This window comes from Apostichopus japonicus, chromosome 8 (genome assembly GCF_037975245.1).
Source record: "Apostichopus japonicus isolate 1M-3 chromosome 8, ASM3797524v1, whole genome shotgun sequence".
In the NCBI taxonomy this organism is placed as follows: domain Eukaryota; kingdom Metazoa; phylum Echinodermata; class Holothuroidea; order Aspidochirotida; family Stichopodidae; genus Apostichopus; species Apostichopus japonicus.
Window position 1 is genome coordinate 5,526,749 of NC_092568.1, and position 273,252 is coordinate 5,800,000.

General features: G+C 37.0%; 8 protein-coding genes, 1 long non-coding RNA gene and 1 other non-coding gene across 24 annotated transcripts; 6 read left to right on the plus strand and 4 right to left on the minus strand.

The window, feature by feature from the left end:
* Positions 1-3,740: 3,740 nt before the first annotated feature.
* On the plus strand, positions 3,741-74,614 carry LOC139972133 (uncharacterized). 5 transcript variants are annotated; one of them, XM_071979095.1, is made up of 9 exons: positions 3,741-4,036; positions 33,555-35,284; positions 57,157-57,256; positions 59,723-59,863; positions 60,206-60,278; positions 60,441-60,495; positions 63,291-63,440; positions 65,173-65,346; positions 67,828-74,614. In XM_071979095.1, exons 2-9 carry the CDS (start codon positions 33,761-33,763, stop codon positions 68,062-68,064), a joined length of 2,454 nt encoding a protein of 817 aa, XP_071835196.1. In that variant the 5' UTR covers positions 3,741-4,036; positions 33,555-33,760; the 3' UTR covers positions 68,065-74,614. The 5 variants fall into 5 exon arrangements, with proteins under 5 accessions (XP_071835196.1, XP_071835195.1, XP_071835197.1 ...); XM_071979094.1 differs by lacking the exon at positions 3,741-4,036 and adding an exon at positions 9,407-9,534; XM_071979096.1 differs by lacking the exon at positions 3,741-4,036 and adding an exon at positions 17,595-17,633.
* Positions 40,188-40,259, minus strand: Trnay-aua (transfer RNA tyrosine (anticodon AUA)). The gene has a single exon. It is a non-coding gene; the product is annotated as a tRNA-Tyr (tRNA).
* Positions 74,615-82,388: 7,774 nt separating the features above from the next.
* On the plus strand, positions 82,389-108,931 carry LOC139970701 (coiled-coil domain-containing protein 85C-like). Of its 4 annotated transcripts, XM_071976603.1 has the most exons (8): positions 82,437-82,541; positions 85,256-85,303; positions 85,728-86,430; positions 90,207-90,283; positions 96,463-96,546; positions 97,925-98,041; positions 99,354-99,458; positions 104,175-108,931. In XM_071976603.1, exons 3-8 carry the CDS (start codon positions 85,851-85,853, stop codon positions 104,379-104,381), a joined length of 1,170 nt encoding a protein of 389 aa, XP_071832704.1. In that variant the 5' UTR covers positions 82,437-82,541; positions 85,256-85,303; positions 85,728-85,850; the 3' UTR covers positions 104,382-108,931. The 4 variants fall into 4 exon arrangements, with proteins under 4 accessions (XP_071832705.1, XP_071832704.1, XP_071832706.1 ...); XM_071976604.1 differs by lacking the exon at positions 85,256-85,303 and having other exon boundaries at positions 82,389-82,541; XM_071976605.1 differs by lacking the exon at positions 99,354-99,458.
* Positions 108,932-109,766: 835 nt separating this feature from the next.
* Positions 109,767-150,077, plus strand: LOC139970703 (leucine-rich PPR motif-containing protein, mitochondrial-like). Its single transcript, XM_071976607.1, has 37 exons — positions 109,767-110,026; positions 111,311-111,519; positions 112,271-112,393; positions 113,463-113,584; positions 114,026-114,171; positions 114,794-114,832; positions 116,095-116,182; positions 116,839-116,943; positions 117,388-117,427; positions 117,874-118,037; positions 118,593-118,698; positions 119,034-119,071; positions 119,856-119,922; positions 120,610-120,731; positions 121,799-121,889; positions 122,210-122,276; positions 122,911-123,002; positions 124,157-124,263; positions 124,721-124,873; positions 127,611-127,718; positions 128,619-128,758; positions 129,657-129,742; positions 130,285-130,489; positions 133,240-133,364; positions 133,980-134,086; positions 134,613-134,772; positions 137,873-138,045; positions 138,563-138,652; positions 139,079-139,215; positions 139,852-139,937; positions 141,057-141,249; positions 142,387-142,514; positions 142,826-142,938; positions 144,708-144,785; positions 145,805-145,895; positions 147,876-148,018; positions 148,815-150,077. Exons 1-37 carry the CDS (start codon positions 109,878-109,880, stop codon positions 148,887-148,889), a joined length of 4,266 nt encoding a protein of 1,421 aa, XP_071832708.1. The 5' UTR covers positions 109,767-109,877; the 3' UTR covers positions 148,890-150,077.
* A 5,216-nt stretch (positions 150,078-155,293) lies between these two features.
* Positions 155,294-187,374, minus strand: LOC139970706 (protein CEBPZOS-like). 2 transcript variants are annotated; one of them, XM_071976618.1, is made up of 5 exons: positions 186,086-187,374; positions 166,287-166,417; positions 161,951-161,995; positions 160,461-160,521; positions 155,294-157,423 (listed from the first exon to the last, which is right to left on the minus strand). In XM_071976618.1, exons 1-5 carry the CDS (start codon positions 186,151-186,153, stop codon positions 157,390-157,392), a joined length of 339 nt encoding a protein of 112 aa, XP_071832719.1. In that variant the 5' UTR covers positions 186,154-187,374; the 3' UTR covers positions 155,294-157,389. The 2 variants fall into 2 exon arrangements, with proteins under 2 accessions (XP_071832719.1, XP_071832718.1); XM_071976617.1 differs by lacking the exon at positions 160,461-160,521 and having other exon boundaries at positions 186,086-187,272.
* Positions 160,370-188,028, plus strand: LOC139970705 (2-aminoethylphosphonate--pyruvate transaminase-like). Of its 7 annotated transcripts, none has more exons than XM_071976613.1 (10): positions 160,370-160,530; positions 162,564-162,769; positions 175,226-175,299; positions 176,330-176,569; positions 178,357-178,457; positions 179,106-179,346; positions 180,012-180,180; positions 180,746-180,901; positions 185,145-185,305; positions 187,426-188,028. In XM_071976613.1, exons 3-10 carry the CDS (start codon positions 175,278-175,280, stop codon positions 187,575-187,577), a joined length of 1,242 nt encoding a protein of 413 aa, XP_071832714.1. In that variant the 5' UTR covers positions 160,370-160,530; positions 162,564-162,769; positions 175,226-175,277; the 3' UTR covers positions 187,578-188,028. The 7 variants fall into 7 exon arrangements, with proteins under 7 accessions (XP_071832714.1, XP_071832713.1, XP_071832711.1 ...); XM_071976612.1 differs by having other exon boundaries at positions 160,371-160,530; positions 175,229-175,299; XM_071976610.1 differs by lacking the exons at positions 160,370-160,530; positions 162,564-162,769 and adding exons at positions 168,345-172,428; positions 173,150-173,865.
* Positions 188,029-188,404: 376 nt separating this feature from the next.
* Positions 188,405-237,543, minus strand: LOC139970704 (carbohydrate sulfotransferase 15-like). Its single transcript, XM_071976608.1, has 8 exons — positions 235,307-237,543; positions 225,942-226,379; positions 224,506-224,716; positions 222,235-222,333; positions 212,095-212,251; positions 207,835-207,991; positions 201,365-201,509; positions 188,405-191,280 (listed from the first exon to the last, which is right to left on the minus strand). Exons 1-8 carry the CDS (start codon positions 235,355-235,357, stop codon positions 191,096-191,098), a joined length of 1,443 nt encoding a protein of 480 aa, XP_071832709.1. The 5' UTR covers positions 235,358-237,543; the 3' UTR covers positions 188,405-191,095.
* LOC139970708 (uncharacterized) lies at positions 192,248-196,092 on the plus strand. The gene is made up of 4 exons (XR_011794197.1): positions 192,248-192,520; positions 194,357-194,491; positions 195,249-195,349; positions 195,899-196,092. It is a non-coding gene; the product is annotated as an uncharacterized lncRNA (long non-coding RNA).
* Positions 237,544-244,078: 6,535 nt separating the features above from the next.
* LOC139971464 (potassium channel, subfamily K, member 16-like) lies at positions 244,079-249,046 on the minus strand. Its single transcript, XM_071977960.1, has 2 exons — positions 248,234-249,046; positions 244,079-246,731 (listed from the first exon to the last, which is right to left on the minus strand). The coding sequence occupies exons 1-2, from the start codon at positions 248,631-248,633 to the stop codon at positions 245,812-245,814; spliced, it is 1,320 nt and encodes a 439-aa protein (XP_071834061.1). The 5' UTR covers positions 248,634-249,046; the 3' UTR covers positions 244,079-245,811.
* A 7,675-nt stretch (positions 249,047-256,721) lies between these two features.
* On the plus strand, positions 256,722-270,995 carry LOC139971223 (cholesterol 24-hydroxylase-like). The gene is made up of 13 exons (XM_071977500.1): positions 256,722-256,882; positions 258,332-258,674; positions 259,101-259,178; positions 259,952-260,033; positions 260,893-261,053; positions 261,952-262,090; positions 262,556-262,675; positions 263,106-263,413; positions 263,902-263,986; positions 265,155-265,265; positions 266,807-266,895; positions 267,542-267,608; positions 270,183-270,995. The coding sequence occupies exons 2-13, from the start codon at positions 258,535-258,537 to the stop codon at positions 270,324-270,326; spliced, it is 1,524 nt and encodes a 507-aa protein (XP_071833601.1). The 5' UTR covers positions 256,722-256,882; positions 258,332-258,534; the 3' UTR covers positions 270,327-270,995.
* Positions 270,996-273,252: the final 2,257 nt, after the last annotated feature.

Consider the following 273,252-nt stretch of genomic DNA (forward strand, 5'->3'; position numbering starts at 1 on the left):
TCATTCCTTCACAGAGCTGTTTGTTTTTATAATTCCCTCTCCTCCATGTTGCCGTCCGTATAAAAGGAATCCTTAAAAGGTGGGTGGAAACATCTCAGCTCAGGAAGGATTGAAAACGGCACTAATAGATCGTTTTCTGAGAGCGTTAGGCAGGCAGGTATGTGTTGCTCTGTGTATGGGAGGAACTTGACCCTGCAATGAACTAAGGAGATTTGCTGTAGCACGTTGTCGAAGGTGTTAACCCTTTGCAAGACTACAGGCTCCTCATATAGAGATACATTTATATACATGTGATAATATTGCATCGAAATGTGTACAGATACGTTAATACGTCACGTGCGTGAGGATAACTGTCAATCGCATCATTTTTTTAAGCAAGCTGAAAAGGAATAAGCTCTTCGCAGTTAATCCAAGACCCACTTTAAACAATTAATCATGCAGCTGCGATCGTATGACGTCATCGGTATTAGGAAACGGAAGATTCCACATGTTTGCTGCATCTTACATTAGCAAAACTTGATAAAGTATGTGTAAGTATTCCATGTAATGAAAATGTGCTATACAGCACTATTGCAAGCAAAATGAAAAATGATCAGCATAAACTGTAGATAATATATGCGAAGGTTAAGGGAGACGTCAAAATGACGTTATAAACTAGTAACTGATTCAATTCTGTGTTCATAGGCCTATATGTATTTGCCATAATAATGATGTACCGTCAGTTTGTCCAATGGAAAAAACATGTCGAAATAAAAAAAAAGTTACTATAAAAATAACTTGTAGACTTGATGACGTAACATGCCATCAGCATTGGCAGTCTTTCTGAAACTCCAGCAGGCGTTTTATTGCCAATCTTAAGGAATATTCCCGATTTAATTTCCTTATATGGACGCCACTCAATGTTTGGGAACACATGTCTGTAAGGTGAAAGATAAATTTCCATTGAAAACATCTTTTAGCACACTACAATAAGAGACTTCACCGATGACCTTTAAACACGGCGACATCTCAACACAGTGCATATACGTGGTGAAAAGATACATATATAATTATCGACAGACCAACAAACAAGTAGACTCTTGAGATGAAATTATGAAAAAATTGACATATCAACCGAAGACAGAAACTCGTGAGATATTACTAAAAAGATATCTCATTAAAACACGAAGAAATTGGCAAAATGGCATGTACACAAGTTAGTAAAATAAACCTATTTATTTCTGACTCCTGGATACGTTCTAATTGGCAGCGATTTCTTGTTAGAAGTGTTCAAAAAAATAATTACCATGGAATTTAGGCAGATTTTTAATGCAAATTAGCGTTACTAGAGTTTGTTAGTGCCTAATACAAGTGTGGCGAGCACATTGTCATTTTTGGCCAACTCAAGTCACAAATCATTTGATTTTATCGCCAAGTCAAGTCACCAGTTGTTTATATTGCAAGTCAAGTCACAAACACATACACAAGTCACATAGTAAAGTCATATAAAATGTTACTCTGGTCTTACTCTCGAGTCCAAGTCATTGACTCGAGTCAGCAACACTGTCCTAATCCTATAATATGAGAAGAAATTTCTGAGTCACCCATTGTTATAAAACCGAATGGAATAGCGAATTCAAAATTTTGTAGAGAAAAAAAAAAGAGAAACCTATACAGAATCGGATCCCGAAAAGTGACGATCACATGCAAAGATCTGTTTAAAGGATTAGTTCAGGTGTCACAGATGTTAATCTTATATGAAAGAGGACAATAAAAGAAACCCAATAGTGAAGAAATTATTCAAATATCTTTTTCCGTTTAGGAGATATTCAAGTTTAAAGTTCTATCTGATTGTGTAGAAACTGCTGAAATCAGACTAGCTGTGACGTCATATCCTCACATTCCTGAAAAGTCTTTGTTATTTTATTAAAATATTTTGTAAGATTTTATGACTTACAACCAAAAGATACGTCAGGAGATCTCACATGTGTCAAGGGAAGTATTTGAGATTTAACATCTGAAGAATGTTTGATTACCGGTATATTGTTTTAGATTTGTGAAAAAAATGTAATTATATTTTAATGAAATATATTGACACATGTTAAGGAAGTGAGGATGTGACATCACACCTCACAGTTAGTCTTTCTACACCAGTCATTTGCAAAGAAATTTTGAAATCTTCAAAGTGTGATATCTCCTTAACAGAGAATGCTATCATGTTAGTTTCTTCACTATTCTGTTTGTCTTTTTAAGCTCTTTCATACAAGATAGACATGTCAGACACCTGAACCAATCCTTTAAAGAAGTAAGAAAAAAATAAAACTAAATCAAACTAAGATGTAAAAGGAAGAGAATTCAATCCTTTTCTGCACTATCTATACAAACTTTTCAGATGTTTCACCAATCCTATATGAAAACATTGCGCGTGTACCTGTAGACGATTGAGAATCAATCACGTATAGGCCTACATTATGTTGCTCGAAATGGAAGACCTTTGAGAACTTCCACCAGAAGCGGAAATGAGTTCTGTTTGATTATTATGTATACTATATACACCAGTGCATGTTGAATTTGATTTGTCCCAATGTGGAAATGTTTTAAGTGCCCATGTGTCCATTGGTGGGGGGGGGGGGTTGGGGAGGAAGGGAGAGACGGAAGGGGAGGAGGAGAAATTATATCAGTACATAACTGAAGCAGTGATCATTTGGATTATAATTCACAGTTACGTTGGTATAAGCGTACGGGATTATAAACAAAACTACTAATGAGGTTGCCGCCAGTTACTCCAAAAGGTTTGCTCATTCATTTTGGCAGTATTCATGAGATTTAGGATGATTTTCTAGGTCAATTACCAAATGACAATTGATGACTCACAAGGGACAGAGGGAGAATTTGTAAAGCAATTTTGGAATTATGACAATGTCCAACTGTATCAGGAATATTCCATGGTTTTATCAAATCAATTATCAGATTTTTTACCTAACAAGGAAATTACAACATCCATTGTCCTTGAGGGAGGTCACGATTCCCTGTACGTTGTACCATAATGAGGTCAGAGATGGTCACGTCTATAATTGGATACAGAGGGAAACAATGCATGTCTATAAATATTTTCGAAGTAATGCCAAAATTGAATGATTACAATGAATAATGACAGGGGAATATGTGCCAGCATTAATCGACTTAATGCCCGTGTAGATTCAAATAGTCAATAATTATGTATACATTTAATATTTCTCTAATAATTTGTCAAATTAGTATCTAGAATTTTTCCTCCATGGCCAACCATATATATCCGACATGTTATATATGAATGGAGAGATACGGCTATACCGTGTGTATTTGTCGTCAGCCCATACAGTCTACCCAGTGAAATCGTGTGGTGTAAGGTCGCTACATGCTATACTCCACTTTGCTTCTTATAGCCCAATGATATACTAGAGCACTATATGATAAACGTATTAAATCAACGGCTGCGCATTTATACATGAATCCAACTCATATTGATGCAATCCTCAGCCTCTTTCCGGGAAATGATCACATTGATATAAAGTCACCTTCCTTACTACACTTTTTACGGGATATAATGTAACATCATGCAATGACGTCAGAGGTGTAACATGACCTACGACTCGTCCAGTAAGGACGCAGATTGTAACATGTAATATATACGGTATAAAATAATATAGTGAAGGGTAAGTCACCAACATGCACTGTAAGGAAACCTAAACCTGGCGTCTATCGAAGACTAGACGAGAAAGCAAAAGTAGAAGAAGACGATTTAGACAACTATATACCAATTAGGATCACCACTGGCGTTTTCATAAATGGCGTATAATGTCACAAATTGGAACCTTAATCAAATAATCGGTTTTACTCAAATTTAATGAAAATAGTTAATTATTAGGATTGAGATCGAGCTTTCGCATTGTTTAAATTTCTCTTGTATGAAAATCGAGCATTGCCTCGTAGTACCGTAACTTTGTAAACGAGATATAGCTGAAAGTTGTAAAAGCACTGATCGAACATGTGGAACTTGCTATGGAACGCTCGAAAGGTAAGTGTTGTTGTTGTTTCAATGTTACTGAAGTACCTGCTTCTGAACATTTTCTTAAAGTAAAGCATAACGATTTAACTGTAACCTTTACAATTTGTATGGCATATTTTTATTTTAAGAGAGATAAATTAATATCAGAAAGGTAAATGTACCGTAATTATCCAATTTGTATATTCAATTTAATTGAGTAGTTTCGAAGCGATGAACTATTATGCTAATGATATTAATCGGTTGGACATTGGAATCAACATCTATGTAACTCATCCAGAGAAGAATGAAGCATGCTGGGAAAAATATTCATACACACACATACATATACGGTACATACATACATGTACGTATAATAATAAAACATTTACATATTACGTATACACATACATACACAAGCATACACATATATACATACATACATTATCGTTAGTACATAAATAAAACTTACCAAATACTTCACACATATATAGCATACATAATTATTATTTGCGGGTGTCATATTATACATGTTCTAAATCAGTTAAAACATGTAAATGTTGTTATTCGAATATGTATGAGGCAGTTTGCATATATAATTTCAGAAGTCACAAATATTGGCCCCTCGAACAGGTTGAAAGCGTGGATCCCTCGTACTGTATAATCTATTGCAATGTAACTTTTTATCGACAAAACAAAGGATACAATGTTGGCCGTTGAAATACACTAAGTGCGTATAGAAATGGTGAGGCAACACTATTTCTTCCAACCATGTTACCAACGCCTATAGTTTGCAAAGCAACCACGTTTCCTCATTCCATATTCAATTGAATAAATCCAGTGTACATATCAACCCCCGTTCACCTTATTATCTCAGTAAAGCACAAATGAAAGGGTAGGCCTATCTCCGGGAAATAAAATGCATTTCCATGAACAAAGGAATACAATTCCTTTGCAAATAATCCTTCATAAACAAGAACTTTCCCTATGGATATTTGCGATCGAGGATGTGGTTAATTGGGTGCCCCTGACTTATATATTCTCATGAATATTCTCATGCAAATTAACAGTTTATCAACGTGCCAACTTATAAGAGCACACTGTTAACCCGTTCTCTTCACACTAGCTGGCCATCCACATACGATTCGTTATTGTGTCTATGTTTGTTGTCCTGGAATCTTTCTGGACCAATGTGAACCCCCCCCCCCAACAAACCAGAGAGACATATAGTCATAATAGCAATCAAGTTAATTTTCCGGTCCTTTCCAAATTGAAACGACACACAAATAATCCGTTGCATTTTAGTCTTTTCGTCACGTTGAGGACACCATTTTGCTATCGCAGGCGGGATATAAGACGAATAACAAAAAAAATGGCGTATGATGTCCCCACGGGGCTGAAATGTACACTTTCTTATCAAAATTATCAATCAGCATGTCGTCGGAAATGACGTCATTGAAAATACTTGATTGCTATGAACAATATGACCTATTTCTAAGTATGAATTGCTTATTCATTTATTCGAATTGACACGATTTCAGGCAGTTCTATTCGGGTACATTAAATTCCTAGTGACAAGTCACGCAACCCACGGAGCTTATAACCCTAAAGCTATTTACGCGCGACTTAAGAAATAGTATTTTCCCTTATATACACCCCCTCACCGCCAATGCCCCTCCCCAAATCCGGCCACACGCTCATTTTGGTTTATTTTCATTGTATAAGATTTCTTTTGTTCGCACAAGGGAAACTCTTATCCACATGATTTAGTCTTCCCTATAAGGATGTATTGGGTAGGCCATTTAATAGTCTTTGCTAATTAGTATCGCATTTAACACCATTAACCAATGGATGACAGGTTATCAATCCTTTTGTCATTTTGGCCCATATAACACGTTGTATTTTACTCTAATGGGTCTGCCTGCCTTGCATCAACTATTCATTAGAGGCAATGGAGGCGGAAGATCCGGATCAATTCAACTGTCTAAAAACCGATTAAGTTCCCTAGCTTTTGTAAGAACAAAATGACATAATCATGCACGATGTAGATTTGAATGATCTAATGATTTGGTCAGAAGGTCATTGAAAACATTTAAACAGTTCATACGTTTGAGTTACTGCGCATTTATGTTTCAAAACTATATTCAGCTATCTAAGGTTCGTAAATAAATTAAGGTAAAAAAGAAAGAAAGAAAGAAAGAATGATCTGAATTTTAACCTTATTATCTTGTTGGATTTACAAGTTATAGATTTCTGGATCAAATCCAATATTCTGCCAAAATTAGATCCTTGAATTCTTAGTGGAAACATTCGCTTCATGTGTATGCATGGACAGTGACGTCAGAATGGAGTGGGTGGAAAAGTCAATATTGAATGTCAAATAAAGTTCCCGTCATTCATACATATGGTATATATATAATTATTGTTTGCTATATACCAGAACCATACCCTGTAACCGAATATAAATGAAGTAGTTGCAGTGGCGGAGATAGGGGTATTGGTCAGAGGGGGCGAGAATGGTCTGTATGGGCGCTTTCGACTTTATCTAAGCGGAGCGCCACCACAGGTTGGCGCGGAGCGTACAGAAATTTTTTGAGTAAAGATACTCCCTAGAATGCCGGAAATGACCCTTTCCGGGCCTTGCTAATTTGCAGATAAACGAAGAATAAATAGGTGTCCAAATGTGACAAATGTCAATAGGTAGATGAGAGCGCAATAAAAAAAGTCAATAATCGCGAATAAGTAAAAAGTGGTAAATAGCTGAAAAGGGCGCCAGCAGTCCATTTGAGTCCGTCAGGGGGGGCATCCGCCCCCTGACTGTTGGAAGTTTCAAGTCATTTTAAAGGCGATGTTCTCGTCAAACATAATATGTTTGATATAATTTGTTATCTAGGTAATTAACTGAAATTACTCCCTCAAATGTCTAAATTTAAACACCTCCGAAGAAAAAAAAAACGGGACATTACATCTGCGACCCAACAACATGTTTAACTCATGACGGTATGAAACCAAAGTTTTGACGAAATTTCCAGACTATTGGTCCCCAACTTGATAAACCGTCAAAAATCGGAAAGTTGCTGCGTTGACGAGATGTATATGCTTACCCAGCGTATTAGCTTAACGATAATAATCACTGAAAATTACCATCATATACACTCGGCGGATATATGACAGAATACCATCATCATACGGATTATTCCGTTTTGAACTCTTTAGGTATACCATCTTAACAAATCTGGCCAATTTCTCTAAATTTGCCTATATTTTGTCAAAGGTGGAATTGCTTTTCTCAAAACCAGGTATATATATATAGGTATATATCTTATCGCGGAAGTACGTGTGCCGATTGTATCATTACAGCCATATGAAACCGCCATACAAATAGGAATATAAACTTATATGAATTAAGTAAATAAATCTATCTTGTTCCTAGTGCATCGCTTATAGTATTTCCTCAATATAATACAACTCTCGAGTGCTGCCTAAGTTAAAGACAAAGAAGTCTTTACATGTAAGGTGAAGTAAGTTGATGACTGCAGTGAAGGTAATTAACGTACATCAGCCATTTGTCACGTGATAAACTTTAAGAGACCTCTGTCAAGAACAAATACGGATGTATGTACAACGACTTTCTTGCCTCCTCATTCGCTCCCGCTATAAAATAGAACTTAACTTCGAAGATAAAGTGAAAAATACTTTTCAGCCCATATTTTTTTGCATGAAAGAGGATGTAAAACCAAGCACCATGATCTGAAAGTCAACCGTTTTACATACTTGCTACCCTTAGTGTCAGTGTAGTGTCTTTCCTTAGGCTTCCGTAATAAATCTAGGGGGTTTTGAGCATAAAATCAACTTTCCAATCCCAAATTATTAAAAAAAAAAAAAAAGTTGAGACAGTCTTCGAATTTCAGAACTATCATATGATAGACGGACGTTGTGTTTTTTTCAGACACAGAAGTAATTAATGACTCACAAATTAAAACCTGAATGGATTTGTTTAAATTTATTTTTTATTTAGAAGAGAATGAAATTATAGATATACTGCTCGATCCCTCGTATACACTGTTTCCATGCAGTACGAGCATGCGCATATCAACTAAAGCATCGTTCCTTCTTTGGGTCTTTATACTGTACACTGATAACGAGTAAACCAAACTAGAGTACAGTAATAGTGTTTATCTTTAAACCAATCGATTTCAAAATAGCTGTATTGCTAACCTGCCGCAGTCGAATCCCAGTGCTTTTATTTGCGTACAAACCAAAATACAAAATAAAGGAATACAAAGGAGAGGGAGTGAGGGTGGTTGAGGTAGGAAATGCTAGGTTTATTTTGGGGGTTTGGAAGGGGGGGGGGGTTGGTGGGGATTGACAAACGGTTCAAAGTAAATCATTGCTGTTCCCATGCAGTAATATTGGAACCATAAAGCCTAACATTTTGACAAATAAGGTTTAACTTAGGCTAGTATATAAAGCCTTACACAGACTTATGAAAAGAAATCTTCCGCTCGTTGCTCTTTTCAAGTTCAAGATACAAGAAAAAAAAAGAGAAAAAACTTATTCGAAGCGTTGAACATATTATACTTACAAACATTGGGCCTATACCTGTAGTTTATATATAGCGGAAAGTAAAAGTATTGGAAAATAATCACCTCAAGAAAATTGTGCCTGTAAGAAACAGTTCAATCAAGCATAACGTTGCAATTTCAGTTTCCTTCTTGAACACAGTATTAGAATGGTTTAGTCACAACAAATGGGCTTAACTAACACAGAGTTTGTGAAGTAGATAGCAATGAGTGTTTACAGTTAACATATCTTGCAACGGTAGACCTACTCTAGAAACTAACTTAGCTTTAGGGATAAGGTCCATCAAACGAGGAAATTAGATGCTATATGGGTATTAATAACTGAAGGCTTGCTCACTGACGTTGATGTTGATGTTGAGGAATTTTAAAAGGATGCTAGCACTTGGCTAATTTCATTAAGCCTTTGTCACAGCAATTTCTGTGGCCTATGTCTATGTTAGAGGTCAAAATTAATTTGAAGGTCATTAGAGATAAAACCTTTTCAAGAAGTAGAAATTGACAATTGTTATACTGACTGACTCGAGTCAGAAAAAGTACTGATACCACTACAACCTCATAAAAAAAAGTATTTCTTTGCAATCTTGACGTCCCTGCGCACCCCACCTAATCTTCCCCACCCTAACTCTTCCCCCTCCTCTTTCCCCACGTATCCTTTGCTCTTCAGTTGTTTGGCTAATAGTAGATTGTATGCAGACTACGCTAATGTTTACAATCAACACCAGTGGCAAGAAGACGCACACAAAAGGAATTATTAAAGACAGATAACACCTTTCCACAATAGTCCCACTTATTGTAAGCAAGTCACTTCCCGGCATGACTTTTTACTGATAATTGCATATTTACAAACAATAAATTTAGACGTAGGTGGGTACACTTTGAGAATTGCGATAAGCACAGTACTATTACTATCAGCCTAGCATTGCAACGGACATCTATCAGGAGTAACAGGTGACTACTTTTTCCTAATTTTTTTGTCTAAAATAGACTTAATTAATTTCTCTGTTAAGACTTTTGAAGTTACTAAGAGTACAGTTTTTCACTAGTGTAGTTTTCATTGGTTATTCTATTTTGGAAACTTGAGACGAGATTAAAAACTGTTGTTTCTTTAACGTGCTATGCTAGGCCTAAGTACTAAGACTAAGTAGTAAGAGTATGTGCTATGTGCTAACAGTAACACTAACAAGTAACAGTAAGACTAAGTCACTAAGTAAGAGAACGGAGACCATTAATGGCCTAGCCTACAGTAGGCCTACGATATGCACTAGCGCAATTAACACTTCAACGAATTGGATAGTTATTTGTGTATGTCACCTAATGTATCACTAGTTTCTTTTCCGATATGCTAAATGATAGATATGACACAAACATTCTCATGAATTAGTAAAATACTAACTGTTTAAAGTTCTTGCAGTGTACTTAACCATGATAATACCAATGTTGGCATATCAATTGTATTTGTAGCTTAGCGTGCTTATTTCTAAATCCCTCATGTTTACAGTTCATGTAACTAGGGTTACCATAATGTGTTTGTTATAAAGGAGGACACTGATCGATGTCATTGGGGAGGGGACTAAGGGGAGGGGATGTCCCCCTCCAATTTGAAGGGTGCCTAGGCCTACATGCAAAATGGTACCATATTTATGGCCAAGTTGTATGGTTCCTGCACCTTGGGTAAAACAATTGTTCATGATCCAAGCGAAAATTTGATTAATTTTTGATGCAAGAAAATATATTCGAGCAACTAATCATAATTAATTTAGTTCCACAAGAAACAAAGTTTGATGGAATACCATTGGTAGAAATTTATGGCAATTGAAACTTCTGGATACCCTCACTGGGATAAACCTTGTTGTCATCGAAATTTCTAGCTCGATGTAACCTAAATAACAAAGGTGTTCTTATGCATTGAGACTTTTTAGGAACGGAACTGCGAGCGTCTGTCGTTAGTACAGTGCCTCACTTCACCTTATCCATGCTGCCACATGTACGCAGGTTCTGTACAAACTTGCGCACTTAAAGTGATATTACAGCCACATTTGTTTTCCAAAATTGCAATTTTCTACAGCAATATTGGTCACATTTGGCAGACTTGCTTAAAGATGTTTAAAATTCGGATATTGGAGGCAACATAAATCTACCCGGATGCCAATGAAGCCAGTAAAGAGAGGACATGTCGGAAAAAATCCAGACGTCTGGTAATGCAGTAATGTTACTAAAGAAAAAAAGTTGTGTCCCAGGGACGCTAGTCACCCAAAAAGTTGTACGTCCCGTAAAACCAGCTTACGTCACCAATTGAACACCATTGCGTTTGTTGTATGACCTACTTTTACTATTGTAGTTGTAAAGATGCAATAGTATCACTGCCCATACTGTGAGAATGTTCTACACAATATATTGGGCAGATGGCCCAGTGCCCTAGCTTTGCTGTTTGACAGGGGGGGGGGGGGGACTGTGTGGCCACTCTTTTTACCCACCCAGCCCTTTCAACTATTTTCTACACCCAGGCTCTCTTTCATCCTTTACTTCCCTACTCGCCAACTCTGCAGTAGCTCCGTGCTTTGACCTTGCAGCGATTCCAACAACCAACTCTTTAGAAATCCCTGTACATATGGTGTGCATATCTCTCGCTAAATTCCACACAGTTCAACACTGCATGTACTTAGGCCTGTTCGAACTTCAGAGTTTCAACTACACATGCCCATCACCTGATCCAACATTTACCCTGGGCTCTTTGCAGTGTTTGTAAACAACCAGCTCCACGCAAATTACAGTAGGAGTTATGTAAATAACTTTGTACGTCATGTCAATTGAAATAAAATAACTTAAACTTCAATGGCTACTTTGACGATGCATGAAATACAGTAGTTTACACACGAATGTTGCTCCCAAAAAATTGACTGAAGCATGTGGTCAAAGGGACCGTGATAAAGTTTCCAACAAAAACTACTGTGGTATGAATGCACATTTTACATTAATTAGCAACTCTCAATGTGGAGATAAGAGACATAATGTGCGAGGAAAAATCTTTTTCAGAATCAGAGGTGTTACCTTCCCACAAAATGCATAGATTATGTCAATTCATAACATATTCTGATGAAAACAATGATTCAAATATTAGGTAATAGCCTCAGAAACAGTTCAAGTTCATCTTCGTACCATGAGCACTTGTTGTCGAAACGTACATACTGTATGTGACAACAAGGCCTAACGTTATGATATTTCAGTGTACACATATGATAGCCTATACCACCAACTTAACTATTTGTACACAGGATAGTAACGGTACAAGTAGTGCATACTTTGTGTAATTTGAGCACTACAGATGCAAGAAAGTCTGCAGACAATGGTTTAGGGACTATTAACCGATCAAATCATGGGAAAGTTGGAAAAGCATCATTGACTATTTTTAGCATGAAAATCTCTGTAATGGAAATGTTGTTAACCCTGTACCTTGCTGTTGATTGTTATGATTTATGTGTTTCAAACAAATTCAATCAACTGAAGGATTAGAAGAAATTTTGGTTCTTTCAGAACAAGTTGTGGTTTTTTGGAAAGAAAGATGTTCATTCGAAAATATGTTTTGTCATATTTTGCATTGGCCTGGTTGTGAGTGTGTGTACTTTGGGTTTTTTTTCTATAGTAAAAATGTTTGTGCATGTGTCTGCCCCAATTCAAGCAATATGAAGATTCTGCGTCTCTGGCTAAAACATTACTTTCGCAACAATGCTGTAACCCTAAGTGTAACCATTAACTTTTAAGTCAGATTTAACGTTAGGTTAAAAATAATAATTACTGAGGCCCTGAAGCTGTGCTGCAGAGACGCACTTTATGCTAACCCAGGCCTGTTTAATTTAGTATCAATCACTTTTTCTGTCAAAGTCTCGGCAAATCAGGAAGAGAAATATATACAGTACATATCCTTTGCAGCATTCTAGGATGATAGCAACTCCTGAAGGTTAAGAAAACATTGAAAATTGAAGAAAAAAATTGCATCAAGATCTCAGGTAAATTTTTGAGTCAATTCAATCTGCAAAAGCTAGAAACTGATAGTCATACTTCTTCAAGTATTAACAAACTTCCCCCTGTCACATGTAAAGAACTACTTAATTCCTTCATGCAATCAAATGAACCTAGGCTTTAACATTTCAAGTTGTTCTCTCCCCCCCCCCCCCTATAAAAGTAATATCGTCAGTTCTGGGGAATTCATTGTTTTTTTGGACAATGGTAATGCCAAATTAGATGTTACTATGCCTAGACCATTTAAAGTATCAAAGCAAGAAATATTTCACTTGCAGTGTCTCTCTGCTAGTCCATAGGAAATTGTATGCTAATGAAAAACAAAAGAAAGACATCGGATCTAACCCATACTTTCAAGGTTGTAATTTCAGCCTAACCATTCATTTCCTACGAACTGCAAAACTCTGAAATGTTCTGAAAGAAAAGTAATAGTATTGATGTATCTCTTATGGGGGTATTTCAAAAAGCGATGATTAATAAGTAAGATTTTGTTATGCTTGAACCCCATTTTATAATACATCATCATTTGTTAATTACCAGGTTGCTGACGCATTTGCAATTGCATGAATCGCCAAATGAAATCTGCAATATATATTAGTAATCGTAAGTTGGCAAATCAAATGACATGATTTATCATCCAAAGTTGATCAGTGAGAATGTGTGATCTTCATTACAGGGTCCATTTGAGTATTAAAGGAAATTTAGCCGTCACTAATTTTGTGAACCTGATCACTACACTCAATTATGGATGATGTAATATACTTGAGTTAACTTGAGATGCCATCTGCCAGTGATGGTCTTGAAGTTCTAGTTCAATTGCCAGTATTCTGTTTTCGTAATGAGAAATAAAACGAAGTCCTGGTTGTGTTTCTGGTAATGAATTTGTGTTCAAATTTTGTGTAGCATTTTCAAAGGCTCTGTAGTTTTCTCTCCTTGAATGCTATCGTACTTGTGTAGAAAACTGCTGTACAATGGTACACTAGTATAGCAACTTGACCATTCTGCATAGCATTTTGCGAAGTGATGCTGGAAAAATTATGCCCTATGTTCGTTTTGAAGTTTATTAAAAAAATTACCCTGTAGTTAGTGTACGTGCATTTGCTTCCTTATCTAACTTTGGCTTTACTGAGAGGGTTTAAATCTAGTTTTTGTTATTAAAACCACTCCATAGAGACGTGTTTAATTTGCTATCAGTAGTGTTTCGTGCTTTGTTTTGTTAGTTTTGTATCACATGTATCGTATTTGGCTTTGTTTTCTTTCTGATAACTTGCCCTGTAGCGAAAGTAAAAGTATTGATGTAATTACACAGTACCTTTTGAAAGTCGTCAACTCAAGGAAACTGTAGCTGTATTAACAATTCAATCACACATAAAGTTCCACTTTCATCTCTTCTATTTGAACACCAGTCATGTTAAATGGATGGTAACGACTACCTTCTGTAGACAAAGAAGAAGAAGAAGTTAAAAAAAGATAGGGCTTTTGATTGGTTGCCATTTGAGGTCAGTAGAGGTCAAAGTCTGAATATGTTGTCAACTCTATCTGAAGAAAAATCATAACTTCAAGGAAGTTTGTATATATGCACCAAAGATACCTCATGACGTGCAACAAATCTATAATATGCTAAAGGTCATTGGAGGTTAAAACCTGAACAGAAAATTAGGCAGTCACTCCCTTTACATCAACAATGCGCATAATTAGCTAATTTTTATTTATAAATATACTAAGAAAAGACTTGTAAAATGGTCAACCCTCGATGGATTTTGATGGGAGTTTCAGCTATTTTCATGATTTGTAATGCCTATTTGAGTGATTATGACAATATTGTTCATAAGGACAGATGTTATCTGAATGAGTTTGAAAGTTACTGTATATGTACAGTTTATGGATCTTGATAAGCCTTGGTTGAGTTGTTTCATATTCAAAGATTTACAGAGTACAGATCAGCAATTAGCAAGCTCTGTGGATCTAGTGGTCTGCCTTTAGAAATAATCTGATTTACGTAATAAGCATCATGTGAATAGTTTGTTTGTTTGTACATTGTAACATAGTTTTCATTGCAATGAGCACTGAAGGGCAGGACGGGTGATTGGTGAGGTACAGGAGGAGGTGGACTGTGTTAACCACTGCCTTGTACATAGCAAGCTGGTGTCCCTTTGTACTGACAGTAATCACCCCCTCCATGTCCACCTTGTGAAACAAGTAATCCCAAGTAGTGGTGGGCTCAGGCAGTCTTCTTCTGTTACCAAAACCCACTATCCTTTATCTTTCATTTCTCAGGCTATTCAAATTCATAATATTAATTATAAACGTTAGATTTTCATTCTTGCCATTTCTGTACAGCCTGCTGCTTTTTCTTTATTTCTTCCTTTTTAGTTTTACTTCTTATATTCTTTTATGTGTCATTGGCTCGTGAGCACTGTAGTTTCCATTTAAAGATCAATTAAGTTATTCTTACTCTTACTCTTACTTAATTGGTTCAAGCGGTCATCAAGGTTTGACCCGCCTTCAACTTCATGAGTCATTCTAAAAAGTATACACAGTGATGACAGCATTTATCAAACAGGAACAAAGTTTGTATTTCAATGACAGAACATTTGAAGAAGAAGTAAAGTAAAAAGAAAAAACATGGTAGGCTCTTACATCACATTATGATACCTTCAATGTTTGTTGGACCAATTAATGTTCAATAAGTGAGTATATTTCCTAATAATAAGAAGGTTTTCCCAAAGAGGATCATTGAAGTAGCTACAGTACTGTAACCAAGAAAAAACAAACCCCTAAACAAAGAAACAACAGTGCTAAATTACATTAAAGATCTTAGTGATAATGCAGTAAACTGCCTTAGATTTTAATCCCGAAACATGCTATAACTGCACTGGAGTTGGTTAATTAAGGAGATATATGTCACCGTATAGAAGAATGAATGTCTGGTATTGTATCTTAAATTTGTCAAGGTACCTAAGTTGTATAACCTAATTATTAAATGTACGGGCTGTAATTAACCCTTACGTTCCTATAAATACATCAAGTACCCTCAACTACCCTGGTACAGTTCTTCCATCTGTCTGTGGGTTCATCGAAGGAGACATCGTATCTGAATATATCAAATATTCATTTATACCTGTAGCACCTTCAATCATAATATACTTCCCTTAGGCATTCTTAAGGTTCCCTTATTTTCACTCATGTTGTTGTTGACTGAGTCGTTAACATTCACATTCTTGGGGGTCCTAATTCAAAGATGTCGTAACCTGGCATAAAATAAATTTGATATTTTGAAGATCATCGAAAAACAATTTAGCCAGAATGCCAGAGGGTGACATGAAACAACAATGTTATATTGTCTGAAGTTTCAATGGCTGGATTCTCACTGAATACCGACCCGGCCTAAATTTTGGCAAAAGAATTGATTCATCACGATAGAGTGATCATTTACTTATACAAAAGTAACCAACGGGTTTTTGCAGATTTAGAGATAGGTTAGACTGTTTATAATGGAATGTATAATATTGATGATTTAATAGAACATGTTTTGGTCAAGTTGTTAGAATTTATAAACCAGTGGATTACATTTACGTCTACTCCGAGGAGTCTAGTCGTCACTAACGCTGGAGCACAGTGATTTAGCAGAGTTGAATTCTATAGGACAGGTCTTGAAGACTGAAATAGCTAAAGAAAAGGTAATTAGTAAGGTACTTTTTCTCGACCTATGACATGTTGTCACGATGAAAGTTCTTCCTTATGACACTCTTTAAATGCAGACCTTCAGTAGGTTTCATTACAAGTGCATCTTTGTAGTCAATATAAGTATTTACTTTTTTTAATCGTAATAGTTTTTGTAATGAAGTAAGTAGCTGTATTCAGTACTCAAGTTACACATTTACTGTGCCTGGTTCCTTATTTCATTTATTAAATAAATGTTACTTATTAAGCAGACAAGTTTCTTGACACTGAGTCACTAAATTGTCATACACCTTGAAACCCTAGTCTGTGAAATGATCCTTCGGTGCCAGTGTTGCAATATTCACATACCATAAATCTTGACCTATTGGCAACTGCAAAATCATTTGTCTTGTCTCACATATAGCTAAATGCTGTTCAGATTGACTGAGCTGCTACACAAATTTAGAGATACAAAGCAGTGTTTGAAAACAAAACTGTTGGTGTTGCCAGGTTTTCTTTGAGAGAAGACATTTACCGTAAATGCAAAAAATCGTTAACACAAAGTTATGTCTCTCTGTTAGTTTCTGTCATGTAAGACAGGAGAATCTGTACTTGACATATATATGTACTATTAGTTGTGATGGGTGACTTAGAATTTGATGGGGACATTGAGAATAGATCCTGATCAGGTGGAATGGCACGGTCCCTCAGTCTCTTTGAAATTACTTTCATGCCCTGGGCCTTTGATAGTCAGATAAGACCTTATAGACAAATATATCATCAAGTTCCAGTATCAAAGTCTTCATTTTTCTTACAGTGTACCATGAAAATATGAATAAATTATTTTTTATCCATGTTACCCTGTGACCCCCAATTGTCCAAGGAGGAGGGGGAGCCTGGGGTTCTCTTGTCCCTCTTGTCAAGTCTGTTTGCACCACAAGCCATCAGGAAGGTATTGAACAGTAAACTGTATGGTTATGTTTTCCAAATGGTATCATGAATGTTTTCGCAACCTGGTTGACTTTTGCTTCCTTATTTATGAAAAGTCTACTTTTAATAGTAAATATCTGGATGATGATGTCATAGAGAACAGCTCTTAGGATTACATGCTTTGTTAAAGTACCTGCCTCCATGAATTGAACATGGTGGAAAGGAAGATGAATTTCGGCTTAACTAAAATACCTACTGTAGATGCAACTAAAAACTAAACCTATACAGCATTGCTTAGCAACTACTTCTGACAATTAGATAAGTACTACAATTTGGGGTAAGCACAACAAATAGTATTTACTGTTTCAATCCTCTCTTATCTGTCTTACAGTATATACATATGCACTCTGATCTATGCTAGCCTACAGTAAGAACTGGTAAGTATCTTGCACTGCACCCGCAATGACCATTTATGATGTCACTGTCCTTCATTCATTAATTCTACCATTCAGAAGTTCTACAACCTTGTTCTTGACCTTGATTATCATCAGCCAGAATTCACTGGTAAAGTTCAACCTTCATGGAAGTTTCTGGTACTAAGATAGTGGCTGCTTCATCCAACTCATCCACAACAAATCTTCCATTTATAGTACCCTTGAAAATTTTCCATGTATTTTGAGTCTGTAAATGTTTATTTCTTGCTGAAGATGAAAGAAATCGATCTGATGGAGATGCTTGTAACCATGGTAACTCAAAAAGTTCATGGTGGATTAACTTCACGCTTGGTATGTGGATCTGTCTCATTGAGTACAGTACAAGGACACTACAATAGTCTTTTCTGTGAAGGTCAAAGGTCTTTTGGGGGTCAACAGGGGTCAATGTCTGAAAACATGGTTTGTAGATCCCTTGGTTTAGTACAAGAATTCTATTGAAATGGGTGGAGGTCAAAGGTCAAACGTTGATACTTGGCCATATTTTGTTGTTTTGTTTTTCCTTTTTAAACCCTTTTTGGCCTCCTAGTCTGTAGCTAGTCACTACCTGCAGGTACTGTAAGTATCATTCATAAATACTCAAACCAGTCTGTCAGTTTGGAGGTTTCTATACTATTGCATTCATTGCTATGCAGTGCTAACACTATGTATACTATGCATACCCTGTTTTAAATGGGATTTTAGTACTAAGAAATGCCTCTTAAAGTTATCGTATTAACATGTAGCTATTGCAGGGTGTATGAAGCATGAATGATTGATGCTTGCTCTTGTTTAGTTTATAAGTTCGATTCTCGTTACTGGGAGGCAACAAATTATTAAGAGAAATTAAAATGGCACGTGTGTGGAAACTCAAGATGTATAAATCTTTCTTCCAGACAATAAAATATTAACAAATTTTAGTGTTGAATTTTTCAGTCTTTTGGTCATGAAATGTGTGTGATGACTGTGATCATGTCTTGCTGAGCAAGGAAATACCAATTTTTGTCAAATTGCTATGATGATTCAAAAGCATGTGTGTGTGTGTGGGACTGGGAAGGAGGAAGACATTGTGTTTGGTAAGTATTCTATCCTGTAAAAGTATTTCAATGGTTGCTTATTAATTTTCTATTAAAAGACCATGCGTATGCATCACTGATATCATAATTGCATAGATATGCAACATTAATTTAATACCATAAATAGGTGATTGGTCAAAGGGAAATTCATTAATTTTGAAGTTGAAGCTGGTTGAAATTATCATAATTTGGTGACAAGATATGGTGCTGGTATTACAATAAAGTAATTAAATTTGTGGGGCACAAAATTTCTGTTCCGTGGATTAATATTGGATTAAGCTGTTTTAACTCAGAAAAATAAAGGAGAAAGAAGGTCTTTGATGTATAGAAACGCATAGAGCTGTCAATTGTCCGAATGTACTGTAGTAGGGTGGGTATCCAATACATGTTTTAAATACTGTACCTATGTCAGGTACTACTGTATAGGCTGGTTAAAATCTAGACTATACTGTAGCTCTACAACCAGATGTTAGACAGACAGAGGTATGGAAAAATTGATTTGCTTTTCAATGGGGTATTATTGAATAAACAATATATTTCGGTCTGGGCTGCGGCACCAAAATTTGTTTGTTTTGCTTTCGTATTTTTCTGTTGGAATTTAAAGTTTTTAACTACGCATCTACCAAAGTCAAGAATCTCTTGTTGTCATCTTTATAGCCCAGTAGTCTCCCTTGACCCATGATATTTTCAAGATAATCCTCCTCTCTGAACCTTGACATTTCCAAACCTCATTCCTTGACTGTGCTGTTGAACACATGTACTGTTCAGATTCTAACAGGAAAATAACTTACCGTAGATAGAGTTACACAAAGTTCTAATAATACTTTGTAACCTAGACTGGAATGCTCTCCGATGATAAGTCTTAATATGTCTATGATATCAGGGAAATGAACTTCTATGGCCAGAAACAGTTGGAAGTACCAGTTTGAACAGCAAAAACAGTGGTTTAGACCAACCCTCCTCTGCATGTTTACCCATCATCTGTACTTAGGAGACTATGAACTTACTTATTACTACTTTAGTTCTCTTTTGGTGTTGAAAATTGGTTAAGATGGACAGTAAATCTAATCTTCCTCTTAATCAACCTAGTTTTTGATATAAAAAGGAAGAAGTTCATTAATTGACCCCCAACTCCCCCCCCCCCAAAGGAGGTGGTTTGTGTTTTTGTACAGTATGCAAGACAATAGAATACACACACTCTGCAGAATTTTATACAGTAGTATAAACAGTATGGAAGGTCTGATATATCTTGATACATCTCAACTTCCACAGCTGAAAGTTACAGAACTTGAAAGCTGTGTTCTACCACTGATATAAATGTATATAAGTAATATAGAGGGTGGTACAACCTGCCTATCCTTGCCTGCCTTAAATCCTAAATGGCTGCCATATTTAAGGAACGTATTCCAACCATACACTGTGATACTTTCCTCCATGACTTATAAATGCAACTGATGAAATTCCTGTTGATTTTCTATATTTTAAATTTTACCATATATATATATACAGTATATTAAAAATTATTACAAGAATTATGTGTCAGTGTATTTCAAGAGACATATTTTGCCTGTAAAAGATTTATTAGTTTTTTTCTTCTGATAAAATCATAAAATTCTATAATGATACTTATTCATAATTAAGCCTAGCAGGTGGTTTGAGGATATGATTTTCCTGCCAAAATCTGACATCAGTTGTCAACTTAACTTTGAAAACAAAAGAGTTGTCTTTGATACTGTAATCTGTGATTGAATCAGTCATTGAGTGAGGCAAGTCATTTCTACACAACCAGTCAATACTGAATTGAAATATTTTGATAAATTAATTCCCTGAGATATATTTGGTAACTATGCATTGAACATTAGACTAGACATTGCATGGCAACTATGCAAGCTCTGCCAGGAAGTGCTTCTACTTGCAGTGTCCTCTCTCCAGAAACTTTTGGAAAGAGAGTGCATTGCTATAGCAACAGGCAGTGGTAGAGGGTTCAATCTTTGCAGGAGGGGGGGGGGGGTGGGGGGGACTAGAAACAAGGAACAGGGAGACATGTGATATTGATTTGATAGGGAAATAGGTACGTCCTCTTTGTATTCTGTACAGCAACTTGGTATAGAGGTGGACCCATTTACCACATCTATGAAAGATGTGATTGTGCTTGGAATCTTTGCGATCGTTTCTGCTTTGTTTACAAAGGCATGATGTATTAATTGAACATTTCTGAAATTGCAATATATCTAATTATTTGAACATTTCTGAAATTGCAATATATCTAATTATTTGAACTTTTCTGAAATTGCAATATATATATCATTTTCCATTCAGCTGTCACAGCTTGTCAAGGTGAAGAATGATCACTAGAATGAGTTTGTTGACTTAACCTTTAAACATTACCTTAAAGAAAAAAAAGAAGAAAAAAACAGGAACAGTTGTATTTAAAAAATGTTGCTCCGTGTTATAAAACTCATCAAACAGCAGAACTTTCAAGAGAAGCATAGAATTCAGCTTTCATTCCATTTTTTACAGGTTCTTTGTTTTTAAAGTGAACTCATATGGTACAGTGGCATCTTAAAATTTGCGTTAGTGTTGCAATGACGTCTTTGCTAATGGATATTCAGAATACGGAATTACTTCTGCATTTCCCTGTAGCATTGCAGTCTATTTCAAGGAACTGCTTCCACTTGAGGTTATTTTGAAGAGGAGGTAATTTTGAAGAGGAGAAAAGACTCCTTTGTAGTTTAAAAGCAAATGATTATAAGTGGAAAATAAGGCTTTTATTCAAACTACGTCTTGACTTGACCACTAACTGTGTTTTGTCACCGAAGGAGCAAAAATGTTCTTGCTTATGCACAATAATTGTACCAGGAAAGGTGAAATTGAGTCAAGCTCTTCACAGGTATGCAAATGAGAGAGTGAACTGTTATATCACATTAAATCTGTGGGACACACATTTTTTGTATTGGAATAACCAGTTAGTAACCAGTAACTAAATATTTATAGCATCATAAATCTTTTTTACTTTATAATATAAAGAGGTACCCCATTCAGGATTCTGTTTCTTTCGGAAGAATCTTGTTTCTTCGGGAATCATGGAAGAAACTGGAAATGACTAATGTCATTCGGTTCTCCGAAAGAAACTGGAGGAAACCAGAAGAAACTACTTACAGTAACTAAGTATCTGGAAACAACAAACTCAAATTGGAATCATGAAACTTGAAGATAACATTTCTTTTAAGTCTTATCTCTGTTACAATGTTTTTCAAGTCTAAATTGATTACAATTTAAAGCTAGTGTCTCTTTAAAGTCAATCTCTGTCAAAAAAAAATATCTTTCAAAGTTTTTAATCTAGACCTATAGTAAAGACCTGTCTACTTTCTTTGCCTTCATACAACACCTTTGAAAACCCCTTTCATGTGCAAGGTTCTTGCCTCCTGCCTCTTAAAATGGTAGGCAGTTTAAAAAAAAAAGCCTTTGTCAGTGTCAACGTTAACAATGTACATGTGGTATGAATTCTTGAGAGGAACAAATTATGGATTTTGATTTACAAAGCTTTTTATAACAAATTCTAAACTGTATGTGGATGAATGATTTTTAATTACAAATGGGTAATTTTAAAGGCAATTGCTCAATAGGGACAAATCAAAATATGTCATCTAGTTGTAAGATTCTGAGAAAAATTGCTGTGTGCACTGTTGTACTGTACCTTCTATAAAAGGGGAAATAAACCGTTTTGCAGTACCCTCATTTCAACAGGAGCAACACAAAATGCTTGAAGACATTTCTTTCAACCTTAAAAATGGATTTAATTGTCACCCATGGCATTGGCCATTTTGTTTGAATTCTGACAGTTACCACTTGTTTTGTGACGTAAGCGAGCCACATATCGCATTTCAACACATACATTTTCTACGCGCTGTTCACGATAACTAAGGCAATATCTAGTCAATTTTTTCTTAAAAACTTTGCGGGTTCTGGAATATTTGAAAAAAAAAGATAACATGGATGCATTTGGACTTGACTGCTTTCAAATCGAGCCTGAACACACAGTGAAGGAACTGAGACAAGGAGACCTAGAGCTTGTTAAACAGATTGCATCTGTGGCTGACACTGGCAGTTACTACTGTATATTATGCTAGCTAGTAGCCTAATACTTCAAACACTAGTAACAGTTCTGAGATGGAGGGACAAGCCTGGTGCTTTTGTGCCTTTTGTACGTTCTCTTTTCTCTGGAAACCTTTTCCAGTCAGAAATAAAATTATATCGTTTTCCCTCCCCTGCTCCTTCTTCCCCTCTCCTGTTTAAATGCTGTGTCCATGGTCCCCCCCCCTCCCCCATCCCCTGACACACCCATTCAGATCATTAAGGTGAATCATCTGACCAATTCGTTGGCAATTTAGTATTCATGAGACCACTCTTCAGGTAGTGGATTTGCTATGTGGCTGCATTGTCAGAGGGAAGCAGATGTGGCTCATGTACAGTACTGTAATACTACACATTAATCTTACAGTGCAGTTAGTATACAGTGTACTGGAACATGACATAATGGGATGCCTGAATCCTGTAGTACAGCTCTGTAATAAAATAGGATCCACAAACCCTATAGGTTTAGAAGGTTGCCCTTTGCTTTTCTCAGGGTTTTCTTTTGAAGGTCAAGGTTTGTTTGCCAGACAGGTGCCAGTACTTGGTGGCTATGTCATCTTGTAAGGAATCATCGCATTTCATACTTATTCTATGTAAATATTCTTATATGTTAACCTGGCCCATAAAACAAAGTTTGTCAAGTTTTGGTTTTTGTTTAGAGTAAAGTAAGCATACATTTGATTGGCTCAATTATAAAAGGTTTGAACTATGTGGACTTTGGTTGCCTTTGTTGAATCCATCTACTTTATATGGATTCCTACTTCTGGTAGGACAGATCTACTGTATCTGGAAAGCAGTTAGGTTGCTCCTGGGACATCTGCAGTTTGCGATGTTTGCCTGCTCCTACAACGTATACATAGTGCAAAGAGTTTAGTTGCTCAGGCTGAGACATGAATCTGGAGTTTGGTTACTTGTAAGAGCAAGACATCTATATGGACTTACAGTAAGTTGCTCCTCAGACATTTAGAGTTTAGCTACTCCTGAGACATGAATGTGGAGTTTGGTTGCTTGTAAGAGCAAGACATATACTGTATATGGAGTTACAGTAAGTTGCTCCTGAGACATTTATAGATATACAGTAGAGTTAAACTTCTCCTGAGACATGAATGTGGAGTTTGGTTACTTGTAAGAGCAAGACATCTATATGGAGTTACAGTACAGTAAGTTGCTTCTCAGACATTTATAGATATAGAGTTAAGCTACTCCTGAGACATGAATGTGGAGTTTGGTTACTTTTAAGAGCAAGACATCTTTATGGAGTTACAGTAAGTTGCTCCTCATACATTTATAGAGTTTAGCTGCTCCTAAGTGTAAGACATTTATGCAGAGTTTAGTTGTTCCTGAGATATCTACGAGGAGGTAAGATGCTTCTAAGACATTTGGAGTTAGGCTGCTCCATATTAACAAGTTATTAAGTGTTTAGTTCAACACAGATACATTTTTTGCCTCAATTTTAATGTAATAATGATGTTTTAATTGTTCAATGATAGTATACAAACAAAGTTGTATACTAGCCATAATGAACTCTTGGAAGCGTTATGATCTGCAGTTATAGACTGCGTATTGTTGTGCTTCGTGTAAGTACGGTAGGTGGAACAGATATGACAGAACCCTCTGTTGAGTTAAAACAAAGGTTTGGAGTTGTTCAGTTCTTGTCTGTGTGTGTTTTTTTCTGTGTCTTTTTGTGACTGTTGATGTATAAGACGAAAGTAGGGCACTTCATTGACTGAATCAATTCATATTATGGACATATTACATATACTGTTTGGTGTTAAAAGCCAGAACTGACTAGAGCTCAAAAAGATAAACAACAATGTTGATGTTCTAAATCTAGTCAGTTGACGATATGTCAGAGCCAAATTTATTCCGTAGAAGTGTTTGTTAACCTTTTTTTCTTTTACTCTCTGGGGATTAACAATTGTCAGAGGGTTTCTAGATATTTACTTTGTTCCCCGCTTACCTGTCTCCCCACAACATTTGCACCTCATTCTACCGTGTCTAGTATGCCCTGGTAATCTTTTAAAACTGTGCACCCTCAGTGACCGGTCCCTTCCGGTCAATGCCCTTCCTTCTCATTCTGCCATCCAAAGTGTTTACTCATGCGTTTTCGTAGTGGATTCAAATCGTTCGAAAACTGCCCGGATTACATTGGATTATTACCTTCTTTACATCCTATTGGATTGCTAAGCGTTTCAACAGCCTATTACAGCCTGATTTATAAGTATTCTTTTCTTAATAGGGAAGGGAGTTTGGGAGCTGTTTTTAGTGTGCAACTCACGCCCATGTGTTCGTTTGTGGGGAGACAGGTAAGCGGGTCACTCGTAAATATATAAACCAGTAAGTTTTATAATATGCACTGTAATAAAGTGTGTAATAAATATAGTCAAACTATGTACTGAGTAAAATAAGCGGTTTTGAGAAATCCTTTCATGGATAATTGATGAATGGGCTTAAATTTTGCTGAAATGCAATAATTCTCTGTTATAAATATTACAAGGTTTTTTTTGCTTTAGTGACCATAAATAAGGAGTAAAAGGTGTTTTTCATGTTGGGGGGGGGGGGCAAAAATTGTTGTCTTTAAAAGTTGACATGGGATTACTCAAATCGTTGTTTACAGAATTGTATTTACGTTACTGTTTCTGCTATAGGGAGCATTGACATATCTTTACTGCATGCAGTCAGGTAGTAAACCCCCTCAACTACCAGCTTGTGTACTGATGTGGAATTGTATTGGACAAGAAAATTGTCTGGACTTTGCCTCATGCTAGGCTGTTTGGATAAGTGCTTTTGAATATATATATGTATATAAATCTTGGTGTTACGTTTACCATGTCAAGAAGTAACAGTTTTATCTGTGTAGCTGTCGCAAATACTGCAGGCGATGTTAAAGATCGAAGCAGCCATCAAGGAAAATAAAGCGTTTTATGTTCACTATCCTGTGATATTCTGTGAAATTTCTTCATGGTATGATGGTCCTTTGATCAGAACAATAATCATGAAGGAGATTTGTAAAATGCAGAGTAAGTTCCAGTTCCTTTGTCAACTTTGACAGACATTTTACCAAACATGAATTTGTTCATTAATATTATACATTACTGCAGGGCTGATGTTTAGGAGGCAACTCTTGTTTGTCGTGTGCAGACTGGCAGGGTTTATCCCCCTAAATTTAAGATTGAGATATCTCATATATATATGCAATTATTAAAGTAGCTTTTTCTAGTTATCATGGACAAACTTTGTGATGTATTTTGTATAGGGGTGTATATATATGCAATTATTAAAGTAGCCTTTTCTAGTTATCATGGACAAACTTTGTGATGTATTTTGTATAGGGGTGTATATATATGCAATTATTAAAGTAGCTTTTTCTAGTTATCATGGACAAACTTTGTGATGTATTTTGTATAGGGGTGTTCACGTCTATAAGCTACTCCAAGCTTCTTACAAGTGGGCATTCCTTAGTCTCTTTCTCTATGAAATTATCATGTGCTGTGTATGACTATGTTGTTTATTTCAAAATTGACTGAAGTAATAAAGTTCAGATTGAATGAATGAATGATCATGCAATTTCTGTGTATTTTGACCTGATCATTTGTTGTCTAGGTTGGAGTGGAGCCAAAGAAAGTGGTTCATCTACACATTTTGGAGAAATAGTAAGGAAGTCACGTAAAACAACAATTATTGTGCTTCTGTACTCATTCGTTCTGGAAATTGGTGTGATACTGGGTATCAGACTCACATTGATAAAAACTCATGAATAAGAATGTTGTTGCCCTCTATTGACATGGAAATGGAATGCTTTGTACATGCATGGTAGATTGATTGCTCATATCATGAGCTAAAAGCATTCTTTTGATGGAAGTCAAAGGTTATGTGAGGTCAACATGGGCCAAAACATTGTTTATGGTGAGGTCAAGCCTACAGAGGTCAAAATGTGAAAGCCATTAGAGTATCTTCTCCCAAGAATCTTTAACCTAGGTAAAGTTTGTATACAGTACAGTATGGTTTTGATGTGATGATTTGCAGCAAGCCCGCAGTTACAGTACTTAGCTTATTAAGTTTAAAAACTTAATGATATCATTGTACTAACTACCCAATCCCCTTGAAAAGCCAGAAGCAAAGGCTTTTTGCTGTGTAAAAGAATTTCAGCTTTGATATTACTGTACACTTGTGGCAAGAAACCCATTAGGAGAATTGTTGTTCTGGTTAAACATGAAAACAGCAGAATACTGTGCACAAAGCAACAGAACAAAAGCAGTTATTTGACTCCAATGATAGGACAACAACACCTTTCAAGGATAGACTCTGTTTGTCAGCAGAGGTTACAGGAAGCTTTCATAATGGTATGCATCGATTTTAACAACTCTCATTCCATGGAAGTCAGTCATTTGAAGTTTATATGACAAATTATGACACAGCTAGTTATTACAAATTTTCTGGCCCAAGGTTATTCAATGACAATGGGACTGTTGTATTTTTTGTCGTACTTTCTTGAATCCATACTATATTTCACATCAGAGCAACAGAAGGTACAGTACTGTACTGTATACTTTTACAGACAGTTTTAAAAGTACTGCTATGTGAGTAGTATTTAGTGTGATTTATTTGTGTCTGAGGGAGAAACAGGAGGACGGGAGGGAGGGAGGGGGGAGATGAAGGGAAAGACAAATAAGGACTGGTGGAGGGATGGGAGTGGGGAGGGGGGAGACAATCTTGAGGGGCTGAGTTGAGAAAGGGCTTGTCAATTTTGGTACTGTACACTCAATTTCAGGTTTGCCAACATGAACTACTGGTTTATTATTTTGCTACTTACCACTTGCCTACAGGTACTGTTCTTATCACATTGTACAATGTGTTGGGAATATATATTTTACAACAAAGCCACAAAAATAAGGTGGTACACTACAGGCGAAAGTTTGTTCTATATGTATTTTTATATAGGCTATTCTTTTCATTAACAAGATTCTTAATCTACATATTTGTCACTATATTTTATAGGTATTTTAACTTTTACAGCCTATGATTGGGATTTATTTTGAGTTAGTAGGTAGTTTAACTTTACAGCTGTTTGTTGGGATAATTTTTGGCATCATTTTATGCCATTTTGCAGAAATGTAAAGCATTTTGTGATAGTTTTGATAGAGCTCATTAAAACAAAAAAATACCCTTTGAGTGGATTATTAGCACATTGTAAACTTTTGAAATTTGCAAGTTGTTAGTATTAAATAGGCACACCATGTACCGCAGCTTCAAAGGATTCGGATACTTGCCGAAAGTTGCTATCAATGTGTAACCTTGCTTTCATGTCTCTATAAACAAAGATAAAAATATGTCTCTATATAAACAAAGATTAAAATATAGGGTTGCACAAGGAGAGACTCTCCTGCATGTTGATATCTTGCAGAAAATGAGAATTGTGTTCTGTTAATAGTTTGGGAACATTTTGGTGACATTTGGTGGGATTTGGAATTTGCTCTGGTTTTTTATATAAAAGAAGATCAACGATGACTAATATTCAGGTTAACAATTTTCAGACTGGTCATGGAACAAGATGTAGGATTCAAAGACAAACATCATACACATTTTTTGTGTTTTCGTGTCTTAGCACCCGACATTCTTTTGAAATAGTTCCATCATATTTGGGTTATTTTTAGCCTATAGGATGAATGCATCAAACTTTTCCAACTTTTTCAACTTTTCCAAGTAGTACATCCTGTCTGTGAAATGTCAAAGTTGAGATATGAGGTAAGAAGACTTCCACAAACCATTTGAAATGTATACCTGTACAGTACAACCTTTTTCTGTACTCCTTTCGAAATCAATCGACCAACTTTTCTCCACCCATTTTAGCAGTGATTAAATTATGATTTTCTGATTGTTCATCAGTCTGTGCATTGCTTATTCATTCATACTAATCTAGTTAATTATTATACATAGATATAAACATTGAAATCTATGTCAGATGTGTTAAATCATGTATGTACAATGTCAAAATTGGGCAATTGCTGTTCAAAAAAGAAAGTGGGTCTGACGTTCCGAACCTAGCAGCCTCTGAAGTAGATCCTGCTAGGATCGAAACGTCAGGCCATCTTACTTTTACACATTCTCTTATACACAGGCTCTTTAGTGGATAAGCAGTTTGCTAACAGTTTTTTTATAGTTTTTTTTTTCAAACAGAAAAGTGTGTGAGCAACCCTGTCAATTGGCAAACCTATTTCTGTAGGGCCTTATATTGTACGTTTTTTAAACATGCTATGTTAGAGTGTTATTTTAATCTGTTTTCCTAACATTTATGAGGTATTGAAAACAGGATTGAAGATAAAATTTGAATTCAGCTCAATATAGCAAATTATAAACTGATAATGATGTCATTATTGTAATTATTAATATTGAAACCCAACATGTTGTACCCTACAAGTACTGATAATTCTTACTTAGCATTAACAAAACTGATTCTTGAGTTAAATGATCGCTGCAAACTTGTGATATTTAGATATTTTCATGCATGCTTTTTTTAGGTGGCCGAAAGAGTTAAACGTGGTTTAAAAGTTGGCCAAACTTTGTTTAATTCGGTTGTAGTCATTTACTCTATAGAAGTGCTGTTACCCAAGGGAGAAATTGGGAATTACCAAATGTGGAGGTTTTGATTCATCCCTATGGTATATTCATAAATATTCTGATTGCGCTACAGTATTTGACAGACTCATTGACTTGTACTGTATTGACAGTATATGGGAAGTTACAGAATTATTTTCTAACCACCAGTAAACATATCTTGAATGAATATATTGTCCCTATTGTAAAAACTATGTTCTATTAAATAAGAGGACTAATGAGTCGATTGCTGCATGAGTAAATTAAATTAAAGTTTCCCTTTATGGCATTTTCCATTCTGTTCCAGAAAACCATTGAATTAGACAGACCTGTTTGTCAAATGAAAAACTGTGATTTCTATCAGATTGTGAAATATTGGTAAATGAAGGCTGCAAGCAGAATCTAACAGCTGAAACTGACATTGATTGTATTATTCCTGTACAAAACACCTTAACATATCAAATCACTCTTCGTTTGTCCCTGAAATATTGTGAACTTTCTGTTTCATAAAAATTGCAATTTCCTTTTTTGCAATCATTGCGATAGTGATGGAGAAGATGAAATATCGAACCAAATATGGTGTCAGCTAGTGTATGCTTGCGAGTTGGGCTTCCACTCAAATATATTACTAACAATTTTGATAAAATCTTGGTGAATTTTTTCAGTTGAACTAAGGTGCTAGAATTTACAAAACAGTTGAATACAATTAAATGTTGGACCTGAATTGGACGACTGATTTTCATTAACTTTTACTGTCACTGTGTCACAGCTAGAGTACTTGTTGTGACATGCATTACACTGTCACAGAGAATATATTGAATATCATAATAAAAGGTTAAAAACATAACCTGCATGTCAGATTTCAACAGATTTCAACTTGTTGGAGGTTCCCACATCTTTTAATACCAAGGATTCTGCTAAACAGTATATATGACATCAGAAAATCAAAAAATTGCCAACAAAAAGGGGGTTATACTTTAAAGAAAAGCTTTCATGGTAGATGTGCACTATTTAACACGATACTTTTTGTGATTTAGTCATCTGGACCTATTATATCTATGGCTGAAACAGTTGTAAGCTATTGTAAGCTGTATCTGTCAAGTCATTTTATTTTATGCTGACAGCAAGTCTTACATTGTTATCCAGTAGTTTTTTTTAATTGCTATTGGTTTGTCTTAGCTCTAAACTAAAAAGGGACCAAGTTCAGATCTTTGTTACCAAGAAAATACTGCAAAAGAGGGGCACTTTAATATTCTTTCAAATTTCAATAATTGTGTTCATGGTGGTTAACTTGTTGTTATATTTATGTTGGAATGGTAAAGTACAGTATTGGCTACATTTTACAAGTTTTTTTTATCATGTTCTCTTGTGTTAAGGAGGTAGGGAGAGTGGGTGGGGAGGGGGGGGGGAAGAGTGGGGCTAAGAGGTTGACTAATTGGTTATGATGAACTTTAAATTACATTGCATAATGCAGTAAAACTTTGTAGAGGATTGTAACTATCAGGGAATATGGGTGGTCTTCTCAGGCTTTCGCCCGGTACTAATTAAGATGTATAAGTTACGGGTGAGCGCTCAGTAAATTCAGAAGTAAGTTGACAACATTGTGTTTGATAGTGAGAGAGGCAAAAGGACAATTTTATTTGATTATTGGAAGGATATGTATTTGTTTGGTCTCAAAGATTATATGTAGAAAGAGGAGTTAAACCAGCAAATGTCAACAAGCCGTTCCCTCCTCAAGCACTCTGACATTTTCGTCGCTTTGGTTAAGTAAATAAATGAGAGGTAATGAAGTTAAGTAGTACAGAAGAACTACCACTGTTTAGTCTCACCCTGGAAGTAATAATACCATGGTTACAGGTCCAGTTGGGTCAGTCAATTTATCAAGGTTATTGTTGATGCAGTTTTTTTTTATATTTCCTGCAAGTCAAGTCGGGTTTTTTGCTGGTGGTTGCTAAACTTTCAAACAGTGTGTAGTCAGTATGTGGTTTCAAAGTAAACTTCACAGGTTAATCTTGAATTTTAATTCAAGGTGTAAAAATACAGTAGGTTACAAAGTACAAATAAAAAACTGGTGTAGCAAAGAGGTTGATCCAGTAGAGCCCTGAATGGAAATTTTGAAAAGAGTGTATATCTCTCACTCATGTGTGAACCAGAGTAGTTGTTCCTCTACGAATAACTACTGTATGACAAATTCTACATATATATGAATCTGTGTTTTAGTTAACTAATTCAACAAGTGTAAAAGAAGCCAACACTTGTGGGGTGTTACATTAGGCCCCTCATTCAGAATTATGCGATGCATCCTGTATCTCGTGGGTTTGTAAACGTATGTGGGACATTGAACTCACATTACACATTACAAGTCTGGTCATCTCTCTGTATTGGACATAAATTTGAGCATTTTCAAACATATCTGCTAACTGGTTTCAATAATACTTTCCTGAATTTTGTCTCAACTACTTAAAATTGTTGTTAGACTTTAGTCAGAGTGACATTTTTAAAGAATTTTATAATATAAATTAGAATTTTTTTGTTACAAAACTGAACATTTTGTTTATCTTTACAACAGCAGAATTGGGGAAGCTTTTTAGTTGCTATTTTCAAGCTTTGTGGGAGTATGTAGAAACTGGTTCTTAAACATGACAATTTAGCAAAGATCCTTACATTTGACTCATTTCGAAGGTTTCTTTCGATCTTTGAGTCGTCTGTCAACTTCCTGTCGGGATTCACTCATGAAGAGGAGGTATAAATGCATTAATTTGAATTTCCCTATGCCAAAATTTGTGTTATTTATGTTGTGGTTTCAAAACTGTTAATTACAGACATGTACAGTACAGGTGTATACACAAGAGAGAGTACAGTATTATGTAGATTTCTGTTGCGGTGATAATTGCTTACGTAGCTGTGTCATAAAATCCAGGCAATTACTTCTGTCTTGTTGAATGAATGGAACTTATCGCTGATAACTAGGTATAATAGTGAAAGTAACAGAGGAGGACTTAAGGATTTGTGCTTTCAATTCCAGCAGACCTTGCAAATACCGTTTGGCCATGTATATCGTTGTGGAAACTTACTGTAAGCCCTTGTCTAAAGGGTAAGTGTAAAACTAGCTGTTCTGTAACAGTGTTATACATGTAGCAATGTGCGTGTTGCTTGGAATTCTTCAGTACTTTACCAGGGAAGACAAATATCGTTTAAGATGGGGAATTTCCTGGTGGCAGAAGTTGATTACTATATGTCAAACTGTTTGCGGTACATTTACTGGAATGCTAGGTGAATACTAAATCCTGGTAGCGAAGTTTATTGTGAAGAATATGGACTTTTAATAGTTTGGTATTATTCATGCAGGTATGTATGGCAACAGGGTAACATCACATCATTGTTTACTGCAGTTGAACGGTAAATGTCTTCATTGTTCATGTGCAAATCACTTCCAAGTTGCTGACAATAAATACTCCCAATTGGTAAATCATATTTCAATCAGAGATAAACAATAAGAATATCAAAGATTATTGAAAGGTTTTGATGGACATGTATTTCCGCCTAAGTGCCAGTGGTCATTTTACTTTGGCTCTTGTTCAGTTTGGATGGTGGCTTTTAAAAAACTTGATCTACATTGACTTTCAGATGGACAGGCTCATCTCGTAAAATGATACTTTATCATTAATATTTCCCTTTAAACTAACATCATTACTTAGTGTTTTCTTCACTGGTAGTATGTCTCAACATTGCTTCCACTTGACAACATACAGAGGTTTAATTGTACCATGTAAAAAAGAAACACACAGATAGAAGCTTTTCTACCACAGCTATCATTATCACTTAAATACCAACAAAAAGAGTATTGAGTCTGGTATTTAAGCCGATTAAGTTTTTAGTCGGTGTGGCCATAGATTTATCCATCATAAATATCTCTATCACTGTTGTAGAGATGATGGACGAGTTTGCTATTCCTTGAAAAAAAGAAAATAACCAAAACTGAATCCCATTGGTTCATAGTCTTACAATGGCTGTGAACAGCTTTCATAAGGCTTACATCAACTCTATAATTCACTTAGTTTTCAATTTCTTCTTCCTCCCTCAGGTGGTGAGATTCTGGTAGTAACTTTGACGTTCTTACAGAAAGGTAGTCGCCATTAATTGATGTGCCGCTGTAACTCACGTTTTATTAACCTTGAGAGGATAGGCCAAAGTAGATAATTTTAGGAAATATTGATCAATTGGTATTTTTGAAAGCGAAAAGAAAAGAATGCAGAGCGAGAGGAAATAATTGTGAAGTGGAGGGTAGGCATGAGTTCGACAAGAAATAATGCTCACACTGGTAGAACACCCCCTGAAGCTTCTATCACAGGACGGACCAGTCAAGGTGGATCCTATTTTGTACTTGTTGGAGCGGAGAACAATCACGTGACAACAACTACTCCGCGAAAGAGGCAGGATAATTCGGACCTGTCCTCCGAGACGATGACCAAAACCAGTTCTTTCTTGGATGTCATGAATCATGATATTAATCATGTACCCAAAAAATTGCTACCTCCGGAAAAGCAGAGGGTCCCGGTTGTGAAGGTCACGGCTAGACCAGTGTCTCCTCGCATTTTCGACCTATGCAAAAAGGTGTCCTGCAACGCCGAAAAGCAAAAACTTTTGGATTCTCGAGCGAACAGGTTGAGAAGGTTGAGGTCTCTCTCGGCCAGCAATTTATCTTCATCGAATGATTCAGACCTGGAGGAGGATTCGTCTCCTCTCCTCAACAGACGCTCGGTCAGTTTAAAAACTTTAGTCATCGAAGGGTCTCAAGACTCGTCGTCGACGTTGTCTTGGAATTCACAGAGCGAGTGCATGGAAGTACCCACCAGCAAAGTGTTGTCTTCTCCCTGCACAAGTCCAAGTAGTGGTTATAACAGTGGCTTTGGATTCAGCAGTCCAGGCTGTGTAAGTCCAACCAGATGTCACTCCCCTACATTAACAATGGAAGACTCCAAAGTTCACGATAAGGATTTATTGATGGTTCCTGGTAGTGGGCCGGGCAGACCAAGGAGGACCAGCAGCCACGATAGTGGTGTAGTAGGTCTGTCTGTTAGTTCACCCTCATCTCTGGACAACTCTTCCAATGAAGATGTTTCTTTTCATGATATTTCAGCATCAAGTGAACCAGAGCGTGTCCATAGAAACCCAACTAAGAGACCTCTCCTTCAACGTCTCCCAGCTCTAGATGTCAGAATAAACGATGTCAATCCGTCTTTAAGAGAACCCCTACAGTCTCCGGACGAGGGCTTCCAGGAATCCTTGAAACTTGTTGGACATGGTCAAAAGCCTCATGCTTCACATCATCAAACTGTTGAATTGAAAAAATCAGAGCTCACGGTTAGGTTAAAACAGCCTCTGAAATCGCCAACTTTTGAATCACTTCTCTCAAAGTTTCACAGGTATAAAAGTTTGGACGGTGCAAATGCAGCCACATCTCTATCTTTCACGAGAAAACTATCTGAACCAATCAGCGTGGTAGCTCCACCAGCAGTGGTGATAAGTGAGCATGAGGAGGAGACCGCTGCATCTGCCCAACCCTCCTCCTCCTCCTTCACTCCCTCGTCTGTACCCACAGGGGAAATGAAAGACACAAAACATCAAGTCAAAAAAGAAGATGAGAATACAGATGCACAGCCAACAAGTGCACGTGATTTATTGTCTCTCTTGCCTTCGTCTTCGAAATCAAAGTTAGAGAGAAAACTTTCCAGCTCAAGTTCAACTTCAAACCTTGACTCGGAGGATCCCGATTCAGCAGAAGAGCAGGTCAGGGAAGAGAGCCCAAGAGCAGTGAGTAACTTTCTTTTCTCATTTTGTTACTCCAGACTGAGTCTATATGCAATGTTTCCTAGATGGCAAATACTGTAGCAGTCAAATCTTGAGGATAAGAGGTGTTGGGGGGGGGGGGTGGGGGGAGGTGGTGATGCTGAAATACATTGATAGTTGAAATTGGGACAGGTCTGTAGCAAATGTGAAGTTGAAACAAACATGGTGTGAAGTCATAGTTGGACACTTACAACTTAATGATTTAGTTTGCTTTACTTTTCATCCTGTTGCTGTTTCTCTTGGATAAGATACTGTAGACCTGGTTACAACTTCACTGTAAAGGTATGTGGTGTATTCATAGTATGATATTTCCCAGTTTAAAGTAGAAAACTGGATGCAAACCTTTCAAAAGAAAAAGAAAAGCAAAAAAAAGCAATTTTTGTCAGTGCACTCTATGACTTCACACTTGTTTGTCTCAAGTTCACCATTGGTACAAAACAATTTCATACTCAAAATTAAATTTATACCTTGAAAACAATATGTAAGAATTGAAATGAAAAAGACTAAAATTTACCCCCAACTATCCCCCTTTAAGTGTGATCAAATATGATCAGGTTAGTTTTTGAAAGGGAAAAAAAACTAAATAAAAATATAAATTCATTCCACCTGGGAGTTATTGAATAACTAGTTCATTGTCACTGCACAAGATTGGTACAACATAAAGATCAGTACTGTAGTATACATTCCCTCCAATACCCTGCAATGTTGTGAAAATTGCTAAATGTTGGAAGGTATTGTACCACTGCTGGAGGGTTTGACACTTCCAAGTTTTCCTCAGGCGTTTGGTGTACATACTCCATGTATAATTAATGTATCATCAAAATCTACTGAAATTTAAACCAGAGTGACCATGCTGTTCTGTAGCCATATAGATGACCTGTGATATGTAATTTGTTTCGTTGCTTACCTGTCTCCTCACCAACCTAGCAATCTCACTCTACCACAATGTGCCTGAAATTGGTTTTGCCTTCAGATTGTTAGCTGGTTCGAATGATCTGCGGAATTGTTAGCCATCATCTGCACATTGTTGGGTTTTTACCATCTTGTTTTGGCTAGGCATGATAGATCAAGAGTGCAGAGGTTGTGGGGAGACAGGTATGGTGAACTTGTTGTTCATAAATATCCAGACCAGGTTAGTTTTGGGATGCTTGTTACAATCTGTAGCAGCGTTACTCTTGAATCAGTTTCTATTTTGATGAATCCTCAGTTTCATCTTCAAACATGCACCGGTCAGAGAAAGGCTTTATTTAATCGTGTTTCATTACGAACAATAGAAGTACTCATTTTATGAGGCATACATCTGTTGTCGCAGTGAGGGTTGTAAATTATTCAGTGTCACTTGCTCTCAATAGAAAGCATAAAATATGCATCGAAACCACAACTCTCGATGAGATATTGGACCCGATGATTGTTGCTTTGTTTAAGCGTCAGTCATAAACTCTACACAAAGTACGCTGAACTGTAATAATAATAATAATATTGAAGATGTATAAAGGGCAGACATATCCACCGATAACGGTTCTCAAGGCACATCACAATATTACCCTGGTCAACAATAACCTGTCAAATACAGAGACAATACCTCCTGTAACATGTTAGCGCATCCATTGATCAACACAAGTTATAAACACAAGTTATAAACTCAAGCCAACCAATAAACCTAACTCTACCATCAATGACGAATTACTTCTTTTACCAATACATTTGGCTCATTCAAAGAGTTTGAGGAATCGAAAATTCAAACCAAACCATAGTGTCCTGTGTTTACATACATATACTTGTATAAAATTATCAGTTGAACCAAATAGTATTCGAATTGATGCGACCATCAAATGTCTTGACCTCAGTTTGCAATACTGAAAGACAATGTTACCTACAGAACCCCCCACCCCCCCCCTACACAGTGGCCACCTTTTCGCTGGACTTCAAATAGATGATCAGATAGATGAGATGACGCCATTTTTTCCTCGGAACTTTGAAGCTCAGAGCTATGGAAACTTTATTTGAGAGAGAAGGAGGGAAAGTGACGTGATGATAAAAAACTGCAAAGAGATTGCATAACATTGCATAAAGTCTAAAAATGTGCAGGTACTGTCAGTACAGCTCCCTGTGCATGTTTCTCAGATACTCTTTTGTACACAAAACATGGAAATGTATTTGTTTGAATTTGTCGTTTGAGTAACTCCCTGTGACTAGGCTAAAATTTTTGCAACTTAGAAAGTACATTGTCTTGACTGTTTGATTTTTTACCACAAAAGTTAAAAAAAGAGGTTCAATAGATTGCAGATAGGAGATGCTATATAATGAGGCCTCAACCATACAGAAGTACAGTGAAAGTAGGATTCACATTATCACAATGCACATGTACGTAGAGTGTAATTCTTGGTACCCTGCATAGTGGTTTTGTGTATTGCATAGTTGTGTAGTTGTGATACAAGACTATTCATTAATATTACCCGTTGGATAACCTCAGTGATCGTTTAAGTCTTACTGAAATGGTCATCATTTTGTGGATTGTTCTGACCATTATTGACGTTACTCCCTCTTATCGAGTCAAAAAACACAATTCAGGATTACCGTACCACATAGCTGTGCGTATACTGGTAGAACTTCATATGTCAGGCAGTCGAGGTACTCTTCGATGGTTGCAAATTTAAATCATTTCTTTCAACTCTTACTGTACACTGCATTTCATGTTACACTGCTCCCTCCCATAAAGCAGTGATTGTCTACAGCAGTTATTAATTACAAACTTGCCGTTCAAACCTAGCAAATTCTGTACCCTCCTCCACTGGGGCATAATTGAAGCACCTAGCCCTGAGTTTTACCCTTATCCCAGTGATGAAATTTATCATGGTAGCACAGCCTTAGCGAGTGGCACTGGTAGCGTGAGAAACACTGTTTTGGCTTCAAGTCCCAAGAGATCACTTTGAGCTGAGTGTGAATTCATTTGTCATTGAAAATAAATTGGTTGTCCATTAATTTAAGAACTATATAATGTTTAGTATCTATGTCACTACATTCAGCTACACAGTACTGTAGCTTTGATGTTATATCTAATGTTGCACCAATAATAAAATCCCCAAATGTTGTCATATTTTTATCGGCAATTATCACACTGTCGGATCTCAGGAGTATCCATGGTCTTTCACAATTTGACTCAACTTTGGTGTTGCTGCAAATTCATCAGTCAGCACAGTTTGATGAAAGTGTTTTCTTTATTTTTATCAGTGAAAGTTATGCATGCAGCCTTGTGACATGTGTAATGATATTGTTCATGTCATAAGTTAGAAGTTCAGACTAATTGAGGTCATCCTGAATTAGTTTGATAAGACAAGAAATAAAGGGGACTAGTTACTTGTTTCCTTCTGGATATTTTTTGAATTTCCTCAGCACAGTATTCTAAAGGTTATCTATTACTGTAATCCTCACTTCAGTTTCACAGTTTTAAACAAACAGCAATTGTGATAATAAGAGAATAAAAACTGCAGCATGTATTCTGGTTTGCGCAGACTTGGCATATTGACCACACATGTACTATACATTACAGGAAGAGCCAACTCAGGCAGCTCAAAAACACTGTAGTACTACAACTATTTGTGTAAGGGCACTCCATTCAACTGTGTAACAAAACTCATCACCACAATCTGTTGAATTGCACTCTGCCCCGTTGCCATGGCAGCATTGACGTCGTTGGAACAATGTGCTGGTACAATAGATATATCCTTTCAGGGTGCTGAGCACACAAGGATTTGAATAAGTGGTTTTGTACACCAGAGTAGTTTCCGACCATTTTAGTAGGGCATGAACTTACTAGTATTTTGATTCTTGAACAATACTGTATCTTGGAAGTACTGTATATAAGCAATGGTTTAAATAGCCACTTGTCCATGTACAGTATTCATCCAGAAGGGAATTGGAACCAAGTCTGTGTTTTCATATGTATGCAAGTAGACAGACACAATACAATGAATATTTACTACACTCTAACAATAGGACTTGCTGCTAGATGTAATCAACATCATCATGTTGCAATGCTTAATATCACAAATTTGTAGCAATGTTTCTGTCGTAAATCATGTTGTTAGGAATGCACGTACATTTTCCAAACTTTGTGAGAACAAAATGGAATCATGCAAGTTTTTCAAATATTATAGTAGTTAGCCAAGTATTGAGGCAATTGGATAAATGAGGAAGTGTCTGGGGAAGCAGAAGCAGTGGCTACCGATATTTAAAGCTTCAATTTAATACCAGCATGAACCAAAGATGGTTCGGTAAATAATGTTAGTGTTCCATGTGTACCACAATGTACAACGCAATTGGTCAAGTTTAGTATCAACTTACGATAGTTGATATTGAAGGAACAACAACAGATATCGACTGTTGTAGGGACATTTCAAGTTTAAAACATCTTTACAACCTATCTTATATATGCCTTATATAGTTTGGTTTCAGTAACCTTCTCGTCCCCCCACTTCTTTCCCCTCCCCATGGGAAAAAATACATCTGTTACTATCAAGAAAAAATTGGTTGGTGCACATTATGAAATTCCAATATTTGAGAGAAGAGTCATTCCTTCCATTGAAATGTCTATCAGGAATTGAGTATCTGGAATTGTTCAGATGATTAAATATGACCAAACAGCATCGGTCATAAGTCAGCCAGCTCCCATGGTAACTTCTGTCTCAGAGTAAATTTTACAGAATTTTTGGGTGTGAGTTGATGTTATAAAGAATTACCGAACATGTAAAATTATATATTTCTATGGAGCAATAGAACCATATCTATATCTATATGTATATCTATATCTACAGTAACTATAAGTGAATCGTAGGGAGTTGAAATCCAGAACAGTGAAAAAACTTCTAGCCTCCACCGGGATTCGAACCCGGGCCTCCCGCTTTATATGCGGACACCCTAACCACTAGGCTATGGACGCTGATTGTATACATGTCCTGAGGTTCGAAACCCCTAAGGAAGGTCATAATATATGTATATAGATTAATATTGCCTGATAATCGCAGCAGTGAAAAGAAGTACGTGTAAAACTCTGGGTTGCAACATAGTGTGTTTATACATTTATCTACTGTATATACAATGATTGTAATTACTGTATATATATGTAGCTACGTACATTATACATGTATGACAGTAGAAAATTTCTTACTTAGTTTGAAGAATAGCAAATTGTGGCAGTGTTTACCCTTACATATAGCTACACTGCAGACAAGAAAGGTTACTAATACTCAGTGAGCAGTCTTTGTCTGCAGTATGTCTGCGATAGGTTACTGTACACCATGTACAGTATAAGGCAGATTACAGCCAATGTATTCAACTGGTAATAAATTTGATATGTACAACCAGGGAGTTGTTATGGAACAACTCCCTGGTACAACTCTAGTACAGTGGCATACTATAAATAAACTATACTGTGTTAAGCTTACAGAACAGAAATGCAGAGTACTCCTTAATGGAGTATGTATACAGTAGTTAAATATTTTTCATCTTAAATTGATTCAATTGCTTCATCAAAAGTTATATGTTACCATAACTTCTGCTGAGAAGCATTCAGTGAAATAGAGGGAAGCATTTCACAAGGAAGGTTGTTCAGTATCTGCTGATAAATGGTATACTAGTAGGTGGTCACGTTGGAGTCAGTGCACAGTCACAGTGTGTCATAAAAAAAACTCTACTATGGTGTTGTATAACTTGTATTTACAGGATATTTAATACTCTCATACCCCTCATTACTCTAGTTTCCCATCTACACTCTACTGTACCTGTACCTACTGTAGCATAAACTGTATCAAAGCTACATGAAGGGGGTATGGTGGGGGTGAGTTGGTAAGAGGTGAGGTATTATTATGAATGCATATTGGGGAAAGAGAAACCGTTTGATATCAGGGAGAACTAACTTCAAACCTGAAACATTTGGAGCAAATGTTTGATACCTTTAGTTAAGGAGGAATGTACAGAGGATATGCTTGCTGAAGTTGATATTGGCAAGAAAGAAAATTGAAATAGTCTTCAGTTTCAAATTACAGTACTAGTAAGTTAGTAACAACTTAATGTTCAGTACTTTTTACTCAAGTTTTTTTGGATTTTCAGTTGTTCAGCTGTAAAGCTACATGCATTTTATCGATAGAAATTGTTGTTTTTCCCCTTTGTGAATTCATGCTTTTCACGAGGAATGACAAGTGTACACAATAAAGTTTGCCTGTGACATCTGACATTAAAGTACATGAGTGCTATTGAAAAATATTTCTGTAGCTGGAAGAGTGTGTATAGATGCAGTTATCTCAATTTGTTTGAAAATGTACTACAGATGTACTTTAACAAAATTTATTTGCATCCAGTAAATACTATCATGTTTATTGAGTGAGAATGTAGGTTGATAATAATCTGAATTTAAATAGGTATTGACGTAGGATGATAGGGATATGACGTCAACTGCTTGGATGGTACGCTCAGAGTTATCACAAGGTGGGGGTAGATGTCTGTCAGTCTGTGAGAATTAGGACATCTGATGCATGCAGTATATATATTCAGCAGGTTCCTCAGTATGAAAGTTCCATGAAAGTTTTGAATAATAAAACAAATAAAACAGTCAGGTGGTAATAGAAGCATTGCCCGGTTGATACGGAGGGGGAATTGGAGGGGAGGGGAGTGTGAAGGAAGAGGAGATGGGGAGAGATTATTATGAGGTAATTAAGTACAATATATGCAACTGATTTACAGTACAGTTCTAACTGTACCTAAATACAATTCTAAGCATTTTTGTTGTGCTTAAGTTAAATTATTTTGGTTTCTCATTCATTATACTCTTCCCACATGGAAGAGTCATTATACAGCTACAGTAACCTGAAGTGTATGACTGTGTCCACATTTTTCGAAGTGATGTATCCTCATGATTACATACGATATGTGGATATCCTCATGATTACATAGTATATGTGGATGAATAGATTCTCAATAGATCTGATATGTGACTTTCTAGCATATTTTTAGCTTACACTTATGACATCTCTTGAACTCTACTGTGTTACTGTGTGCATAATATGCTACCAGTGATATATCATTTGGATTCTTTTTTTTTCCAAAATGTTGCTTTCTTAGTGTTAGTGTTGTTATCCTTGATTTCAAACTTTGCTTGGTTATACTGTATATTGTGTTTCTCATTGAAACTGTGATTTGTAAATTGTAAAGTAAGACAAAAGATTCTTTTAGCTCAGTTACTGTACCAGTTCCTCTCCTCTCCTCCTCTGCTACTTTTTTCCTATAGACCCTATCTCTATCCTATTTACCTCCTCTCCTGTCCACTTTTCTTCCTCTCAACTTTCACTCCTTCTGGTCTTCCACCAGTCTCACTTCACCCCATCCTGCCCTCTCCTGCCCCCTCTTCCTTTCACCCGTCCTGACCCTTCCTCTCCTCTCATGTAACATGGTGCTGTACATAGTATATACAGGTTCCCTGCTATCAGTAATTAGTGAACGTGTAAAGCTGACAGTTGAGTGCATTACACACCCATTGCAAATTGTTCATTACCACATATTGTAGATTGATAACAACAGTTGCTGCTTTACTATCTCATAGTTCAGAGATATATCTAGCTCTTTTTACCCTTTAGAACCTGGATAATTGTCAGTATCTTGTTAAAAACAATATTTCTGAACCCTGAAAAGTACATTGCAAAGTGTACAACTACAGTACTCTATACCCTATAATTGTAGAAACTGAGATGACATGTATGATTGAAATCACATGACCGAACACTGCGGGTGTGGCCATCATGATTTATACTGTCGAGTAAAACCGACTGTGTGACTGCAATAGCCTGGAAGCGTAGTTTAGTTTATATTGTATTAAGCAGGAATAAACTTTGCAAATTTGCTGAGTAATAAACTATGTCTCATCGTTGAAATTATTACTGTAAATATTCATCTTCCTACTGCATCTACCAATGACAGCAATTATTGAAACAATATCACAGTTACCATGGTGATCTGGGAACTTAATAGCCAGAATCTGCATGCGTATGGAAATCTCATTAATTAAAGGAATAGTATGATTAGTCAGCAAGTTGTCGTTGTGAGGGGGTTAATGTATCTACTTTTTTAAATTAGATATTACTAGTCTTGTTTTATTTTTTTCTTATAGATTAATTAAGAAAGCAATAATATACTGTAGGCAGTTTGATAAAGGCCAGGTGGAATTGATCCTCATTGTTGTTGGTGCCATTGAGTCTGTAGTTTGTGGCTGCTGTAGTTCTTCTGTTCACTTTATCAACATAGCCAAAGTCAATCCAGTTGCATATAAGCCTATTCTTATCAAAGATTATTTCTTAGGCAATTTGAATTTCCAAACAAATTTGATAAATTTCAGTATTTTTTGATTGATGAGCTATACATTTGGTGTGTTCATATACTGTATATTGTTTAACCTTGGGACAGTCCATCATCTTGACATTGAAATTTTGTTCTTTCAAATTGACTGGCCTAGCTGGGCAAAAGGATGAGTCATAATGTCATTATGTTAGTAGCAACAAAACAATATTGTAAATCTAAATGAGGTACTGTACTGTCTAAAGATAACATCTGCATTCCTGGCTCTCTTAGAACGAACTTGTTATGGATTGACTTTTAGTCTTTGTCGATCTGTCTAGATGTTATATAAGATTGTATTACTGAAAAGAAGTAAGATGTACAGCTAACAAATTTACATTCGGAACAAAATAAGTCACCAGACCTTTTGAAGATGGCAAGAAGCTTCTCAAAACAATTCCCTTTATGTTATATAAATTTCCTAAATACATACCAGTTGGCAAACATTAAAAATTCTCCCCAATTCATTGTTATAAGCAGTAAATTTCATGACCTTTGGCAGCTGTCATTTAATTGTGATATTTATATAGTGCAGATAAAGCAAAACCCCTGGATGCTGGTTTGAATCCTCCCTCCACATTGAGCAGTAATACTTTTGTCCAAAGTTGCCCTAACTTCTTCCTCATGGTCAAATATCAACTACTTTGACTTTGTATCTTGAAGGGTTACTCAAGAGATGTCAAAATAGCATGGCTTTCTCTAACAGATCCAAGAGGTTAGTCGATCCCCTCCACTCTCGTCCCACTCCCCTCCCGGCCCCCTCCCCCTCATTGGCTTAACAGTGTGCAAATGCTATTGGGATGTGTGAAACAAAATTCCAAATTTGGGGAAATTGCTCATATTCTGCAAAACAAGATGAAAGCCTGTTGTACTTTCCAATCAATAATTTTGGATTGTGCTATTCGCCACCTTCTGATATTTGGTTTTGGTTTCTTTTTCTTGTTTAGTTTGTTTGCTACGAATATTGTGATATAAGTAGAACCACTCTGTAAAATGTGTGATTGCTTTTAAATCCATTGGCCTAGTGAACCAGGTCAAATAGCAAAAAGCTTTGTGTAAGGAAGTTGTGAGTGGGTCAATAGCTATATATAAGTGGGTGTTCCAAAGTAACTGTCAAGCCTACACTTTACCACTATGTACACTACGCCGGTAATGCATATTATGGTTGCCAAAGGCCGTATCTGTGTTTAGGCCTCAAGTTTTCTTTCATTGCCAGTTCTGTTTACATTCTGTGGGGAGGTGAAATTGATTTCGTGGGACCTGGAGTCTCATTTTCTCTGCGGGTTTTCAACGTCTCTCAAAGATAGTACCATATGGGAGAACAGTTGTGGTGGAATGGTTGGCTAGTCATGAAGATAACCCTGACAAAAAGAATGCCCCATACTGTGATTTGTCTGTTCAACATGCATGATGTGTAGTTGAACCTGATGGAAATGACTTTGATATCTTACTAACGAAGAAGATGTCCTGACAGGATCGGGATCGATCATACTGTAATTTCACCGGCTGTTTCACCAAGAGGAAGTGTGATTGTGTGCTTGGAGTTTCCTTTGAGTCAAGTAAAGAGACCCTTTAAAGGTTAAAATGGTAACCTTTATTGGTTATACCAGTGAAGTTTAATCTTTATCACGATCGTATGATTGTCTGCACTACGCACAGTTAATAGCTGTCATTGTAGCATTGCCCAGCCATTCTTGTTCCATAGTTCAATCAATGAATATGATCACAAAAGATTTATGGTTTTGCATTATTCGTGAGGGGAATTTTGGAATATCACCGATAAACAATGCAGCTTTCTTGCAAGTAACCTTGGCACTTCAATATCAACAGAAAACAATGCTTGATAGTTTGCCTTCGAGACGACCAGTGTTACTATCAACTCTTTTTTAGTTATCGTGAAGTACCACTGCACGCATGTTGCTTACAGTGTTCGGCTACACTCAATATGAATTGCTAGTTTTGTATTCTAACTCTGTGTGCATCTGACATGGACTGTTCTAGGAAAACTCTCGTTAATGTTTACCAGCTATTTCAAGTTTCACTTTGGAAAATCAGGAAAACTGTGGCATTTTGAGCTCTAAGTCTGTGGTACTACTACTACTACTTCTACTACCAGTGCTATTTTACAAAATTGTATCAACAGAGTCCTGGATAATCCAGTTGAAGGGGTTTGTCATCCTACCACACACAGCATTGAGTTGCATTGCTGTGTGTTTCATATAGCAGCTGTTCAGTATATATGCTGTCATCTTGCCCTGGAGATCTTACACTGTGGTGCTGGTATCAGTTTAAACTTCAGGGTAATTAAGAATACACCACACAGTGTTTTTTTTTTTTTTTAACGGTGTTGCTGTCTTATACTTGACATTAATATACAGGCTTGTCTATAATTAAGGGGAATAGTTGGCAGTGAGTAGTGAGAATATATATTGACTGTTTGAGGTTTCTGGACTAGTTTGATCCTGCACATATATATGTACGTTCTACATGAGACATTAAAACCAGTATGGAGACTAATGTGATATCTACCTATAACCGTGAGCAACCAGATAGCGATAGCTCACAATCTGACGAAGAGACGGAATTTGGCTGTACTTGCGCTCCCTGTCTGACAGAACAGAAGGCTTCACAATCGGTAAGTCTATTGAGTATCGTCATAGTAACCTAGCAGCTCCAAGTGGTATTTCTGTTTTATAATAGGGGCATGAATAATTCTGTTTGACGTAGTAACTTTGCAACACTTTCTGTTACAAGTTATTCTGTCGTCTGAGTGTATGAAACCAATTTATGCAAGCACTTCCTCTGTCTTTTGTAATTCTTGCATCGATTGCAATTTGCAATGTTTCCATCCATCATGGGGGTATTAAAATTATTGTTTGCAGTCTTGACATCACAAAAATGAATACATATACTGTGGCAATAATGTGTATATTGCTGCGTGTATATATACTGTACACTGCATACATGTTGCAAATAATGTACCAGTATATTGCTGCATACACATACTGTATGTGGAAATAATACTGTGGCATGTATGTACACATACATGGAAATAATAGCGTTGCATACACATGCTGTACTGTACGTACATGGCAATAACACTGCAAGCACGCAGGGTAAAAACTAACACATATTTTATGGGGGCTATGTCCCCCCCCCCCATAAACCCCCTTGACAAATTTTAGGGGTCAATTTTGGGGGCAGAGGATGGCTATTTTATGAGTTTAATGTTGAACACTGTTTATATGGAAAATAAATCATAACAATGTGATCTTTAAACCATGAACTGATTTTATTGATGTAAAACTACTGACAGTTTGAACAGAAATATGTGATCCGAATGTGGAAATCAAGATTCATATGCTATGAAACAAATGTTTAAATTTTGAACCTTGCACTGGCGACAAATCTTTACGTTCTGGACAGAAAATAAACCGCTTGTTGTTCTTTCTTTTACAAACCAACCAATCATTCTGTTTTACAGTGGCCTCTTTGAAAACAACTTTTCTCATATTCTTTATTCTTTGATATTTCTTTGCTGGGGTGGGCCCCACAGTGAATAAGAAATATCTCCATTTTGCCGCCGTACATTCCGGCTGAGAGCCGAGGCTACATTTGATGGATTGTACATGTATACAAGTCCTAACCGCAGATACTTTAAGCCATCACAAAAAAAAGTTTCAAAACAATAATTATTGGTGGGAATTGCTGAAACTTAATGGGCATGTGTATACTTATTTCCATATGCAGCCGTAGACTAGATAAATACGTTATGTTCATCAGTAGAAATTACAACAGGACGTATGCTAATAGCACATAACACATGTTAATTTACACACTACAATTGCAGCAATAACTCAATTACGGCACTGATGCAAATTTTGCAGATGTTCCTTGTTGCATAGTAAGGGATACAATTACAGTTGAACATTAGCATTTAATTTTCAAGTTAAACAGCTCTGCTAACAAGAGGAATCATTTCAATAATTTTATTGGTTGTACATAGAGGTTCACATCATGGTAGGATTCCATATCAGAGCCTTCTGTAACATGAATTTGTCGATTTTCTGTCGGCAGAAATGGATTGCCTTGCAATATTTCTGCATCTTTATGTCAAAAGCACATCTTCGTAGAATTTGGTCTTGCAAAGAGTTAAATTTTCTGTGAGGAATTAATTCTTATCGCTTCAGCTGTCTGCATTGTAGGCCGTGAATGGCCACCGGAAAATGATAAAAGGAACGGAAAATGATAAAAAATATTTGGGGTAGTAGAATGACGAGAATTGCCCATAGCCTAGAATTGGCTGGTTTCACAAACTCTAACAAGTTCTATGTTTGTTAACTAAAGAGTGGTTGGGTGCTATAGTTTGAAGGACATCAAAACAGTCAACCTATGTTGAAAACAGTTCATCTTATTATACAACAGACTCTCCTACAGTGATGAGGTGAGGTATTTTTAGAAATTGTAATGGCAATATTGACAGTATCATTCAGCTTTGTAAATTACAGCCAGAGACAAGTGTAACAATATCAGTTTCAAATTACAACATATTCTAACCTCCTTTAACACAATAGTATAAAGTATGCATATATATATATATATATATATATACATATGCATATATATATATATATATATATTATTTCTCTGGTTTTCTCTATATAAGGCAAATATGGCAAATATGTCACCAAAACAGACCTAGTATTGTTCGATACAGGTGACAAACGCCTACAGTGGAATTATGACCTTCCTTACTGGTTTCGAACCTCTTAACATACAATCACTGTTCATAGCGTGGTGGTTAGGGTGTCCGCATTTAAAGCGGGAGGCTTGGGTTCAAAGTTTTTTCACTGTTCTGGATTTTCCGATACAAAGACAAAAATGATATGACCGAATAATGATATGATATGTCACTATAATGCCATGCTAACAGATTTCTGGAGGTCATGCAGGACTGATACTTTCCTATTGGTAATGTTCAGCATCGTCATCAATGACAAGTGAATTTGACTTTTAAGCTCACATCATAAGTAGTTTTAAAATATATTTGGAAGATTGGTTCGGGGTCCTAATGAGTAAGTGACATTTAATTTCACTCTTCACTTACCTGTCTCCTGACAAATAACTCTGTACAGTCTAGAGTGACCTGGTGACCTTTAAAGGCTGTCCCCCCACCCCCCACCCCCACCCCCCATCGCCAATGTCTATCACCAGGATATACTTCACTTCTCAAAATTATACCGCAGATACAATTTACTGAATAAGGGCACTTGATAACCACATGTGCAGTACATGCATTTAACAAAATCACAAAAATCAAGAACTCAAGAAATGCAAACCATGTCAACACGCCAAGATCTGTTCATCCTTCTTAAAAGTTTAGTAAATTTGCCCCAGGTGGTGACATGTTTCTGGAGAGACACAGTACTTGGATGAAGTAATGTGCACATATATGTATTAATACATCTGTATCACTTTAATACATCAAGGTATGTCAACAGTATCCACTTTGATGACGTACGTGTGTAGGCGGGAGAATCATTAGCCTGTAAACAGAACAGCTGCTTTAATTGAGATCTGTCTTTTTGATTTGTAACTGGTATGCTATTTTTGACTGAAAATTTATGAAGGGTTTTTCATACATATACTACTTAGCTCTACAGTATGTGGGACTAAAGTATTATATGGCCTTGGCAAGGCTCTCACAGTGGCCTGCTTCCTATCATTTAAATGTGAAAAGTTCAAAGTTGATGAACTTTGCTTATTTTTGTCAATTATTTCTTACATTTGAACTGTATAGGAGTAAGATTTCTCCTGCTGTCTGGGAGGAAATATGAGGGAGGGTTGTGTGTAGTGTGCACTACAAAAGTGTCTTACGTCCCACATTGTGGAATGTCTAACTGGGTAATATAAGATACAGGAAAGGTTTACTTTTAATTTGGAATGTGCCTGCATGCATTGGTTAACACAGCGCAAGCATTTACGACCATCTTCGGCTTGGTGGCAATTTATTGTAGCCCTCTTTTGTCTGTATTGGATCTAGTAATGCATTCTCCCATCTACCTAGTGTATAAATTGGTAGCATTTGCACACCAGCTGAACCACTCCAAGGCCATATTAGTGGTCTCAGGGGTCAAAGGTCAACTGATGTATATACCTCAGTCCTTCCAATTTGTCCATTCATGAAGATTATATTAAACTTTGCAGACTTAATATGACTAATATCCTGACCAATCTTTCTTGGCAAGATTCCCCTTGCATTTGTTTCAATTTCAAAACTAAAATGTTTTTCATTTCAACCAAATATTTTGTAATGTGTGTAATGGAAGCTTAGGGTTTTTCTTTGCTATACACACAGTGTTTAACCCTTCAAGCAATGAAGAAGTGATGAGATTTAAAGCAATTATAAAACCAGCATTGATGTCAGTTAATTTTCTATAGTATTCAATATTCAAATCATAGCCCATGGGCCCAATTAAGGGCCTTTACATATTCTTTGGTTTTCTACCACGTTGGAAAAGTACTACCCTACATATATATTTTAACAAAAAAGATTACATTAAACAGAGTCCTTAAGTTACTCGATGAATATAGGACACATCTTCCTCAAGATAATAACCTTTTTTTGTGTGTCTTTCTTGCATCGTTTAAAAACATCGTATTCAGTAATCTTAGATTTATGTTTGGTCATAAAGCCAGAAATTTTCTAAGAAATGTCACACATGTTAACTTCTCTAATCCCTTCCCTAATTTACATAATTGTATCATAAATATGCAAATCTCTTCTAGTCTTTTAGAAATTCCAAAGAAATATATTACATAGGATGGCTGTGCATGTATGGGAAAATCCTTACACTGTTTACATACAATATAGGTTTTTTTGGAGGTCCTTTGAGGTTTAAGTCAGTGGCATGAAATGTTTCCAGTAAGCTTGATGTGTTGTAGTTACATGTGTACTGTACTGTGCCAGTACTATTGAAAATTAGGATCAACTGGTATTGACTTCTGTTGTGCTATACAATACAGTACTATACTGTAAATATACAATGAGGAATTTAGATGTTAAAAATGATCATTGACTTCTCTCCATATTTCTTCACTTGGAGGCAAAATTTAGTTGATTTATGGCCATTTTTGAAATTGTCCACATTTTGAATTATCACATCTTAATACCTCTTTCTCCTTTTCCTTTGTTAAATTGTCTTTTGAAAAAACAAAATGGTTTCTTGTGTACCAAACCCTTCAATATAAATCTTGCGACTGTGAAGCAACTTGACCATTTTTACACATTATTTTGCTAGCATATGATACCAGACAACTTATTCCCTATTAAATATATGGAAAACACACACTCCATTTGTTGACTAGTGTGGCTGTGGCATAAGCATTTGGCATAAACAAGTTTGTACTGTAGTGGTTAGTACAGCTTGTATTGTAGACAGTACTGTGTATCTCGGTATACAGTTACACTAAACTCAACATTTGCAGAGAATCACCTTTTGTCTGAAACATATTTTGACCCAAATGGGAACTTTTCTACATGTGTGATGTCACATATCCTTTGGAAAGATACACATCCTGTATTTTAATCGGTAACATACGTAGTTGGTACGTACATGACCTTGGTATCTGTTTTAAAAGTTGAGTGGTTCCTCTTTCAGTTGGGCTATACAGACTTGTCAGAGCATAGCATATAAGTACTTAGTCTCAGTTTTTCTGTCAGAAATATTTTCTGCCATTCATAAAATAGAAAGTCAGTATGTGTGAAAGCATTATTTTCCCTGTGTTGGTATGTCGTTATTCACAAGTAGGATTGTGTCCTTTGTTCGTACACCTGGCTTGGTTTGTGCTTCTAGTATTTTGTTTTGAGTAATGTAAGTAGGTGTCATGACTATGATGTCACATGTTCTTTGGAAAGATACACATCCTGTTTATTAACAAGGAAGATTGGAATGACGTATGTGTTGAAGTGGTTTCTCTTTCATTAGGCCTATACAGACTTGGCAATGTATGCGGTATCAGTTTTCTGTCAGAAAATGTCGGTGCTGTTCATAACTCAAAGTCGGTGTGCACTGTGCATGTTGGAAAAGTTTTTTGTTGTTGTTGTCTAGATGGTATCATGTTCTTCATAAGAATGGATTTGTGAGTAAGTACTATAAATCTATGTGAAAATAGAACTGTAAAGGATAAATGTACTTCATTCCTCTCTTACCTGTCTCACCACAATGCCAGCACTATATATATCATCAGTTACACTGATTTACATGCATTGATGAGGTTGTGAGGAGACAAACACAAGAAGCGTTGGGATGTTAATTCAGTTGGCAATGGTTTTATGACTGTTTAGTAGTATGATTATAGATTTCTAGACTTCCCCTAATGTTGTGGGAAGTTTCATTACAGAGGAGATGTTGTCATACCATTCATCTGGGAAGAATACAAGTATGATTATGTTGGGAGTGCACAAAAATGCAATGTTGGTATAACACAAACAACAACAGCAAGCTTCTGTAAGGTTAATCACTTCCTTATTCTATCCATGAAGTGTTTGTGGTTTATATCAATAAGGAAAGTTGTTTTACCGTAGATACGTATCTGTTCCTTTAGTGTTCTGAAGATAGCGGTTCACTTAACGGTTGACAGTGATATGCTTCCAATTAGACTTATGTTACTAACGTCATTTCCTCATATGTAAAGTGTTTATATTGATGTCATATTTGTATACTTAGAACTGCATCTCTCAGCAGGGTAACAAAGAAAGCTCAAGGATTTTGTGATGTGTCACTCTGGATTAGTCCAGTTAAGAATTCAGATCATGTATGCACAATGCTTGTCACAAGGGCTGCATTATCTTAGATAATACTTTATCCTCCCTCCCTCCCTCCCTCCCTCCCTCCCTCCCTCCCTCCCTCCCTCCCTCCCTCCCTCCCTCCCTCCCTCCCTCCCTCCCTCCCTCCCTCCCTCCCTCCCTCCCTCCCTCCCTCCCTCCCTCCCTCCCTCCCTCCCTCCCTCCCTCCCTCCCTGTCCCAACCCATGATGTCCCCTCCCTCCCATCCATGTCCCCTCTCCCCCTCCCATACACGTCCCCCTTCAATCCCTGTCCCCACCCATGATGTCCCCTCCCTCCCATCCATGTCCCCTCTCCCCCTCTCATACACGTCCCCCTTCAATCCCTGTCCCCACCCATGATGTCCCCTCCCTCCCATCCATGTCCCCTCTCCCCCTCTCATACACGTCCCCCTTCAATCCCTGTCCCCACCCATGATGTCCCCTCCCTCCCATCCATGTCCCCTCTCCCCTCCCATACACACCCCCCTTCAGTCCCTGTCCCCACCCATGATGTCCCCTGCCTCCCATCCATGTCCCCTCTCCCCCTCCAGTCCACGTCCCCCTTCAACCCCCTCTTCCCCTTGCCAATGGTTTCCCCTGAGAGTAGATGTAGAGTAGAACCCCTGGGACAAATCTTAATAGGTACAGTTAGGACCTTGCAATGTCATCTGCAAATTAATCAGGTCACACATCCTGAGTCTATGCATGCTATTTTCATCAATACTGTAGTTTTAATTTTCACAAAGAGTTGCTTTACTTTTGTCAAACTTTTACACACACACATGCACAAACACACTAATCTTTACATAAACTAGCTGTTTGATTACCTAAGAGGGAAATTTGATTGTATGTTTTCATTTGGTAACTTGATAAAGTGTGACATCATAACGCCAATTCCATTTTCGTGTAATACACCAGGAAACAATGCATACACATAATAACAGTGACTCAAGTGTATTACTGTTTATTTCCTTATGTTGCAATATTAAGACACGAAACTTACCAGGTTTTAGTTTTACAGTGTTGTTGTTGGTAGTAGAGTAGGAATGTCCTGTTACAACCAACACACAGTTCTATAGTATTTCAAGTTTGGATTGCAATGGCGACAACTTGTTGTCTGAGTACAGCACTATGTTACATGGATCTCATGGAGGTAAGAAATCTCAAGTATACCTATGTGCTTGAATGTATTATCAAACTTGACAAGTAAAGAGAAATTACAAACAAAACTTACTACCCAAAAATATTGCAAGAATTAGTACCACATTGGTTACATATTGTACAAGATTACTGAGCTGGTTTGGAGTAAGTTACTGTAGGGAGTTTAGGGAAGGGACGTTTGGGTTTGCTGCCACAATACACTGAAAATATGATGGTACTGTGTATTGTATAATGTATACAGTACAGAATAGTATAGTGTAGTAAAGTATTGTATAGTGTAGTATAGTATTGTAAAGTATAGTGTAGTATAGTATAGTGTAGTATAGTATTGTATTGTATAGTGTAGTATAGTATTGTATAGTGTAGTACAGTATAGTGTAGTATAGTATTGTATAGTATAGTGTAGTATTGTATTGTATAGTGTAGTATAGTATTGTATAGTGTAGTATTGTATAGTGTAGTGTAGTATAGTATAGTATCGTATAGTGTAGTGTAGTGTAGTAAAGTATAGTGTAGTGTAGTATAGTGTAGTCTAGTATTGTATAGTATAGTATACACACACACACACACATATATTTAGTGTTCAAACGGAAAATACGGATTACCAATTATGCCTTCATATTCGGGCTGATTCCGATTCCAATTATTTGATAAATAGAAAATATCCCATTTATACGAAATCGGAATGTGAAGTAAGTGATAGAAACAATTATTGTTGTGCTTTTCCTCTGTTTCCCTTTTCTTTCATTGTACTTAATGTAAAAAAGGGCTCTTATGTATCCTTTTGTATGTAACAAATCACCTCTGGGTTTTGCAGAAAGAAAATATGACATCCTACCAAGTATTAAGCACTGTGCTTAGCGAATGGCCTAACCACTTCGACGTGTATGCCACCTGTTAATGGCTTGAAATGCGCTAAGAATAGTTACTCAAAATATCCATCTCCAAAAGTATCTCAGACAACCATCCATCTTCAATCTTTACCAAAGTGTAAATTTTAAGTACATATTTATTTTATTACATTCTGACATTATTTTGTACTTACAGTACTTTTAGTATTATTCTGGTTATGAACAAATAGAAATGTTACGAACTTGAAGTTAATCATCCTAATACGTTACCTATTTAACTCCATTCAAGTTCAATTAGAAAATGTAAGCTTTGGCCTATTAAACTGAACAGCAAATGGTACCATCGTAACTTGTTTATAATTACTGTAGAATGTTACCAGATTGTTGTAAAGAAATCATAACAACTAAAAACTACTCCAATATTGTTTTTTCACATGAAAACTTTGCTTTTAATTGTGCATAATCGGTTTGAGCAAAATTGTAGACCGTATTTCGAGATCTGTTTACAATGTAACAACCTAGTGTTAGGCCTAATGCGATGGCTATGGATTCCAGGCATATCAGCATTTCTGCCAAAATTAAATTATTTTAGGGCATTGCCGCAAACATCGAAAGGTTGAAAAAAAATGGAGATAAGAGGGTCCACGGTAAAAGGGAGGCAATGGGCAGGGAAGCATGGCCCTTTGCAAATTGTGAGAAAAAGAAACATCAAATTACAAATTAGTGCATCAAATACTGCACTACGGAGCATTTCATGCCTGAACATAACCTTGATACTCAACGTAGGCCTTATCTAGCACATTCGTTAATTTGCAGAAGTGCATTGTTACCATGCTAACTGTGTTGAGAAATATGAAGTCACTAGCCACGAGGGAAGCAATATTTATCGGGGTCCCTGGCAGCCTAATTTGATGAAATTTAATTTAGAAAGACGTATAGAGGGTGTCTTTATTTTAATGTTTCGTAGTAAAAGAACAAACCCAGAACATCAGTTGATATTTTCACCTTCCATGTGTTTTGAATAATGATATTTTCACCTTCCATATGTTTTTGAATAATCGGTATGACATAAACTGGTATTCCACATAATTTTTACCGATTCCGATTATGTTCAGATAATGCAATAATCGGCACGATTCCGATTCTGATTATCGTTTGAACACTACTGTATATAGTTTGTTAACTCTCTCATTACAGTTCATTTGGAAGCACTAAGAAATATTTTTCTTATTTTCTTCTGTTGTTATGTTATTTTTAAGGGTTAGTTGGTAAGTGTGGTAAAATTGAAGGACATTTGTTAATACCAAAGTCACAAAGTTCCCTTTTTACCAATCGTTCCTAGGACCCTCAGTCCCTGTATTGTTGTTTAAGTGTTTTGTGTAAGAATTGAAGAATCACTTCATATCAAGGTTGAGTTTAGTACTTCCTGGTAGTTTTCCTCTGCATTCAAGTCAATGACCATGGCCACCTGTTATAATTCTACCAGGATTGCGGAGGAGGTTGAATGGAAGGGGAAGTTCACAAACTTTACAAGTTTCTAAAAATTTCTTAAAACTTTTAACCGAAAGTTCCTAGGACCCTCAGCCCCTCTCAGTACTTCCTGGTAGTTTTCCTAACCTCTGCATTCAAGTCAATGACCATGGCCACCTGTTATAATTCTACCAGGATTGCGGAGGGGGTTGAATGGAAGGGGAAGTTCACAAACATTTCAATTTTCTAAAATTTGTAGAATGATTCATGTTTTATCAGATCGTTCACAAATGAATGTATGTTCTGTATGAACTCTTGTCTGTCAGTTGTTGCTGATACTAGCGTATATTATTCGATGTAAATCAAACTTGTTGCCTCTTCCAGATGTGTGTCTGCGATGAAATAAATTCATGATTCGTCCTTCTTTAAAGTTACTACAGTAGACATCAGAAACATGGATACCATATTTAAACATGAAACCAGTGGCTTGCTACATCAGCATGTACTGTACATACTGTCTGAACACACTACTAGATCTATAGACAGTGCTTTGTAACTTAAAGGTTGTCTGTATTGGCCCTATGTTTTTATCTCATCTTCCCATAGGGAGGATGAGATATACAGTATTGTAGTTCCTTTGCCGGTTAGGCATATTCAGCTATGTCAGCTGCCATAGCAACAGTTGCCATGGTAATGATAAATTTTCTTGAGTACTAGCTTCTCTCAGGGTTACCCATGTTGGGATATCCCAGGGTGACTGGAAGTCCATGACTTAGGGAGGGGGTCAAAACGTATCCGTGTGTGGGGTGGGTGTCTTTGTGTGTGTCCAATTTTGTGCCAAAAACTTCTCTTAAACAGCTGGGCCTATTTTCTTGAAACTTAGTGGGAAGGTACCCCAGGGTGAACCCATGTGTCTCGCAAGACCCTTGAACCAAAGGTCATTGGTTAAATTGAGTGAAAATCAATTTTTGCTATAATTCCAAGGGGAAACATTGAATAGACATGGAACCTTCACAGGTATAATGGAAATGTCAAGCACTATGGAAATATGTGGTTGCCATTTGAACTGAGTCAAATTTATTGTAATGTGATTGACATCATGATGGTTGCCAGTAACTCTAATGTGTACTTCTTTCTTTGCAGTCGGTATCATGGGGAAAGATCCGAAAAGTCGTTCACTGGTCACCTTTCATACAGTCATTCAAGAAGAAGTATCCATGGGTTCAAATTGCTGGCCATCAAGGTAAAAACGGCTTTGTAGAACGTTGGCATGTCGTTCTAGTTGAGAATGATATAAGAATCAGACGTTTTAGCATTGATCTTTGTTAATATTCAGTAATATTCGACACATAACTCCGATAGGAGTGCATTAGAGTGACTAGTCAAGTGTCATTTCAAGTACTGAAGGAGTACTCTGTATACATGTACGTGATTGATCGTACTGAATAAAATGAATTTAAAAACAAAGAAACCAATGAATACTCTATCCGTGCATAAATAACCTGGCAGGTGTTGGTAAAAGCTTCCATTAATTGATGAAAAAACCCATTCAGCTGAGATATAAAATATACACATTGGCTTCAATGTATGCACATTTCATAGCCTCATACTATTTAACATGTACTTTCCAAGTACCAACATTAATGTATTCAATTTTGAAAAGTCACTTGGAGGTCATGCTGGTGGGTTTTTTTTTTTGGTGGTTGGAAAATTGATAGTTTTATTGTAAACACACTCGACCACATTGCAGGGCTCCGAAGTGAAGAAAAAAGAAAATTAAAAAAGAGTCAATACTGTAATATTACGTTACTAAAAGTGGAAAGGGGGAGGGGAAGGGGGGGGATGATGGGATGATCTTAAATGCTATCCATTCCTCTTTCTTACTTATACTAGAGAAAGGACGTGACAATTTATTCCCCAACTGGAGTTTACAAAATGGCTGCTAGCTGTTTGAAGCTTTATAACTTTTGACATTGTGATAATAATGGTCAATTAAATTGAACTCTTCTTCGCCATATGTTACTTAGCTTCTCACTGACTTCCAGGAATCTCCTCCCACTATATCAAACAGCTAAGTAAAGGGTTTAAATAATGATACAATTTACTATCCTAATTAATGGGATATAGATACCCTCTTCTTTTTCAAATGGTTGTTTCCTAGTAAAGTTGTCTAGCACATGATGGTTGCCATGACGTCAGTTTTTATCTCAATACGTAGCATGTATGGAGAAATTGTCACACAAAACAAAGCTCTGAAAAACGTTTCAGCGTTTCCATTTTATGGACCCCCCCGCATCCTGTCAACTCTCTCATTAACCAGCACATGTATTAAAGTCCAGAATACGTGGATTTTCATGAATATTACAACATGTTCACACCTTCAAATTGAATGTTGAAACTAAAATGATAGATGGATAGGGAAAAAAAAGACCCATTTTGAACTTCTGATGCTCAATTTCTGCGAGATTCACTCAAGGCATGAATTAATGGCTGAATTAAGAGCATACTGACGTCAGAAGCAAGAAAAAGCTTTTAACACACATTTAGATTATTGGGGTTTTATGCTACGAGGAACTGCCCCAGGTTGAAAGCATTTATCCCAATTTGGTTATTAATGGATAAGTGAGTATCTATTGAACGGAAGTTTAGTACTCCTCTGGGGAGGATTTGGAAGGTGTGAACAGTTACAATTATTATACCATGTATTCGTGAAATGGAATTATTTTGATGATAATGAACTTTTGGCTTGAATTTCTAAGGTTGGATATGTTAGCAGAACTTTATATATTGAAATTATCTCCTCGGCTTGGAAGACATACATCACAAAAGAAGAAAACTAGAAAAAAAAAAAAGGGAGGAAGGGGAAAAAAAGGATAGAAACGTATAAAGAAATGGAAAGAAAAAGGCCATGACATTTAAAGACACTGTCGTCACAGCTTGGTACAGTAATTCACTTTTCCAGCAGAAATCAATAGTTTTCCAATGATAGATACTGCGTGTGTCTATCACTTGGTAATTCATGCAGCAAACACATATAGATCTATGGACTATATAAAAACACAAAGATCAGAAAAGAAATAAAATATGAGCCCTGTCGAATGGAAATCATAACCTTCATATATTTCGATTTTTCATATTATCCAACACATTGATTAGCTTGTTATTAGTGTTTATAGAAGATGAAATATTTCATTCCTTGGATGTGCCCTTCAGACTTACAGTGGCTGCTTCTGTTTGCTTGATAAATACCCAAACCTGGCAGGTTTCGGGAACTTTTGTGTGAATATTACATGATTTGGAAAGAATAATAAAAAGTTAAAGTCTAACTCACATTGCAGCTCTAAAATCTGAAGGCAAATCCAATTTTTTTGAAATTCACATTAAAATCGATCCTTTTGCCTTAACAAATATTTATTCCCAGAAAATTTGTGGAAAACGTTATGTTATGTTGTTTTTTTCAGTTTCAAAAGCTTGACTAATTATAACTGTTAATATACCCAGTTTCTTCACATTGGTGCGGTTGTTGTTGAGTTTTAATTACAAACCTGGATTTAATGTACAGTATTTATACTGAAGAGTGATGTAAATCAGGTATGTTACATCAGCTGATCTCGAAATGTTTGATAGAGTCAGGTTCCTCCTGTATTATGAATCATTTCTGAAATCTTTTATTTATATTTTTGTTTCTGTCTGTCTGTTTATGTTATAGGTAGTTTCAAAGCTGGAGAATGTGGGACAATCTTGAAGAAATACTGTGAAAAAGAAGAGAAAGCTCTGAAGGGATTCATGAATGATGTACTGCGGCCATACATACCAGAATACAAAGGAATAGTAGACAAAGAAACAGAGAGTATCCTTTAACTGATCATGATGAAAAATAAACATAAAATACAGGTGAAATCGAATAGTACTAATCACCAAGTAACAGTATGATAAAAAAAAAAAATTGTCAAATAGTGGACGTATGAAGACACTTTAAAAATGAAGGATTTTAAAGACATTTGTTGAAGATTTGCTGCATTATCAGTACAAGAGAATTGTTAATTGTCTAAGTTCTAGTTTGCTTTGGTTATTTTCTTGTGTTTTTTTTCTGTTCAGGTGTAAATTGAGCTTAAAAACTTTAGGAGTTTTAACTTTGCATAAACTATAAAGTGATTCCACCTCTTTATTAGATCCTTAATAATCGTCACAGGGTACGTTCAAATGCAAGACCTACTGGAAGAGTTCGATAATCCATCAGTTATGGACTGCAAGATGGGAACAAGGTTTGTTAGCAGTTATCTTTTCTTTTCTCTTCTCTTACCTGCCCCATACTACCTACCATCCTACCTCCCATTCTACCTCATGCCTCTGGTTTCTTCTCTGTGTTCGTTGATGCTTGTCGAAATTCATGCTCTAGTAATGACCTTGTGTGTGTTTAATTGCAGGACATATTTAGAAGAAGAATTGAAGAAAGCCAAGGAAAAGACTAAGCTAAGACATGTAAGTATGAAAAGTAAAGGATGGAAAACCTGATATCAAAGATATGATGATACGAAACATCTGATATTATTTATTGTAACTATCAATAGATTGATAAGGGTTGTGTGGATATGATGGTATCAAAGATCTGATATCATTGATTATAACTATCAATACATTAATAAGGGTTGTGTGGATATGATGGTACCAAAGATTTGATATCATTAATTGTAACTATCAATAAATTAATAATGGTTGTGTGGATATGATGGTATCAAAGATCTGATATCACTTATTTTAACTATCAAATCATTTGTAAGGGTTGTGTGGAAATGATGATAATCTAAAGTCAAATATACATAACAACTGTTTGGATACTCATCACAATGACCATGATAAGACCAATCATTGACATAAGTACATGGTAAGCAGTTTAATTCCCTGTGAACGGCCCTTTATAGATGAATTGATAGTAACTTCAATGGTGTTAGCTTTACTAGTAAACCTCCAGCCTCCCCCCCCCAATAAAATAAATAAATAATGAGATGTTTTCAACTGGCAATACGACGAATGACATCAAAAATGGGGAAAATCTAGTGGTAAGGGTGAGCAATTCCTAAAGGAAGAAATAACAACACAAAATCCATGTATTCATGTAAGACTTAATGATTATTTCAAGTTTTCTTGGTCGAGACTGAAAAGTGATGCGTGGTGTAGCTAAACCCTTGTCATCATATCAGCTGGTCCATCTCAATACAACCACTGTACACATATATAATGCAAAGTACTCACATAAGTCAACAGTCAGTCATATGTTCATATCGCGATCGTGCATTTTCTGTTGCTGCACCTGCCCTTTGAACTCCCGATTATTGTACGTGACTCCCCAACACTTAAAAGTTTCAAAAGACAGCTTAAAATGTTTATTTTTTCTTCTTAATGTTTGTTTGAGCATTTTTCTTTTTTCCTTTGCTAAGCGCTTAGAAACATTTGTATTAGGCGCTAAGTAAATGTTATTTATGATTTTTTAACAAAAGCGCTGCACTTAACCCATTTCCTTACGTTGAACTAGCGTTGCAATTTGATGGCTTTTTATCTGCCTTTAACGCCATAAATTGCAACTAAAATAAAAGCCACCACGTAGCTAGCTGGTAGAATCAAAGTGGCACAACTATTGTTGACTTTCAAAATCAATCTCTCCCTGTTTGGATCGTGATATTATCTCAAATACACTTGAACCCACATTGTGAGCCTCTGCCAATGAACTTCACAGCAGAATGTCCCTACGTCTTGAAAAAGACTTACATTACAAAGCAAACATGAAGCATGTAGTATGCTAACATTCTTTTTGTCATGGATGTTGTTTACTCAGTACAGTATATAAGAATGATGGGATTTTTAGAAAAGGAGAAAAACAAATTTCATAGATAAGTAACAGTGGTATTAACTTAATGTGGTGGGAAGCAGAATGTTATCATACAGTCTTTTGGAATGTGTGGGGTATTACATCAGAATCTCATCCCCTGGTTACCATGGCTACAGGGTTAGTACGTCAAAGAAGCTTATTGTGTTTTTAGCTATTTAATATTCCCTATGTAAGTAAACTGTGGTTTACCAATATTTTCACTGTTTGAACAACACTGATGCTGTCGGTAGTCAAACAACTAGGTGACGTATGTAACAGCTTAAAGCTGCATGGTGCATTGAAATTTGTCACAACCTGGTGGTTACATGCTCCAGGAAAGAGATGGTATTTGGAAACCTAATCTGTCACTTTAATAACTTGAACATGAAACCGGGAGTGGTGAAGTTCAGCATAACTTGCAAATGATGCCAATAATGCAACATGTCAAACTCTGCCAAATGTAGTAGATGTTTGTAGATATTGGATTCTAAAAGTATTAACTTGCTGATAAGAAAGAGACAATACTCGTAACCATGGAGATCTTTTAGTTCGATTGAGATTGAGAGGCTTTAGATTTTGTGTGAATTACACTGTACATGGTCATATCTGAAGGATATTAGTATACTGCCAGTTGCAACATACAGAGGTGCATGATGGGTAGTTAAGAGAGTATCCCCACTGGCGGTAGTCTAGCTGACCGTTAATCTGTCGATAATCTCATAAACCATTTAACAGGTAGTAGAATAATAAAAGCAACCATAATGTGCGTAGTTGAGTTATTTCATTGTGTACTATACCCAACAGCAGCAAATTCTGGCTGACCGTGATCTTTCTTGTAGATTAAAATTGCTCATGCATTTAATCAGTGTTTATTCAAGATAGTTGACTGAAATTGTTATCTCCATTAAAATCAAACAATACTCAATCGTTGTACAGACGAACGGGGTTAAGTTGTGGTAATACTTGAATTGTTCAATTTGTTTCTGCGTGTGTGTTTATGGTATGGTGATTATTATTATTATTTTGTTAGGTAAGTGGCATATTTTTGGAGGTGTGTCTTTGAACGAAAGGTTTTCCTCATTATTATCGACATGAATAACATTCCGCATAATCGTTCTTGGTAAATATTGATTTAGTTTTGAGTGCTGATTTGAAACCCTTCACAGTATTGCACATTTTTACATGTTCTGAAAGTGAGTTCCACAGACTTTGTACTCTTTTGACAATGAACTTAACCAGCCTTTTAGTTTTTGGCAAAGGGAAACGGTTTCTTAGCTGGGGAGTGGGGGGGGGGGGGCGTCATGTTGGTCTCTCCCACATTTGTGGTCACTTAAGCGTTATAAAACTAACTGCTGATTATTATTATGTAACCAAAGATATCATACCTTTATGTATTTTTAACATTTTTCAGGATCTCTATGAGAAGATGATTTGCATCGATGCCAGTGCACCAACGGAGGAGGAGAATGAGCAGAGAGCAATAACCAAACCACGTTACATGCAGTGGAGGGAACATGTCAGCTCCTCGGCTACACTAGGCTTCAGGATCGAGGGGATAAAGGTATTAACAACCAGAACATTTATGTATTTACTTTGTTCCTCGCTTACCTGTCTCTCCACAACCTTAGCACTCTCATTCTACCATGCCTTAAATGAACTGGTAACCTTTTAACACTGTGTGCCCTCTGTGACCGGCCCCACCTGAATCAAACTACAGGTTATGGCATTGCTTACTTAAGGGGGGGGAGTGAGGAAGGGGGGGGGTTAAACAATATCGTTGTCTCCAGAGCTAGTTTTACATAAATATGTGTGTTAGAGCATTATAATCATGATGTGATGACTAAGCAATATAAGGCACAGGAATGGAATGTGTGAACGTACAGTAGCATAGACCTATAACTGGAGGGATCTGTGGAGGAGGGTTGCCATCAAACTGTGCACAATGAAAATAAAGAAAATGGATGGAAAAAGTATAGCATTGAACAATTGTGTTTGTTGACTTATATGTAAAACTATTTTGAATCTGAATTAAGTTGTATCTACCAATTTGACATTGTTGCTTAATAAATTTTATTAAAAATATCTGATATTACAATTTCATCTCTGAAATACAACGGTACTGGCTATTTGATATGTTAGACTTTAAAAGGCCAAGTGTGTTATGAACTTAATGTTATTTTTCACCTTCACTTAGTGTTATATAAAGACTTTAATTTATTTCCTAACAGATATATGTCCTTTTCCTTGTGGTACTTTGGTAATTACAGCTAATACAAGGTGCACCATTTAATATATTGCACCTTCTTCATTTCTAGTAAGAAACATAAGTTTTATTAATGTATAGAAATAGATAGAGCTCCTCCTCCACCTACCCCCCCCCCCCCCCTCCATTACCTTAATGGAACTATAAATAGAAAGAAACCAAACCTTTGCTTGGCAGTACTGAAATTCATTAAAAAATGTGTCACTTTTATAGAAATTTGGAGACAAGCCTCTCTCAAGGTTGTTAAAATTGTATGGAAGTAATTGCTCCAAAACCAGCAGAGAAAAACTCAAACTGTGTTGTAAAATTGAAAGCATTGACTGTGGCCATCTCAGTACAGAAGTGTTTGATCAGTCAAGTGTGAGGTGTGAACAATGCCCTATAGATTACATTGAGGTAGATAGAACTAGGGGATGGACAAGATACAGCTTGGGCTAAAGACCATGATAGCATTGTGGAGTAGACTCTAGGCTGGGAGATAGATAAAGTGCAACCTTCGACTGATGACAATAGTAGCATTGTGGATTAGACTCTAGGCTGAGATAGATCAAATGCAACCATTGACTGATGACAATAGTAGCATTGTGGATTAGACTCTAGGCTAGGAGATAGATCAAATGCAACCTTCGACTGATGACAATAGTAGCATTGTGGAGTAGACTCTAGGCTAGGAGATAGATCAAATGCAACCTTCGACTGATGACAATAGTAGCATTGTGGAGTAGACTCTAGGCTAGGAGATAGATCAAATGCAACCTTCGACTGATGACAATAGTAGCATGGTAGACACAGATGTAAATTGCTTCTGACTTGACATCTCTGTCAGTTGTTTCTATAGAAACAAAAATGGGAAACATTTACTGAATAATTAACAAGGAATGTTTTCCATTACTGCACTTGTAGCAATGTGCCCTCCTCCCTCACAGTTCCCCCCTCTCCCCCCCCCCCCAAAAAAACCCCTTGTGCATTAATAATAATGAAGACAGAAATTGTATCTTTGAAACTTTTTCCTTTTTGCTTTGACACACAGAAGGGTGAGGGGCATTCTAATAAGAAGTATTACAAAGTACATGACAGAGAGGAAGTCAGCGAGTGTTTCAACTCATTTATAGAGGGCGATCTAGACATCAGGGATAAATATGTCAAGAAACTCATCATCATCCGAGCTACCATGGAAGCATCACAGTTCTTTAAATCTCATGAGGTGACAAAAATATGACTTTATTCATTAAGAGTAGAGCTGCTTTCATTTCATAATTCATAGTTCACGTCGCATTGGATGCACTCTATATTATCAGTGTAAATGCACTTAGTTGTAAATGGTAGCTGGTTGTTTTTTTGCAACTTCTGCTGCCATGGAAATGCATTAGCATAAAGAAACTGGTTCATCTTTTTCTTACATTATATTATTACAACAAATGTTTTTACTACCAGCAGAAATGCCCTTGATTCTTCAGATAATCCATGGTTAGCCTACCAGCCTAACCAACACAAACTCACTTCACCTTGGATAATTATACCTCGAGAAAGCCTTACTCTTAAAGGCCTAAACTAACTTACATATAGGAATTGTTGTGTGTTATTGTTTATTTGTTATTGTTCTTTTATGTGGTTATGCTAACAGAATACACATAGCAAAGTTGTTGTAATAGCAAAGTTGTTGTGATTGAAAAGCAAACCAAATAACCAGCCCAAGCTTCATGCACTTTTAAGGTGTTCTTACCACTACCTATGGATCGGCAAGGTCCTTTACTCTTTCAAGAAATAAAGTTATATCTAGCTAAAAAAGAGTATGATATTATACTCTGAGGATAGATTTCAAAATTAAAAAGTATAATTTAGGTTTGTATTTTATTGAAGTGTGAACTTTATATTAAAACTGCATAAATAACAACAACTAACCAATACTGTTAACCGTTGTTTTTTTCTATCAATATTTTCAAACCTGTATTGGATTCTCTCACTAAACCTATATTTTCAATGGTTGGAACTGGTTGCATTCACCAGACATGTCACTCTAGACTTAATTTATGAATTTGATTCTCTCACTAAATCTAGAGTTTGAATGGTTTTAACTGGTTGCATTAACCAGACATGCCACCCTAGACTTAATTTATGAATCTGATTCTCTCACTAAATCTATATTTTCAATGGTTGTAACTGGTTGCATTAACCAGACATGCCACCCTAGACTTAATTTATGAATCTGATTCTCTCACTAAATCTATATTTTCAATTGTTGTAACTGTTTGCATTAACCAGACATGCCACCCTAGACTTAATTTATGAATTTGATTCTCTCACTAAATCTATATTTTCAATGGTTGTAACTGTTTGCATTAACCAGACATGCCACCCTAGACTTAATTTATGAATTTGATTCTCTCACTAAATCTATATTTTCAATGGTTGTAACTGGTTAGCATTCACCAGACATGCTACCCTAGACTTAATTTATGAATTTGATTCTCTCACTAAATCTATATTTTCAATGGTTGTAACTGGTTAGCATTCACCAGACATGCTACCCTAGACTTAAGTTAATACTAAATAGGATGGTGTACAGGATTTGTCACAGGTACTCTGATAAGCATATATTGCCAAGTGAGGTGTCATCACCGATTGAAGCTCTGAAGCCATTGTTCGTTTTGTAAGATACACCTTGTTTATCCAAAGAAGAGAAATTTGGTGCAAAAAGATGCTTTTAGGAGTCCTGAACATCGAACTTGCCCGCACACATTCAAACATGTCAAGTTTTAAGGAAAAACCATTGAATATAAACCAAACAATAGCAATAATAAGGGAAAAACATCTTGCTACTGCCCATCGCCCCTCTCAACCCCCCTCTCTCCCCTTTCTCTTGCACCATCTCAATGAAGTTGCTAATCCATGACCAGCCATATCTGCCCACATCATACATAGCTATCTCATCAGTAAGACATAATGTTGTAGGTTTTGCACACAGCAGTCAGGGAATCTTCTTGTTTTGTCCATCATACAAAGCATCATAAAGTCTAAACAATTGCTGAATCATGTTAATGTTCTAAATGTACTAAATAAGGGGATTGACATTTACTTGGCAATATGAAAACCAATAGATTTGAGGAGCGAAATTCTATTCTTATTTCAAGGCAGGTACAGTATTGCATCAGTATCTAGATATTATATAATATCTAGATAGTATAATGGATATTAATGTGTCTCGTTCATCAACAACTGAAGGTTGTTTCAATGTTAAACTACCAGCAACTCTGGGTATTGTTAGTCTGTTTGACATTGCCATCTAGGCTTGCATCAGCAGATGTAACGATACATAGAGTTAGATAGTAATAACATTAACCCTGGATTTAAATCAAGCAAAGACGTAGATAGTAAAAGTCATACCCTGGGAAAAATTTTCCCTTTTTCAGGGTAGAATCTGTAGTTAACGCTTCACTGAATTTTCTCATTAGAGAATTCAAGCATTGATTACGATTTGAAAAATATTTGATTTTGCAAAAGATAAAAAAGGAACAGAGAAAAGTAAAATGTCACTACTGACAGCTCAGAGCAAAGCAAATGGCAAAAATGACATTAACATATTCTTGACTGCAGTCACTTTATTTAATTGTAACAAGCAGCAGCTTGGTCAATTGCAAGGTATCCATTTAGTTTAGTCTCCATTTTTGTTTTTAAATCATTACAGGTAATCGGAAGTTCTTTACTGTTCGTTCACGATAAATCAGGCAAGGCATCGGTATGGATGATAGACTTTGGCAAAACAACGCCATTACCGGAGCACCAATTGAACAATCACAGAGAACCTTGGAGGGAAGGAGAAAATCTGGAGGACGGTTACTTGTTCGGGCTCGATAACATGATACAAGTTTGGAAGGACTTAGTAACAATTCCCTCTTCAAACACTAACATGAGGATACATTGAGGGGTAGGCCTAACCTACATGATCTTCCACCACCAAGGGAGTGTTTCCTCCTCCTTCCTACCCGAGTGGATTGAAAGCAATGCATGAGTATTCAATGGTGTTTATATAGCAGGGACTGAAGGGTGTTTTGTTTTTAGCATGCTTGCATGCAAAACTTGGTGATAATCATTTTTTATCAAATTACTGAACCAAAGTTTGGATTTAAGAAAGAAGAAGACGAAGAAGACGAAGAAGCAGAAGAAGAAGATAAAATGAAAAGCCGAGATCTTTTAAATACTTGCACAGTTAACACCGTCAGGTTGTGAATTTGATTGTTTTACAAAAAGCTTGGTCATATCCATATGTTTAGCCGTTTCAAAACTATTTTGCCCCTTAAAGTAAGAGAGGAACAGTTTACCATTGTCAACTTTTGTCCCAAAATAGAGCAAATTTAAATATTGCTAAGGGGATCACACTGTGCCTATTGTCAGTGTTTTCTTCTGACAAAACATCTTCTTGATAGCAGTGGTGGTTAAGATGCTAGCTAGTTTATTCGAAAATTTTCAGATCTGGAGTTAATTCGGTTTACCTAGCTCTCTGTGTGCTCACTTTGTAATGTCTTCCTAGAGTGCATTGTTAATTTATTCATGCCTTGGTGTTTACCACCTGCATGCATGCTTAATTTAGGCAATGTGGTCAGGAGCAGGTGCTAAATGGCTTTGCATACGAATGGAGATGCTTGCTTAACATTCATCTTGAATAATTTGAAACTGTAGCTTAAGCTAGCTGGGCCGACTAACGTCTACCTTCAACAATGATGAGAATAAGATGACCCTTAGGAAATATTGTCCAAAAAGTCAAAAAAATGGGCTGAACAAGGAGAGAAGGTAAATACAGAAACTTTTGAAAAGTGAAAGACCACTTTTGTTGCCTTAGGCCTCTCCTCTTTCCTTTGAATTGACAAGGAGTAGGTGTATGAGATCCATGATGGAATAGTATGTTGAATTTTAATACGATATTCAGTGAACTATTTTAGTTATGTTAAATTGAGGTAAGGACATGCCCCTTTAGGTCCCGTTTTCCTCCCTATCCCAAGGTCACCTTGGTGTCTTTTTATGAGTGGTTTTATTTATTCTCACATTTGCAAGATGGTATAAGAATATTTAATGAAGTGATATGTGAATAAAGAGTCTTAAACCATGGTGTTATTTTTGGTTAAGGATGTTTGGATTTTGGGATCTTTCGTAGAGTTTGCTAGCAGAGCTAATTGTGAACACAAACAAGTGCGCAACTCATTTGAAACATGTCTGCTGGGGTTGACCTAGGCTTGTGCAGAATGAGCAAAAATTGATTTCTTATATTTACTTTGTTTTTACAAGTTTTTGATACATTTTGATCATCACCATCACCACCATTATCACCATCACCATCATCATCATCATCAGGTTTTGTACATTGAAATCTTCATACAGTCAATTTCATAAAGCAAGATTGCAGATAATATGTGAAGCCTTTTTTACCTGTGGTGCTTTGTCACGGTTTGTGAGGTACAAACTGTACTTTAAAGAAAATATTAAAAAAATACCAGCCTTGTAATAAATTATTGTTTCTCTTTGTGTTTTTGTTTGTACGTATGCATGATGTAGTCAGCACGTTGGGATGAACTATCTGATTTGCATCATATGCATATGCATTATGTATAAATTAATAGTAGCTAGTCAAACACTTGAAGTGCTCTTACTGACTTTCACGCTATGTTTGTCTGTATATTTGCATGTCCTTCTGTGTGAATGTATGTCTGTACTGGAAGCTCGATCTTAATATTTGTTGGTGCTTGGTATGTCTTACATCAGATATGTGCCCAAGTTTCATTTCTTAACTTTGAACACTCACGTTTTAGTGCCTGGTCTAATTAAGACTTTTTCAGAGACAGGTATTGACTTGTGTCTTAAAGTCAAGGCTGCATCTGGATAAGCCCTTATTTTTAAAGTATTTATATCTTACTTCTTGTGAAGCAGTTTTATGTTTAGTGCTGTAAGCAATTTACAGGAATGTAAGTAGTATCAATGTTTCTTGCTGAGATGGTTAATGCCTCCTGTTTAGAATTACTTTTAATGCTCACCTTCTTGCAGTTACTTCCAAACTCGACCCATTTCTATGTTTGTTAGTGCATAAATTGATTTCATATTATGTGCACTGTATGTAGATTATGATGATAGTTTTAATCAGCTGCAAAGATTTACAACTATCTCCCTTCTACAATAAATACTTTCCAGCTCTTTATCTCACCCACTCCCAAATTTCAATAAACTCAATAGTGTGATAATCTAATATTTAATTCAAGGCAAACTTTCGCCCACAAATCATTCATAGAGATTCATAGAGAGATCAACTTTGGTAATGATTTACAAAACATTTTAAGTTCAGGAATAACATTTGCTAGATATGAAATAATTTGATGGAAAGGAAAGGAAAAGTGAAGTGAACAGACCCATTTTCATAGGCTAAAATAAGAGTTCTAAGAAGGTGTAGGTAGATCTTTTAAGAATAAAAAAGTTAAACCAAGATTCGGTCTTTACTTACCTTATCAACCTGATCAAAATGACTGCATATAAGAATGGCAGAAACAAGACAAAGTTACCCACACACAAAGTGAGACTGATGACTCACATCTTATAAATATGCAATGTTTGATGCTCTCAACTCCTGTTATTAATGCAGTAAAAAACCCTTCAACCATAAAGATGAATTTCATACCTGAGTAGAAAAGATAAAAGTGTGTGCTTCGAAGGGTTTATGCACTTTTTGATGAGCCAAGTGTTACTATGGCTTTGCAAAGGTGTGTTTATGCTGCATAGTATAAGCTTATTGCTGGTAGCTTTTGTGAATCTTGTTTAATGTTTAACTGTAAAACGGTTTCTATTTCTTGTTTAAAAGCTTAAGATTTATGGACTAATTTACGATGATATGTCAATCCAAGAGAGTGGTCTCCTTGTCAGCCGAGGTTGTGTTGTCTGCAAAAGGAGTTAGCTATTTTTATGATCAATAATTCTAATTGCATACTTTCTATTTTTTAAAGAGTTTCCAAAGGGAAGGTTATTCGAAGGTGCCATACCATGTTTTCAAAGACCCACGCTGAACTCTAGTTTCTACCCCTGTTTGCTTTTCCTCCACCCTTCAAAGGCATCTTTCCAGCTGATACAGTCTTTCAGAGTATAGGTTTCATACTAAAATAGCCCCAATGAGTTTTTGCCTTTTCTATGATAAATGCTTGAAGCTGTTCATGTACTAAAATGTAAAACATTCCATAACTAGTTCATTGTACACCTTGCCTCACTTTTAAGGTTTTGTTATCATTTTCTGATTACTTTGACATCCATATAAAGAAGAAGTAACTATTAGCAATTGAATATGTTGCAGGATGTTAAGGTATATATTGTTAATTAATTCTCTACACTAATTTAATACCCTAGATGAATAAAGTACAACTACAGTTCATCATTGGTCAGTACTCAGCCACAGTCATGTGATGGAGTAGCCGCCTCGTTACTATGCTCTCACAGACCTATTTCTTTTGTGGGTATGATATACATGCAATCTGTTTGTCAATAGTCAAATTGCTCAGTTATTTAACAGACTTTTATCGAATTTGTTAAAGTGTTAATTATCATGTATAACCCAGCAAATAAAAAGGCTATATAGTGATCGCCACGGACTAACAGATGGATAGCTCCTCAGTTGGTAGAGCGCTGACTTGTATCCAAGACGTCACTGGTTTGAATTACCGTTGCAGCCATAGATTTCTTAGACTCTTTTTCCAGTGTATGAATTTTATTAGGGTCAACAGATGTCCATAACTGAAAAAGAACTATATCTCTGGATATTAATCTGTTAGGAGTATTTCTAACTCATGGTGGTTTTAAAAAGTCCAATACAGAAGTTCTACTCTGTACTGGACATTTTGTGTATTTTTCTTGTTTTTATGTACAACATATTGGTCTAAATTGATCAAGAGCCTGAGGAACCATGTACAGATGTAACAGCCTATGTTTAAGGAAAGGTGTGCGCCGAGGGAAGGGGAGGGGGGGCAGGGTGATGAAAGGGTCTACTAGCCGTATGCCTCAGGGACCTCATTAATTTACTGTACCACCTGATTGATGAGTTTGTATTTTATGATTTTTAATTTATTTTATTTTGTCTCTTCACCAACTTGAGAAATAATCCGTTAACGTTTCAGGGTTAGCATAGAAATGGAATCCCAAAGTGTAAATTTACGTAAACAATAATTAGATTAGTTAGACATTTTTGTAGCCCTGTGCAAACAATAACGTATTTCAATCATTTTAATCTTGATCTGAAGGAGATTGAAGATTCCAAAGATACCGTATAAATGTTCATTTTAAATTTATCAACCATTATAACTATATATATATATATAAATATATATATATATATATATAAATATATATATATATATATATATACATATATATATATATATATATATATATATATATATATATATATATATTTATATGCGGCTTTTGGAAAGCCGCATAGGTAGACATAGAGCATGTTGCCCTGTGAATTCTTAACCAACGTATGTTATTTCTTGTTTTGGGAGGTAATATAAATTTGATCGCAACATGCTGAAACGATCTCATATCTGTCAAGATGAAATTATGAGAGATTACCAATTGTGAAAGAGTTTTATTTCACAATGTAATTTTCTGATCTACTTGAGCTCAACTACAAATGCGGTGTGCCTCTGTTTAATGCTAATTATATCAATATATTTCTAGTCTGTACATAGGTTGTTTTTTTCCTTTGATTACTTCATCATATAAGTGTGTGCCATTCTTTGTATTCTATTACCCAATAATATTATTAAGAAAAGATCAAGGAGTGATAAGAAATGTTAGTGTTTGGGCAGGGTTAAAAGTTAGTTGATCATGGGGGGGGGGGGTGAAAGGTGCTTGGTAGCAGGTCCTGTTACAAAAGAAAGGGGTGGGTGGGGTGGGTAGGAGGTATCACCAACTCCCTCCTATTTGGGAAAGTCAATCGTAGGGAAAATGTCAAAAACCTGATAACATCTACCTCGTTTGGTCAAAATTTAGACACTTCTGAGGGAGTGATTGATATATATTCCAAACCCCCCTTTACTCAACTACTTTGGATTGGTTTAAAATAAATTCTTGGCTTTTGTGTATTGGCGATTCTCTACCTACTAACAGGTCTGCTTGGCAGCCAAGTTTTAAAGGATAGTCCAGGTGAAAAATGATTTTTTAGTGATGAAACAGAAACATATTCTAAACTCAACATCCTAGTGAAAGTTCCATTCAATTCCAATGTTTGATCTGGAGATAACAGCTCTGATGTCATTACAGACAAATTATGTCTTTCTTTAAATGCATATCCAATTTACTATTTTTTTTTATGGTAAAATTGAGATGCATTAACATATGAATGCTCTACAGTCATTGGGGAGTATTGAGGGGTAAGATGGAACCCTATCCAATCCAAGGTGGAAAGGATAAACTGTACAAAATGTGACATTTCAAATATCAATATCTCATTAAAAATATTGCAATATTGGAAGTGCATGTAAATTTCACTAGGTTGCATAGAATATGTTCTTCTTTCACTAGTCAAAAATTAACTTTCCTCTGGATAATCCTTTTTAAGATGGTTTTAGGGGAGGACAAAGGTTATCACAGATAGGATGGCATTTTCATTGATGTGTTTATGTATGAAAGCCATTTCATACCTCCTCTAAACGATGCAGCTAAATGTAACTAGTATGTGCACATCATAGACAGGAATATATCTTGAAGCACTATGTTGTTAAAAACCTTACTTGCATCGAACTTGTGGTTTTCCCGATGTGATGAAGTTCTTTACCCATGAACCTCTATGATGCTTTCCCCATCTCATCTCATCCCATTCTGATTTCCACACTCTCCCCGCCTTCCATAAACTTTACCCGTGTCTCTAATATCAGTCAAGCTCTGTAGCTTAGCATCCTTGACTACAAAATGTCAGATATTTTTTTGGGGAATAATCTCCTTATTGTACAATATATTAAATAGTAAGATATATGTGAAGACAACTCAACAGAATTGTGGATTTTTGTTTTAAATGTGTTTTTTTTTTCTTTTAAATATTTTCAATCGATATGGTACTCTACAGTATAATTCTGAACAGGATACATTCCATATAAGCACCTAACGTATAATGTTCATGTATCTTCTGCTTCTGTGACTAATGATACAATTCCATAGAAGCACCTAATGTATCTTCTGCTACTATGATTAATGATACTGCTACACATGTATGCCTTCTTCATATATTTCTTCTTCATCTTCTCTCTGTTAATTATTATTTTTTTATACATGCTCTCAATCACAGGTGCTATTCATATCATCTGTTTATATCTCTTGAGTAAATTATCCATTAATGTCAAATGATTATTAACCTCAACACAAACTGGTTTGTACATGGTTTTGGAGAGGCTCTTGAATGCCATGTAAAATATTCTGAAATAAAAAATCCTCTTTTAACCAACAGAAAATGCCTATTTTCATTCAGTTTCTGGTGTCTTATTCTACCAATTTACTTGGTTAATCCAGGCTAACATTCTTCTTCAAGTTATTTTATTGATGTCAGGATGGTGAGGGGTGGAGTGGGGTGGGTTATGGAGTGCAAAAAGGGTACAAAAATTACCATCCACATCACACCTTTGTAGTTCTAAGTGGAAACTTGGTACAGTAATTTGCATCAGTGGGGAGAGGGGTTGGGACTGGGCCAGCTTGGTGATGGGTGTGTGCATCAGTGGGGGAGACGGTTTGGGGGTAGGCCGGCTTGGTGATGGGTGGGATACGAAAAGGTAACACAAGTCATCATGGGACATCATTTTTGGGAGGGAATAATGCAAATAAATTTTATGTACTCAGGTGTCATTTGAAAAGAACTACAGCATCCTCAGAAGAATTCTATTTTGAAAGGGTAAAGTTAAGGTTAGTGCCTGTGGATTTGGACAATGCAATCACCCATCTGAATGTAAAACACACTTGCGTGTTGACAAAAACGTGTGTGTCAAAAAGCTCTCCATAAAGGTTAGATGGATGGACTTTAAACTTGATTTACCTGTTGTGCCTCAGTGAATGGTGACATAGGATCAAAGGTCAGATGTGACAGGTCATTGTTGCCAATGTTTAATGGGGCTTTTATGCACATCGAAATACTGCAACTGTCATGTAGGAAATTAAAGTTTCAACCATGACCGTAGTTATGAATGTAAATGTAATGGGAACTTGTAGTCACTAAGGTTGGGCATCTGTCAGTGATGTCAAAATCAGGGTCAAAGATTAAAAGATTTCAACAAAACCTGTTTGTCAAACATTAATTATAAAATCACCAAAAACCATTACCTCAATGTTGGTTAAAAAAAGGACTTTCAAAGTTCATATCATATTAATAATATCATAATCATATTAATATTAGAACGTTAAAAGTCTTAAGGTTAACAGAAGTCAAAAAGTCATACTTTTTTTTGCGTAAAAAAAAGTGTGTAGCAAACTTTTCTGGATATCCCGCAGGAGTATCAGTGCATCAGAAGCTCAGATCAAAGGAACGGGAAATCTTCCTTTTTAGGGGACAAAGGGTGATCCAGAATCATTTTGTTGCGTAATTTAGTTTTTACAACCGGTAGACCACGCCTGAAATTAGCATTTCGGAAGTCACCCGTTCATTTTCACATGAAACTTGGAAAAGTTATCGTAGATATATGTTATCTAAATAACATCTTAGCTACCCCTAGGGATGCAGCCAGAAATTTGAAAGGGGTGGAGCAGAATTATAAAAGGGGCACTTCTCACAAATGGAATGATATTACACTTAACAGAGCACCATGATGTACAAAGAAAATTTTGGCCCAAAGTGCCTCCCACGTAGCAGGAAATAAATAATAATGAGAGTATTTTATTACGTAGCTAAGGTCGGCTTATAGGGACATAGGAAAGAAAAAATTGTCCCAGAATCTCAAACTTTTGAACTTTATCTCAAAATCTTGACATTTTAATTGAAAATTTGACATTTTATCCCAAAAGTTTGATTTTTTTTAAATCTCAAATTTTTTATTTGTTATCTCAGTATTTGACTTTTTATCTAAAAAGTTTTGCTTAAAAAGTCAAAATTTTACTTTAAAAGTCAACATCTTGACTATTAAAGGGTGTGAAGTGCAAAGAGAAACGTCTAATGCCGGTAATGTGACCTAGTTTCGAATGAGGTGTAACAGAAGGTTAGACACCACTATCGATCCCAGAAAATACACACAGCTAGCTACCTTCGGTAATTAGACACTAGTGTACAGTCAGTACATACAGCTGCAGTAAATACCCACAGCACAGTGTACAAACGATACAGCGATGGACATCTCAGGTCCAGCTAAAGGTAACAAGGTATCAAGTTTCATTACTGTCTGCATTTTGTAGCGACAAGCAGTAAACTTCACTTGCAAGCAACGAAAAGTTAACTTTTTCAGAGGGCGGCACACGGTTTGGGGGCAAGTCTTCAATGCCTTTAAAGTAAAGATTTTGACTTTAAAAGTTAATATTTGACCTTTTTTCTCAAACTTTTGACTTTTTATCTCAAAAGTGTGAACTTTTATCTAAAAAATTATGACTTTTTAAGTAATTTTTTTTACTTAATAGGTCCAAAAAAGTCAGAATTATGAGATAAAAAAGTCCAAATTTTCCTATGTCCGTAAGTAGAAGACGAACTTTCAGGGGTAGGATTGAGAAGGGTCGCTTAATTGGCTTCCTTCAACCTGAAAAGAGGGCTCATGTGATATTAACTGCTTTTAACTAGAACAAAAATTTCGAGGTCTCAAAGACGGGTGGGAACAATATAGTGTTTAGTTGTTATAAATAAAGACACGATGTTCTTGATTCATGAAGATTGATTGCCTGTTTATTTCTTACTCGTAAGTGCGTAGCACTGCCATCTTGGAGAGGGCGTACTTCAAGAATACATATCATAAATACATAAAGAATGTCATTACAATAACTGAACACAACATTTCCCCCTCCTTATAACTGAAGTGTAACCCCTGCAGTAGGGTCATATGATTTTTTTCTTCTTCAGAATTCATGTTTGTAAAAGAATACCACATGCATAAATCAACAACTTTAATAAACTTTAATAATAAACATATTAAACTTCAAACTGATCAAATCTCTTGACTACTTTAAACACTAAATTAGTCCATGACATAATCCCTCACCCAAGTGGGGGGTCTACGGTTCCTGATTGGCCGTTCCCTAATTGCCTCCCGTCCTCTGGGCCTCTCACATGGTTCTACTTGACCAGCCACAGGCAAGAGCCACTCTTCATTCCTGCCCTGGTTTGGGGCCCAACCTCCCATGTAGGGAACCAATCGCTCTACATTCCAGGTCTTGCCATCAGACAGAATGTAGGTGCTTTGACCAACTTTCTTGGTTATTTGTAAAGGATCAGAATAACTGCTTTTGCCCTTTGGAATATGTCCTGGTAAGTGGACTCGTACCCAGTCATGCACCTTAAATACTCTGTGCTTAACCCTCTTTCTCTTGTCAAAATATTGCTTGCTCTTAGTCTGCGCATGCTCTACACGCTCTCTAACTCTATCTGGGTCAGTCTGTGTAGGTACAGGGGTTGCTCCCACTATATCTAATTTGGTTCGCAGATGACGACCATGCAATGCCATCTTTGGGGATTCCCCCGTTGTAGCATGAGGGGTACTCCTGTAAATACATAGAAATTCTCGCACTGCTCTTTTCCTATTGGTGTTCTCTAGCCTAGCTGTTTGTAAGCAACCCTTAAACACCCTATTGAATCGCTCTACCGTACTATTCCCTTGAGGGTGGTAGATAGCGGACATTCTATGTACTATGTTCCTCGAACGCAAGAATTCTTTAAATTCATGAGAAGTAAATTGTACACCATGGTCCGTCACAATCTCTTTAGGGTAGCCTTCCCTACTGAACACAGTTAATAAAAACTCTATCACCGTGCTTGATGTGACAGTATCCGTAAATGCAACCTCTGGCCACTTAGACTTGTAGTCTATCAGGGTAATTGCAAATCTGCATCCTAATGGTGCAGTCTCATCGGGACCCACTATGTCCAACCCCAGTTTGTCCCAACTACATTCTGGTAATGGTACTGGCTGCATTGGAGCTACTCTTGTGCTCACCGACTTATCAGCCAAGTTGCATGTTGCACAATGCTTTACCACTGTGGTAACCTGGTTGTCCATGCCTGGCCACCAATATAGCTTCCTTATTCTCTGTTTTGTCCTTACCATACCCTGGTGTCCCTTATGGGCCATGCTAACTATGATACTTGTTAGTCCTGTAGGGACTACAACTTTTTCACCCCTGAATATGATATTGTCATGCACTGACAATTCATCATGCACACTGTAGTATGGCTTCACTTTATCATCTACTCCTGATTTACTCTGAGGCCATCCCTGCTGTATGTACCCTTTTATAGTTTGGCAAGCCTCGTCCCTATTCGTCTCACTTTGTAGCTGAGTATAGGTAACGCTACTCTCCTGTAATACTGTTTGACATACCGCAGCAATGTCGTCATCGTCATCATTGACTACGCCAATTGCTGGGTTATGTTCCACTGGCAACCGGGATAGGGCGTCTGCCACTTTATTTTCTATACCAGGTTTGTATTCCACTGTATAGTTGTAATGACAGAGGCGTGTAGCCCAGCGGGCAATCCGCATTGGCCTATGGCCCGTTCCACTAGTGGCTAACAATGTAGTCAATGCCCTATGATCTGTCCTTAGGACAAATGGTCTACCCCATAAGTATGTATGCCATTTTTCAATCGCCCATACACATGCCAAGGCCTCCCGTTCTCCCACTGAATATTTCTGTTCTGCCGCGGTTAGTTTACGGGATGCAAAACACACAGTGACCTCTTGCCCCCCTTGAATTTGTGTCATTACAGATCCAACACCATACCCACTAGCATCAGTTGTAACAATGGTCTCCCTATCCGGATCAAATAAGGCTAGCGCCGTACTATTGATGATTTCATGCTTCACTGCCTGAAATGCCACTTCGGCCTCCTTTGTCCATTCAAAGGCATCAGCTACCATTGTATCCCTAATGTACTGAACTCGTGTGGCAAAGTGACGAATAAATTTGGAGTAATACCCCACCAGCCCCAAGAAAGATTTCACTTGATCCCTATTTGTTGGGGTGGGTGCCTCGTTAATTGCTCTCACCAGGTCTGGGTTTGGGGATAGTCCCTTATGATCCACCACGTGACCCAAGATTTCAATAGACCCCACATTGAACTCACACTTAGAGTTCAGTTTCATCCCCACTGACCTGAGTTTGGTCAACACTGCATGCAATCTCTTATCATGCTCCCCCCTGTTTACACCATATACAATTATATCGTCAATGAAACATTGAACCCCTTTAATCCCCTGTAAAACAGAGCTCATTACACGTTGAAAACAGGTAGGAGCTGAGGCCAGGCCAAAGCAAACACGCTTATAACGATAAAGGCCTTCGTGTGTCACAAACGTTGTTAAGTAACGTGAACTCCCCTCTAACTCAAGCTGGTAGTAAGCCGACTTGATGTCTAATTTTGAGAAAAATTTGGCATTCCTAAGCTCAGACAGGAGCTCATCAATATTCGGTAGGGGGTATTTTTCAATCACTACCGCTTCGTTAACTTTTCGCAAATCAACACAAATACGGATCCCCCCATCCTTTTTCCATGCTACTACAGTACTACTGGGGATACCCACTCGGATGCCTCCTGAACTGGTTCAATGACCCCCTCGTCTGTCAGACGCTTCAGCTCACTCGCAACTTTACCCCTGACTGCAAATGGTATGCGTCGTAGTTGCTGTTGTACTGGCTTGAAGCCAGGCTGAAGTTTTATTTTGTGGGCATAGCCTTTGATTCGCCCCACACCCTCAGAAAATAAATCCTGAAATTGCCCTGTAATGGCACTTGAATCATGTGTGTAACTGTTAGCATCATTATTGCTGACTGTACCATCCTTCAGTCTAAGTGTGGGCCTATGTCTAGTAGTTTTACCATGACTAATACCTGTGTTATTATCACTACTAGTGTCAGGGCAAGTGTTAGGCTTATAACCCTTGCTACCCCTCATTACACCGGGCGCACTAGGCATAGGTGTAGGCACAACATCACTCGTACCCACCTGTAGGCATGATAATGATTTGCCATCCAACTGTAAGCCTAGTCCTTGGATGACATCTTTACCAATAAGGGAAATCCCCACCTCAACAACATAAATGTTGGCATGCATGCTCTTTCCTTTATAGCCTACTTTGGCCGTAAAACAACCTAAAGTTTGAATAACAGTGTTGTTGTAGGAAACAAGTTTCTTGTTTATTGGACCGAGGGATTCCCGCAAAAAATACTTATCAAACCTTCTTGCATTCATGAGGGTAATATCACTGCCTGTGTCCACCACAAACCTCAGACTGATGCTGTTGATTTCCAGGTCACAGACGATGCTCGATTTCGCGGAACCGGCTTCAACCGCTGGTCCTGTAACGTTAGAAATTCCCAACACCTGTACACTATCTGCTCCTTCATCGGTAGTACTAGGATTATGTAGCGTACTGCTCTGTGTAGAATCCACCTTTCGAACACTCGCATTATTGTTGTTTTGTAAACAAACCCTCGCGAAGTGTCCTGTTTTACCACACGCGTCGCACTTAGCATTCTTTGCTCTGCATAGATGTGACTTGGCTAAATGTTGTTTCGATCCACAACGATAACAACACTGGCGCCCTCTGTTATCTGGAGTGTTCTGGTTTGTAAAACTAGAATTTCCCCGAGACTTTGTGAACTGCGACTGCGAGTTTCTAGCATCCCCTGATCTATGGTTGGAACGGTCAGAGTTCTTGCCCCTCGTAAACTTGACATTTGCGCACGTCGCTTCTTCAGGCATTTTCCCAGATATGGAACGGGAGTCTCTTACTGCTTGTTCCACCTGTCGGGCGGTTTCTATCGCTTTGGGTAACTTCAAATCCGTTTCCAAGAGTAGTCGTTCTCGTATACGTGTCGAGTTCGTTTTTTCGACGAGTTGATCCCGCAACATCTCGTCCAGGAAGGTTCCGAAATTACAAGTCGAAGACAACTCGCGTAATGCAGACATGTACGTGTCTACCGGCTCACCTGTTAGTTGTGCTCGCTTTCTGAAACGGTAGCGGGCTGCCACGACGTTTACTGTTGGTTCAAATCGTTTGTCCAAAACTCGGATAGTCCGATCGTAAACATCCTCGCCTTCTACAACGGGAAGGTCTGGCAATGTGTAGAAAATTCGCTGTCCTTCTAGTCCAAGCGAATGAAGCAGTATCGCCTGCTTTCGTCCGGCGGATGACGTATCCGTACCTGCCGCTAGCATGTAATTACTGAACATGCGCTTCCATTGCGGCCACAGTGTAGGCGGCTCTCCAGGGCTTGATAGAAAAACGGGCGGAGGGAGTAGTCCCGAGGTAGCCATGATTGTAAAAACACGTCCAAGTTGTAAAATTTTCTCCTCGTCGCCAAATATAGTGTTTAGTTGTTATAAATAAAGACACGATGTTCTTGATTCATGAAGATTGATTGCCTGTTTATTTCTTACTCGTAAGTGCGTAGCACTGCCATCTTGGAGAGGGCGTACTTCAAGAATACATATCATAAATACATAAAGAATGTCATTACAATAACTGAACACAACAAGCGATAATCCCATCGCTCTCACCAGCCCCTGGCTAATCCCTGGCTATCCCCTCCTGCTGCCCCTAGAAAAAAATGGTGTTTGCTCCCGTGCTGTATCAAACACTTTTGACAGGACTACAGACTCAGTGGAAACCATTTGATAAATGCACTGCGGAACCACCTGAGAAAAGAAATTGTTCACGAGTGACGTAAAGTCTTTATTAATGATAAACCGCAACTATAGTTTACTAAGTGAGCAAACAAAGAGGACAGAAATTGCATTCATCATGGTGAGCTTGTTTGAAACTTTTCAAAGGATTCCCTACTAACTACGGTCCCAAACCACTTCCGCATTCTTGACTAACGAACACGCAAGAACAGGAGAGTCAATGGGCTAATACAGCTACATGACATCCTCCCTCACGCGAATTTACGCGTAGTGTTTGTCATAATAATAATATAAGTCTTCTTTAAGGGTTTAAATTATTTCCCTCTCCACCAAAATGTGCACCATAGTTGTTTCGAGTTGTCGATTTTCTGCGATGTAGTACGTTGTATGAGTTGAGAATACATCGATAGTTCTTTCCACATAAATGTCAGAAAAGAGGGTAGTGTTGAAGTGAAAAGAACAGCGCTTACTATAAAAGGGGTTTGGGTCAAAGGGTAAATCTTCCAGCAGCCATGTTTGGTCTAAAAACGGATACAGAAACCTTAGCGAACACTAATGAATAACTAATTGAGGTAATCCTTTGCTGTATATCTATATTCGACGTGTGCAACAGATGATCATTATTTTAATTTGGTTTTGATGTTTAATAGTTTCAATCTGTTTTACCAGATATCAGTAACAAGGCGATATCCACCGTTGTAATTTGAATCGTTGACATAGGGCAGCGTCTAAGCTGCTTAGTTCAACAGCTGTACTGTGAACCTGTAGGTTATCCTATGCGAACTATTGCAGTTTAGGCCTAGCCTAACCTGTCATACAGGAAACAGGCTACATAACACAACTGTACTGATCTTTACTAAGTTAGTACTAGTAGTACTATACTAGTAATGGTATTAGTAATAGGTACTACCTAGCAAGGGATCGGTGATTTTCTTTAAGCCTAGCGGAATACAATAAGATGATGCTTATTTGGGAGTACTAACAGTAGAGTAAACTGCAACTTGTGAATGTGAGATGCCCTCTTATAAAAATACAGGCATCATTCATGGTCATCATTCATGGTCACTGTGCCGTGTGTAAGCTTGCACGGTTTCGTGAAAACTTACAACCGGTTTTTCTCTAGCAAAAAACCGAATCTGGCTCATAAACCGGTTTTTTTTCCCCTCCTGAATTGCATTGAAAACATCCAAATCTCGATCGCTAAGATGCGTATTTTTGAAGCTTTATCAACAGCGGGTTCAAGTCTGTTCGTTCGCAGTAAATTGTTAAAAATAAGAATAATAAATTCAAGAAACGTTACTGCCTTCATGACTCTCATTTTATAACCCAAGAAGAACTAAACTAAAGTAAATATGTCGAAAAGAAATGTGTTAGTGAAATTTTTTCTTAAAGTTTTAACATCACGTTACACGTATCGTTTGTCTTGTGTTTACTGTACTTCACGAAGTTCAAATTCGTGTTCAGAAAAAAATATGACGGTCATGTTATATTATATGTTATATTTTCGGAGATGAGGGCCGAGCATAAACCCCATTATGACCAACTGGAGATCGTAAAAAAATGCTTTACAATATGATTGGTCCAATGAAGGTACCAAATTGCACGAGGCTCTAGCCATGTTCGCGGGTGGTATCTTGGCGGTAAAATAAATTTCTCTTCAAAGAGTGAAGAGAATTTACCGTCTACACTTTCAAGTACAAGTTGAAAAATATCACTGGCAAAAGCGGGATTAGGTCGGCAAAGAATGTAAATTGTTAACGTTTAAGTTGGAAACATGTGTTCATCAACGTAAACGAAAAACCACCTGAGAGACGCCTTGTCTGATAACTGATAAGAAGAAAGGTTTAAAGGAAAATTACAAAGAAAATAAAATCCATTAGCGTACAAAGGAGAATTGTCACAACAGCAACAGCTGTAATTTTCAGCCATGTATGCAACATTTTTACTCCTTTAATATTCCTTGACTCAAGCCTGACGCCAGGTGTCTCTTGTGAATAATGGACTGTGATTGTTCTAATGTTACTTGTTGCATCTTAGTTGTTAAACTCAACCCCCCCCCCGCGATTGTTCTAAAGTTACTTGTTGCATCTTAGTTGTTAAACTCAGAGCCCCCCCCGTGATTGTTCTAATGATACTTGTTACATCTTAGTTGTTAAACTCACAGAGCCCCCCCTCCCCTGCGACTGTACATGTCGTATTGTATTGTGGATTGCGCAATGTATCTTTCAAGTTTTAACGTTCATTTTTTGAACAGGAACTGTGATCAATGTGTTTGAAAAGATTTTCTCCATATCCTCTACTATTTAATTGAAGTTAAATAGTAAGAAGAACACAAAGAGGACAAACACTTTGATTGTAACAATTTATTTTGAACTGCATCTCGTCATTTGAGTGTGTACTTCTCACAACTACTAACGTTGGCCACCAAGGTCAGTTCAATACTACAAGGTCGCCTAACTGATGCACGCATATATGGGCTGCATAGCCTAATGTTAGGCCTAGCTATCCACCCTCAAGCACTGGTTATGGCATGTGCGGATCGTAGCTGACAATGTCGTCTATCAGAAAAGCTTTCTCTTGTTGCAATTTACTTTCATATTGCAAAAAGAACAGTAAAAAGGAGAAACCAAAGTCAACAAACCTTTTTTTTTTCAGTTTTTGCAATTCACATTTCGGTTTTTTCCGGTTTTTTCGGTTTTTCGGTTTTCTTAAAATAAAAAATAGTACCGAAATTCGGTCGGAAAAAACCGGTTTCGGTACTAAAACCGGTTTACCGTGCAAGCCTAGCCGTGTGCATACATAGTGACAGATATGGATGATGAATATGAGAATGATGCATCAGTGAGGAAGGCAATGAGCCTTAAGTGAGTCCAGAGTTATGACAATGTTGCGGATTCGCAGTCACGGTGAATTCAAAGGGTCTTTAGTGTGTGTTATAAGCAAGTTAGCATAATATCGTCACTGCCATTTGGCAAATAACCTTTGATCAATTGACCTTGACTGCGAAGCCGACTGGGTAATTTGCAGCTAAGCCCTTATTTCTTTTAAAATGGAGTCGGGAGACTTGACGTTTGATCCTAGAGGCCTACCAAAATATTTTTCAAAGGCACACTGAAACCAATATAGAAGATACAGCCAGTAATACTAAGGACCTAGTTTAAGCCTATGTTAAGTTAGACATCTTTTACATATATTTGTACTTACCTAGCCTAAGTTACACAGGCTGTTTGCAGTTGATTAACAGTTTGTAAACAATTTTTTATTTCTCTCTTTATTATTTTTACAGAATACTGTACCTTGCAAATATAATGCCAAGCCAAGTCTAATGATTGACGTAAGTTAACACTAGTTAGGCCAGCTATAGCCATTATAATTTATAGCTCCAAAGGCATTGCTAACATTTTTTGCAAACATTGCAAGAGAAGGTTGCCCTAAGACTTACCTAAGCATACTACAAAAGTGGCCTATTCTATTATCTATTTGGTTTGGCAAAAAGAGATGAAGATTTCACAAAGCATTTCGAGAACAATATATCTCAACCTTCAAAGTATGTCATATGCAATGTTAGGTGAATGTTCATTAATGCAAGCATTGATATACAATTACTCTCAAATGTGTGATCTTTATCAGAAAAAATACCATTTGTTAAATGCCAATAAATGTTGAGGACTTCCACTTGGTTTTATTACTTATTTTAGGAGGTCTATCCCTAGAATATTGGTTTTACTGATCGTTATGTACTGGTATTTCTTCCATAGGTGCACCAACATCATTGAGGAGCATGTTGTGATTGTCATGGGAATAAACTGTTTACTGGTTGATGTATTTATTTTGTTGGTGATGAAGAAACTTTAGATATCAACACTTAATAATCTTGACAGATGGCTGGTGAGAGCCAACTTAGGCAGATGAGGCCTGAGGATTATGCAGGACTATCTAGGGATGAACTGATACAGAGGGCATTATGGAGTGAGAACGAGCGTGCTAAGGTCCTCTCTGAAGAGGATCATGCTATGAAAGATGTAACTAGGAGAATGCAGATGCATCTGGCAGAAATTCGCAGTCTTAAGGAGGCTAATGAAAAAGTGTCGAAGGAAAGTTTGGAACTGAGAGATCTTTGCTGCTTTTTAGATGATGACCGACAGAAAGGTCGTAAATTAGCCAGGGAATGGCAAAAGTTTGGCAGGTACAGTTCTGGTTATATGCATACTGAGGTGTCAAACTATCAAGACAAGCTCAAAGAACTAGAAGAACACCAGAAAAAGTTGATACAGGAGAATGCAGAATTAAAAGAACTGTGTGTGCTTCTTGATGATGAAAGGACTAGTAAGAGAAGTTCAATTTGTAGTAATTGTAGTGGCGCTTTAGATGAACTTGGCAACAAGCTCACAGAAAACGGACCAATCAACCCACAAGATCGCTCAAGAGATGGTTACAAATCAAACAGGTCAAGCATGGATGGTAAGATACCAAATAGATACATATTCCGTCATTTTCACTTATGAGAGGAACTCCTTGTCAATTGCTTACACGTATCCAACTTCTTACATGGGAATGCACAGAAAATTTAACCCCAGGGACAGGGTGGATATGAAGCTAAAACCAATATGATGTTCTTAAGATATTTATGCCAAGTTATCACATAAAATTCTACATAACATTGAAACTTTGTTCACACAAAAGCAATGAAAAGCTTAAAAGGATGTACAGTACATGGTGGTAGTTATAGGACTTCATATGGGATCAAATGGCAGCCACCATAGTTTCAATAATATGACCTGACAACTTGAAAAGGAAGCAAGTTTTCCTAGCCTATTGGTGAATTTGTTCATTGAAGTTGTTCATGGTACGTACGCATCATGTTTTGTACCTTTAGATCAATAGTCTTTGCATGTTAGTGTTACCAATGGTAATGTACAGTAGTGTACAGTGGTTATATACTGTAAGTTATAGTGATCTGTAGTGTACAAGTGTCCACTTCCCTTCCCTCTTGGTCACATACTATGTGTCTTTTATGCACAAAAAGTTAAACACTTCTATTCATCTGTTTTGGATTGAGAGGTGGAGGCTGGGTTTAGAATAGTGTTTACACGGGTCCAAAAATCGGGAACCGGGTACCCGAGGGCCGTTACCCGTCGGGTATCCGGGTACCCGGAAAAAAATTGTTTACCCTCGTGTATCCAGATTTTCAAGAAATTACATATTGGATGCTGTAATAAATGCATTATATTCTCTACTGACAATGTTTTCATGTTCAAATACGTAGATGTAAGATAAGGTATGAAACCTTCCTCCATCATTTTTATTTGCTTTTGTTTCTTTCATTAACTTGTTAATAAATTAATTATTTAATTATAATTAGCATTACTACTAACATCGCACTGCCGCCGCTGCTTATGCTGGCTCGTGCACGTCTATTGGATCAAACCATATAGATATCCAATTTAGCTCTAAACAGTTGTTACTACTAGTACTACTATCTATTATGCTGGCCCAAGGTTCCCATTAGCCGCGCGATTTGCGCAATCTGATCGCATCTGGAATAAACGATTAGTAAAAAGCCACTTGCGATTACTATTTTTTAGTTATCCCGTCTATAATCCATAAACATCTCGTAAAATTCCTTGTCAGCCTTTCCTTCTATGAAATAAACGAATGAATAAATAATAATTTCTTCCACATGGTGGCCTAACACTACACTAAGTCAATGAGAAATCTAGCTAAGCCTAACCATCTGTTTATTTGCTGAAGTTGTGACGCAGTTATAAGACATCCATGGAATACTTTCGTTATTGCTGTTACGTTCGATCACATGGTAGCCTAACAACACACTAAGTCAATGGGAAATCTGCCTAACCATCGGTTTGCATTTTTTTTTTTTAAAAACAATCACACTTTGCGTAGGATTCGGGTAATAAATTAGGAACCGGGTAGAATCGCGTTGGGCGGGTACCTTCGTTATTGCTGTTATCTTAGACCACATTGTAGCCTAATACCACACTAAGTCAATGGGAAATCTGCCTAACTGTCGGTTTGCCAATTTTTTTTTTTCTTTTTTTTTTTTAAATCACACTTTGCGTAGGATTCGGGTAATAAATTAGGAACCGGGTAGTAACGCGTCGGGCGGGTACCCGGGTACCCGGATAACCCGTGCAAATACTAGTTTAGAATATTCTATAATCTTCACCTGGAGAACTCACATGTACAGATTTTTGGGGGAATTTGCATCGTGAATAGAACCCTCTCGCCTTTGCCAACATTGTAGCAACATTGTGGGATGTAGGAGAATTAAACGACAGGTGAAAGTATTTGGGCTTTGGCAATTGACTGCTTCTTGTGATTTAAGAATCAAAACCAATCTCAAATGTAGAAGTGGATAGGCATCGTCGTGACATGCTACTGTAACAACTTTAAGATAAGAATTTGTTTGGTAACAAAACATTTGAAGGAAAATATTTAAGATGATAGTATCATACAAACACTTAGAGGTGATCAAACATTTTATGAATGATTATGCTGTGCAGTTCTGCATAGTATTTGATGTGACTTATCTTGCAGTGAAGACAGCCCTTCTCTCCCCCTCCCTCACAAAATATAAATAAATTATAAACAATTAAACAATAGAGAGCAAATACTTTGCAAACCGAAACAAAAAGCAAAAATGTGAGTCACTATCCCAAATGATTGGGAGCGGCCACTTGGTTCCCAAGCAGGATTCGTAACTCCAAATTTGAGTTGAGTTGAGCTTTACTTTCCCAAGCCTAACAATCCTCCATGCTATCCCAAGAGGGAGGGTCTTTTGTTGATTTCATGCATCATTGGTCAGATATTTAAACTCCTTTATTTCAGGTTTGTTTGTAAATACTTCAATGTCATTCATTGTTAACTGACAATCCTGGGTAAGTGTGTGATTTGAATCATTTTCTCAAAGCTATTTTCAGAATCATTAGAATGGTTAAAGAAGCTTCAAGAGAATTGCAGACTACAGTACTGTAGTTATCATCATAATTTTATAAGTGTGTTGTACATGTTATTACAAGTTTACAAATCATATGGCTCTACTACTACCCACAGGTTTTACTGTTATCTTTTACAAGACCTCAGACACTGTAAGGTCACAGGTTGAAAACAATTTGAAGGTTTCGTTCACATTAATCCAAAAATCAAAACGTTCGCTTACACTACTTGTTGCCTGTAAAGCGTATTTTATGTGCATTTTAGGGCGAGGGAAGAGATTTTATTGCATCGCTAAAATGTTAATAGCCCTAGAAGAATTTCTAATGGAAATTCTTGGTAGGGTGTGCAAGTTTAGAACCCCTGACATATACATGTACTGTACATGGAAGTCTTTACAGTGTTAAATACCCAAAAGACAAAAAGGCTCACATTTGAATTGAAATCTGGGTCACTTTCAGTAATTGTTGAAACCTTGTACTTTGTCCAATCATACTGTAGACTTCGATGTCGAATGACTAAAGTATTTGATTACAATCTCTTGGCTGCTCTGAATTAGCTACAAGACTCTTTCATCAAATGCAGGGAGTTTATCAAGTCCCATAATTTGAATATTTTATTGATTTTGAATAACTTTGCAAACCTTTGAAGGGAATGTCATCTTTCAAGTTTCATCATTCCTGATGTGATTTTAGTGGGTTTAGATAACAGATTTCTTCATGAATAATGGTCAAGTTCTATAGCACCAGATTGTGGCTTAATCAGAGTGAAATGAAGCTTTATCACTTCCAAATAGAGCAATACTAAAGCAATCTGCCATTACAGTATTAATGCTGAATTTCTTATAACTGTACTTCACAACACTTTACATCAGGTGGCTTTTCAATTAACAGAAATAGATTATTTTGGACAATATGAAAGATGGGGAATTCTTGGATTTCTCTTCGATGAAAAACCCATTGTACTTTGAGCCAGACAGGGCTTGAACCTACGACCTCCCAGATGAAAGGTTGCATTGATTTTAGTGCCATGGTCTGTGTCCATTTAGTCCATTAAACCCAACCCATTAACACACTGGTCAATACCTTTGATGTTTTAGTTGCTTTGTCTTGTAACTTGATAATAGACGGGTCCCATGGAGTTATGCAATTGAATAGAAGCATATATGGATTCTGGTTTATTGCTGTACAGCAGATCATGTGTATCTGATTTTCAATGATACTTAATTTGAGATCTCCATCTCCTTGTCACACTGTGACTGTCAAACTGTTGTTATTTCACAGATGCTACTCGAGCCTATGTGCAGAGGTTGGAGGATAGAGTTCACTTCCTGGAGGAGGAGAAAAGGCAGAGAACGATGGTGAGAACTGATTGATGATACCTTGTATATATAGACTGGTCATTGTCTGAAGGGACAAGGGACTTGAGCATTGATGATACCTTATAGACTGGTCAGTGTCTGAAGGGACAAGGGACTTCAACATTGATGATACCTTGTATATATAGACTGGTCATTGTCTGAAGGGAAAAGGGACTTGAGCATTGATGATACCTTGTATATATAGACTGGTCATTGTCTGAAGGGACAAGGGACTTGAGCATTGATGATACCTTGTATATATAGACTGGTCATTGTCTCAAGGGACAAGGGACTTCAACATTGATGATACCTTGTATATATATAGACTGGTCATTGTCTGAAGGGAAAAGGGACTTGAGCATTGATGATACCTTGTATAAATAGACAGGTCATTGTCTGAAGGGACAAGGGACTTGAGCATTGATGATACCTTGTATATATAGACTGGTCATTGTCTCAAGGGACAAGGGACTTCAACATTGATGATACCTTGTATATATATAGACTGGTCATTGTCTGAAGGGAAAAGGGACTTGAGCATTGATGATACCTTGTATAAATAGACTGGTTATTGTCTGAAGGGACAAGGGACTTGAGCATTGATGATACCTTGTATATATAGACTGGTCATTGTCTGAAGGGACAAGGGACTTGAGCATTGATGATACCTTGTATAAATAGACTGGTCATTGTCTGAAGGGACAAGGGACTTGAGCATTGATGATACCTTGTATATATAGACTGGTCATTGTCTGAAGGGACAAGGGACTTGAGCATTGATGATACCTTGTATATTCAGAATACTTGAAGAGATAAGGGACTTAAGTTCCCCTGATTGAACATCTGCATGTGTGTTGTCTTCCAATCTTCCTCATGTCAGCTCTATGCCTGTAGAAATCCTTGGATACAAACTTTTAAAGTCTGTCTCTGATTATCTCTAAGAGAATCTTCAAGACGTCAAACTAAACTGTTTTTTACAAAGGAGTGGCTTTTAAAGCTCACAGAGACTTTCTTAATTCAAGCAGGGTATTAAATGCTTGAGAATATTGAACACATAGCATATCGCTTACATCTTCATTTAGAAGGTCAGAAGATGTTTAATAATTTGTGTTCTATAGATAATATTAGTGGATGTGATTTAGGAAAGAGTTATTCCACATGACATCAGCTTGGGGACAGGAAACTTCAAAAGTGCTGGGTGATATTTTTGTGGCTGATGAGAAATTCACAGCTTGTCATGCACTTTAATATCGTTCACTGAGTATTTACAGCTTGATTAAAGACGATGTAATGTCTCTTGTTCTTTCACATTCATCTGAATCATTTAAGTACCAATCAGCCACTTACGTGGTACTTTGATTTACAGATCTATTGTTAAGAAAGTAAAAAGATATTTAAATATGTTCAGTGGAGTGTTCATAGAGTTGTTTCAGGTGAAGTCAACTTGAAATCATATCGTAATGTAATACAGTAATATACCTTTTAATATGCACATATTCATACTACATTTATAACTATTAACAAGGCAATATATGTAAACCTTGTTTTTTTCCTTTCCCTCCATTCTGTGATTCTGCCCATACAATTCCTAACTTTATTCAGGGCCAATATGAACCAACAGGGAATCATTTATCACAGTATTGCATGAACTTGTATTGCAAAATACTATGCAAAGTGGTGAAGAAGGGCTTTCAATGTAATAACGGGAAGATTTAAGGCTTTGCATTGGAATATCTGAGCAGGTGATCCTAGAAGGGCTAGAGAAAGCCTTATAGTAGAACAAAAGTATAGTTGATTCAGTTGTTTTGTTTTGAACCCAGTTGTTTTGTTTTTAACACTGAGTCACCCTATTGGTATAGATTGCATCCTTTGTGACCCCATCTATACCTTCAAATTGGATTGTTCCAATGTATCTGGCTATAATAGGTACTACTTTGCTGCTCTGTTGCTGTGGGAATAAGATGGCATTGCAGATGTTTATTGATGTTATCAAGTTTCTGGAATGTTTTTAATGTATTGATCTCTGTAAATCTGCTAACATTGTTTACAAATACCTTAATATGTCTGAAACCTTTGTTGATATCCAGACCGATTGGCTTGCAAGATGATAGGTGGCAACATTGTTCACTTGGGTAGCATCATTAGATTTGCCCCCTCTACCCCCCATCCTGAAATATGGTGTATCAAATGCTGCTAATACTATATGTAAGGACATATTCAGTTTAAAACACCTGGTTGTCTTTACAATGTGACAACTGCTACAAACCAAATCCAGTTGAGAGGTTTTTATGTAATATTTTCTGTCCTACTTTTGTGATGCAACAAAAAATGTCAAATAGTTATTACTTCAAGGCAGACTGAACATACTTTTCAGAACAAGTATCAGTACATGTATTATTAATACTGTATATTCTACAGTACAGTTTAGGCCTATATTTAGTCTACTGTTTTTATACAGTGTAGGCCTATATTAGTCTACTGTATAGTACAGTGAAGGCCTATAGTCTGCTGTATGGTACAGTGTTCAGTAGGCTGCCTATAGTAGTCTGCTGTAGAAACTGTCATTGTTATTGTGATAAACAGGTTGAACCACTACTGTTGCTAATTTTGCCCTCTTATCTTGATAAGTACTTCTTCTTAAAGACCACTTCTCCAGTAACTTGAATGAATTTGGTGGTATTGTGGATAGAATAAAATAATTAGCCTGTTCAAACCTCTCCTACATTTCCAAACAACTTACATCACTGACAGTTTGTCATGTATATATCCTTTTTGGTTCCTTGCTTTAGCAAAAGGAACCTATGCAGTCAGGTTGGCGTGTGTGTGTGTGTATGTATGTATGTATGTATGTATGTATGTGTGTGTGTGTGTGTGTGTGTCTGTGACACTTGCTTGGGTACGCTCTATCTCAATAAGGGAATGTTGGATTGAGGCCAAACTTGGACTATAGATCCACCATATGGAGAAGGTGTGCCCTATTGTTTCTGGTGCCCACAAAGGTCACCAAAGGTCAGTTATGGTCCAAAAACCGAAAATATTAAAACTGCAATAACTCCCAGTGCCAATGTGCGACAAGATTGATATTTTGGGACAAGTTGTGAACTGGTTAGGGGAGCATTTTCAAACTTAACGGTCATGTGATCCGAGGTCAACAAAGGTCAATTAATGATAAAAAACTAGTATTTTTGCGATAACTTGAGAACGAAATGTCCGTTAGGGTTGGGAGTTGCTTCAATGTAATCCAATTGTCGACCCGCACCTGGGTGACCCTTGACCTCAATTTGACCTTTGGTGACCTTTACGTGTTTTGGGGGATTTTTACAGTTTTGATGCTATTTTCAGATGTCAAAGGTACCTTCTGAACATAAATGTCAATAGGTTGACCCCCGTGTGACCTTTATGTGCGAAGTTATATGGGGTCAAAGTTTTTCGGTCGGAGTTAGGATGGTTGTACAGACTTGTCGTTTTGTTTTTTGGAATCAGGAGATTAAACTACATTTGAAACCAAGGTCAAAAGGTCAAAGGTCACATTAGAAAAAATGTGCTTATTTTGGGAGGAAACGAGCAAAAAAGAAAATGTTTGGTTTTGATGCTAGATTTGGATACCAAAGGTACCTTCCGATCAAAAATGTCAATTGGTTGACACCCGTGTGACCTTCGTGTGCGAAGTTATACAAGGTCAAAGTTAATTTTCAGACATTTAATGCAATAACTCCCAGTTCCAAGGTGTGACGTGGTTGATATTTTTGGACAAGTTGCAAATGGTATAGGGGAATATTTTCAAACTTAACGGTCATGTGATCCGAGGTCACCAAAGGTCAATTAATGTTAAAAAACTAGTATTTTGGGAGGAGAAAATGGGCAAAGAAAAAAATGTTTGAATTTGTATAGTTTGATGCTCTATTTAGGTCTCACCGATGAAAAATGTCAATAAGTTGACCCAAGGTGACCTTTGTATGTTAAGTTATATGAGGTCAAAGTTAATTTTCAGACATTTAGTGTAATAACTCCCAGTGCCAAGGTATTACACGGTTGATATTTTGGGACAAGTTGCAAATGGTATAGGGGAATATTTTCAAACTTAACGGTCATGTGATCCGAGGTCACTAAAGGTCAATTAATGATAAAAAACTAGTATTTTTGCGATAACTTGAAAACAAATTGTCCGTTAGGGTTGGGAGTTGCTTCAATGTAATCCAATTGTTGACCCGCTTCTGGGTGACCCTTGACCTCAATTTGACCTCTGGTGACCTCTGGTGACCTTTTTGTGTTTTGTGGATTTTTACAGTTTCGATGCTATTTTCAGATGTTAAAGGTACCTTCTGATCATAAATGTCAATGGGTTGACCCCCGTGTGACCTTTGTGTGCGAAGTTATATGAGGTCAAAGTTAATTTTCAGACATTTAATGCAATAACTCCCAGTTCCAAGGTGTGACACGGTTGATATTTTTGGAGTAGTTGCAAATGGTATAGGGGAATATTTTCAAACTTAACGGTCATGTGATCCGAGGTCACTAAAGGTCAATTAATGATAAAAAACTAGTATGTTTGCGATAACTTGAGAACAAATTGTCCGTTAGGGTTGGGAGTTGCTTCAATGTAATCCAATTGTCGACCCGCTTCTGGGTGACCCTTGACCTCAATTTGACCTCTGGTGACCTCTGGTGACCTTTTTGTGTTTTGTGGATTTTTACAGTTTCGATGCTATTTTCAGATGTTAAAGGTACCTTCTGATCATAAATGTCAATGGGTTGACCCCCGTGTGACCTTTGTGTGCGAAGTTATACAAGGTCAAAGTTAATTTTCAGACATTTAATGCAATAACTCCCAGTTCCAAGGTGTGACACGGTTGATATTTTTGGAGTAGTTGCAAATGGTATAGGGTAATATTTTCAAACTTAACGGTCATGTGATCCAAGGTCACCAAAGGTCAATTAATGATAAAAAACTAGTATTTTTGCGATAACTTGAGAACGAATTGTCAGTTAGGGTTGGGAGTTGCTTCTACGTAATCCAATTGTCCACCCACATCTGGGTGACCCTTGACCTCAATTTGACCTCTGGTGACCTTTTCGTGTTTTGGGGATTTTTACAGTTTCGATGCTATTTTCAGATGTTAAAGGTACCTTCTGATCATAAATGTCAATAGGTTGACCCCTGGATGAGCTTTGTGTGTGAAGTTATAGGAGGTCAAAGTTAATTTTCAGACATTTCATGCAATAACTCCCAGTGCGAAGGTGTGACAAGGTTGATTTTTTTGGACAAGTTGCGAATGGTATAGGGGAATATTTTCAAACTTAGCGATCATGTGGTCCAAGGTCACCAAAGGTCAGCTAATGTTAAAAAATTGGTATTTTGGGGGGAGAAAATGGGCAAAGAAAACATGTTTGAATTTTTACAGTTTTGATGCTCCGTTTAGGTCTCACTGATCAAAAATGTCAATTGGTTGACCTACGGGTGACCTTTGTGAAGTTATGTATACAAGTTCAAAGTTAATTTTTAGACATTTAATGCAATTAAATCCCAATGCCAAGGTGTGACACGGTTGATAATTTGGGACAAGTTGTGAATGGGGGGGTGGTGGAACATTTTCATACTTAAAGGTCATGTCATCTGTGGTCACCAATGTTATCATATCTGTTGACCCGCTTGTAGGTGACCTTATACTTCTTACATTTTCGACGCCACATTTAGATCTCAAAAGTGCCTTTTGATCAAAAATCCGATCACATTTTGTGATCACAAAAGTGTTGGCTATAGTGTTGGTTACTTTATGGGAACATGTAGGACCACAATTACTTGATCTATTTGAGCCCAATCTTGCTTGATAATATTATGTGTATTGTCATATACCCCAAGCAAGGAACCACAGTGCCCTTGGGCTCTTGTTTATAAGTTTAGGTTCTCAGTTTGTTTATTTGTTGCCATGATTGGTATGGTGGTTGCCTCCCACAATAGCATGGTAGTACACTTGAGCCTTTGAATCTGATATACTGTATGCTGGTTTTTTCTTGTGTCTTCTTCCTCTTTCCCTTCCTTCCTCCCTTCCTCTCCCTCCTCCCCTCCCCCCGCCCTCATCATCTTATGAATGTACAAGCCATATTTTCAAGGTTTCAAACAGTTGCCAATTCTCTCATTATTATTCGTATTTATGACATTTCATTGTATTCACACACAGCCCAGGAGATCTAATGGACCAATGAGAGATGATCGTATGCAGAACCATGTGGGTGGTCCACCAAGACCTTCCAGTGTGCCGCCAGTAAGTACTGTGGGGGAGTACTTATGCAGCAAATATGTAACAGTACAGATACATAACAGTACAAATACATAACAGTACAGATACATAACAGTACTTGTGCAGCAAATATATTACAGTACAAATGCATAACAGTACAAATACATAACAGTATAAATACATAACAGTACAAATACATAACAGTACTTGTGCAGCAAATATATTACAGTACAAATACATAACAGTACAGATACATAACAGTACTTGTGCAGCAAATATATTACAGTACAAATACATAATAGTACAAATACATAACAGTACTTGTGCAGCAAATATATAACAGTACAAATACATAATAGTACAAATACAGAACAGTGCTTGTGCCACACATATATTACTGTACAAATACATAACAGTACTTGTGCAGCACATATATTATAGTACAAATACATAACAGTACAAATACATAATAGTACTTTTGCAGCACATATATATATATATATACAGTGCAAATACATAACAGTACTTGTTTCCAAAATGGCAGGTGAAGAAGATGAACACAAAGGTATCACTAGTTTACTAAATGAATATTACCCTGCTTACAGAGCACTCTTTGGTCACACAGAGTGCACCAAAGGGTAACAGACAGAAATAAAGTTTTTCATAAATTATGTCAAATCAACTTAGAGATATTTCTGTAAATCATCCTCTGGGCCATCCACTAAGTCGTCTTTTGCCAGAGCTGGTTCTAAGTTGTTTCCTCTCAGTATTTCACTTTTGAAGACTTTTTGGATGAAATAATAGTATAAACTTGACCAACTGAAAACTTGTACCTGTGTATTCCACGATTTGAGCTTTCTTGTCATAGAAGGACATGCTATGTTCTGTTTTAAACCAGCTTTACAGATTTTACATTTAAATAGCAGAAAGTTATTGCAATGTAGTTTACATCTTTGGGTTTTGTTCATTAGCTGTATTTGGGGGCCATATGTGGTGCAGTGACTAGATCGCCCTTGTGCATGAACTTAAGGAGGATACGAATCCTCCACGTATTTGAGATGAGGGAGGAACATAAATAGGGTTGGTTTTTTTTTTGCAAAATCACATTACTGAAGGTGGCACAAGTGAGAGACCAAATATATTCAATTCTACAAAGTTGTGTAATGGAGTGCATTTGCTTGTTGATGGATGTTTGCTTGAATCAGCATTTTTGTCTTCTTGTTGAGAAATGTTAAATTGCATCTTGTCTTGAAGTACTACTTTGACAACCACCTTCAACAACGCAGCTTAAACGAGGGAGTTGAATCTTCTGGGGCTGCTGTACCTTATTATTACTATGTGCCATGTATAACCTCATATATTTCATGCTTAATGGACAATTAATTTACTCATACCTTCCCAGCCACCATACCAGAGGAGTCATGGACTCCCTCCCCAGGCGCCACCCAGGTCCTATGATGGTACAGTCACCCCTACTAACAACCGCAACCCTCACCCTGACATGGTCAATGCTTTGAAGGTAAACCCATCAGCTTTTGCTAACTATCCATACTTTTACTGCAGGTCACCAGCCATTGCCTTTCATGATTGTATGAACTTTGTATAGTATCATGTATCAAGAACTTCTTACACACAGGAACTGCAGCCGAAGAATAACCACAAAATGAAAACCCAGAGTACTTTTTACGAGTGGCATTGGCATGTACTGAGTGAATTATGATTTATACTATTTCACTCTTAGAAAAGCAAAAGCATTTTGAAATGGTATTGATTTTAGGAATTAAACTGAGTGCATGAAAGTTGTACCAGTAGAACGTGTTAAAAATGAATCTGACAACTTTAAAGAAATTTGAGGTAGAAAATACAGCCACTTTGAAGGACTTAAGTTGTAGGAGACAAATACATTGCATGGATCTTATAGAAAACAAGACTGTTTATTGGTCTATACAACTAGGTTAACATTCTGATGTTTGCATCATGAAACTAAAAGTGTAATAAAGGTGGTGGTAGTATTCCTAGATGTAGGATTCACATTGAGTATGAGAGATATAATTTTTCTGTCTACATTTGCTATATATTCATGCATGTTATCACGCACCTCTGTATATATTCACTGTATACTATATATATATTATCTGCAATGTATACTTGGTTGCTACCATCTGTAGATTGCCTTCAAAATTATCTAAATTATAAGATTTCAAGATTGATGGGGGATATTCGATGAACATTTTCAGGGTTGTAGCCAGGACGATGTGAATGTTGGTTGGAAGCTATTGGGTGCCTAACCTGCATCCCCGGGGGGGGGGGTGTCACATTTCAGAACTTGATTGGACAAACTCTGCAGCTAATGGAGGAGGCCTTGCTCTATCATTCATACTGTTCATAGCATAGTGTTGCTAGAGTGTATTGCTAACAAACATGAATAAAGTGCATTGTCAGGAAAACATGTTTTGTGTTTTCTGTGATCATAAATTGTAGCATAGAATGTGTCGCTTACTCGACCACTTTTGCAACGAGTGTTGGGGTGGCAGGTTCTAATTTGAGTGATGGGTGACAGATAAGAGGAGTGCGCAGGCTCACCCACTTTAACCAACCATGGCTACAACCCTGAACATGTATCTGTTACACTTTGTTTTCATTTTTCTACTAGTGCATTTTTTTGTCACACAGAATACATCATTTTTCTTTTTAAAGATCTTAAATTTCTTTTCATTCATACATGCAAATTTCAGTATTTTATCCTGTACCTTATGCATCAAACCCCCTAACCCCCCCACCCCCCCCCCCCAAGAAACTACAGTATGTTTAAAGGCATATTCTTATTGCAGGTTTTGGAAGTCCACGACCAGCTTGATTCAAGGTCAGTAAACAACAGAGATGACTCTTCTAGAATGGATGATAATGAAAAAGCCATTGTTCGCGAAATGTGCAATGTAAGCCGTCGTCCTTGGGTGACACTACCATTTCAAACTTTTGCTAGTAGGATTTGAAAACAAAATGACAAAAATATTAAAAAATAAGAGGAAAAAAGAATTCCTTGCTTTGTGCCTTTGCTGTTGTTTCTGTTAAATTCCTTCAGCATGCTTAAATTCCTTTCTAGCCTCTTTTTCTTCTTAAGTATTCAATTAACATCTCTCATTTTCTGCTTGACTTTTTCACTTGTTCCATTTTCATCATCTATCGCAATGAGATTTATGTTCACTGTTGCACTCTACATTTAGAACACTTTGACGTATTTGTGATATCACTCTGCTAGCTTCTTAGTGTTTTTCTATGCTGACACTAGATGAATCTGCCTGCTGCCGTGCATTCATGCTTATATTATACCTGTTTGTACTCTCTCTCTTGTGTGACCGTAGTATACTACAAGTGGATCGTACAAATGATAAAACAGTCAAGCTCCCACATTCTGGTATTGTGATCTGAGATGCAGGGGTTGTGGGGATACTTTGTTTGTATTGTGATCTGAGATGCAGGGATTGTGGGATACTGTTTACTGTGATCTGAGATTAAGGGTTGTGAGGTACTTTGTATTGTGATCTGAGATTAAGGGTTTTGAGGTACTTTGTATTGTGATCTGAGGTTCAGGGATTGTGGGATACTGTGTATTGTGATCTCAGATTGAGGGGTTGGAGGATACTTTGTTTGTATTGTGATCTGAGATTAAGGGGTTGGAGGATACTTTGTTTGTTAAAAACATGAATTGAGCATCAGAATTAATTACCGGAACAGCAAGACTTAAGTACACGGAATTGTAGCTCTTTCCAGGTGTACTTGGAAAACAGTGGTTCTGTTAATTATGTATTAAGACAGAATAGACTAATGAAGAGGTTGTTATAGAGAGTTGTGAGCATGTTAGCCAACTGCCTCTCCCACTGCTCCTAGCATATGACCAAGCCAAAGATGTAGTCAACAGTGCTAAGTCTGATGGAGAGATTTTTCACGTTTGAAATGATTGCAGAAGGCTTGCAGTCTATTTCGCCAATTGTTCCCAGCATTAGTTTGTCTTTAGACGTAGCGATACTCAGTACTAAGTTTGTACTAGAAGAGCATAATGCATAGAGAGATGTAGTTTAGGCTCTGTATGTTTTTTTGCTTGCTTGGGAATTAACCAACACAAGCATTACAACATATAGTATTCAGTTCAGCTAGCTAAAGCTGTAAGCCCAGGAACAATTATGATTTAAAGTGAGAAGGTATTTGTGTTCCACTTCTTGCAGTAAGCCATTGAGCTGGATTATCCATATGGGTGTCTATTGTGCGTTGTCCTTCAGTTGTAATATTCCTTGCATGTGGTCAAATACTTCCATGTAATTAGGATTGTGACTGCTGTAATTGTAAACTCATACTTCAGTTTCTTTCAGCACTGGACTGATGGTTGTGACAGATAATACAGTACAGTGTTGTATTGTACAGTATTTATCTGCCAAAAGTTTGTTGGCAAATAGAGCTACCGTTACTTAATGCTCAAGATTTGTTTGTTGAGTAGAAATGGTCTAGCTTGTCTACATTCACTGAACTTGATCCTGACAAAAAAATTCTGCTGATTTAATCAAATGTTACAAGTCATTACAAAATATGAATCAAAAGTGCCTTTAAAGCAGCATTTTGCATCCTTTTCTATGATATTTCTCAACCTCACTGACTCCACTATGCCATAACGACATACATAACTAGCGTATCTATTTATATTTTACTTCAAATGGTGGCATAAAAGTCGAAAAAATGGCAACTTTCAACTTTGTTGTTCTCCAAGATATTTTCCGTTGGGAACCCAATAAACCTCGCCCATAATATGAATATTTAAACACTACGAACGTCATTGACAGATACGTAATATAACACCACGCTTGATTTGGGTACAGTCTATATGGCAGTTGTACCAGGGAGTTGCATAACAACTCCCAACGCAAAGTCTTGAATCTATTTTTAGCAACGGCTCATAACTAAACCTGCATCTCTGATTGGTTGAATTCAAACTAGTGGGTTTGGGAACTGAATGCGATTTAATTTTGCATGTGGAATACTCGCCAATTAACGTTTTTGGCAGGGAAAAACTTGGCTAATATCTTAATTTGCTGTTTTGTGATTTGATGAATGTAATAAACTCGATGGACATGTCAAAAAAGTAGAAAACGGCGACCAAACGCAAAATGCTCATGAATAAACATACTATTCACTGATTGGTGGAATTCAAACTAGTGGATTTGGAGATATGAAAACTTTGTCGAGGACACTTTTACTCGTTATCGATATAAATCGTTAATTACTCGCTAATTAACGCTCTTGGCAGGGTGAAACTTGGATGGTATCTTAGTTTGCTGTTTTATGATTGATACATGTAAAAAAATCGATGCGCTTGTTAAAAAGGTGGAAAAAAGCGACCCAACGCAAAATGCTGCTTTAATTATAAAATAGTAATTCAGGTGTAATTCTCCAAACTTGGCAATATGGTATAGTTAGTCAATGTACAGGTAGATGTAATGCTACAAAGAACAGTGACAGGCCTGATAAGAGGAAGGTTGTGGAGGGGGGGGGGAGGGGGGGATGATCAGGGGCCTAAAGTCCAAGGGACTGGGATCCATAAGGTGGCCTGGGAAGATATGGAGCGGCCCATGAAAACTTGAGGAGCCCATGAAAATGATTACAAAATACTAACATGTTCATACAGAATCTTTCTCAAGGCAAAATGAAGTCACAAAACTAGGGCCCCATGACATAATTGTCCCTGGGGCCCAATATTGCTCTGGTTGCCTGTGAACTGTGGAGTATTTCAGTATATTTCAGAGGTTTGTTTCTGTGGGGAAAGTTTCGTAAAAAAATACTTATAAAAGGTTTTTGTGGCTAAAAAAAAATTACTTATATATATATATAACTATATTGTCTGAAATGAACTTTTTATATGTGTTCCTCAGAATAGAATATAGTCTTAATGGAGATTTGTTCTTTTGTGTACTTCTTATTGTAGTTTTGGAGCAACAGCAGATTAAAGCTTTACCTTTATTTAAAGCATTTGTCACAGAAAAAGTACAAAGGGGTTAGTGTTACAGAAAATAATGAAAAAACTAGAAAAAGGCACCACTAGCAGTCAGCAGATACTAAGCCAATAAATTTGGGAATAAGAAAAGCTGCATATTTGAAATGTCGGAAAAAGTATGGGAAGATGGTTGGGCCATTAAGTGACCATTCGTAGGAGTGTTTGCAGTGCTGGACATAACAGTATTGTAGAATTCAAGGTAGTTGAGGCTGTTGGGTCATGAAGTGACCGATCGTAGGAGTGTTTGCAGTGCTTGACATTACAGTATTGTAGAATTCAAGGTAGTTGAGGCTGTGTAAGTATCGCAGGTAGTGGTACTTACAGTAGCAGTGTCAATGAATATCAGAGCATTGTAGAACACTAATCTTGCTTTACTTTTAAAGTTTGGAACTTGGTTTTTCCAAGCCTGCTTGCACTACTAAAGCTTATCTGAAGTTCATTTAAGCATTTAAGATAATGCACTTTGTAAGGTACTTAAACATAGCATTGTTTAATCATTTTGCAGAATTTCATAACAACTACTTTTTGGTTTCGATGATAATCGTAACTTTTGCATTCATGATGGCGTGTGTGTGTGGGTGAGTGCGTTTTGTGACGCCCAGCTTGTAAACATGACATCTCAAGAAGGGAATGTCAGACCAATTTATATTTGGTGTGTAGAAGTACCACATTGAGTTCAAGAAGTATTTTGTTTTTGGTGTAGGTCAAATGTCATTTGGGATCACCAGGGGTCACATTGTGAATACATTATAAACAAGATATCTCAAGATAGGAAGCAGTGGCGGACTTCATATTTAGTGTGTAGAAGCACCACATTGAATTTAAGAAGTTTTTTGTTTTTGGTGGAGGTCAAAGGTCATATAGGGTCACCAGGGGTCAAATTGTGAATACCTCATAAACACAATATCTCAAGAAGTCAATCATGGGCAGACATATATGGTGTGTAGGAGTACCACATTGTGTAAAAGAAGCCTATTGTTTTTGGTGGAGGTCAAAGGTCATTTTGGGGTCACCAGGGGTCAAATTGTGAATACCTTATAAACACGATATTTCAAGATAGGAAGCATGGGCAGACCTCATATTTGGTGTGGTAAAGTACCACCTTAAGTTAAAGAAGCCTATTGTTTTTGGTGGAGGCCAAAGTCATGTGGGGTCACCAGGGGTCAAATTTTGAATACCTCGTAAACATGATATCGCAAGATGGGAAGCATGGGCAAACATATAAAGTGTGTAGAAGTACCACATTGAATATAGGAAGCCAATTTTTTGGGTGGAGGTCAAAAGTCATTTGGGGTCATCAGAGGTCAAATTGTGACCACCTTATAAACATGATATCTCAATATTGGAAGCTTGGGCAGATCTCATACTTGTCATGATGGTGTATAACATTGAGTAAAAATGAAGCCTAATGACTTTGATGGAGGTCGAAGGTCATTTGGGGACCACAAGTCAAATCGTGAATGCCTTGTAAACATGTACATCCTCACTATTCAGATTCATGAAGAAAAATGCTCAGGTTACATTATCGAAACCACAATGCATTTTGCATTCTGGTTTTTGTTTTCAGATTAATTTTATCTGATTTTACAAATGATTCTTTTTGCAATATTAGGTAGTGTGGAGAAAGTTAGGGGACAACCCTTCAGGATCCAACAGAAGCACCCCTGCCTTACAACCTTCATCATCGCGCCAAGGGCAGTCTCACCAGAGGTACTCTACGGGAAGCTCAGGTCCACCTCCCATCAGACAGGGGGGTGGGATGAGTGGTCAACCGAGGCCAGCGAGCAGTACTAGTAGTCTGGATCGTAAAGGCTTTTGAAGAAATCAGACTATGTCCATATGGAACAACCAGCTTTGGTGATCTGGTACACTGTATTAAAGACAACATGTTGGAAGGAGTTTGTTGACATGCTAAAACATTTGATGAAAGTAAGACGAGAGTAGCCAGATATCTCCCACAAAGAATCCTGAAATAATTTTGACGTATTCCCATTCGGTGAGAATCGTTAATGTTATTTTGATCTGAAGCGACACCAAGATTCTGAAGCAGGTTATTGAAGTTATTGAGTCTGAGGGATACGTGACAGTTTATGTCTGTCATCGGTCAAGAAATCAATTTCCAAAACAAAGGAGATTTACTTAATAAATATGTAAAAGAGATATGAAGAGTTTGAGCCTGAATGGGGGGGCTCAAGCCAAACAGGAGATTTCAACATGATTGGGATTGCCTTGTACAATTAATTAGTGACTTATATGGTTGTAATCACTGTGTTAGGTAACAATTGAAGGCTAACATAAGGCAGGTTGTTACTGAATAAGATGTGAAACTGAACATTTCTTCACTAACCAGACACCTTGTCCTATTAGTAGTATTTACATATGCAGAAAGCAAACTGGGAAACTTCAAAAACTTCAAGATTTTGATAGAAATCTTAAATGGCCAAACTAACAGCGTACATTGTTTAATCGGATTTTTAGATTTCGATGAAAATGAACTTAAATTACTGCTTTATTGCTCACAGGTCTGTTGTGGTCTCATTCTTCATCAAAGACATGAAGGTAATACAAGCTTGTTCCCAGGTATTATATTGATAGCATTGAAATTATCTTGAGAAATACAATCTACTTTTTCCTTCCTTTGATTGAGAGATCAAAAGAAAATCATCTTTTGTAATTTCTTCTTGTTTTGACCCTACTAGTACTCATGATGAACTTTGCCTTCCATTTCTTCACAATGTAATATAACAGATAGTGAAAACAGATACAGTTGACATAGGAAAGCTGTTAAACTTGCACATACCCATGTAGAACACCACATGACATGTGTGTCTTGAGATCCTTGTACATTTACTACACAAGTCTACAATGCAGCGTTTGAGATTTCCATTCTCTTTATCATTCTTTGAGCCTTTTGAGGTAGAATTTCAAGAAACATTAGAAATATTAGAAGGCGGCTGTGTGTGGTGTAAGAGATAAACAACTTGTCCAATATAAAAGTAGAGTTTATTTTAGGGCCTTGTTGTTGCCTAGGAGGTATATGATGGGTTAGCATAATGGACTTCTGAAGAGATGTGAGTTAGCTTGCATTTTCATGTATTGCAGCACTTCTAGTTAAAGAGGTATGAAGACAATGCAAGGAAGTGGAAAGTGTTTATATGCATTTAATTAGTAACAATGTGCAGCACACTGCCAAAGAATTAACAGGTATATTTGTTTTGGTATTCTGCTCTTTTCATGTAATTACAGTAATTCATTGCAAAATGGTCTTTATTTTTAATGCCTTGATTTGAACTGAATGCAGAGCTTCAGAAGTTAGAGAAGGAAAGCTTCAATCTGTCATTGATTATATTAAATATGAATAAAAAAATAAAAAACAGGACTTCCCAAAGGAAGGTATTATTTAAGTTTGGGGATGTTTCAAACCGTAAATCATTATGTTGGATACAAGTATGTAGAAATGGGAGTGACCAGTGCAAAATCAAAAATCTACAATTGAGGTACTATATAACATCAGTTTGGTGTTCTCATTGAGATTCCAGCATTTACATGAGAAATTCAAAGTGTGTTATGGTGTCAGAACTAAGCCTTGAAAAATACCAAAGACAAAAATTGCAGACAGTCATTAACTCCAGTTGTATAATATCCTGTTCCTGCAAGAGAGACTTGGCTTCAAGTCAATATATATATACTCATGTTTAATAGCAAAGTGAAAGCAATAATATTCTTTTGAACAACAAAAAAACATATAATTTACTGCAGTGTAAGGGGACCTATGTGCGACCCCAAAAATGGGTCATGAAAACTTTTCTGTGGGTCCCCGTATTTTGCCAGATAATCAGAAAATTCATTGACAGGTCTTAGGGTTTGCTGATGGAGATTAATAAAGTTATTTTGATCAACATCAAGTCTTTTGTCCAAACTACATGTAGCTTTCGTGCTGTCTGAGGGGTTTTGTTTCTGAGGGGCAAGGCATGGCTTAGGGGTGGGGCATGGCTTAGCTAATAGAAGATCATGATTCGTGGTTTTTGGGTTTGTGGACTGACAGTGTAGGTGACTGAGTACGCCATTCGGTACCATCAAGCAATGCCTTATTATATTCACAATGTGGTCCTTGTTAAAAATTGGAACCATGCTTAAATTGTTTTTGTTACATTTATAATTTTAAAAATCAATGCTTAAAAACCAACACACCATCTAGAAACTTGCATCCCATATAATAACTCTGTACTTTGCGATCACCAGTCGTCAATATTTTCCCTTTGAATATTTGGTATAATGTTTTTATTCCAGATCCAAGTTACTAATTTCATGATTTTCTTGTCTATATTTACTGCCATTATAGTCTTACAAAAACATTAATTTTGTATTCAAAGCTTTGAATTATTCACCAAAATCTTTTTGCATGTTCTTTCACTAATGATCCATCCTGGAAGTATATTGTCTCATCTTAATATTATATCAATTATTATCAATTCATTCATTAATTCTACAACAACAACAAAAACATGATAGGTATATGACTACTGTACAACAGTTATTCACCAGAGGTTATTATTATTCTTATTATTATTATTTGAATGGTTGCACTCTATTGTTATTTGTTTCTTTCAATTGTATTTACCTATCTGCATTTGAACTATATTAATACTCCGACACATATTTGACATGCAGCATGAGTGAAAGGCTCCACTGTTCTCTTGAAAATGATTTGTAGTTTAATCTGTACTGGTGGGTATGTTTGTGTTTTACTGAATTGCATAATGAATATAGGTCAGTTTTGATTCAATTTGCAACTCTGTTTTATTCTTGGAAATGTTAACTGAATCGTGTTCTTGTCTGATGTACTGTAGCCCCAAGAGTCGTTAGTACTCTTGGCTTTTCACAAACTGATGGCATTCACCAATGAGCTTTACAAAAGTTCAGAGAACTGCTTGTAAAGGTTTACACCTCCATGAACACTATGCAGTAGATGACACTTTCTTAGGGATTGAAAAGGACTGGGCAGCAAACCAAAACCTGTTCTAATAACCTCTTCAGTATTGTTTGTATTGTTTTATCATGCTTCGTTACAGATTTGTCATTAAGTTTGGTCTGTTAGTATTTACAATGTCAGTTCATATCATTCCTAGTGTTCAGCTATACAGCGTGACTCAGTTCAGTAATTATACTTTCCTTTACTTTTTTCTAAGTTTTTTTCCCCACTTTTTACAGGGGAGGTGACATGTGAGTATTTTAAAACAATCCTGTGTCCTGTTTCAGTTTATACATTCTTTTTTCAAAATGTTCAAACCAATCTTTGAAGTTTTTAGAGAAAATTAATTTTAAATAATACCTCCTTTAGTCTCAATGAAGTGACTTCTATGTTGTTGCTAGTTTAATATTATGCAAAAATGTGTACAGAATTTTGCTCATATTAGTTATGTGTACTTAGAAAATGGTTCCTTGTGAATGCTATATTGCCATGATATTTCTGAAATGCTGGAATATATGGATGTGAACCTGGGAGAGAGTGTACCTAGTTGTACAGATATGAAATATATTAAATGAGTATCCCATATATTTGGTAGGAAATATATTACTTAATGTATATCCCATGAAAGCACAGAGGTTCTATGGTCACAAAGAAAAGAAGTACCTTAAATATGATAGCAGCACTTAATGGTAAGAGGGGGGAAATTGGGGGGGGGGGAGGGTGATAGAGAAGTGATGGGAGGCTGTTATATAATGGTACAAGTGTATGTGTGTGAGCGAGTGAGTGGAGGGGATTATAAGTTTGACATGGTATGTTCATTATATTTTTATCAAGCTGTTATTTTGTAGTTCTCTTGCTTTTCTCCCGCACTTTTTTTTTTGTCTTAAATATTTGTTCAGTTATTTATGAGTATGTGGGTGCTACTAATCCTGGGATGTAATAAAAGGTAAAAGTTATGCTATTGGAATATGAATATTATTCTCTTCCTGCTTGCATGTTTAGTTGCTTCTACCTCTTGTATGATTTATAGTAATATTCGTGTGATTCATAGAAAGAAAATTGCCTTCTAAGAAAGATAAAAAAAATGAAGTGATTAGACCTTCGGAGTTCATTCATATCGTGTGCTGTTTATGTATACATGACTTGTTTATCCACTTGAGAAATCCATTTGTGTATAAAATTAATTGTTAATAGAAAACATTTTTTTGTATTCAGTAAATTATTAATATTCAGGAAGCAATAACTTATGGCTTCATGAACTAGTGTTGTACTTGTGTTTTACGTTTAGGTATTTGTATTACAAGAAAATTCACATCATTGGTAATTGTTAACGAGTTCATTGTTTTAGAACTTATGAAAGAGAACAAATGCAAAGAATGTTTACATTATTTACCCAACCCAGTTGTTTGTTTGTGTTTCTTTTATGGTCACTGTCTTAAAATTAAAGGTCTGGGAACCAGTAGGGAGGGGGGGGAGGGGACAAGGTGATCCCTTACCCTTGACACTAAAGGTGTAAGCTTAAGCCTTGGAAAGAGATAACAATAGGGCATCCCTATCTTCGTTATGCTTGCATTAAAACAAAAAGCCGACTCCCTGAGTCTATAAACAAACTGGGAGAGGGGTTGGCGAATTTGCATATTGTCACTTAAATATGGTACAGAATGTAACATGAACAAACTCTGAGAGCACATGATTTTAATGAAATAATGGCATTTGAAGGGTCCAAAATTTGAGCAATTTCTGTTCAAAAGGTTGAGTCTTTGCAATGTGTTTCTTATCTTTAGTGAAAGTTTTCTGTCCTTGGTATGAATAGTTCCATTTAATCTAAGGATAGGGAAACATGATTTGACACCTTTACTTGTAACCATGCCAAAAAATAATATTTAACAGACTAAATTCTGATACTTTTTTTTCCCTAGACAACAATAACAGTTAGCAATACCATATTGTATGTAATTCCCTCTTTTCATTCAACTTTCCATTGATTGACAAAATATTCATCCTTGAAAATGGACTTTCCCTGTGGGAGGGTAACAATGCAAACAGTATGCTAAACAATCACAGCTTCCAATCTGTAATTCAAACAACATTTCTTTTTCTCTGTTACAGTCAAAACTTTTGTATGCACTATGCAAGTTTAAAAGCTAATGATTTGTTACAGCGGTCACAAATATGAAACACCTAGATAGGCTGCGCTTACACAAACTGGCGGCTGAACCATGACCAGCTTCAAGATTGCGCAACATTGGGTTTTTCGCAGACGATCATTCGCTATCATTACTGTACACCCTTATGAAGTAATTCAGCTAATTTCATCGTAGTTGACTGTCAAAAGGACTGAAAATGAGTTCTGTGGCGAGGGCATCTGCAATAATTCGCCATCTTCCAGTCGTTTACCGTCAGCTTTCGAGTGCTGGCTGCTTACCACATCATGGAGCAGCAACTACGACCCAGTACGCTAGGACACTTCTCAACGCTCAGGGACTCACATGGTTGGTGCAGTGTGCCGCCTAACATGGTTTCGTAATTGATAAATTAACATTAGGCTTAGGTTTCAGGTAATCGTGCAAACTGTATGAAAGTTACCGTACTTGTTCGTGAATGTAAAGCTGCAGTACATATGCGCCCCAAATGAATATAAAGATTGCACGAAGTTTTAACAACAAGTAATAATACATTTGTTTTAAGTTTTTATTCCCCATGAAATCTTCTCTTTTAGTTTTACGATACGTTGCATTTTTTGTTTTACATTCTTTTGAACTTTTAATGGCATTCTGAACTTTTTATAGCCTAGGCATACTACATATTTATTCTATAGCCTAGGGCCTAAGTCTACTTTTGTTTGTACATGTATGTAATATTTTGTATATTTGCTCCTTGTAAGTTTTATGTTTTAGCACCTGTGATAACAAATAAACTTGAAGCTTTTTACTGTACATGTAACTTTTGTAAGACCTATCCTTTTCACTTCCTCAGGTACCCCTTCCTTGCAAGTTGTATTGTCACTTCACTTAAATCGTACAGAAATTCTACTTAAATTTTGTGTCCATTTAGAATATACATCATGAAATATGTACACTGCAGGGCTTCCCACAGGCTTTGAAACATGAGTCATGACTAGTAGCAGCCCATGTCATCTTGTCATGTCATCTCCAGTTGAGTGAAAGATGTTTCCAAGACAAGAGCGTGGGCCAAGGGGGCTGCAGTCCTGGGTCAAGTAGGGTTCCCGGGAAGTATAGCTTCCTATGAGAATACATGATAAGTGATGAATACACAAACAGATCCATTGACATAATTGTCTTCAGACCCCACATCCTCTTGATGCCTCTGAATGTGTCTTCCACTTTTATGCAATGTCAGTTGCCACCCAAATCAGAATTCACATTGGTTTATTTCATGATTGCTGGTGTCAACAAACTCAAATTTTTATTAACTATGCCTTTTTTTATTAAAACATGTCCATTGAGTCATTGTGGAGACTGGGCACTAAATCATAAACATCAGATGGACTCGGATATTACAACCATATTTTAAGAAATTAAGTAACTATTTACTAATTTTTGATTAATTTTTCTAACTACATATACACAGCAAATACATGTTACATGATTTTGCAATAAGAAACCCTCACAGCTTCAGTCCTTCGGATAATTATGAAGTAACTGTTCTGCTATATAACATCAGAACTTCTTAAAACAGTCGCCAAACTAGCATTTTCATGAGATCAGAGGTTTCAAGAATTAAAGGAAAAGCATTACTTTTACCCTTTTCTGTAGCACTCCTCAACACCGGCATTTCCATGCCTACGGCGCAGCTTACCAGAATGTTTCATCTGAGCACAGAGTAGGACAATCAAACTTCCAAACAAGAAATGTAGAAACAGACTTTCGAGTTGTCTTGAAGAGATTAGACGACATGGTTAGAAGAACAGGGAGAATTACTAGGAATCAACTACAGGTGGTATTTGATGAAGTCTGCAAGCTAGGTAATTTAAATGTTAAGCAGTTTATCGGTATTTGCCTCAATATATAGAAATATTCAGGGAATAATTTATCCGGTATCGCATCTTAAAATGTTATGCAAAATAGTCAAATAGCTACATAAATGAAAAAAATATATATAGCAGTTTTTGCACACTGAAGCTCACTATTTTCAGTATTTTATGAAACATAAATATTCATAAACCAAAAAATACTACACAAAATTATTCCCTTATGTTGTAATTAGATTATTTTATGAGACATAAAAATTCATGAAGCAAAAAATGCTACACAAAATTATGCCCTTATGTTGTTATTTCTTTTCTGGCAAAGTTGCATAAAATTTGGCATTTTAAAGGCATTGAAAACTCGTGCACAAAGAAACGTCTCATGCCGGTAATCTGACCTAGTTTCGAATGAGGTGTAACAGAAGTGTTAGACACCACCATCGATCCCAGAAATTTCACACACAGCTTGCAACCGTCGGTAATTAGACACTACTGTACAGTTCATACATACAGCTACGGTCAATACCCACAACACTGTACGTAGCAGCGTGGACATCTCAGGTCTAGATAAAAGATAACAAGGTATCACGTTTCATTACTGTCTGCAAGTTGTAGCGACACGAAAAACAATTCACTTGCAAGCAATGGAAAGTTAACTTTTTCAGATGGTGGCACGCTGTTTGGGGTGAGTCTTCAATGCCTTTAACCACCTTTTAATACTGTTGAAATTTTCTTTTGTCATTGACAGGTATAGCAACTCCAAATCAGTCCCTGCTCCTGATCAGAAGCTGTGGGTCATTATTACCAGAGGTCCAACCAAAGGAAAGGACAGAACTGGTTCACTCCTTCTGGGACACATTAAAAGGCTTTGGTATGTGAACAAGTTAACTTTATAATAATATACTTGTTTGCAGGACCCATAGATGATTTATTGAAAGGTTACTGGATAATCTGAGATAACATGGCTTGTTGGTAGATATTACACAGTTTATAATAAGACCAGATTAGTATACATTGATGTTAGTAGGTCAGACAGAGCAACATTTAAGGGAAGAAATAAAGTTCTGCTGTGTAACTGAATGTGTGGAAGATCACGTGCAGAGGCCCAGTCTCTTAAAAAGAGAAAACAAAAAATAAGGGAGACTTGTCTGTTTATTCAGTATGTTATTATGTGAGAAGGTGAATGTACAACTGTAAAGCTAGGAAAGAAATAGATTGTATCTATTGACTCTATAAATCTCCATGAGGTTATGATCCTTAGAATGGATCTTGTTGCCTCTGTAACTCTCCATGTGGTTGTGATTCTTGCTACATTTACAACAGGAATAGTTTCAGTTGTAGCTAATGACTCCCTGTCTTCATTTTAAGATTTGTATATATTCAACTTGAGAAGATTTTCAGGTTAACATGTACTGGTGTTTTTTTTTGGTCATTTGATAGTCTCTCTCATACCAAGGTGTGTCCAGGGAAGCTATTATCAGAAAATACCTCTAAGGGAATTAATACTGTATGTAGTATTTCACTACAAAGTGCTTTACAAAATGGACAAGTTGCCATGTAAATGTAAAGATGTAGACCACCGTGTTGTAGCTAATGACTCCCTGTCTTCATTTTAAGATTTGTATATATTCAACTTGAGAAGATTTTCAGGTTAACATGTACTGGTGTTTTTTTTTGGTCATTTGATAGTCTCTCTCATACCAAGGTGTGTCCAGGAAAGCTATTATCAGAAAATACCTCTAAGGGAATTAATACTGTATGTAGTATTTCACTACAAAGTGCTTTACAAAATGGACAAGTTGCCATGTAAATGTAAAGATGTAGACCACCGTGTTGTATTTTTCACTTTTTATTATGCGACATTATGTCATGTTTTGTATGCTTCAGTGTCATTTAAGCCTTTGTTATTTTACATTTGTTGTAATATGTTTCTTCTTCAGGAACAAAGTATGACGCGAGTCATTACAATGCACTGCTCAAGGTGTATCTGCAGAATGAACATGACTTCAAACCCACAGAGTTCTTGGCCAACATGGAACAGGATAATGTGGAACCAAATAGGGTAAGGCTAACTCTAAATTTAACACAATACTCTTTACTGTACTATACACCATGTATGTATGGATGGAATTGTAATCCAACGACTGATGTAACATTTTAATTTATTTTATGAATGAATATATGGTTCAATGCCTAGTGTGTTGACAGCATTGATTATGAGGATATTAATTTTACCACAAGCCTTTACAATATTTGCAAAGCTATAGCAATGCCCTTTGCCCTGTAAAATTTCTAAGGAATGTATATAGTCTGGCAGGGAAGAAAAACATTCTTGAATTTTTATTTCCTTGTTGATTAGCATGTATTTTGCAACATTTTTTAGGAAAAGTTATTTCCAAATGAAAAAGTCTGTTGATTATAGTTTAGATTGTTTTTGTTTTTGTTTAGTCGTACTAAGTAAGACAATCCTAGAAATCTTCTTAACTAGTTCATTTCTTTGAAGGTAACCTACCAAAGGTTGATCAGTGCCTACTGTCTGAAGGGAGATATACCAGGTGCAACTCAGATCCTAGAGTTTATGAAGAGCAAAGACCTACCTGTAACGGAAGGAGTATTCAATTCTCTAATAACTGGCCACGCTAGATCAAAGTAAGTATTTTAACATTTCTAAAGGGACCGACACAAAAAGACTGCTGGATACCCTAAAAATGACATCAAAGTTGTACAATATTACAAGTGTCTTTCAGCACTTTGTTTTGTACAAATTTTGAACTACCTGTTTACTTGGTGTTTGTAATTTTGTGACATTCCTTGTGTTCTCAAGATTTGTTAAAGACATACAGTATACTGAGCATTGTGAGCAAGTCAGTCGTTACTGGATTTGTACCAAAAATCAATTTTTCTTTTAAGCTTCACTTTATATATATGTAATACCTCTAATTGTATAATGCATGCTATGACCTAAGTTAGCTTGACAAGGATAAAGGGATTTCTTTGAACATATTCTAATTGTCTTACAGAAAGCATAAACCACTTCAAAAATCACTTTTATGTGACTTAACATTTTAAGTTACTAACATACTTTGCCTCTTTGCATACATCTTTAATTATCTGAGAAAAATGTATGAAAGAAAAATTCCAGGAAATCCAATTTGGTATTTTTTATACAGTTTGGTATTTGTATGAATTGGTATATATCATACAGCTTAATCAAATGTTACTAATGAATGTAAATTAAATATGAACTGTCTGACTCTTTGACCTCTCCTAGTGACATGGAGAATGCCAGAAATATCCTGAATGTGATGAGGTAAGAAGAACACAAAATACTACTGTTAATCTGATTGGTAGGAAGAGGCATGGAAATGGAAAAGGAAACATTGATGCTTTGAAATGCCTGAAATTTTTGGTTAAAAATGAAGACTGTTTAATTGTGAAATAGATTGCTAATATGTCTTTAAAGTAGTTATTCATCATATTTAGTCACAATTATACAGATCACACTGTTTGTGTGTGGAGACTGTACAGCTGGACACAGACTTCTGTGTGTCAAAGAATGGCTATACTCAGTTATAATTGAATAATGGAGTAAGTAGCAAAGGAGGTATTGTATCCTTCATAGAATGTACAGCTGAGACAATTTACAACAGGGATTCTCAAGTAACTTTCTATGAGGTCAAGAGAAAACATTGGCTGGACCAAAGGTACTAAAGCATATCCCAACACGTGTTGATTTGTCTTGGCACATTCCACATTGAAATCTTTCTCTTGTGCTGATTTGGCTAGCAGGCCAACTATTGAGAACACCATGATGAAGGATGTATACTTAGATGTTACATGATGAGCTATTCTGATCAGCAATAGAGAAGAGATTAGTATATGAAAGGATGACCAACTTGAATGGTCCACATTTAATAGTGTTTCAACTAATTCCTTTGAGTGCCAAAAGCTGCATTCACTAGCCTTAATGTTAAAGCGGTATATTAAGTTTATTCATAAGTCTCAATTTTAAAATATAATTCAAATTTTTCAGTGCAAATAATTATGAAAAAAATAAATATTCAGTGTTTTATTTTGGCATCATTTTGATGATAAGTAATCTGTCAACCTACTTCTTGAGGGTTGTATCCTGATGTTCATTCATTGCAAGGCATTCATACTTGCAGGCGCGTAGCCAGGAATTTGCCATGGGAGGGGCGAAACTGTAGATTCGGCATTGCAAACTATCTAAGCGTAGCGCCACCATGGTTGGCGAGAAGCGTACAAGAAAATTTTGGCTGAAAATGCCTCCCAGATTGCTGATCGCTTCCCAGGCCTTGGAAGTTGCATCTTAGCATTTTCTCTTTTGAAAATACTAGCGATATCATAAAAACATTTAAAAAAATTAAAAAATATGCACGGGGGGGGCAGCTGCCCCCTTTGCCCCCCCCCCCTTGGCTACACGCCTGCTTGATACTTGATCATCTATAGGCAAACCTGAATTGGTTTCTGAAAACAGCTTAAGAATCAAGTAGGGTTAACGTGGTGATGCATATAATGACATTCGTTGATGGCGTTATCTGTTCACTGCAGGGCGGTAGGATTAGAACCAAGTGCTGATACCTTCACGACACTAATGGCTGCCTATGCAGAGAGTGGAGCAGCAGAAGAAATAGAAAAAGTAAGAATTCATTCCCTGTGAAGTTTATTTTATTCATAAATATTTGTATTGTTACCATCAAGAAAAGAATGTACTCCTTAGCAGTCCTGGATGTGAATGTATATCCTAGGCAGTGATAAAACTAGTGATAAAATAAGATATATACCAATAACTTCAACTTTCACGTAAGGTTGTTTTAGTTTCCTTAATTAATAATAATTTCAATAGTATTAATATACAATCCACAGTTGATAATTATATTAGATTTTGTTTAGAGTTCGCAAGTAACTTTGAAGTGATATATTGTTTTATTTGGCTGAAACTGTTTTGGTTATCTGTATCTTTAGTAATTGAATTGTTAGTAAGCATGAATATTCAACAAGGAGTATTTTAAATTTCTGGAATGACTTCTTTTGCACCTGTCTTCACGCACATTAATAATCACAGCCTAACATTTGCTTCATAGCAAATTCATGAGGGTAAATTTACATTCGCAAAAAAGTATACTTAGCTCATATTTAATTTGTCGCCTTAATTTAAAGAATTCTTAGCATTAAGATAAATTAGTACAATATTAGACAACTAATATTGTAGCTATGTCATTGCCAGTATTTTAGAGGCAGTAATTACATTATTTCTGCATTAAAGTATTTTCTTCATCATCTCTTTGTTAACAGATTATGGAAGAAGCAGAATCCCAGAATGTGACTCTTAGCACCAGACATATCCTCAGTGTTGCATACTCTCTGGCTGTCTGCGGAAACACAGACCAACTCCCAAAGGTTTGTGTGAGACATAAAAAACTACCCTCTCAGGATAAATACTGAAGGAGAAACAGTTCTGTAATGCGAAAACAGAGAGATATATTATGAAACATTGATCCTTTTAAAAGAACAGCTTAACTGAATCTTCAATTCATTCGATAAAATGTTCAACATAGTAATCTTCAGAATTTCTTAATATTCAAATCCTGTCCACCATGAGGAGTACACTTTTGCTGTATTTGAATTTAGTTCACTTGTAACATGCAATACAGAATTTATTTTGCAAAGTTCTCTTAGTCAAAAGCTTTTCTTTTCTCACTGGTAGTTGTTATTACCTCTGATGGAATACATTTATGACCAGAATAGCAATATAATGATCAGGACAGCATAAGCAACCCATTGACTTGCTTTTTGAACTTTATTTATTTATAGTCTTTTTATTCTGAATTATTTTTTCTTTAGATTCTAGCAAAAGCTGACATTGGATCAGGATTTATACCAGGTAAAACTATTTCTAACAATATAGTAATACTGATGCAACTTTCGGTTCTTGGAACCAGAAAGAATGTATTCTACCTTCCAGCCACCTCATTAAGAGGTAAACTTGGATAAGCAGCATTATGAAAAGGTTACTTATCATTCATCTTATTCTGTGCACCTATTGGATGGGTAGGTGGGGGTGGTGTGGGGGAGGGGGGGCTGCACTCATGCCTTCCAACTACATTGACTGTCCCCACCCCAACCCTCATCCTTGAGAAATGGGTCATATCTTGAGTAGATTTTGCCGGCAGTTTCAACCTCAACCATGAAATATATGAATTGTTAAAGATTTCCTTTATCATCCCACCCTTTACGTAATATGCACAAATATATGTTGGCTGTGTTGCTTTCACAGTGAAATACACTCAAACATTTTGGCATAAATTTGCCTTTTATATGTTATTCTAGACACTATCAACCTCTGTCTGAGTCTGATGGCGAGAGGTTTGGATGAAGCCGCCTTTGAAGCTGTCAAGCTATTTAATAGCATCAGAGAAGACCGAAACCTAGTAGATGGTGAGACATTCAACCAAGGCAACTTCTTTGTAGACCATGCAGTCATCAATCATATGGTAAGGTTATGGTGCATCCTCTTGAAACATTTGTTTGTCATGTACTCATATCTGGTTACCTTCTCCTACCTCCATGTCATACTCTGTCCCTCCCTCCCTCCCTCCCTCCCTCCCTCACTCCCATTTAGCCATCTTTGGTACCCTTTGCCCCTCCCTTTTGAACCAACCTACTGTATTGCTGTTCACCTCCCTCCTCTCTCTTCCCTCCTCCCTAATCTCTCCTCCCTCCTCCCCTGTGCTTCCTCACCGCCTCCATCACTGGGCTCATTCGAACATGACATGAGTAGACAGGATTTTCTCTATTCATTGGTGTCAGTTGGTACTACAGATCAATTAGCAATTCAAACCAAGTTATCTCTCTGTCAGTTACTCTATGGCCTGAAGTTTTATTCACTTCCAGTTCCATCATTATTTCTCTAGTTCAGTGTTGTCAGAACCACAGTGTCAAGAAGTATAAAAGCTGAAAGAACAACATCGTTTTACTATAACATTATTAACACAATTTTGACAGTTTCTGTGACTCTGTTAAGTAAATCTATTTCATTTTATCTGCAGCCCTTTGAAAAGTTAAACGGGTACATGGATCAGATGGTGGAGATGGGATTACACAGTAATCCTCATACCGTAGCTCTCCAAGCATCACTCAGGAGAGGTGATGAAGGTAACTCCCATGACTTAACCTTTGACCTCAAAATGGTACCACACTTGGACAACACCATGTAGTTGTCATTCTCTGATGAGAGGTGACAGATATGATATTAATAATTTGCAAATGGGACTTCAAAGAAGAAAACATTACGTTATACCTAACTTTAATCGATGGTGAAAGCATCGATTTCAAGAAAACTCAAAAAGAATCTTTGGTACATTGTAAAAGCAATGTGTTACCATTCACATTTTGTAAATTATTTCTGTTTCTGGGTTGTGAAGTTAATGCAAGTCTGAGATAGCTCCATCAACATAAACGTTGCATTAATTTTATTTCATTTTCCTCAGAATATGCTGAGAAAGTAATCAGAAGGATGAAAGAATTGGTAAGTTTTATCCTAAATATTTATCATTTCAGTGTCAAAGAAAGAGGATAAATAGTATATTGAAGTGAAATATAAGTCAGGGGGAATGTCTAAGTCAGAGGCAAATGTCTCAGTGTTCAGAGGATGGTCAGTGTCCTCATGTTTGACCATTAGAGATGGTTGTCCATTGCTAGCTCAAGAAGTGTCTATATTTTACATAGGAAGACTGTTCTTCCTGGATACTGTAACATTTTGGTTTAAAATTTATACTGTAGAATCATTACAAGTGAATGATATTTTTGATGCCCACAAGGGATTGCTACAAAATTTGTCTGGTTCTCACTTAATTCATGGATAGATTTAACTCACATGCTCTACATTAGTCAGATAGATATTCTGAGGTTTGAGCAAATTGTATGACAAAGAATCAAAAAGCTCACTGGCTTTCTGGTTGGTTATATTTTTTTTATTTTTTGGGGATAATATTCATACAAGAAACGATATTAGGACATTTGAGGAATAGGTTTTTAGGGTTGTCGATGTTGGAGCTCTAAATGTACCTGTAGTTTCAAATATGTGAAGTGGTATGTTATAGTTTTGGAAGTATGGTCTTTTGAATATCTTGATTGTTTTTTTTAATTATCAGTAAATGTTGAATAAAAACAGCAACACATGAATTTCAGTTTAACTGTTGTTTTTATACATATATTTTTTTTTTAATTTGTCCATCAGACCTTAGAAGTAGTCACAATTGTATTATTCCATACATGGACAGCACACTCATCATTCTTGTTTTTGTTCTCAGGGTCAGACACTTAGATGTCACTACTTTTGGCCTCTTCTTGCAAATGTTTCCGCAAAGAATAAAACCAGTGAGTAATGATGTTTGCAGCTTTTTAAGTTAGGTATGAACTAGAGTCAAAACAAACAAGCAGTGTATATTGATCACAACAAAAGATGTCTCTTTGTCACTGTGAGACTACTGACACTGTAAGTCAGTATTACAAATGTGTAGAAAGTGTGAAAAAGCCATGTAGAGTAACATTTTGATGGTTTTATATTCAAGTTTTGTTGAACCAGGAGACCAAGTAAGGTGGATTTATTTTACCTAGAGCAATCCATAATATTTGCAATATGTGAAGCTGGGAGTAAATGTCATGATTTTTAAAATTAGCTGACATTGTTTCTTTTCCTGGTATATACTTGTGTTTTCTTGTCTTTTTATTAGATAGGGTGCAGTGGGTCCATATATTTTAGGGAGCTGAGGGTCCTTCCAGAGAAGGGGTGTGACTGTTTGCAAGGCTGAGAGACATGGACACCATCCCACACAACCTTTGAGCCCTCTCTTATTCTACATCCTAACCGAAATAACCTTGCTTTGATCCTACATTAAATCTTTATTGTTGAGGAAATAGTGTTGTAATGCCTTTGTCCCTCTCTCCCTATTACTGTCTATGAGATTCCTGATCATTTCACTGCCCTATGAGTTTAAGCTATCATTTTGTGGCCTATAGTGAACACAGTAGTTCCACTTGTAAATTTCTTTCATTTTAATCTAGGAATGAAGCATCTGCTTGGATTCATGTTTGAGATGGGAGTACCAGTCAATATTGATACCTACACTATGTATGTACTGCCAGTCCTGAAGCCAAGTGTGGAAGAGATGTTGAAGACGGTAGAGGTATGAAAACCTTTGTATTATGACAGTCAGATAAAGCAGGAATCACTGTTTAATGTCTGGCTTAAGGATCATGCTAGGACTCACACACAGCAAAGACATTATGAAACGTGAAAATATTCTGCTTCTGAATGGAAGAAATTTTGCAAAATGAAAGAAAAATTGAAACGATTGAGCTGAAACATTATATTCACCACTTACTAAAGTTATTAATTTGTGCTGGGCAATCAATATTCAATTACTGGGATTTTGCCCCGTTTTTATCTCATTTTTCTCACAAAATGGTAGTCTGAAGTGAGATGAAACTAAAGTGGTAAACAGTGTTTGTTATTGGAGATTGGCACCCAAGCCCTGTGTCCTACTTTTTGAAATCATACATATATTTATAGACATACTTTACAGTCCTACTTCCATCTGTTTGGATGTTTACAAAAAATGCTTCAATCATATCTCATGATCTCTGGAAATATTCAAATATTTCACTTAGAGCCCAATATCTGCTATTTGCATCTAAATTTAACACCGTTGAGTGCAGCAGGTATTGCCTCATGTAAACTTTGTTCAGTGTGTTCCTTTCAAAGTAATTTTTTATCTTTTTGACATCATCACTACTTTATAACAAGATTACTTTAAACTTGGGACAGTCAGAGAGATGCCAGGTGTTTCCATATGAGGCAGCTTATGGTTGCACGCAATTTAAGAATCTGGTGCATAAAAAAAACACAAAACAGAAATGATCTGCTCCTGTGTCATTCACAATGAGACTTTTGTTCTATTAGTATACAGTAATATAGAGGGGCGGTTTGGCAGACTGGTGTTCAGGCTCAGAACCGGTGTGCCGCTGGATCAAAGGCACCAAAGTGAAGTTGAATGTTTATTGGATGATTATCTCTTAGTCACAAGAGATCGTCCAAGGTTACAAATGTGCCGCTTCTTTGAAGGCCCAGGAGCTGCCGAGTGGGTCTGTAGCAATTTATACGCCAGTCCACTGTTGGTTATGGATGTGATTGGATAGAGAACCTATTGAATGAAGCTTAAAATTCTTAATTTTCTTACTTTTTATCGCCAAGGAACTCAATGGTGTTGTTGACAAAGATCTGGTCAATGCCCTCTGTCGCAGCGAGGTCAAGACAGGTCGTCTAAGTGGTGTGCAGACGCTCAGTAAGTTGGAATTTGTTCATCAGCAAAAATCTATTGCGAACTGACCTGCCGTAGGAAACTGCTTACTAGTGCATAGTCAGTTGTAATTAAAGTAACTGATTGACCGTTCACACTTTAGTGTCCATATTTTTGCCTTTAAGCAATCTCTCTTAAAACATAGACACAGCATGAATGGTATCAAACATGAATAAAAGAAAAAACTACCTCTGAAATATAGTGAGATACAACCAATAATGCAGAAATGCTGTCTTTGGAAATTGAGAATCCAACTAGAAAACCTGCTCAAAGGTCATTCCTAGTTACTCTTTCTCTGTTCCCAGTGGAGCGTTATCCAGATCTGGTCGATGTGTCATCCTTCAAAGCTACTCTGGTTTCTTCATTCACAAGGTACGTTAATAATATCCAGCTCTGAGTTTGGCTTCGTTAATTGCACTGTTCTCTAAACTTCCTCATCTAACTGTTTCTAGGCTGTGGTGTTTACTCAATTTGCTCGTATAAAGTTGACACCAATGTTTCATTGTAATGTTTGTGTATTGATCAAGTAGTGGGGATAGACAGTCTGATTAGAATGATTGCTTTCATATCTAACAAATATGATTTCTGAAGCAGACAGTCAAACCTGATATACTGGAGTGAATACATTTTGTATTAAAGCAAGCATACCATGATTCGATATGTTTGATACTATAAAATCAAACAATCAAGTAATATCTCATAGACAGGAGACAGCCAAGATAAGGTCTCTGTGGCATCTGATTTGAAATTTATTCAAAGTATTTTAGGATGCTAACAGACACTAATTTGTATCTTCCCTAGTTGACTTCACCAGTGAGGGCAGATTTAATTTGAATAACCATCTCTTCAGAGGTTCTTTTTTTTCCAGTTTCTTCATTCTGTTTCTATAGATGCTGAACATGTTTCAACCTCTCTTCTGTCGTCAGTAGTCGGTGGTGCTAATTAGTGATCATTCTGGTCAGACTGCTGGAATATTTGTTAAGTGTTTTGTTTTTTCTATTTTTAGGTCTACAGAGGTTGAGCCATTCATCAAAATCCTCCAGCATGCATCTGAGAAGTTTGAATCCAATTCTACAGAGAATGGAATATCCCTACCAGGTTAGATACACCAATCATGTTATTTGTTATTGTATAGTATACTTTAATTGTGTATTTTGAAACAAAATATATGAAAATGGAAGAATGTAGGGTGTAAAGCATATCAATTTAAGGTGTAACACATTAATATAGGGTGTAGCACATATCAATGAAGGGTGTAGCACATATCAATGAAGGGTGTTGCACATATCAATGAAGGGTGTTGCACATATCAGTGTAGGATGTAGAACATTAATTTAGGGTGTAGCACATATCAATGAAGGGTGTCGCACTTTTCAGTGTAGAATGTAGCACATTAATTAAGGGTGTAACACATCAATATGGGGTGTAGCACATATCAATGAAGGGTGTTGCACATATCAATGAAGGGTGTTGCACATATCAGTGTAGGATGTAGCACATTAATATAGGGTGTAGCACATATCAATGAAGGGTGTTGCACATATTAATGAAGGGTGTTGCACATATCAACGAAGGGTGTTGCACATATCAGTGTAGAATGTAGCACATTCTTTAAGGGTGTAACAACTATTAATGAAGGGTGTTGCACATATCATTGTAGGATGTAGCACATTAATTTAGGGTGTAGCACATATCAATGAAGGGTGTTGCACATATCAGTTAAGGATGTAGCACATATCAATATAGGGTATACCACTTATCAATGTAGGGTATAACACATATCAGTATAGGATATAACACATATGAATGTAGGGTATAGCACTTACAATGCAGGGTATAGCACATATCAATGAAGGGTGTTGCACATATCAGTGCACTATGTAACACATATCAATGTAGGGTATAGCTCTTATCAGTGCTGGGTGTAGCACATATCAATATAGGGTGTAGCACATATTAGTGCTGGATGTAGCACATATCAATGTAGGATATAGCACAATATTAATGAAGGGTGTAGCACATATTAGTGCAGGGTGTTGCACATTAATTTAGGGTGTAATATATCAATTTAGGGTGTAGCACATGTCAATGCACGTTGTAGAACTTATCAAAATATATATCAGCATCTGTTGTGTTGGATGTCAACATGTCTTCATGAGAATTTCTTATTTTCATGGTTACTATTAATTCTGAGTTAAATGTTTAAAGCAATATATTGTTAATTTTGTACACCTTGCTCTTTTTGTTTATAGAATATCTTGGCATAATTCTGTACGACACCATCTCCTCAATACCAGTGGCAGACATTGCTGGTATGAAACCAAGTCTTCAGTTGCTATTCTCAAGGATGGCCCAGGAAGTAAGTACTTTAGAGCAATTACTACTCTCCAGATGGTATAAATTATGTAATATATTTATAAATATATAATATTACTACTCCACTGTAAAAATTGTGAAGTTGTGTAGAAGTGCTCTCTTCACACCGCTACCCTGACCCAGTCTTTAACCACTGTTTGGACTAACTTGGCCATGTTGAAATATTTGACTTCTGATACATAAAGGTTGGGTTTGTTTTCAATGCTAAATATTCTTGACAAATTGTGTCTGCTATGAGTTTATTAGAGATGTAAGAAATAATTGGATTGCTAAATGAATTAGTCCAGAAGCAGAGCAGTTTATATAAAAGCTCAGATTCTTGTTGAAGAGCTAAAAATTATAATTGTTTGTCTCTATGGAAAGACTGACATGGAAATGAAATCCAAAAATTTACAATGATCTCCTTGATTTTAAGAATATTAAGAATTTTTAATCTGCAGAAACTATACATCAACGGATTGAGGTTCCGAGGGATCAGAAATATTCTTGACAGGAACAGAACTGTTGGGCTGAAGCAGTACGCCCTGAAGATTGTCGACCCAAAGGAAGTCGAAGAAAAGACAGTGGAAAATCTGGATCTCTTCGCAAAGGAGGTAAGAAAACTGAGTGTTGATATATGGTGTTCCTCTTTTCACCAGAAAATAAATCAAAAGTAAGGTAGGCTTTAAAATGTAAGCTATGTGAGAAATATTGTATTGTGCAGTGTAGGGTTGGGCGATATTTGCTTTTTAATGTCACGATAAATAGTTCAAAAATTATCGCGATATTTCGATAATTACGATAATTTTTTCTTGTTGTTTTTAGTGTGTTCGCGAACACACTAAAAACAACTGCCGATTTCCCACCGGTGTATTCGCGCAGCAAACACACCGGGCATAATGGTGTGGGGTTCAGGGCCCGCCTTAGAGCCCCGTTGGGGTCAAGGGGTGGAACCCCTTGTAGGGGTCCAGGGGCGAAGGCCCCCGGAAAAGTTAAGTATTTTTTCGTGTCTGGTGATAAAAAATTCGCAATTGAGGATTCAAAATACTGACTAACTTTATGAATTTAAATTGTCACGAAACTGATGAGAGTTTTAAAATGACAAGTTAGAGTAGCTATATTATGTGATAAAATGAAAAGAGAATTAATCTGTTTTACAATCTTTATAAAGTTTAACTTACAAAACTGTCGATATTATGAAACAAACTACGTGCGGCAAAGCCCCGTTTCTAGACTGCCTAACAATCAGTTTACAACTGCAGTGTTTAACCGTACTTAAATATCACGGTAGGCTACAATGTGCTTCAAATTTTCTCAGGTACCTTGCAAAACAACCCCCCTGTCTAACACCTGTTTGTTAACATTTTTGGCACGGTTCCAATAAACTTTTCATGGAGTAAACTTTTTTGGCTCCACTCTAGAATTAATTAGGTCAGTCAGTAAAGGATCCGTAAAGTTATGCGAAATATTATCTTAGATGTTCAAGGAAAGTAGATAAATATCCCCGTAACATTAAGGTAAGTAAAACACCACAAGCCAACCGACTCCTCCGCATGAACAAAACAATCTATTCCCCATGATACACGAAGCACAGTCTATACCATACAGACATACTGAAGCACGATATCAAGGCCCCAATAGCTACAGTATGGCCATCTTTATGAAAGTAAACCTTGTAATTCCATGTTTTAGGCCTCCAGGCGTGATTAACTTAATGCTAAATATTGTTTCCATGTCCTTGTAGAAATCGTCAACTTCGCAAAATACAATTAGTTGTGTTTTTGTTGTTACGTGAGATCTGTAACCGACGAAGTGGTTAGGCTATTTACTATACACTTAACTATGGTAGGATATTATTATTATTTTTTGTGTGTGGAAATTCTAGAAAATACTTTCTTTCTCCCGCTTTACACCAGATGTGGTCTTCTGGTTTATTCATAAATGGGTGTACTAGAGCCTTGTTTACATGACACTTGTTGCATTTAGCACGATATGCCAGTTTCGCATGAATTTTTCGAAAGTATTTTGCTCGATCTTTCGTAAAATTAGAAAGGTTTACCAACTTACTGTTCGTACACAATTGGTTATTTCTCTACTGATTTTCAGAGTTTTGTTCTCTATACAGTCAATGTTGTAAAGAACGGGTTTTTACGAAGTTCAAAAGTCAGTAAATGAAGTTGATAAAATATTTCTTTTCAACTTTCTTAACCATGGAATGCTAGAATAACATTTACACATAAAACGGAGAATTTTTTTTCTACATCTATTTCAAATTTCTTTCACAAGAAATTATCGTCATTTGTTCAATCCTCAAAAAATATGGTCTTGAAAAAAAATTATCGCGATAATAATAATTTTCGATATATCGCCCAACCCTAGTGCAGTGTCTATAGATAAGCCAGGCTTGGAATGTGTTACTTCATTCTAAGGTCTACTTGTTAAGTACTGACAACTGCTCTGACTCAGATCGAGTCATTGACTTGGATGGAATTAGTGACTCAAGTCGAATCTCATTTGAGCAGAATCTGTGACTGGAATTAGTGACTTGAGTAGAATCTGACGTCAGTGAAATCGGTGACATGAGTGGAATTAGTGACTCAAGTGGAATCTGACATGAGTGTAATCAGTGACATGAGTAGATTCTGACATCAGTGAAATCGGTGACATGAGTGGAATTAGTGACTCAAGTTGAATCTGATTTGAGCAGAATCAGTGACTTGAGTGGAATCTGACGTGAGTGAAATCAGTGACATGAGAGGAATCAGTAACATGAGTGGAATTAGTGACTTGAGTAGAATCTGACATCAGTGAAATAGGTGACATGAGTGGAATTAGTGACTCAAGTGGAATCTGACATGAGATGGAATCTGACATGAGTGGAATCAGTGACTTGAGTAGATTCTGACATTATTGAAATCAGTGATGTGAGTGAATCAGTGAAGTGACTGAAATCAGTGACTTGACTGAAATCAGTAACACAAGTGGAATAAGTGACTCGAGTGGAATCAGTGACTCATGTGGAATCTGATTTTTGTGGAATCAGTGATTGGAGAGGAATATGACTAGAGTGACTTCAGTTACTGTACTTTCTATGTTGGGTAACAACATAAACTTCTGTCTTTATAACAACACTCTATGGTAGACTCACCAGTCTTGTATTCTTTTTTTTAAGTGAATCTCTGGAATGTATCAATATTAAAATAACTATCACAATGTACATGTATATAAAATTACCCAAAAGTATTGTCTACAAGCTGACATAAGTAACCAGGGGTACTTTTAAATATCTTTTTATTTTCCTGGCCGTAAAACATATATCAAAGATCTGTTCTGAATATTGATTGATTTCAGGATGTGGATGTAACTGAATTGGATAAACTGTGTTCAGATTTGAAAGAGAAGAATGCTAACTACAGGTCACCTTTGAGGGCGTTGTTGCTGCACCACTGCTCGGCGAATGTGAGTAACAATAACAAAAATGTATAATTGTTCTGTACTGCTTGGCAGATTTGAGTAACAGTAACAATAATGTGTAGTTGTTCTGTACTGCTCTGCAAATGTGAGTAACAATAACAACCTTGTATAATTCTTCTGTACTGCTTGGCAGATGTAAGTAACAATTATAACAATGTATAATTGTTCTGTACTGCTCGGCAGGTGTGAGTAACAGTAACAATAATGTGTAGGTGTTCTGTACTGCTCTGCAAATGTGAGTAACAGTAACAATAATATGTAGTTGTTCTGTACTGCTCGGCAGATGTGAGTAACAATAACAATAATGTGTAGTTGTTCTGTACTGCTCGGCAGATGTGAGTAACAGTAATATGTAGTTGTTCTGTACTGTGTAACTTTACTACACACTTGAAGCGATATGGTAGAGTAAATTCAAGAGAACAGCCTTAAAGATTTATGGGCACAACAATGACAAAGGCATATGGTCAGAGCATAAACACAGATAAATAACATCATAAACAAAACTATTAACCAAAACTATAAAATGAAGCATTTAATTACTTAACAAATTAATGATATTTCCATGCAAAAAAATACTATATAATTAGTCAGTATTTGACTAGGTTGAAATGTTTTGAAACCAAGAAAAACTCAGCAATTATTGTTTTGTTTTTTTCCTCACGAAGTAACAAAAGTCAATGAGATGCACAAAACGTACTGCTTTATGATGTATTATTTACCGATTGTTATATTTATATATTTTATATATTTATATACTCAACAAATCCCAAAATGAAGGAAAGATGAGAAGCATATTTAATACATGTTCTAAGTCACTTCACAACCATGATATTCATGTTTAGGTGAACATTTTACATTTTGGCTAAATTGTTTTTCATCCGGTAGAATTACGATAAAGTGATGGAGCTGAAGAAAGAATTTGACGTGGCAGGTTACGACCTCACCGGTGCTATGTATGCAGCTATGATCCCGATGTGTTGTAAAGTAAACAAAGTCTCAGAGGCTCTGCTGATCAAGAAACAACTGTAAGTAACAAACTTTAAGCCACTATTAAAACTCCTATATCTCCAGAGTTCTCTTAACAACAGAAATATCAGAAACACACAACAACAACAAAAGCCAAAAGTTTCCCAATCTGAAAGTGACACAAGCTTTTCTAATGTGCGTATTGATTATTGAATTGTTTTCAACTTTTGCAGACTAGTTTGAATCAGACAGTCATATTGGTTAATTGATCATTCCAAATGAGTAGTCAATATTTCTGCCTTGAAGACAGTCCTTCAATTTCTGATCTGGAAGTCTGCTCAGTCCAAATTATGGTCCATAAATCTGAAGATGATTCTGAAGTAGATATGTGGAGAGAGTCTTAAAATGCTATCCAACTTAAGGTGCAAGAAATTAGACTCCTGTCATATTTCAGTGGGATTATCTTACAGATAGATGTGTTTGCTTATTAATAGAGTTGTAATTCCTTTGCAAAAACCTTTTGTTTTAGAATATCAGATGGTAATCACTGGAAGCATTTTCACTCATATCTTTTTTCTTTCTTTTTATCAAAAGGAAATTATGTTGCACTTATTACAATAAACTTTCAAGAAAGTTCATGTGCAGCACAGCTGTTGGTTTGAACAAATGAGTTTGTTTTATAGGATATTAATTAAAATGAATGAAAATAGCAGAATCTCTCAATAACCTGAACGGTTCAGAGAGCTCACTTGAATCTTTAGAATTACCTCCGGAACCGTGTTGATCAAGGGGTAAGAAAAGAAACTTTTAATCTGTTTCAATATCTTAGATCATGAAAAGCAAGTGAATGGGTTTAATACATACTTACCATAGTTCTTAAGTGAGCATTTAGGTCTTGGGTTTTTCTACCATAATTTTTGTAAATAATTTTCATTGTGTGTTTGATCTTCTCTACAGGAAAGAGTTTGATCCAAGCTTTCTTCTGGACATAACAAAATATCGATATCTGATTGCTGAACTGGCAAGAAGTAACCAGACAGAAGGTAATGAATATTTATAAATAATAGTAAAATATAGCGTATGAATATTCATGAAAAAACAACATCCTATAATGAGGTGACAAACATCAGGGAACATTTCCATCACATAGAAAGTGATGAGAATCTAAGAGAAGCGAGACAGAAAATAGGCATAAGTAGTGAATATCATCAAATAGCAAATCCAATCATTAGGTAAATGAATAGTGGAATAATTGTTATAAGTGCACAAGAAGTAATGAATATTTATGAACAATGCAAATAACTGACATCATGTTTGTAGTAACATAGTATATAATAGTACTTATACTTTCCTGGATGTGCACAGTTTTAAATTTCTAATTTTGCATAAGTAAGAAAGGTGAGACTTGTTGGTTACGACATCAGAAATTGTTTTTGAAATAGTTGTTAAATTCTTTGGGGTCAATTTTCAGATATTATACCACTTATTGAGGAGATTGAGTTGTTAAATTCTTTGGGTCAATTTTCAGATATTATTCCACTTATTGAGGAGATTGAGTTGTTAATTTCTTTGGGTTAATTTTCAGATATTATTCCACTAATTGAGGAGATAGCAGAGCTGAATGTTGATCCAGATAGACTGGAGAAGAACATGTTCCATCTGATGAATGACTTGGCCAAAGAAGGACTCACTGAGCAAGTCCAGCTCATCTTTGATAATCTTGCCTCTAAGGATATCATCAAGGTTTCCAGTAATCTAATTGGACCATTAATCACATCCTACATAGTAAGGTGAGCAAACTACATAGTAAGGTGAGCAAACTACATAGTAAGGTGAACAACCTACATAGTAAGGTGAGCGTCCTACATAGTAAGGTGAGCAACCTACATAGTAAGGTGAGCAAACTACATAGTAAGGTGAACAACCTACATAGTAAGGTGAGCATCCTACATAGTAAGGTGAGCAACCTACATAGTAAGGTGAGCGTCCTACATAGTAAGGTGAGCGTCCTACATAGTAATGTGAGAATCCTACATAGTAAGGTGAACAACCTATTTAGTAAGGTGAACAACCTACATAGTAAGGTGAGAATCCTACATAGTAAGGTGAACAACCTACATAGTAAGGTGAGCATCCTACATAGTAAGGTGAGCGTCCTAGATAGTAAGGTGAACAACCTACATAGTAAAGTGAGCGTCCTACATAGTAAGGTGAACAACTTACATAGTAAGGTGAGTATCCTACATAGTAAGGTGAGAATCCTACATAGTAAGGTGAACAACCTACATAGTAAGGTGAGTATCCTACATAGTAAGGTGAGCATCCTACATAGTAAGGTGAGCATCCTACATAGTAAGGTGAGCAACCTACATAGTAAGGTGAGCATCCTACATAGTAAGGTGAGCATCCTACATAGTAAGGTGAGCATCCTACATAGTAAGGTGAGCATCCTACATAGTAAGGTGAGCATCCTACATATTAAGGTGAACAACCTACATAGTAAGGTGACTATCCTACATAGTAAGGTGAGCATCCTACATAGTAAGGTGAGCATCCTACATAGTAAGGTGAGCAACCTACATAGTAAGGTGAGCATCCTACATAGTAAGGTGAGCATCCTACATAATAAGGTGAGCATCCTACATAGTAAGGTGAGCATCCTACATAGTAAGGTGAGAATCCTACATAGTAAGGTGAGCATCCTACATAGTTAGGTGAGAATCCTACATAGTAAGGTGCACATCCTACATAGTAAGGTGAGCATCCTACATAGTAAGGTGAGAATCCTATATAGTAAGGTGAACAACCTACTTAGTAAGGTGAACAACCTACATAGTAAGGTGAGAATCCTATATAGTAAGGTGAGAATCCTACATAGTAAGGTGAGCATCCTACATAGTAAGGTGAGCATCCTACATAGTAAGGTGCACATCCTACATAGTAAGGTGAGCATCCTACATAGTAAGGTGAGAATCCTACATAGTAAGATGAGAAACCTACATAGTAAGGTGAGCATCCTACATAGTAAGGTGAGCATCCTACATAGTAAGGTGAACAACCTACATAGTAAGGTGAACAACCTATTTAGTAAGGTGAACAACCTACATAGTAAGGTGAGAATCCTACATAGTAAGGTGAACAACCTACATAGTAAGGTTAGCAACCTACATAGTAAGGTGCGCATCCTACATAGTAAGGTGAACAACCTACTTAGTAAGGTGAACAACCTACATAGTAAGGTGAACAACCTACATAGTAAGGTGAACAACCTTCATAGTAAGGTGAGCAACCTACATAGTAAGGTGAGCAACCTACATAGTAAGGTGAGCATCCTACATAGTAAGGTGAACAACCTATTTAGTAAGGTGAACAACCTACATAGTAAGGTGAGAATCCTACATAGTAAGGTGAAAAACCTATTTAGTAAGGTGAACAACCTACATAGTAAGGTGAGAATCCTACATAGTAAGGTGAACAACCTACATAGTAAGGTGAGTATCCTACATAGTAAGGTGAACAACCTACATAGTAAGGTGAGCATTCATAATCATAGCATTCATAACTTTAAGTGACAACCCACATCTAACTAAGGTATCAAGGAGTATTAGTGGTATCCCACATGTTAAGGTGGGGAACTATTACTATAACATACTGAACTATTAGAGACAAACCACACAGTAAGTTGGGCATCTAACTATAGTATCCAGGAGTATTAATGATATCCCACTTGTTAAGGTGGGCAGCTATTATTATTACACACTGAACTGTTAGAGACATTCCACACCGTGGGCTATCTGTAACCATAACATTCTGAACTATTAGTAATAACCGACATATTCAGGTGGACATAAGATACCAAACTTTTGCTGACACCCCACATATTAAGGTGGGCATCTGTAGATATAACACCAAATTGTTAGATTAACCTGCACAGTAAGGTGGGCATCTGTAGCTATATGCATCAAAGTGAAACCCACACAGTAAGGTGGGCATCTGTAGCTATAACACACCCAAATTGTTGGTGAAACCCACACAGTAAGGTGGGCATATGTAGCTATAACACACCAATTTGTTAGTGAAACCCACACAGTAAGGTAGACATCTGTAGCTATAACACACCCAAATTGTTGGTGAAACCCACACAGTAAGGTGGGCATATGTAGCTATAACACACCAAATTGTTAGTGAAACCCACATATTAAGGTGGGCATCTGTAGCTATAACACACCAAATTGTTGGTGAAACCCACACAGTAAAGTGGGCATATGTAGCTATAACACCAAATTGTTAGTGAAACCCACACAATAAGGTGGGCATCTGTAGCTATAACACACCCAAATTGTTAGTGAGACCCACACAGTAAGGTTGGCATATGTAGCTATAACATACCAACTATCTGTTATATCCTTCTTAGTAGGGTGACTATCTGTAACTATGATATACCTTCACTATTAGTAAGACAGCATGAAACATAACGCTTCTTAGTGATTGACTTTACTTACACATCTAACGTTAAACATTTCAATGTTTGTTATTTCAGGGATGATATGACTGGTGCTCTTCAGTGCATCACAGACTGCCAGACAAAGTTTAAGATGATGCCGTTATTTCATGACCTACTGGTTCGACTGGTGGAGAAAGGCAACACCGAACAGCTGCAAAAAGGTACGGTACTTTCAGAATAATTCAGCAAGAAAACCTTCCTTGTAAAACGATTTGTTGTACTCAGAAATCCTTGATAAGGCCAACACAGGTTAGCTACAGAGAGAAAACCTTGCTAGTTAATAAGGCCAACACAGATTAGCAGTTGTACCAGCGTGAGGCTTATTGAGCAGATTTTGCATTTTCTTGATACCATTCTAAAGATTTCCTTCAACTTCTTGAAAAGTTACTCTTCAATTTTAAGTTTTATCAGTTTTGTTGGTGCAGATTCATAGAGAAACTGATCTTTTGGTTTGGAAAAAGGTTACGGTTGGGTTAATGAATATGGGAAAGTGATGGTTTCAAACTGTTATACGTCTAAATATCTTGTCAGAAAAACTATGAAAAGATACCCTTTGATATTTTCCAAGAATAATTACTCTTTTTAACTTAAACTTCGCTCATTTTTTGTAACTTTAATGTAACATCAATGCAGTTGGAAATTGAACCTTGCTGATCATGTGACCTAACTTTAAAATTAGGCTCCCTACTCTGATCTGATCTAAAGACCAGACTTGAATCATTTCAATTTGAGAGTTTCATCTCAGTGATTATTGATGTTTTTTTTATTGCTTTCAGCTATGGATTTTACAAGTGAGCAACATGGTGACATCAACATGTTGTATGACCTCATCTTTGCCTTCCTCACTGCTGGAAAACTAGCAGAAGCTCAAAAAGTCATTGAGGTTAGCCAAGTAGCTTTATTCTATTTTTTTTAAGCTCTTTACCATTCTTATTGTTATTATAAGCATAAACTGAGTTTTGGTTGCTTAGAATTGAAGTTTGTTGAATGTTCCATTATTAGTATCATAAAACAATAAGACAAAACGGCAGTGACATTTCAAATTTGAGCGTTGGATGCAGCTGGAAATGATATGTAACATGTGAAAGTTCCAGTTTTACTCTCATGTGATACAAAAGCACTTAACATTGTAATATGAATATTTGAGACATATCTCGGAGTGAGACGAGCTTTTCATCTGTGGTTTCCAGACTGACTATTTCTTAAATCACAGCATTTCAGCCTGAGCAAGAATTGTTTAAAATTGAATTGAAACCTGTAAGTCTGGTTGTATCCACTCAGACACATGCACACATAGACATTCACACACACAGATGGACACACAGACACACACATGAGGCTATGTTACCAGCAGATATGATTAAGTAATGGATCTCTGATATGATTCTTGTATCCTTTCTTGGTGATAGACTCCAGGTATGGTTGCTAGGGACAGAAGATTGCAGTGGTATGCAGAGAAGTGTGTCTCCACTCAGCAGCTGGAACCACTTCAGAATCTTGTGAACATTACCAGAGATCTTTATAATTGTGATAGAGATAATATGTACTTCTTCCTAATTCAATACCACGGTAAGGTTAAACAATTATTGATGTGTGTGGTCTGTTTTTTCATTTGTCCCAAGAGGTTTCCCTTCTTACTCTTGTAATGTGAGTGTTCTGATATTCTCATTGTCCAATCAATGTTCTGATATTACTCAGCCCTGTTAGTGTTCTGATGTTATGAAGTGCTGTGAGTGTTCTGATATTCTCATTGTCCAATCAATGTTCTGATATTACTCAGCCCTGTTAGTGTTCTGATGTTATGAAGTGCTGTGAGTGTTCTGATATTCTCATTGTCCAATCAATGTTCTGATATTACTCAGCCCTGGAAGTGTTCTGATGTTATGTAGTGCTGTGAGTGTTCTGATATTCTCATTGTCCAACGAATGTTCTGATATTACTCAGCCCTGTTAGTGTTTTCATGTTATGCAGTGCTGTGAGTGTTCTTATATTCTCATTGTCCAATCAATGTTCTGATATTACTCAGCCCTGGAAGTGTTCTGATGTTATGAAGTGCTGTGAGTGTTCTGATATTCTCATTGTCCAATCAATGTTCTGATATTACTCAGCCCTGTTAGTGTTCTGATGTTATGAAGTGCTGTGAGTGTTCTGATATTCTCATTGTCCAATCAATGTTCTGATATTTCTCAGCCCTGTTAGTGTTCTGATGTTATGAAGTGCTGTGAGTGTTCTGATATTCTCATTGTCCAATCAATGTTCTGATATTACTCAGCCCTGGAAGTGTTCTGATGTTATGTAGTGCTGTGAGTGTTCTGATATTCTCATTGTCCAACGAATGTTCTGATATTACTCAGCTTTGTTAGTGTTCTGATGTTATGAAGTGCTGTGAGTGTTCTGATATTCTCATTGTCCAATGAATATCCTGATATTACTCAGCCCTGTTAGTGTTCTGATGTTATGCAGTGCTGTGAGTGTTCTGATATTCTCATTGTCCAATCAATGTTCTGATATTACTCAGCCCTGTTAGTGTTCTGATGTTATGAAGTGCTGTGAGTGTTCTGATATTCTCATTGTCCAATGAATATCCTGATATTACTCAGCCCTGTTAGAGTTCTGATGTTATGCAGTTAATCAGTGTGAGAATCTCACGAAACAATAGAGGCACTGTGTGTTTGAGCTAGCCGCCAAGATATTCATCTGTACATTGTTTGTCAATACAATAGCTTCAGTTAAGCTGCGAGATCACGCAAAGGGTTGCCTGTCTTAGTACAAATCCTTCTCTACATGTAACGGTACACAGAAATACCACTTAAACTATAATTGCTTATAAGGTAAATATAGTCTTATCGAAAAGAACAATATGCTAAACGAACCCACTAATGAGTGCAAAGTTGAAAGTATAATCTACCACTGTCAAAGGCAGAGGGAAAAACAAAGACGTGTGACAGGACACTATGGCCAGTGAAATGTATAACGTACTTTAAAAGCAAAAACAAATCAATCATGACGTGTCAAAACTACAGATATGCATCTCAAATCACCTCCTAGCCTGATCACACGTGTATGCAAGAGCTCTTCTGTGCATTTGCGATTTTATGTGCCTATCACATCCAGGAATGTCAGTTTTCAACTACATGGGCCTTCAGCCAATATTGCGGCTATATACCGCAAAAATTGCACAAAAAATATCGTCAGTTTATATATTTTTTATGTGATGAATAGATCATGTAGCCCTAAAAACAAACAGGTGTGATTGCCGAATTCCCGTTTGGCGGGTGCGATCCCGGTTTCCATTTGCGGTTTCCCAAATTCAAATGCTAGATCAACGAACTACGTAGTAACTTTCTACTTACGCAAACTTCGTTCATGTGTAAACAATTTTGCAATGTACAGACATGCACGTTTGATAGAATCTCGACAAGTTCCCATAAAAAACTTTGAAAGTCAAAGGTAGAGCTGTGTCACTTTGAATTGATGAAAAACAGGTTTTTAAAATCATATAAACATTGTATATATATATGTATATATATATATATATATATATATATATATATATATATATTGACCGGTGTCTGTATGAAATTTTGTAAAATGGATACATTACTCATAAATCAGGCGAATGAAATCTAGAAATAGCTTCAGAAATCGGTCGGGGTAGATGGAACACAGTCACGTAATGAATGGGTTTGAGTTACATTGTCTGTAACAACAGCTTCAGTTTTGTTTTGGAGTTACAAACAATTTTGTGATTTTACGTATGAAATTTTTACAGGCAATGCAAACGATCCTGACACATCAGGCAGAATTCAGACTTTATCAATTGATGCATCGGCAGTTTTGTATTATCTTAATAATCCGTCGTTTATTAACATGTAATAGAGCTGAGGTGCATCCATTGTGGTTGATGATATTGCTGTGAACGTTGTCGAGATCTCGCAAGTCCTTTGTAGTCACTGTTATGCAGGAAGGTTTGAGATCTTGTGAAAACAATTGACGATTGCCCCAAGTGTTTTCAATACCATTGGATGTTCTTCTATTATTGTGCCATAAATGTTGTGATATTACTCAGTGTGGTGGGTGAGTGACATTCTGATATTACTCAGTGTGGTGGGTGAGTGACATTCTGATATTACTCAGTGTGGTGGGTGAGTGTTGTGATATTACTCAGTGTGGTGGGTGACTGTTCTGATATTACTCAGTGTGGTGGGTGAGTGTTACTCAGTGTGGTGGGTGAGTTATCAATATTATTAACAGTTGACAATTCTTCACCTTGAAATAGCAATTTATATGTTTAAGAATGTGGCATGTTTCCAAGGAATGTATTCCACCTTAGACAATTGTGACCCACCTCAGACAATGTCACCCAACTTAGGGCAAATTCCTACCTTAGGAAATTTTACACCTTAAGCAATGTCAAGACAATGTTTTCCACCGTAGAAATAGCAAGCACAGACTGAATTGTTTGTCTGCTAGATAATAGTGTATAAGTTGAATAAAACGTAGTAGACAATCGTGCAGTGATAGTGTGAACGACGCCATGTCACAGCAAAGAGATGGACAAGCGCCTCACACCCCCCATCCCCCCCATCCCCCCCATCCCCCATGCTTTAATCTGTTTTTCAGACTTAGTCCCTAGAAGTCATAAAGTGGTATGTTGATTGTTTCACAGCAAGAGCCCGAGATGCTCAGAAGTGTCTTCAGGTGTGGACGGACATGCAGGAAGAGGGAATCATAGCGAAAGACCGCACCATGAGATACTTGGCTAATGTCCTGAAAACAAGCAACTTACCGGTACCATTCCAAGTACCAGAACTACCTCCTAGAGATGAGACCACTGATAAGGTTTGGCACACTTAATAAGATTTCAAAGATTATGACAAAGTTAATCATTATTGAAGCGATTATTAAGCAAGGTTTGTTCACCAAGCCTTTGTATGGTTCAGTCGGTTACAGACAAAAGGTCACATGTTAAGGTTCATTTTCCAAACTGGTATTAAAGTTTAAGGTTTTGTGGTACAAGCTGTTATCCTGTTGAATGGTTCATTTTCCAAACTATAATTAGATTCTACGGTTCATTTTGAAGCTGTTTATGTTGTAACAATATTTTCCAAGCCACTTTCTGTCTTTTCCCTTCTGGGATTTCAATTTTTTTCTCCATTCAGTCTCTAAAGTGAGACAAGCAAATTTATGCAAAGAATTACAAAGAAACTTGATAAGATCTATGTATATATATATATATATATATATATATATATATATATTTATATATATATATTTCTATGTTGTGACTTAATATTTGTGTAAAACTTTGTATGATCTGCTGTCATTCTCCTTGTTTATTGTTGTTTTGTGTTTCAAGGCTTTTTCTGGAGAGAGCAGAGAAGCCAAGAGTCCAGCAGCAGTAGCCCATCGTGGAGAACATCCAGTTATTGTGCTATCCAAAGCAGGGGTAAGGATTGGGTGTGGGACAGTTATAAACATTAAATGGGCTTGTCAGAGAAGACCTAGCCAAATTAGGTTAACTCATCACAACCTTCCAGTGATAAATCAAATTGAAAATGTTAATAAGAAGCCTTCATCATTTGTATCTCATAGCTTTGATGACCATAGTCATTAAATTGAATTCTTAATCAGTTGTATCTCATAGCTTTGATGACCATAGTCATTAAATGGTCCAAAGGATGAATTGATTCAGGAAAGTGTTTTTTAACTTTTCAAAAGAAAGGAAAGGGCTGTTTGTCATGAATGTGATATCTAGGTCAGTATTAACATGATTGCAATCTACATGTGCTACTCAGTATGTAACCTTTTCTATGTCATGTTGGTTCTTTGCTCAATTTTATCTTTTTTTCTTTCCTTTCTTTTGTCTTTTAAGAATTTTGTTGAAGCAGAGAGGCAGCTTGAATCTAGCCAGGAAGCAGGAGAAGAGGTTCCTCTAGGTGTCTATATGAACCTGATGTGGGAACATCTTAAAAGGGGAAATATTGAAGAATGTATGCAATATAAAGAACAGTGAGTATATATACTATGAATATGCATGGGGTATGGTAATTAGAAGTTAAAGGAATATCATCTTTGTCATAATTACTTACAACTGTGTGTTGGTGCTATGTATAATGTAGATAATAAATGTATGCCCCATGAGGTACAGTTAGGTGATTATAAAATGACCTGCTATGAATATGCATAACATGATAATTAGAACATCAAAAATATCAACTTCATAAATCTTGCATGGAATAATGCTATATATTGGATGTGAGGTTAAGTATATAACTGATTATTAATATGCATTGGTTGTGAGGTAAAGTAAATAACCGATTATTAATATCATAACACAAGGTGGGGAATGGGCGGTTTTATCAACTACAACTACAGTGTTAGTAGAGGTATTAAACCAATCACGGTGACATAATTTTACATGTGACCTAAAACAGCACCATTTGTTAAAATGTTGTTCAGTGTGTGGGGTTGAGTGGGGTTAAGTCTATGGGACAAGGGTCAAGGCTGAGTAGTGTTGTGCTCAGATGGGTCCTTGTTTGACCAGCTGACACAGATTTTCTGCTAGTTTTGGGCAGTTTGTGAACATTTCTGCTGTCCTATATTTATGTCAATGTCATAGTGATCTTCTTTTTTTCAACTTCACAGATGTCAAAGATTTAAAGATTTTATTGTCTCAAAAGATTTCTACAACCGACTGGTCATAGAGTATGTGAAGAAAGATGATTTGGAAAGTGAGTATTTCACAAGTTTATTGTGTCTTTGTTGGAAATTTGGTGATAGATTCTGCACCTGTTATTAGCTACATTGATCAACAGTAGTAATGTGTTATGCAATTAACCTCACTAACATGGTTCAGTACATACAAAATATACAACAGCAAACAAACATGAAATGAGAGGGAGGGAGCAGATAGGTGGATGGAGGATTTAGAAGGGGGGGGGGGCAAGTGGATAGGTGGGTGGTGGAATTAAAGTTTATCATTTCAAGGATCCAAAAAATTTTGGACCTTTTCTGTTTCTTTACAAAATACAAACAAATACTTTAATATAATTTCAGGTATTATTTTGCATTTTCTGTTTTGGGATGAGAGGGGCAATGGCTCAGAATTAGCAAAATGGACCCCTAGGGTATCTCATCTTTGACAGATAAAGTATGAATAGGAAAAATGAAACATAATTAGGGAAATTATTTTCACATATTGCACAAAATTGTATTACTGTGAGGTACACATCCATGAAGTCCCTTTTGATATATATATGTTCTGCAACAAAAACAATTGACCCATTCAGCAGATTTATTGGTTAAAGTGATTTGTATTCGAACATAGTCAGTATTAGTTTCCTCATTGCCAGAGACAAACTTTGAATTTGTGATAATGTGTATTGGATCACGGTTTATAGTAAAAAGGCATTGTGGAAGCTGCCCTAAGTTAAGGTGCAACATAAAAGGCATCGTGGAAGCTGCTGCCCTAATTAGGTGCAACATTAAAGGCATCGTGGAAGCTGCCCTAAGTTACGATGCAACATTAAAGGCATTGTGGAAGCTGCCCTAAGTTAAGATGCAACATCAAAGGCATTGTGGAAGCTGCCCTAAGTTGAGATGCAACATCAAAGGCATTGTGGAAGCTGCCCTAAGTTGAGATGCAACATTAAAGGCATTGTGGAAGCTGCCCTAAGTTAAGATGCAACATTAAAGGCATCGTGGAAGCTGCCCTAAGGTAAGGAGCAACATAAAAGTGTTGCAATAAGAGGAAACACAGAACAAACTTATTTGCAATTCCTTTTGGCTTTTTTTGGGAACATTAAATTTGAAATGTTATGGATCTTTTTAATTGATGTTTATTTCTCCAGATGCCCACAGAGTCTTTTGTGAAACCTTGGCCTCTGGAATACTTCCACTTGCTTCGGGAACTAAACTCCTGGCAGGAAAATACCAACAAATGGGAAATGTGGAGAAGATGTTAGAAATCAAAGAAGTCTATGAGTCAAATACAAAATCTCTATTTCCAGCCACAAAACTTGTGTTGGCAACTTTTATTGGAAAGTAAGATATTTGGCCTTTAATAATATAATTGATTATGCTTTAAAGTATGAAATATATATATCTATAGTTTGAAACTTTCCAGTCAGATATTATTGATTTGCTTAGGTGATCTGAGTTTGCAACACCTTAGAAGATTTGACTTATACCATACCACAGATGCATCCTGGGAAGGATAGTGCATACTTACAGATTCATTCACTATGTATAGTTTTCAAAGCTCCAATTAAAACTAATTAATGTTGCCTAGGTGATCTGAGTTTACAACACCTTAGAAGATTTGACTTATTCCATACCACAGCTGCATTATGGGAAGGATAGTGGAAGCTCACAGATTCATTCACTATGTAGGCCTATAATTTCCAAAGCTCCAATCAAAACTAATTAATGTTGCCTAGGTGATCTGACTTTGCAACACCTTAGGAGATTTGTATTATACCATACCACAGATGCATCCTGGGAAGGATAGTGCATACTCACAGATTTCCACATTATCATTGAGTGTCATCTTCGATGAGCTTACATGTCATCTGTCCATACCAAATCAATGCTGTGTAGTTTTATCATGTTGGCAACAAACAATGTGATGAATCACTGGTTTACAGTTAGTAAGGTTTCCCTCCAAAATAGGGATTAAGAATTATATTATGCAATACAAAGGCTGGCAGATTGTATAACACTGCTGCACATTAAAATGCAATACAAAATGATGCTATATATACTGCCAACACTGGCCAGAATACTTAATTAGCTACTACAAGTCCTGATTTTCAGTGGCGTCGCCAGACATTCAATCTTAGGGGGCACAGGGAGGGCACAGCACTTAATTAGGGGGGGAACAATGTTTATTTGTGAATGCTGTCCTGGGGGAGGGATCTAAAGGGAGGTTTTTTTTAATTAATTAAGGGTCTTTAGATGCAATCTGGTGCAATATTTTGCAACATTGAAGTAACTTTATATTCAAGAATTTTCGGGCTAAGTCTGTCCAATATTTATGTTTTTAATTGAGGCGGGATAAAAAGTTATACAAAACATGCAAATTAACCCTTTTGCTTTGATAATGTGGTGACATGCCACTGTTGATTATCATTGCTAGTATTTGTTCCTAAGATTTATTCAACTCCTTTAACTTGCAAACAGGAATGACATCACTGGTGCAGTATCTTTCATCGAGGGTGAGATTGCCAAACATCCCGATCGTTCCAGACGGATGGGACTGCGTTCATTTTACTCCAAGCTCGTACAGACTAACCAGATGACAGATGAAGGTAAAGAGCCCCCTCTATTTGTAACATGTAGAGAGTTAACCTATTGTCTGCTTGTAAGTCACTGATATGGTTATATATGACATATATATGGTGCCTTACCTTCTGACAATTCATTATTCCTTTTGATCTGTTCGTATTTCTGCTATCTTCACTTGCACGGTCTAGACTGTACAGTGAGTACATGTGGCAAGGTTTGAAGATGTCATCAAAACTTTCTGATTATAGAAAGATTCCTTGATATTCTTCCATTCTCAGACTGACATAGTAGAACTGACCGTACAGATAAATTCTCACATTTTTTTCTTTAATAGCTGTAAGCTTTGCTGAGGATCAGCTGTCTAAGGACATTGATGGTCCTATTCTGGGAATTGTCTTTGCCTATCTTGATAATGACAAAGTGGAAGATGCCAAAATGCTAATAGAGGTAAGAAAGCTGCAAGGTGGTGAATGAGAGGGAGAAGGGGTGTGGGGAGGGGGGAGGGGGATGGGACCAAAATACCATGGAGGGTCATGTTCTTGTCTACAAGTTCAGAAACGACATTAATTGTTAATTTCTGTTATTTGATATTCAACTCTTTATGTTCCTCTTAGCTGGTTTAGAGTAAACAATATCAACTGAAGCAGGAATTTTTATTCCATGTATAAACAGAGACTGGAATAGTCAAATAACAGACTTAAAATGGCGAATTATTTTTAAATATTTAAATATTTTTAATACCAGTCATTTTCTCTGTAATAATTTCTCTTTTTTATTTGCATAAGAAAATTCAGGGTCAGAAAAAAAACATGTAGAATTTTGTTTGGAGGTTTTTTATTTTCCTGTTGAAAGTGCATTGACAGTATTATCTACTTGAACTGATTCTGCTATCAAGGTTACTCTACACATTAGCATATCATACCATGTTAGTTTCTTGCATTAATATCACAGCTGGTTCTTAATTAGGGTTAACCCTAACCCATATTGTAAGTGTTTGCTATTTCTGAAAGCTCTGGTAATACCTGTTCCATGTAAGAAGCATAACAGCTTTATTGTGTGGTCCATTAGTGCTTTTATTCTTACTGTGCTTCAACTTGCGTATAATTTTCATGCATGAAGGGGTAACTTTGTTATTCTTGGTATTGATAAAAAGACAAATAACCAGTCTTACCTTTTGTTGGGGGGAGGGGTTAAATATGTTAATAGCATTTCATGTGTTTGTGTGTATGAAACCCGTCCTACATAACTTGCATTGGCTTCCAGTTAGAGAAAGGATATCTTATAAGATTTTATTACTCACTTTTAAATGTATTTACAATATTGCACCGCAGTACCTTTGTAATTTAATTTCTCTTTACACTCCCTCTAGACCATTGCGTTCCTCGTCCCGTCTGCTTTTAACTGTTCCTAACATAAGAACTGCAAAATTTGGACCGAGATCTTTTAGCTATGCTTCGCCAGTTTTATGGAATTCACTCCCTGAGGTTTTAAGAAAAATTGAAAGTTTTACCCTTTTTAAATCCAAACTTAAGACTCATTTATACTGCAATGCTTATAATATCTGAATTCATTTTATGTATTATTATTTTGTTAATTGTTTTCTTGTTATATATTTGTTTTACTGTTTTTCATGTAATTATTATATTCTTTTATCCACTATTTTTATTAACTTAATTTAACTTGAATTGTTTTGTTTTTTATTTCTACTTATTATTGTTTTATTCTTCATCATGTAAAGCGCATATGAATATATATATATGTTATAGTATTTGCGCTATATAAGGAACCATAATAATAATAATAATAATAATATGATTATTATGTTGCAAGAAGCCAGTTGTGTGTAAGACAGGAAACTCCCACGTCCCCGCCAAACCTTAGAGCAACAAGTATGTTAGCTAGTTCATCAGCTGCTAGTGTCTCGACAGGAGTTAAAAACCTCAGCTTATTTTAGTCTATTTCCCTCTTTAATTGAAAACAAATACAAACACTTAGTTTAGTCCAGCAGCACATTCATATTAGATATGTACCATTTACCTTTAATGAGGCATAAGGGAGGGGGGGGGGAGGGTGACTGAGATGAATTTTTATCAACCACATACTTCTTACTTCAGTGAACATTGGTTCGGGAACTGGTGTGTTGCTGTATTGTAGTCGTAAAACGTGAGTTTTGTCTTTAACTTTATTCATGTTTATCCGTCGTATTTCATTTACAGAAAGTTCCAGTGTTGAAAGAGAAGTCTTCTGCATTACTCGGCTATATAATAGACATGGTTGGCAAGGATGATCAAGTCGTAAGTCTTTCATATCTTATTGAGTAGAGTAAAAATGATATACAAAACTGTTTTGTTGTTATAATATATGTTTACATATGGTGGACTGCTACAGACTTGTCTATGGCAAGCCAAATGCCCAATAGTTTGATATCGACTGATAAGCTTGCAATATGGACCGATAATCCAGGTTTTTCACTCAATAATCCAGGTTTTAATAACCCATAATCCAAGTTCTCAATGGTAAACCTGGATTATCCACCCACTCCTACCAACCCATCTGCATTCCCATTACAAATTACCCACTCCCACCAATCTGTGTCCACTACCATTACAAATCACCCACTCCCACTAGCAAATCTCCACTCCCATAACAAATCACCCACTCCCACCATTCCACCAACAAATTTCCACTCCCATTACAAATCACCCAACCCACCAACCCATCTCGACTACTAGTGAAAATCACCCACTGCCACCAACAAATCTCCACTCCCATTACAAATCACCCACTCCCACCAACATATCTCCACTCCAATTACAAATCACCCGCACCGACAAATCTCCATTCCCATTTCAAATCCCCCACTACCACCAACCAATCTCCACTCCCATCACCCACTCCCACCAACCCATCCCCAATACCAGTACAAATCCTCTTCTCCCACCAACCCATTCCCACTCCTAGTAAAAATCTCCTACTCCCACCAACCCATCTCTACTCTTAGTTCCTATACTGAAGCTGTATCTACTTCAGCTTTTCTGTATGTGACAACAGAACTCTTCTGTTTTTCTGCTATGTGATGAGGAGAATGAGACATACGCATTAGGTTCAATCTGCTGGTGATGGAATACTGGCAGCAAATGAACTTGAGATTTGACATTATTATGAATGGCATTAATGCCTTCCTCCTCTTCTCAGCTACCCATCCCACCCCTAGCTGATTCCTCACATCTGTCTAAGCAAAGAATTCCTATTCTCTATTGATTGTACATTGTAATTTTAATCTGTTTGCTCTTATCTTCTTTGTTCTTGCCAGGTTCACAGAATAGAGAATGTTCTCTCACTGACAGAGGGCCAGTCCTATCTAGACAGAGAAAAGGTTTATTTCTACCTCCTAAAAGCCTTCGGTAAGGCTTTTGATTTTTACAGACATTTCAAAAACAGAGCAGCTTGATTAAAGTATTTCCACTCATGACCTTTAACAATTCACAACAAAGCAATCATTTGTCTGAAGGTGATTTTGACTTCTTGAAGAGATATAAGGCAGTTTGCAAAGCAACAAGTATTGCGAACTGTTTTACAGACATATGATGGTGACATGGTGTGTTATAAATACATGCATATAGCACAGACAACTGATAGTGACATGGTGTGTTATAAATACATGCATATAGCACAGACAACTGATGGTGACATGGTGTGTTATAAATACATGCATATAGCACAGACAACTGATAGTGACATGGTGTGTTATAAATACATGTATATAGCACAGACAACTGATAGTGACATGGTGTGTTATAAATACATGTATATAGCACAGACAACTGATAGTGACATGGTGTGTTATAAATACATGTATATAGCACAGACAACTGATAGTGACATGGTGTGTTATAAATACATGTATATAGCACAGACAACTGATAGTGACATGGTGTGTTATAAATACATGTATATAGCACAGACAACTGATAGTGACATGGTGTGTTATAAATACATGTATATAGCACAGACAACTGATAGTGACATGGTGTGTTATAAATACATGTATATAGCACAGACAACTGATAGTGACATGGTGTGTTATAAATACATGTATATAGCACAGACAACTGATAGTGACATGGTGTGTTATAAATATATGTATATAGCACAGACAACTGATAGTGACATGGTGTGTTATTAATACATGTATATAGCACAGACAACTGATAGTGACATGGTGTGTTATAAATACATGTATATAGCACAGACAACTGATGGTGACATGGTGTGTTATTAACAGATGCTCTCAGTATCTCTGGCATACCATTTGCTTTAATACTTTATGACCAAGAACTTCAAGAGTGGGAGAAAATAAGGTGTGTTTGCCAAATGGAATGTTCGAAAGAGATACTTGTTGTTCAGATTGATGAAAGCATCTAAACTGTTCAATCCCATGACTGCTTGAGTGACTTGCTTTCTGTTACAGGTTGTAATGCTCCAGTGGATTTAAGATAGTCTAGACAAGACTAGGCTTTGTCTATTCAAGCTTAGCCAGATTCTTTCCATTGGCATGCACTTATAAAATTACTCATTTGGAAAGAATGGAGGCATTTCTGCTGAAAGGGACCATTAGAGTAGGCTGCACCTATCAGTCAACATTTTTGTACAGCCTTTTGAATGCCTTCCCTTGATCTTCTCCATGTATGTTAAGTCTGTACCTACAGGTGGTCTTAAAAGTGATAGGAAAGCTTTAAAGTTATTTTGCTCATGTTATATCACAACAACTAGTGTGATAAAATTGTGTTGTGTTACGCTGAATATTTCAACATGCCAAAACAATGTGCTTTTGTTGGCATGTAAAAGTTTTATGCAATATGTGACATCTTGAAAAGAAACTCAAATTATTGAGATGTTAAATGCTAACACAGGATGTCTGTACCTTGTAAGATCCCTCCAATTATTGAGATGTTATATGCGTACACAGGCAGTCTGTACCTTGTAAAAACCCTTCAATTATTGAGATGTTAAATGCTTACACAGGAGTCTGTACCTTGGTAAAACCCTCCAATTATTGAGATGTTAAATACTAACACAGGAAGTCTGTACCTTGTTAGATCCCTCCAATTATTGAGATGTTAAATGCTTGCACAGGAGTCTGTACCTGGTAAAACCATCCAATATTGAGATGTTAAATGCTTACACAGGAAGTCCGTACCTTGTAAAAACCCTCCAATTATTGAGATGTTATTTGCGTACACAGGCAGTCTGTACCTTGGTAAAACCCTCCAGTTATTGAGATGTTAAATACTAACACAGAGGAAGTCTGTACCTTGTGTGTCCCTTCAGGATCACCATGATTAAACCCCCTCTTTTCCATCTATCTGTCTGCTGCTGCACAGATCTTCAAGACGATTGGAAAGGTGGCATGAAGGTCAAGGAGCGGATGGAGGCAGAGGGGTTTGAGGTGACCAAGTTCAACCTAAAGAGGCTGAGCATGCTACTTCAGAGACAAGACCAGCAGGTGCCGTTTGAAATCCCACCAGTGAGTAATAACCTAACATGGGTTTAATGTTGGAAATGAACAGAAGTACGGGCAGGTCCTGGTAATCCCGGCTGTCATTGCAAAGCCTTCCCCCCACCTCCCCCTCCCCACCTGTTGTAACATTACACAGGATAAATAACCAATGTCATTTCCTCTATAAAGACAAAGCTGTTCATTAGGATCTTGTAGAGATTATAAACTGCACCTTCAGATATAATGCCTCAAAATCATGAGTTGAATAGTCCCAAGTTTTGTCTTCTTGAAAAGTACAAATTAGTGACATAACACCCTTTTAGCTGAGAGAGCTGCCAATATGCTAAGAATCTCAGGATCCAACTGATGACCTGATTCAGTCATAATGTGGCCTAAAAAACATGCTTTTTTTAAAAATATATATATTGTCAAGCTTTCAAATTCTTCTCTTGATCACTGAACAACACTGTACTTACTTATAAAGTAACTATATAAGTAAATTTTTATAATGTTTCAATATTGACCTTATTCAATGGAAAAAGAAAGAAAAAGTCAGTCACATATTTCTTAAGTCTTAGTTGTATCATTGGTTAATTATTTGAGCCATCTTTTCAGGTCACAAATGGTCAGTAAATGTTTCTTTCTCGGCTTTTCTCATAAATGAGAGAAAAATCTCCACAGAATTTACTGCTAGAATCGCACATGCGATTAATGCTCTCCTGGTGAGGACTGGAAGATAGTTGTTGAGAGCAGATATTTCATACAGATTTATACATACACAACCCATCTATTCAATTAAACCTTCCTTCCCTATTGTTTTCAGGAATCGTTAGCATTCTACAGAGACCAGTTAATATCTGACCAGAAAGACCACTTACAAGAGATTGGTACAGAATGAGAGATCGCTGACCGCGAAGGTTAGAGATAAATTCCACCAGAAGATTTTTTGAAGCCTGTTACGCAGCATTGAGGGAGTGTTTGTAAGGTGATCCCTGGTGATCCTTTAATCTCAAAGGATTAGAGAGCCTTGAACCATTATTACACTATCACAAATCCTTAATCCAACTCCCAAGTCTCCAGCCTTGCTGCTGTTCTACATACTCATAATGATGAAGAATTGATTTGCTTGAGTTTGACAACAATGTCCTGTACTGCTATAGTTAAAGCACTGATGCTGAATACCATACCTGACTCCCTAACTGTTGCCAATAAAGAAGTTGGTTTGTACATCGTTTGATTGCCACTGTGTGTGGCACATTCTCAAGGAGAGTATAGAATGCTTTAAATTCTGTAACCGTTTTGTACCGTATTCAATGACTGTACTTTCAGCTTGTTCAACAGACAAAATTCAACTTCTGCTGGTATTATTATCAGGAACTTCAAGACATGACATTGGTCTGATGCGGTTACAAGGCTGTTTGGTTGGTAATATCGTTGCATCATTCTCACCATAGCAATGTACATACCGTTCTTTTTTCCTACAGTATCTCTATCTTTCACAGTAGTGAGACATGAACCTACTAGAAAACCATTCTAAGACCTTTAGTGTCTCACCAGTTTATTTGAACTGAAGTTTTTATGTCCAAATATCATTGGTGTAGTTTTTGGAGTAGACTAAAGTAATTTCATGGTTACAGTGAGTCATCATTCCACTATTTCACCAGCATGTTGCAGTTAATTCAAGGCAAAGATGGTTTCTTGATACAAAGAGTAAGTGGTTTAAGCTTCTCTTCATGCAACTGTTTTAGCTTGGTATGGGTTAGCTTTTTGAGGTTTGAGTTACCGTATCAAAAACAAAACAGCACACAACAGGTCTGGTCCCTTCAAATAGAAATTCTCCAATTGTCTTAAGAATGGTCAACTTTTTATTGGTACTGTTGTAATGTAAGGCAAGTTACTCTGTTGGAGTTTTAAGCATATAATAGACCCCCACCCCACCCCAAGAGAGTAAATACTGTATATTGAATTTGGTTGTAACTGTCACTCTGAGCAAACCATTTAAATATTCACACATATAATGGGATACACTACAATCTAATGTTAAAATAAAGGGATTGTGATGTGCAAAGATCAGCACACAATATTATTCATTTAGTAATACTGTTTTTTTTTTACTGTTTTCATGTTGATCTGTTCCTTGTTGAAGTCAAAAGGAATCTTTGTGTTGGTGATTTGTGTTTGTAGGTTTGTGTGTGTGTGTGCATATGCATGTATTATATGTGTATGTATGAATGTATTTAGGTATGTATGTATGAAGTCTTGGCTTGTAAATGTCTGGCTTGTAAAGTCATAAAGTCAATGCTGGTTGATTGTCATACTTGGTATGTGGACGCAGTACAATGAATAAAAGACATGCATTGTTGAACGTAGGTCAAGATTTGTTAACGTTAGAAAACATTGCAACCTGATAGCTTCAGAAGCAAAGCTAGTTCAAACTGTCCCATGTGGTAACTCTGTTGGTGTTTCATTCACACAGAACCTGGAAATATTGTAATGAATGTCCTCATATAACACATGGCAAGGAATTGCAATGCCTGTTGGTTCTCTGGTCTAAATAAAGGCACTAATTAGTGTTGATATGTCAGCTTTACAAACTTTATACCCTCACTCAATGGGTGTACACTCTTACTCAATGGGTGTCCACCCTCACTCAATGGGTGTCCACCCTCACTCAATGGATGAACACCCTCACTCAATGGATGAACACCCTCACTCAATGGGTATACACCCTCACTCAATGGATGAACACCCTCACTCAATGGATGAACACCCTCACTTAATGGGTGTCCACACTCAATCGGTGTACACCCTCACTCAATAGATGAACACCCTCACTCAATGGGTGTACACCCTCACTCAATGGATGAACACCCTCACTCAATGGGTATACACTCTCACTCAATGGGTGTCCACCCTCACTCAATGGGTGTCCACCCTCACTCAATGGATGAACACCCTCACTCAATGGGTATACACCCTCACTCAATGGATGAACACCCTCACTCAATGGATGAACACCCTCACTTAATGGGTGTCCACACTCAATCGGTGTACACCCTCACTCAATAGATGAACACCCTCACTCAATGGGTGTCCACCCTCACTCAATGGATGAACACCCTCACTCAATGGGTGTACACTCTCACTCAATGGGTGTCCACCCTCACTCAATGGGTGTCCACCCTCACTCAATGGATGAACACCCTCACTCAATAGGTATACACCCTCACTCAATGGATGAACACCCTCACTCAATGGATGAACACCCTCACTCAATGGGTATACACCCTCACTCAATGGATGAACACCCTCACTCAATGGGTATACACCCTCACTCAATGGATGAACACCCTCACTCAATGGATGAACACCCTCACTTAATGGGTGTCCTCCCTCACTCCATGGGTGTCCTCCCTCACTCAATGGGTGTCCACACTCAATCGGTGTACACCCTCACTCAATAGATGAACACCCTCACTCAATGGGTGTCCTCCCTCACTCAATGGGTGTCATCCATCACTCAATGGGTGTCCTCCCTCTCCTCTTCATACTCCTTAATGAGTCCTGCTCACACATAGAAGTCTCTCTTACAAAGTGACAGATAAAATCACTAGCTCCACCCAGAAGCTTCCTTTAGTTTGATACACAGTCATGTTGGGTCAGCACTACCCCTCCCTCTGTGATGGACTTCGAACGTCATATAATGGTAAGTCAGATAAAGATATATCTCTCTGCCTTTTAACAATCTAATCCCATCGAGATAAGGAGACGCTTAATAGCGCTGTAAACTTCACTCTTATCAATAAAGTGGGCAATATGTATCTGTGTACTAAAGAGTGTTAATTGAGAGGAGAAGATTTCGAACTGATTTTCCACTGATATTCCACTTTACTACTCTTAGAGTCGGTACATCGAAATGGAGGACTCTGATTGGTCAATTCTACCTACCACCTGATTATTAATGAATGGTTTTAAAAAAAATGGCCTTGAGAGTTAGCGCAAATCTTCAGTTGCGAGACACTTGAAGACAGCACACACACACACTGTGATGAATGCACACACACACTCGTTATATGTATGTTAACTAGCGTTTGTTGACGACTGTTCAACCTGAAACAAGACCACAGTGTATTGTGTGAAGCAATTACAACCTACATTGTTGTGAAAGGTACGGGAAACAAAGGGTGTCTACGGAATACAAAGAGTGTCTACGGAATACAAAGAGTGTCTACGGAATACAAAGAGTGTGTACGAAAAACAAAGAGAGAAGATTAGCCAACAGGTATTTATTATAATACCGTTGTATATCTTGCAAGTCGTCTACACAATCCCTTTTTAACTTACATACAGCACAAGGAATGTAATTCTATACGTGCCCTAGTTAATTGACCTTGCAAGCCAAATAATAGCCTTCGTTTTAAATATATATTTTTTTCATTGTTCGTACTAGCTTTACTTTGTTATTCAATTAAGCCGTTATCTTCATCGTAAGTTGTTTAGCCTTTGATTTTATTTGTTATAATTATTAGCAGCTTTTTTGAGTGATAGTACAGACCAAAACGTGACGGGAGAACACAAAGTAGAGTCTGAAGGTTGAATCCATCGATACCGGATATTAATTAAGGATGCGGTAATTAGAGAAACTGTTCAGTGAGTGAACTATGCGGTACAAATTTGAGAATAAGTATAACCATCACTTATTCCATGCCGAATATGTGATGAAGTGTGTGTCTACATGTATGAGTAACGCCTAGGCATGTTAACATTCAACTCCGAAACTGAAGTGTAAAGTGTCAATGATCCTTTGTGTGGAGGTCATTTTGGGGTCAAGAAAGGTAAACGTCGGACAACTTTGTACACACTGTATCTCCAAAAAGTAAAGCTTCAAAACAAATATTAGAATTGAGTCTATAAGATAATCCGGGGCTTCCCATGTCTTCTCTACACCCGCTCCCCTCCCCCGACCGATATCTGGCTCAGCCATTGCTAAGCATGTTCCTGTCACAATGCGGTTGACAAGTTCACAACCGACTCTACATTTGACCACGGAACGCTATTCTAGCAGCTTCCCGGCCTGATTTGACCTTATACCAATGGAAAATACCCAAATTATCGCGTCCTTGAAGATTTGTACGGGAGCGTAGAAGGGACATATCAATTGACGTTTTGAAGAGATACAACAGTTCGTCAAAATGAACAAAATCTGAAAACTGACGACCAATACCAAATCGTCAAAATAGCCCTCCACCAAAACGTTAATTGACCGAATTTTATCATTCGGACAAGGTAATACCACTCGACAAATCATGTAGTTTCAGATTTTTGTCATATGGACGATTTGGTATGATGTTGTCATAACGTCTATTTTCATATTTTTGTCAGCCTGACGAGTTGATGCATCGTGACAAAACATCAATTTTCAGATTCTCGACACTTGAGAATATATCGTCAAAAACGTCAATTTTCAACATCATATGGCGAGTTGTTGCATCTCACCAGAACGTCAATTTGTTTGTCCCGTCTACGCTTCCGTATATATCTTACGACCAGTTTCACAGATTCGCTGACGTGTCATTATTGAGCCGTTCAGTTGGTTTCCCAGCCGCAATTAACGTAACCGTATCCAGTTATTCTATGAAATTGAAGCAGCACGCTTCATTGAATTAATGGCTCACAATTTCTTTGTGTGGTATGATTAGTAAAGCACTAACAAGACCAGATGAACCGCCTGTACTTTTCATAAGAGACCGCCAACACAGTTGAAAAAAAAATAGCGTATGTCTGAATAGGGAGTTGTTCCATAACAACTCCCTGGTCTGAATGCTTTACTGTATCTGGGTGTATGACGCGAGGTTGATATAAACAGCCTTTATTCTTTGCAGCTAGCATTGCCTGGTTGAATGGGGGGGGGGGGGGGGAGTTAGGCTGGCAATAAAGGGGAAATCAATTTTGTTGATGGGGAAGGATCATGATGAAGCTAGTGTCATGTAGGTCTAGGCGGCGATCATAAAAATGTAGGCCTGGCTTATCAACACATGCACAATTTGCAAGCAAGAAGCGGACCCTTGCATGTTAACCATGCACGTATACCATGCCCCCACGTAGCTGGTATAGCCAGAGAAATGTTACTCTCAGAGCAGGGAGTTGTTCTCTGGACAGAAAGTGAGTATAGTTCGTGTGTATAGTTTTTCAATTTTGACTACAAAAAGAAAAGAAATTCACTCTCTTACAAAAGCAAAGTTTCAGTTAAGTGTGGGTAGGGTGGGGGGCGGGGGTTGAGCGCTTGTACACTGAAAGAAAATGGGAATAACAGTTTGTAACGCTATAATACTAAGGAAACCGTGCTTATTAGATCATGAAGTCATATATGAAGATTATATGACGAGCCATTGTTCGAGTCGAACACTATATAGCGTGGTCATCTGAATAATGTATTGAGCCTCAGTCAAGTTGCCTCTACCATTCGGTAGCCTTTCGATTCTTTTCTTGTCACATGTCATTAAATCCGATAAATCGACATATACAACACCTACCCATGACGTAGGTATCTGTTTGTCCAGATAAAGGAGCAATATTCCGTTATGTCCAATGAAGGGGTGTTAATGGTCTTGCCTATCTTATGTTCGATGATACAGTCATAAATGTTTTCAGTTTGGTCTTGAGTTTCTCAAATAATGTTATGATTCTTCCGACTTTGTTCTCGAAGCATCTGGTCCTTATTTCATGAAGGAAAATTTATGTCACGAAAACAGTTATGTTGCCAAGAGACCTCGATGACCCGCCCGTTCAGGACTCGGTAAAGTGAGCGTGAATGCTGAACAGGACAACTTGCAGCCAATATCACTGAAGGAACTTTTAGTACCGAGTCTAACCCCTGTATCTCTCGTATTGGTTAAAATATTGCTACAATAATGCAGTTACTACTTTTAATTTTAGGCCCATCTAATGCTGCCATTTATGTCAGGATTAAAACTGCTCATTTTCACAATGGAAAATATAAAGACAAAAAAAAAACACATTTCTCGAACTAATGCTTCTATGAAAAAAATCACGTTTTGACTAAGTATCTGCTTCCTGGCACCCGGATACCTCCTAGACGAAATAGTACTCAGCTGTTTTAAACAGTTTGTTGTCACATTTATCTCTCTAACATTATAAGATTGAAAGAGGGAAGGAAGGGGGTTGATTCGTTGTGATTAGTTTACTTGTGGAACAGTTGGCAAAAGTAAAGATCAAAGGTTGTCCATTTAGGGTTATTTCAAAACAAAACTTTCGAAAAAAAGAACCAGGGAAACGAAAATGTAAAAGTAAACAACAATTATAATGTATTTGTACTTTAAGTGAACGTAAAATAAGGAACGTTAATTGACATAACAAAGCAATGATTACAGAAGATTCACGTGTATCAACAGACTACTGCAGTATAGCTTTCCTCACGACGTTGTTTACTCGAAGCAATGGCCACATTAAGAAACGACCTGACCTCATTGATAAATAAATGATTTATTACTTCAAAAACCTTGAATTTATGAACTGTAACGAGCATAAACAGACGAAAGGCAGATTAAATATAGCTCAGTGGAACAGTTACGGTATACTTAATAAGTCATTAGAAAAGAGATATGTACATCATTTAATGATCATTGGTATTGGCACCCAATATGCTAAACGAAAAATTAATGGTCAGTTGGTCACTCACTTTACTATACCACCCTTAATTAAAGTATCTTTCCTCGTTGAGACACTTTGATTTTCTTATTTAGAACTACTCAAAGACTTGAAATATTGTGGAGATTTAGAACTACCAGGAAAGGACCTTTCAATATTTGCGTTAGCATGCTTAACTTCGGGGTCAATGTTGATGACATTGATAAGTTAAAAATCGAGCTGATGAAAACCAATAGGAATGAATAAAAAAAAACAGTTACATGACACCTTGTGTTATGACCACAAAGAAAAAACCTTTAAGTAACCATCTGTAATGCACTTGGAATGATTCCAACATATTTTAGGGCCATCCTACAGCCTGACCCCACCTTCTACCAACCCAAATATTGACACCTAAAACCCAACTCGATATTCAAGAAGATTTTTTTCTAATTTGTCTTAGCTTATTGTTGTCTTAGGACAAAGGGTGAGTTTCGGCTCGAATTACATCACCAATTAATATCTGGACAAATTTGAGAAAAACATTCCAGTCTCTACTAACATGGATGAATCCCTGTATGGTAACTCAAGCACAGTTATTTATAATGTTGTCAGTGGTGATGGGATGAGTGGGTAAGGGGTGGGGAGAGGAGTGGGGGTTGGGGAGAGCTTTGATCATAACATGGAATTATTAACCTGTGTGGGTATTACTTACAGATAGGTCTATTGGAGATAGTAACTGGTACCTCATCTCGGGGTGGGGGGGGGGGAGACGTTTATTACATTAGCCAAATCCAACATTACATACTGTAATTATTTGTATTTATTTGCATTTATCAATCTGTGACATACTGTTATTTACAACACTATCAGCTCTAAAAAAGATCACACAGGAACATTATTGATGATATCCGTTTTCACTCGTGATAGTACATCCTCTCTACTACTCCCCAGGTGGGGATTCTAGTAGTATCAATACATGAGTGACGTCATTACCGACGGAAAATTATAATTGTCTTCTTCTCACATGACGAGGATATAGCCTATGCTAAATAGGTGCGGCCAAACTTCCCATTACGTCATATATCCACTTTCATGCAAACATTACCTTTCAATGACTGCTACTACGCTGCCCGCCCGTTCCTCCTTCCTTCCCGTCCCCTGACAAATAGATATATAAACGTCCAAATGGTGCATTCTAATGCACATTTAGACTTTTAGTTATGCCTATGATTAGATTTAAACGCACGGCTCCACTACCAAATATTCTTGACTTTTTGTTTGAAGGTTGGAAAAAGAGTGTGTACACCGCGAGCAGTGGTCAAATTGTTCTTCGAATGAATTTAAAATTCCCCAGACTGAGTCATAGTTTTCCCCCGACTGAATTACCCCCCTCCCCGGTCTGAACCACACCCCCCCCCCGCACCCCGACTGAACCAGGCATGGGCTCCTCTGTGCACATCATTGCTCTGGCATAGTGAGTCACTAATTAATGATAGACACAACTTACTATCAATTGGAAAAAAATATGAAAAAGCAATTTTCAAAATTAGAAACATTCTCCTGAGATATTTCGTGGTATTTACAAAGATGCAATTCATTGCAAATGATGGCAGACCTTGAATTGTGTAGAATTGAAAACCGAACGCTCCGCACTAATTTTTGATTGGTTGCTTGGTTACCTAGATGTTCCATCATTGGTCTCTTCGGAAATGACCCCCCACTTCTTATAGTCGTTGCTCCTGGCATCTCTAATTCCACCAAACTCGCCAGTTCTGTAAAAACCTTGAGGATTAGGAAGAATATGACACCTCAACTGATTTATAGAAAACGTCAATATTTATTCAGATATGCTCGCCATTTTGACGAGTTAGTGCATCACACCAAAATGTCAACTTTCAATTTTCGATCAGTTGGTATTGGTCAGTCGACAAAATGTCGATTTTCAGATTCTTGCCATTTTGACGAATTCTTGCATCTCATCCAAACGTCCGTCGACATGTCCCGTCTATGATTCCGTACACAACCCAAGTTTGGACTATGACGTCGTTGTACCACCATGCACGTTTTGAGTTTACAAGAGAGATTACAAGCAAAGACGTCACATACACAAGTACACATACGTATGCACACACATAGACAAGTACACGTACGTATGCACACACATACACAAACACGAAATCACCATCGCTTGCCTTATAGATTGATGTCTTCGACCAGGAATTGAAAGGGAAAATAGTTGAATTAGGAGATCATTCATGTTCAGAGATGCCTTCATATCCAGTGGCGGAGCGTCCATACAGTCACAGGGGCGTATCCAGGATTTTCCAATAGGGGGGCGCCAGGCATGAATGATCGCCGTCCTGGGGAATGGGTCTAAGGGGAGGGGTGTACAATTTTTGCTTTCGAAGGGCTGAAATGCCAAATGGTGTCATATGCATGGGCGGCGATCAGTACTTCCGAGTGGGGGGGGGGGGATATGACCTTGTTGACTATCTAAGCGTAGCGCCACCATGAGTTGGCGCGAAGCGTACAAGAAAATTTTGGGATTAACAAACCCTCTAGATGGCCGGAAACGGCACTTCCCGAGGTTTCCATGCGGCATATACCCAACTTTAAAACAGGGATGTCATGTCCAAAATATCTCATATTCAGGATCCAAAATACTTTTTTTTTAATTTCGGGTGTTATTTTGGGAAAATTGCCCCTGTCAATCTTGTTTCAGGCGCAACGTTAGAATGTTCGAGAGCTCTTTTATATTATTCGATGAAGAAAATGGCCTCATGCAGGCTATTATAGGCCTATACACATGCAATACACAATTACACATAGTGACATTCCTAGGTACCGATTGCTAGGGCATCCAGGTGAAACGTGTATTAAGCATTACCCTGGTTACATGAGATTCTCAGCTGTTCGAGGGAACATGTACGTGTGTAGGCCTACTATAGGGCCTATATGAATACTATGAGGGTACATATATGTACTATATCAATACCGTGGGCGCAATAATACATTTTGTTGTTATAGGGCCAATGAAGCCTACAGTCAACTATTTTTGCTTTATAAAGACGCTTTATTTGAAAAGATCGCACTGAGTTTATTGTAGGCGAGAAATGAAGCTAAAAAAGAGCCGTACATTAACGAAGATGCATAAATGTAGGCATGAAAATATTCTTATCCCTGGCATTTGGTGGGGGGGGGGGATATGGTGCATTACATCCCCTCCACCCATTTTCATGGGGGGATATATCCCCCCTCCACCCAGGATCGCCGCCCATGGCCATATGTGATCCATTTTTCGACCTTAATAATAAGGTTAAGGTTAAGGTTAAGGTGGAAACACTTGGTAAAGCGCACATTACTGTAAAAACACTCAATGGCGCTGAACAACAAAACAATTATAAAAACGATTTCTTAAATAAATGAGTCTTTAAAGCAGCTTTAAAAGCAACATTTCCAGTAAATATGGACACAAAATGCACAATTTAGTACGGCTGGCATGTCACTTAGTGTTTATAGTGATAATACAAACACAATTACCATCTATGTTTCTAAAACTATTATGCCGCCGAACTTCGCCAGAACCTTTTTTTTGGCAAACAAAAAATAAAGCATACGGGAGGGGGGGGGGGGTTGAGCGATCACCGACATCTCACATAAAGGTCGTCATAAATTTTTTTTTTTTTTTTTTTTTGCTAAACTTTTTTTTTTTTTGGTGACGGCCAATAGGGGGGGCGCGCGCCTGTTGCGCCCCCCTGGATACGCCCCTGCAGTCAGAGGGGGCGCCCTTTTCAGCTTTTTACCACTTTTTACTTATTCTCGATTATTTACTTTTTCATCGCGCTCTCATCTATCTATATTGAAATTTGTCACATTTTGTTGGCGATGACACCTATTTATTCTTCGTTTATCTGCAAATTAGCAAGGCCAGGAAAGGGTCATTTCCGGCGATCTAGGAAGTATCTTTACTCAAAAAATTTTGTACGCTCCGCGCCAACCTGTGGTGGCGCTCCGCTTACATAGTGTCGGAAGCGCCCCTACATACCATTCTCGCCCCCCCCCCCCCTTGACCAATACCCCTAGCTCCGCCACTGTTCATATCAGTTAGAAATGCTTCTTTGAGCCCAAACCCGAATATTTCCACTGGAGTTTTACATACTTCACTATCGAACAATTCACAGTTTCGCTGCAGATTACCAGTTATGTGATCTTGGAAAAACGCAATTAACCAAACGAAAAAAAAAACATATAGACACCTGTGAAAGTGTGTTCTACAAATTCTAGCCCGTTTAAATTTGTAGATGGTGTCAAAGGAACTTTCCATGACGTTCTGATCCTTAACATTGATATTCAGGAGGTGTTAAAACTAACAAATGCAAATGTCAAAGTGTGAATAACTATTTTTACAGTGGCAGTAAAATTGCTAGTTGAAATTTTTGATCACGGCTGACAAACAATCTGAATGTCTAGCATAATCTGGGGACACTATACGGACAGGTGATACGGATGGCTACTGTATATCATAAGAGTTTGCAGTGCAAAGTACAGCAGATGTATATGCTATATAAAAGCAACGGGAAAGTTGATAGACCAATCTCTATCAAATGTGGAACAACAAAACCCCCTATTTACATAGACCTCATACAACACCAAAAGACCTCGGTGTAATTAATTGTGCTATTGTCTGCTGATTCCGTCCTCTATTTAGGGATTACCTTGAAGAATTCTGGGTCAATGAGTGATAACATTTCAGGCACAAGGACTCGGCATTCGAAGGTTACAGTTTTCTTAAATTAACAAAGATCATTGTGGATCGTACCTTTGAGCAAAACCGACGTACCGTGGTCTTATTCTTGTCGTGTACAGTTTGATAGCGCAGTCTGAGCACAGTAAGTAAAAATATTAACTTCAAACAGATTTAAGACGGAGAGATGCTATTGTTGTCATCTAACATTTCACAACAATAACACAGGGAGATATTACTGTTGTCACCTAACATTTTACAGCAATAACACACGGAAATATTACTGTTGTCACCTAACATTTCACAGCAATAACTCACGGAGATATTACTGTTGTCACCTAACATTTCACAACAATAACACAGGGAGATATTACTGTCACCTAACATTTCACAACAATAACACAGGGAGATATTACTGTTGTCAGCTCACATACCATAACCATAGGCGTACGGGACCATTTCAGTTTGGGGGCAGAAACTTTTGTGCCCGAAAGTTCCCGTGACACTCTCTAAGCGGAACGCCACCATCGGTTGGCGCGTAGCGTACAAAAAAAAATTTGGCAAAAGCTGCCTCTCAGATTGCCGGAAATGGCACTTCTGAGGCCTTGCAAGTTGCATCAAAACATTCTTTATTTTACAATCTCACGTTTTAGAAATTTACACTTCCCCAAAAATTTGGTAAATTAGAAGAAGAAAAAATGGTAACATCACTTTGAAGGGGAAAAATAGGACAGTATATTTTTTTTAAGCTCCTATTTAGTTACCGTATTTATTATTTTAACACAGTACTCAGCTACATCCAGAAAAACATACATTGTTCAACGACACGTAGGCGGGATAATGTCGCTGTGTCGGGTGAGACTGCAATTTGTCTCACAAAAAAGTATAAAAATAACGAAGAATATGATAAACCTGTACTTCTAGGCTTGTAGGCACCCCCCCCCCCACCATCCATGAACAAGAAAACGTTTCTTATATACACTCATGTCGGGGATGTCCAGGTATACAGTTGACTAGTTATAAAAAAAAATTATAGTGCAAAAAACGCTTACGGTGGTGTTACACGGAAATATTCGGGCAACATGATGCTAAATAAAGAAAATCATTATGCCTATATTAATATTAATGTCAGAAACAAATAACATGAAACGCTCTCCACAGAACTGTCGGGCCAAAATTTTAAAAAGATTCGGGCAAGCTACTGCATATTTATATATATATATATATTTTTTTTCTCCTCTTAGGCTGACCGAATTTTTCAGGACTTTTGCCCGAATTTCTTGTCCTCTGGAAATTTGGGGGGCAATCTGCCCCCCTGCCCCCCGCCTCGTACGCCTATGACCATAACAATACTACATAGGGAGATATTACTGTTGTTACCTCACATTTCACAACAACAACAAACGGCTGTTGTCCCCTCACATTTCATAACAATAACAAGCATGTCATAACACGTACCAACGATGAACATGTTCTTCCGTTATTCGATCAGACGATATCAAAACACGGAAACTTCAATGTGTGGCAATATAAATATAGATACTGTTAATATAACTATACTGTACCTTCTAACACATATGGATGCTTTTCATACATTTGTTTCCTGTACTCTGCGAGAAAAAGAGAAGAGTAAACATTACTGCAAATTATAAGGAGACAACCATTGGGATATCATATTATAAAATGTACTTCATAGGCCTATAATAATAAAAGATAAGTCTACAGCCAGGATTCAGGTGCCACCTCCCGTACTTCTTTCCGATCCTCATTTACCCTCCTTTAACCCCCTTATTCCCCTGCCCACCTTGCTATATCGTTCTTCCCCTCCCTCTAGTTCAAAAACGATAATAATAATTGCAAAATCATAACAGAAGACTAAGTAGCTATCTGCATGTGGGTAGAATCCATTTCTGGTAATTTCAGTAGTATTAAGTATGCCAATATAATGTTAATGTACGTGTAAGCCCTACAAATGTAAAAACATAAATATTTCATAAGAAATTTCGAAACTCGTTCCTTAACGGCGGTGCCTGTCTGGGTATTTCTCTCCCCTCAGCCTCACACACACACAAAAATCTTCCACCAGCCCCCCGCCCCCCACCTCCAACCCACCCCCAAATCCCCCTCAAAAAAATATCATTCAACAAGACCAATATTTGCTGTTCTATCTTTACCCAGTCGCACAAGTCCATAAATGCTATTGTGCCTATATAAGCCAACAGCGAGACAAAATTCCATGCTTTTGCTGTCGAAAAAAGGTCAGTGGGAAAGTTCCATGCTATTCACAAAAGCCACCTGTGCAAGGTCATTGAAAGTACATATTTATAGATATATATGCACCAGTGACATCAAATTTCTGCACAGACAGCAACTGGACTCGACTGGTGAGTACTCAAATTTTCTTATCTTTTCTTTTGTCTTCTTCTGTTTATTTATCCATACGAGCAAACTCGAACTGTTCACTGGATTGATAAGATACGTATTAACACAATCTAACAGTTATAGTATCATACATGCTTATCACTAGAACAACGATTTCGCGTATATCAGCCGATAACAGACCGACGAACACGTTGCTATCACAGTGTATGCAGCCACAGGGTATTCGCCGGCAAATAGTACACATGTGTTATATCATGGAGCTATAGCTCCATGGTTATATGTTATATCAATGGAACTTTATTGAAGGTATACACCGCAGCAAAACAGATTGTGCATACGTTAGATCGAAACAAGCATGGCTTGAGCAGGCTTTGTTGCAATGAAGCAAATCAATATCTAGAATAGGTTGCTAATGGTGCTGAGAATATTGTTCATGCCAGATGTATATAGGTGTGGATGTTACTTTCTTTACGGATTTGAGTTGATATTATAGAAAAAAAATAAGGATAATAATAATAACAGGTAGTAATTATGATAATAATTATAGGTAAAAATGATAACAGTTGTAGGTACAGTGATGATAATAAGCGGGCGTGGTGATTTTATCTGTGATGTTGGTGTGTCGGCCTCATAATCAGTTGGGCCTTACAGCCTCACCACGAACCAGATTTGACCCATATATTCAAATTCGTTGCTTTGCAGTTTTGTTGGGCAGTTGTTGCTTTGCAGTTTTGTTGAGCAGTCTTCCGTGAACTACTTGAGAACTCTCTGAACACTCATTGAAAAGTGAAAGCTTGGCATTAGCGGGTGTTCATCCACGATCATCATATGTTTGGGGTTACAAATGAGATTGTTAGCGTCCTATCCCTCGGTAATAACAATACTAAACTTAAAGGCGCTCATAACTAGTCTTTGGGAAGGTTCAATGTATGCATGAATCTGTATGGTACTATGCGCCATCTATGAGATTCAGAACACATTACGAAAAAAAAAAACGATCACAGTGCTGGTTAATTATAACAAGAGGTTCTATTAATTAGATTTTATAATTAAAATAAAATAAAACTGTTAGCAAACTGCTTATCCACTAGAGAGCCTTTAAAAGAATGTGTAAAAGTAAGTTGGCTTGACGTTTCGATCCTAGCAGGATCTTCTTCAGAGGCTAAATGACAAGATTGACAAAATGAAAAAATTAAATTTTTCACTTGTCATTTATATTTTAATGTAGCAGAAATTATACTTTTCAGGCCACAGAACGCATTAAATAATTTAAAATTTTAAATATCATGCCAACAGCTTCACTGGTGTGCAAATATACAATTATTAAAACTGTGACTGATAGTTACTCTACCGCGAAATTCTGCACAATTAAAGCGAACGAAAACCATCATATTATACGGTTTATGACTTTCCTTTATGAAATATGAAGATATAACGGGAATCATTATACCGAGGAAATTAAACTGAACCTTATTTATCTGACTCCAAAGGTTTGATTTTTTTTAGTTTTGCGGATCCATTGTATGGATCTCTCAGTTAAAACGAAACGAACATTTTTACGCGATCTGATTCCTGTTCTGAATCCACGTTTTATGCAAATCAATCAACTACTGGAGGGTGTAAAATTATCTCGAAATTAAATAAAAGAATAAACAAGCAACCTACTGTACCATGGCAGAACAAAGCAGTATCCTACAAAAGTAGCCTGAAAATGATTTTGAGACAGTTACTGCCTTAGACAAATACTGCCGTCGAAAAGTAGTGTGACAATTGATTTTAAGATATGAAATTGACCTAGACAAATGCTGCCCTCGAAAAGCAGTATGACAATAGGTTTTGAGATAGTTACTGTCCTAGACAAATACTGTCCTAGAAAAGTAGCCTTTACAAGGTTGTCAGACTTTGACCTCCATTGAAAACAAAAGATCTTTGACCTCAAGAAACAATACATTTATTGCACGCGCCAAGCGGCATCTCTGTAAAAAGTATAAAGTTCATTTAAGCTCCAATATTTTAGTTTTTGTGTTAACAAGGTGTTCAGATTTGACTATTGAAAATGAATGACCTTGGACTCTGACATGACTGGCCATTTATGACCATAAACGTTTCAGTTTATGAGTTATTTGATTATAAGTTTGCTGACCTCAAACGACCTTTGATTCCCACAAAGACCAAGTTATTATTATTATTTCAGGTTTTACAGTCTGTTCAGGGCCAAGGCCCTCTCACACGACATTACAGCTTAACCCTGGTCATTGGTAACTTGTCACACCTTCACACCAAAGTGAGCACAATTCAATCAATCTCTCCTGGGGCACCACAGTGCACCACTACCACGTGTCCCCGGGGGACTTCCCATAGGGTGCAGCCACAGGGATGCAACTATATTTACAAGTTACCTCGCAAGTCCCCATTTATACACCTGGGTGAAGAGAGGCAGTGGAGATAAAGTGCCTTGCCCAAGGACACGACCCAATGATCTGGCCAGGATTTGAACCTGTAATCCTTAGATCACAAGTCCACTGCCTTAACCACAACTGCCTCTTGCATGCACTAAGGGGATCCGCATGCTACATACGAGTCCACCAAAGCATGGCTTTGGAAGTTAAGATGTCTACAATAGATTCATAGATTTTCACTTATGTTGACCTTGAATGACATTTGACCTCCACCAATTTCAAAATGGCTTCTTGTATTCTTCAAGTGCGATCTATATATCAAATACAAACTTCAACAGTTGTTTATCTGAGTTATCATGTTTGCAAGGACTTTGACATCAAATGACCTCCATCAATTTCACTATGCTTCCTGTACTCACTAACACAAAAGCACATAACTAGTATGAAGTTCAGCCATCACATACACACATACAGACTCACGCAAATACATACACACTGCATTGAATGCATTGGTTATGCACCGTATGAGAACTAGGCTCAGTGACACATGCATGTATATCATTGTTGTGTTGGGTGCATTGCTCTCTGTGTTTATCTCTTTGTCTTATAATTTCAGATTTATTATCTCTATGATATGAGAGAGGTTGATATGAGAGAATGAAACAATTCCTTTAACTGGTAGCTCTTCACAGTCTTACCGTTACAATTGGGTTTAATTTAATTTTCCTATAATCACAACCATCCCCCTGATCTGCTCAGTTCACTGCTCAAACTACCTCTCTAGCTTCCTGATGAAACCAGCTCCATAGTCAGAAATTTGAAAACAGAGATGATTATTTGCATCTTCAAGTTGCATGTACAAACATAGATGTATGATTTTATTTTAACTTTGGAACTGAAATTTTTTGTTAATAAAACAGTGACCAAAATGCATCTTTTAAATAATATAATATCTTTGCTCTTATATTTACAGACATTAACAAATTTAATGGTTACTAACCTTCAGGAAATTGCTGTTGTTTTGAATACTGTTTGAAAGTTTTGATACTAAAGGTTGTAGGAGTATACTGTACATATTCATTGTTAGAAGATTGTTTACTGTTGCTGTGAATATATTTACCTTCACTGACATTCATTTTATGCCAAACATAGTAACCTGCTCCTATTGCCACTATTTCGGCATACAAGAGCCACTTCATACCCTTCCATAGGCTAGCCCCATGTCTGTTCCAATTCATGCTGAAGTATTTGCTAGAAGAAGAAAACAAAACATGAAGGTTAAAGGTTATTAATAAATTACATGCAAAAAAAAAACTAAGTGCAAAACGTAGTCCACTGTAATATCACAACACGTATATGTGTGTAACTGTGATATTCTCCATTTTCATAGCACGCATGAATACTGAATTCTATATGAATAGCATAAACCATAATCCTTTAAATTCCACTACACTGTTTTATCTGTAGTCTAAAACCTTTAGATGGTGCCCTTGTTAGACTCTTCATATAGGTTATAATATAACAGGTTACTTTGTAAAAACATCACACTCCAACAACTTATTTTACTGGATAAATCCAGTAGCTAAAAATGAATCCTGGGTGACTGCACCTTGTACTGTTTTGAAATATCCTAACCTAGGTAAATAACATTGGGTTAGCAAAATGTGGTTGTCAGTGTCAGAACTGGGAGGTGGCACAAAACATGTTATTCTTTTAAGCCTACAGTGGATGGTGTTACAATGTAAGGTAACAGTTTTAACATAGCTACATTTTATGCTGTTTTTCAAAACCTGAGGAAAACACTGTTGTGCAGAGGTACTCTAAAGCATTAACTCCTATGGTTTTTGCCTATAACTATAAGCACAATTGCTATATTTCATACAAACAGGATGCTGCTTATTAGCAGCTCCCTTATTCAATATACTTGGCCTACATGATGTATGACTATACGTAACTTCTGTACTTTAACTTACACCTTCGCCGAATGGTTTAATATTGCGGCATAGGCCTGCCATAGGCTACACTTCAGCCTATCCTGAGGTTAGCCTAACGTTAGATGAAATTCAACTTTTTCACATAAATATGAACAATGTAAGTAGGCTTTGTAATTCATGTTGTAAATTATACGTAAATGATTGACGTTTGCTTACAATAATATGAAAATTTGCAAACCACACGTGTGTTCCGGTACGTTTTTACAATAACTTTTAAGTTCGTAATAGGTGTACTGTAACCATAGCCTATACAGTCTACAGCTACTAGCCTTATACTATGTCGCGAAAGTGGTACCAGTTAAAGATTGTATGCTTAGGCTAAGAATAGAAACATCAAATGAGTACAAGTTATTGGTAAGTCAACGTGTTTGTTCAATATTCATGAAAATTTTCGACATACTACTAGCCCTGTTACATAAAATAAATGCTTGATCATTCGCCCGTGGACACATTTATACAGCTAAGGACTTTCCTAGGATTTCCTGATGGTAACGCGTATGCACCGGACATCGATCTTCGTGTTACCTTACAGCTGATAACGTCCTACATAGGCGGATCGAATGCCAAGGCGGAGTCTATGAAAATGTGGGCGGGGGCTGAGATAAGGAACCTTAGAGAAATTGTTTTGAGGCAGATTCGTGACCATTGTGACGTGTAAATAAGAGGTCAAACGTTTGCTACGTGTCCTAATTGACCTTCATTGTGTCTGGTATGAAGATATGAAAAACACTCGAGGAAAACAATATAATCGAAGACGGAGTCTCTACGTCTTGCTAGTATAGCCTATCTGAATATTAAAAAGAAAACATGGTTCAATTTGATTATCTCTCTATTTCTGTGCAGATTAAGAGAGTGAAAGGGAAGCATTTGTTGCTTACAGAATGGATAATAAAAGAAAGTAAACCTTTATGTATGTCTGTCTAATCTCTTCAAGCAGCAGATATGAAGGTTGTAGTAACTCCCTAACAAATCCCTGCATTGAAAGAGTCACTATTGAAGTTTCACTCACGAGGTCATTGGCAATAACCATGGCGCTACATCAATAATAGTTCAAAGCAATAGTATAAAGGTAACATCTTTCTTCCGTCTGGATGCATCATCGTCTGAACCATTCCCCATACTAGACGAAAATGATCAGCTAACAGTATCCCCCCGCCCACCCTTTTGTTAAATGACTCAGAACAATTATTCACAACGAACAAGAGAATATCATGCCTTGTTATAAAATTTAATTCAAAATTCAATCAAATTAATGTTAAAACGTTCCTTTGAAATATTCTACTTGAATCAAGAGGGAATTATTCGACAGTTGAATAATTTGATGAAGTTTCAAAGGCGGTAACGCTTGCGTTAAGTAAAGGATTTGTCCAACTAAATTGCAAACTGTTATACAGCAGAAGAATTATTTTATTTGTTTATGTTCTTGTTAGCTTTAACAAAAATTCGAACCCCTGTTGGTTTAAGTTGCAACTATATGATATAGGTCCAAATGAATTCATGTGCTTATCCTAAGCATGCACCAGCAGTTTATAATATCAAATTATAAAGACAATTATTTAATCATTACATATACTATAGCTGGCTGGCCTACAACACCGTGAAGGCAGGAATCGTTGTATCCCATACTGTCACGTGGCTTTATATGGCCATATCAAACTTTACATAAATATCTGGCTTACAATTATATATAATAATATAATATATATATCTGGCTTTATATATGGCCATATCAAACTTTATCTAGCCAGATATCAAACCAGATATGGAATTTGAGTAAGGTACCTTTTTCGGCTCCATAAATATCCTTTGAATTTAAGAAATGTAAAAGTTAGTGTGTTCATAAATCATAGCCTAACCATGTATTTACGCGCCATGGAACGTAATAACAACATTAAGTTACAAATTAGCACTCTTGAGTTTATTTTCGATAATTCGATGTTCAAGATACTGAGAAGAAAAGTGAAGCATTTTATAGCTGGCATATAAAATATAGCACCTTACATATTGCTGATACTAGAAAGTTTTTAAATCGCTTGGACACTATTCGGTATATGCATGGGATACACCCCAATATATAGTCTTGTGGGTTATGGCCTAATGTCTGCTTGGTTTCTATGGTTACTGGATAATCAGATATACATTGCCGATTGAATATGTACACTACAAAATAAATGCGCGAGTAAAGTATGAGTTTGCTGTTTTCAGGTAGTAAGCTAAAATACTCCCCTTAAAAATGCTTGGTTTAGTGTTGTTATTATATTCTTGGTCAACTTGCAAACATTTGTATCGTTCACAGTTCAACTACATATGAGGCTAACGTTCAAAATTCTCACTTCTATTCAGCACAATTTGTTGAACAATTCTGATGATGACATCAACTCCTGCAGTGTCCAGCTCTAATTGTTAATGTTAATCCACATGTATTTATTTTATTTTTTTCTATTTGTTTTTTCTAGCAACTCTCTTTCAATTTCAAATGTATGTAGAATCCTAACCAATAGCTAAGACATATAAGGATTACCATGTATTTGATATTGACAATTATGAAATTTATTATAAAAACACCGTATATGAGACCGCAGCTTTGTTGCCTTAGTGACTTTGTATTAAACCTACGTACTCGAAGCATTTGAAACCCTTATAGGCTACATTTCTGCTTTTTTATTTTATTTAATCAGTTAAAGCATTTCTTCGCCCATACACTTATTATTTATTATTATTATTAAGCAGATACAAAAGCAAATTAATAAGATCACGAGGTTTACGACCGTTGTTTGATATGAAACTTTGCTATAAGTCACTATATAGCTAAAGAACTACAATGTAATATGATTTTAATATCGAAATGTTAGTTCAACACACAACGCTCATTAAAGTATGCCTCTGCTATGCTAATGATCTAACCTTGGCCAAAAGTGATTAAAAAAAAACTGATATACGCTTAACAGATACCACACTATAGTATATTTGTATCCGCGTACTGTAAACATTGTTAACGTTCGATAATGAAAACCTATTGAAATCTATGGTGTATTAGAAGTTCCTCATGCATGCAACATGCCCGACATAATTTACATTCATTAACGATGGTATTGTTCCCCTAATGGATTCTATAGTCGAATTATTTTCGTCCAAATAGGACCACATTCTTGAAACCAAGGTGTCATACATAATCACACAGACTTTCTCCTAGTATGATTGCATTATATTTCAACATATGTTGTGTGTCTGTTCGTACGCAAGCAATTTAAGAAACTCGAACGTTGTTCGATTGACCTTCTTCAATAACCGGAAGTATAAAAAAGAAAGCCCGCCATATACCTTTCAAATTTACACGTTCAATTTAGTGCAACCTAAGCTAAGATACAAGAAACCATGCAATGATTAAATTTCCTAAGTCCTATTACACAGTTCTATATATGTCTTGACTGTTATATTTCATGACGGGAAATCGACTAACTGGGCATCTTCCGGTTCTTCCTGGTCACTCGATGTCTCTCGTGGTTTTTTAATTATTAAATGTATGCGGTAGTTCACAGAACCATTTTTACACGGTTAGCAGAGAACCGAACGATAAACGTCTCAGACAGAATTGGACAAGCAACTTGGTGGGCATTAATTGTTGTGTTTGTCCAATCAGGGAACTCGATGACTATTCCATGGGTGTCTGGCATAACCATGGTCCACTTAAATAGTACTAGTATCTGCATCTTTGTGTAAAAACCAGTGGCCTAGAAATGAGCAATCTGACGCCGGTAGGTTAGGGCAAGAGAAATGACACCCCCCCCCCTACCCAACCCCATCAGAGGAGACTCCATATTCAGCCAAGCACAACCATGATTTGGGCTTGAGTGAGAATTTGTTACATTCTATTCACCTCAAGATTACAAACGGCAGTGAATAGTATTTAATACAATGAATAAGGAAAACAGGAAAAAAATGAATGCATGATTCTGATTTTAAACTTGTCTTGAGCCGATTGGTGGTCTTACTTTTCGGTTCTTGACATCGGTCCTCCATGGGGCCCGGACTCCAGGAATTCGCACCGGCCTACAGTTTTGCCAATGGATTAAATGTAACTAGACGACAGCAGAGGGAGATTAAGGACACTTTTAATGATACAATAACCCACAGAGGTCAAGCTCTTCCCCTATCTAACAGTAACCTTTCACCAGTTTATCATCAACCAGTTAACCAGTAATTATTTTATCATCCCTCATTTAACATATGATCGTTGTTATATCTCAAATAAATCTCAATTGTATCAATGTCCAAGAGTGACACGAACAGGGTACGCTTTTACTCGCTGACTGTTTCTACTGTCAAACCAGGGAGTTGTTGTTATACATACCCCCGCAAGTTCTTGGGCGTGATGATCACTTGCCAGTTCAGTCGCCTCCCCAAGCCCCGTCCCGCCTTCCCCATGCCCCGTCCCGCCTTCCCCACACCCGTCCCGCCTCCCCGCGTACCACCCCTCCCACTTTCAAATTTCTCTCGCTTCAGTTATCATTTGAACAATCTTTCCCTTTCGAGGGGAATGGTGATACACACCCGACGATGATCACACAGTCTCGATGCAAGGGGCGCCTGGGTTGAGAGCCGATCGGTCGTTCAGTAGTTTGGTTTTCGTGCCCAGGTTCTTTCCTGTGTGACTTTTCTTTAAAAAGTATCTTTCAAATCGGCGTTCCCGGATATAAACCCATACCTCAACATTACGGTGCGATCAAACAGGCGTCTCTTGGTTTATCCTCAGCTACAAAAAAAGCACATATTCTCTAACCTCATCCCGCCACACAAACGCACTTTTTTACATACGTCATTGCTCCACTCAAACGGTCATATTTACATACCTCGTCCCGCCAGACAAACGGACGTTGTCACATACCTTACTCAAAATGATATTTGAATAGTAACACCAGTATATACGGTGATATACTTATATGATAGAATACTACGTATGAATACCAAGGTTACCGTAATACCCTGAGTGACGTCACCCGGAGCTAGCTGGACAAGTCGATTGCGTCTGCGCTGAATTGCAATTAATTTATTAAACGGATGCGCATTAATATATGCCGCCGCATGGTCTCCCGTTCACTTTAATTCGGTGCGGAATCTCTGAATGCATAGTAGGAATTCCTACTCCTATCTGAACGTGCTATTCTACGGACGGGAAGAAAAGGCCGTGTCTTACACGTACAGCCTGTTTGTTTGTGTGTAAAAAAAATTCTTGTGTGGAAAACTCTTTGAGGATATAGCAGGATTTCTGTGAGTTTTGCTTTCATTTACTCATTTAGTCATGAATGTTTGTTTTTTTGTATTGGGTCATGTATTTTTTACTGTGTTGACTGTTTTGTACTCAATATTTCAGTCCTATTATGTTATGCGGATATTGGCGTATCCGAGAAGTATTTCATTCCAGTAGCAACACACACTTACACAGTCACACGATTATACACACAGATAGACATTCATTGACTTGTTGACTGAGTACTTGAATCCTTGAGGGGCAATTAACAACGTTCAATGAATTGTTAACATTTTTGGTCGTCCTCCTTCCAACCTGCATCCCTACTGAAATTCACTTGAGGTGGCCTAGCGTTAAAGTCAAATGCTAGCCACACCCCTGGTTTTTCTATAGTTTTAAACAAATGTTTTTTTTTAATTTTTTTTATTGTACCTTAGTATTGGCTTCATACCGGTGTCGTAACCAATAGACTAGCTCTGTTAAAGATATGAGCATTCTTTGTGTTAATTGTACTAATTATATATATACATGTATAGGCCTATAATAACAAGGTGGGGAGATTTGTATCGTTCGTTCAGAATTAGACTTTTAATTCGTTGTTGCATTCCATGATTGGAGGTAGCCTATAACATATGGCTTTGTAAACAGCTGTTTAGAACCATGAACGATCAATATTCATCTTCACCCTTTTACAATTGTTTCTTTTTCTTCTTTTTTGCTTTAACTTGTGCAACACCAAAGGATTACAGCATGCTGCAGCATCTAGCGTCCATTCCTAAGTTGTACAAGTACTGAAGCACACCCCTCCTTTGCCAGATCAGTAACGCCATTGCTGCTAACATTATTATTTTCATATGAAACGCAGTGCTGCTTTCTCACGATGCCTAATTGATTTTCTGTGCAGTTGGCATATAGGCTAAAAGGCATAATGGCAAAATCGTATCCAATTTCATGGAGGGCTCTGATATTGTGACGATAAAACAAGTTGTGTGGCTGAAGACGTTTTGTTGAAAGCAAAATGTAGGAAGTGGAGGGTGAAGGGTGATGTCCATGTTAGAGAGGAATAATTGGCTGTTCGCAGTGTCTGTTATAATGGAATATACGCATAGGCAAGGGTAGGTTGTCAGTATTGACTTTAGGGGGAGAAGATCATTTTGTTCGAATGGCGCAGCTATACATGGACACAGTGATTGCGCGCGTGGTTGTGCAATGTGAAGAAGAGACCCACTCCCCCAGCAAATTATGATACCAGGGATGTTTAAGTCAGAGTTCCATCTAGCAGTAAGCATATGGATCGGCTGAATGCATTCGGCTTTACAAGGTGATTGAAAATTCATCAAAGCAGGGAGGTACGGTATCCTCAGTTTTGCTATCCCGCGAAGAAAGCTGAAAACACAAACCACCATGAATAACTTATATCAAAAGGTGATATGGGAGAACAGAACTCCAACAGCTAAGTAAAAATCTTTTCTTTTTTGCGTTGGGAATATATAAATGTATTCATTGGCGGATCCAGGAATTTTCAGAAGAGGGGGCACGGGCCCGGACTAAATGATATCGGTTTATACCGACAAAACCAGTATACCAAAAGAAGAAAAAACGATGTCTTCGAAAACATCGGTAAAAACTTAGCGCAAAGCATGCTAAATTTTTCCACTTTTATACCGTTCGAAAACATATGGCTGAAGTTAATGCTTTAGAATGAAAGGAGGGCCCGGGCCACTTCCTAGATCCGCTTTTGGTATTGATATTCCTTTATATGCAAGATCGAAGGCTTGAACAAGTCTGATAGATGACGCCGCCAAAGCCATTCAACTGTGCTTGGTTTCTCAAGGAGTTGGTGAGAGATGTTTTGCTATAGTTAAATGTATATATCAAGTGTAACACATTTTGTGCCGGTTTCATTTTGCATAATACATGTCTGGGTTTCGAATCTTAAGTAACCTGGACTCGCTCTCGCCCTGAAGGATGTGAAGCCTTTCAGCGGGGTCTCCACAACGAAACCACGGCAATCGAGGGAAGACTGCGTTTATTTACAGTTATTTACGAATTAGCAGTGTCTGCTTATTCCCATCCTCGTGAGAGGTCGATGCGTTGCGTTGAGTCGTTTGCTGGTCGATACTCTCGTTGCAATTACTCTTTATTATATACTGTAGTTCCCTAGCAGTGGCGTAGCCAGAGGGGGCCAGGGGGCATTGCCCCCCCCCCCCCAATTTGCTTTGTGCTACTTCATATAAGGTCGGAATTTGGTAATCAGACGGAGATATTACACATTTTGGGCCTTCATCATACCCACATTTCTTGGTAATTCCTACCATCAATCAACCATCACGGGGTTGCCCCCCCCCCCTTAAGAAAAATCTTGCCCCCTAACAATAGAATGCTGGCTACGCCACTGTTCCTTAGTCTTTCCGTGTTTTCTCTCCACAGGCCCTTACTCGACCACGGTACTGGCCATTGGCAATCAATAAACGAACTTAAATTTGCCGCGTAGGCCTATGGGCTTAAAAACCCATTCCTCTTCATTGTAATGTTCACGTTCTATTGCACGCGTGGGTTCGAAACGCTCGATTGCCGAAAGTTATCTCTTAGGGACTGTCAAGTTGAACGTAACTTGCTGCAGCAATACATACGCAATCACTCGTTGGTTGTCGATTGGGAAAATATCACCATCAGATCTGCTTCGCCTCCTCCTCCGCCGGTTCCGTCGCTCCTACATCTAACGATGTATACACCTGTAGATTTAATATTTCGATTATAGCCTATTTTGTTTTGTGCACATTTCTTTTACCTTTATTTAATTTCATTCTGTTACAGCAGCCTTCAGCTTCTAACATATCTCGATACAACAACGACTGATTCGCTTATCATGAACGGACACGTAATCGCACGTAAGTAAATCTAGCTATAGTTGGGACAATTTTCTAATGCTGATACCACTCTATACTGCCCTAACATGTCATGCCTCAAAGCACATGTACTCACAGTCTAAACAGTTCCTAACCTCTACCTGATGTACACGTAATGTCCCCACTGCTTTTATAGTCAGTACGAGTGGTTTGAAACGGGACATGAATGTACAGTTTATAAAGAAAATGTTCCATCTGGGTGTTGAATCTATTTTATGACTATTCCAGGGTTAAATGTTAAAATGACGCTAAGTGAAAGAGACGCCCTAAATACTTATTCAAAGGTAAATGCAAAAAAGGAGTCAAGTCGATAGTAATCATGTTAAAGAAAGTAATAAAAAGTACACAAAAACAACATTGCATAAATTAATGTTGCCGATGAAAAATATGAAATTTAGAAGCAAACGTATCTTCTAAATTGTTCAATTGTTTTTTTTTTGAAGAGTTAGAGTTTGATGTAGAGTTTGATATGATGACGTCAAAGGATATGTAAATCGCACCCCTCCCCCCCCCCAACAGCTGCCCCTCACTGTCAAGTCCCACTTGCTGAACAGTTACAAAGAAATGGAACGACACCTCCACGAGTCGTAAAAGACTCGAAACTAGAAGAAAATAAAACAAAAACTCTTTGATGTTATTGTTTCTTTTAGGTGACTGGACCTATTGGTAAGCTAAGCGTCTGTCACGTTCAGGCTCGATTCCAGGCGGCTGCGGGGTGTATAACCCGCCCTTGCCCTTTCTTCAACCTCACAAAAATATTAAAATGTGTTTATTGGCACAATCCTGCTTGTAGATCTAAATAAAAACCTGATTTGTAGTCTATATATATGCTTCAGAATGCATTAGTTCAAGCTGAAGTTCAAAGACCCCAGGGCCCATTCCCTGCCCTACCTGGTTCTGCCTCTGCAGTTCGTATTATATACTAGAAATGTGGAGAATGAAGACACTCAACTTGATCACTACTATCATATATTTAATCTTATCTGTTTTTTATGTTTTTTTGTTTTCTTAGAAAATGGGCACAGTACCCAAAATGGGCACATCAGCCAAAATGGGCAGAGTAGCCAAAATGGGCACAGTAGCCGAAATGGGCACAGTAGCCAAAACGGGACTGTGATGAAACTGTTCACTCCTGGGCCTCTGGAAACGACCATCTCTGTTAGGGAAGCACTATTGACAGATTATGGGTCAAGAAGTGACGAAATGATATCAATAATCAAGTTTATCAGAGAGAAACTGGTTGTTTTTGCTGGTAAGTGAAAGAATGTGCATATTTTTCGCTAAAGGAGACACAAATCCAATAATAATCATTGGTTAATGTTGTAGAGATTATTGTCATGAACAACTCCCCGACCCCCCCCCCCCTCTTTCCCTCCTCCCTTCCTCCATATCTCTACAAACATGAGACACAAACCTTTAACCCTACCATCACCATTGGTCTATGTGATAGAGATAACTGTCATAAAGAACTTCCCCGAACAGCTGAGAAAAATCAGATTTCATTTGGGAAAAAACTTAATCAAGTCTAAATATGACATCATCGATCCACATGTGCTTCACTTAATTTTGTTTTTTTCTCTAGTTATTACAATGTTTATTTCCTGTACTAGCGATAGATTGTGCAATTGCTGTATCTAAAATGTTGAACCTCTTAATATGACCTAATGACGTCATTGGTTTCTGTGTCAACACTATTCACATTCTACCTTGACAATATGGACGGGAAAAAACAGAGAAAGTAGAAGGTTTAGGATCCTAGTGGCTTTATGACAGCACAGATTTACAAAATGACACCTTCCTGATACTACTTCTCCGAAACGGCACAGGATGTTTCTTAGCTATTTGGGGGAGTTGTTCTTCACAATGATCTGTCATATAAGCCAAAGAGGACGGTTGGGTTTTGTGTCTCCTGTAATGTTGACTACCGTTATCGTTGGTGTTGTATACATTATAATATATGGTAGAGCTATCTACAACCGTTATTAGGTCATACTTCTCAATCAGTTATTCCCCAAATCAGCTTAAACATGGAAGTATGTCTCTTCCATGGTTTGAACAAGACTGCTTAAAAATACAGAAAAAATGGGTTTTACAATAACTCAACTCCACTCCACTGCAACCACCCCTTCCCCCATGGGAGGGGGGCTCTGAGATGTTTTGCGAGCAAATTCAGAGTACTTCAAAGAACTGAAATATTTTGAAAGAAAGAAATTATTCGTTGAACCAGGGAGCTGCTGTTAGAGTAGCAGCTCCGTTTTGTTAAATGCACTTTATGTGGACTAGATCTATTAGGATATGAATTCATAATACAGTTTTATGAATGAAAAAGCACATTACGAGTGCATTCAAATTTGTATGTTAATCTTTCTATTGTGTTCCTCTTCTTTTCTGTTCGGGGAGTGGTCTCAGGGGAAAGGACTCACCTGTTTCGGTGCCTTTGATATATGGTTTAATTTTGTATTAAGTCCTCCATTAAGACCCCTTTATACAGGACTTTTTATAGTCAGTATGCGGATGCAATAACCAACTGAGTCATGGACCCTTAAATGTTATAGCTAGAGGTGCGAAACATGTAAAAACACGTTTCTTGCTAAACATACACATGAGACATATGCATGCTAAATGTTTGATATATGCATGGAACATGCGTGTGAGGTGCATGATATATATTCCAATGTGTTCATTGAAGTATATTACTTCCTTTGACGCTTCTGTACCGGTGGTGTAGCCGGTGCGGTGGCGTTTGAAGCAATGAGGCTTAGCAATCGGGAGGTTCCGGGTTCGATATCCGGCCGGGTTATACTAATGTGGGTTTTCCCATAAGGTGGGTTTTCCCATCTGAAATGACTTTCTATATTGAAGAGATACCAAATGGAAGCCACCCGACGTGTAAACTGTAATCCATAAGCCCTTGCGAGTTTCTCCCACATTTGTGGTCGCTTCAGCGTCGTAAAAATAACTGCTGATTATTATATATTATTATTATTATATTATTTTCAAACATTCATCGTTGCTATGTTTTGTTTTATTTGTGCTTAGGGGTAACCGAGGACGTGTACACGTGTGTCCCTATCCAAGGTAGTGGTACATTTGCTGTGGAGGCGGTCATGAATACCACAACCGATAAGAAAAACTCACGAGTAAGTGCAGGCCAGTACATTGCGCACCAACCCTTAAAGTGATCTTGCGCAGTATCCATTCCACTTCAAAGTGACTCATGCTACAACGTCGTGACCACCACTGGGGTTGCGAAAGAAACATGTTTTGTCGTTCACAGGCTCTAACTTGGGTGTTTATTCCTAAGAATACAATATCGGTAGCTATTCAGTAGGTGGTAAATGGTGGCAGATAACGCGCCGGGCGTGGGGGGGGGGGGGGGGATGGATGGAGGACTTTTTTGTTTTGTTTTTGGAAACATGGATTTATCGTGCTTCTGTCAGTAAATTCAGCTAAGCGTGTGATTCAGAATTAATATTTTCCACATAACCCACCATGCAACTCTGTAAATGTCAAACATATTGCTGGATAACTCACTGACTTAAGAAGGAGAATAATTAGCATATGAAAACCTCGTGAAAAATATTCACCCTCCTTAGAAGGAGCAGCTAAAACCTTTGAAAGACTTCAATAAAGAAAGTGTTTGAATGGTGCAGGGGATGACCTAATAGGTTCAGGCTCCTATCGAGGTATTGACCTAATTAACTTTTTATTAAATCATTAAACATATCAAGAGCAAGATTAATCCCCGCCATCTTGAATTGATGCATCTTTTCTTTATCCTATGGCAGGTCCTCATCATCGATAATGGGAGATATGGCGAGAGGATGGAAGTCATGTGCAATTACATGGGGGTTGAATTCCACGGAATGAGGGAACCAGAGAGCAAACCGGTAACAGGGGAGACCGTCCGAAAGTTCCTCGAGCAGGACAATAACTGGGACATTGTGACTATTGTCCACTCGGAGACGACCACTGGTGTGCTAAACCACGTGGTAGATGTTGGAAAGGTGGTCAAGGAAATATGCCCTGGTAAGTCATTTGTGTGTATTCGGGTAAAACACAAGTATTAATCTCATAAACATACCACAGGTGTAGGAACGGGCGAGAGTGGTGCGGAGGGGGGGGGGGGGTGGGGTGGAGCAGAGGGCCCAGTCTTCACCTCACTTTTTAATAGGGTAGTTGGTGGAGTGTAAGTATGTATGTTTCTGCCCACCCCCCGCCTCCCCCGGCAGTGCTATAACATACAACTAGATCATTTGTACTAAGACAATGAGTACCAGGCAATCAGATGATCGAAATGGGGTCGCTTCATATACCTCTTACGTTACAATTTTCGACAAAAAGATCTTTTAAACTCGTAGTAATAGTACATATTATAAGAAAAAATGTAGAAATTTGGACCCAGAATGGACGAAATTATCAACGTCCCATCTATTCGGCTGTAGCATCTTCATCAGTAAAATTCTTTCTGGTGAATACCCCAAACACGTGGTTTTCTGCCGTCACGTTTTGATAGCTTCCAATACGCCACTGGAAATGGTTGATTAGCGACATTCAGACAGTCGAAGACGTAATTTAGTATCAGTGAATCTTTGTGTCATCACTTGCTTGTCATGAAAAGATAAGACATACCTATACTAACAGGTTTTATCTTTTCTTCTGACATATATTTATTTTCCATATGTTCACTGCAGATGCATTGTATATCGTGGATAGTATGAGCAGTTTCGGCGCCATAGAACTGGATCTTGAGGCTGGTCTTGTGGACTTTATGATCAGTTCCGCTAATAAATGTGTAGAAGGAGTGCCTGGTTTTGCTTACACTATCTGCAGGAAAGATAGCCTTTTGAAATGTCAAGGCAAGTATTTTTTTATATTTTTTTTATAGTCATCTTTAATGAGGGTAGTCCTGCTCATACAAAATACATATACAATATTAGGGCCTATGCAGTAGTAAAACGGTAAATATCTAAAAGGACAAAAGGGAGGGCAAAAAGATAGACAAACAAATATGAGACATCCAAACAAAATATATAAGTGTTCATATTACGTTAAAAAATAATTAACATTTGACAAGCATTTCAGCTTTGGGGGAAGACTGTTCCCATGACCTGCCTCCAGAAAATTTAAAGGACCTTAAAGGACCTAAATAGACTGCGATACACATACAGTAATACATACATATATACAACAAGTCCTACAAATAAGACCACAAGACCTACTTAATTTGATCATTTCTCAACCCCCCATTTTATTTATTGAAAAAAATATATATAAATGATTATTCACTGACGTCTCTCACCTCCCCCCCCCCCCCCCTCCCATTGTTCCAAGATTGATTATCCCTGCTCTCTGACAATTCTGTATTGATCATAGTTAATCATTATCTTCATTTACCCTTTTCCGGGGGTATTTTCTTTGCAGGTAGGGCAACCAGTCTTTGTTTCGATCTAGTGCAGCAGTATCTGGGCTTTCAGAAGAACGGAATGTTTAGATTTACTCCTCCTACTCACTGTCTGGCCGCATTTAAACAGGCCTTAATTGAATTAGAGGAAGAAGGTGGGGTAGCTAACAGAACAAAAAGGTAACAATAGTAGAGGTATCTATATATAAATCTTTGACTTCCATAACCAGTCTTTCATAATTTGATTTATCAATAATTCATAAAAGATGCAAATTTAACGTACAGAAATAGTGACTTTAATATAAAATTTAATTTTTCGATTAACATTTTGTAATAAGGCAATCAACGTGCTGCTTGAAGTTTGTAATCAGGAAATTAAAGTGCAATTGTTTGCTTATTTATGATAAATTTAAAGTGCAATGTAAGTTTGTTATCGTGAATTAAAAGTACAAATATATGATTCTTATCAAGACTTTAAAATACAAAGATAAATTTTTGATCAGGAATGAAATGTGCACATAGGCTCGACGTTAGTGACCCAGAATGTAAAATTCAGGTCTAGGTTTTATGCCAACCTTTAAAGTGGAAATATAACTTTCCTTTCTGGAATTTAAAATGCAAATATTGATATGTTATCAAAAATTCAAGAAAACCGAATAATGGAACAAACCATTCAAAGTATAATCAAGATTTCAAAGGCGAAAATATTAAAAACTTTTTTTCGTCAAACGGTTCATTTTGAGGCACTTTTAGACTATAATTTAGCTCTATTTAAGTAGCCCTAATCGCAAGGTTGTACTAATAACTATTTTAGTTTGTGTGATGTGAAGGAAAGAGGGAGAGAGGGTATGTAGTATGTGGTAGTATGTATGTAGTATGTGGTAGTATGTATGTAGTATGTATGTAGTATGTACACCCCGTAGTAGTGGTATAACTCATCCCCGACTGAATGCAAAAACTACAGTACTGACGATGAGAGAGAGAGAAGGGGGAGGGGGGGGTGTTAGGCAAGCCCTTTTGCACACGCCACTGGGTTCCATTGTATAATAATGATAAGTAACACCATCAGGGGATATTTTTAAGATCATAGATACAGTACATGTATCCTATCGATACATATATCAGTGTCTACGAGTGACAACATTAATAATAAAATAATATAATTTCATTAATTATGCAATATATCTGTAGGCCGTTACATTTTATGAATTAATGATTGACCACTCAGAGATACGACAGTTAATAAAACATATATATAAATATAAATATGCATATATACATATAATTTCTAGTTTTTATAAACTGCATAAATGTCGTTGTTTCTTTGAAAGTTACACTTTTCACGACAAAATTTCAACAAAATTCTAAGGAAACTCGAAACATATGGGTTATTTGCACCCAAATAGAAAAAGAAGAGTCAGCTTCGCTTTGCTTACTTTTTAGCTCTCGGTTTTGGTTTGCTTTTAATTCCCTCTATTTCATTGCTGTTCATGTTCATATTATTTATTTAATTTTGTGCAACTTGTACTATTTAATGTTGTAGCAAAACAAATAAACAAAACGAAACTATCTTCTGCTAGCCCCCCCCCCTCCCACTCTCCCCCTTTTCTCTCCCGCCGTAGCCCCTATGGACAAAATCTAAGTGGAAAGGGAACATTTGCGTCGATTTTCCTACCTAAAGTTTTCGAGGTATCGAGTGAGTTGTTTCATACTTTGCTACTGAACTTGAAGCAAATGAGGTGTCATGCTAAAGATACAGCTTTACAAAGCATCCTTTGTGTTGCCTTGTTATTTGTCTTTCTATTTTGGAGAGTGGCCTGGGAATTGAGTACGATCCAACTTTGCCAAAAAGTGGTTGTGAATCTTAAATAGTGCTTTGATGTATTCATATTATAATGCATACAGCAAACATTATGGGGGAAAAAAAGAGTTTAATTTTTTTTTGTTTTTGTGAAGGACCTTAATTTTAGAGTAACGTATATCAAATCCAAAATGGAGTCTTTAAAACTAAACAACGACAACTCGTACACTTGAATGGAAATTTCACAAGGAGTCACGTTCTTCGTTTTTATAAAAGATCAAAAAGTAAATTTAACCCTTGTTCTATTATTAAATAAGAATTAGAAGTTTGTATGCATGTTATCACGAAAACGATAAAGGCTTTACCTAAGTTACTTAAAAATATGAATCATACATTATATATATATCCCGTGTTGTACAGTTATTGTCTACACTTGCAGATAAGTTTCCATTTCAACTATATATCAGCATATTTAACAGGAGGAATAAAATGGTACTAACAGAAACACCGTATGAGAAATGTGTGCTTCGGTTTAGCTGTAACATCTTCACAGTATCCACTTCCTGGCATTTGATAAAATAGTGACCCCTTCCCCTTCCCCTCCCTCTTACTACATAAGGTCCTAATTCCCACATGCAAGCCTTGTTCCCTCAAGAGAGGATACAGCAGTTCTACTCAATAAAACTCGATTCAGCCGAGTGTTCAGAGCTAACACCATTCTTAGTTTAACATTTGCTAACTGCTATGAAGAATATATTTTATTATTAGTGTACGCTTCAATGCTTGTATGGGAAAACAGGAAGGAATCTGGAGTAGAACACAGTAAATTCGATGTCTGGTGTATATATATATATATATATATATATATATATATATATATATATATATATTTATATATTCTAACACCAAACACAGGCTGGTTTCGGCCGTAACCTTGCAAGAACTTAAATTACACAACGTAATCTTTCTTGGAACCAAGTCTAGATCGTTTAGCAGTACAAGCAATAAAAAGCTGGTATTTTAACTTTAATATTTCTCATCCACCCTGGACGTGATCTTAAAATAAATGGGTGAATTCGCCTGTTCGTGAGCTCAAGAGCAAATTCTGTGACGCTTAGGAGAATTAAAGTCAAAGTGATTGGGCTAAGGCTAGGCTAAATTGTGTGTGTGTGTACCTGAATGTAACGGAGGCCACTGAAAGCTAAGTACTGACCCTATCCCTTGCGACGGTCTAAGTCACACTGACCCGTGGGGAATTTCAGATTTATTTTGAGCTAATAGTGGCATCTCTGAGTCCGACATAAGGCCAAACACATCGACTCTTTGTCAAAATCCTATTCAAATGCAAATTAGACTCTAGTCCCGTCTCTTGTGCGAATTCAGGCTCAGAGGTGTATAACAATAAGTAGTTATTGTCGTTAATTGAACCAATGTCCAAGGGCCCCCAAGTAGGGTTGGTTCCGAAATTTTGAGCCAATGGATAACAACTTTCAGTCATGTTTGAGCATGAATAATGTACCAACATGGCAATACCTTAGTATATTTTTTACTAAACAAGTTATTTATCAAGTCTAATAACAGTCCATTACAGTTAAGATGAAGTAAGGATGAATGGCAGGCCCCAGCTAAAACTGTTGAGTTGGCCCCTAAAACCTTACCTACGACAGTGTTAGGGCTAGAGTACGACAATGCTAGTTCAAAGTAAAAAAATATTCCTTATCAACAAAAGAAGTTATCAAATGGAAACAGTTTCTCTTATGTGGCAGAAATAATATCTTTATCGCTGTAATTCTGATTACTGAGTGGAGTGCATGACATAGTAAACACGTTGCAGTTTCTGCGTGAGTAACCAGAACGCCATTAATGACTTGTGCTAGACATAAATTGACGCAGTTTTTTATAATTTTTGGAAGACTTCGTTTAGTCCTACCAGACTTTTAGATGATAAACCTAGCCTATTAAATATATATATATATATATATATATATATATATATATATATTTATATATATATATATATATATATTGGGTGGAATTGGGTGGAATTTATAACAATTGTCATTAACATGTAAGGCTAATAGTAGTACTATTAACAACTAACAACTTTGGGTACCTAACGGAGCGAATTTCAAACGAAAATCTTACACAGCGAGATTGAAATGTCGGTCCACTTCCATATAGTAGGCTATCTGGTGGAGCGGACAGTGACAGATCCAGGATTTCTCACAGGGGAGGAGGGGGGGGGGGTGCCCAGAAGGCATCGGTATAAAGAAAGAAATTTCTACACCGAAATAGCGTTACATACGGAGACAACTGTAGAATGTACGAAATGCTGCACTTTTCCCCTCTTTTGACCATGTCTTATGTTTGCAGCTAATTTTTAGTGCCAAAAAAGGGGAGGGGGGGGGCGAGGTGTGATCAAAATAGGGCTCCCACCCGACCCTCCTTCCTGGATCCGCCACTGAAGTACACCAAGGTTCTGTAATTTTATTGTAGAAATGAGATTCGACCAATAGCTTTTAAGTCACAGAGCGCCGCGGCATGGTGTGTCTATTTTCATATTTATTACTTGCCTTAATTAATGAGTAAATATGTCTACTTATGCGCCCTTTCTTATTAAAGGTACAAGAAGATCCACAGGGCTCTGATAGACGGAATGGAACTACTTGGCTTTGAGCAGTACATCCCAGAGAGTACGCAGGGCTGTGTCGTCACATGCTTCAAGCAGCCAACGAACAAAAACTGGGATTTTAAAGAATTTTACCAAGGCTTGATCGATCACGGTGAGTAGAAATCCAAACGCATATTTCGTGAATTTCTGTATACGCGTCCTTGAAGGCAGGGATTAAAGGTATGCTGTATTGGCCACAAATATGCTAGATATTCAAATATGGTCACCTTTGGTCAAAAGTCTTAAACGGTTTATATTGCAACCTTCGAGGAAATTTTCTTCACTGGGATTATTTAGTCATCTTGTGACCTCCAGAAAAGTACTTTTTTGAAAACTGTAATTTGGGGCCTATACTGACTACCTTTAACTTTACATACCAAAGCAGTACGAAGAAACTGCCCATTGTTTTTCTTGATTTGTAAATTAATGGCTATAAGGCGCGCTGTCACGAGCTCTTTAGAAAAGACGCCGGAGTAGCATGAGTACACGAGTAGTAGTTTCACGAAAATACTATTGTACACTAAGTACAGTGCTTTTTCCGACGGGAAAAATGAATACAATTAAAATATATGGTGACTCGATATGAGTTATACGAACTGAACAAATTGTAGAAATGCTTTACACTTACCATGAACGCAGTTCAGATAACCATTTTATGCTGACACATATCAAAGCTATAGCAAGTATCCCATTTCATTCAATTAAATAATAGTTACACAAATAAGTCATTTCCTCGGTTTAAAATACTTAGAATGAGGTCTTACTTAACTGGACACTAATTTACTGTTGTACCCGCAATACAAATATGCCAGGAAACCCTTCTTTCCAGGAATCTGGTATAAAGGAATACATTTGAAAAGGAGATTAAGCAAAAAAACTAAACGAAACTTACGGGACACAGCTTCCGGTTACCTCCTCGATTCCATAACAACTCCCTGCTCGAATACGGTAGACTGTCATCTACAGGATTTTACGTAGCGATACATAGTGAACCCTGCTTTCACCTCTACAACGAATACACAATGTCGCACAATGTATAGGTGCAGTTGCCTACAGTTCTGCTTAGCTAAAATACATAACGTTAAAACAGAGTTAACACTTTTGCCTCAATTATATGACTATGCATAGCGTAGGTACACACAGTCCCCCTATTTTTGCCGGATTAAAAAGCTGCCCTGAAACTACGCTACGAACCAAAAATATGCGGATCAGTGAACACCCATTCAAAATACCAAGTACTGGCATCGACAAGGAATTGCCCGCTCTTTACTGGGAATTTCCCAAGCACATGGCTACCACGCAGTACTTCATGCTGACCATGTGATAGTCTCTAAAAGGAAAACACAAACACTAAAGATCGGCTCATGATAGGTAGCTGGCAATCTACGTTCACAATTTCTTGCCAAGGTTCAAGTCATTCAATCAGCAGGAATATGCTATTGGTGTGATTATTTGGCTTTTCTAACATGTCTATGGAACGCCAAAACAGACAAAAATGCATTAAAACATTATGTAAACCTAAGGCATTATGTGAACACAAAGTTTATCGCCACATAATGATCAAGAACAATCTAAATCCCTTTTTGGCACTAACAGCACCTCCACATAATGACCGAGAACATTTTATTTATCATACGATCCTAATGACCCCCAATACCGACAATATTATTCACAAGCCCTTATGTAGGAATTCGCATATCACCACATAAAGACTAACGCGGTTTATTGGTCCTTATGTGGATACTCGAATCGTCACATAATGACTAACGATCTGCTTAGTCCCTATGTGATTTGTTTCAGCATTTTTGTCGGTTTTGGTGTTCCATTCATGTCTGTGTACAACATCGGTGGGCATAAAAGGGTGATTTTGGGCTAAAAGGTTACCTTTGCTTTTTCACAGTTCAACAAACCAGAAAATCGAGGGCGGTATATCTCTATACAACTATTCCTTTTTCAAAGATATTCATTTTGAAGACATTTCAAAACTGTCTAGACTGTACATTTGTTCATAATAATGGATATACCATATGCAAAAGGAAACTAATTTTCATTGAATTATGTGCAAAGATTATACGTCATTTATACCTGATCAAAACATTTTCTATAAGACAATGACGTAATGTTATACACTGATATCTTTCATCCAATTCGTAAATATGATCCATAATTACCTATATCGAATATCACACGATTATGTAACACATTAATTTCTTGCGTTATTATCTTACACAGGTTACGTGATTTATGCTGGTAACACTTGCAACGACTGCATGACGTTTCGTATTGGTAGCATGGGGCGTTTGACCAGCAAAGACGTCCGCCAATTGCTGGAGTGTGTTAGGAAGGTATTACACAATATGGCTATTGAGATACCCGTAATGTAAATTCTGTTGAAAATACTCCCTGGCATGATGTTGTCTGGTTGTTTCTTGGTTAGCATAGCTAACTTTTTCAAAATGGTTTAGGGCATCTTAATTACATCGGATATGGCCATAGATGTATATCATTCAATAACTAACATTGTTAATGTATATTAAATTATTCGACGCAAAGTAGGCCAAAGTCCAATCACGTGCACAGTATTTCAAACAAGGTGCGGACGGAGGGTTGGGGGAGGGAATGGGGGGATATCTTAATTTTCCTGATTAGGTATATGCTTGAAATTATTTGCACGGAAGGACCAGAATTGAGTAATGATATTTTGGAGGGGTGTGCCCGTAGAATCTTTAAAAGTATTGTCGTCAAATTTTGCATTGTGAATGGTAAGTAGACTATTAATTAGCTTTATAATCAGGTTGTCCTAATCACTGCTCATAATGTACAAAAAAAAAACAATGCCCCGACTGAATGTTTTCCCAAGACTGGGTGGGGCATCCATTCCTGTCCCTCTGTACCTTTGCGCACGCCACGCTCCATATCCTTCCCCGCTCGAATTTGTTCTTATAACATTGAAAACAGGCCAAAATTATATGATATCGATTATTCAGGATATACATTTATAACCAACTCAGTGACTTAAATACTTTTGTATAGGTATACGGGTATTCTTCCTCTCTAAGACAATATCTTATTTCAATTCGTAGTTTGCTTCTCGAGACACATAAGTGACGTTATCATCTTAATGTCATAAACACATTACCACAGTTTCTGACCTAACATTTTGTATGAAAAAAATTTATTCTTGTAATGTGTGTGTGTATATATATATATATATATATATATATATATATATATATATATATATTTGTATTTATATATATATACGCACACCATAAACAAAAACAGTAAAACGAAAAAAGTGTGCACATATGCATTTGTGTAAGTGTAATAATCAGATAACATAACAGTAATTCCAACCAAATGTTCAAAAACAAATTGATACAAATCGTATATCATTTAATGCAATTTAGTACATTAAACGAATTATGTTGGTAAAAATATATCCTGCATACAAATATTGTCATTGTTTGGTATTCGCCTTAAAAATTGGAGGATCATTTCAAAAGTGGTCTCTATGTTAATATATGTTACAACTTCAAGTTGAAAAACATGTTTTCAAAGTTTCAACAATTATATTTTTAGTGTTAATGTTTAGTTGGTTTATCTGATAGCGTATTTTACTTTATATCCGATATTTATAAAAAAAAATTGTTTAACATGTTGTATAATGTGAGGTCTCATTTGAAAGTGTTTCCTTGATTGGTTGTATTAGGGCTTTAAGTTTGATTAATGGGGACCGTTTTGAGCATAACTGGAGGCAAGAATTATTGATACGCGCAAGCGATACTTTTTGTCTTTAGATTTAGTATCAACCAAGTGGAGATGCAGGTTGTACTTTTTGACGTCGTTTTACGGTTTGCAAGATATGACTAAGGTGCCCGCTTGTACATATATATTTTACATACCCCTACCCCCCCCTCCCCCTTAGACGTCTCATCCGGTCACAGTGTGGACTGTTGATGAGCAGCCAGTAGAGTTGTTGAACACATTTTTCTTCTCGTATTCAGGGAGACCTTTAATGTCCTGCTAAACTTTAACAAACCAGGGGCACAATTCTCTGGGCAACTAAGCCCAGTTTAACATTGGTAATATATGCGTCATGTATACGAGCTCCGTGATCTGCAGTTTTAGTTTAGTAAAAAAAAGACAGGGTATCCTTTGTCGAGCTGGCAAGGCAATGAACGACGTCACAAATGTACATTCTCGCTTTTAAATTGTGTTTATTTAGTAAGTATTTTAAGGCATTGCAGGGTTTGCCATATCTAATAATACGCATTTCGATCTCCGTACAGTTTTCTACATGAAATATATATCGTTAATTCATTTCTCAAAAGTCATCGAGCAGAAAGCCACAAAAAAAAAAAAATTGATGTATTTAAAAGGGATTTCTTTAAGAATGCAAACGCAATACAATGGTGTAAAACTGCTCAGATTTGTCAGCAAAAAATAAAAACTGCTTCTGTTTTTTATTTGGTGTGTGTTTTTTGAAGACTATACCTTCCCTACCCCCTATACTCCCCTACCCCCTACCCCCCAGCACCGGCTCTCTCCCTCTCTCTCTTTCTTCTTCCCAGAACCATACCATCGTTTTCCCGATTCACTAAATTAAAAACTAAATTATTTTCGCTGGATGCACGATGTATTTTCTTATTCATTTACGGTGCTTTCTTACTGTGTAAATGTGGGGGTTGGATGACCACATATTTGCAATTTTACTACAACTAAATCGCACCAGAAAGTTCAAATTAAGCTTCACTGCAACGATTTGTAAATAAAACACAAACAAACATAACAAATGAAACGATTAAAAAAGTTTGTTTCAAACATGAACAGTTTTCTGTATTTTATTAAAGAGGTCATAACTTAGCCGTGTTAAGGTACATTGTAAGAACCATTCTTTCCCTTTTAAGGGTAAGTCAGTAAATCGATGATGACATCCACTTCTGATACATGCCTAAATGATTACATCAATCAATTGTTTTATATAGTTTAATCATTCAACCGAAACATGTTCTATAGACCTCATAACCACACAGAGGTACAGTTGGATAACATCCAACACTACTTATCCTTCATGAATTTGTTATGCATTGCTATACATGTTACCTGAAGCCTAGTATAACTTGTCTGCTTTCCTTATTAAGTTTTGTCTTGCTATTGAGGAACTGACCTTTAACGGTCTGTGTTAGACTAAGTAGTTCAGTCACTTTCCCTTAACCTGTCATGCATCCAAAGTTAAAAGCCTGACAACATATATCAACTTTGTACATAAAAGTATAATTTGATTGGAGGTGTAGCTAAGTAGTTATAACGACAGATGTATCAGATTATAAGGGGTACCGTACCCAATTATGTGTGAATGGTACTTGATTGAAAGACTTATACCAACTTAGAACCCAACTCGATGCACCTTTTAATTTTGCTTGATAATAATATAGATAACAAGCCAAGAATCTGTAGAGATAGAAGAGCTGGGAAGATAACTTAACGTACGTACGTATATGGTACATACATACACACACACATACACCCACACATACATACATACATACATACATACATACATACATACATACATACATACATACATACATACATACATACATACATACATACATACATACATACATACATACATACATACACACACATACAATACATACATCACTTTGAAAGTACAAGTGTTTCTATTATATAGAAGAATAGTTTGAAATACAAAAATAATCAACCTTTGATTAGTTTGAGTTGCAACAAATTGATGATCGGATATCATACAAGGCAATGAGAGTCGCATGAGGCACTTTTGATGAAAGATTAGTTGAAGGGAAAACTAAATCAAGGCACATCATTTGAAAAATAAGAAAAAAATGTTCCTGGAATATTTCAAGTATATATATTATCTTCAGTAATCCCATAAAAACTTGGTGTCATTCATAATAGCTGCAAGATCCAAGACGAAAGGTCTGTAAAAATTCCCCAAAAGAGTTCGCGTCGAATTCCACATACGTCCTGTTTGTTTCTTTTTGTAATTTACATTCTTAGACTTTGACTGACAAATATCGCTTGGCTCGGACGAAGGTGATACATCTGTTGATAAATGATTAAAATATAACCTTTGGTTAGAAAATGTAAACGACGAACACCAGATGTGTGTGTGTGTGTGTGACAGGGAGGGGTGGAGGGGAGGGGCAATATGACATTGTCCCTTCCAGGTATTAACGAGCATCCCTCCATGCACACATTAATCTGCATATAACAATCACAGTAATCTGGGCATCTATATTTTGATTTTACCATTCTTGCAATAAACATAAGAAATAAACTTTGTTTTATATAGGCTGAACTAGGCTGCTAACGGTCGATTAACCTGCAAAATATACCGTAGTCATTTAGTCTGGTTAGAACGTAGTCTATGCAGTCGGCTTTTTGATCTAATATACACGGTCAACTATTTCCTACTTTGGCTTCCTCGTTATAACTAATGGCCTACACTTTACCGATTGAGATAGAGTATTCACGCAACGATTGCGTTGCAATTAGTAATTGATTGTTTAAGTTGGAAACCCAGTACATTGCAGCGTGTATACGGTCATAATAGGACTCGGCAACGCCTGTAACCTTTTCTAATGTCCCATATAACATGAAGGGAAATAATACAAATACTTAACGGTAAAACCTTGTTAACAATTATTCGTAAATTAATAAGAATACAACTATAGTGAGTCTTTATTATATATAATGGTGATTATAACACTTTCTTCAAACTTGACTTGGGAGAGGAAATAGCGAAATAATCAAATTTATAAGACGTATTTATAGAAAAACTTAAAAACTACGGATACGTTTAAGAGTCATTTAATCACATCAACCATGGCAACTGTTGTGTGTACCAATAAAACTTAAGTTTCATTTCATTACAAATTAAAAGTTTATTTCATTTTGTGATATGGTGGCTATTATACGCTTCCGTAATGCGTGCATCAAAAGCGATCAGGGGTTACAGCGCTAGCTCCATCCTCAGCGCACTAAATATTCATATATCATAGGGGGTTAACACTTATGTATTTCTTTATCCAGCTCCATCCTGAACGCACATTAAAGCCCACCCACATTATTTAAACCACGCCTATATCTCCAGTCTCAGCACACTCCTTATGTCATTCAAAGGTTTCCCCCGCCTTTTTATGTTAATTTCACCTCTCGCTAGCAGCAGCTTCCTACGGCGACAATCGCAAGCAGGAGAAACAGTCATATACAACGAAGAAATGTGCAATTAACCATCTAATTATTGCAGACGACGATGTCAAATTCTTGCTAGAATAATGGGGTATGAGTAACCTTAAATTAGTGTTTAAATGTAAAGGTGAAATAACGGGATCATGTCGATTTTGTCATTTCTGCGATACAGTCAGTACGCGCGATATTGAAGTATAACCTAACGTTAGCTCTTACGTTGTTAGGCTAGGTTAGGCCAGATCCTTTCCCTGATGTAGTAAATTTATACGCTGTACTACTAGCTGAGATAGTATAGGCTAGTGTTTGTAAACTAGTAAGTACCTTCACTTCAGGACTAAATCTAGACCTAAGTAAGTTTATGCCTGTACTGTGTGTCATACTCAAAGCAAGACCTTCCCTAATTCAAGGCCACCTCTAGTGACTACTTCTACCAAATGCGAGTAATTGTGGTGTACGGTAACTTCTGAGGGCACACCTAATCAAAGCCACGCATTAATAGTGAAATTATACATAGGCCTAAATCTCTTTGCGCTTGGGTCAGTACACTTTAGTGTAAGTTAGAGTTAGACCCTGTAGGCCTAGCTTGCCTTCACTTTTAAAGGGTGTGAAGACTCGCGCAAAAAGAAACATCTCATGCCGGTAATCTGACCTACTGTAGTTTCAAATGAGGTGTAACATGTTTTATTACTGTACTGTCTGCATTTTGTAGCGACACAAACAAATGTCACTCGCAAGCAACGGAGAGTTAACTTTCAGATGGCCGCACGCGGTTTGGGGCGAGTCTTCAATGCCTTTAAAAGACTAGGCCTAGGCTATGCTAGTGGTCTACATGGTTGGGAAATGGCTAATAGTGATTGTAGACACTGAAAGAAGAGATTGCTTAAAATTGCAAGTGATGCATTTATGGTGGTGGCCTAGACTAACCTCAGACTCTGAGTGTAAAACTTACCCAGGCTATGCTATAAACAGTTAAGCTAGTAAATTTAGGTTATATGTAATTGATAATGTGAAATTTAATTAGAAAGATGATAATTTTGTACTATTCATTTATGAAAACCAAGAAACTTGTGTACGGTTAATCTCAATCTGGACTATACTTCAGTGTTAATTGGTCAGAAATCAGTGCCTTGGGGAGAAGAGAGGGGGGGAAGGGGGAGACTTGTGTGTCAAATTTAAACAAGTTTTGGCTGAAATGTCAGTTAATTAGGCTAGGCCTTCCCATGCAATGATATAGGTTTAGCCTAGGCCTAGTCACATATCAGATTTATCCACATGAGAAATGTAAAAATGAAACACCACATGACTAGGTCACAGCTTTGCACTCCCAATGTTATAAACCTCATACTATAACACAGACATAAGTTTTATTAATCTCATGTTGTTCTTATTCAAAAAATATACTACCCAGAGGTAGGTTTGAAGCACTGTCAGTGAGACAGATTATATTTCCATATTAGGCACAGCAGATCATGACATTGGTGTAAATCTCAATGAACTAAACTGCCCATAACAAGGATTCCTTTTGGCATTGATTTCTGAACATTAAATAGGGACACCTTGTCACCTTTACAGTAAGGTATATTATGTTTCTATATAAAGCACATCAGATCATGAAATTGGTGTAAATCTCAATAAACTGAACTGCCCATAACAGGATTCCTTATGGCATTGATTTTCTGAAAATTCAAAAAGGGACACATTGATTTTCTGAAAATTCAAAAAGGGACACATACAGTTTTCATTGGAGAGAATGTTTATATAGATACAAACTGATAAGATATAAACATGGTTCAAAACTCAAATAAAGACCGTTAATGGAATTGATTTTGTGTTACTTTGAAAATATTTTGTAACAAATGTGACCGGCTTCTGTTAGGTTCAGAAATAAATAACTCTTTCTGTTATTATGTGTCATTTTGTGTGGCAGAAATGGAAGATTTTTCCCAAGAGGAGCTAACAGCCATGACAGAGTACAAGAAACACACAACCTTGAGCCTTCCAATACCGTACTTGCAAACTACATGGCAAATCTGTTGGCTGCAGTTTACTTAGCCCTATGATGGTAAGTGTTGTTCAATGTAATTGCAACTGAATACTGCTGAGTATTATTATTAAGTAAAATATCTCTATACACAAGTTGAGCAACTAAAACAGTTTGTGGTACAACAAAGATATGCTTCATATTGCCTTATATTAAACTACTACTCAAACCAAAAATGAATTGCATGGTGATTGATACCATGCATAAGTTATGCTTGTAGAGGTCAATTGAGGTCACTGCGATCATTGCAATATACCACTATCTCGGATCATTCTTCCGCACACTTCCTCCTATTACAGTGTTAAATGATATCGATTTATCTTTGCAAAAGATTGGTCACTTACTCTCTGCCAATTGTGGAAGCATAACTTGAAGTCACTGCAAAGTCATCAATTTTATATTAGATGAATTTTCTTGTGATAGTGAAATTCAGTTAAATTAAGGTGCATGTGTCTTAAAAATTTCAAACCAGAAAGGCCAAATCAGGACTGTACAACATATAACTGTACACAATTCTAAGCATTTCCTACATTCTGTGTTGTAAATGGCAAGTCTCTGACTTCTAGTTTGATTTCTCTATGGTATAAACAAAGAGTGTGACCATGGCCTTCAGTTAGTGTTAGTTCTTTTTAAAATTGTTGTCATAGAGCAGTGAGATACCTTAGCTATCTCAGAAATTGGGGGGGGGGGGGCGGGGGGTTGGGTAAAGATGTAAACTTTCAGTGAATGTTATTTTACTGTATCAAATTTAAGCAATTTCACAAATCTTTTGTTGCAGATGAACTTGGCATTTTCTCTTTTAACTCTGTTGTTTTGGGGAATTTCAACATCAAAGGGTGCAAGGGTGCATCCTTGCAATCATTCATAGATGTAAAACAAGTAAGTGTCATTTTTTAGATTTATCTACATAGAATTGCTGATAGCCCACTGATTAATGGTAAAGTGGAACCAGTTTAGATCTGTAAGGAAATTAAGGAAATTGAACAATTTATTTACTGAGATGTCAGCCAGAAACAACACGACTTTGCAAAGAATGGCAACAAATTGTCTATAACAAAGAGAAAATTGCTTTGACAGAGAACTTTCAGTGCTCCTACCTTTATCTACCGTAAGATGACAACAAAAACAATGTTGAACCAATATCACACCCTTTGGTTGGACTGTAGGCTAAGTGCCTCAAATAACACTATTGACTCATTTTGCTCCAAGCGACTATCGTGTAATGCACATTTACACATTTGACCTTCGCCTATGATGCAATTGGTATGTCAAGTTCACAAACACATCTTACTTACATCTCCATTTTCTTGTTTGTCCAAAAGATCAGAGGAAACGACCGTGAAGAATGGTGATCTTTAATTAAACTTCTCTCCATTCAAGTTCGTTAACACACCATTTAATACTTTAATTGTTTCATTCCTTTCCTAGATTTGTACAAACTGGATGAGGTGAAAACGGAGAAATTGAGACACGCTACCAAGTAATACAGCTTTGCAGTAGTAGAAAGATGTCTTTGGCTTCGATGATGCACATCGAGAATGTGATTGTAGCTGTTTATGAGAATCAATTTGATTTTTTGCATTTCAATTCATCTCTCTGTCCACAATTGATAAGACATGCTTTTACAACTTCAATGAAACTTGCATAGAGATCACCTGTGATGAAGAGACATGTGGAAGTGCTCAGGAATTTAATGTCAAAGGTCATTTAGGGGTCAGTTTAGTTAATCGTTTGGAAACGCTTTTTCCTGAGTCCACGGACGGACGTGTGGATGTATGCAAAACATGATCATAATTTTGGTCATTGGGGGTCAGAGTTTCAGAAATTTTATGCTCAAGGACACTTCGGTCTATTCTTTAACTATTTAACTGTTAGTTCAAAATCTTTTCAAATTAATCTTTCTTGTGATTATAATAAGCGAAAATTACCACTTTCTATTGGAGTTAAAATAATTTGCACAAGTATGCGAGGTCGAAGGAGGAGCTTGTGACTAAAACATTAATGGTATCGTTGGAAGCCTAGTTATTGTCTTGCAGAGCCTTGCTTGATGTTCGGTTTGCCAGTGCAAAGTGGTAAACTATAATGGTAATTAAATATAAAAAATAAATTTGGTAATATGTCATCTTTATCAACAACAATGTGAACATAGGTCTTCTAAGACCTTCCTATCTAGTTTAAAGGTAGTCAGTATAGGCCCCAAACTATAGCACGTTATAATTGCAAGAAGTTTTCAAGAAGTACTTTCCTGGAGGTCTTTACTCTACAATTGTTCTCAGACATTTTTAAGGAACACACAAGATGACTGAATGTGCCAGAGGACAATTTCCTCGAAGGTTGTAATAAAAACAGTTTAAGAATTGTGACCAGAGGTGACCATAAATGAATATCTAGCATATTTGGGGCTAATACAGCATACCTTTAAAGAAAAGGAGCTACTGACACAGGGCTGAAGTTGTCATGACAAAGGTTATTGGGAGAGAGGCTTTGATCAAGTTTTTGGTTTCGATGAATATCGTAACCTATGCATTCATGATGGCGTATGTGTGCGTTTGTGATGCCCAGCTTGTAAACACGATATCTTAAGAAGGTAATGTTGGACCAGGTTGTTATGGAACCATAACAACTCCCTGGTTGGACCAACCTCATGTTTGGTTTGTAGGTGTACCTCATTGAGTACAAGAAGCCTATTGTTTTCTATGGAGGTCAAAGGCCATTTAGGGTCTCTAGGGGTCAAAATGTGAAAACCTTGTAAACACGATATCTCAAGAAAGGAAGCTTGGGCAAACCTCATTTTAGTGTGTAGACGTACCAATTGAGTACAGGAAGCCTAATGTTTTTGGTGTAGGTCAAAGGTCATTTTGGGACAACAGGTCAAATTGTGACAACCTTGTAAACATGGTATTGCAAGAAAGAAAAGATCTCATATGGTTTGAAAATGTACCATATTACATTTAAGGAGCCTATTATTGCTTTTGGTGGAGGTCAAAGGTCATTTGAAGTCAACAAATGCCAAACATTTACTCCCCTCTTACCTGTCTCTCCACACTAAGACATCTTCCTTAACATAATCTCGTAAGGGAAGCTTGGACAGATCGCATATTTGGTATGTTATTGTACCACATTGAGAACTTTTATGATATTAACCAGGATAGTATTATCACCAACCAGGAAATGTTGGTTGATTTAACCAGGAAAGAGGTGGAATACGTTTAATATATTGTTAAAAAAAAGCTTAAAGTTGGTCAAATGTCGCAATTTTTATGATTCCATACTAAAATGCCGTATTGAGCTGCCCTGAGGTGGAGCTGGGTTTTAACCCCGAAAAACACCCTAAATGTGCATACATGCAGCTGAAATAAATACATGATGTATTTAATAGACTTGACAATAAATATGTAGTCCATTTAGGGTCATTCATTATCTCAATAATTGTTAAAAAAAAGCTTAAAGTTGGTCAAATGTCGCAATTTTTATGATTCCATACTAAAATGCCGTATTGAGCTGCCCTGAGGTGGAGCTGGGTTTTAACCCCGAAAAACACCCTAAATGTGCATACATGCAGCTGAAATAAATACATGATGTATTTAATAGACTTGACAATAAATATGTAGTCCATTTAGGGTCATACATTATCTCAATAACTGTTAAAAAAAAAGCTCTTAGTTGGTCATAAGTCGCATTTTTATGATTCCATACTAAAATGCCGTATTGAGCTGCCCTGAGGTGGAGCTGGGTTTTAACCCCGAAAAACACCCTAAATGTGCATCAATGAAGCTGAAATAAATACATGATGTATTTAACAGACTCGACAATAAATATGTAGTCCATTTAGGGTCATACATTATCTCAATAATTGTTAAAAAAAAGCTTAAAGTTGGTCAAATGTCGCAATTTTTATGATTCCATACTAAAATGCCGTATTGAGCTGCCCTGAGGTGGAGCTGGGTTTTAACCCCGAAAAACACCCTAAATGTGCATCAATGAAGCTGAAATAAATACATAGTGTATTTAATAGACTTGACAATAAATATGTAGTCCATATAGGGTCATACATTATCTCAATAATTGTTAAAAAAAGCTTAAAGTTAGTCAAATGTCGCAATTTTTATGATTCCACACTAAAATGCCGTATTGAGCTGCCCTGAGGTGGAGCTGGGTTTTAACCCCGAAAAACACTCTAAATGTGCATACATGCAGCTGAAATAAATACATAGTGTATTTAATAGACTTGACAATAAATATGTAGTCCATTTAGGGTCATACATTATCTCAATAATTGTTAAAAAAAAGCTTAAAGTTAGTCAAATGTCGCATTTTTTATGATTCCACACTAAAATGCCGTATTGAGCTGCCCTGAGGTGGAGCTGGGTTTTAACCCCGAAAAACACCCTAAATGTGCATACATGCAGCTGAAATAAATACATGATGTATTTAATAGACTTGACAATAAATATGTAGTCCATTTAGGGTCATTCATTATCTCAATAATTGTTAAAAAAAAGCTTAAAGTTGGTCAAATGTCGCAATTTTTATGATTCCATACTAAAATGCCGTATTGAGCTGCCCTGAGGTGGAGCTGGGTTTTAACCCCGAAAAACACCCTAAATGTGCATACATGCAGCTGAAATAAATACATGATGTATTTAATAGACTTGACAATAAATATGTAGTCCATTTAGGGTCATTCATTATCTCAATAATTGTTAAAAAAAAGCTTAAAGTTGGTCAAATGTCGCAATTTTTATGATTCCATACTAAAATGCCGTATTGAGCTGCCCTGAGGTGGAGCTGGGTTTTAACCCCGAAAAACACCCTAAATGTGCATACATGCAGCTGAAATAAATACATGATGTATTTAATAGACTTGACAATAAATATGTAGTCCATTTAGGGTCATACATTATCTCAATAACTGTTAAAAAAAAAGCTCTTAGTTGGTCATAAGTCGCATTTTTATGATTCCATACTAAAATGCCGTATTGAGCTGCCCTGAGGTGGAGCTGGGTTTTAACCCCGAAAAACACTCTAAATGTGCATACATGCAGCTGAAATAAATACATAGTGTATTTAATAGACTTGACAATAAATATGTAGTCCATATAGGGTCATACATTATCTCAATAATTGTTAAAAAAAAGCTTAAAGTTGGTCAAATGTCGCAATTTTTATGATTCCATACTAAAATGCCGTATTGAGCTGCCCTGAGGTGGAGCTGGGTTTTAACCCCGAAAAACACCCTAAATGTGCATCAATGAAGCTGAAATAAATACATAGTGTATTTAATAGACTTGACAATAAATATGTAGTCCATATAGGGTCATACATTATCTCAATAATTGTTAAAAAAAGCTTAAAGTTAGTCAAATGTCGCAATTTTTATGATTCCACACTAAAATGCCGTATTGAGCTGCCCTGAGGTGGAGCTGGGTTTTAACCCCGAAAAACACTCTAAATGTGCATACATGCAGCTGAAATAAATACATAGTGTATTTAATAGACTTGACAATAAATATGTAGTCCATTTAGGGTCATACATTATCTCAATAATTGTTAAAAAAAAGCTTAAAGTTAGTCAAATGTCGCATTTTTTATGATTCCACACTAAAATGCCGTATTGAGCTGCCCTGAGGTGGAGCTGGGTTTTAACCCCGAAAAACACCCTAAATGTGCATACATGCAGCTGAAATAAATACATGATGTATTTAATAGACTTGACAATAAATATGTAGTCCATTTAGGGTCATTCATTATCTCAATAATTGTTAAAAAAAAGCTTAAAGTTGGTCAAATGTCGCAATTTTTATGATTCCATACTAAAATGCCGTATTGAGCTGCCCTGAGGTGGAGTTGGGTTTTAACCCCGAAAAACACCCTAAATGTGCATACATGCAGCTGAAATAAATACATGATGTATTTAATAGACTTGACAATAAATATGTAGTCCATTTAGGGTCATTCATTATCTCAATAATTGTTAAAAAAAAGCTTAAAGTTGGTCAAATGTCGCAATTTTTATGATTCCATACTAAAATGCCGTATTGAGCTGCCCTGAGGTGGAGCTGGGTTTTAACCCCGAAAAACACCCTAAATGTGCATACATGCAGCTGAAATAAATACATGATGTATTTAATAGACTTGACAATAAATATGTAGTCCATTTAGGGTCATACATTATCTCAATAACTGTTAAAAAAAAAGCTCTTAGTTGGTCATAAGTCGCATTTTTATGATTCCATACTAAAATGCCGTATTGAGCTGCCCTGAGGTGGAGCTGGGTTTTAACCCCGAAAAACACCCTAAATGTGCATCAATGAAGCTGAAATAAATACATTATGTATTTAACAGACTCGACAATAAATATGTAGTCCATTTAGGGTCATACATTATCTCAATAACTGTTAAAAAAAAAGCTCTTAGTTGGTCATAAGTCGCATTTTTTATGATTCCACACTAAAATGCCGTATTGAGCTGCCCTGAGGTGGAGCTGGGTTTTAACCCCGAAAAACACCCTAAATGTGCATACATGCAGCTGAAATAAATACATGATGTATTTAATAGACTTGACAATTAATATGTAGTCCATTTAGGGTCATACATTATCTTAATAATTGTTCAAATATGTTCATCAATGTATTTTACAAAACTCAGGTCACAGTGAGACACCGTAGCACAGTTTCAAAAAGGGGCGCGGCTTAACACAATGGTTTCACATAATTGAACATCATTAAATGCACTGAGCTGGAGCTGTGCAAAGTTGTAACCCCTGATGTCAAAAGCACACAGGATAGCCATCATGTTGAAACCTAATCCACGTGCTATAGTATCTATCTATATCATTACCACGAGTGTACATGTCATCGTGATGAGAAAAAAATGCTTATAGTCTATACTTACCAAGATCTAAAAATTCAAAAATATTTCGTAGTTGGGTATTGCACTGTGTATTCCATTCCTCTAACTTTATAAACATCATTTGATTAGGTGGGTATCTCTGTAACCAATCACGAGCGTAAACGGAATATAAACCGATCGTTAACCTCTGAAAAGATAAAATAAGATAATACCTTAGAAATGTCTATGACAGTGTTTGAATTTGTTTGTATGTGACTTAACACAATCACAAAAAAATATATACATTGTGTACAGTTCTGATAAGCTACGCGCGTTCCAATTGCAGTTCGGTTGTTTGAAAAAATGGAAATTTTGGGATTGAGCTTGCGGTGAATGTTGAAAACAACAAGAACCCAAGGGCACTGTGGTTCCTTGCTTAGGGTATATGACAATACACATAATATTATCAAGCAAGATTGGGCTCAAATAGTCCAAGTTATGGTGGTCCTACATGTTCCCATAAAGTAACCAACACTGTAGCCAACACTTTTGTGATCACAAAATGTGATCGGATTTTTGATCAAAAGGCACTTTTGAGATCTAAATATGGCGTCGAAAATGTAAGAAATATAAGAGACCTACAAGCGTGTCAACAGATATGATAACATTGGTGACCTCAGATGGCATGACCTTTAAGTTTCAAAATGTTCCACCACCCCATTCACAACTTGTCCCAAAATATCAACCATGTCACACCTTGACATTGAGATTTAATTGCATTAAATGTCTAAATATTAACTTTGAACTTGTATACATAACTTCACACACAAAGGTCACCCAGAGGTCAACCAATTGACATTTTTGATCGGTGAGACCTAAATAGAACATGACTGTCAAAATTCAAACATTTTTTCTTTGCCCAATTTCTCTCCCCAAAATACTACTTTTTTATCATTAGCTGACCTTTGGTGACGTTGGATCACATGACCGCTAAGTTTGAAAATATTCTCCTATACCATTTGCAACTTTTCCAAAAAAATGAACCTTGTAACACCTTGGAACTGGGAGTTATTGCATTAAATGTCTGAAAATTAACTTTGACCTCATATAACTTCGCACACGAAGGTCACACAGGGGTCAACCCGTTGACATTTGTGATCAGAAGGTACCTTTGACATCTGAAAATAGCATCGAAACTGTAAAAATCCACAAAACACGAAAAGGTCACCAAAGGTCAAATTGAGGTCAAGGGTCACCCAGATGCGGGTCAACAATTGGATTACATTGAAGCAACTCCCAACCCTAACGGACAATTTGTTCTCAAGTGATCGCAAAAATACTAGTTTTTTATTATTAGTTGACCTTTGGTGACCTTGTATCACATGACCGTTAAGTTTGAAAATATTCCCCTATACCATTTGCAACTTTTCCAAAAAAATCAGCCTTGTCGCACCTTGGAACTGGGAGTTATTGCATTAAATGTCTGAAAATTAACTTTGACCTCATATAACTTCGCACACGAAGGTCACACGGGGGTCAACCCATTGACATTTTTGATCAGAAGGTACCTTTAACATCTGAAAATAGCATCAAAACTGTAAAAATCCCCAAAACACAAAAAGGTCACCAAGGGTCAAATTGAGGTCAAGGGTCACCCAGATGTGGGTCGACAATTGGATTACATTGAAGCAACCCCCAACCCTAACAGACAATTTGTTCTCAAGTTATCGCAAAAATATTAGTTTTTTATCATTAATTGACCTTTGGTGACCTTGGATCACATGACCGTTAAGTTTGAAAATATTCCCCTATACCATTTGCAACTTTTCCAAAACAATCAGCCTTGTCGCACCTTGGAACTGGGAGTTATTGCATTAAATGTCTGAAAATTAACTTTGACCTCATATAACTTCGCACACGAAGGTCACACGGGGGTCAACCCATTGACATTTATGATCAGAAGGTACCTTTAACATCTGAAAATAGCATCGAAACTGTAAAAATCCACAAAACACGAAAAGGTCACCAAAGGTCAAATTGAGGTCAAGGGTCACCCAGATGCGGGTCGACAATTGGATTACATTGAAGCAACTCCCAACCCTAACAGACAATTTGTTCTCAAGTTATCGCAAAAATATTAGTTTTTTATCATTAATTGACCTTTGGTGACCTCGGATCACATGACCGTTAAGTTTGAAAATATTCCCCTATACCATTTGCAACTTGTCTCAAAATATCAACTGTGCAACACCTTGGCACTGGGAGTTATTACACTAAATGTTTGAAAATTAACTTTCACCTCATATAACTTAACACACAAAGGTCACCTTGGGTCAACTTATTGACATTTTTGATTGATGAGACCTAAATAGAGAATCAAACTATACAAATTCAAACATTTTTTTCTTTGCCCATTTTCTACCCCCAAAATACTAGTTTTTTAACATTAATTGACCTTTGGTGACCTCGGATCACATGACCGTTAAGTTTGAAAATATTCCCCTATACCAATTGCAACTTGTCCAAAAATATCAAGCATGTCACACCTTGGAACTGGGAGTTGTTGCATTAAATGTCTGAAAATTAACTTTGACCTCGTATAACTTTGCACACGAAGGTCACACGAAGGTCAACCAATTGACATTTTTGATCGGAAGGTACCTTTGATATCCAAATCTAGCATCAAAACCTAACATTTTCTTTTTTGCTCGTTTCCTCCCAAAATAAGCACATTTTTTCTAATTTGACCTTTGACCTTTTGACCTTGGTTTCAGATGTAGTTTAATCTCCTGATTCCAAAAAACAAAACGACAAGTCTGTACAGCCATCCTAACTCCGACCGAAAAACTTTGACCCCATATATCTTCGCACATAAAGGTCACACGGGGTCAACCTATTGACATTTATGATCAGAAGGTACCTTTGACATCTGAAAATAGCATCAAAACTGTAAAAATCCCCAAAAATACGTAAAGGTCACCAGAGGTCAAATTGAGGTCAAGGGTCACCCAGATGCGGGTCGACAATTGGATAACACTGAAGCAACTCCCAACTCTAACGGACATTTCGTTCTCAAGTTATCGCAAAAATACTAGTTTTTTATCATTATTTGACCTTTGTTGACCTTGGATCACATTACCGTTATGTTTGAAAACGATCCCTTACCCCATTCACAACTACTCCCAAAATATCAATCATGTGGGACCCTGTCAATGGGAGTTATTGCTGTTTTTAATATATTGGTTTTTGGCATCTAACTGACCTTTGGTGACCTTTGCGGGCACCAAAAAAAATAGGGATCTTCCTCTTACTATGGGCTATCCACCCAACAAGTTTGATCATGATACATCATTTCCTTATTGAGATATCGTGTACACAAGCCAAGCGTCACATACACACACACACACACACACACACACATGTTTGTATTACATTCAGACCGAGGACCCCATTGTATTTTCCATTGTTCAAATCCACGTACCCTAACCCTAACAATACCCCATAACAATAGAATTCTTTCGAGGACGTGGTGATTCTTTAGAAATCACAACCGAGGACCTGGAATTCTTTTGTTCAAGTACTCGGTCAGAATACAAAACAAACGCACACACACACACACGCCAAGTTGAACGCATAGGTTCCTTGCTTTGCAAAAAGCAAGGAACCAAAAATTACCACTTAGCTAGATTCCGTTGTTCGCATAGCTTCTCCAGGAATGTCCTAGCTGTGAGGTCATGGCATCAGTTGTTTATGGAATATACATTCAAGGAGTAACGTATTATAAAAGTTAAATGCCACAAGGGAGCACGTGAAATGACCCTCCGTGGTTGGTACGTTTTCTTTCCTTTTTAGGGAAACGTATATCAACCATGGAGGGTCATGTGACATGACCCAGGTGCTGCTAACATAGTTCGAAATGATGAGTTCCGTGGACCACAGAACACCACTACTGCACTTTAACGGGTCATCATTATACGGTAAAACCGAGTAATTGCTTAGGTTTGCACGATAATGGTGTAAGGGTTACGGTAACTCCGGTTTTTTTTTTTTTTTTTTTTTTTTTTTTGGGGGGGGGGGCATCTCCTTATTGACGTATTCGGTCTAGATTTAGGTATCCGCCGATGTGCGGTGTGTTCCGCGGCAATATTACTTCATGATATAGGCCTACCAGTACGAATACAGTCAGATATCCAAGAGGCTTTTCGATTCCTTGCCAAATTGCAATTGAGCGAATTTAGTTTAATTTTAAGCAAACAAGGTCCTCAGTGTACTTAATAAAGTGAATCGATACATCAAATATAGGTTAATATATTTACTGGTACAGGGGCTCTTGTTAAAGAATCCACTGGTAGTGTTCTGGTCAACCTACACACCCCTTCCCTTCCCCCTGGGCGAAAGACTCGTTCAGGTAGGCACGTTCATTGTGAATTTACAGGGGTATTGGGTTTTACCTCCCATGATCGTTGCTTCTAACTTCTTCTGTTTTTTTTGCTTATTCTTGGGTATATTGCTTGCAATGTATGGGAGAGCTTCCTGTAGTGACACAAACCATACACTGTGTTTAGTGTCTAGTACTTTTGGGCACCCCCCCACCCACATCTGGACTTTGGCATGGTTTATGCTAATCAGGTTGACCTTACAGTGACCTAGTATACAAATTGATGCCATGCGGTAGCAATCTCTCTTTCTCTGACTATAGTATCTCTCTCTATATAGTATAGGTCTTAACTCTAGATTTCTCAAGTGCTTTTAACACCGTTCTCCCTAAATTACTTAATACATGACCTTTGTAAGTTCACTATATCGAGCAATGGTTGATACACTGGATATACAAAGGTTGGTCAAGGCAAACCAATGGATTATCTGAACCATCAGATATTAATGTTGGCGTTCCATAAGGAGGCCCTTTATCTGCACTCTTATTTACTATATATATACAGACGAAATACGTTCTAGCTCAAATTGTAATGTTATTAAATATGCAGACGATACTGCTATATCATGTAATATAACAAAACATACACATACTATGAGTGACCTATTCAATTATCAAAAATTTGTTTCAAGTACAGTTGAACTATGTGACAGAAAAAAAAATTGTTACTAAATTCGAAGAAATCAAAAGAAATGGTATTTGCTAATGTCAATATAAAGAATGAAGGTCTCCTTACATCAAAGATGACAAAAATTGTAATTCATGAAACAGAAGTAGAGCGCACATCCAAAACTGTACATCTAGGACTTGGCATAGATGATAAATTTAATTTTACAATTCATATTTCCAGAATTTTAAAGAGAGTTTGTTTTATTGTTTCAACTTTAATTTATATTGCTCCGTATTTCAAAAGAGAGGTAATGGATAAGGTTTTTACTGCCAATATATTGCCACATCTTGTTTACGCTGTTCCTGCTTGGTATCACTTCTTACTGGCCAAAGACAAGCAAAGAATTATAACCATTTTAAAATATTGTGCCAAAATGTTTTAACTTGACTTTGAAACTTTGATAGCGCGAAGGTAAATGATACTACCAAAAATGCTATATATGTATTCAAAATGGCAAAGTTAAAACCTTTATTGTAATTTTAATATTCAGTAAATGTGTTCAAATATTTAATTTTCTATACTTATATTCCTATTTTAATTTTATGTTAAAATGAACTTTTTTACTAATTCATCTTCAATTTTCGTGATGTACTTTTTGAATTTTTGATGTCCTTTTTTATAAATATTTATATTTATACTGGAAATAAATAAACTGATAAACTGAAACTGATCTCTTACTTGTTGCCATGCAGATAAGACATCTATATTATATTGTCCTGTGTTGTAAATTTATAGGCATGCATGCATCTTGTATACTTTTATTATAGCCTAGCTTAGTAACCGTTTGTCACGCCAATGGTGCATCGTTATAGTTTACCTATTTATACTCCACTTCTTATATCAATTGCTGTGTAAATTTAGGGCCTTGCACCAGCTTGAAGGATATTGTTTACTGGTCTGGCCTGGGTGCTCATAGTCTGGGCAAGCCCACGGTACTACTTGGCATTCCGTACATTTGGCAATATTGGGAGGCAATTGAGTGCAGGTGGGGCGAGCGGGGGGGGGGGGGGTAGGGGCGGGGGTGGTGGTGTGGGGGTATGACTGGAGCAGCCGAGGATCACTGAATTTACTTGTTGACGGTCAGTAATTCATGGTTGAACACGACTCACGTCTCTCCATGGGTGGTAAGGTTCTGCTTTGCCTTTTGCTTACTCCTTTGGCGTTCATTCTCGCAAAGCCGAAGAGAAGGGGCGGTCAGGTGGGACTACAACCCCGGGTCCCTGGGTCAATTAGGGGGCATGGCAAATATGGGATAACGAGTAATGTACATCGTTTTCCCATAACCCCATGAAATGTAACATGAATTAATGAATACTTCCATACTTCAAAAGAATAGTGTAGCGGAAAACAGCGAAAATAACAGGAAAAAAACACGAAATCTCAGATCCGATACAGATAATGTTAAAACAGAGTATTGAGAGTTCTTACCACAGCTTGATCAGTAAATTTTTTATATGCACAAGCTCTCAATGAGTTTACGGTCCGGCATTTTGTAAAGCTTTCAAGTGATGCCTTAACTCGGCGATGAAAGTCTTCGGCCGAAACTTTTGACGACCTGTGAAAGTATAGATAGTCGGAATACAATCTGTTGAACAAGAAGAAAAAACAGAAAACGAAAACGTTTAGTGGTTCCGATGCCCAAACATATTCATAGTGTGGTAAGCCAAACATGTGAATATTCATGAAATTGTGCGGTCTAATTATTCCACCGAAAATCCTCGTAGATCAAAGAAGCGAGTCGGGGAGCAAGATTTTAGCCATGTCGTACCGTTGTTGTGGAACAAGTTACCATCATAAATACGAAGCCTTACCTCTATCAGCACTTTCAAGTCAGGGTTAAAGACGTTTTATTTCAAACAAACCTATGGTTAAGTGTATTCAATTGTATTTTTTGTATTTTATATTTCATATATTTCGTCCCCGTTTTCGCGTAGTGGCGAATGTGCACTTTTGGCGAAATTGAGTTAAATATTGTTCTTACCTATTTCGAGGGTGAAGAATCGGTTGAGCCGGGTTAGAAGTTTTAAAACTGTCTATTTTTTTCTTTTTTTCTGACTCATTTCTGATGCATGTCCACCTAAGGCCCACTCTCGTTTTTACATACTGACGAATACATTAGTCATCAGTACAACCACTCAGTAACACAATTTGTCTAAGGTCCATACATCTAACTGCCATTTGAAAACACCCAGGATTATGGGAAGGTAATATTTTTATTATTTCAACCTTTAATTGCTTAATGCAACATTTCATACACGATAGCATAACTCATGAAAACAGAATGGCCAGTGGGTCGACAATAATATACCTGAATAGTAGCCTATAGTGTTATGATTGCAGTACATTCGATTCTTGTATCTGTTGCGCGAGTAGCTAGTGACAGTAGACTGGAGTAACGCTATTTATCTCTACTGAATCGGTGTAAAGGTGTCGGTACATTTAATTAGAGATGTGTGTCAATGAGGAAACAGGTGGTGTAAGTCACTGACGGACATTGATGACAATGGGTGTAACTCGTATAAAAATTATGAATAAATCACTCAAATTTTAATTGTGACCGCGAAGACTACAAAACCTAGACCAAGGTTAACTAATTTAAGCCATTCTCGGAGTTAGCCTAACCATACCTCAGGATTGAAGGGAAGGAACCCCAAACCATCACAATGAACGTATATCACCAAGATCCTTGTGATGAACTTTTCCCTAAAATATATAAGTCCATTATCTTGCTCGGTACGGGAGTAAATTGGTTTGAAAAGTCGTGGCATGTAGCTATTTTTTGCCAATGTGTAATGTCATTGTGCCACTAGGGATGATGGGGGGGGGGGGGGACGATATAATGTAATATATTTGTTTCCTGTCTCCTTTTCAATGTGAATGTAAACAGTTCAATAAACAAATACCAGTATTACGACAAATTTAAACATGCAAACGCCAGCTAATTTCCACTTGAGACTTCCTCCGTTCTTCAATTTCATATTTAAAGAAACGTTAAAAGTGTAACATCTCCTTAAAGAAGTACGGTTTCTCTTAGCTATTGGCGGCTTTGCTCATCACGAGCATTACTCTAGCCTAACTCAAAACTACCTTTATCTGGCTTAGTAATACCTAGTGACATATTTGAAGTTCACATACTTGTACATGAAACTTTTCTTCCACAGGCTAAGAAGTTCAGGATCATAGGGGAAGTTATACCAGACCTTTTGGAAAAATGTCAGAATATGGACATACAAACCAAATGAACATCACCTAACTGATACACCCTCAGCCCTCTACTGAAAGAATAATGATTTGCAATGTGTTTTTCAATTTTTTGGTGAAAATTCGGGCAATATATGCTGAGAATTTTTTCGGGCACCTACTGAAAGAATAATAATTTGCAGTGTGTTTTTCAATTTTTTTGGGTGAAAATTTGGGCAATATGCTGAGAATTTTTGGGGCACCTACCAGTGGCGGAGCGTCCATACAGTCAGAGGGGGCGGATGCCCCCCCCCCTGACAGACTCAAATGGACTGCTGGCGCCCTTTTCAGCTTTTTACCACTTTTTACTTATTCGCGAGTATTGACTTTTTATTGCGCTCTCAAATACCTATTGACATTTGTCACATTTTGTTGGTGCAATTTTCTGACAAATGGTGGTGACACCTATTTATTCTTTGTTTGTCTGCAAATTAGCAAGGCCCGGAAAGGGTCATTTCCGGCGATCTAGGGAGTATCTTTACTCAAAAAATTTCTGTACGCTCCGCGCCAACCTATGGTGGCGCTCCGCTTAGATAGTGTCGAAAGCACCCCTACAGACTATTCTCTCCCCCCTGACCAATACCCCTAGCTCCGCCACTGGCACCTACTGAAAGAAGAAGAATTTGCAATGTGTTTTTCAATGGTTAAACTTATATTATTATTAATATTAACATGATTGTTGTAAAGACTTCCCCAATAATTATGACAAATATGGAAGGGTAATAAGAAGGAAAATGATTTTTTGTTATTGGCAGGTGATGTAATAACTGATGAATGCGTACCGGTATATGATATGCACCTTAACATGTGGAACGCGCGCGGAACGCGCGAAAAAAATTTGATTATATTTTTCGGGCAAGTCGTTACAGCCACCCCCCCCCCCCCAAATCAAATGAGGCTCCTACGCCTATGTCCTAAATACACATCGGCTATATTTAATTTAGATTGCCATATACTTTTTGAAAAAGTAAATGCTGCTGCAAGACCTGAGTTTACAAGAATGGCTAATAGGATTTACGGTGATCAGAAGCACCCTTTGTATACTGTAATAAAACTCTCCTGCACAAATCGAGCAGAAATCTAAGGAATCCCCACAAAATACCGAACGTAAGTTTACAGAAACTCATTTATTTACCGTGCTGCTTTATACATTCCATTCGAGCACTTAGAATGTTTGTTATAGTTTGTTTGTTATATCGATTTATGGATTTACTTTTGTATGTGTAGATGTATTTTATATGATATCCTATCATCTTGACATTTTCTCCCTTTTATATTAGTTATTCTTGGACTGTTCGGTATCCTATCATCTTAAAATAAAACCTTTTATATGAGTTATTCTTCTTGTTGAGGTATTATATGACTCCTCTCTATAAATTTTATATGTATACTGGAAGGAAATCAAAAGAAGGAACAACATACTACAGAACAACTTGGAAACACTTTAACAATTGCACAGTTGTTTCCTTCTTTAAATCTGAGGATTCACACGAGGTTGGGTTGGATATTATGGATGTGCCTGTGAGCGTAAGAATTTTGTTATATGTATACTGGAAGGAAATATAAAGAAGGAGCAACATACTATGGAAAAGTGGAAAAGCTTCCCAAAGCGTTTGAAAGATACTTAGAAACTATTGTCAGAGACATTTCACGTAATACACTAACTTGAAAATGAAGAATTTTCCGTAGTCTGTAAGCTTTATAAGAGTTCCGAATTAACAGATTACGCCACTGGAACTATTATTTTTGCAACTGCATGTGTTCAAATTTCATCATACCCCTTCCCCGTCCTCTCCCCATGTGACAGTGAACATTCACGGTGTACCCTAGCTACTACACAAAAAAGTGACGAATACAAGTCTGTGACAGGACGAAACTTCAAAATTTAGTTCTAGCATAGTGACGAATGTGTGGCGAATATCTAAAATTAACTGAAAATGACATGACATAACGACGAATATGTTTACACTAAAATTACTACTTTGTAAGAAATTTTTCGATCAGCAACAAATATGAGAACTCAAAGTTCTATTTGTTATATTTAAAATATTGACAACTTTCGGTACAAAAGATCCTTTTTTAATTACGCTATACTAAAGTCAAAATGTGAAAATGTTTAAAGCGCGTTTTCTCAAAACTCACATTTTGAACATACGTCACTACGCCAGAACGGGGACGATTTGATATGTTTTGTTAAGCGCATTGAACCCGGTATTTTGCCCTATATAAGCACCGGTGTAATAACAATAATAATAATAATAATAATAATAATAATAATAATAATAATGGAGCTAGGGGTCATGATACGACCCTCACCCTTCTACCTTGCGCACTCCATATAAATAAATGAGCACAACATATTTTGAAAAGCGTCATATATTTATTGCTCCTGATGCCCTTTTGACAAAATATTAGTTAGATAGATTAAATCTGATAGGTATCCTTTACCTGTCGGTGGGGTTTCTGAAAGACACGAGTAACTTGGCATCTGGTAGTATAGTATGTATAAGATCAGCGATGATATAAGGAGGCCCATTTTTTATTTCATCGGGAAAAAAACTTTCCCAGTGGTTGTTGTCCCAAAACGTGGACGCCGAACCGTCTCCTGTTTGAAAGCAAGATAAAACCAGAGTGAAAACCGTCTCCTGTTTGAAAGCAAGATAAAACCAGAGTGAAGACCCTCCCAGTGGTTACTTGCCTTGACAGTATATGCAGAACCAGAGTGAAGACCCTCCCAGTGGTTACTTGCCTTGACAGTATATGCAGCACCAGAGTGAAGACCCTCACAGTGCTTACATGCCTTGGCAGTATATGCAGAACCAGAGTGCAGACCCTCCCAGTGGTTACTTGCCTTGACAGTATATGCAGAACCAGAGTGCAGACCCTCCCAGTGGTTACTTGCCTTGACAGTATATGCAGAACCAGAGTGCAGACCCTCCCAGTGGTTACTTGCCTTGACAGTATATGCAGAACCAGAGTGCAGACCCTCCCAGTGGTTACTTGCCTTGACAGTATATGCAGAACCAGAGTGCAGACCCTCCCAGTGGTTACTTGCCTTGGCAGTATATGCAGAACCAGAGTGCAGACCCTCCCAGTGGTTACTTGCCTTGGCAGTATATGCAGAACCAGAATGAAGACCCTCCCAGTGGTTACTTGCCTTGACAGTATATGCAGAACCAGAGTGCAGACCCTCCCAGTGGTTACTTGCCTTGACAGTATATGCAGAACCAGAGTGCAGACCCTCCCAGTGGTTACTTGCCTTGACAGTATATGCAGAACCAGAGTGCAGACCCTCCCAGTGGTTACTTGCCTTGGCAGTATATGCAGAACCAGAGTGCAGACCCTCCCAGTGGTTACTTGCCTTGGCAGTATATGCAGACCAAGCTTTCAAATAGTGTACTTATTCTGGTATGTTCTATATATAAATATGTATTGCAGAACGTTATATTAGGGAACTGCTACTTGGGAACTAACGCTTCAAACTTACTTCTAAATCATCTCTAGGTGAAGGATTATAAACACAAAACTGTTAGCAAGATCATTATCAGTGATCCAATTGCTCTACAGTAACGAGTTTACTCCCTTATGGAGATCATAGCAGTTTTGTCAAGTTTGTCATAATTAGCTATATACATGAAGTCTGCCACAAGAATTGACATCCATTTCTACCAGTAAGAAAATATGGTAACATTTTCTGTCACTACATCAGGTAATGGTTGACCTGCTGTTGATAGGTCAAGTGGTGACAATTAATAAACTGGCGTCAGCTCTCTGCCTGTATTTAATGGTTAGAAGGAAGTCACATTTTAACGGTTCTTTGCAGATAATATTTGACCTCTTCGTGAGCTGAAATTAGCAATGACACTATACAACTGGTTATGTACAGTGATATGGTATGGTGAGAGAGAAATACTACTGAAAGTAAGGTTTGAAATACTACTGAAAGTAAGGTTTGAAATACTACTGAAAGTAGATGTTTACAAGTACAATTAAGTCTAAATTTCATATGCATGTTATTTACTATACACTGTTTCCTTTCAAACACTGGAGGGCTGAAACCAAGACAGATCATTATAGGATGTCCCTAAAGTCAGAAGAAAGTTTGAGTCATTTTTAGGCAACTTTGAATGACCTTCTACGCATTTTTCCCAATACCAAGTGATAACAGTTGCCAACACTATAGGCAGGTGCAGCACACATGGTGAAGATGATTTTCCAAAGGTTCCAATAATAGTTAACACAGTGAACCCTTAGAACCTTGGTCTAAAATATGACTGTCAATATTCCATTTTTCAGTTATCACAATGTTATCAGGTTTTCATCTCCGTTCACCTCATATGACGTTTGACCTGCATAAGAGTAATCTACCATGCACATATGAGCCTTGATCACATTGGTCTTTGCGAGATACATATAGTTTTCACATTTTGGCAACTGCTGACCTTAAAGGTGGGATCGCTCGTAAATTCTGTACCTCCATGGTCCTTCACACCACCCGATTCAAAAAATAATATTAATACTGCCCTCCACTGGTTCGTCTCTGTTGTCTCGTAATTTCTATTAGCAATCCCGTATTTACGGCTAGTAAGCAAAAAACGGGTTTGGGTTACTAGAGCGGTGACTTTGACGAAATTCCTGCATAGCTTCTTGTCTGTGGTAGTGTCAGTAGTATCATGGAAGTAAAAACATGGTAGTATGCGGTAAATCATTACGCCGCGTTTTGGTATGTGTGTAGTGTGATACAAAACTCTGTGGTTTGTTTTTACGTTCAGAACTTGTAACGTCAGTGGGCTGTACAGTATAGGTTACGCAGTATAGGCATTTAGTTTGACTATTTTCAGGCCTACATGGTCAGCAGTCGAAGTCCGAACTGTTCGAGTGCCCTGGTTTCGTAGTTGATTCACTCATTAGGAAAGCATGCATGATGTATGCTGTATCGAATAGTACAGTAACATAATGCTAATCGAATGTATTTGGACGAAAAGCGGACAGTATTCGTACTCAAAAGGCACGCAAACAGCAAACTATCGAGGTCGAATATCCTATGCGGTAAACAGTACAGTAAATTGAAATGCTATGTTATAACATTATGTGTCCATGGGTACGGGTTTGTTACGCACACGATTGCCTGTGCTATTCACTGATCTAAATTTGCCACCGAGGTCACGCGATTAATCGGGGTCCCAGTAAACCTCCCTGAAACCTCGGTAATGCCAGCGCCCTGAAAATAAAGTCTATGAGCGATATCTATGAGGCGCCATGTGTGACAAAATGATATACCAAATATATTGATTACAACTCCTCATATATATTAGTTATGCCGCAATATATATAACTTACTCGTGCACCTCATATATATAGGTTATGCATAATCTATTTTCATTATGCATAACATATATATCACAGTAAGTCATATCTTTTGCTATTATAATCGATATATATATAATATAGGTCCGTACGGCTTTAAGTATTATTTTGTCACACTCGTATAATTTTGTCACACTCGGCGAGCTCATATTATATATAGGTTATATACGAGCGAGCAGCACGCGAATGGGAGGTGCCATGTTAGACACTTGTGATACGTGGGCGGGGCGTATGCAAATACCAGCGCTGTATAGCATGAACAACAACAGTGTGCAAGTATTACAATTAGGCAACGTTGGTGCGTGCAGACGTACTATACCTATACTATACTACTAGGTGCGTGCATATATGTGCATGCCTGCACTTTCAAAGAAATGGATGTACCTGGTTTTGTCACCGCGTTTTCATCCATTTCTAACATATTTAGCGAAGCAATTTCGTTACATCATACTTCAGACGACCACAGAGCATTTATCCTTCAAGGGCGGGTTGACGCTGCCATCAATTTTGTTCAGGTTTCGCTGGATGTACTTTCCCGGCTCCAAGGACTTCGCTCAGGCACATAGGCGTACGGGACCATTACACTTGGGGGGGGGGGGAGAAACTTTTGTGCCCGAAAGTTCCCGTGACACTATCTAAGCGGAGCGCCACCAACGGTTGGCGCGTAGCGTACAAGAATTTTTTTGGCCAATAATGCCTCTCAGATTGCAGGAAATGGCCCTTCTGAGGCCTTGCAAGTTGCATCTAAACATTCTTTATTTTATAATCTCACGTTTAAGAAATTTACACTTCCCCAAACATTTGGTAAATTAGAAGAAGAAAAAATGGTATCATCACTTTGAAGGGGAAAAATAGGACAGTATATTTTTTAGGCTCCTATTTAGTTACCGTATTTATTATTTTAACACAGTACTCAGCTACCTCCAGAAAAAAAACATTCATTGTTTAACGAAACGTAGGCGGGATAATGTCGCTGTGTCGGGCGAGACTGCAATTTGTCTCACAAAAAGAAGTATAAAAAATAACAAAGAATACGATAAACCTGTACTTCTTGGCTTGTAGGCACTCCCCCCCCCCCCCACCATTCTTGAACAAGAATACGTTTCTTATATACACTCATGTCGGGGATGTCCTGGTATACAGTTCAGTGGCGTAGGAAGGTAATTTTGAGTGGGGGCTGAAGATTGATGGCCGGCCTGGGGGAGGGGTCTAAGGGGAGGGGGTGTGCCCCTCCCCTTTGGATTTTTTTGCATTTCCAGGTGGCCTCAGATGCAATTTGGTGCAATATAGCACACTTCAACATCCCACTCCATTTTGTAAATAATTTTGCATTTTCACCTGGCCTTAGATGCAATTTGGTGCTCCAAATGAGATTTTTTTTCTCATTTGGAAATGAAAAAGGGGTTTTGTTGACTTGCGGAGCGGGGGGCTGCGGAATGATACTTCCGCCCCCCATATTTTTCACCGGGGGGGCTGGCGCCCCCAGCCCCCCCCCCCGGTTCCTATGCCCTTGATACAGTTGACTATAGTTAGATAATTTTTTGATAGTGCAAAAAGCGTGGTAGCCCAGATGAGCTGCGCTTACGGTGGTGTTACACGGAAATATTCGGGCAACATGATGCTAAATAAAGAAAATCATTAGGCCTATATTCATATTAATGTCACAAAACAAATAACATAAAACGCTCTCCACAGAATTGTCGGGCAAAAATTTGAAAAAGATTCGGTCAAGCTACTGCATATTTATATATACATATATAAATTTATTTTTCTCCTCTTAGGCTGCCCGAAGTTTTCAGGACTTTTGCCCGAATTTCTGTCCTCTGGAGAAAAAAAAATTGGGGGGCAGTCTGCCCCCCCCCCCCGCCTCGTACGCCTATGCTCAGGCATACATTTGACAGATCCATTCAGAGATCCAGGAGATCAAACATCCAATGTTACTGGTTTACATCAGCTTCTCTTAGCTTTAGAAAATGTACGGGCACAAATATCGTCAGGTAGAGAGCACGAAGACAACGACGACGCTTACCGGTTCCAGTGTCCTCGAGAGAAACTTGAAAGTGCTGGTCGTATTGTATTGATGGATGGCAATTTATATAGCTAGGCCTATGCCTCAAACATGCATTTATTACCTGTTGGCCTGCCTTTCCCCAACCACTTGCATAACTTGTCTTGCGACGGGATCTGCCAACCTTTCTACCAGAGACGAAAAATCGTGTTCACTCAAATTAGACATGGCGATGACCTATAGGTGTAACTTTAGTTTTACTACTTAGGCTAGTAATAGTATTATATAATACAGTGTGTAAATGGCATATTCGTCCAGCTACTTTGCCGCGCTTTGCCGAATTTGCATACGCCCCGCCCACGTTTCACAAGTGTCTAACATGGCACCGCCCATTCGCGTGCTGCTCACGTGTCTATAACCTATATATATATGAGCTCGCCGAGTGTGACAAAATTATACGAGTGTGACAAAATTATACGGAAAGCCGTACGGACCTATATTATATTGTAGCAAGCTACTACTTTCACCCTATGCTCTCCTATTGCTTTAAGCCCCCTTGAGTTCATGACTTGAACTGGAAAGTTATGCCCTATTTCGACAACCTTCTTCCTCCCAGGTCTCCTACATCTGATTAATTGAGGGACAGCTTGTCCACTTATACCCCCATTTAGGGATCACCACTTGACATAATTTATTACCCTTGTATGTATCTCTTAGCAATTGTTTCACCCGCTCAGGGCTGGGAGTTTGTATATTTCGGAGTTCCCACCAGTTTGAATAGGGCTAATCACCTTTGGTGCTAACTGGTACCCTATTAATTGCCTCCTGATAATTACATGACAATGTCTGTGTTGGGGAAGTGCGCGTAGATAAATCTGTCAGCTGTGTGTATTGATGTGGCAGGGCTGGTTAGGGACAAGCCTCCCTTTGCTTCGGTCACATGGACTGGATGGGTTTAAATACCCTATGAGCCAGGGGTTGATCACTCATTCACTCAAGACCTGCAGTAATACACACTCGTGTGAGAAGACAGTTTGTTACAACTTACGAGTATTTTGAATTCTGTTTGGACTCTTGCTCCATCCAGGTAAGAATTCTATTTCTATAATTGTTAAGTTGCTTCCCTAGCATATATGTACTATTGTAATTTATTTGATTGCCATGTTAACTATTGAGGATTTCTCCCAAGAATCCTCTCATAGTAATTGTTGTCATTTGCAACTATTTTAACAGCTGTGTTAAAGGGATTGTGCCTACCCAGATTGCATGTTGCTTTCTCATTACTTATTTTGATAGTAATCATCCCAAGATTATTAGTTTTAAGACATGGCAGTCGGATACTTTACCTGTTGTTAGCCTAGGGCTTGAGCAGGCCCAATATGCATTTACTTGTGAAGTGATATATTTACTTGTATATCATAGATGTTATTTACATGTTTTCAGTTCCTCCCGAACTGTTAATTTATATTATCTACCTTGACCATACTTCCAATGTGGTTATATGCTAGTAGTAATGCTCGTTAAATGTGCTAACTTATGCGTCCTATGTATCTCCATGGGTGTTGTCTACCTGATTCACCTTGTTACCATGGTAACAGCTGTGACTGTGGTTATTTACACAAGTTTATTTCTTTGCTATTTATATGTAAGCATTGCCCCTATAATCCTAGAGTGATGCATTCATGTGAGGGTAATTATGGGTTTTGCTTACCACAATAAGAGGACTGTGTTGTCACTAGAATACTAGAAATGTTCTTGCTTATTTAATTATTACCAGCCACCCCTAACATATATATTTCACTTTTATTGTACATGACTATTACTATTAATTGTTGCCGGTTACTATGGTAACGTCCTTGGCAATATGCAAACTCAAGAGGGGTTAGCATATTATTTAATCCTTCACCATGTTAACGGGACTGTGAGGTGATTTAGGCTAAATTACTTAATATGTTAGATTGGTCATATTGGTTATAATTGCTAGTTGGAATTATTTTACCTTTGCTGAGTTGACACTTATTTGAATGTTACTATGTTATATGTTATCATGCGGTAGGTGCACACGCCCCTTTGTTTATGACCATTAGTAATTTAATTCCTGTTCACCTCATAGGCTCTTTGGCATGCTAGACCCTGTGACCTTGAGAAGTTACACTTTATATGCTATAATTATTATTGTTGATTATGTATCTAGACGGTATGTTGGCCTCATTGTCCTTGACAATAGTTTTATGCTTATTGTATTTTATCATCTAATGATTATGAATATTTACTCTTATTAATTACTTTATTTTAAATGGGTTGATTAGTTCCCCCACAAATTAGTGACTCATTCACTCAAGACCTGCAGTAATACACACTCGTGTGAGAAGACAGTTTGTTACAACTTACGAGTATTTTGAATTCTGTTTGGACTCTTGCTCCATCCAGGTTTTTACTGTGTGTACCTTGTTAAACACATACTGTTGATGGCCTTGGGCAATTAGACGCTGGTCAATACTTATTAGACGCCGGTCGTCCCTATTAGACGCTGGTACATACTGTCATAGGGAAGGGGCTACTCCACCCGATGGTTGCCTGACCGGGCTAAGACGCTGGATCGGAATGACAGCGGATATGTTCGAGTGTAGTAATTGTTAACTTTATAGTCTCGTTAGTCGTAACGGGCTACAAGAGGGAGAGTTTATTGTATTTGCCTTGTTTTAGGTTGTGGGAATGTTGTAATGCATTTGCACCCACACAAACCGAGTTCTAGTTGTTATTATCTGTGTTTATAATGTACACAAACCGTATAGTTAAAGGTAGATCAGCACTGCTCCCTGATTATATGTGCTTTTTGAGTGGTTGCTATGCTTATTGAATACAGAAGCCCGTCATTACCCTAATATAAATGTTTCTGCCTACTGATTTGTGTATGTTTTCCATTAAGTTTCCGTTCCTATACTAGCTGGCCACAAGGGTCATAGTAGACGCCCCAAACCCTGCTGTTCCCTGATCGTAGGTGTCGTGGAGTAGCGTTACAATATATATATCGATTATAGTTGCAAAATATATGACTTACTGTGATATATATGTTATTCATAATGTAAATAGGTTATGCATAACCTATATATATGAGGTGCACGAGTAAGTTATATATATTGCGGCATAACTAATATATATGAGGAGTTATAATCAATATATTTGGTATATCATTTTGTCACACATGGCGCCTCATAGATATCGCCTTTAAATAACCTGAACCTCCACCAAAAACATTATGGATCTTGTACTCATTATAGGGAAGACACATGAGATCTCGTGGAGCTTCCTATCTTGAGATATTTTGCTTACAAGGTGTTCAGGGTTTGACCTTTGACCTACACCAAATTGTGTACAAACTTTACACTACAGACGGCTATCCTATCATGTATATATGAGCTCCTCTGATGTTCAGATCCTGAAGATACAGCTTTCTTAGAATTTTCACATTTTGCCCTCCGCTGACCCCAAATGACATTTGACCTCCACCCAAAACAATAGGCCTTTTGAACTTATTATGGGGAGTCACATGCCAAAAATAAGAACTGCAGGGGTTATAGATCTTGACATATCGTGTTTACTATCTAAGCTTCATATGAACACACCCACACATCAAACACACATACAGAAACACACACGCGCGCGCAAACGCACACTTGACTACATAGGTTACTTGCCTGCCTATGGCAATAAAAACCAAAAAAGAGGGGGGAAAAGATACGCTAGTAGAACCGTTGTGTGATAATCATGAATTACATTTTCAACTTTCTGTACATAACAATCTAGACGGCGTCCCGTAGATATAGTTTGTACAGCTGTACAATGCCGACACACTGGTCGCTAAGTATTCGTACATGTTTTCCTTGCGCTGGTTGAGTCAACAATGTGCAGGTAACATCCGTAGCGTGATATATTTCAAGTACATGTCTGTCAATATTTCTTTCAAAAATGCATATTTAAAATGATTTATTAGATCCCACTTCGATAAAAAGCTCATATTCCGCGGTGCATGAGAGCGAACATTTATTACACTAATATGGGACAGGTCTAGTTGTGACTGTATCTTACAATACCGAAGGGGAGAGTGTGTGGGGGGGGGGGGACACGCTGACATATTATTAACCATTTGAATTTCCAAGCACAATGCAACATGAGTTAACATGATTTGATTTTTAATCTCCATTTTACTACAACATTAGTTTTGTAGAGACAACTCGATTGAACCAATCAATGAAACGACTGTAATGATTCTATTTAATGAACAATATTTATATATTACTGAGGGTATTCAATATCATGTATTTATATATTACTGAGGGTATTCAATATCATGTATTTATATATTACTGACGGCATTCAATATCATGTATTTATATATTACTGAGGGCATTCAATATCATGTATTTATATATTACTGAGGGCATTCAATATCATGTATTTATATATTACTGAGGGCATTCAATATCATGTATTTATATATTACTGAGGGCATTCAATATCATGTATTTATATATTACTGAGGGCATTCAATATCATGTATTTATATATTACTGTGGCATTCAATGACATGTATTTATATATTACTGAGGGCATTCAATATCATGTATTTATATATTACTGAGGGCATTCAATATCATGTATTTATATATTACTGAGGGCATTCAATATCATGTATTTATATATTACTGAGGGCATTCAATATCATGTATTTATATATTACTGAGGGCATTCAATATCATGTATTTATATATTACTGAGGGCATTCAATATCATGCATTTATATATTTACTGAGGGCATTCAATATCATGTATTTATACATTTACTGAGGGCATTCAATATCATGTATTTATATATTACTGAGGGCATTTAATATCATGTATTTATACATTTACTGAGGGCATTCAATATCATGTATTTATATATTACTGAGGGCATTCAATATCATGTATTTATACATTTACTGTGGCCATGGTTTTTACACTGGTACAGGGATATATTGAAGTTTGGAATAAATCGAAATCAATCAGTCAATACCATAAAGAGCACATACCTATTTCCGTACAGCTTGATATTTAAGGTCCAGAGTCTTTTCAGGGGGTCGAGTTATATATTATCCCCGCTTCCCTATCCCTGACTACATTTCTTTCGTAGAATATAGCTTTCACTCTATAGCATAAAGTTAAAATATTACCTGTAATCACAGAGCTTCTTCTGTCACTGAATTTGTTAACACTATTTTGTATTGGGCCAGTCATGAACTTCGCTTCATATACGCTAAGAGGAGCTTTAGCTGCAAAGAAAACAACAACACAGAGATAAATATTGATGGGGCGTACGCTCTGGTCATACAGTGTAACTTCCTGTGACGTAACCACAAAGGTGAAGAGGGAGAGGGGGGGGGGTCGTTAAGTTTGAATACGCCCACTCTTTCGGCAAAATGCGTTTCCAACCATTCGTTCATGCGCAATTCGCAACACTAAACAATATCACTAATTAGAGAGCTAGTTGGCTTTGCGATTCATTGCCATACAAAAAAAATCCAGAGAAATTGAGTAAAACTTGTCCAAGAATTAAGTGAGAAAAGATCAGAGATTTCCAGCTCTTATTTGTAGCACTCCCTTGTGGGCATCAATCATTTCATTAACTGGTAAGGATTTTACAGTATAGAATTTTTATTCCAAAATGTTTCAATACGGTATCCAGAAAGAACAGTATTCCGATGTGAATTAAAGAAACATAGATGTATGAATAAAGGGACATATCTTTACCAATTTTGAGCTAGCATATTAGCTCTGCCAAATTGCAACCATCGCTTTAATAATTGTTGTTAAGGAATGAGAGGTATAAATTATTTGCACAACTTACAGCCAAAGCAAAAGTCATCTAGTATAAATCACAGAGAAAATAGCCAAAGGCAATTTTGAAGTGTAGAGGGCAAAAGCTGAGGGATAGAGCTTGGTGTGTTAAATTAAGCAAGACCATTGATTCTTTGAAGCAGATTTCATTTCCTAGATGACTGTATGTTTTGTTGAAGACCTATAGTGCCCCTTCACAAAACATATTCGATTGAATCAGAGAAAGAATTTATGAGTGGTAACCCATGACCTTCTGAAATCAAGCTGGTAAACATATATAACGCATAAACGTATGTAGTATTTGAATATTCTAGTGAGCTCAGTACACTGTGGCTGGCACTGTACAAGTGTGTTGACATCATAATGCCTTGAAATTCGGAATATTTAATTAACTAAAGGTCAGTGGATCTTGCCGTCAGCCGGTAGGGAATGAAAAACTGTTACCAAAAAAAAGTACACAATACACAAGTACTGATGAGCAATTAATATCGGGCTGCTCTAATTAGCCTGTACTACGGTGACCAATGTGTGTTATAATTCAGGAAATATCAATAAGAAATGATTTCAGCCAATAGTTTTATTATAATCAAGTGGTTGAAATTGTGAAATCCTATAGGTCTGATCGTCATTATCTCAACTATCTTGCTGACGGTGAACTTGAGTCTTTATCAGTTGATTATCTCGTAAATTATTCCTAGTTTCTTTTTAAGTTGCAATGTTTTTGGTTCCCCTGGGCATCCCTGCAGTTTTAGCAATAAATATATACGCCTTGAGTGTTGAGGGACAGCGGTGGGTTGGCCTACCGGTTCACCTTCGCGGAATCGGTCCGGCGCGGCGCTGCATGGATCCATTTCATCCGAAGTTTCAAAGGCGCCGCTTGTTTCATAGCCCAAGGGTCACCGGTTGGATAAGAGAACAACGCATCGCTCTGTCCGCACTTGCAGGGGATTTACCTCGATTTGACAAGAGTCGAATTTACTAACAGAAACCTCGGCACTGTTCTACCAGGGAGTTGTTCCATAACAACTCCCTGGTTCTACCGGTTCTACCTGAGCAAACATCTTGTTATTTAGCACGTTCACGTCCCCTTAAAAAAAAAGCTAAACTTTTAACTTTCCTTTATTACGTATTGAAATGCTAAGTTTATCGAAGGCGCTTAAGTGCATGTATTTGCAAGGGAACAATCTCATACCGGATGTTGTTATCCCTAGACAGGAATCTATTTAACTTTGGTTTCTGTTCAGTTTTCATTGATTGATACAACATAGGTATTCTACTATAAGTGAACTTGTCATGAAAGGAAAAGACCAACAGTACAATACGTTACAACAAGCCAACCGAAAGGGGGATGCATGCTTCCAACTAAATATTTCTATGAATCTTCCAATGACTGCTTTTAATGATTCAAATAAATGCTTCCAACTCATCTCCCAATAAATGCCTCTAATAAATGCTTTCAATGCAAGCACTTTCAACTATCAACTATAACTTTCAACTATAATGCCTCAAACGAATGCTTTCAATGAATATTTCAAGGGAAAGTTTTTCAATGGATGCTTCCAAAGGGTCGACAGTACTCAAGTTCATTAATGCATCAGATATCTTACGGTAGCTTTTACGGGTCCACCAGTGGGGTTCTTTAGCTCGACATACAACATCCGGGTGTTGGACAATTTTACTCCAGATGTCAGTGGTACCACTCTTTGGCGTTCCTAAGAGGAAGAAGTATGGCAAACAGTGCAGCTTTCCATCGGATGCTTTTTTGTAACAAGGGTTTTTATAGTTTGCAAGAAACGAGGACGGATAGTCATTCATAATCTGAAAAGAAGTAGAAAAGTAGACGAGAGAATCAAAGGAAATAAATGAATTTTTAACGACAAAAGCAACCTTCCATGGTTCTTGTGTAGGATATATATATATATATATATATATATATATATATATATATATATATATATATATATATATCTATATATATATATCTATATATATATATATATATATATATATATATAAAATTTCCATCACACGACCAGTTTCCATTTAGGATTCGGTACAGCTGCTTCGTATCTTCTTATTTTTAATTAATTAAACTTGATAGTCTCCGTTGACAAATCATGTAACACCTGGTACACGGAATAATGCAGGAGTAAAAAACACATGTCAGTAAAGTCGTATATATTAATCATGTGCTTTGAAATCAAACCGACGTATAGTAATATCGATTAACATTGTTTTCATTCTACGTGCAGCATATGGCTATAGGAGAATGAAAAATAAGGTAAACAAATATATATAGACCAAAATAATTTGCAATTATTTGGTCGAAACTGTCTGAGCACCTTGATTAGAAATGCTACTGGAGAACGGGAATGAGTGGAGGATGTATCAGGGACACGAAATCTTGTACTTGATCAAAAAATAAATTCCTGGTCACCTTCCCGCATGCACGCAGCCAGCTATAAGAGTATCATTGATCACTACCAAAGTTGCTATAAACGGAGAATTGATTTTTTCAGTTTTTCTTTGCAAGTGAAGATACAAGATTTGATAAATGAATAAACGCCGGAGGGAGGTTTCTGCAGGAAGCGAAACTTTGATTGGGATGGTTTCTTCATTCGTCTGTGCTCAACTGAACGAGACAAATCCAATCAGCCATAAGATAATTCGTTTTCCAATTATTATTAACATCATGACGGGCTCGTTTAATATTTAAATTTAGTAACTACTTTGCTTAGGTAACCTCAAATGAGTAACAAATACTATATCCTTCATTTTAATACAAAGATAACAATAATATTACCAAAACATTATCAACACTCGAATTAAGCATGAATAAACAACGGAATGTGAGTCTGACAGACAGACAGACACGCACGCAGCTTCGGTTCAAGCCTCTCAACTCGTAAGATTAAATGTAGTTCATGGGGCGCCAATAATTGACTCCGGTATCCATGCAGCTGTTTCGCTGTAAGCTGCTGCTGGCATGCATCTAGGCCTACGTTACATTCTTTCTGTATACATGCTTTCTGCGTTGCCTTACCTGTGGTCTGATCCTCTTCAACCCTTCTAGCAGACCAATCGCTGGCTTTTGATGATCCAGATCTGTAGACTCATTTGCATGAGTCTGCAGACTAGTCTGCAGGTCAATTTGTTGTGACTCGCCGCCGGTGATTCCCGAGGGTTTCTTCCATCCTATATCTTCACTTACATTACTGTAGCTAGTCTTCCATAAGCCGTTTGATTGATCGACATCAAAAACAAACTCCGAGGTCTGATTTCTACTTGTCGTCGTCGCAGTGACCTGTCCTTCTGATCTCATATTTGCTCCATTCGACGGTGATAATCCAACTAACTGCCTTACAATATAACTGTTGAAAACTTGATCACGTCGTATCTCTTTTAAACGGAATAAACTGGTAGAATGTAGAATTGTGGCAACTGCTACACAGAGAAACAGAAGCGCCGCAACAAAAAGCCGCTATAAAGAAAGGGGGACAAAACAGAAGGTAAATCAATTGGCTTTGTGATTCCTTGAAATACAATTTGCTACAAATTCCAAATAACTATATCTGACTAATTTAGATCTAGCAAATCAGCACTGCCACCATACAACCATCCCTTTAATAATTGTTATTGATAAATGAAATGTGTACATGATATATTGTTCATACAGAATGAAATATTTGCACAACTTACTGCCACAGCAATAGTCATCTATAGTATAAATCATAGAGAAAATGGCAGTTTTGACAGCATTTGAGGTAACCTGTTGATCCCTTGAAGCTCGGGGGTAAAAACTGATACGGGCCGCAGATATGAGTTATAACGATGCTGTAGTGTCACATGCATACATGCGTCGCATATATTCCTTCTGTCTCCGACAAGGAATCAAAACGGAATCCGAGAATGACCCTCTTTAGCGAACGTTTATCTTTCCCTGTCGCATACTCCTTGCAGGCCCCTAGCCATGTCCCCATGCAGACTAATGCCCACCTCCCATTTGCCCAACTTATCTATATTGTTGGGTTCCCTAATATTATATTTGCAATGATGATAGGTACAGTACCGTGCTGGTGGTGCTGGTACATAGCCAGGCTATGATTCATAACCACCCGATACACACAGAGAACCACCCGATACCACCCGAACCACCCAATACACACAGAGAACACAGTAACTATAGACTATAAATCTTAACGTTTTGTACCACAGCAAAAACTGTAACCCCAAAAATTCGAGTTTGATGCATTTTGGGGGGGATTACACATATTCTCAGTTCTTACTGTAATCCTAATAGCGCATGCTACAATTTTATCAGCACGATCCAGTTTTTACTGTGGTACAAAATTTTCAGTAATTACTGTAGTGTAAATCGGCTGCCATAACCCATAATACACATAACAAAATGATGAAAACAAACCCATTTGGATTTGCTTCAAAGCAGATTACATGACACAACATATGTTGTTCCTCTTTAAATTGTTCTGGTGTAGTCAGACCTTCGGACTTTTTTATGGGTGCTCCTCGGACAACCAGTGCTTTACTTTTTGGTTGTCCTAACAGCAATTGGTTGTCCGAAAACAAAGTAGCCAAATAACAAAGAATGACAAATATCAATATGTACACTGTATAATAGGACGTATGTGTATAGGTATCGTGAACAAAACACAAGCTTTTGGTCATATAAAGCTTCCCTTCAGTTGAATGATAGGCCTACCCCTGTACAACTGTTTTTCTTGTTTCAGGTTCCCAAAAGGGAGAGAGGAAAACCGATTTATCATCTTACCTATTTGGGGGTATTAAGTAATATAATACAATCTTTACTTTAATATAAACAACTATATATATAGTCTTCTGCCGGACGACCATTGCAGCAAAGCTGATTTTGGTTGTCCGAACAGAAATTCGGTCTTCTCGCATGATCGCACTAACGTTAAAAATTCGCGCTGCGATACCTTACGAATCGCATAGATGCCACATTGTAACCGATCAATAATTATCCTATTCTTTAGCTTCACATATGAACTTTTGTAGGTTATTTGGTGATACCAATCTCAAATATTAATTTAACACGGCAACATAGATATTCTGGTAAATAATTTCATGATGGCGAATACACAGCTGATTATGTTTTGATATTGTTTTCAATTCAAGGTTTTGAATTTGGCATACTGTACAACCTTAGCATAAACGGTATATATGATCGTCAAATAACCACCACCCAGGCTCCAACCCAAACATTAAAGAAGGATAAATAACACTTATGCCGGATACAATATTAAAGGAATGGATTTTCCTGAATTACAGATATGAAGCTCTTTATACTTCGGGAATTTGTGTATATAGGGTCTAATTGTGAAAGAATTTTTCAACACATTAACAATATGGGCAAAGTGCGTGTAGAAATTTCTGTGTCTTTAGTACAATACATCTAATTCAAAATTTCCACATACATTCGTAAATCCTTCAATGCCGCGATTTGAGTACAAAACTCCGCCTTGGCCAAGAGATGCAACCCATGTCGTGTCCACCTTTATATGTTAACTAACTCCTCAGAAAACGATGCTACCGACGATTCCTCAAAAATCTATACAAAGTATTCACATGAGATATCTCTAAGTTTTCGACTTGGCATGACATTGATTGAATTTTAAACAAACAACTATTTAAACTATTACGACGGAAACAACCGTCCCACGTCAACGAGAATTGATTTAGTCATATTTGGAGTATAGGGACACTTGACGTGAGTTCTATTTGATACCAATCTATAAATACAAATATTTGTGGAAGGGTGAGGCTGCTGTACGGCTGCATAACATGACTACAGAACCAGCAGTTTATCGATATTATATGAATATTACACTAGAAACCAGGAATGTATTTATATTGGTCAGGAAGAGTTACAAGAGGTGGACGGATTTTGTATACTTGGGTGCGACAATGACAAAAGAAGATGACGGAATGGGAGACATTGCCAACAGAATTGGGAAAGCCAGGGGTGCACTAATACGTATACAAAAGATTTGGGTCTCCAAAAGCATCTGTAGAAGAACAAAAATAAGCTATACAAAACACTGGTAATATACCTGTCCTACTATATGGATGCGAGACCTGGAAAATGGATAAGGGGGATGAAAAGAAAAGCGATATCTTTCATAACAAATGCCTCAGGAGATTGCTAGGGATAAGATGGCAAGAACGGGTCAGCACAAAGGAACTTCTAAAGAAAGCAAAAATGGGACCACTAAGCACCAAAATTAAGAAAAGAAGATGGAAATTCATTGGGCCTATATTGCGCAAAACCCAAACAACGACAGCAACATCAGCATGACTTGGACACCAGAGGGCAGGAAAAGAGAGGGCGACCAAAAACGACATGGCGCAGGACAGTGATAAAGAGAGAGGGGGCTGGTTGGCGATCCTGGAATGAGGCCAGAAACACAGCTGCCGACCGAGACGAATGGAGACGCTCTGTGGAGTCCTTATTTGCCTCTAGGCAAGAAGAAGACAGATGAGATGAGATATGAATATTGTAGATTAAGGACTGGATGGATTAGCTTCAGGGGGGTAATGTTTTCACAGATTACGCATTCACTGGCATAAAAGTAATGCTTTGGTACAAGTTTATATACAAGTTGATCAAGTTGTTCGGTTACCGAGCACATGTACTATCTTGGGTGATTTTCTTAAAATGTCATAAGTAGCCTAAGATAGTACAAGTTCGTCTTGCAATTTCGCCCTCTCTGCACAAATTAACTAACAGGGTACGATTATGCTTCATAAGCAAACTAAACTGGAAAATTACTACTTGAGAGAGATGTTACGTTGATGTTTACATCTATCCATGTGATTGAATCTATTCATTGGGTGTGTGTATGTGTGTGTGTGTGTGTTTCTTTTCTACCCTTTACTTGTTTTGTCATTCTCTGTAAAAAACTAATATCCGGTTTTCTAATTTGAATCGAGGTCACTGCTATAGTAGTCTACGTGTCTCTCATAATGTAACGTAATCGTTTATATTGATTATCCAATGATACTGAATATATACGTCTCCATCAAAGTTTCGAAGAATTCGGACATATGAACCAGTTTGCATAGCAAACTATTGAAAAACAGCCTACCCACACGTTTCCTGTATCAGGAAGACATTAATATATATTTTTTTTATCAGTGGCGTAGGAAGGTACTTTTGAGTGGGGGGGGGGGCTGAAGACTGATGGCCGGCCTGGGGGAGGGGTCTAAGGGGGAGGGGGTGTCCCCCTCCCCTTTGGAATTTTTTTGCATTTCCAGGTGGCCTCAGATGCAATTTCGTGCAATATAGCATACTTCAACTCTCACTCCATTTTGTAAAGAATTTTGCATTTTCACCTGGCCTTAAATGCAATTTGGTGCTCCAAATGAGATTTTTTTCTCATTTGGAAATGAAAAAGGGGTTTTCTGACTTGCGGAGCGGGGGGCGGAATGATACTTCCGCCCCCATGCTTTTCACTGGGGGGGCTGGCGTCCCCCCAGCCCCCCGGTTCCTACGCCCTTGCTTTTTATACGACTATACATGCACAAATAACCATTATCTCATCCATACACGTATAGTGTACTGGAGATAAAATACAGCTCTCGGTATTAACTATTTTGTTCAAAATTTGCACTAAAATTACCTCCCAACCCTTGAAGTAATGAACTGAAACTTGGTGGGTTGGTCTGACTTAATCAGAAAAATGAAAAAATAAATCATTATGGCCATAATAACAATATGGCAGAAACTTTCAAATACAAGACTACATATCTATAAAGTGCATTTAATGTATGTGCAACATTAAAGGTCAAGTATATTTGTGCCTAAGGAGTACATCTGCAACTTGTTTGCTTACTTGCTTGCTTACTGTTTGCTTATTTGTTTAATTAGTAACGTATTATTAAAAAAAACCATAGCTTTATCTATTGACCTTTAGCGACTAGAAACATCCATGCGATATTCAGTTAACGTTTAAGTAGAGGTTCCTGTCACCCACAAAAAAAAGTATGAATTAGAAGAATAATGTTGCAGTCACCTAAAATATTGACTTTAGGAATTGTTCAGTTGGTTCGATTGTGTTGTTTGTGATTATGAATATATATATATATATATATATATATATATATATATATATAACCGCAAACCACCAATGTTGTACTTGGGCGGAGGCTAGACCATCCTTCGAAATATGCTAGACCATCAATCAAGGTATGATAGACCATCACTTGAAATATGCTAGACCATCACCAGAAATATGCTAGACCGTCCCTCCAAATATCCTAGACCATCACCGGCAATATGCTAGACCATACCTCGAAATATACTAGGCCATCTCTCGAAATATGCTAGACCATCACTCTGGGTATGAAAGACCATCACTTGAAATATGCTAGACCATCCCTCGAAATATGCTAGACCATCTCTCGAAATATGCTAGACCATCACTTGAAATATAAATGAACTCGTCAGTATACCTCCAAAGTACACTATAAAAATATCTCCTAATCCCTCTGGTAGGCATATATACTCGTTTTCGCTATAAATCTCTCATACGACCTCTGGTACTCTATGCATATATGTTCGCTTTCCGTGCATAATAGTTTCGCTAGCTTCGTGGTTTTTGGTTACAAATACACATGTATAAAAGACTGTCTTAGCTTCGATAATATTACAGATGCCAGAATCCCAACCTCACTAAACAAGGAAGAAACAGTACAACATTGTGATGTTTTCGAATATTTTGCTATTCGAAGCTAAATGTGCAAATGATCTGGACGAGGGTTATTTTCATTTTTAAACCTAATGGAATGATTACTGAAGAACTTGATGATTTCATAATCTCTTGCTAGCTAGGTGAAAGAAAATTTAGCTAGATCTTGGAATTGTTTGTGTATTGTTACAATCAGAGGCATTGCCATTACAGAAATGGGATAGATATTTATCTTTGGATGATAATGAGAAACTTGATGGAATAGCTATTATGATATGATTTTCACAGAAGGTACAATCACAATACTTGCTGGATATATCAAGGTTTATTAAGGCAAGGCTCTTGATAGTCAAAGTAGGTTGTACCAGTTTACTGGCATTCTTAAAGATGTTTCTCCTTCATATTCATGATTAAAGAAAACTGTAGATCTGGAGGAGATAACGCACGTGTCATGATTAATGTATGAAGTAAATATGTATGTGCATGAATGCATGGGTGTTTGATAACCAGCTTGTAACTATAGGCTAACTCAACAGTGTTTGTCTTGGTAAATATGATACTTTTAAATAGATTACCTATTGTAAATCTATAATCCCTAGTGACCTTAAAAAAGTTCAAAGATTAATTGAGGTATACAACTTCATCTACAACTTAAAGCAATGGTGCCATCTTAGATTATGCTATATTTATTGATATGATAAATTTATTTTATTCCTTACGAAAATATTTCTAGACAGTATGTCTCAGAAAAACTCTTTCATTTCCTTTTAGGTGTTATTTCCTGTTTTTTGTTTGTTTAAAATGACATCTAGATAAGTACATGCTTAAACAAATCGCAAACGTATAGTCATAATTGTTGACCTGATATGCTGCTTAGTTTACATGTTTTCCTTATCAACAATGTATGAATCATCATATTGAAAATTTAATTATGTGTTTAAATCACATCTTTGTAGGTACATAATATGATTGTATGTTTATCATTACTGTTTTTTCTCATGAATATACAGTATGGCTTTTTTTAAGGTTAGCTTGAATTTTTCTACAAGATTCACCACCTGCACTAAAGTATCTCTAAAAAAGACTGTTAAGTTGTTGCACTCACTTGACACCTATATTACCAAAAATAAAAACTCAATTTAATTCAAGATACAACGTCACCATTTTGGCTAAAATATAATTGGTCTTGAAATTTAGGAGCCACAATTTCTTGGTAAAGCATTCTTTGACATATTCGGGGGCATGTGCGCAGATCAGTCTTGGATAATGGTGGGGACGCGTGTCTGTTCTCTGACACTATCTAAGCGGAGCGCGACCATGGGTTCGTGCGTAGCGTACAAGAATGTTTTTTTGCAAATATACCTCCCAGATCGCCGGAAATAACACTTCCCGGACCCAATGATGCTCCCAAACCTCCTAAAATTTTAGATTTCATGGCTTAGAAATTTAGTTTGGGGAAAAACATGGGCGTCTGCAGAAAAAAATATCAGGGGACAAATAATCCAAGTAGACTTTTGTTTACGATGGGTCTGGGGTCCTCTCCCAGACTGCCTCAAATGCGATTTCCGTCCTATATTTAGCAACTGTGGATAAATAAAATAAAATGAGAACTGCTGCATGTCATATGCACAATGCTGGATCAAACTTCGCCAAAGTTCAATACAGGGGAATTTGAAATGCAGCGTTTGGTTAAGACAAATTGGTGGGGACACAGTATATCATGTCCCCACCACTGAAAAAGTTGGTGGGGACGCGTCCCGCTGTCCCCACCAGGATCTGCGCCCATGTTCGGGGGGGGTGGGTGGTGAGTAAGGGGTAAACAACGCCATGTCATACAAAACAGCAATTTGGGACACAAGGGTTTCCTTTGGGTATTTGGGGAAGAAGAGAGCCCACTCCTTGGCTACTCCATTGGCATTGACAGTTTTACATCCATTCTATAAAATGGTTTTACTAACATTTGAAACATTCAGTTTTCTTTCAATTTTTTTATGTTTTACGGAAACATTTATATTTTGTTGAGATCACTTCAGAAAGCTTTGTTGAAAAAATAAATTTTGAAAAAGAAATCACTCTTTTTGACATCATTTTGACTCCTATAATATGATAAATACAGGATGAGGAATACCCATGTAACTCTTATAAAATAGTAAAGTGACACTACGATACTATGCTCAGCTGACTCTATGGGAGAGTCGGGATATCATTGACTCTTTTAGGGGAGTCACTGCACGGACAGAATCTGGACTCTCATAAAAGAGTCAGCTTGACTCCTTTTTTGGCTGACAGTGTACGGCTTATTTTGGGTAGTTATTGGTGGATTCGGTCAAATAACCGGATATTGATAAGGTTATTTCCTACGCTGAGTACAAGACCCCTATTGGTTTTGATGGAGGTGTGTATAGCCACGTATACAGTAGACAATGGAGGTCTGTTTTTACCTCCATGAGTAGACTGACCTGTGTTTATCATGCTCTAGTGTTATTGTAACAGCTAGTTCTGGTTATATATACTAACAAGCAGAAGTCTATAGTGCATTGGCGTCATCGTAACCTAAATGCATTTTGCATTCTGGTTGCTGACAGTGTTACGGCTTAGCTTGGGTAGTTCTTGGTAGATTCGGTCAAATAACCGGAAATTTATAAGGTCATTTCCTGTGCTTTCTTTGATTTCTCCGTTGAGACTATCCAAATGTTTTCTAATCAGACATGTGTCCATCTTCTTTACCAATGCATGCTGGCTGAGCTATGAAGATCCTTTTCAGTAACGTCACCCGATATATTGCCACTACACGAATTCAACAACTACTTGATCCATTGTGGACCCCAGTCCCCTATAACATCGGGACTTTAACCGCGGTGTGGTCATTCATTGTGTCACGTCGCTTGTGTATCACGAGTCCCTTAGGCAGGGAATAATAAATACCAAAGATTAATCTCGGTTAAAAGGTTGGCGAGCTAGCTAATGCAGACATGGGTCATACTGTATGTACTACAGTACTTCGTATATATAATAATATATATATATTATATAATAATATATATATTATATTATATAATATATATTATATTATATAATATATATTATAATGCAAAATGCAGCCTGGCGCAAATCGCATGCCAATTGTCAATGGTCACAGGTTAAAGGGAGTCAATATGGAGACTACTCATACTCAATTATTTCCGTTTAGATAATCGTGGATTTGCCCTTAAGTCTATACCCCCTAAATCTGTTATTTTTTCCAATTAACACACATTTCTGAACGTATTCGACTACAACTATAGTCCCAAACCCTTATTCAACATCTCTTGGAGAATGCACAATATAAATGCAGCAAGTTGTCTTGAGTTTTAACAGCTCCACTTTTTTTTCTTTTAGTAGTATACGGTACGCATGTTGGTCAATGGGTTTGGTAACAACTTCTCAGTTGCGATATTCATGGAATTGTTAGGAAAAGGAAATGCTTTTAATCAATTACACGCAAAAATTCAAATAGGTTACTGTCGAAATATTGAAAACATTGGATGTCGAGTGGAATGACACCGAGAGAAATGAAAGAGATTATACATGTTGATGTCATTTGTTCTTTCTAAACCACACTCAAATAATGCTTAAGTAATTCTAAAGCCAATTTAAGATATAAAAGGAGTCATGCTTGGGTTTACTTGAATATACTCACCTTCATTGTTACCACGTAACATTTTCCCAATCCACCGTTAACCTGTGACATGTTATTCAGATTATTCCAGGTTAATCTAAATGCGGGAATTCAGACCATAAAGGTACCTTTCTGCTTCAGTTTCAACTGGATGGATTAATATTCCGACATGTGTTGGTACCAAACGGCCAGCGGCTGGGTAAAATGTGCATATGAAGGTGCAACCATGGCTGAGTTTAAATAATCACTACTCAGGACGTGGCAACCAAACATATGTTGCTGGTTGATATACTCATATGTAATGTATTACAATGTTCTGCTCCCAGGGGTGACTGTGGCACTAACTCGACAACTTTAAGAAGAATACAATCGTATCGATTGCGCATACAGATCGTTATAACTTGTAGTGAGCAAGCAGAAACAAAGTTACTCTTCTTGAAGCAAATGTGCTCAGCATGAGCACCTAATTACAGTTAGAGAATGGACCATGGTGTCTCCATACTATAGAACGAATGTAAATGTTGTTGGAACTTGTCTCGAGTGTGAGCAGGTGATTTCGGCGAACTGAATTAATATCGCGCAGTGGGTCTGATCTCCACAATGCCAGTATCGTCGAACTTTGTCAACCTCCGAAGCCGCAAGTCTAAAACATGACCAAAGCAACACTCCCTGAAAGGGAACCGTATATTTATTCGTCCCTAATGGTTTATAACTTGTCCAGTTTAAGGGTGCGTTTTACTCAGCCTATATTTGCTGCCTGCCTGCTCGTTTCATGCGGTCGTACAGCTTTATAGAGCTGGTTTTAGTAGATTACATCATGTAATGTGACACTGAGCGGTAACGCCTCTTCTGCTCATCGCAGTTAGTCCATAACAACTAATCCATATAACTGAACAATAAATCGCGGTTCAAATTCCTTTCACTTGTATATCCAACATGAGGTTTACTCTCTCAACTTGTCGTGGGAACAGGCTATCTATGACGAATCAAAACTATCACGGTCAGACAAGGAAGTGATTATATATCCATCAGTGTTTCTCGCGGTTTAAGAAACAATATGTTGTTATGCGCTTTCCAACATGTGTTGTAGACTATACCCGATTACCCGTACTTGTGTTTTCCTTCTTCGATGTGATAAAAGTTTCTTAAAGCATAAACGGATGTGCCTCCTAAAATTACAATCTGCAAGCCTATGACTATTTTGGAATGAACTTAAACAGCGTGGATCCGTCATTGAACAAGTATGAATATGCGAATGGGTTAGTAGTTACCACTAAATGAATCGGCAATCTGTCTCTCTGAAGATTGTCCCGGAATGGATCAATCACATGTCAGTTAACTCATGCTGACACTCCCATCTCTCTCTCTCTCGAGGTATCGCATTGCATTAATGGGTGGTGTAGAAGTTCACGAAGAGTTTCTGCTGGTTGGGAAACTTCCAGTGTGCACGAGTGATTGCGTGCGTTTATGTGCATGTCTGAGCATATACGAATATCATGAAAGATCCTGGATATCACACAGCTTTCTGTGTTCTTAACTTGATTAGCTGATGAAAGGTATGTCCAACGAAGGTCAGGTCTAAAGGTCAACAGATCACACTTCTACCATGGTAACTTTGCCTCCCTGAGCGGGGTGCGCTGCACATTAAGATAAATGGATATTCAGCGTCCCAAGTTTTCTTAAGATATGAATATGCATCTGTGATTTACTGATTCATTTTGGTGTCATTAAAATGCCGTCGCTCAGACAACAAGATATGAATGAGTTTGAAGGGTTATTTCATGAGACATGAAAAGAATTCGCGAATGTTAACGTATGCACTGTAGCGCATAATTGCTAGGTCTCTCCAAGGCTCGTATATAGGCCTACAATATAAGTCCGCTTCACGTGTAAGTATACATGTAAGCCGGCAAGTATACACTATCCCCTGTGTTGTTGCCTCTATTTTTGTGCATATTTACAGAGGCAGTCGATAATACATCAGGGAACGAGTAAGTTCTGGGTTGTTAGCATAGATGGGTTAGTACAACGGTAAAAATATGCCGAGTAGACGCAATAGAAATGCACACACATGTAAGTATGGCCAACTCTTCACATCCGTCGGAACGGATACCAGTAGGCTAAGCTCGAGTGGAGTTGAATTTGAAAGGCATTTGGTTACTCACCTCCTTCATTTGTTGGCGCAAAGCAAATACTGCTCATCTGGATACTCAAGTCACGTGCGTTAGTGCCATCTTCCCCTCACTAACTATTTGACTTCACGTCTGTCCTGCTCAAGTTTTTCTTTATCGTCACTCTAATCAATATTTTGTCACTACTATTGCGTAGTCAATAATCATAATCACAGCCTTGTACGTTTATAGCCACAGTTTTTGCCTATTTACCGAGATCGAAAGAATAAAAACTTTAATCCAAAAGAATGGTATCCCCGTTCTTTGTTATTGTTTTGGTTGATGAAAGCACGATATGGGGCGCCATGTGTGACAAAACTATACACCAAATACATTGATAACAACTTCTCATTGAATAAGTTGTTCCATATATATATATATATATATATATATATATATATATATATATATATATATATATATATATATATATATATATATATATATATATATATATATATATATATATATATGTATATATATATATATATGATAAATGACATTAATTCCAGGTGAAGAGTGCTCAATATACCTGGGTATAGAGCTGGATAGATATAAATAATGTACACTCGTACAAAGTTTGCGCAAACTTTGTACGAGTGTACATTATTTATATCGATCTATATATATATATATATATATATATATATATATATATATATATATATATATATATATATATATATATATATATATATATATATATATATATATATATATATATATATATATTACTCGTTCACCTCGTATATATAGGTTATGCATGACCTATTAATATTTTGCATAATATATTTTAACGCTCCGTCCTCATTGGTGTTCGCAAGGAAGATTAGAAATGGAGGAGTATAGTTTACGAGAATGAGACAGTCGACAAGTGATATTACAGATTAAAACGTTTATTCACGTTCTACATACACATAAAGGTGGTGCGCAGTGGTAGTGCAGTACCATTGGCAACTATTAACTTTCGAGAACAACCATCCTTTAATACATGCTAAAGAACCGATTAAACTACAATATAACACAGTTCAGCACTAATGACGGGTCTCTGCGCTGAAGATGGGAAGTTGAATCTCGGCGCTGAAGATGGGAGGTTGAATCGAAAACGATTTTTCGTCTCTGGTTGAAAGGTTTGCAGAGCCGGTCGCAAGACAAGTTTTGCAAGTCGTCGGGGGAAAGACAGGTCAACAGGTAAAGGAATGCCCCTATCTTTGTCATTTATAAGTGAATTAGGTTCAAGGTTGAGCCTGACAGCACATTGAACTTAAGAAGTGTTCCAAAGTTACATGTTAGGCTCACCTAAGTGTTAGTTGGGCATACTATAGTAGTATCAGTACCACAATCTTCCGATAAGCTACCTGTAGGCATATCTGTCGAATGTAAGTCGGGGTCTTCAGACAGTAAATCCAGCGAAACGTTAACAAAATTGATTGCAGCGTTAACTCCCCCTGTTTTATAACATACATTAATCTAACATTATTTCACTATCTGCTACGCCAGAGCCGCATACGCTAGGGCGGGGCGCCGCATATCCTAATATAAATAATCATTTTTCCAGATAGCCGTTGAACGATCAAAGTGATGGCAGTATTACTCATTGAGGTAAGCGGAGAGAATGTAAAAAAGTATTTCTGTTTTAACTTTTGCTCAGTTCATATTTATCCCAATGGTTTATTTAGTGTGACCTCACTTTATTGGTATAATTTCGTTTATTTTTATGGCAGTCCTAAGCTCGCATTTTTTAATAAACTATTTGGTATATAATAGAGTCTATTCAAAGTATTTCTTTGAGATCCGGCTTTAGGAATCAGATATATTTCGAGTTGGTTAGCATCATGTTTGATCTCTAGAGTAAGGCAATTATGTCACCAAAACAGAACTACTGTAGTATTGTTCGATACAGGTGACAAATGCCTACAGAGGGAATTACGACCTTCCTTGCCGGTTTCGAACCTCTGTGCATACAATCAGCGTCCATAGCCTAGTCGTTAGGGTGTCCGCATATAAAGCGGGAGGCTTATATAATATATATTTATATTTATATATATACATATATATATATATATATATATATATATATATATACAGGTGCGTATCCAGGGGGGGCGTTGGGGGCGCGCGCCCCCCGGGTAAGGAAAAGAGGAGAGAAAAAAAGAGAAGAAAAAAGGGAAAAGGGGGGGAAAGAAAAGGAGGAGAAGAAGGAAGGGAAAAGAAAAAGAAAAAAGAGAGAAAAAGGAGAAAAGGAGGGAGTAGAAGATAGCCAAGACCTCGGGAAGAGAAAGAGGAACAGTCATAGTTAAAGCGCTGATCCCTATAATATACACAGGGTAGCCAGTGACAGATCAAGGCTTACGGAGGGGGTGTGCGCCTCACCCTACCCCTTACACCGACAACTCCATTTTTGACGTTTCCATTTTTCCTCTCTCACTAATGTATCTATATAAATACTATATATGGTCTATCATAACGCGTGTGTGTGTATGGACGCCTTAAACAATTGTACAATTGTGCTATATGGAACCAACTGTGGCTGGTCTTGAACTCGACGAGTCGTCGGGGTACATGACGCATTTCGGGAAGGGGGCGACCGCCCCCCCCCCCCCGAGCAAATTTTCTTTATGACATCGCTAGTAATTTCAAAATAGACAATGCTTAGATGCAACTTACAAGGCCTGGGGAAGTGTCATTTCCAGCGATCTGGTAGGCATTTTCGGCCAAAAATTTTCTTGTACGCTTCGCGCCAACTCATGGTGGCGCTTCGCTTAGATAGTTTGCCTACAGGCTTCGCCCCTCCCTTGGCAAGTACTCGCTACACGCCTGTTCGAATTTGTAAAGCAAAGAGCAGATATAACATCATATCAGTGAGCATTGAAATGCATGTTCCACGATGAACAGCCTCAAAAACTGTCTATGTGTGTAGTTAAAGGCGTAGGAGCCCAATTGGATTTGGGGGCTGTAATGACTTAATGATATAAGCAAGCATCGGTCATTACAGTGCATGGCATCGTGTACCTTACGGTCAGTGAAAGTTGCACAGTATACCGCTGGATGCTATGTAAACAACGAAATGTCTTATGTAGATGGAGAAAAATCATACAGATCCATTTATGTCAAAACTCTCTTTTACAGTAGTAATGTCGGCCAAGCTTAGAACTTTATTTTAATTACCAAGGAGATAATTTTTAAGCTATTCATTGCTATTTATTTTTCTTTCAGTAGGTGCCCGAAAAAGATGGGGAAAAATTTGGTTGCGGGGAGGGGGGGGGGAGGGGGCTGCAGCCACCGCCTCCTACGGGACCTACGCCTATGTGTGTAGTGTTCGGTTTCGATATACCTGATATCGGAAATATCTGCTATTTTTCATTTCCTTCAACCAAGTTTTATAATAGCCATTATAAGAGGTTTTAATATTTCTACACCAATAAATTAACTGTGTCTGAATTTTCCAAAATTTCCTGACCAACATTCTTCATCATACTTTCCTCTACTCGTGCAACTTTGACCTGTCTGTTAGGGGTTCAAGGAGGTTTTTCTATATTGCTTGTCCATAGATTGAATTTTGTGCAACATTATGGGTATGTTTTGAAGTGATTTTATTCACGAGAAATGTGAATTTTCAAATTCTCAACAAATAATGGGCTTAAAACCTTGAAAAGTGGGGCTTTCGGATATTGTGGGCCGTGACGTAGAATCACCTACAAAAGCAATGATCCATAGGACATGCAATGAGGTCGAACATGATGTGTGACTGGTGACAATCTTCAAAAAGGTTATGGATGGAAAAAACTTTTGGGAAATACTTGGTTCTCAGGCAAAAGTGTACATCTGGTTGGTCATTTTCAAGCCCGAGAAGTGCTATTTCCGGTGATCTGGGGGGTATCAAAACCAGAAATTTTCTTGTACGCTGCGCGCCAACCGATGGTGGCGCTCCGCTTAGATAGTAATTCGCGCCCCCCGGGTTAGAAAATCCTGGATACGCGCCTGAATATATATATATATATATATATATATATATATATATATATATATATATATATATATTGATATATATTGATATATATATTGATATATATATTGATATATATATTGATATATATATATATTTGTGACCATGGAAACAATATTTCTATTCTATAACATACCAGTATCGTTTAATCATGCACACTTAAGTGGATATGATTTATGAATTATTTTTGTTTCTAAGGGAATTAATACTATTAAACGTAACCTATGACAGCTTTTTGGGCTGAGAAGTACCAATATTTTAAATTCAGAAACAGACCATAGAAATGCTGGTACATTTTAAGTCATGATGGCTGCATATATAAACATACTGTCATTATGCTTGGTGGAAAGAAATGGTATATATATATATATATATATATATATATATATATATATATATATATATATATATATATATATATATATATATATATATATATATATATATATATATATGATTGAAATTGTAGTGAGTTGAATATCCAGAACAGTGAAAACACTTCCAGCCCCCACCGAGATTCGGGCCCAGGCCTCCCGCTTCATATGCGGACACCCTAATCAGTAGGCTATGGACGCTGATTGTATGTCCAGAGGTTCGAAAACTCCACAGGGATTCGAACCCGGGACTCCCGCTTTATATGCGGACACCCTAACCACTAGGCTATGGACGCTGATTGTATGTCCAGAGGTTCGAACCGGTAAGACATATTTTGCCTTACTCTCGAGATCAAACATGATGCTTATCAACTCGAAATCATTTGTGATCCCAAAAGCCGGATCTCGAACGAGATACTTTGAACACACTCTGTGAAATGAAATGGAAATAAACTACAAAGGCAAATGACTTCCTCTGGTCTAGGAAATTCGAAGAACGCCAAATTTGTCATGGGTGGCGTTCGAAAGACCAAACTTGGGACATTTGATCACTGCATTAAACACCACCTATTTATGCAAATTCTGTATCTGGTATCAATATACGGTATACACTTGATTGTAAGGTCGAGAAATAGCTCTCAGTCGTGCATCGAGCACCCCACTTACCGTCCTTGGTTTGCAGTTGAGATTAACTTTTGTACGGTAAATGAGTTTGTCACGCTCTTAATGGCTATACGGCATACCAGCAATAATTCGACTTTTTTATTTCGTATAGTTGCTACACGTGAAGCTGAAACAGTCAGATGTTATTTAGATTGCACTTTCAGTATCCTTGTCTCGTCTTGTACTTTTTTAAGGCTGTTCAGAGCACTATCCATATACCATTACCATGCTTGGTCTCTTCCCGTGTTTAAACACGTGCACTCATACCCTTCCCCCCCCCTTCTCCTGGAGGGACTCCCTGTTACAAATGTTCATTTTTTATGTTAGCTGTGTTTTCTCACGTACTGATAACCAAGTTTCTATTACCACGGATTGGTACGATTAGTTATGTATGTATGCGTGTGTGCGTGTATGCATGTGTGTTTTATTCTATTCTATTTTGTTAGTATCCATTCAAGTTGCATAAATATTTGATGTTAAATTTTCCATGTAACAATATCTTCGTTACGGCTTTACATATAGTTAAATTTCATGTGATTACTTTTAGTTTAAAATAACTGTAATCGAAGCAAATTCATGACTTCGTTGCTACTAAATATTCATTTAAGGTTGAACGTGTTAGTATCGTATCTCCGTTTCCAAACACTAACTGTAGTGAGGTAAAACAAAATCGAACTATTAACGAAGGCAAAGTGAGTCCGTATGGACTCCATTAAAAGTCGCCCTCATAAAGGTGTACTCCTAGTAGTCCTCACTACTATGTACTCGTGGTCTTGGTCATTGATGTGTACTCGTTTACGTTCTCGTGAATGTGTCCTCATGGATGAGTCCTCATGAGTGTGTACTCGTCCTCGTGAATGTGTCCTCATGGATGTGTCCTCATGAGTGTGTAATCGTCCTCGTGAGTGTGTCCTCATGAATGTGTCCTCATGTCTGTGTACTCGTCCTCGTGAATGTGTCCTCATGGATGTGTCTTCATGAGTGTGTACTCGTCCTCGTGAATGTGTCCTCATGGATTTGTCCTCATGTCTGTGTACTCGTCCTCATAAATGTGTCCTCGTGAATGCGTCCTCATTAATGTGTATGCGTCCTCGTCCTCGTGAATTTGTCCTCATGAATGTGTAATGGTACTCGTCCTCTGAAATTCTAGTATAAATGTATATATATATATATATATATATATATATATATATATATATATATATATATATATATATATATATATATTTATTTATATATATATATATATATATATATATATATATATATATATATATATATACGACTACAAGAGTGAATACCCTTACTCACGTTAGGAACGTTGCACTCTGACTCGTACTCATACCAAAGGAAATTTCTACATTGACTTGTACTCAATATATTGTACTTGTCTGTAGCACTGTCCGATGTATATCAAAGCTGAACACTCCCAAGACATTCGCAGTCTATTTTCTGGATCACTGAGTCCGTTTTGACCTCTTTATCGCATTAATAGCCAACAATTTAGGTTTTTCTAATTTCTTAATTTTATGAATTTATTGAAGACAGGGTGAAGAACAATCACAATTAACAAATGTAATAAAAAAAATCCTTTAGTTTTATTCATACCGTACAATCTGTTTACCAAAAGAATGAAATAAATAAAATGCTTGAAGAAAATTGTGTTTTTTAAAAAAAATCTTGTTTTTATGTTACATTTACGGCCAAGAAACCATTCATAGAATAATGCGTGAGTTTACGTAGGACATACGACAAGTTGCCACCACATACCATTTATTGAATTACTCGGAGTAACTAAAAACCTTCCCAGCTGAAAAGTAAATAATCGCAAATATGCATTTTGCATATCTTCAATTGCAATATCTTGAATTTTGACAATTTTTATTATTACCTAATCATTTTTATGCCTAATATGACGTCATAATATAATTTTCAAGCAATATGTAAAGTAACAATGCATTTCCTGGCCTCGAATTGTGAGGTAACCTGATGGCAGCTAAAATGTGAAGATATTCATAAAAGATTGCACTTTTATGAAATGAAATCGATTCAACCGGATTGCGATGACATTGGAACCACGATTTTAATGACATTATTCAATTGTCGTAACTTTTATTAAGAAAAAGCAATTTTTATTTTCAAAATAAAATGAATAATAAAAAAGGATACAAAATAGTAGGAGACATTCCTGAAATTCTTTGAGAATTTAACATTTTTGTTGCATTAGGCACTTGATCACTTGATAGATAGGAATTTAATTTGAGCGTGCAAAATGAAACCACACACACAATTTACAAACATAAATATCTGGTAAGTTTTAAATATTCATTCTTCAGCGTTTTTGTGCATTATTATTAAAAATTATTCTCACTTTTTATTTATTATTATCATTATTGATTGGTGTAGAAAAGGATGAAATATACGGAAAGAAATATGTTAGCCGCATGCAGCAAATAGCCGAAACATGGTAAAGAGATTTGTTAGTGACTAGTCTTCGCGTTGGTCACGTCTGGTACTCGTTCGGACAATGATGTTTCACATGGCGTGCTGGTCATGTTATAAACAAAGACATTAAGGGTGTGAAGACTCGCGCACAAAGAAACATCTCATGCCGGTAATCCGACCTAGTTTCGAATGAGATGTAACAGAACTGTTAGACACCACCATCAATCCCAGAAAATACACACACACAGCTTGCTACCGTCGGTAATTAGACACTAGTGTACAGTCAATACATACAGCTACGGTCAATACCCACAACACAGTGTACATAGCAGCGTGGACATCTCAGGTCTACATAAAATATAACAAGGTATCACGTGTCAATACTGTCTGCGACAAGAAGAAAACGTCATTTGCAAGCAACGGAAAGTTAACTTTTTCAGAGCGCGGCACGCGGTTTGGGGCGAGTCTTCAATGCCTTTAACAGTATATTCTCCTCTGCCTGATGCGGTACAATAATAATAATATATTACTGTTGCTCTTTTTAGGTAGAGTGAAGCGTGTAACGAGGCAATTGGTCACTTGAACAGTTGGTCATCAAGGAGCTGCCGACATTCGAAGCCACAGTTAGACAGAATGCTCATCATGATGACGTGACTCACCATGACGTGACCGTTTTGTCTACATGGCTGTAGATTTCACCTTTTTAACAAGGAGTGATGGACGTACTGCGTTTAAGGTTTCCATATTCTGTAGAATTTACCTTACAGGCTTCCGTACTACTATTTGGTTACCTAATACGTTTGACAGAGTTTTGTAAAAGTTGCGAATCCGAGACAAAAAGCGTTGTAAACATACAACAGTTAATTCTTACAGTCTGCTTACAATCTCATTATCGTTTCGAGTTCTGCTCTCAGTTTCAGATCCTCCTGACGTATAGATTCTTCTATCTTGCGAGTTGTTATCTTCCGTCGCATCTCCTTCCATCTTTTCACATTTGGCTTGCTCCGCATGAGGTGAACAGCCGGGCCTTACCGTTGGATTTTTAGCTGACTCAATTAGACCTTTTTCGTAATTACTCTGTACCTTCCATGGGGCCTCGTAAGGCTGCTGTCGAGAATCTTCGACTGACGTCAATCTCGCAGCAACCTTTAGAAGTTTTGGTTCATTTTTTTCGGCTTCCTTGCGTGAAAAAGAGCTATCCGGGGTATGACCTGGACTGTGCCCCCTTTCTGCAGCTTCTTTCACTCTTGTTGTCGCGGATCTAGCACTGTGTGCGACAAACCTTTTCATGCGTCTCCCTGCATTTTTAAATTGACCTTCGTGCTTTCTAAGGAAGGCGGTAAGGACCACCGACAACAAACTTAATCCGAGAAGTAGATAGGTTACATACATCACCGTTTGCATCCATTGTTTAAACCTGTTGCTTTCATCGGACCAAGTCATCGGTGCCAAATCACCGAACCCGATGGTCGTTAAGGAAATAAAACAAAAATAATGGGCATCTATGTACGTCCAGTCTTCAGCGTGACTGATAATCGCCGCAGGAATTACAATAATGGTTGAATACGCTAGCAGAAATACCACTAAAATGTGAACTATATTGTTAATTCTACTTGACTTGAACCGAAATGTAACTTTGCGGATATGTTTCCCAATCGATTGCCATTTATCGTGGAAAGTCTGCCCAATACAACTTAACATCCATCCAGTCATAGGAATTCCAATCAGGGCGTAGAAGATACAGACGATGCGTCCTGCGACAGTGTAAGGAAATATATTACCGTAACCTGCAAGAAGCATAGAAAAGAGAAACCTGTATTGGCGTAGTCTGATATGAGAGCATAGAAGATGAAAGGATTTGTACTGCAGCATAGCCAGCAAGAAGCATAGACAAATTTACTACAACGGAAGCCTGTAAGGAGCATACAGAAGAAAGTTATCATTTAAAATACCATGTATATGATGAGTGATTATGATATGAGCCTTAATAATACAAAAGCCTCCAAGTATAGATCTTACATGTTGGTATATGTAGTAGAACGCAGTACATAATGTCTGTATAAACGTTAGGGTGTTATATGGGTGGCAACTTTATTGTATGGTTCATAAAAGGAATAATTATTAGTGGTGAATACCGGAATCTCAGGAAAACCCTCTTTAGACCCCTTATCCAGCCAGATACCCCTCACCCACCTCCGTCCCTAACACCCACCCTCCCACAGCCCCTGCACTCACTTTAAAGGTTGGATGTGGTGGATCATCCACTGACTATAATAAGTCCTTTACTAATGTTAACAGTTGGTAAACGAAAGAGGAGTGTAGACAAAGAGAATGAGCAACCTCATGAATGTTAAAATGTACTAAGAAGTGTTAGCAGTCGGAGGATTAGGGGTATATATATGGTTGAGAAAGGTTTATAAAATTACCACAGGCTGTTTTCCAATTCGTGAGGTTGTTCTTGTTTGTTTTATCTTCTAGAATGGTTTTCTGTATTGTTTTCTACTATTGTTGCTTTTGTTTTGTTTTAATTTCTATTATTATTGTTTTTTTGTTGTTATGTTTTTGTTATTGGTGCTTTTCTTTTGTTTCATATTATTGTTGCTTTTGTTTATTGTTTTTTGTTTTGTTTTCTATTATTGTTGCTTTTGTTTTGTTTTCTATTATTGTTGCTTTTGTTGTATGTTTTGTTTGCTATTATTGTTGGTTTTGTTTTGTTTTCTATTATTGTTGCTTTTGTTTATTGTTTTTTGTTTTGTTTTCTATTATTGTTGCTTTTGTTTTGTTTTCTATTATTGTTGCTTTTGTTGTATGTTTTGTTTGCTATTATTGTTGCTTTTGTTTTGTTTTCTATTATTGTTGCTTTTGTTTTTTGTTTTGTTTTCCATTATTATTGCTTTTGTTTCGTTTTCTATTATTTTCACTGTTGTTTGTCAATGTTTTTTTATAGATTCTATTGTTGTTATACTGTTGTTGTTGTCATTATCGTCCGTAATAGATCTATTCATATTTAACAGCATTATTGAAGTGTAAGCATATACGTTAATTTCGTGCTAATCATATACATGATACTTTTAAGTAAAACTTTTCGTCATTGAGTCATTTCAGAAATAAATTGGCTGAATTGCGACGAATGGAACCTCCAATCCTATGCATATGTTATTATTTTCATTTCTATTGAGTCCCCAATCACCGCATGTCTTCCTAGCTTCTGATCTAAGTTTGTGACAATAAATGAAAAGAAACGAAGAGAAGAAGAAGAAGATGAGAAATAGAAAATAAAATAAAATACCTATCGTTGTCACAACTGTTGAAGAGAAAAAGAAAGCATTGGGTAGATTCCAGAGCTCTGTCATTTGAGTCTGATCGTTGGAAGACTCGAATTCTTTGCTGAGAATGGCTCCTTTTTCGATGGCTGTAAGTAGTAGTTCCACGTAATCTCGAAGATCTTCAATCACCATACAGCTGTTATGTTTAGCAAAGAACTCCCACGAGTAGTTGTTGAGTTCAGTCTGTGCTTGCAATTGGGATTCTCCTTCAATCGCGATGAAGACCACGGCTCCGAAAACCAAGTAGATCAGAAGAAAGCAAAATAGGAGCAGAGATTTATGCCAATTCTTGATTCTTTTCTTAATAGTTCGTTTCTGAGCCATAACATGGTTTTGAACCCCTGAACTTATCCGACGCATCATTATTCGAGGACGTCTGTTGTGTCTTAAAAACAAATAGCTGTTCCGTTTTGGGCGCAGTACCAAAACGATATCAAACCAAAACTGAACCGAACAGAGCTGATGGTTTTCTAGTCACGTACATTAGCTGTTTCGGCGATGAATCGTCGGAAAGCCTTGAATTTAAAACAAATCCAAGTTGTTTTCATAGTTTCGTTTTAGAAATCAACAACATGAATGTTGAGTATAAGAAGATGTCCTAAATTAGAAACACGTTTTTAATTCCTTTTAATTAGGTCCAAGAACATTCTTAGAAATATACCGGATAGAAAATAGCCGACAGCCGCCGACAGTAGCAGTCATATTTGTGTATGGATCTCCTGTATATATAAAGTACGTGCAAATACTACGGTAGCTGTAATCAACAATGATTTCAAACTGTCCAGACCAACGATATATAGGCCATGACTACATTCCTATACCTACCTGCAACTCTATCATTTATACTGCAACTATATATCTACTAAACTTGGTGCGTATATGGTGAATTGTTTAGGGTAGCACAGACAACGTGAAATGTTCCATGTGTGTACGGTATTATATGTTTACTTGTATGGTCTTCTATATATATATATATATATATATATATATAGGTGATTGGAAGAAAGGGCCCAGGATTTGCAGTATCTATTATATCCCCACTTGTTTAACTTTTTTCTAGATACAGTTTCTCTTTTTATACCGATGGTTAATTTGCAAATCAAGTGTTCCAATTTATACCAATGAATATACACAGTATTCCTTGGCTAACATCTGCTATATAATCTGCTGGATTGTAATCATTGGACTTGACTTGTAGCCCGGCAGCCCAGTGCACTTTGATCAAACGAACGAGGTACCAATATCTGAGTATTAGAACATTTGTGGAAAAACCCAGTATATCCAAAAGTGGATGTCTGCCGTGGTCCCTCTGCTGCATGTGGCCCCTGGGGCCGGTTAAAGGGGGCCCAAAAATGCATCTGATCAAACGAACGAGGTACCACTTGAAACCAATGTCAACTTAATGCATGAATGCCACATAGTACTGAATGGCCCATGCCAGACAAATTTTCTGCTGCAAAGGGCCCGCCAGACGCCCCAAAAGGGCCCCTAAAAATGCATCTGATCAAACGAACGAGGTACCACTTGAAACCAATGTCAACTTAATGCATGAATGACACAAAGTACTGAATGGCCCATGCCAGACTTTTTTTCTGCTGCTAAGGACCCACCAGACGCCCCCAAATATGGCCCAAATGCCCATTATCGTAGCATTGACCCAGATTAAATATGCAAGGTACCACTCAAAACCGGTTTGGAATGTTCGGGTTGATCTTACAGACTATGGAAATCATCATGCCAGACAAATTTTCTGCTACAAAGGGGCCAACAGACACACTAAAAAAAGGTCCCCCAAATGGGCTATGATCAATCATAGTTGGTACCACACAAAACCAATATCAAATGCAAAGGTACTTTCCACAGAGTAAAGAACTGCGAATGCAAGACAAATTTTCTTCTGCATAGGTCCCACCAGATAGAAAGAATAGGTGGCCCAATGCGGCTCTATATATGGGTCTAAAGAATTGGATATATGTGCCTTGTAACATGACATTTCAAGCTCATGATTATAATATTTCCAGCATAAATTGGAGTTACTGTACACAAGACCAGTGTTTTAAGACCAGTGTTTTATCTTATTTAGCTATTCGCTGCTCTAAGCAAAATAGAGATAACACAATTTAACCTAAGCCTCTAAATATTTTGGGATTTGCTGGTCTGGGCAAGAATTACATTTCCCCACATTATAATTCTAACACTCTGAGGAAGAAAGAGTCTTGCCTGGCTTGGATCCACAGAACTACGGATGGAAGAGCAAGAATGGGTGCTACAGCCCTGACTGGTTTGAGGGACCGACTCTCCCAGATCATCTATTCCAAGAGGGGGAACTGAGCGAAGATTTTCAAAGTAGCCGACCAGACGTGGCTTCCGAGTTTGATGCCGATGATTCAAGTACTGAACCATCTTGGAGTGATGACCCCGACAATGAAACATAGATTTGAGCTTCCATTGTCTTTTTAGCATCAAGTTCATGAGAATACTTAATTTTCATAAACTTACTAATTATTCTTTTGAGATCTGTCTGAATTGCAAATGCAGTGTCTTATTACAATGCACACACTCCAGTGTTTAGTCACTGTCAAGAGACATGAATTCTCAGTTCTTATACTTGGAAGCAATACCTAACATGTGTCATGTTCAGAGTAATCACATAGTGATCTTTTGTTACTATCTTTGCCAATTATGATTTTAGTACATTTTAAACTAGCAAGATGACTTTCTTGAAAGGTAAAAGATTCCTTCATAGATGAAAACAAAAACCCTCATCTAGCATTCATATTTCTGAAAAATGGATGCCACATCTATTTGTTGGACTTGTTACAAGCTATTCGAATTGAATTAGTGTAATGATGGAAGTTCTAAAAGACCAAGATGGAGTAATATAGGCCAGTTACTCATTTTATATTTTGTATCAAGGAATGGAGTCATACGTGGTGATATCAGTATCTGTTTGTTCAATCTTAGCATTTTAAGTCCTTTAAAGAGTGTACCTAGCATAAAGGTACATATACATTTCTATGCTTCAATTATGTTTCTAAAAAAACATATTGGACAGTTTCAACCCAAACCTTTATCGTTAAGTACACGTTATAAAGCATTTTCACCATTGTTTGATTTTTGTTTCTTTGTCTGAGCTTAAGAAACAAAACAACCTCTTTTGTTCGACTACATGTATGTCTTAAATGACACTTAAGCGTTCTTTCTCAAGATTTTAAACTTTGTAGATTTACAATGCTAACGTAAACACAGTGTGTTAAGATACAAAATGATTTTGGGTTTCTTATTTACAATACATAAACTGATTTTAATTTGCTCCAGTGCTTCCAGCGAAACAAAGTAACTGCCAAGTTAAACACTGCTCACGATACAAAGTACTGACTGGATAAAAGGAAAAAGAATGGATAAAAGGAAAAAGAATGGATTTGAGAATGCATTATAACTGTCAGGATCTCCCTCAAAGACTGAGTTGGCGTCATTTTAGTTTTGCTCAATAAAATGTTCAGTAATTGATACACTTACTAGTATACTAATCTCATTATTCCATTGGCCTATGTAGCGGGAAGGAATTTGAATAATTCAGGATGTTCTTGATTGTTATAGATTGGTTTCTTGTGGTATCTTAACTATTTAAACTGCATAATTATTTTTACATGTGGTGGGCCCTTTGCAGAAGAAAATTTGTATTGCATTGGCATTTCTTTACTCTGTGGAATGTTACAAATGTCATGTCACAAGGCACATATAGTCTGCATCAATATACAATTCATTAGGCCCATATAGGGCCGCATTGGGCCACCTATTCTTTCTATCTGGTGGGACCTATGCAGAAGAAAATTTGTCTTGCATTGGCAGTTCTTTACTCTGTGGAAAGTACCTTTGCATTTGATATTGGTTTTGTGTGGTACCAACTATGATTGATCATAGCCCATTTGGGGGCCCTTTTTTAGTGTCTGTTGGCCCCTTTGTAGCAGAAAATTTGTCTGGCATGATGATTTCCATAGTCTGTAAGATCAACCCGAACATTCCAAACCGGTTTTGAGTGGTACCTTGCATATTTAATCTGGGTCAATGCTACGATAATGGGCATTTGGGCCATATTTGGGGGCGTCTGGCGGGCCCTTAGCAGCAGAAAATTTGTCTGGCATGGGCCGTTCAGTACTTTGTGGCATTCATGCATTAAGTTGACATTGGTTTCAAGTGGTACCTCGTTCGTTTGATCAAATGCATTTTTAGGGGCCCTTTTGGGGCGTCTGGCGGGCCCTTTGTAGCAGAAAATTTGTCTGGCATGATGATTTCCATAGTCTGTAAGATCAACCCGAACATTCCAAACCGGTTTTGAGTGGTACCATGCATATTTAATCTGGGTCAATGCTACGATAATGGGCATTTGGGCCATATTTGGGGGCGTCTGGCGGGCCCTTTGCAGCAGAAAAAATGTCTGGCATGGGCCATTCAGTACTTTGTGTCATTCATGCATTAAGTTGACATTGGTTTCAAGTGGTACCTCGTTCGTTTGATCAGATGCATTTTTAGGAGCCATTTTGGGGCGTCTGGCGGGCCCTTTGCAGCAGAAAATTTGTCTGGCATGGGCTATTCAGTACTATGTGGCATTCATGCATTAAGTTGACATTGGTTTCAAGTGGTACCTCGTTCGTTTGATCAGATGCCTTTTTGGGCCCCCTTTAACCGGCCCCAGGGGCCACATGCAGCAGAGGGACCACGGCAGACATCCACTTTTGGATATACTGGGTTTTTCCACAAATGTTCCAATACTCAGATATTGGTACCTCGTTCGTTTGATCAAAGTGCACTGGGCTGCCGGGCTATTGGCTTGGCAGGGCTTGTCCGGGCTAAACAAAGCTAGGTTAGGCTATATATAGGCTAAGTATAATTAGTGTTTGTTAAACAGTATGTTGAGTTAAGCCTATACTGTACGTTGCGCTTTGTGTCTGTAGGTCATACTGAATGTTATGCAAAGTAAGATATATTGATAAGTTTAATAATATCGGCCATTTTGTGTTTTGCAAATTGTTACGGGTAGTTGCAGTACTGATACTCAGACCAGTTGCCTTGACTACGAGACGTGTCACGTAAAATATTGACCTAACCAATCATCTTAGCATTGATCTGTGTGATATGTGCTATGAACAACATTTCCATGTATATATGCCTATAACTCAGAAGGTATCATTCCATATGGGAGATATTCGAATTATTTGTTCTTCACACAAGATAATGAAGACTTGAAAGAATCAATAAAAGACATCATTGAACACACATATGAATGAAAATCCTTGCACGTAACCACTGCAGTGTCTCATATGTTAGGATATTGACCATTTTCATCCACAATTATTAAAATATGTCCCGGTTTCAATTCGCCTGAATGTATAAATAGCAATAATAATATAACATTTCCTGCAATATTTGATAATATTCTGGTCAACAAAATTTTGAAAGATATACCTTTCATTCTTAGCATGATGAATGTCACAAACGATCGATACATTCGCTGATCATGATGAATGTCATCGAATGTATCGATCATTTGTGACATTAATCATGAACAGCGAATGTATCGATCTTTTTGACATTAATCATGATCATCGAATATATTGATCGTTCGTGACATTAATCATGATCAGTGAACGTATCGATCCTTTGTGACATTAATCATGATCAGCGAATGTATCAGTCGTCTTGTGGCATTAATCATGATCAGGGAATGTATCGATCATTTGTGACATTAATCATGATCAGCGAATGTATCGATCGTTTGTGACATTAATCATGATCAGCGAATAATCGATCATTTGTGACATTAATCATAATCAGCGAATGTATCGATCATTTGTGACATTAATCATGATCAGCGAATGTATCGATGGTTTTGTGACATTAATCATGATCATCGAATGTATCGATGGTTTGTGACATTAATCATGATCATCGAATGTATCGATGGTTTTGTGACATTAATCATGATCAGCGAATGTATCGATGGTTTGTGACATTAATCATGATCAGCGAATGTATCGATGGTTTGTGACATTAATCATGATCATCGAATGTATCGATGGTTTTGTGACATTAATCATGATCAGCGAATAATCGATCATTTGTGACATTAATCATAATCAGCGAATGTATCGATCATTTGTGACATTAATCATGATCAGCGAATGTATCGATGGTTTTGTGACATTAATCATGATCAGCGAATGTATCGATGGTTTGTGACATTAATCATGATCATCGAATGTATCGATGGTTTTGTGACATTAATCATAATCAGCGAATGTATCGATGGTTTTGTGACATTAATCATAATCAGCGAATGTATCGATCGTTTGTGACATTAATCATGCCAAGAATGAAAGGCAAATCATTCAAAATTTTGTTGGTTTCCAAACCAATTAGTTCTTACTTTTTGCGCTATACGGATTGCTCTCGCAGAGCAGTTGTGCAGACTATACTTATCATAACCACTTTTTTTTTCACATTAGAAAGAAGGGTCTGAAGATGGTATGGTCCGAAACTGTAGAGACTAACTGGCGCTTTCAGCTGGCCCACACCCCCCCCCCCCCTCTTCCATTTAAAAGGTTCATTTAGCTCAACTCACTTGATCATATTCCTCATTGTACTGTTGCCAGATACATTCATGAAACATACCTCGTTACACATACAATAAAATAAACACAATTTACAGATATCAATATAAATATAGACGTTATAACTAACTTGGAAGGATTTTTCACTCTAATTGAATTAACCGTTACCATAGATACATTCACAAAGCATATTTAAATGGATATCTTTACGATAACGATACTACCAGGATCTTTACTCTTGAGAGGGCAATCGAATTTCAGCATCGATGGCTGACATAATCTACTCGATCCGTAGCGAAATAAATAAAATAGCATTAGTATATTGTAAGACAGACCAATAGACACTACCGAGCACAAGTACCTGACTCGTTCAATAGCTGTAGTTGCTGGTTGATTTATTCTGCTATGGACAATACTGAGCGGATTGGATCGCGACGAGTATAATAATAATAATAATAATAACAATAATAATAATAATAATAATAATAATAATAATAATAATAATAATAATAAAAATTATAATAATAATAATGATAATAATAATAATAATAATAATCATCATCATCATAATAATCATAATCATAATAAAAATAATTATCATAATAATAATAATTATCATAATAATAATCATATTAATCATAATAATCATAATCATATTAATCATAATAATCACATTTTTTTCTCCATTTTTTCAGCATATTTTCTATTAAAACAATATAGCATATACATATTGTTATAATTATAATCACCTTTTACAAATCTTGCATAGAACATGTTTTGATGAAATTTCAAGAACTCTGGGCATTCAGAAAATGCATGTTGTAATTGAATGTAACTTACTTTATCTTTCTTACACTTACTTGATTTTGAATGGATATAACGTTCAACATCAATTGCAAACTTAAATTTATAGAAAAAATCGCAAATATTTGGTAAGTTCTTATTTCAATTACAATCATAAATATAATACTTCATGTGTATTATAAGAAAATTATATGGGTGACTATATCCATTTCCGTACCCGAAAAAATATTTCGTTTTGAAAAGAAGAACTGTTGCTTTGAAACCGATTCTCTACGTCTAATATGAAAGACCCAGTAAAATTACAGCCCCAAAATAGATGCTCGATATTCTCAGTTTCTCTGTTACAGAAGGAACAAACCCCTGTATCATTTATACCCATCAACGCTAAAAGTTTATTTGTTGCAATAATACGATGTAAAAATTTTAAATTGAAAGTATTGGAGCTTTGAATCTAATACAGTGTAGTATGGAATCTTAAAAAACCTGTCCCAATCTTTTTCGGTCAGATCTTTAAAGGAGCAACTCCACTTCTATCTTGCAGTCGGAACTATTGATTAACGATGTAAATACATTTTATAGATATGCTGAGAGATAAAGCTAGCCCGAATGGCATTATAATACATGATAGTATTGTTGTTCATAACATCAGTACTATGGCAACCTGACATTTTCCACCAGTGGGGAATTGCACTTATTAAACCCCAATACAAAGTAAAAGGTATATCAGCATTAAAAACCTGTTTGAACCTTACAAAAGTTAGCGGCTTATTATGCTCATCAAACAGGTCACTAACATAAATAACATTTCTGTCCATTAAAATGTGATTCATAACAATTAATAATCACATTAATCATATTAATATAAATATTAATATTACTAAATAATTTTGAAGTAATTGTAAGAGAGTGTGTTTCTTCTTGGCCAATGAGGAAGTACCTCATCTTTATTCAGCAGGGGTAAGGTCAGTAGGTAAGGTCTGCTGTTTGATCATTCCTTCAAGTGCCATATATAAAGAGATCAAAGGGCTTATTGGCATTCTTGATCTGCGTATAGGCTCAGTTGTATGACCAGAGTTCTGTACTATATACTTTACATGTTACTTATGCCAGGGTGTGGCAGCCTGTACTACCAATACTGATACTTTGTGACCTTTAATTGTCAACAAATTTGCGTTAGGAGTAAAAGATACCAAAGAGGTATACGTTTTAATTATTACGGTTTATGGAGTTTTCAATGTAAATGTGTAATTGTAGAAACTATTTGAGCTGCGTCTTTGAGGTTTTCGTTGCATTTTCTAGTCTTTATGTGATACTTTGTATGTTTTGCACTGCTTGCGATTCATCGATTATTTTTGTGATATATTGTTTACGTTAATTGAGAATTTATATATATATATATATTTTTCTGTGTTTTTCATCCAAGCAATAGATGTAAAATATCCAGGCGAAATCTTGGTTTCTTCTTATCTTTGTCTCTACACAAACGGTTACAATAATAATAATAATAATAATGGCCCTCCACAGTCAGGCTAGCAAAGACTTACTTCACTCAAACGTGGTACAATTTATAGATATTATATTCATGGTGTCAAAGAATGTATAGTATTCGGATAAATAGTGATATGTTTGAACAGCAAAAGCAGTTTTGTGTTCATAAAATGGTTAACAACACAAAGTTTTATTGCAGCTCAGACTGAAATGATCGATTCAATCTTAATACCGGTAGAGTGTTGGGTTATATCTAATATTGAAGCAGGTCAAACACGTATATGAAAGCCCTAATCAGAGTTTGTGAATAATATAACAAGTAGCTTATAGGTTTCACTTCTTTCAGTATAAGATAACAGACTGACAGTTATACTCTTCTCCCCCTACCCCCCCCCCCCCTACTTCATCCATTTTGCTTTCTTCTGGGAATCTATATATGTATTTTCATTTCGGAAGGGTTTATTATCGGAACGGACTATTCTAAGGAGATCCACTCCCTTCATGTTGATCAGACACCACCAGCAAATAATTAAGCTGGAGGTAATTTTAAAACGTGACATGTAGCCGCTCCCCTATCCCACCGACCCCCCCCCCCCCCCGCCCGTTGATATACGGGTCCACAAGTAAGCTTTGAAATTTATATACGTTACTGCATGCTGCATACAAAAGTTGATATTGCTACTTCGGCTCTTGACACCAGCCGGATATGGTTTGATTCAGGGGTACCCCCGGCCCTTTCCCTTCCCACTATACTTTGAAACACACAATGTCGCTGGTGATGCATGTTTCATATGTCATTTTATCATATATAATATATGCATAATATGCATAATATATACATTGACTGTATGTTATTGGTTGTAAGGAATCCAATACCTATACCTAACAGACTTAATTCGCATGCATACCGCATACGATACCTATATACTAAGTGTACAAAAAAGAACTGTCCATACAGTCATAACCATAGTTCGAGAAATCAATTGAATCCAATCTTACATTGCTGCTGTTGAAATGTTTGATCAGTCATAGGCCAATGATTAGTTTTACTTATCTATGGAAATATTCTCTATGTAGAAAGACTGATAAAAGTTCAAATTTCAGTTCTTTGAATATAACAGTATGAACTTCGTACCATTGATCTGTAAACCTTTACAGGAAGCTTACTAAAGATAACACCCGGCATAGCCTTACGGCTAATAACCATGTAAGGAATACACAGGCAAGATAAACCGGATAAACCAACACTCTACAATTAGAGGATACGTCCAAGGGATATCATTATCATCATCACCACAACTACCATAGCTACCAGCCCGGGCGAATACAACAAGACTATAACTTGAAACAGAAGTCTAACGATGGGTGTGCTCTGGACCGTCACTACATGGGTCTTACAAGCGCTTATGATCAGCATAACTGGTGCGGTTGTGTTATACACTGTTTACATTCATTATCAACATCGCAAATATGCACATTTACCGGGACCAAAGAGAAGAAGGTAAGCTTTAATTGGCATCTACAACTTGCCGACCCACAACCATGCACAGAACAGGGTGTTTTGTGAATTACGGTAAAGAAAATCGTCAATTTCATTATATTACATTATGTTACATTATGTTATATGTTATATCAATGACTCATCACAGACGTAATAAAGAAAATGTGTTTAAATGTCGTATATATATCACGTAGGCCGCTTATTAACTGATCAGTTATAATGCTTCGAGGGAAAGATGATTAAAAGTTCTGGAAAGATATGAGGGTATATACCTTAACAGCCAGTATCTTAATTAATTTCACACCCACTTAATACTTATATCATACACTTTGTAGTGGCGTATATTATCTATACTTTATACAGTTTTACATGACGTAGACAAATATATGATTGACATATTTCTTCTTCTTTTTTTCTTCTTTATAGTTTCTTCTTGGGTAACCTTGGAGAAGTGATTGAAAATAAGACCAAGGGTATTTATTTTTTACAGCTCTCTGCAAAATGGTAAGAAGCACACATTAAATTAGTTATATTTCCGTAAATAGAAATGAAAAAATGCATTCTGGTATTCTGGTTTAGTGGTGTGTCAAAGGGCTACACGTAGTAATAGTAATGTTAATGAAAGTTCACAACTCTGTCTGTCTATTGCGCAGCTGCAACCTTGCATAGCCAGGAAATCTGAGTGTGTGTGGGTTGTGGGGGGGGGGGGGCAAAAACTATCTTCGTCCTATAACTTGCGGAGGAACAAATTCAACAGGTGGTTTACTGTTCGGCTACCAATACTATCTAAATTAGTATAGGCCGCAAACCACAGCCTGTAATAAAGCACCTTATACGGCTTAGTACTATAGTCTGTACGTTAATGTGCCTGAACCTTCGTCTAAAATAAATATTGGGAAGCACAACTATAGGCTATTGGCAGTTTTGACAAGGTGAGCGTTAGTCTACATGGGTGCATGGGAATGCCCCCCCCCCCCCACACGGTGACAGAGCCTAGATATGGGCTGGTCTATCGTATACACTTGACTAAGGCTCATTTTGTGAACGTTCTCTGCATGTACACTTGGCGGCCATTCCAATCGTCAAAGGCTCATGTCAGTGTATACCTGCATTTATGAGTAAAGATTGGTTTTAAATCAACAGAGTGGAACTATCTTATCTTCCTTATAAGTTCGTTTAGTTAACCAGACGTAAACCATGCAGGTCATTACCGTTCTAGCCTTTTAAAAGGTAAAAGAGATAACTTCTTATCGCACTTTGGTCTTTATCCCGAACAGGAGAAAGGAATTTGGATCTATCTTTGTGGTCCACCTTTTACACAATGTTATAGTAGTAGTAGCAGAGCCAGCCATAGTAAAGGTAAGTATATAAGTTAATATGTTCGTATAGTCCGTTATGAGGTGGGAGGGGGGGGGGTTCCAAAGTAGCGAATACCAACCAACAAGGAGTCGATAACTTTAAGATCATATACAGGACTCTATAAACTCATGGGTCGATGAGATTTTCGGTCGACAATAACTGACAGCCTTAAAAATGAGAATAACATTACTTGGCTGGGGGCAAACCCGATAGCACATGCATGTGTTACTGGAGTGACCAACCAGTCAGTATATATGATATATACTGCATGTATTCCGTGTATCCAGGGAATAGAGTGTATATGACTGAAATATGTTTATATAGTATAATATACTTCATTAAACGGTGTCGCATATTAAGATACGATTTGCTGGTATTAATAATAAACATGGTTTGTCATTCTCTATATAGTGTTTATATTATACTCTTTATTTGTGGTTGTAATTGTTACATACCGGTTAATATACGACAATATGATTTATAAACGTCTATATATATATATACACACGTCTATATATATATATACACACACACACACGCACACACACACACATACATATATACATATATATATGGACGATGATAGAAAGAATACATGTTGCGCCATATACATTGTACTTGGAATGGTTCCATGTGGCTGATATATTTTTAATCTAACAGACATTAACTTGAAGATGTTTTATTCTAAGGTAACGGGAACAAATCGAAACAAGACAAATGAGGCAAAATAATGAGAAAATGCAAACGTAACCAACTGGTCAATAATATTTTATAAGACCACTAAAATGAATGACTGGAATATTTTTGCATATGTGATGGTTCTTAGATCATCGTTCATTTTATTACTCTTCATTGACAGGAAGTAGCATTCAATAATGAGAATAAGAAGCCGGAAACATTTGCTCAAAGTCTTGGTTGGATGTTTGGTCAAAGAATCGGTGGGCGTGGTCTGTTCACCGAAACAAATCATGAAAAATGGAGCATGCAACGAAAATTGTTTGACCCAGCGTTCCGTAAAAAGTAAGTCCACAGTTCCTTGTAAACCACACAGACTGCATGCCTCAGCAAAACCAAAAGTAAACTTGCAACTCGTCAACTGTCAAGTCACCATTTTAAATCAGTGCTGCAGTTTACTATGGCTCTACTCCGCTCTAGGTTAGATACATTTAATAGCAAAAGGCATCCTCAAGACGAATAACAAACATGACGTCATCATTTCGTAGCCTGACGTCATGCTCATCCCATCTCTCTTTCCATCAGGACTGTGAAACATTCCATGTCTAGTGTGTTGCATGAAAGAACATTTATGCAACATATTTGTCAGACAAGAATCAGTCATATTTTCATCCATACAATAAAAGTTAATAAAAAGCATTGAAATGTTATGTGAATATATATGTAAACATGCACGTATTTTTTTGTATGTGTATACTGTATAATAATTAATGCTATGCGACACTGAAAAAAAATATGATACGGTAATGTTGCAGGTACTTGACGCCCATGTGCGTGACATGGTAAGAGTGCATGCTTTCATTGGATCATCTACACTTCACGTGGACACCAAGGTCAAAGGTCAACTATTTCTGCGATACTTAAATCTTTGAAAATGAAATCAACAAAGTATCAGATGAAAGTACATATCACTTGTTATGGCTAGGCCTACTTGTAACATAATTGGGTTGAAAATAAATTCAGCACAATTGAAAGTAAAAAAGCCATGGATACAGTCTACTATAAAAGGAATTTCATTACTTAACAAACAAAGGAAACATTATTAATAAAATAAAACCGAACGGGAAAAATTAAAAGGCTGTTTCTTATAAGTTGTGTGCATCCAGTAGTTGTTGTACATCTGGTTTGAAAACAGAAGGAAAAATGAAATATCTATAAAAGAAAACCTAATATTTCCCAACAGGTATCTGCTAGGTCTGCTTGGTATTTTTAACCAATGTGCAGACGAAGCAGTGAATTATCTGTCTCAATTTGGTGATGGTAAAATCGAGGTCAAAATGGCGGACGTTTGTGGACGGGTCACTCTAGATACCATTGGTAAGGTAAGTGTGTATATCTATCTTGGTGTATGGACACAAAATCCGGCACAAACTGTATATACCCCTGACAGTCAAGACGTTGAAAAAGTTGGCCTTATGTGATAGAAAATTGTCATCAGGTGTAAGGAAAGATAAATATTCTTCAAGGATCTGCTGTACCAGGAAGTGGGTACCAGGTAACTTGGAAATTACATACAAATGAATTACATCCACCACCACCTCCCCTCTTCTATTTATACTATACTCATATATTTCGCCATCACTAAATTCTTTTTGTACCTCTAGATTATTCCTTTCAATGTTTTCGCAGAAGGTCGAGAACTATTTTCAATTTTTTTTTGGATTTTTTTTATTTAATATTTTATCTATTATTTGAGTTTACTCTATATAGTCTATTTAGAAGTAATTTGAAAGGAATTATGTTGTCTCATGATTTAGATATCTTTCTCATATTTTCTTCTTTTACAGTCAACATTCGGTATGAAGGATTTGAATGTTATAGCTGACCCAGATAACAAGCTTACTAAAGCTATATCCTACGTATTTAAAGCGGGATCGATACTCTTCCACAACAGTATAATTGCAGAGGTATGAGGTAGCAACTGTACATGGACAGTTTTCATGCTTACGTTGACAGTTCAATTGGTTTTCAGTTTATGTGTTTTCACTTCACAGTAATCTGTGGTTGCCAACAAGCTGTTATCGGCAAAATAAAATGGCTATATAAAGTAAAGAATTCTATCTACAGACTTGCCTGTTGCAGTCATCTGTCCTGTATACATAACAAATTAGAAAGTATGACATCTGAATTAGTTTGATATTGACTGTGCAGTCACATAGAAGTATGATCGGTATCTAAGGCCAGAACAAGACATTGAATGTAGCCTACATGCTAATAGTTCATATTTACAGTATTATCTTCTAAAGTACATTGATAAATATACGATATCATCATACAAATTACAACACGAGGTCTACAATTTACTTATTTGCATTTCTTATTGCTAATATATTTCAGTATGATCCCAGAAAGGCAATGCGTGAATTACGTAATAACGTGCGGGATGGTGGTTCACTGATCCGAAAAATCGCAAAAGATGCTATCTTTAATAGGATGGAGGAGATGAAACGAGGAGAAGATACCCCTAATGACATCCTCTCATTCATCCTAAGAGCATCTGAGAGTTTGAAAGAAAGCCTAAATTTTGGTCTAGAAGAAATTCTTGACGAATTCGTGACATTTTTTATAGCAGGACAAGACACAACTGCAAACCTCCTAGCATCTACAATACTATGCTTAGGCCGCTATCCTAACATAATGGAAAGGCAAGAGCTCATTCTGTTTATTGTTGTGGTAGATATATTTATTATTATAGGCTTCGTTTGTGATGTCAGTTTAAAGGCCCTCCTTTCCTACGTTACCGCAATATTGTAGATAGATAACATAGAATACCACTTTATCATTATTTTGTAAAATAAGCACTCCACTCCATTTCCTCCACTGTTGTACGCTATAATGTTGGTTTTCAGGCACGATTTGTCAGAAATGGTCATTTGACACCTTATTAGCCAATCTGATGTTGTAGAACAAGACTTAGTGAGCAAAAGCTATCCCATAGGAACGTCCAAACCAGCAGATCCACGATCAATTTCGAGGGATCATATTTGTGGATTTGCTGCAGTTTCTCTTTATAAATTAGGTAAATACTGCGGTTTAGAAAGATTTTCTTTTTTCTTGTCTGTTAAAAAGAAACACTGTGCTCCAAAAGTTCAAACTGTGATTGATTTTGTCCGACATAAAAATTATTTCACAGATTGAAACAGGAAGTAGATGAGGTGATCGGGGACAAGGAAGACATCACACAGAACGAACTGAACAAGCTAGAATATATGGCACGGGTAATGTACAAAATCCTGCTTTCCTGCTTTATATATAGAATTACCTGTATACGTGATATTCTTGGAAGTATGGTTTCCCTTATGCCTCTGCCAAATGGGGGCATGTCCGTACACCAAATGTCATAGGCTATATAATTACTACCCCCCCCCCCCCCCAAACACACAAATCCTTCACCCTTGGCAAACTTGATAAAGTAACCTTGATGATTAAAAATTAAAATTGAAAAACTATAAAGACACTGCTAAATGTTTTGTAATGAAGCATGTCTTTGGTACAATAGGTGCAGGAAGAGAGGAGCTGACGTCATCAAGAAATTTGAATAACTGCAATGGTTCATTTCAATAAGTTGACATCTTTTAAAACCTAAATAGGGGAATAAGATGTGATACTCGTTTTCCTTAAAAACAATTCTTATTCTTTTTATTTTGTTTCCTTTACCATTTTCTTTTCTTTCTGTTAGTATCTTCGAATATATATTTGTACCTATACTTTATGGCTGTGTGACTAGTACATGCATTAGCCCTTAAATGCCCTTTGTCAAGATGGAATACATAAACTTATTAAATATATGGAAAGCATGATAGTTGTCCTTCTTGCTCGATATTTTCATAGAATATGACCATACTGCATTAACATCTCAATTGTTTTAACTTTTCCATACAATTTGTACGATATTGTGCTCTGACTTCACAAGACGTGGATTCTCTTATACCTAATATAAATTTACTTCGTCCAGAAAAACAATGATATATAAGTCTGTCTTGATAAATGGCATTCATAGTACCGTGTGTATACCATGCATGCAAAATGGGAATCGCGACCTGGCATTTTAGGGTCGAGAGAAAATTCGGAAGAGAAACGAACTTGCAGACACAAGTTGTGGTAAACAGAAATGGAATAATCTTAAGCATATAACCGACCTTTAAAACTTCCAAAATATAACAGTATTTTGCAACTAAGCAGACTTAATAATATGAGAATACCTCAAACTGGATAGGGCCTCCCCCCCCCCTTCACCCCTCCCCCAATGTTAAAGACATCCGCCACTGGCCAAGATAATACCAGTGAAAATTGTGGTCACCAATGAAAAACGTTTGAATACCCTGCAGGGTTTATAAACTGTTACTTGTATTTGATATCAATGGCTGTTTTTTTTTCACTAATCAGCTCTTCAAGGAGACACTGAGATTGTACGGTCCTGCTGGTGGTATACACAAGATATGCGCCAAAGAATTTATCGCTTGCGGTTTCAGAATACCAGCTAACACGTTTCTCATGGTTTGTGTTTTATTGTATTGTTTGCCTCACATTGTAAAGTATCGAAGGAAAACCCCATTAGAAATGATGAATGAATGAAATCATAATGAAATCATAATATTTTTTGAAATAAATTGCTTATAAGTTCGCGAGTACTTACGTTTAATGACAAGGCTGGATAGTGGTGGCGCTAAGGCAGTTTACCGCATTCATGTTCTTGTTTGCTGTAAAATGCTTTACACGTCCTTTTACATTGTCATTACGAAAGCTGAATTCTACATTTATGATGTAGTTCGCTTTGTAATTGCCATGAAAATGGACAGTGCTACTTAAGATATATAATCTGCTATGTTATAAAACCAAAATCGTTGAAGAAATTATGGCATGAAATTAGAAGGTTTTCGATCACAGCAAAGGTGCCATATCATATCTCATTTACCATATCTCGTGAGAGGAAAATGATTTTTTATTAAAAAGATTAATAAATACCTCACTCATTGAGAGTCGGAGTTGTGACTGCATAGACCCCTTTAGTTGGATTGGAGGGTATTCCCACATATCTGAGTGTTAGAATAACGTCAAAGTTCCTATACCGCAATGTAACAATTCCCTGTTTGTTATCATGTAATAAATTAACTACAAGCGCCCTCTAAATGAAGCCAGGGATGAAATGTGGAAAGTAACGTAATAGCACCACGAATATGTACACGATTGCTTAATTTAAAACCTACCAAACGTGTAACGTCACATTATTTACATAAAGAAGTTACCTATAGGCCGTTTATGACAAAATGTATATAGCTGGTATATACAAACTGCATATAAAAACATAAACACATTTCTTATCTGGAAATGCATGGCTTTCATGCATGCTTATATGATAAAGTACCATAGAGCATGTTATACTAGTAAGCTATGTTCTTTTTAACAACCTATCATATATAGTTGGTCTAATTATGTTAGTTTTAGTGAAGGAAACCAAAACGAAATTAAAGCGAGAATGACATCACGCGATCGCTGTTATTATATTTTAAGCGACTGAAAAAAATCTATCCAAACTTGACAAGACATGGTTACCCTTTAAAGCCGATTCATCTCAATTTATCATACATTCTATTCCATATATAATACTATATACCATACCGTATATTATTGAACAATGTTCTTTCGAAGACAGCAAAAAAGAAGATTAAGCGACTGGACAGCAAGCCTTAACATTTAATGAGAAAACAACAAAAACATTAAACCTCAATTTTAATATGCAAACGCAGGACAGGTTTATAACTTATATTGTGTGTCATTCTGTCTAGAAGTTAGTTTTGAAAAACAAATTAATTTATAAAGATTTTAAATATATAGCCCATGTATGTATCATGTAAAGTCTTTGTTTCAACTTGGTATGACGTCATTATGACGAGGCGACATTCCACCCTTTAAGTTATCTATTCTATTGGTTATTTTTATATAATGCAGAAATCACGAAAATACGTTATACTCTTCCACTGAGAATTTATGTTGATATTTCTAAAACTTGAATCAATATTTTGTTTTCTTCAAAATAGTTGCATCATCAAGCGATGATTGCGGACGAACAATTTTTCGATGAACCTGACAAGTTTGATCCCGAGAGATGGATAAATGAGGACCGAAGGTAGGAGGATAAATTTAGAACATTAAAAATACAGTATCTGTCTCTACCACCAGAGATTGAAAAATTGATGTATTTTTATCTGTTCAGTCCACGTTTGAAGGGAAACAAACTAGTAATGGAAATATCTGTACAACGCTGTCAACAATCAATCAGCATTGTTTCATGAGAATTAGTAAGAAGAGCATTACTCCATGGATTTCCCTCACAATACATTATGCCCGCAACACGCAACTCTATCCCCACACCCACACCACCCAGAGGCTGAACGGTTACATTGGCGTACATTTGCGTAAATACTATATAATCAAGCGTCTCTTTCGTCCGTTCGACGAAGGTACCATCATTTGTGGAATAGATAACTCTTCTTATCTATAAACTCTGTCAATCCCATGATGTTGCATTCTTACTTTGAGAAGGACGGGAGGGCGGGGGGAGGGTATGAGGGGGAGGAGGGGGGAGGAGGTGAGGTAAACTAAGGTAAGATAAGTGATACACTGTGAGTGTCATTCGTCTATTCACGGTGACCGATGCAATCACCACACATTTTAAAAGTTAACCTTGTGTGTTCTGAGGTCACTGAATGTTAAACATGGAACCATCTGTTCATGTTTCTCATTTCTTCTTGAATTATCTTTCTATTATACAGGAGGATGTATGCATATTTTCCGTTTGGTCTTGGACCTAGATCATGCATTGGACAAAACTTTGCTTTAGTAAGTTCATTTAACTTTAAGTTTATCTTTCATAACATAACATAGGCTATATCCGGTAATCAGCGCATCTCGTTTGAATTAACACTCATTGGATTAGTCCATTCATGCAGAAGGTAATTTAAAGCGGATGAAAAGACATCGTTGACGCTGGCACACAGTAGTATTCCCTTAATTCATTCCCTTACACTGTTCAAATGTGCATTAGAATGTTATGCACAGACTAATATTAGTATATCGTTTCAACCTGATGAGCAGATAGTTGTATTATCTGTATAAGGCTGTCAAATCAAGGAACTGTTTGTTCCCCAGTGTGCTAGATACAGCTTAGCCCGATCTAGTTTCCCCTCACAGTTGAACGTTCGAGTGACTTCACCTATAAAAGATACACATCAAAAACATTCCATTTGTGATATAGTCTTTACATTATCAATCAGGACAGTTGTCGACCTTGTTTAGATGATGAAATTTAAAAGCAAAAATATATATTAATAAGAATTTCAGGATGTTTATTAAAGAAGGGCAACCATGATGTTATAAATCACATTTAATACTGATTTAAAGAAAGAAAGGGTGGTGGAATTCATGTGAAGATAAATCTATTTGATAGGTTACAAGTAATTCGTCAACAGAAAAGTAAAATACAACTTGAGTGGCATCTAATTGTGTAATTTCCAACTAGTTACGACTGACAATGCCCCTAATATATATCATATTCATAGTCTCTCAAAATATCATACATTGAACATATCAAACCATAATCATAGATCAAAGTTATTCATGATCGATTGCAGTTGTAATATCATTATCAGATGTCTAGTTGGTCATGTGACACATTTTTCATCCAATCATAGTTCAAGATTAATGAGTTGTCTAATCCGAAGTTTGAATCACTATAGTTTAATCTAAGTAGACGGGATACTCCTAGTTCGTGTGTGTAGGGCATATAATCCTCTTCGGGCTGCCCAGAGTGCTGCCCCCTCGGAAGGACAGAGTTTATTGGTCAGGAATTCCAATATTAGTATATTACTTAATCCTATTGGTCAATAATTCTAGTGAAATTCAAGTGATTAGATTGACAAAGGATTGAAATAGGTTGGGCTAAACTCCCTTACCAATCTAACCTAGCTATCTTGCTACCCTGAAGGAGCTGTGTAGAGTCTCCACAGCTCGACAATTGGCATTTCACCCTGTCACAACAATCAATCTAAGGCTAGATGAACTTGAATCAATAAGTGTTTGTCGCACTGATTATACTCCTGCCAGCACGTATAAACGTTACGCAATTTGTGAATCGTGTTGTCATTTTTCAGCTTTCAGACAAAATAGATCTCACTCCTGGCATTCCATTCATGGAAAACTTATCATAACACTCTATAAATTTGATGTTTATTAAAATATCCGTCATAACTGTGAAATAAGTGACAGATGTGCACATTCTAAACAATAACATCACCTGACCAAGGTTCTTCCTGGGAAGAAATGTGTTAAAATAGGTTATTTATACCATGGAGCTATAAACTGTTTATAGCTCCATGTTTATACTCATATCTCTTTTACCTAACAGTAACCTTCATTTATATTTGACATCAGAGAATAGAAACGGAAATATTAATGAAATCCTAAGATTCATACCTTATAGACTTATAGCCGTGACCTTCATGTTATGGCGTTATAGAGAAAATAGCCTCCCTCTATTGTGACATCAGACGACAGTAGCCTTCGAAATTATGACGTCAGTGATAGTAAGATATCGAACGTTCACGCGAGCGTTAAACTAACAAGAATGACTTTTCACACAGTTAAAGCAGCTTTCCGCGTCTCCTTAGCCTTTTCTCTCTCAAACAGATTCATATTAATTTCTGAAGAAGTAGTTTATATGAACACAAGAAAATATTTTGTATCGCTTAAAAAGACGACATTAGCTGTTTAGGGAATACGTCTGTTTCTGAATCATCTAGTTATTGGATTATTTCCTGGACTATATGTTTCCTGGACCATCTAGTTATTGGACTATTTCCTGGACTATCCACTTCATGTATAATCTAGTTATTGGACTATTTCCTGGACTATCCACTTCATGAATCATCTAGTTATTGGACTATTTTCTGGACTATATGTTTCCCGGATCATCTAGTTATTGGACTATTTTCTGGACTATCCACTACATGAATCATCTAGTTATTGGACTATTTCCTGGACTATCCACTTCCTGTATATGACATCTAGGTTTTGGACTATCAACTTCCTTGATTATCTACTACCTGGACTATCTAACTATTAGTCAATCTATTTTTTGTTCATAATAAGTCTAGTCCCCTAAGGTAAATCATTTTTTTCATCCCGAATCCTATAGTGTCCTATTCAAACAATACAACTCGAAAAAAGTTTCCGTTTTACTTACAATTCTGATTTGGTCTCACATAAAGTTTATGTACAAGGTATAATTCACCCTGTATCACGTTCATGTATGTTTCTGTGTATGGTTACATAGTTACAGTTCATCACATTTTACTTAACCTTAAATTTCTTCTTGTTAATTCTTCTTCCTACTTTTTACTTTCGTATTCTCTTTAGATGGAAGCCAAAGTCGTTCTTGCCAAATTTATACAGCGATTTGATATATCTCTAGTTCCAGGCCAAAGCTTTACCATGATTACTGAGGTAACATCGAAACCGAAAGACGGAACTCTTTGTTATTTGAAGTCTAGGAAACACTGAAAAGAGGATGAAGAAAAGGCTTGGAAACAGGAGAAAGAAAGTATCAATTAAGAAAAGCAGGTTCATTTCCCGTTTTGTTTCAACTTTTCCCATGACTACACGTGTCCTTTGCATAACATGTGAACTTCCATCACAAAAGCAATAGAGACCCACTATAGGTGAAATGCTTAAAAGTTAACGGTTTGTTTCTTGTTGGTTTTTTCTATTGACAGCTGCATTTGTTAAAAGAATGCTATTTTATGAAAATTTTCACGTTGACATGGTTTTCCTCTTAACTGTTAAAATATCCAGAAATATTTTGTATTATCTTCTCTCTCTCTAGTAAATGTATAATAATAATAATAATAATAATAATAATAATAATAATAATAATAATAATAATAAAGAAACTAAACAAGTACTAAAAACAAAGCGATAAGTGGTTACAGGGATGCCTTAAATGTAATTAAATGTGTATTTCCAAATTATTAGTTAGAAATTGACATCTTCAATTACGCCCTTTTTAGATGCTTTCTGTACGTGTCTTTGATTGACATAGTCATCTATGGTGATAGTTTGTGTGCGTCCGGCGTACCAAAAAATATACTGAAATAAATGTGCTACTAAAGATATTAATTTCATCTTATCAAGATGAACCTATAAGCTATAATTATAAAATATGAAAATTTCCACACAAAAAAACAGCAAATAAAGGAAGCCATATGCCTGATGTTTGAGTTTATATTCACAATATTTTGTGTTATAACGGTAATAACATTAATTGAATCAAAGACGGAAAATGATATTGTACATTCTTTTTCTTAATTAAGATGATTAACCACGAAAGATTTCTTAATAAGTACCTGTGATTTCATACATGATTTTATTTTTCTTCTGTTCATTTCACACCAGCCTCACTCTTGCAAATACAGTGTAAATGGTCTTTGCCAAAATTTTCTTTCACACAAAAACTGAGAAAATAATTATCCTTGTACTTTAATGTCATTGCCAGCTGCTGCCCTGATTCGTATATGCAAATGAGGTCAGCCCTTTATTCGAACAACTGATTTTATTGATTTTATAGAAAATCTTATTCACCTAGGAGGGAGATAATTGTTAAAGTGGTTTTCGCAAGGCTTAACAGAGTATTTATTCTTAAAGTCTCTCTCTTCCTCTGTCTCGAAGCATTAGACATCACATGGACAATAATTGACACAAAGCATCACAATACATTTAAACACAGGTGCCTTGACCTGGTGAGAGACGTTCCGTATACACACACACGTGGCTGTTTTAATGTTAACATTAACTGATATTTACTGAACTCATATTCTTAAAGAAATGAGATAATGTTGTCAGAAGTCCACATTCTTATTAACAGAACTGTAGCACTAAATTAATGATGTCTTGTCGATTGTTTTGTGCCATGAATAAATCTGTTTTCCAATTGTTTCAACTTCTCAATTCTGATTGCTTCGTCTTTGAGCCTGCTGCAGACTTTTTCCCACATACAACGTCGAAACAGACATATGTTAAAAGGTGTCGACACGAATACGAGTCAAATGAAAACACGGGACATGTAAACTTAAAAAGTACACTGTCGATATGTGACGTCAGTTGGATAGAAGAGCTGGGCACCCCTGCTATGGTGATATTTGTTGAATTCCCAGGCCTGTAGACATGGCCTAATTAGCAGCAAAGACAAATGATATACCTGACTAGGATAGCAGCTACTGCAGCAGCTAAATATAGATTGGAGGAGCTATATACCTCCGTCAACACAATACATCTGATACAATGAATGTATCGTATTAATGTCTGCCTGCTCATGAACTAATGGATACAAATGTTAACATAATAACCCCTCATGCAACCTGGTCTGCTTGTATAACTACTTTGCAGTGATTTTTCATGTTTTCTTAGAGAGAAAGGTCTTTTATCGAGGACTGTTAGTAAAAGGGGGGAAAACATCAAGTATTTATGAAATCGTCTATTGTACGATACGTTATTGAACAATTGAATTTGTGTTTTCATCAAACATGCGGTTAAATATTAAGAAACAGCGCCGAAGCAATTGATGGAGGTAGGTAAAAATAACCTTAATGGATGACAGGAAAGAATTGATCTTGTATGAGCATTCTTCTATATGAATGTTTCATTATGAAAACAGACGGTAAAAGTAAAAGAAACAGGTATACATGTGTTATAGATATGAGACGAGTCACATGACACAGGATGTCTATCCAATCAGTATTTGCCAGTTGACGTAATCTGAATATGAAACAATCAAATTGTCAAATAGCTTCATGTTAAAAAATAGTGATGTTCATTTAAACAGAACTGCTTCTACAAAACCCAACTTAGTGCAAAATGTTGTGTTGAGGAGATTGTCAGGTGAGACTTGACAACGTTGCAATAAATGGTAAATTTGATTTAATTTCCAACGATTTTAAATAAGGACAGAGTTTGGTTTTGTAGATGAAGAGCATTATGGTCAATCAAACCGTGTGGTAACACTGCTCCAGACAGCTGTCAGCTCACATGTGATTGGTTGACTCAGCATAAGGCGGCATGCATCAGTTAAGTGCCTTCAAATTAGTAAACAATCACTTTATAATTATCATGAAATATCAATAAAATCATAACCCCTATTGTCAATGTTTAACTATCATCGATTTTCCAATGCAGAGGTCGTCGGTTCACCAGACACGGTGTTGATTATTCGAAAGCAACCTTCTGATTTTAGGAAAGTGTCAAATTCTGGATACAGCTAGCTTTTTTTTCAGGGTTTTTGTCTTTTTTTAAAAATGACAACTATACTTTTTGGGAAGTTAATTCGAAGAAAATTGTCTTACATTTAATTTTACTTTGCTCGGATCGAATCAATAAATATCGTGTCTGTAGACAACTTATTTAAGTTGTCAACATTCTACGTTCCGTTTCCGCT

Bases quoted from the DNA above. Each gene is read 5' to 3' on its own strand.
- LOC139970706 (XM_071976617.1), bottom strand. From the start codon at position 186,153: ATGACAGTCTACCGTATTCGAGCAGGGAGTTGTTATGGAATCGAGGAG. The intron at 161,996-166,286 runs GTAAATATATTC...TTTTTCTCGCAG, and splicing joins TAAAATGAATGTCAGTGAAG to AGTACAGGAAACAAATGTAT. The intron at 157,424-161,950 runs GTACAGTATAGT...CTAATCCTCAAG, and splicing joins GCATCCATATGTGTTAGAAG to GTTTTTACAGAACTGGCGAG.
- LOC139970705 (XM_071976610.1), top strand. From the start codon at position 173,813: ATGAATAACTTATATCAAAAGGTGATATGGGAGAACAGAACTCCAACA. The intron at 175,300-176,329 runs GTAAGTAAATCT...TTGTTTTCTTAG, and splicing joins GAACGGACACGTAATCGCAC to AAAATGGGCACAGTACCCAA. The intron at 185,306-187,425 runs GTGAGTAGAAAT...TATCTTACACAG, and splicing joins CCAAGGCTTGATCGATCACG to GTTACGTGATTTATGCTGGT.
- LOC139970703 (XM_071976607.1), top strand. From the start codon at position 109,878: ATGAGTTCTGTGGCGAGGGCATCTGCAATAATTCGCCATCTTCCAGTC. The intron at 122,277-122,910 runs GTACGTTAATAA...TTCTATTTTTAG, and splicing joins CTGGTTTCTTCATTCACAAG to GTCTACAGAGGTTGAGCCAT. The intron at 133,365-133,979 runs GTACGGTACTTT...TATTGCTTTCAG, and splicing joins CACCGAACAGCTGCAAAAAG to CTATGGATTTTACAAGTGAG.
- LOC139972133 (XM_071979095.1), top strand. From the start codon at position 33,761: ATGAGTTCGACAAGAAATAATGCTCACACTGGTAGAACACCCCCTGAA. The intron at 63,441-65,172 runs GTATTAACAACC...TTTGACACACAG, and splicing joins TCAGGATCGAGGGGATAAAG to AAGGGTGAGGGGCATTCTAA. The intron at 65,347-67,827 runs GTGACAAAAATA...AAATCATTACAG, and splicing joins AGTTCTTTAAATCTCATGAG to GTAATCGGAAGTTCTTTACT.
- LOC139970701 (XM_071976604.1), top strand. From the start codon at position 85,851: ATGGCTGGTGAGAGCCAACTTAGGCAGATGAGGCCTGAGGATTATGCA. The intron at 98,042-99,353 runs GTAAACCCATCA...TTCTTATTGCAG, and splicing joins ACATGGTCAATGCTTTGAAG to GTTTTGGAAGTCCACGACCA. The intron at 99,459-104,174 runs GTAAGCCGTCGT...TTGCAATATTAG, and splicing joins TTGTTCGCGAAATGTGCAAT to GTAGTGTGGAGAAAGTTAGG.
- LOC139971223 (XM_071977500.1), top strand. From the start codon at position 258,535: ATGGGTGTGCTCTGGACCGTCACTACATGGGTCTTACAAGCGCTTATG. The intron at 261,054-261,951 runs GTAAGTCCACAG...ATTTCCCAACAG, and splicing joins GACCCAGCGTTCCGTAAAAA to GTATCTGCTAGGTCTGCTTG. The intron at 262,091-262,555 runs GTAAGTGTGTAT...CTTCTTTTACAG, and splicing joins CTCTAGATACCATTGGTAAG to TCAACATTCGGTATGAAGGA.
- LOC139971464 (XM_071977960.1), bottom strand. From the start codon at position 248,633: ATGATGCGTCGGATAAGTTCAGGGGTTCAAAACCATGTTATGGCTCAG. The intron at 246,732-248,233 runs GTATTTTATTTT...TGCTTCTTGCAG, and splicing joins AACAGTTGTGACAACGATAG to GTTACGGTAATATATTTCCT.
- LOC139970704 (XM_071976608.1), bottom strand. From the start codon at position 235,357: ATGTCACAGGTTAACGGTGGATTGGGAAAATGTTACGTGGTAACAATG. The intron at 222,334-224,505 runs GTAAGATATCTG...TTTTCTTTGCAG, and splicing joins GTGGACCCGTAAAAGCTACC to CTAAAGCTCCTCTTAGCGTA. The intron at 207,992-212,094 runs GTAAAGGATACC...CTTGTTCAACAG, and splicing joins TTCAGAAACCCCACCGACAG to ATTGTATTCCGACTATCTAT.